This window comes from Homo sapiens, chromosome 2 (assembly GCF_000001405.40).
Source record: "Homo sapiens chromosome 2, GRCh38.p14 Primary Assembly".
Lineage (NCBI taxonomy): Eukaryota > Metazoa > Chordata > Mammalia > Primates > Hominidae > Homo > Homo sapiens.
Genome location: NC_000002.12, coordinates 30,401,377 through 30,689,734, shown reverse-complemented (window position 1 = coordinate 30,689,734; position 288,358 = coordinate 30,401,377). Strand labels below are relative to the sequence as shown.

Here is a 288,358-nt window from a genome sequence, read left to right as displayed (position 1 = left end):
GGTCACATGTCCCCTGAGGTCTCTGCCAGCCCTGACCTTCTTGGCTCTGTCTGGGCTCATCCGACCCTACCCTGCCTTCTCCATTTTCCAGTCTGAGCCAGGAGCCCTTCAAACGGTGGGCCACCCAACAGGGACCTGGCACCACTGTGTGGTGTCTGAGAAATTGCAAACAATGATGACAGGCAGTTTCCTTCCTGAGAAGTAGGGAGGCACACGAGCCTTGTTCTCCTCTGTGCCCATTCCACCATAGGTGCAGGGGAAAAGTGTCACCCTTTCCTTGGTCTCATAGCCTCTGGGGCATTCTGTGAATGAGTCTGAAAACAAGCCATTGCAGGGAGGGAAAAATAAGCTGCTTACCCCAGAATGGCTCTCTGAAGCTCTGCCGGCCACCTCCTCCCAGGCCTTTGCAACAGAGACACCCTCCTCTGTTGACAGGGTAGGTCACCCTAGGAATCAGGCAGTTCTCTCTTAGGTGTCAGCTTGCAGCACTCCCATGAGGACAGGCTGGGTCAGGAGCCCACCCTCTGCTCTGATGAACTCCCACAGACCCAGGATGGAAAGGCCACAGACTCCCTTTTGCAGCTTTCCCTGGTGGAGGGACAGGTTGAGGGACAGGCTCCAGGCCAGAGGCACTCGGCTTCCATCCAGGGAGAAAAGCTGTGCAGACACGTTTCCCTCGCTAGTCACTAGGACTGAGAGCAGGGAATGAGTGAAGCTGGGACCAGCCAGGCCATGGTGCCAGCTGTGCCTGAAGCAAATACTAACAACAGCTATAATTAGCAGTAATGACCCGAATGGCTAGCATACTGTGCTGATGGATTTACAACAGGGGCGGTGGGGCTGTGGAGAGAATTCGAAGGGTCTGTGAACTTGAATGGGGAAAAAATTTATATCCTTATTTTCACTAACCTTCCACTGAAATTGAGTATCTCCTGCTCTTCTGAATGTAGTCAACAGGCCTCAGACATTTTAGCAGCATCTGCGACTTGCCAGTAGAAATCAAAGTTACATTTCATATCACTGCATTTGTTACGATATCTGAAATTATTGTTTAAGCTAATCACTGCTTCAGAATTATGGGGGTTGCGAGATCTGTCACTAGATCTTGTTTGTCGTGTTAACAAGAATCTGTGATGTGATATCAAAAATTTTAGCTTCTATAAAAATATTGTGATAACTGTATTTCAATGTAATTGGTGTTATCCTATGTCTTCTGTTTCATGCATTTAAAAATATAGCTCTGAGGAGGGATTCAAAGCTTCACCAGGCTGCCTTAACGAGGAAGAGAGGGGCTGCTCTACTGGCATAACCTTGAACAATGCTCCCAACCAGCCAGTGTGGGGGCAGGGCTGGAAGGACCTAGGTTGGCCTGCATACATTTTGGGGGTGCAGATCCCTTTGTTCAAAAAAAGTTTTTCAGGGGCTGGGCGCGGTGGCTCACACCTGTAATCCCAGCACTTTGGGAGGCTGAGGCAGGTGGATCACTTGAGGTCTGGAGTTTGAGACTAGCCTGGCCAACATGGTGAAACCCCATCCCTACTAAAAATACAAAATTTTGCCGGGCCTGGTGGCATACACCTGTAGTCCCAGCTACTCAGGAGGCTGAAGCAGGAGAATCACTTGAACCTGGGAGGCAGAGATTGCAGTGAGCCAAGATCGCAGCACTGCACTCCAGCCTGGGTGACAGAGTGAGACTCCGTTTCCAAAAAAAAAAAAAAAAAAAAAAAAAAGAGTGTTTCAGGAAGGCCAGCGTGACATCATATAAAGGTGGGACTGCTCTGGTAGAATTTGGGGGCAGGGGGTCCTTGGAGCTTCCTTACCCTGCCTACCGAGCCCTTTCATTAGATGCCGTCCTGCTCTTCCCCGCTTCCAAAAAAGCTCCATGGACTTCCTCAGTTTCCACAGAGCACATTTGCAAATCATGGACCTAATGCAGCCCCTGTCCAGGACCACCTCGTTGGTGGCATAACTTCCTATACAGCCCTGCCCATCGGAAGTCCAGGATGCCCTGGTTCTAGGCCCACAAGGCCTCAAGCTTGACTGTAGGCAGATCTGGGGTAGAATTTGGGGGATGTCATTTATGATCCCAGAATGAGTCCTCCCATGCATTCCTGAAAAAGACCAGGAGAAGGCTGGGCGCAGTGGCTCATGCCTATAATCCCAGCACTTTGGGAGGCCAAGGCAGGCAGATCACAAGGTCAGGAGATCAAGACCATCCTGCCCAACAGGGTGAAACCCCATCTCTACTAAAAATACAAAAGTTAGCCAGGCGTGGTGGTGGGCGCCTGTAGTCCCAGCTACTCAGGAGGCTGAGGCAGGACAATCACTTGAACCAGGGAGGCGGAGGTTGCAATAAACCGAGATTGCACCACTGTACTCCAGCCTGGGCGAAAAGAGCAAAAACTCCATCTCGAAAAAAGAAAAAGACCAGGAGAGAGAGGGGTTCCTAGCCCAGAGGGCTCTCACCAGCAGCTCAGGAGTTAAAAACATGGGCTTAGAAAGCTCTAAGTTCAAATACTTTTCCACCGCTTACTAGTGGTGTGTGCCGTCCAGCCTCCACTTTCACCTGGTAATTAGGAATAATACAATTTCCCACATTTAAAGGTTGTTTTGAGTTAAACGAAAAAATGCATGTAAAGAGCTTAGCCTGACCCAGCAAATGCTCAGTAAGTGGCTGTTGCTACCTGAGCCCTTTCTCTGGGGAAGATGTTTGCACCTGCCACAGCCTCTGCCCTCCTCATCCTTTCCCTCTAAGGCATCTCCCCATTGGAGACCACCTCCAGGCTTGTTTTCACCGTCCAGGCCTGGAACTCTTAGTCCTTCCAATCCTTTCCAAACATGTCACTTGGCATTCTCAGGGTGTTTTGGTAGCAGCAGCCACAGCTCACCCAGACGGCACACACTGTAGCTATTATCTAATCATCTAATAATTAGCTTGACATTTATAAAGGGCCTTGAGGGATAACTGCTTGGGGTAACTGCTGTTTTCAAATGCGATGGTACCGTAATTTTGCACCTGTGCCAGGCAAAATGTGAGCAAGAGGGAACAGTGACCCAAGCCTCTGCCTGCCCTCAATTGTCCTTAGTGTGTTTAAGTGGAAGCAGATTTACCCAGAAGCTAACAAAGCATAAGCGTCAAGACCCCTTACCTGCACGGTCCTGTGTTTTCTGTAAAGTTTGCAAAAGTAGCATACGTTTGCTTTTTTTTTTTTTTTTTTCTTAAAGAGGCACTTCAAAATTGTATGAGCTGCAGGTGCTACAAAACCTAACCCACTCCTGGGTTTAAATCAGAGCTGTCTCTTGGATCAGTCCTGCCTGGAAGCCTACTTTTCCTATTGTTGCCATCAAGAACTGGCAAATGGGTTTGGGGCAGAAGGTTAAGGAGGGGGCTGCACTGTGGGCTAAACATGGTGATTTGCTGGATCAGAATGGAGCCCCAGACTTTCCAGCATTAGGGATTCAGAGATCCCTGTTCTGCCACCTGCTGGCTGGAAGACTTGGGTGCCGCCACACAATCTCAGCCCAGGAGTCCTCCTCAGTAAACTGCCATTTAGAAGCCTGACCTGCCTACAGCACAGCCAGAGGTTACTATGAAGAGCAAACAAGCTCTCTGTCAATATGCTGAAGTGGCTGTTTGGTGGTGACTGCAAAAACACACAAAACATTGAGTTAGGACTTAAAAGGCCGGCAATAAACTCCCTCCCCAGCCCATGGCAAGTAAGTCATGCATGGAATGAGGTACATAGCTTGCATGTGCCTTACTCGACTAAGAAATAAAATAGGGAAAATACTCCCTAGCCCTTGTTAGTAGGAGCACAGGTTGTGAGAAGCGAAAGCAGTCATCTGCCTGGACACCTGGGGGGCCACAGTCTTCCCACTTCTACAGCCTCAGGCCTTTGGGAGTAGCCCCCAGGACAGATGACCAGGGAAAGGATATGGCTTTGGCCAGGACACGGAAGAGAGAGGTGAGAGTAGATAAAAGCTTCCACTGCAACAAGGGCAGGCTCTCATTATTGCTGTTAGTGGCCCCACCTCCCAGCTGGGCTCAGACCCCAATGCCCTCTGATACCTTCCCTTCTGGTTTCCCCACATCTGATTAGTTAAGTCCTAAAATCCCCACCCTCAGTATCTGTTGCTTCATCCCCTCCCTACTATTCCTACAGGCCATCTTCTATTTCTGTTCTGGACTATAGCAACAGACATCTAACACAGGGCTTCCAACAAATGGGATACAGGTATGCTAGGGTTTTATCTCCTTGGCCCTGGACACAACCAGATCAGGCTTGGGGAAGCTGGGGCCTCTGGACTAGCATCTTGCAGCCCCAGGAAGCCTCCTTTGGTACTCCCAATGCACATTGCACTCCCAATGCAAATGTCATCATTTTTATATTGCCTCTATGTGGAAAATTTGGGGAATGCTGACCTCCCAAGTGCCCCTTTCTGCCCACTCAGACGCATCCTGGGCACTGTGGCCAGGTTGATTTCCATGGAGTCCAACTATAATAGTGCAGTTCACCTTCAGAATGGCAAGATTCTGCATGGAATGACGGTTGCAGCAAGCCACACCTGGCCACAAGATCAGGTGAAAAGACCCAATGCCAGAGTCCTTCTCACAGCGTGGTCCTGTGAGTTGCAATGTGTGGAGAAACATAGTCTGGGAGCACAGCAGACTACACTCCTTCTCTTAGGTTGTGGTTCTCAGATTCTATGGTGTACATGCATCACCTGCTACACTTGTGAGAAATGCAGATTCCAGGGCCTCCTCCCTTCCCCCTCCCCACTCCCCAGCCCCTCACCAAAATTATAAACCAGGGGGTTTGCAACTAGTCCAAGAAATTTACATTTTTGAGAAGCATGCTGACTATGAATGCAGGTGTTGCACAAACCCTACTTTGGGAAACAGTGCCCCAGTGACCACAGCTAATTGCAGATTTCACCCAGTCAGCCCAAAAGATGAAACACCGCATATGGACAGGAATTAGCAGTAAAAAACTGTGTTTCAGCCTAAAACTTGAAACCAAATACGTCACTTGGAATAATTCCATAAGAATAAGAGATCATTAAAATACGGAAAGTGGTTGAAAGGAAGACCATCTGTGCAAACCAAAGCAGTTTCGAGGAACCAAAATAAGTTACTCAGACCCGAGAACATTCTCCCAGAAGGGCAAACCACATGAAAAATACAAAATGTAATCCTAAAGAAAAAGGAAAGTCTTGAGATTCTGGAAATAAATTATTTATAATCTATAACCAAAGCAGCCCATTGGGCAGAAAAATACAGCAAACTGCTCTCTACAGTGTGAGCAGATGGAAGACATTGAATACGCACATGACCAAATATGAATGGCACGAGTTCCTTCAGGGGGTTCCCAAAGTGGAGTGAACTTCATCAATGGCATTATCATCTGCGGTGGGGGAGATGCTTCAGCAACAATTCCAGCAGCTCCGGGACCTGTCCTGTCATTCAGCTGGGTGGTTCTACAGGCTGTCACTACCTGTTCTGATTCCCAGATGGAGGCATGGTCGGCTCACAAGAATACCATGAATGTATCAGGCAAGTGGCACTGAACATCTGAAATCCAGACTGACTTGAAAAATAGAGATTGCACGTTCACCATAATGTTGTGGGATGTTTGACCCTCAGTCAGCAGATTGCCATCCTCGTGGGTTATTCCTGCCATTTGCTCCTTTACTTCCTTTTGGCCACCGCATGAACCATTTAATCACACTTCAAAACTCTGCTCAGTATGTGGAGTGGAGCGGAGGGCTCAGGAACCATTCTGGGTGGTAACGGACTGTGATTAAATAGAGACCCAGCAGTGACTGCAGAGTCCTTTTAACCAGGACAAAGCTGTGGTTCTTCCCCTTTGCTTGGGGACAGTGGAGGCCAGAGAAGACCGGGAGATGGTTCTGGAAGGGGCAACTCCACCTGGTTTACTAGCACCTCATTTGGGCTGGTTCACACCCATGGGATGGGCGCTCACTCACACTGTTTCCCCAGAGGAAATGTAGGACTTCGCGACTCGCCTCAACCTGAGATCTCAGTGACCTGGATCAACAATGTTTCAGGGGGAGGTTGAGAATCAGCATAAAGAAGCAGTTAGCGACTAATATGGGTTGGCTCTGTGTCCCCACCCAAATCTCATCTCAGTTTGTAATCCCCATGTGTCCAGGGAGGGACCTGTAATCCTCACACATCAAGGGAGGGAGGTGATTGGATCATGAGGGGTGGTTTCTCCCATGCTGTTCTCATGGTAGTGAGTGAGCTCTCATGAGAGCTGATGCTTTTAAAGTGTGGCACTTCCTCATTCTCACTCACACTCTCTCCCGCTGCCTCATGAAGAAGGTGTCTGCTGCCCCTTCTGTCATGATTGTAAGTTTCCTGAGGCCTCCTCAGTCATGCTGAACTGTGAGTCAATTAAACTTCTTTCCTTTATAAATTACACAGTCTAGGGTATTTCTTCATAGCAGTGTAAGAATGGACTAATACAGAGATGGAACATGTTTTCAGCTTTTATGTGAGGCTCTATTTTTAACAAGGATGAAATACCTATCAGGGAAAGAAATACAAAAGCCTCAATGGGACCCTTTTAGAGGTACACTAAAAACACATCCTGATAAATGCAAAATGGCCAAGTTTTAAGATAAGCATTGAGCTGGAGCCAAATGTTGCTATCATAGATATCCTTTGGAATATAACAATAAGTAGGAAATTTTATTTAATTGAGTAATAAGCATTACCCTTTTATTATTAAAATATTTAGTGGTCAGATTTCTAGTCTGCCTTTATAGTGCAGGAATAATGATGTCTTAGCACGGTCTGCTGTGAGATTGCACCTTGCATTTCACTGGGTGCTGCATATTTACAACACTCACTAGACATCCATGCTCACTGAGACCTGCACACACTGCCAGTACAGGCTTCTCATGATGGTGATGTTTTCCATGTTATTAATCTTTCCTTTCTCTTGAACTCAAATAATTCCTTTTTAACTCCTTGATATAAAGAAGTCCCAACCAAGACTTCTTGAAAGCCTCATGGCACATATTAAGTTAAATAACTAAAAGTGAAAAGTAGCTCTTACAGGTTAATTCTCCCCACCTGGGCATAGGGTGTACCCCGAGACTGCTGCAAGGATCAGCCTACACACAGGCGCTCACAGGCTGTCAGAGAAGGGGTCTTGGAAGCTGTAAAAGTGTCAAGCCAGACAAACCATTGCACTCAGCGGAGCAGGGAACCCTAAGAGTTACAAGGTAGTTCAGGCTTTGACTTGATTATGTAACCAGCTGTCCTAGGCCCTGAATAGAGCCACTGATCATCAACTGACCAATGGTGATTCAAACGGACAAGTTTAAACTAAATATGCAAAATGCGTTGCTATACACGGAGAAGAAAGTGAAGGCAAAGGTGCTACGGCCAGAATGTGCCGAGCATGGGCAGCAGTGGTCATGGTGGGCTACCTGGAGGAGGTAGGGTATGTCCCAGACCTGAAGGATCCTGCAGGAGTGGGTTGACTGACTAGAGAGAAGAAAACATTGGCCGGGTGCGGGGGCTCACGCCTGTAATCCCAGCACTTTGGGAGGCCAAGGCAGGTAGATCATGAGGTCAGGAGTTTGAGACTAGCCTGGCCAATATGGTGAAACCCCGTCTCTACTAAAAATACAAAAATTATCCTGGCGTGGTGGTACACACCTGTAGTCCCAGCTGCTTGGGAGGCTGAGGCAGAAGAATTGCTTAAACCCAGGAGGCAGAGGTTGCAGTGAGCCGAGATCGCACCACTGCACTCCAGCCTGGGTGACAGAGCAAGACTCTGTCTCAAAAAAAAAAAAAAAAAGAAAAAAGAGAAAACATTGACCACTGATTCCTTTGCAATTCCTGACTAAATACATCCCTCAGAATTAAGCAACACAGTTTACTAAACTAGAAGACAGCCAAGGGAAGAAAGAGACAGTAACCTGGCCCTTGTGTCATTCATGAATTTTATCTCACAGGTGAAGATCCTGAAGCACATCATTCTGTGACTGCCCTGGGTCACATTGCTGGCTGATGGTAGGGTCAGATAAGCAGGGGCAATTCAGAGTCCCATAAGACCTCATGGCCCCAACATCTCTTGTAACACAAAAAAGCTGCCTTCCTTTCTCCTGCTAATAGGAGAGTTGGGTTTGGCTATATAATGAGGAGTTTGGCTTGGTTAGATTCTTTGAGCTGTCTCTGTTTTGTTATATTTTGTTTTGAAGGGTGATATGGTTTGGATATTTGTCCCCTCCAAATCTCATGCTGGAATGTGACCTACAGTGTCGGAGGTGGGTCTAGCAGGAGGTGTTTGGGTTATGGGGGAGGATCCTGCATGAATGGCTTGGTGCCCTCCCCATGGTAATGAATGAGTTCCCGCTCTATTAGTTCACACAAGAGCTGGTTGTTTGAAAGAGCCTGGCCTCTCTCCTGCTCCCTCTCTTTTGCTTCCCTCTCACCATGTGACGTATGCTTCCCTCTCACCATGTGACGTACCTGCTCCCCCTTCACCTTCTGCCAGGAGTAGAAGCTTCCTGAGGCCTCCCCAGGAGCAGATGCTGATGCCATGCTTCCTGTACAGGCTGCAGAGCCTCTTTATAAATTACCAGCCTCAGGTATTCCTTTATAGCAGTACACAACAGACTAACACAAAGGGGTTAGGGAAGGAGGGAAAGGGTAAAGAAATCACTTCGTTTTTTCCCTGGTGGTAGAACCTAGATGCAGGCAAGAAAACCTCCCTCCTGGGCCATGCCCCCGAGCAGCAGTGCCATGGCCCTCCCACATGGATCACGCTCCTGTTGCCACTAGAACAAGTTCCCACAACCTTAGCGGCTTAAAGCAACACACATTTACACCTTAGAGTCCCTTGGTCAGCAGTCTCACTGGGCATCAGCAGGGCTACGTTCCCTCCTGGAGCTTCTCAGGTAGATTTTGGTTTTTTGCCCCTTTCTGTATCCTCTTCCTTGTGGTCCCTTCCTCCATCTCCAAAGCCAACAATAGCTGGTTAGTTCCTCTCACATCACATCCCTCTGACCTGCTCTTCTGTCTCCATCTTCCACTTTTACAGACCCTTGTGATTATGCTGGACTCACCCACCCAAGCCAGGATATAATCTCCCAATCTTAAAGTCAGCCACAATCTCAATATCATCCACAACCTGAATCAAACATATTTACAAGTTTCAGGGATTAAGATGTGGACATCTTTGTGGGGCCCAGGCACTATTCCACATCACAACTGCTAAGGTCAGAGGATAGCATATATTTTATTTGACAATATCCTGACTTGGTTTATAATTTTAAGTATTTAGAGAGATGGTATGTGGCCTCCATTTGCACTGTTGCTCTAGGTCTCACAAATGTTGGGGGTGCTCTGGTGGGAGCAGCATTTGTCCCAAGGTGACTGTTGCCACGGCAGGTCTTAAGGCAGTGGGAGGCACCGAGTACTCAGCTTTGGCCAGCAGTTGCCCCCGCTGGAAGCAGTTTCCCAGGTGCCCCCAGCCCTTGGGCCTCTAGAGGAGCACATCATCTTCCTTATCTTATCTCTGCCTCAAACCCAATTCTCTGCCTCCCAAAACTTTGCTCTCCTTACAATGGCATTCGTCCCCCCAAAAATAAATTTCCAGTTCTTTTTGCCTTTTACTTTTACGTAAAAAAGGGAGACACAAGGAAAGAAACATCCTACTCATCCCAGCCCTAGTAGTACAGACACATCAAAGCATGCCAAGCCCTTCCGGAAATCAGAACATGGCTGACATCATCCTGCCCACATCGCTAAGCAACTGTGGGATCAACATCTGTTTCCATGGAGATGTCTCATCATCACCATTCGCCAGGCAGAGCTGAGAAGCGCACCAGGAGAAATGAATATGCTGGGCTGTGCCAGAGAATAACAAAACCCGGTGGCCGTGAGCAAAAAAGCAATCATGAGGGTGAAAGGAGGATGAGAGACGTGAAGAGGAGGAAGAGTGGGAGAATGGTGCTGAATGGGGTTCGGCAGGAAGTCACTGGCCAGAACCAGGCCAAGGTGGACATCACCAAGCCCAACCCTCTCATTGCCTGAGAGAACCCCAGTTTCAGACTGCTAATCCGTCTTGCCCAATGCTTCACAGGCCATGCTGGGGCCAGAACCCCAGCCCTGTGCCTCCTAGCCCAGGATTTGTCTCCTTTAGAATGAAGGCACTCAGGAGCAAGGATGCTCTGTCTCCTGTCGGTTCCAGGCAAGCACAGATGGTTCCTACTCCTTTTCCTCTACCCCTTGCTCTGGCCTGCCTAGCACAGTTCCTTCCGAGGATGGTGGCTCCTGCTCATCCAAGGCACCCGCTGTCTCTGTAAGGCGTGGCCTCTGATGTGAAAGTGGTGGAGGGCAATGGAAGGGAACTGACTTTACTGAGTGCTCACTATGTACCAGGCACTGTGTCTCATGTTGATTATAGGCCATCTCTGTTCTTCCCCAAATTCCTCCTGTGAGCACGAGAATCTCATTTAACAGGCAAGGAACTGAGGCTCCTCTGAGTTCTTATTCAATATAATGATAAGAAGAGCAAACACTTAGAAATCATGTACTGTGCACTGGGCATTGTTTGAATCTTTTTCAGATATTAATTCATTTCATCTGCACACTGAGCTGTGAGGGGAGGAGTATCATCTATCATTTAAGTAGATGGCAGGGGGAGGATTTGAAGCCTGGGGTGACCTTCGCACTGCAGTCCGCTGACCCTACTGTCCTCACTGAAGAGAACGGCTCAGGAAGTTCAAGTCAGGCACACAAGAATGAGCTGATGATGGACTGGATGTTGGAACAGGAAGCCAAGTGGGATTTTTCCTTGTGTCTCAGAATTGCAGCCAGTGGCCAAAGCTGACAGTGAAAAGCACTGAAGACCCAGCAATCCTGAGTTCAGAAATCCACCTGCAGTGGTGCCAGCTCCCACCTACAGACCCAGGGAGAGATCTGTCTCCCAGCAAATGCCAAGTGCTCTGCCTGCCTTCCCACTGGCAGTGTTAGTTAGAAGAGGCAAGGCCTCCTAGGGAGGGCGGGGGTTGTGGTGAGAGGCTACCCCCCTGTGGCCCCGTGAGGTCTGAGATTCCCTTGTTCCTGGGGTGTCTGCAGCAAGGGAGGCCAGTGGCTGGTTCCCAGGCTGCGCTGGTGTTCAGCGAGCCGCAGACCCAAAGCCAGCTGTGGAGCTGTGGTAAGAGCCTCGGGCGCATTCTGGGAATATGTGTCTGACACAGGGCCTCCCCCACTGTGGGGAAGAAGAGGACCCATGGCTGGCTCCCTTGACATTTTGGGGTTCACTTGGACCCCGAGATCAGTGCCTACCTCTGGTCTAGAGATTTCCAAAGGCAAAGGCCTGGTTGATGTGGCCTTGGCCAGCAGGGCTCAGAACAACAGAGACGGATGGTGTTTCTGAGAGGAACACTGGGCAATCCCACCCAGTACCCATTCTTCTAGCTCTCAGAGAGTCCAGATGAACACCCTAGAAGGTCCCTGGGGTCTATGTAAAGGGTCCCTGGGTTCTATGGAAAGGGATCCTGGGGTTAGCACAGAGCAGGTGCCGCATAGGCCACTGGGGCAAGTAACGGCACTCCCAACCCAGGGAGGGATTTGTGGGTGCTCATTTGCTGTCAGGGCTAAAGGTAGACACAGCTGCCCTCTGGAGGAGTGTGGGACTCAGCTACAGAGTGGACCGTGGGGAGCTGACCACGAGCCCCAGAAAACCTTGTGCACCATCTATGCAGAGAAGACCACCTCATCAGCACCACCAGCACTGGCCAGAACCAAATGAAGCCAGGGACACCAGGGAGAGACAGAGACAGAGATGACAGAGACAGTATGTGGTCTGCAGCACTTGAAATATTTTCTATCAGATGTTTACCAAAAAAGTTTGCCAACCTTATTTGTAGCCTGATTGGGTGGGGGTGCAGCTATAAAAAAGGTACAGCGTTCACATTTTAAATTCTATATAAATCCTTTTGTCACTTGTTTCTTTCACTCAGCATTATGTTTTTAAGACACCACTACTGTAAGTGAATATATTACAGTTTATTTATTCATTTTCCTAAGTGATAAATATTTAGGTTGCTTTCAACTTTTTGCTATAAAACTGCTAGAAACATTCTTGTTCATGTCTCCTTGTGCCCATGGGTAAAGTTTCTTGGAGATATATACTTACAGGTGGAATTACTGGGTCAGGGAATATAGACTGCTCCAACTTTATAAACTGTTGCCAAATTACTCTCCAAAAATGTGGTATCAATTTATGCTTCCACCATCAGTATTTTCAAGTTCTCTTTACTCCATGTCTTCATTCCACTTGGTATTGTCAGCATTCAGAATTTTTACTAATCTAATCATGTGAAAAGAATATCTCATTATGGTCTTAATTTGCATTTGTCCAGACACAAAGAGGATGTGCTTCCTCTTCTGTTCATATCTTTTGTTCATTTAGGGAGTTATTTATTTCTAGGCATTCTTTACATATTCTGCATATGAATTCTTTTTTAGTTTTATGGATTGTAAATATTGTCTCCCAACATGTGGCTTGTGTTTTGCTTTGATTTTGATGTTTTGTGAGCAATAGAAATGTTTTATTTTAATGTAGTCAATTCTCAACCTTTTTCTAAAGTTTATAACCTCTGTGTCTCTTTTAAAAGATTATTTCCTGCAGATGCCTGTAATTCTAGCACTCTGGGAGACTGAGGCAGGAGGATCACCTGAGCTCAGGAGTTTGAGACCAGCCTGGGCAACATAGGGAGACCCCCATATCTACAAAACATTTTTTAAAAATTAGCCAACCATGGCACACACTTGTGGACTCAGGTACTCTTGAGGCTGAGGTAGGAGGATTGCTTGAGCCTCGGGAGGTCAAGGCTGCAGTGATTTGTGATTGCACCATTGCACTCCAGCCTGGGCAACAGAGCAAGACCCTGTCTCAAAAAGGAAAATAAAATAAATTATTTGCTGGCTCAATTTGATATAAAATTATCTTATGACACATTTTTAAGCTCTGCTTTTCCCATTTGAATCTCTAATCCATCTGGAAATTATTTCTTCATGCCTCAGTAAATAAACATTATTATTTTTTCATTGAGATAACCAAATATTACCATCATTTGCCATTGACTTTTAGTGACATTTCTGAAATATGTTTAGTTTCCATTTGACTATTGATCTATCCGTGTGCCAATACCACACTGCTGTAATTTACTATATGTCTTTATATCTGGTCGGAAGAGTTCACCCATTCCTCTTCCAAACACCTTTGAAATTTTTGGTCCTTTGTTCATCCAATTAGATTCTACAATTGACTTTCAGGTTCCATAAAAAACAATTAGATTTTTGTTAGGATTGCATTGAAAACATAGACTAATTAGGAGATAATTAACATTGTTATATATGTACTTCTTCCACCTGTGAGCATGATGTATCTCCCCACTTATCATGTCTTCTTTGGTACCTTACAATAACATTTTTTTTTTCATAAAAATCTTGCACAACTTCTACTAGATTTATTTCTAGGTAAAAACTTTTTTTTTAATTTTTTATGCCATTTGTAAGAGAATGGATAGCTGTCCACCACAACTCTATACCCCTCTTGGATTATGTGAAGTTGCTGCTGGAGGCAACTGCACAGCCAGAGGCTGAATACCTCATCCCTCCTGGTATCCAAGTGTGGCCATGGCATTAGTGGTCCCTGAGGAATGTGATCAGAAAAGCAAATGGGTCCTGCCCTCTGGTCCCTCCCATGGCCATATGGTTGCAGAGGACTTCAAAGTGTTAGAGGGCAGCCAAGAGAGGGAGAGGAACCTAAGTCTCTGAATCACCAACAACCAGGAACACCCACTTTGAAACTTCTATGTATTACACAGAGGACTGAAGTCTGATACGGCACTTGGCTCTCTAAGTAATACACTATTTGGGTAGAGTTTTAACTTAAAAATTATCTTTTCTGGCCAGGCGCAGTAGCTCATGCCTGTAATCGCAGCACTTTGGGAGGCTGAGGCAGGCAGATCACTTGAGGTCAGGAGTTCAAGACCAGTCTGGCCAACATGGTGAAACCCCCGTCTCTACTAAAAATACAAAAACTAGCCAGACATGGTGGTGCAAACCTGTAGTTCCAGCTACTCAGGAGGCTGAGGCAGGAGAATCACTTGATCACGGGAGGTGGAGGTTGCAGTGAGCCAAGATTGTGCCACTGCAGTCCCCCTGGGCAACAGAGTAAGACTCTGTCTCAAAAAAAAAAAAATTATCTTTTCTACTCAATGTTGTCAGTGAATTTAAAAAATACATATAAGTGGCTGGGGGCGGTGGCTCACGCCTGTAATCCCACCACTTTGGGAGGGCGAGGCAGGTGGATCACGAGGTCAGGAGATCAAGACTATCCTGGCTAACACGGTGAAACCCCGTCTCTACTAAAAATACAAAAAAATAGCCGGACGTGGTGGTGGGCGCCTGTAGTCCCAACTACTCCGGAGGCTGAGGCAGGAGAATGGCGTGAACCCGGGAGGCGGAGCTTGCAGTGAGCCGAGATTGCCTCACTGCACTCCAGCCTGGGTGACAGAGCGAGACTCTATCTCCAACAAACAAACAAACAAACAAAATATATATATGTATTTTGTGTACATTTGTATATTTTTATATTAAGAAAACATGCTGAAGTGTCTAATAATTTCTATCCTCAGAGTCTGTGTACAGAGTCGTGTTATCTGTGAAAACGATAACTTTGTTTCTTCCTATTCTCTTTTAATATACTTGCATTTCTTTTTCTCATCTCCATCCTTTGGCCAGGACCTGCCTTTCTCTCTTCTCCCAGTATAACAGTAATCTTTCTCATGTTTCACCATTAAGTATGAAGTTGTCTAGGATTAGGGATGGATGCTATCTGTTGAGTTAAAGGAATTTCTTTCTACTCATAGGTACCCAATCATTTTTATTAGGAATGGATATTGAATCATAGCAAGTGCTTTTACGGCATCTATTGAGGTAATACATACATTTTCTCTTTCATCCATTCATGTAGTGAATGAATAGATAATCTAATGTTAACTCATCTTTACAATCCTGGGCTAACCTTGGTGATGAAGAATTTCTTTTATACATTAATTAGTTTCTTTATATCATAATTTGTTTAAGATTTTTGCACTCAGGTTCGTAAGTGATGTTTAACTATAATTTTATGTTTTCTTGTTTTCAGGATGGTTTTGCTAACTTTATTAAATGAGTTAATTTAAGGAGCTAATCTCATCTGTTTCTCATCTCTAGGACAGTTTATATTTTTAAAAGTGTATATCTAGTCCTGAAATTTTATAGGGGAAAGGAGAGAGAATGACTAGCCTATTAAGCCATCTGGTGAGAGTTTCTTCTTACTTTTATTAGGTAATTATTTAATTTATTTAAATGTATATTCAGATTTTATATTTCTCCTTGAATAATATTTTTAATATTTTCTCCAAGATGTCTATTTTGCCTAAAAGTTAAATTTATTCCCATAAAATTGTCCATACTTATCTTGTGTTTTAAGAAACTCTACATTTTTGTGTTTTTTTAATATTGTTTATTCATGCCTCCTCCTTTTTTTTCCTTGATAAGTCTTACTGGAGACTTTTCCACCTTATTCATCTGTTCAGATAACCAGCTGTGGGCTTGACTGATTTTCTCTAATGTACATTTTAATTTCATTGTATTCATTTCTGCTCTTAATGCCATAGTTTCCTTCCCTGTACTCTCTATTTGGATTTACACTGTGGTTCCTTTTCTTGTTCTTAGGTTGGATATTAGCATATTAATTTTTTGTCTTCCTAACTTGTTAATATCAATACTACATATCTCTGTCATTTCCACCTTAGCTGGATTCCACACCTTTTTTTAACCATAATATTTTTACTTAGTTCAGTTCTAAGAATTTTGTACTTTCCATTATAATTTTTTAATCCATGACTTACTAGAGGTGTGTGTGTGTGTGTGTGTGTGTTAATTTAAAAATGTGTGAGGAGATTTGTGTTATTTTTTATCACTGATTTCTAATTTAATTTTGTTGTGGCCAGAGAATATGGTTGGTATGATACTGATCTTAAGAAAGTGGTTGAGACTTGTTTGCCTCATTCATAGATAATTTTTGTAAATTTTCCGTATAGATAAATGGATATATGAATGGATGGATGGATGGGACAGATAGATAGACAGACAGACAGACAAATGGAGAATGCTATAATTTGTTATAAGGGAATTTGAGAAAAAATGTGTATTTTCTAATTGGTGAATACGAAATTCTTCATGCATCTGTTTAAATCAAGTTTGTTACTGGTGCTGTTCATTCCCCAATATCCTTACAGGAGTTTAATGATTTAACAATGATGAGATATGCTGAAGTGCTAAAGGAACTCGCTGTGAATTCAGATTTCTCAATTCCTCTTTTACGTGCACTTAGGCTATGTCTATCTTTTCTTGTAGTGCTATAGCTAGATAAGATTTCTTTTTGTTAGCGTTTCATTGGTATATATTTTTCCATCCTTTTACCCTTTGGAGTTCTTGGGCTTTTTAGTATGTTTTTTGGAGTCCTTAAGTTTTTTATATGTCTCTTGTCAACAAAATATAACAGACTGTTGTTTCCTTGTTTCAAACAGTCCAACAATTTCTATTTAAACTAGAAAGTTTAGTCCATTTACATTTATTGAGATGATTAATAAATTCAGATTCATTTCTAGCAAAGGCATGTTGGTTTCTCTATATATTGCTTTTTAATTTAACTTAGTTTTGTTTTTTCAAAGTTTATTGAGATATGATTGACATACAATAAACTGCACAGATTTAAAGTATACAATTTGATAAGTTTTGACATATGTATAAACCCATGGAGCCATCAGCACAACCAAGATAATGAACATATCTATCATTCTCCTGAGGCTTTCCTATTCCCTATTGTGATTTCTCCTTCCTTCCCTCCCCAGGCTCCATCCCTGAGCAAACACTGATCTGTTTTCTATCACTATAGATTAGCTGGTATTTTCTAGAATTTCAGATATATGTAATTATGAAATATGTACTCGATATTGTTTAGCTTCTTACATTCAGCATAATTACTTTGTGGTTGGCCATGTTCATTCGTTTTTATTGCTGAGCAGTGTTCTATTATGTAGATATTCTTTAATGTGTGTATCCGCTCACTTGTTAATGGGCATTTATTACAGATAAAACTGTTATGCACATTTGTGTACAAGTCTTTGTTACAGACATATGTTTTCATTTCTCTTGGTAAATACTTGGGAGTGCAATGGCAAAGTCACATAAGAGATATGCTTAACATCTGAAGAAATTGTCAAGCTGTTTCCCAAAGTGGTTATACTATTTCATATTCCCATAAGCTGTGTATAAGAGTTCTACTTTCTTCCACATTTTTACTAAAACTTGGTAGGGTCAGTCTTTTTAATTTTCTCTTTTCTAATAGATGTGTAATGGTATTTCACTGCAATGATTTTAATTTCACTGCAATGACTTTACTTTGCATTTATAAAATAGTGATTTTAATTTGCATTTACCTAACTACTGATGATGTTGAGCATCTTTCCTTTCCTTTTCTTTTTTTTCTTTTTTTTTTTTTGAGGCTGGAGTGCAGTGGTGCAATCTCGGCTCACTGCAAGCTCCGCCTCCCGGGTTCACGCCATTCTCCTGCCTCAGCCTCCGGAGCAGCTGGGACTACAGGCGTCCATTACCACGCCCCGCTAATTTTTTGTATTTTTAGTAGAGATGGGGTTTCACTGTGTTAGCCAGGATGGTCTGGACCTCCTGACCTCGTGATCCACCTGCCTCGGCCTCCCAAAGTGCTAGGATTACAGGCATGAGCCATCACGCCCGGCCAAGCATCTTTTCACGTGTTTATTTGCCATCTATCTATCTTCTTTGGTAAAGTGTGTGTTCAAGATTTTTGCCCATTTTAAATTAGGTTTTTAGTTTTATTATTGAGTTTTGAGAGTTGTATATATTCTGCATACAAGTCCTTTATCAAATCTTTGCTTTGCAGATACTTTCCTCCAACCTGTGGCTTTTCTTTTCATCCTTTTCACAGTATCTTTTTAAATGCAGAGGTTTTTAATTTTGATGAAGTCAGGTGTGTTAATTCTTTCTTTCATGGGTTGTGCTTTTGGTGTCATATTTTTTAAAGTCTTTGCCTAACTCAAATTTACAAATATTTTCTCCAATGTTTTCTTCTAGAGGTTTTATAGTTTTAAGTATTACATTTAGGTATATGATCCATTTTGAGTTAATTTTTAGATATAATGACATACATGAATTAAAGTTTATTTGTTTGTTGTGTGCAAATGCATATCCATTGTTCCAGTACCACTGAAAAGTAGAGACCTTATTCTCTGTCTATTTAATTTTGGATAATTTCCGTTACTGTCTTGAAGCCCTCACTCACAACTCTTTACCATGACCTTCGGTCAAGTACTTTTGAAACAGAATAGGGGAAGAAGATGACCTTTCTTAATGGCAATAGGTTTAAAACTTGGGTAATTCACTCCCACTGGAGGACAGGCACAAAACTCCAGCCACTTCCCAGACCCTTCTCTTTTACAAGGAAAAAGCCTTAAGATACTGGAAGGACAGGAAATCAAGGGCCCAGGCAAAAATCACTTTCCCTGGCTGAAGGTAAAAGGAAAGGCCATTTGACATGGGAGGAGGGGTTGGAAACTCTTCTGCTCCTTGTCTGCTACTGGTGAGTGGCAAGAAACCCACTCAGTCCCAGGATTCTGCACTGATAAAAAGCACAGGTCTGATATCACTGGAGTTGGGACCATAGTGAGGCAGGCAGCTCTCCCCTGTCTAAGATGCCCCACAGGCATGAGGCAAGGTATAGATGCCACAAAAGGGAGAAGCAAGAATAATGAGGGCCAGGTGCACGGAGCCTGCCTAAGACTAAGAGTAAATGAGAAAAATGGAGAACCCCACCTGCCCCCAGTATGAGCCTTGTGCTGAGTAATGAGCAATAACAGAAAAACATAGAGAGCTCCCCTCTGTGGTGGAGGCATGCAAGTCCCCCTGAAAGCTGAGCAGGAAGTAGAAACACTGATACAAGACAGCAGCAACCCACCACTGGAGGAATTTGAAGTATGTGTTGCCCTGAAGTAAGTTATTACAACTACAAAACTAAAACCCAGCACAGCTACTGATTTTAATTGACTCGACCCCCCACACTAACAGCCTGGCAGATGCAGAGGGATACCTACTTCCTGGCATAAACACAAGTTACCTCAATCTTTACTGTTATTCACACACAGTGTTTGGAACACAGTTTTTAAAACTACAAAGACACGCTCATACACACATTTACGAGACACACAAAAAAGCCAGAAAATAAACAACCTATTGTAAAGAGATAAAACAACTCACAGAACCAGACCCAGAGACAGCACGGATGCTGGAACTATCAGGGGCTTTAAAATAATTATGATTAGTTGGTGGAAAGGGGTCTAGTGGAAAAGGTGGACAACGTATGTGAACAAATGGAGAATTTCAGCAGAGGTAGAATTATAAAAGAGAATCAAATAGAAATGCCAAAAATAAAAAAAAAGATACAGAATTTCTTTGATGGCTTTTAAGCAGACTGTATGTAACAGAGGAAAGAAACAGTGAACTTAAAGATAGGTCAATCAATGGAAACTATCCAAATTGAAACACAAAGAGGCAAAAATGGAAACAATAAAATAACAATTGAGAAGAGCATCCAAAAGCTGTGGACAATATCCATATCAATGATCTAACACTGGGATCCCAGAAGAAAAAGAGAGCCAGGGCCAGGCGCAGTGGCTCATGCCTGTAATCCCAGCACTTTGGGAGGCCGAGGCAGGTGAATCACCTGAAGTCAGGAGTTCGAGTTCAGCCTGACCAACATGGTTAAACTCTGTCTCTGCTAAAACTACAAAAATTAGCTGAGTGTGGTGGTGGGTACCTGTAATCCCAGCTACTCAGGAGGCTGAGGCAGAAGAATTGCTTGAACCAGGCAGGCAGAGGTTGCAGTGCACTGAGATCGTGCCACTACACTCCAGCCTGGGCAACAGAGTGAGAATCCGGCTTCAAAAGAAAAAGAAAAAGAAAAAGAAAAAAAAGAAAAAAAGAGTGAAAAGAGAACTATTTGAATATACAATGTCTAAGAACTTTCCAAAATTAATTCAAAGCAACAAACCATAATTCCATGAATCTTAGCAAACCCCAACAAGAATAAATAAAAACAAAACAAAACTTAAGCTCATCATGGTCAAACCACTGAAACCCAAAGATAAAGATAAAACCTTGAAAACAACCAAAGAGGAGGGTAATCATGCAAACAGGAGAAAAGATTAGAATTATAGCAGATTTTTAATCTCTGCAAACCAGAGCTAGAAAAACATCTTTAAAGTGCTGGGGAGGGCAGGGGCAGGAAACCAAAAACCTGTCAGTTCATAATTTTATAGCCAGCAAAAATATCTTTTTAAAACAAAGGCAAAATAAATACTTTTTCAGGCAAAGAAACCTGAGAGAATTCATTACCCGCAGGTCTTCACTATAAAAACTTGTAAAGGAACTTTTGCAGACAGAAGGAATATATCAAATGGAAACTTAGATCTCCACAAAAAATGAAGATTGCTAGAACTGGTAAAAATGGGGATAAATAGAAAAGACGTTTTGTTCCTTTTAAAAGTCTCTTTACAACAGGTAAAATATATGACAAAAATAGCATAAAGAATGGGAGGGAGGAAATGGGATTACACTGTGCTGAGCTTCTTAAACTACATGTTTAATGGTATAATATTATTTGAAGCTGTTTATTGTGAACTCGAGAGCAGGACTATAAAAACGAAAGGAACAATGGAGATGTGAGTCACAAGTCAAAATATAAAAATCTGTTCTGACAATATATAGTTAATACAATTATTTTAAGTGAAGAAGAGGGGTAAAAAATATTGGAAACAAAGTAAGTTTTGCTAATTGCCTTCTCTGTAACATGTGATAATTAAAAAAACTGGTTAGGCAATAGAAGTATGTGCATATTTAACCTGGTGAAGATAAATGCAAAAAGATAATTTCATTAACCAGGAGAGCATGGTAGAGGAAAGGGAAAAGGAAGCATGCTAGTTTTATTCTTGTTTATAGAAAAGAACTAATATATTCTGCCTAAGGAAAGCTAAGGCCATACATAAAGCTTTAATCTTAAAGGTAAATACTAGAAAAACAACAACAATTCACCTTCTTAACATGAGAAGAACCACACACACAAAAAAAAGGACAAAGGGAAAAAAGAATAAAAGAATAAATAAAAGAATAAAAGCCACAGGGTAAAAAACTAAAAGATAAGTAAAAATTAAAAGTAAAAACAAGAAACATGATATAAAATTATATGACAAGGCTAAGCATGGTGGCTCACACCTGTAATCTCAGCACTTTGGGAAGCTGAGGCAGGCAGGTTACTTGAGACCAGGAGTTCAAGACCAGCCTGGCCAGCATGGTGAAACCCTGTCTCTACTAAAAAAAAAAAAAAAAAAAAAAAAAAAAAAAAAAAATTAGCTAGGCATGGTGGGGCACACCTGTAATCCCAGCTACTTGGGAGGCTGAAGCAGGAGAATTGCTTGAATTTGGGAGGCAGAAGCTGTAGTGAGCTGAGATTGGGCCACTGCACTCCAGCCTGGGCAACAGTGAGACCCTGTCTCAAAAAAAAAAAATTATATGACAAAACCCTAAACAAATGTATTTGTCATATCTATAAATGTAAATGTGCTAAATTCACCTCTTAAGAAGATTTCAGATAGACTCATAGAGCAAAACCAAACTCTGTGCACCATGCAAAAGGCATACCTAAAACCAAATGATTCAGGAAGGCTGAAAATAAAAGAATGGGCAATGTCACACTAGGTAAATGCCAAGATGAAAAAAATCAAGATTCATGAAGTTAATGTAAGGAAAGGGAGGGTTCAGAAATCACTATACAAGACAAAGACACTTTATAATGCCAAGGGTTGTAATTTACAACTCAGATGTAAGAATTATGAACATGGCAGTCAACACAGTAGCAAATTTTATATAGTAAGAATTATGGAAAAAATCGGGAGAAATTGATAAACACACATAATAAGAGATTTAAATTTATGTCTCAGTCTAGGGCAGATCAAGAAAACAAACAAAAAGAAATAGGTCAAGTTATAGTCAACCTTAGTAAGATCACAGGGCAAGTACTGTATCCTAATAATAGAGAACACACCTTTTCAATGCCAAGTGAAGATAAACACTCATGAAAACCTTACATTAAGCCACAAAGAGAACCTCAATAAATAGTCTAGTCACAATAAATGTAATAAAATTAAAAATGAATAACAATATAATAAAAACATTCTTTTCATCTGAAAATTAATAAACTCCTTTCTAAATTAATAAACTCCTTACTCTTAGGGTAAAGGGGAAAATAGAAACAAATAGAATTAAGTGTGTGTATTAAAATAATAAAGTACACACGTTAAATCCAATGAGGATATAAATAAAGCAGTGCTCAGAGGAAAAATCAGTAAAAAAAAAAAATAATAAAACAGGTGAATAAGATTCAGTTCAGAAAGAGAAAAACAGCAGGAAGGAAAATATAAAAACAAAGTAATTAATTTGATAACAGAGAAACATAGTACCAATACATAAATCCAAAAGCTGGTCCTTTGAAAAGAGTAAATTGAGAAATGAAAAAGAAGATACAAATAACAAAGAAACAGGCGGAGTAAACATAGAAAGGAAAATTAAAATAATCATATGAAACCACTTTGCATGCTATTAAGTGAATATATCCTAAAACCTGATATAATGGAAGTCAATTTGGGCTGGTAAGAGAAAAAAATTAGATAAATTAAATTGAGCAGTGTATTTGAACAAATAATGATTCATGAATTAGGCAGTCCTCAGAACCAGGAGAGGTTCAGAGAGCTACACTTGGCAACGTGAGCAGGCAGTATTTACAGATAGAAAAAGGAAGTGACACACAGAACGCTTGACTGATTACAGCTGGGCATTTGCCTTATAAGGACATGATCTGATCAGTTGGTAGCCTGTGATTGGCTGAAGCTCAGCTGCTCTAACTGGCTGAAACTCAGCTATTTGTTACAGGAATATACTCTTAGTGAAGTTGCAGTTTGTTTACATACAAAGTTAAGTTGCAGTTTGCTATGTATGAACTCAAAGTAGGAAGGCAGCCTCAGGCCAAATTTAGTTCAATTTAACAGGGCTCAGAGGGGTTGCATGAGTAACTAGTAGAGCCAAGACTGTATCCCAGTCTTGTGACTCCCAAGTTAAAGTTTCTCAAGCACGTCCACTGTCTCCTGCCTGCAGCTTCCTTGGACAACGGCTGGGAGATCTGGATCCTGTCTAAGGTCTGCAGGAGGGGAAACTGGCAGAAAAGACTGGCTCTGGATTTGTAGAGCTTGTGAAAAAAACCATCCATCATTGGCATCAGGGACCAAGAGGCCTAGCTAGACAGAGTCCTCCCTCTTTTTGGAAGCCCCAGCCTGCCCATCAGGATCATCCAGCACACAGTGCACACCACCCCACAGCTTTCTGGCTCTACTGGACTCTGACTTCTCCCCTTACTCAGCCTGGACTGCATCTTTCATCTGTCTGGGGTCCTCAGGACAGCACTCACTTCTGCCACTTTCCCACCTCGTCCACTTCGAATAGCCAGATCCCAGCCAGCTGTAATGCAGGCCATGCCTCCTCAAGAAATTGATACAGCACCCAAGAGGTGAGGGGCAAACCAGCATCCCCAAACCCAAGTGTGGAGTCCACCCAACAGAGAGTGGGCTTGAAGAGAGCTGGAATGTGGATCAGCAGCCCATAAGGATGCAAAATCAAGGCCAGGCTGACAGACACAAAAGATACCCCCCATATTGGGTTCAGTGGAAGAGAGAGTTGTGGAACAATGCGATTAGTATAATCTACTCTGTAAACTTTTTTTGCTCATTGTAAAAGCAGGATGATGGGGGAGAGACAGGAACACATGAAGTGAAAATATATTTTCCTATCACCCAGGAATCCCCAGCCTCTGTTTCTAGGAGTCAAGCTCAATTTTCATGTCTGGTATATTCTTATTTTTCCAAAGTTATTCCATGTATGAAATAGCATGTAAATGTTTATAAATAGGTTACACATACACATACATTATATTAAAATTTAACACCAAATGGAGCCATTCATTAATGTGTTCATTCAGTCTTCCATTTTAAATGGATTCAATGCCAAAGATCCGACAATGAGCAAAACTAGAGCCAGTCCTTGCTCCCACACAGTCTAGTGTGGATACGACCATTAAATATCCACACAAAGGAAGGTATAATTAGAAACTGAGATCCAGTGAGGAAACACATGTGAAAGTCTCAACAGTGAAGCTTCCCACAGTGGCAGCCACAACTGTCATTGTTTAAGAGGCAGTTACCAGCAAGCTGGGCATCCCAGACCTGGCCATAGATGCATTCTCTTCAGGCCTCTACTCTGCTTCTGATTGAGAACCAGAGCTGTGACTCACTGCCCTCCACCATCTGCTGGAGGGGCTCAAATGACTCAGCCCCACCCCACCCCACCCCATCCCCCAGGAATGCTTCAGAGGAGCAAGAGACGAAATTATTCCGTGTGACTCAGGCCCAGCCTGGCCCACACCCTCTGCCCGTCTGTGCCTGAGAAGCAGTGGTGGCCATCGCCGTGCCCCTGAAGGACACATATTTTCAGGTAAAGAATGTGCTTAGGAAGATTGTCTTAGCCTGTTTGGGCTGCTACAACAAAAACGCCACAGACTGGGTGGCTTAAATGACACACATTTACTTCTTACAGTTTTGGAGTCTGGGAAGTCCAAGATCCAGGCAGATTCAGTGTTGGCTGAGGAACCACTTCCTGGCTCAGAGGTGGCCATCTCCTCGCTGTGTCCTCACATGGCTGAAGGGGTGAGGGGTTTCGCTGGTGTCTCCTTTATGAGAGGACTAATTCCATTCATGAAGGCTCCACCCCAACCTTATGACCTAATCACCTCCCACCTCTACATACCCTCACATTAGTGAATACCATGTTAGGATTTCTACATACAGATTTGGGGAGGAAACAACTCCAGAAAGGAATCCTCACAACACAAGCTGTGATGAATGTCTCAGGGTGGGAGCTGAGCTTGCCAGTGGAGCAGTGAGGAACCATGGCTCCCTTCCACCTCCTCCCTTAGCAGGGCCCTTCTGACCACACCTGTCCCCATGAATGTCATCTCTGCAGAGAATCACAAATCTGAGTCTCCAGTCTCTGCCCAGAACCTCAAACTGCACACGCCAGAGCAGGGCCAACCATCCCCTTCCAGAGCCTAGCACTGCCTCGCACATCTACCTCCTTGAATGACTCTACCTTCTGCTCTGAATCCTAATCTTGAAATCCTGGAGTTCACTTCAGCTCCTTCTCCCTCTTCTTCACTCTCCTCACCTAATCCATGATCAAAGCCAGTCACACTTCTGAATTTCTTCCCAATCTGCCCTTTCCTTGCTTCCCCTGCTTTGGCCTTCTGGATATCTCGTTTTCCACAAGGACTCTTTCAAGAACACCTCACTGGCCTTACTGACTCCAAGCTACAGACTTCTCACTGTGCTCAAAATATTTTCCTAAACACAATGAGGCAGGAATTTCCCACCATCCATTGGCATCGCTGGCATCTCCTCAGGGTCTACAGTAGAGACCACAAACTCCATGAAGGGCAGGTAGATGACCAAAGGGTTGCAGGCCAGGTTGAGTTGATAAAAGGGCCACCACAGGGAATGGGGAGGACTGGGGCAGATTGGAGGATGCTTGTCCTGCTTAGGAGCAGCCACCGCCCAGCTATAGCTAAGTATAGCTGCAAGAGAATGGAGACCCCAAATTGCCAGACCTTTTAGACTTTCACAAGATGCAAGAACCCAACTTTGTCTATGAAATCTCTTTATTTATAAAAGTTGGTAACTAATTCACATGTAAAATACTCTCAATAATTTCCTTATTCCTGCCATTTTGGGCCCTCCCTGGTCTGGGTTTACGTACATTTCCAGCACCATCCTCCCTGCTTATGGCCAAAACCATGCCACGCTCCAGGACACTAGGCTCTTTGCCATTCCCAGGACATGGCTTGCCTGGCACATTCCATCCCCTTCCTTGCAGATGCTGTTCCCTGTACTGCACTGTGCTATCCCTTCCATGCCTATCCAAATCCTACCCACCTATGAAGGGTCACCTCACTTCCACCTCCTTCAAGGACCTGTCCCATAGGCCTGAGACCAATGACTCCATTCCGCTCCACTTTGTGCTTCCCCTGCATGTTGTACCCCTGCCCCAGTGCAAGACACAATCTGACCTGTTTATCATCAGCTGTGCATGCACCCATCACCCACACGGTTGGAAACAAGAGTGCAGACATTGTGTCTTAGTCACAAAGCCTGCACACAGTAGGTGAACTAGAGACATTTCAGGAATGCTGCTAAGTAGAATTTAGGAAAGGGGACTGATGCCACAACAGAGCATGGACTTGGGAATTTGGGGTGTCCATGTCTTTGCACAAGTAGGGTCTTGTCCGCCTGAACTTCCTGATCTGCACACCCAACGTCCCTGAAGCCTCCAGCCCCTCTCCCACCCCAGCTTGTGTGAGGTGGAGCCCAGCACTCTGAGGAAGTTCTGAGTCACTGTCTGAGCCTCGGCCTAATGCACTTTGCAGGCTTTGTCGTTAGTAACCTGGCCGACTCCTTGCTTTGCAGTTCCCCCCGGTTTATGGCTAAAACCATCTGTGTGAAAGTGGGCCTTGCCAAAGTGTTTGCAGCTACTCCCTATTCCTCCTCCTGCACCTGAAGCCCTGGTCCCCTTCCGGCTGTTTATGACTGTTTGCTGTGGAAACGGCTGGATTCATAGCCCAGGAGGGAGCAGGTGCAGAGGCACCGGGAGAGCAAATGAGTTCACTCAAGTCAATGTGCCTGCTTCTCATTCTGACCCTGAGGAGCAGGGAATGCAGGCCAGACCAGTAAAGGGAGGACTTGGAGCAGGATGAAATGCAGGCTGCTTTTCCCGGAGATGTGAGCTGGATGTGAAATGGCCTCCAGATGTGGGCTGAGAGGTCCCCTAAAGTTTGAAGTTGAGCTTTTAACAGTCTCCCTATGGGGAACCAGAAAAGCCCTCAAGCTGAGGAAGCTTTGTTTGTTTCATTGCACACAGTCCTGGTCTCACGGTTCCTACCACTGTGTGCAGCTGCTGGGCCTGCGTTCCTGAACACCCACATGGGCCTTGACCATTTGGTCATCCAGGAGGACACAGAGCCATCCCACCTGGTCAACTTGCTGCGGGGACAGGAGCTTTCACCCCTGTGTTTGGTTAACATTTAGATGAGAAGGATTATTGTAAGGACCAAGTGAGAGGGTTTGCTGGGCAGTGGGGAACACTACACAAATGCAAACAATCAACTCACTGATTATTGGTGGTAGTGTTAATAGGCCAAGGAGTTGTCTGGAAGAGGCAGACACAACTTACTAAGGGACCAGCCCCTGCTAGGTGATGCTTTTGTTCCAAGTCTTTGTTCAGATCTTTCATTCAACAAGCTATTTTTAAGCTCCTACTATGTGCAGTGCATGGTACTGAGCTCTGCAGGAGAAAAAAGTGCAAGTTAGGAGTCCTGTTCATAAGACCCTTAAAACCTGCTAGCAGAGATAAAGCAAGTGCTACGCTAATGAGAAAGGAGCTAGGAAGGGAGGGAGCACTGGTTAGTGTGAGAAGAACACCCATGGGGACAGCAGACAGGAGCTTGGAGTCTCCTGTGCAGCTACTGGGGAGGGGTGTTGGCGAGCAGAGTGCAGAATGGGAGCAGTGGAGATGGTGGAAGGTGGAGGGGCAGCTTGAGTCCATGAGAAAGGTCCAGGAAAGCTGCCTTTTCAAACACCTCGCCACTAGCTTTGTGTCTTTAGCAGTAAGTGAGACTCCTTTTGTGGGATTCCCTGAATAGTCAGAGATAGCATTTGGCAGCCAGTGAAAGAGCTGACTGATGAAATGGAGATCTCTTACTTTTGGGCCAAGAGTCTGTTTTGTTGCTGGCATGGAGTCACAGCCCAATCATGGACAGATGAGAAGGCTCATCCCCTCGGCACCATCTTCTTTGGGAGTCCAACTCTACCAGGTCCCTGGGATTGGGATATTGACCATAGGGTTGAGGCCAGATCCAGCTCTTTCTGTTCCAAGAAGTAGAAGGTTTTCCCTCCAAGCAAATAACCTTTCACTATCTATAGCTACAGCCTTTGTAATATTATGAACAGTCTTAGCTGTTTTTTAACTGAGGCTGGATAGCTCTAATGTTCTTCTACTGAAGGTCAGGTCCCTTGCTGCACAATAAAGAAGTTACCCAGTTTCTTCTGGCTAGTTAGGAGTTGTTATCTTGACCAAGCTGAGGCACAATTCTTCAACTACCATCCCCTCTCCCAGAGTTGTGGTGAGTTCTTTGTCATCTCTGGAGTACCGCTTGCCCAGGAGTTGAAGGGCTGACTTTTACTGGAGGTGGAGATGGTATTCTCAATCCAGACATTTAAGAGTTTAATGAATGCTTCAAAGACTCCTTAATTAAAGTTCCCATAAGACCTAGCAGGTTTATGCAAATTCAGCTCTCCTTCCAATTCCCTACCCCTCACCTTATGCCAAAGTTTTTGGGGGCAGGTCAGTAGATCAGGCGCTACTCTGACCCAAAGCCACACATTTAATGAGGAACAGCTTCATGGTTCAAGCAGCATCACATGCTTTTACTTGATCAACTTCCCAACGCTGCTAATAAAAGCTTTACCTAAAGAGAAGCCTCATGTCCTGAACTAACTACACCCAGCACAACAGCTGTCAGGTCAGATGAGGCCTGTACTCTATGCAGCCTTCTCATTTCAAGCTAAGAATGTTATCGATCTCCATTAGCTGCTTCTGTGATCAACTGCATACTTTTGCATAAGCACTCAGTTGGAATGACTAACCCCATGGAACATTCACATCTGAGGGAGACCAAGTGCTTTTCAGTATGATCCCCGTACCCTCTGAAAAGCAGGGTGACATGGAGTCTGTTCCCCATGGAGAGTTGTGTATGACTGAGGTTCAGGGAGGACCAGCATGCCACCCATGGTCATTTCACGAGCCTAGGGAGTCAGGGACATCCCTCCCCACCTTCCTGCTGTTTGCATATTCTTTGCCAGGTGCCACTTTTCAGTGTCTAGGAAGGAAATTTAGTTGAACCAGGACAATACATTTCTCTGGAATGATACCAAGGGGTGACTGTTAAATGACGTAGGGACCTCAAATGAAATGAACCATTCCTTTCTGAAAGAGCCAACACCTGCTTTCCAGGGGCATTCAGAGTTTGAGCTTCATTGATCATATGGCAGAATGGCTTCTACAATTTTATTATTGATCATGGAAAGTAGCCTTTTATTTTCCCTCCCTCTTTCCTTTTCAGGCTCTACTGTGGAGTGAGTTCATGCCCACTGATCCAACTTACCCCTTGCCCCTATCTTTTCCATCACTAAATCCCTAACTTCTCTAGTTTATAAGGTGCTGATTAGAAGTTCTCTGTGAGCATTTGCTCTCAGTGTCCTGGGTGGCCTTTGGAAGTCTCCCTTCACCCTGCCTCCACGGTTCTGTCTATGAATGTTCAGGATAGGAATAAATACTCTCCCAGCCAGGAGTGGCATGACAGTCCCAAGGGACAGGGTGCCTGGTACACAGTAGGAGCTCAATAAGAGTTGCTGTTATGTGGCCTTGGATGAGTCACTTGCCCTCCCTGGGCACCAGTTTTACCATCAGCTCTCATTTTTGCTAATAATGATGATGGAGGAAAAAGACAAAGAGGAGGAAGAAGAGAACACTAAGAGACACATATGAAAGATGTAGTGTATGATAGAGTGGTTGGGGAAAAGAAAGAAGAAAGAGAGGGGGATGGAAAAGCCAACCTCAAAACATAACAAAGAGGAAGATCTGCAGGAGCACAGGAGTCCCACAGTTGCCCCTACACCAAAGGGCTCCTGGGTTCCAAGTATTTGCTACATGAGAAGGAAAATCCCCCAGCCTCGTCTTTCCTTCAACCCAACAATGGAGCCCTCCTTCCACTCCTGGAAACATGAAAGTTCACATCTCATCATGTCTCAAGCATGTCTTCTCATGTCTCATCGACTTCCACCTTGATAGAAGAGGGGTTTGTGAGATTTAGGGTGTGGGAACCTGGCCTGGGAGAGCAGCGAGAGATTAGACACCCTTTAGTGCTGACCTCTGCCTCCCTCCAATGATCAGAGCCTCAAGGTCATGCTGATGGCAAGAGCCAGTGCCTAGACTGGACAGCAAGGGTCCTGATTCCCCATCCAGTTCTTTATCCTATCTCCTGACACCCTCTACTTATGAAGGAACTTTGCTCAGCCCTTCCATTCATAGAGGGCTTCCAAGCCATGCCCACATTGACCCTTTTCAATAATTCACCCTGGGAAGTGGGTGTCGTTTCCCCATTTTGCAGGTCAAGAAGCTGAAGCTCAGCAGGATTAACTGACTTGCTCAAGTCTTGAATTCTGCCTCCTTAATACATAGCTGAACCACTTCTTTGTGGCAAACTCTGCACCATGCTGAGCTCAAAGTGATTAAATTGGGTCTTGAGTCCTGAGTTGAGGGAATGATGCATTGATTCTTCCCTTGGTTCCTGGAAGTCTTCTAGCTCTAAGGAGACAATGGCTGCTGTGACTTGTCCCTTCCCAGGGTGCTGTAGAGGAACCTGGAGCCCCTGGTACCCATCTGCTTGACCTGGGGGCTGCAGAATATGCCTTAGGCTGTGACTCTTGGGATTCCACACCAGCCTCGTCAGCACTTTGTGTGCCTGACTTCCATCTTCCAGTCTTGGCCTGGGGGAATCCATTTTCCTACTGTTCCGGAGACTTCCACACTGAGTGTCCAGAGGGCTGGACTTCCACAGAGGGTTTTTTTTCCTATGGTATGGGGATACCATGCCTGTATAAAGTGTTGGCCCTGGAGCTTTGGCTACCAAGATGCCAAAATCTCTTTATATTTGAGTCTTTATAAAACCAAATTTTCTTCTGGAGGTGCTCCCATGTCACAATATATACCAAAAACATGACTTGCACCCTTGCATTTCTCCAGCCACTGGGGTGGGACAACAAAGGGGAAGTTCATGGAGAGGTCTATGGAAAACTGATGCCTTCATCTAGTTACCTTCTCTGCCGGTCCACAGTCAATCTTCTGGTTGAGGGTCTAGAGCCTTTATTAGTCAGGAACGCCAGAAGTCAGGGTGACAAGCTAGATGGGAAGCAGAAAAGAGCGAGGACAAGCTGGGACCTGCCAGACACGTTTGCATCTGTTTCACACCATATGCAACCACGACAATTTTCAGAGAGTAATGGCCTCTGCTTCACTTCTGTCTTCCAAATCTCTTACCAGTTGCTGTTTGGCCAATTCTATATGGCTCCTATAACGTGGAGCCATACAGGGAAAAGAATTCTGGGAGTATAGCCCCCAGCTTAACCAAATTAACACAGCACCATCCAACATAGTGTACTTTAGCAAATCACTTCCCTCTGAGTCTTTATTCCTCTTCAGTAAAATAGGGGAAATAATACTAACAATAATCTAACTCAGACTATTGATTAAATAAGAAATATATGCATAGTCTGGCATATTCTAAGTACTCAGTGCTGATATGGTTTGGCTGTGTCTCCACCCAAATCTCATCTCGAATTGTAGTTTCCATAATCCCCACATGTCATGAGAGGGACCAGTAGGGGGTAATTTAATCATGGGGGCAGTTACCTCCATGCTGTTCTCGTGATAGTGAATGAGTTCTCACAAGATCTGATGGTTTTATAAAGAGCCTTCCCCCCACTTCGCTCTGCACTTCTCCTTGCTGCTGCCTTGTGAAGGACGTGTTTGCTTCCCCTTCCGCCAGGACTGTAAGTTTCCTGAGGCCTCCCTAGCCATGCTGAACTGTGAGTCAATTAAACCTCTCTCCTTTAAAATTACCCAGTGGTGGGTATGTCTTTCTTAGCAGCATGAGAACAGACTAATACAAATGCATACTATTTTGCTTATTATAGAAGAAACTCATACATGCTTGTTGAATGAATGAATTGGAACTCTTTGGAGAGGTATAAAGGGGACAGGAAATAAGTCACCCGCCAGAACTTCAGGGCCAAGCTTCCTCTTGTGGGGATCATCTGGGTGGTCTGGCACAGAGAATCAGGCTGGGCTAGGGAGCTCAGCCCCACTTCACCTGCCTCTATCAGTTCTGCTCTTCTAAGTCCAGATAAAGGCTGCCCAGGAGACCAAGCTGTCCAAGAATCAGAAAACCTGAGTTCTGGGCTGGGCACAGTGGCTCACACCTGTAATCCCAGCACTTTGGGAGGTGAAGGCAAGAGGTGACTTGAGGTCAGGAGTTCGAGACCAGTCTGGCCAATATGGTGAAATCCCGTCTTCTACTGAAAATACAAAAATTAGCTGGGCATGGTGGCGGGCAGCTGTAATCCCAGCTACTTGGGAAGCTGAGGCAGGAGAATGGCTTGAACCCAGGAGGCGGAGGTTTCAGTGAGCCAAGATCACACCACTGTACTCCAGCCTGGGCTATAGAGTGGACTCAATCAGAAAGGAAGAAAAGAGAGAAAGAAAGAAAGAAAGAGAGGAAGAGGAGAAGGGAGGAAGGGAGGAAGGAAGGAAGGAAGAGAAAAGAAAGAAAACCTGATTTCTAGCCCTAGATCTGCATCTCTTCAATGTACAAACATAGGTAAGTCCTTCATCTGCCACTAGTCTGTGTCTTCCCATCCAGTTGGACCAGAGAATCTGGGTAGCTTCCTTTGCTGTCCCTCCACAGGGACCTCTGGATGAGATGACAAAGAGAGCTGGTTTGGAAAAACAACTTCAGGCCACTCTGTAAGGACCAATTATTCCACCTCATGGTCAGAATGAGACCACTGCATGTGTATTATTCAAACTAACCTCTACAATACATCCACTCCAAAATTTAATTGTAGGAAACCTATCTGAAATGTAAGATGGTAAGTCCAGAACCCACATCAATTACCAAAAGGTAAGGGCAAGCAGTGATATTTTTTGATCACCTACCATGAATCATGTGTTTTATTTACATTATTTTATGTTTTGTACAGTGGCCCTGAGCTCAGTGTTTTCTCCATTTTCCAGCTGAGGAAACTGAAGCTCAGAAAGGTTATGCAGCCTTGAGATCTGCCCAAGCTCAAGCAAGGGCCCATGATGACACTGGGGTTGAGTCCAAACTGGTCTCGCCCAGAGCTTGTGCAGATGACAAGGCCTTAGGAGACGTTGAAGGTGCCACTCACACTCAGGAATGAACTTATATCTCTGTTGAAAATGGAAACTCAGGCTTGTGCTTTGCTGACCAGGCAGGACAGAGCTGCTGTTGGTCCCTGGAAGTTGAGTCATGGTGGTAAGTGGTCAGGAGTACACGAGGGGAGAAGCAGCACCCAGGATGAGCTCATTATATGGTGTCAGCTGAGCATTGAACCCTGAGATAGGGGCTCCAAGGCAAGGGGACGTTTCCTCACTTTCTATCTTCAGTGGCCCAAGGAAAAGGAGGGGAAGGAAGGCACCTTTATTTCTTACCCTATGGCCTCCTTGAAGGTCTTGCTCCATAATGGGAAGTTTGCAAATGTGGGACACTTCCTCCCCCTGAAATTCTCCAAGGCTGCCTGGAATTTCAGAGATAGGAGCATGTTATCCTCTGGGTATCTGCAAACAGTGGGTGGAATGGAGACCAGCTGTGGCCACAAGGGCAGGGTTTGGGGCCTGAGAGCCCAGTGCTTGCCTTTGCCTGGGTCTGCACACAGCAGGTTTTTGACACACTACCGACAGCTGGCGGGATGAATGGGAGGAGGGTGAAGTCACCAGGCCACAGAACAAGGAATCCAAGGGAGAGATTCCAGAGCAGGTTTGGCAGAGAAGTAGGGAATGTGAGATGCTGGTGCTCCCTGTTATATGGTGAGTAGCGGCCTTCGCCCAGGGAACTATCCTGAATTCATGAGCTGATCCCTCCGTTCTACTCTAACCTCTATAGCCCACCCTTCATGCAGCATGGGAGTGATCTGTATTTAAAACATAAAGCAGGTCATGTCATTACTCGTGGCAACTCTCCAATAGACATACAATATGCAGTGGACATTTTTCACAGCTGCCTGCAAGGTCCTATGTGAAGTGGTCGTGCCCTCCTCCCCTCCGACCACTCTCAGCTCAGTGGCTTTGCTGCAGAACTGCCCACCCTCACGGCCTCCAGCCACAGCGGGGCACAGAGGAGACTCAATGATGCTGGCTGAGTGAGTCAGCAAGTACAGCTGAGATGCTGATCAGAGTGTATCTGCCCATCTTGATATCTTGCTGTCCCCTCCTGCTGAGCAAAAGACCTCACTTTGGAGCCACCCAGTTTTGCACATTCTCCTGCTAGCTTTAACCAAACCCCTCCTTCATCTTCCCAACGTCTAGAAGAGGTTCTTAGGAGGCTTCTCCAGCCCACCCGCCATCATGACGCAGTGAGCACTTGAGCTCTAGACAGGGGAAGCAACTTGGCCAAGGTCTTTCGCGGAGTTTGGTGGAGGTGCAGCCAGGTCTGGTGCTGGCTGTCCTGCTGGAGGGCAGTACCCCCACTGCCCCTGTAGCCACAGGGCCTAGGCTGCAAAATCAGGGGATGCCCCAGGACTCACAGCAGCCCAGAGGGGTCCCTAGATGGAGTCAGTGGCCTCATGATTCCTCTGGGCCACTGAAAGGACCTGGGACCCAAAAGGCTGAGACCCCACATGGGATAAAGTCCAGTCTCAGAATGCCCTGGTTGCCCCATAGCTGTTCTTGGCTGAACTTGAACCTCTGCTCCCAGGGGCCTCTGAGAACATCTTGAGGCAGCCCCAGGGAGGACAACCTCATGGCTCTAGGGAGCAAGGAGAAATAGGGAGGAAGCTGAAGAGGAGGAGAGGGGAGGGGACTTAAGCTCACTGTGTGGTGGGAGAGAAAGACCGTTTCAGCGGCAGCACTTCACAGTTGGCCAAGGAGGCAGGGTGGGGAGGGGGGTTACTGGGGTGGGTGGGCTGGGAAAGGGGATGCAGCAACCTTTGGAGCTTTGCAGAGAGCATTGCCTTTGCAGCTCACCACTCCATACTTGAAGGGGTGAGAGCACGGACCCTGGAGCCAAATCTGCCAAATCTTTCCATCTCAGCTTGAACTCTGCCAGTTAGTAACTCTGTGACCTTGGTCAAGTCACTTACCCCTTCTAAGCCTCAGTTTCCTCACCTGTAAAATGGGGAGAGCAGTAGTCCCTATCTGCAGAAGGCTGTTCTTCGGTAGCTCCAGTGAACCACGCTGGCTCTGGGACAAGCTTTGGCCAAAAGTGATGCAAACGGAGGTTTGGCGAACATTTGCACATAGGAGCTCATCCTTTGGAATATTCCTTCTTAGAAAATTCAACCACCACGCCATGAGAAAGCCCAAGCAGGTGTGTGGAAAAGCCTGCGGGGAGGAGAGTCAAGGACCCTGGCCAAGATCCTCACTGAGCTCCCAACCAGTGGCCAGCACTGCCTGCCAGCCACATGACTGAGGCCACAGCAGAGCTCACCCAGCACCACAGGAGGCAGAAGAAATGCCTTGGCAACCCACAGAGCTGTGAGATAATGAGTGATTCTTGTTATGAAGTCACTAGGGCTTTGGAGGTTTCCTACACAGCAATAGAAAAACTCAAACACTATCTCATAGAGTTATAAGGAGGACTCAAAAAGATGATTCACATGTGTACAAAGCACAGTGCCTGGTGTAGAGCAAGACTCCATATATGCAGCTATTATTTGCACTGTGGTCATTTGATCATCATAGCAAGCTGTGGAATAGTGACCCTTATTGCTGCCCTTATACAAATGCTAATAGGTAACAAGCATGATACTGTGCAGTTTATAAGTCGCTTTCTCATACGTTATCCATATCATGGCAACATGAACCCCGAAAACATTAAGGGCCGTGCCCAAGATTACACAGCTCCTAAGTGGCTGAGCTAGATTCAAACACACATCTCCATAGCCCAAGTATAGTGTCAGTGAACCCCAAACACTGCCTCATGGGCCACAATGACTGGTCTTGGATAAAATGCAACAGTACAGAGACTTAGCTGCTCCCCAGAAAAGCTGACTTGGGATTGCGTCCTACCTATGTGATTTTAGGAAAAAACTTAACCAAGTCTTAAGTTCCACATCTGAGAAAGGGACATAATATGCTTGGCCCAGCTTTTCTCCATCACTGAATGCCATGAGATTTGAATCAAAGAATGGGTGGAAAAGGATAATGGATTTTTTTTTTTTTTTAAGAGACAGGGTCTTGCTATATTGCCCAGAATGGTCTCGAACTCCTGGGCCCAAGCCATCCACCTGCCTGGGCGTCCCAAAGTACTGGGATTACAGGCATGGACCACCATGCCCAGCCGATTTTCATTAGTTTTCTGTAAAATTCTTTGGCAGGGTCTGACCTCCTCCCATCATTACAGCAGATGTGCATCCCAAACAGGACAATTTGGGGTACAAATTGGTCTGTGTGCCCTGTCCTCTGATCAGGGAGAGCCTGGAAACATCTGGTTCCCAGTGGTGAGCTGAGGGTGAAGGGTGCTATTGGCCATCCCTGACCAGGCGTGACTCTGGCCCTGGGCCCTGGGCCAGAGGTATGGTGGATAGAAGCTGCGTTTTGTCTGCCTACCACCACCCCCATTTGGATATTTGCAAGCCCCTCTCATGGCTTATATCCCCTGACCTTCTTTTCATCTGGCCAAGAACCATGAAGCACTAGCCCGGCCCCTCCCCTGCTTGATATTTTCCTTCTCCTTCTCAATGGGAAGTTTGTGGGATGCTTCTGAAAAGTGAATGGGGAGCACAGAGCTTGGTTTAATGACATTCTCCCTTGGTGGAAAAATTGATGGCATCTCATGCCTCAGCATATCTGAGTAAAGACAGGAAGAGAATGAATAAACAAACCGCATGAATATCTGGGAAAAGAGTGCCCCCAGCAGAAGGAACCACAGAGCAAAGAATCTTGAGGCAGGAGTGTACACTTCACTCAGCTCCCCTAAATGCTGCCATCTTACATAGCCAGAGTACAGTTACCAAGCCCGAGAAATTAACGCTGACACAATATGATTAACTTATCGACAGAACATATTCACATTTCGCCAGGATCCAGTTCAGGATCCCACATTCCAGGTAGTTGTCATGTCTCTTTAGTCTCCCCCATCGACAACAATTCCTCAGCCTTTGTCTTTCTTGACCTTGACACTTTCAAAGAGGGCTGGCCTGCTGATTTGTAAATGTCTCTCACTTTAGGTGGTCTGAGGTTTTCTCAGGATCAGATTACGTATTTTTTGCAAGAATAATGTTGTGTCTTTCTCAGGGAGTACCTGACATCAATATCTCTTAGGCCTGGTGGTGTTGGCCTTGATCACTTAAGATGGTGTTTGCTAGACTTCTTCTCTGTAAAGTTTTATTTTTCCCTTTGTAATTAATGCTAGCTCCTGGGGAGATACTGCAAGGCTATGCACGTATCACGTTTCTCATATATTTTTACTCAATTCAGTATCCATCAATGATTTGTGTCTGCAACAATTATTACTGTGGTGTTTGCCAAATGGTGGCTTGCTATCTCCATCATTTTTCAACATTTATTAATTGGAATGCTACTGTAAGGAAGAGTGTCTCCTTCTCCCCATTTACTATATATTTAATTTTTTGTTACTATGAACTTATGAATATTTCCTGTACCCTGTGGGTTATCCGTTCTATCATTATTTTGTTGCTCAAATTGTTCCAGCTTTGATGTCTGGGGACGCCTTTAGGTTGGCACCTGTGACCTTTCGATGTGCCACATGAGGAGTTTTTCAGATACACCCAGCTTCACATTCCGATATCCTGATACCATCGTTCTGGAGCGAGGCCTGGCTTTTGGACATTCCCACAGCTCTCCAGGTGGTTCTGTTATTTAGCTTGGGTGAAATCCTTTGGTGTAGCTCAGTGTCATCAATTTACAGATGAGGAAACTAAGATGCAGAGAGATCAGAGATGGGAAGGGACGTGCTCCGTGTTACAGCTGTGGAGTTGAGGGAGCTGGGTCCACAGCCCTGTCTCCTGATCACCAGGCCTGGCTCTCCCCGACTCCTCCCTGTCTTTCAGAGCCCCGGCTGCCAAATCACATGCCAGACACAGACATCCAGAAAGTGGTTCTTACACCGGGGACACCCCAAGACCTTTTCAGGGGGTCCATCAGGTCAAAACGGTATTCTCTGCTCTCTGATTGGGTAGTGTTTGGGGAAATACTAAGATGTTATTTGCCTTTTTTACTCTCATTTTCTCAAAAGTGTACAGTGGAGTTGTCCAGAGGCTACATGACATGCGATATTCAGCAGGTTGACTGTGGAACAGGTATGAGAATTCAGCCTCTAGTAACCCAGACATTGAAGAGATGGGCAAAATGTAAAACAATGCCATACTTCTCACTAAATTTTTGTTTTGGAAAATAGTTATTTTTGATAAAAATTAATCATTTACTTTAACATATAATACATTTATTTTAAATATATACACATATATTCATAAACATAGATATATAAATATACATGAATATTATGACTATAAACATAGTCAAATATAAATATACATAATATACAAATATGAATATTTGTTACAGTAAATATTGATGGATATAATCCACATAAAGTTCTTTAGAGGCCTCAATAATTTGTAAGTGTGTAAAGAGGTCTCAGGACTCAAACGTTTTTCTAGAATATTCTAGAAATGGTTTTCTGCTTTTCTAGAGTATTCTAACCAAATGGGACATAACAACTTATAATAAAACAGGACCTACCCTCTACTACCTTCAAATCCTTTGGCACTGCTGGAATCTCGGAAAGTCTCCATCACCCCTTGACCTACCACCACCTGTCATGGCCCTAATGTAATCTGTTTCCACCTGGGTTATGTGCTGCACGAGAACAGCAGGCTCCTCATCTCTAATGCCTTCTGCAAAAATAAACACAGAAGGACTTAGCAGAATGCACGGGCAAAACACAGTGCACTTCACACACGTGAAAACAATAGATATTTCAAAATTAAACTATTTTAAAAGTTTCTGAGAAACAACAGGACAACTGAAATATCTGATAAGGCAATTAGCCTTTGAAGGAGCTGTAGTGGAAGTGCAATTCTCAAGTAGTAGCTGGAGCTCAGGAGTAGCAGAGGAATATCAGCCAGAGATGAGAAGTCCTTCTTTAGCATCCACACTCCTCTGGCTAGTAGGAGCAGTTTGTGCTAGTGAGTCATGGGGTGTTTTAGCCCCACAATTTAAGGAGGCAATGATAAAAATGCGGAGGTCATGTTGTTGTTTAGTTCAAACAAGTTAGAGGGAAAATAAGTTTCTTGAGCACCAGCTGTGTGACTGGTGCAAATATGAATAAGATCTAGTCCCAACCTTCAGGTCTGTGTGGTCTCCAGGAGACAGGGGAGAGGCCTTTAGGACAGCATAGTGGGCTCCATGATGCCAGACTGCATAGTGAGGCCTCTTCAGGAGCGGGTGCCACAGCTCAGCCAGGGCTTCTTACAGGCCACGAGCAAGGGAGCATCATTCCTCGAAATCCACTTTCTCCAGCCTGGCTGTGCGTGAGAATCACCAGGGAGGGTGCCTGTCTTCATTCTGGGGTTGGGTGAGAAGGCCGGCTGCCTGTAGTTTTGAAGTGTCCTGGGTGATTTCCATGAGCAGCCAGGGCTGAGGACCATGATTCTAAATCAGACTTTCCTCAGCCTACTATAGCCACCAGCAAGGACCAGCTGCATAATTTGCAAGGCTTGCTGCAAAAAGAAAATGGGAGGTCCTTTGTTCAAAAACTATTAAGAACTTCAAGACAGCGACAGCAGAGTATGGGCCCCTTTTGAGGGCAGGGCCCTATGCAGATGCACCAGTTGCACACCCATGAAGCTGACCCTGTCTCCAGCCACTGTTTCCCCCACAACTTCCCTAGAAGGACCCATGGCTGACTTATCCTCAGTGGCTCTCCTGAGCAGAATCCCCGGCTGGCTCCTCAAGGCAGCTGGCTCTCCAGCCATCATAGCCTCAGGATGAGTGAAGTTATCTCCACCAGAGGAGGCAGGCTGGGGACATCTTCTTGGCTCTGTGCACCCTTCTCCTCCTCGGAATGATCTCATGCTTCCTCAAAGCCCATGCCTGCTGTTGCCTGGCTGCAGGCGCAGCCTCACATTTGTCACTGTGCACTCGCACCCCCTGAGCAGTCCACCCCCTTCCTAGGCCCACTCCCTGCCACCAAAGGAACCAGCCCTGGGGAACCAAGTCTGCTGCTCCCTTCCCTGGCAGGTGCTGGGCATAAGGGGTTATTTCTTAGATGGAGTTTCAATCTTACAGCACGAAGAGTTGAAGAGAAGGGCCCTTTCTCCAGCCAGCCCATGGGATAGAAAATTCCCATTGTCAGCAAGGTGGATATAAATGGTAACAGGGAGCAGGCTGTGGTCATTTGTCATTTCATAATGGTTTCTGGAGATTGCACTGTCAGCTACTGTCCACAACACCTACTTAGCCCCTGGGCAATGGACAAGGTGGTAACAGGGTCAGTGCCCTGTGCTCACCAGGTATGTCTGGGAAGCCTTCAGGCCTGCCTGCACCCAAATTTTTGTACCAGATACAAGGCTATGCCTTGGCACAGGATGCCCTCTCTTGTTTATTTGCCCTCTTCAGTTCTGTCTGGTTGGCTTCACATTCTGGAAGCTAATGCTTCATAAACAGTGGTGGTTTTTTTTTTTTTTTTTCAGAAGGAAAAGAGTGTGTGTGCACATATACACACGTGTGCATAGGGCAAAGAATAAAGCTTATTTATTTTTTGAGATAGAGTCTTTCTCTTTCACCCAGGCTGGGGTGCAGTGGTGTGATCTTGGCTCACTGCAACCTCTGCCTCCTGGGTTCAAGTGATTCTCCTGCCTCAGCCTCCCGAGTAGTTGAGACTACAGGCACGTGCCCCCATGCCGGCTAATTTTTGTATTTTTAGTAGAGACGGGGTTTCGCCATGTTGGCCTCGAACTCCTGACCTCAAGTGATCTACCCGCCTCGGCATCCCAGAGTGCTGGGATTACAGGCATGAGCCACTGCGCCCAGCCAAATAAAGCTTATTTATGTTTGCATCTTCCCCAGTCCTAAGCCAGGGCCCCACATCCAGTAGTTAATATTTACTGAATGCAATCAACTTATAAATTACCTCGGGCTTCCAGAACACTTACGACCAAATGCTCATTTTACAAATGAGGGACCAGAGGCCTAGAGAGTGGAAGCCCTAAGTCTGAGGTCTTAGAAGAGCAAGCACCCTGGCTGCTCATGAGTATCACCTGGGAGCTTTTATGGCTCTGGAGGTTCAGGCTGCACACCTGAGCAATGAAGTCAGGGTCCTGAGGGTGGGGCCTGGATGCAGGTATTAAAGTTCTGCAGGTGATTCTAATGCACCTGGTTTAAGCGTCCTGGCCTGGGAGGGAGGAAGCAAAGCCTGGAGCCAGGCTGGGGAGAGCCCTGTCTGTGCCCTGCTCACTCCCCACAAGTGGGGATGCTTGAGAGGTCATGTCAAGGGGGCTTTTGGGGACAGTTTGCAGAGGGAGGTCTTTGGGGAGACCCTATTGGTGGCAGAAGAGCTGGCCGGATTTGATGAATGTTTATCTGGGACTCTTCCTGGCTCTGCTAAGGGACTCGCACTTTGGCTGGAAGTCCCAGGATAGGAAAAGGGGTGGCAATCCCCCTCCCGCATCCCTCCCAGAAGGTTCCTGAGTCCTCACAAGCTCCCACAGGCAGACGGCTATGGCGAGATGGTCTTCCCCATACACTGGCCTCTCAGCCGGCACCACAACTGCCCAGGACCGGCCGACCTGCTGCCTGCATTGACTAGGTGGAGTCCTATACCAGTTGCTTCAGAAGTAGACTCAAAACTACTTACCGTAAGTAGTAAAACCCTTAAGCTTATGTAGCACTTACCAGACTATTAGGTAGATGAGCTTCCATTTTCATTCTTCACAAATATACCCCAAAGTAGGTATTGTCTTGTGTTTTTGGTGACTGATTTCACTTAGTATAATATCCTCCAGATTCATCCCCATCGCAAATAACAGTTCCCTCTTTTTAAGGGTTAATATTCCAGTGTCTGTGTGTATGTGTCTCTACACACCACATTGTGTTTATCCATTCATCGACCAATGGATATTTGTGTTGCTTACTCCTTTTGGCGCTTGTGAACAATGCTGCTAAGAACATGGGAACAGCTAAGACAGTAACCAGTATAATTATACCATGGACTATTCAATCAGTTCCCCACCACAGACATTTAGGTAGTTTCCAGTATTCTTATGGAGAGGGCTATGGAGTTTTGTGTGTGCACCTTACAATTATTATCGTTTTTGTTTTGGCTAGTGTATTGTTGGAATAGGTTCTTAGAAGCAGGATTGTGGGACAAGGGTAAATGTGTAATAATTATGTTAGACCTTGGCGAGTTCTCCTCTGTTCAAGTGTAGAAGAGGGCATGGCGAAATCACCTGAGCAAGGCTTCCTGAGGGCACACATGTTGAGCCCACTTTTCTAAGAGTTCAGATACTAATATTTTGGTGAATCATATCAAAAATACTTTTATTCTTGTCAAAAAATCTATTTTCCAGAAGTAGATGGACTTGCACTTCAATTATTATTATTATTATTTTTGAGACAGAGTCTCGCTGTGTTGCCCAGGCTGGAGTACAGTGGCACAATCTCAGCTTACTGAAACCTCTGCCTCCTGGATTCAAGTGATTCTCCTGCCTCAGTCTCCTGAATAGCTGGGATTACAGGCGCCCGCCACCACACCTGGCTAATTTTTGTATTTTCAGTAGAGATGGGGTTTCACCATATTGGCCAGGCTGATCTCAAACTCCTGACCTAAGGTGATCCGTCTGCCTCAGCCTCCCAAAGTGCTGGGATTACAGGCATGAGCCACCACACCTGGCCTTTTTAAAAAAAAAAAATAAAATAAATTTAAATTTTATTTTATTTTAAATTTAAATTTAAAAAATTTAAAAAAATTTTTAAATTTTAAATTTGTAAACTTCTCCACCCAGCTTTCATTTAAAACAAACAGGATGCTTTATGAATGACTTCAAGCAAACATCATTAAGAATGTATTGTGCAAAAAGAATGGCTGGGCTGAACACTGTTTGGGATAAGAGAAATGAAAGCTTATAATCCAATGGAGGTGATAAGATTGAAAAATAACTGTAACATAAGACAGCTTGTAATACACTCAAGCGAGAGCTGCAGAGAAATATCATCCATGATAGGAGGAGGACATTTCAAGCTAGATTGAACAGGATAAGCTTCAGAGAAAAAGTGGGATTCAACTAGACTCGGGCTGGTTAAGAAAGCACCTTTCACAAATGAGAAATATGTGCAAAGTTGGGAAAGGGAGAGGGGACATGAGGAGGTTTGGGCAACCAGCTGTGCTCATATGAAAAGGTTCGCACAGGAGAAAATGCCTAGAAACAAGGTTAAGCCTAGGCTAGAGGACCCAGGGGAGGCAGAGGTGTCTAGACTGTCCAGCAGTTGGTAGGAAGCACTGCATTATGAGAAGGGAAGCTCCATGATAAAACTGGTGTTGCAGTATGATCAAGGAACAAGTCCAGTGCACCAGGATTGGCATCGGGAGAATGTGGGAGCAGGAAACTGATTGGATGTTGCCAGACCTGCCCAGGTCTGATGCAATAGTTGTGTGCAGAACACAAGTAAGAAGGGCCCTGAAGAGGAAGACACGGGTGGTAGTGACAGCTTGAGTGTCCAGGAAGGAGGGACGCTGCAATATTCTGAACCTGCAGCACTGGGAGAATGTGAACTGCCTCTGCCAACAGGGAGAGCCATTAGAGCTGTAGTATTTACACTTCAAGAAATTTCCCATAAGGAAATGCTCTCAATACTGATCTCTGTGGAGGCAATGACTGAATAATTCAGATGGACCAATTGTTGATGAGATTGTCCAGACACAGCTATGGAGAACCCTTAGGTTCCCAAGTAACCCCTGATGTGGATAGACAAGGCTGCTCAGCCTCTTGATGCCTCTCACTGCACAGGAAATCACAGTCATTTGCTCCAGCCTCCCAGTCCTCTCTCCACTGGGAGGCTGGGAAATTTGATAGTTGTGGTGGACATTTGTGGTAATTTGGCCATCCAGCGTCAGTTCATCCTGTTCTTGATAACAAGTGTTTAATTTTTGTCTTAAAAGTCATCCCTCCCCCATCCATGCTGTCCAGGTTACTCAACAGGCTCCGCAAGTAACCCAGGGCTGTAACACACATCATGTATCTGGGCAATTGACTGGTCCAGGAATGGGCACTGAAACCCAATATGGGGTTGCTGTTGCGCCATAGGGACAGCAGTCTCTCTTGTTCTTTCCCACTGGACTTGAACCTGAGAGGATGCAGGGCTGAAGTGGCTGCAGGCACCATGCCACCCTACATGGATCCTGCAAATCAAGCCAAGGACAGCACAAGTTCTCTTTAGTAATTTAGTTTAAAAATATCAGTATGAAGGTGCACTGTATATGTGTGGATTAGTATCTTATGTCCATCCCAGGACATACTAGCTGGAATTTGAAGCCCTCACTAGAAATCCACCCTCCAGAGAGGGTTGCTTAAGCCTTTTATATAATTTATCAGTGAAATGAATAATGCTGAAGCTAAGTAGGTGGTGAGAAACAAAACCCTTCTCTTCCTTTTGCTTAAACGGAGGACAGGAGTCCCACAAACCCAATGTCCCAGTCTGTGGGACTGGCGCTCTTGGGGCCGGGTCTGTGCTCTTCTGGTCCTGCATTCCCCTTTCCCAGGGAACAACGTTGTGGACTCCCCTCCACATGAATCTATCACACAAAGTGCTCACTTGAGAAGACAGAGTGGGGCATTGCAGAAGGCCCCATTACAAGAGGCTCCGTGATTCTCATGTGTTTGTCTGTTTGCTAAGCACATTTTTATACATTTGTCAGATTTTGGTCCAAGATTTGCTTTTATAGTTATATACTCCCCAACGTGAGGTCAGGGACTGGAGCACAGAGTCCCACTTATCTTAGGTAAGAGTTGGTCATGCTGATATTTATATAAGATCCCACATTTGTGGAACAACCAAATTGTTCTCAATAGCAAGGCTGTGCTAAGAGATGGAGGAAAATCAAGTTCTGATGACATTCGTTGAGTCCTTAATTCAATTGTGGTGCCTGGACTTTTCCTATTATGGAGGTAGTACATTGTTTTCTTGATTAGGCCACTTTTCTTGACATCTGTGGAAAAAAGAGACCTAACTGGCCAGGTTTTTCCTTAACACTAGACACTGCAATGCAAGGCATTGTGGGGAAAAAAGTAGCACCTTAACTTGCAGTTACTTGTTATTCCTGCAAAAACAGAACGTAACACACATGTAAACTATTTAATTCACTCCTTTATTCTGGGATGTATATTACAGATAACACAACTCACAAATATACCATCAGACATTGAAAACTAAGGCCATTCTGTGAGTTATTTTTAAAACTTGGTGTTTTGCACATAATGATCTTAAAAAAAAATGAATTACCAAAACCAAGATTCTCTTCTAAAATGAAAATTTAATGCAGGTACAGGATAACTTTAGGGCTATATCTAATCTGAAGCTTATCAGGTAGCAAAACCATTTTCGTTTTCTACAGCATAAATAACAGCTCTAAGGCAACCACTACCTCAGCATGAAGCTCATTTCTCCACGTTAGAGTAGTGTTTACCTGCTACAGTGACCAGTGTTTAGAGACCATTTCCCTTTCAGTAGCAAAAAGAGACTTTACCTAAGAAACACACTACATACTACAGAATCCTTGGAACAAGAAACAGAAAGGGAGCTGTAACTAAGGCACTGAAAGCACATTATTTGTATAAAGAAATGTAAACAATTTAACACCAACAGGCTCCCTCCGTTGGAGTCTTTATTGTAAATGCACACAGGGGCATCATAGTCAGGGCTAGAGTTTGAAGTCTGGGTGAAACAAATGTTTCTGCAGAGTTCAGAGTCTTGGCTGCCAATATATTTCTAACATGGTGCTGTTGAATTAACTATTTCAAAGTGACTCAAGTGGAAGCTGGTATTTCCCTTGAATCTGAGTTTTAATAGCATTAACAAACAAGGAAGAATTTTATAGGAGTCCTAAAATTACGGGCTCTTTCTAACATTTATTTGAGTCTTTTATCAAGTTCTTCTAATGAATTTTAGGATTATTTTGGCTTATTTCATCAAGGAAGTTTGGTGTAAGAACTTGTTACCTAATGAGTGCCCCTCCTTGTAAGTTCATATTTCAAGTTACATGGTTCATGCCATAAATAAACCACACTTGCTTTAACATCGTTCAGAATGGTACATTTAACAATTGGACATACAGCACTGTAAACAATTCAAAGTCCATTGAGCTTACCATGAAAGAACTGAAACGTATGTAGGAACTGTGTCCTGCTGCAGACAAGCAGCTGCTCTGGCTCTGGTGCGGTGCGGTGCAGTGAGGTGAGGTGGGCAGGTGTGGAAGGGAGAATTCCTGAGGCCAGTCACAATTATTGAAGCTAAATTAATTTCTTCCTGACACTTTAGCATTAATTCTAAGTAGTTCTAAGTTCTAAACCATTAACTGTATAGTTAATTTTTTTAAATCAAAGAAGAAAAAGGCTTTCACACAGATGAATGTATAGGAAAACACAAGTAATGACAATTTTCAAGAGCCTTATTGTAAAAAAAGAAAGAAAGAAAAAAGGACAATTATTTTTGGAGTTACTGTCTCTAATTCTTAAAAAGTAAGTACAGTGTCTGTATCTCTAAGTTTTAGTGCTATACAGCACTAAATGTACTTTATGAATTTGGGGTAGGTAAAGTTTGTATTTTATCTTAAACATGTTTTCTATGATGAAAAGGAACAAAATTGTAAAAAATGAGGATCTTCCCTCTAAAGGTTTCAAAGCGTTAGAGGACATGCAATTAAATGTTGTTACACCTTGAACAATGAGCCTCTTGAGTTTGTAGGAAGGGCAGACCGGCTCCATTACCAACAACTTTGGGGTAGAAAGCACAGCTCTCCTCTTTTACCCAGCACAAATGCAATCCTGATTATAAAACTATTTGTGTTTCTAAATACAACCAAAGGAAATCTTAGAGAAACATAAATTAGAAACCTCTTTTATTAAGGGGAAACAACAAAAAAAGGTGCTTTTTTAAAAAAAAAAAAAAAAAAAGAAAAGAAAAAGAAAAAACAAGCTGTAAAACCATGAAGTTAAAGAGCTGGGTCTGGAGCAGATGTGCATAATAACTAGTTAGTTGCTCCCAGCAGGATCAGAAACAGCTTTGGGGGAGCAGAGGAATATGGGTTGGTGTGTTTCAGAAGAGGCACCAGTTAATACTCTTCCAATAAAAATGATGTGTCAACAGTGTTCAGCCTCAACCAGTGCTTTCTCACAGAATCTGCTTGGTAAGTTCAGTTCACAATGTGTTTACCTTTCATGGCAATGCACGATGCAATTATTGGGTAGGTCACTGTCAAGCAAAAACGAGATATAATTACAGAGAAGGCATTAATGCCCAAAGAGTACATAAAGCAGTAAGTAGCTTCTGAGGCTGGTTCAATGCAGAAGTAAAACTAACAGGTTTGCTAACAGCTAAAGACTTTTAATTGCCTCATATTTTCTGCAGCTCTGACCAGCATCCTTCTTACACGACAAAAAAAAAAAGAAAAAAAAAAAGAAAAAAAAGTGTGCAGCTCCAACAGAGTGAAAATGACAACACTTTTCTTTTGCCTCAGAAGAAGACTGGTGCTTGGTGTGCTGGATTTTCCACTGACTCCAAATGACAAGAATATTTGGGCAAACAATTGGTCAAAAGTGGGTTTAAATATTACTATTGAAAAAGGAAGGCTAAAACTAAAAAGAAAGATCACTTGCTATCATTATTAAGGATTAATTTTTGTGTTTCATTTTGGTTTTAAGGTAAAATTTGTCAAGGCTACAAGGGGTTGAGTAATTTAGGATAAACCATTACTGCCCTGTCTGCAAGCCATTTGTTGTTTTAATGGTAGATGTTAGATACCCAAGCACATGTAGAAAAAACAACCTTCCTTTTTTGGTAGGTTGTAAAGAAATATTTCAAAAGACAGTTTCTGACTGGAATGACAGAATGTTCTGAGTGTTCCTTTAAAAAAGTATGTGACTTCATGTATACCATTTTTAACAGAAAAAGCTACACCTGCCAAAATGTTGTAAGAAAACCAGCACTAAGCATGCAATACTGAGTGTGAGAAAGGAACTTAAACTGTATTACTTCCTATCTTTTAAAATTCAAACTAAAGTTTCAAAGTGGAGAGCCTGTGGTTGCTCCCTGAGTCCAGGTTTTATCTTCCACGAGAGAAAAGGGCACAGGTGGTCTTCTGACGTCTTGGTCAGCATACAATGTTATGAATAATGAAGGGCTTCCTGTCAAAATGCTTGATCGGTTTCACGACAAAGGGGGTTCCATTTTCTGATCTTAAGGATGAGATGGGTTTGGCGCAGGAAGAAGGACGCCAAGGGAGGGAGCCTGGGCACCACCTGCCTGAGTACCTGGAGGGACAGCGCTCACCTCAATGAGGTGACCTGGGCAGTCCAGTAACAGCATGTGATCCGGGCTGTTGTTGACGAGTTCCAGATCTGCCTCTGGTACGGGGAGTCTGTTAGGATTGGGCCTTTAAGAAAAATGTGTGTGTTCCTTGTCGCTAAAAGCCTGATGATTGTTTAATAATATTCTGGCCCAAGTTATTTCACCCCGATCACTCCCTGCTATGTACACAGTATCGAAATTACATTCAGAGATTAAAAAAAATTGTAGCAATATTTTTCCCACAAAATTAAGTGCAAAATATCTTTAACAAATAATGATGGCAGTAAGAAATATTCGACATAGTCATGCAAAAATGCATCTGAGCTTAGAAAGGTTTAGAACATTTCCAAAATATGCTCTAGGTTTTCACATGGCAAACCTTATAATCTTACTCATTTTTCTTTGAATTTAAATGTGGCTGTTTGTGTAAAAGTCGGTAACATGCAAGTTCTATGATCTCCAGTCCACCAAATATTCTCTCTTGCAGCACAAAGATTACAATGGTGATTATAAAATACCACTTAACAAGACTGTACAAATATATGAGTAGGCACATTGCAGGGCTGAACAGGGTCCAATACAGTATAGAGAGCAATTTGACCACAAGGACCCTGAGTTCAGACTTGCAAGGTGGAATGACACTCTGTCCGGTAAAATAAAAATTCTTCTCCCCTTGATAGAAGGAACGCAGCCTCTCTTCTTTCTCTTCCCACCGTTTGTGGCACCAGAGTTGAAGGTCCTCCTTGGATGTGGGGAGGGTGTCTATTGGATACCGGTGGACGTGAAAGTGGATTTCCCTGGGAAAGTCTCCTTGGAGGAGGTGCTTCTCTGATTGAGGAATGTTGTGAGGATACGCCACAGTGATATCATGGACAGCATCAAGGTTCTTACCTGGGTTTCGAAAAGATGAAAACATAGATTAAGCAGTGCTCAATTTGGGTGATAATGCTGATTCACACTGCAGGGCAGCACCAGAAACCGAAAAATCAGGACAGTGTGAACCACAATGAACAAACAAGGGTTAGAGATACTGGTGTTCCTGGACACCTGGGTCAATATTTACCAGTCATCTTTAGTTTTATTTCCTGCTTGCTAATTACCACAAAATATTTAGAAAGAAAATATCTTCATTTGCAGAAACAGTAATCTGCCATTCTAAAACTACTAAGCACATTAACTCAAATTTGAGATGGGAATTAAACATTACAGGGCTAGCTCCTTAAACACCAATAGAATTCAGTTTTGATACCTCCTATTAATATAGCCATCTCTCCAAATAAAAGTAGACTTTCTCACCTTTAACCCAATGTTACCACGATAGCTACTGAAAAGAAAAACTTAACTTAAAATCAGACTTAGGTGGTGAGAAACATGTGAAAACTACCATATACTTTTTTATTTTAAAAAACATCAACTTGAGCTACAGGGGCACACACCTGTAAGCCCAGGTACTCGGGAGGATGAGGTGAGAGAATCGCTATTGCCCAGGAGTTCAGCCTGGACAATACAGTGAGACTCCATCTTTAAAAATAAATAGATAAATAAACTTGAACTCCAAGTAAGACCCTGATCCTGTATCCTGTCATCCTGAATTTAACTTAGGGGGTAAAGTGTTTTCACTTAAACAGGCCAGAGTGCTAGATGCTGGAGATAGACAGTCAAGTAAGACATGGTCCTAAACCTCACTCAAGATGTTCTCAACGTAACTGGGGAGGCAGGCATGCATAAAGGCCTAAATAGACCTTATGGGAACACGTAAGGTGTTAGTAAAGGAGAGGAATGAGGTGGGGTAGTGGCAGAGCAAATGTTCTGGCAGAAAAGCACAGTGGGGATGGGAACACTAAAAGTGGGCAGGAGCCATGTGGTCCAAGACCCCATGTTATTCTTCAGAATTTAAACTCAATTCTGTAGGTGGCAGAGAAGCATTTTACATGGTGGAGAACTACTTAAGGATTTCAGACAGAAGGAACCCATATGTTTCATTTTAGCAAAGATTACTCTCTGCGGGCAGTGACCAGAATGGTTTGGAGAGGACCAAGGGCAAAAGAGGTAGAATAGTTTGATGGCTACTACAATACAGCAGGCAAGAAATGGAGAGGACGTAGGGGCCAAAAAAGACATGTCCAAAAAAGTTACAAGGAAGAACGGATGTGACACCGTACAGTGGCCAACTGGATGTGGGAGACGGATGTGACACCGTACAGTGGCCAACTGGATGTGGGAGAATGGGGAGGAGGAGCAGGGAGGAGTCAATCCAGGTTTGTTTTTGGCTCAGGGTACCAAGTAGATGGTGGGGCCATAGAGATTAGAAATGTAGGTGGAGTGTTGGACCTGTAAGGGACCTTGGGGATCACTTAATCCAATTCTTTATAAGAGGCCGAGAAGTTTGGAATTTTGCCCAAGGGCACACGGCTTGTTGCTGCGGAGTCTCTGAATGTTACTTTCTCCTGAACCATGTTACCTTCAGTGAGAAACTTTTGATGAGGACTTTGATTACTTACAGAACCATATGATGCAGACAAAACTAATCTGTGCTGATAGAAATCAGAACAGTCGTTGCCTGTGAGGGTGGGAAACGATGAGAAGGGAGCATAAGGAAATTTTCTGGGTGACACATTCTAGATTCAGGTGTGGATTACATGATGCTTACATATGTCAGAAAAATCAGATTGCACATTTAAGACATGCACATTTCACTCTTTACATTTTACCTCAATAGCAGTAATAAAGATAGGAAGCAATTCCCCCACCTTATCCCACATTTACCCTTTCCACTGAACAGGTTAGGTTGTATTCACTTTTTAAAAAATGATTATTCAAGTTTTCTGCAAATGTTTGTCAGTCTCCATTACTCTGTGATTTACTTTAGGGTAAGAACCAGGCTTCAATTTGGTTTCATAACTGAATTACAAAATAATCAGCACTTAATGAGAGCTGCTTTATAAATGAAAATGCCTACATCAACAGGCTTAGATTCAAAGTTGAAATGACAGCCCTTCAGGAGTGCTGTATATTGTTCGCAGGGGGTAGAGGAAGTGCAAATGAAAGCCTCACTGAAGAAAGCTTCAGTGGAGCTGTATTTGAAGAGAGACTAGGCCAGACCTGCTTGGCTCCAAAGAAGAGAACTGGGGGCTGGGTGCGGTGGCTCACACCTGTAATCCCAGCACTTTAGGAGGCCGAGGCGGGTGGATCACCTGAGGTCAGGAGTTCGAGACCAGCCTGACCAAGATGGTGAAACCCCATCTCTACTAAAAATACAAAAATTAGCTGGGCGTGGTGGCGCACGCTTGTAATCTCAGCTACTTGGGAGGCTGAGGCAGGAGAATTGCTTGAACCCGGGAGGCAGAGGTTGCAGTGAGCTGAGATCGTGCCAATGCACTCCAGCCTGGGCAACAAGAGTGAAACTCCGTCTCAATAAAAAAGAACTGGGCCAGTAGTCAGAAGCCCATGGGAAAAGCTTTGTGACTGAGCTATCAAGAGGTGATCTATTTACCATTTGAGAAAGGGCTGGCGCTGACCACTTGCCTTGTATGCTACAGTGGGAATTTACATGCTGAAAGGTGGGCTGTCCGATCAAGTATCTAAAAAAGACCCTATTCCATTGCTGATAGACTGAGTATGATACATTCCTTAAGATGTTAATATGTCTTACCTGTTAACTCACTTGCATTAAAAAAAAAAACCAGCAATCTTTCATCTCTATTACTTCATGAGAGATGAAGCTTTTCCTTGACTAGACAGTACAAGCTAGTTTAATATTTTAGAGCACTCTCTATCTGCAGACCTCAGAGGCCATTCATTTCTGCCCGCCAACCACAACCATAATCCTTGTTTTAGGTGCCTTTCCTCAGTGCCACTCACCCTTTCCTTTCTCTCACATGGAGGTAAATAAGATGTCTTTACCTCTTGTAACTTGTCATGCCAATTAGCCAGATTCAGGACTATGTTCACATTTCATTTACTTTCAAAACTCCTCGGAAATCAATACTTCTGCTTCTAACATCTGTGTAAATACTTCTCTCCTCAATCAGGATTACAGGTCTTCATCAGTATCACCTTTCACAACAGCCTTGACCGATCTCCTTTCCCCATGTAGCTCCTTCTACCTCTCTACTCAGTCATTCTACGTGAGTGTCACAGTCAATCTTAAAATCTTAGGAACAGCTCATTCACATGGCCCAGCCTTTCTCATACAGGTGGTTCCTAATGCTTACGGATCAAATACAGTCATGTGTTTTTACAAATTGGTATCAAAATGGTGAGAAGAATGCCCTTTTCTTTCTTCCTTCTTCTTGATGATCTATAGTAAAGGTGTGTGTGTACCATGTGTGTCTGTGGGATTATAATGTTCAGTACAGAAATGGCAAGTTTTGAGATGGCAAGTTTGATGGCACCACTGAGAAATTTTCCTTGATGAAAGATTCTAGATTCATGGCAGCACCGAGTGTGGAGGGAGGGCTGTGGACACAGACTGCCTGGGATCCTGGCTCTGCCTCTTGCTGAGTTACTCAATATCTCTGTGGCTTACTTAGTTCCTATATCTATAAATTACCTAAGAAGGTTGTTGTGAGGCTTAAATAGCAAATTCTCAATAAAGGCTGTTTACTAGGCTGTACCCTTTTTCTCTAACTTTACCTCCTGGAGTCCACTGATACCAACATAGTAGTCAGGGTAAATCACATTTCAATACTATCTCCATACCACTGTCAACAGCACTATTCACCTGGGTGCTGAGAATGCCAATTAGAGGCCTCTTAATTTAACTTTCCTACTCAACACAAATATTCTAACGAATATTTCACAAAATTGCCAAAAATACTTCCTCTGCCTCAAATATTCAGCCTTTTTTCCTGACGTATTTCATCTCAAATCCCTTCAATGTCTAGTTCAAATGCCAAGGGTTCTAAGAAGAAGCTTGTTCAAGTACCAAGGCCCAAAGTGGCCTTGCCCCCTGTGAATGCTTAAAGCACGTACACTGATAACCTCATTTGGGTACCTGGTTGCCATCCTGTGCCCTTACTAGATGCTCAAGTACATTAAGGGCAAGGACCATGTCTTTGCTTTTTTAGACTCAGTACCTAGCACAATGCCCTCCACTAAAAAGGCTCTAGAAATGAGTAGTTGACCAATATTTGTATAGTCTGCTATCTTCTCATCTAAAAATATAGAAGATAATTATAATGCTCTCTCGATTGAGTTGTGTTAACAATTTGGTGAACTAATGTACAGTGAGCTCTTTGGACAGTACTTGGCACATAGTAAGTTTTGGATGTTAGCATCTACTACAATTTCTATGACTTGTTCCATGGTATTTTTTTTTCTTTCCAACTTGGGTTCTATGAAGTCTTGGTTCTGAAAGAATTATAACAATCTTGTGAAGGGGGAAAGGGTTCACTTTACAAAAAGGTAATATTCCAAAAGTTTTTTTAAAATTGCTTGTTTAAAATCTAGAACTTTAGAATGATATTATAATTTAATTAAAATGTCATCTATATTATAAGCAAGTAAAGAGTAACACTGTAATGTTAGAAACTAAAAAAGACAAAGTGATGAAGGGAACTAGGTGTGGAGAGAAGAAAGACAGCTTACACCTTGACACTCATTTCCTTGAGCAGTGCTGGCAGCCTAGGCTTTCCTTAAGCATCATAGAGACTCGAAAATGTGTTAACTCCAAAAGCAAGAGAGGAGGAAATGGAGAATGGCTTTTATACAAGGAGGGAGAGTTGACTATCTTGATACTTTTATTTTATATATATATATATTTGTGTATATATATATATAAAGACAGGGGTCTTGCTATGTCACTCAGACTGGTCTTGAACTCAAGTGATCCTCCCACTTCATTCTCCCAAAGTCCTTGGATTAAAGATGTGAGCCACCACTTCTGGCCTGTCTTGATAACTTTAAAGCTTTATATTAAGTAAATATCTCCAAACACAAAAGCCACAAAGCCACATGTAACTCTGTACTTCTTGAGTAGAAGAGCCAAATTCTGTGCAGGTAGAAGAACTGATTTCTCATATCCTATCAAGACCTTCTGGCACCATGGCCTCTGGCACAGGGAGCCAGTACCAACAAACAACTGAGCTTCTCCGTATAGGGAACAGGTGAAAGAGGTTAGCATGGCCTTGGGGCTTGGTTCATATGAAACTGACAATAATGAAATGGATAGTCAAAAGTTGAGATGTGCCTCTTTCATTTACCATTTATAACTGGGCTAAAATACTGTAATCTGTAAAGAAAAAAATGTACCTGCAGTTACGAAGGATTTATACTGCCTTTAAATCTTTTGGCATGAAAACAACAGACTTTTAAATAGGCAAATTAAGGTGGCTGTCACCAGTAAAAGCCATTTTTAAAAGATCTCATTGCTTTTTAGATGCTTTAAATTATTATTTATTTTTATTTTGAGATGGAGTTTTGCGCTTGTCGCCGGCTCACTGCAACCTCCACTCCTGGGTTCAAGTGATTCTCCTGCCTCAGCCTCCCGAGTAGCTGGGACTACAGACGCACACCACCACGCCCAGCTAATTTTTGTATTTTTAGTAGAGATGGGGTTTCACCATGTTGGCCAGGCTGGTCTCAAACTCCTGACCTTAGGTGATTGGCCCACCTCGGCCTCCCAAAGTGTTGGGATTACAGGCGTGAGCCGCCGCGCATGGCCAGATGGTTTAAATTATAAATCTAGATGCTGTCTATTCTGTCATCTGTCTATACGGGCTTTAGAAAACGGGTTCGTTCTGTTTCAGACACTGTGACTATTGGAAAGTTTCATATTTTAATATTTTATAAAGCCAGCACTGTGTTAGAACAACCACACTCACTTGGGCCCATAGTTGTTTATACCTTGGAAGAATGAAGCACTTGCTTAATATTTCAAATCTTAATTTTTAGTCTCAGAGTGAGGAAATCTTGAGTACTTTATTCATGTTTAAGTTACAGAAGCTTACAGGCTATAACTGAATTTTACAAATGTAATATCCAGCATGAAGTGTCTCTGAGCACATCAAGCTGAGCCCACGACTATTATAAGAGTCCCAGCTCACTGAGAATGGGAGGGAGCCCAAATCCTTACACATCTGTACGTTTAAAACAAAAGAATGGAAAGAGGCTTTTGTAGTCTCTACATGCATAGTACAGTGAAGAAATCCTGGTTTGCTCATGCCTAAGTATCAGATCCAATTATATAGTTCAATGACAGAATAACACAATTTTTTTAACTCAGTGATCTCATAACAACTAAAATTTTTCTTTCTCCATTCCACAATCAAATATATGCAGACTATATAAACATGTAACTTATTTTATTTATTTATTTATTTTGAGATGGAGTCTCGCTCTGTCCCCTAGGCTGGAGTGCAGTGGCGTGACCTCGGCTCACTGCAACCTCCGCCTCCCGGGTTCAAGCAATTCTCCTGCCTCAGCCTCCCAAGTAGCTGGGACTACAGGCACACACACCACGCCCAGCTAATTTTTGTGTTTTTAGTAGAGATGAGTTTTACCATGTTGGCCAGGATGGTCTTGATCTCTTGACCTCGTGATCCGCCCGCCTCGGCCTCCCAAAGTGCTGAGATTACAGGCGTGAGCCACTGTGCCCGGCGACATGTAACTTATTTAAGATTACATTTTAACACCTGCTTTAAAAAAATTAAAATAAAAATCTATTTTCTATTTTCCAGATCTAAATTCATGAATCTAACTGCATGGATTAGAGTTTTGAGTTAAGTAGCTTGTCATCTAAGATGCATTTGAGTTGAAAGGAAATGCTGAGGCTGCTGATTTTGTACATTGTTTTTCAAATTAAAAAGAAAAGTTACTCTAAGAAGATAAAACTTGGATTTAGTAACTCAGCAATCATTCACTGTGCCACGTTGACATGGACATGTAACAGTACATAGCTAGTAATAAAGCATGACAGATTGGCACTAGTCAGTACATTTTGAAGAACAGTCTTGAATGGATTGATTCAGATATATTTAGACTAAAAATACCAATAAATAATATACCTTTCAGCTTCAAAATAAAAGGGTATGCATGAAGCACTTAAAACCAACTGGTATTAAGGCTCAAACAGTACCATTTTCTTTGAGTATTAAAATACTATTGTTTCCTACTAGGAACATTATTAATTTCCCCTTCTACATAAGTTGAATACTTAAGGAACAAAAGGTGCAGTCAGGCAGCTCTCAGTCCTGCCTTTTACCAGCTCTACGGCTTTGGCATGCTCACTATAAGCCTTGGCTGTAAATGGACACAATAGTCCCTACCCTCGTAGGGTTTTGTGAAGAGCAAATGGGATATGGACTTTACAGTGCTTAGAGAAGTGTTGGGCACATACTCTTCACAGGTTGTTCTTGTTGTATCATCATTATTCTTCCTCTAGGTGGGATAATCACCATTACCACTTGATGTGAATTTAGATTTAGGTTGCTATCCTTTACCTTCCTTCTTTCTCCTTGTCCTTTGAGAGAGATGAAGTCTGTTATAGGGCATGATGTGGTTTATTCTCAACATGCAGTCCACTCCTCTCCCATAGCATAGAGGGAGAAGCAACTGTTTAGAGGACTGACTCTGGCTCTGAGCCCTATTATGTCTGGCATATATTCCTCTCCATCCCTACTAACTCACTCCTTAGACATTTTAAGTTGTCCCATGGCATTCAGAATTGGAAGTTGATGATCTGTGCTCTAGGATCATTGGCCACCTGTCCCATCTTTTGTTGTTGTTGTTTTTTATTAAGTCAAGGATAGTACTCAATCTTTTTCTAAATAAGAACCATTTTGAGCTTCAAAGTTAACCTTCAGCTGGAAAGTTAAAACTAAAAATGGTATACTTGTGAACAGTCTTGCTTATTCAATTTCAATTTGATTCTTTACACATATTTTTAGAGACACCTATTTTCACATTTCTATCCTAAATCTGTTGCACTGTTTGTGTTTTGTATAAATGGTGAATCTTTTCAGTGCTGTTTATCTCTCCCAATGAATACTGGTTCTCTGGATCTTCAAAACAAGTTTAATTTTCCAGATAGAATAAAAATATGTCAACATGTTCCAAAATTTGACTTTAACACATTAATAGATCACTGAAAATCTGAATAACAGTATGCACTTGCTGAGGCTGGAGTTAAAGAAGCAATGTGAAATTTAAATCACAGCTCTTGGAACTCTCATATATAAAAAAATGAATAGCCCCAAGTGCCTAGCTATTAACAGTACTTATCTACTATGTCTATATTTTACTGATAATTTCTACAATTTAAAACCGTGGAAAGTCAAGGCTGAGTACATGTTAATTTCAAGCTTCTTCAGTGAAAACATCTGAAATTTGCAAGGAATATTTTTCACATAATGCATTAAAAATAAAAGGAAAAGTAACTTTGCTACTATACTGAGCTTCCTAGCAAGTGTGATAAACATTGACCTCTACTGGATCTGGCAACATCTTGATACTTCAAGGGCATCATATAAATTATAATCACACTGGCCCTTCAGCACCCTGAATATTTCCTTTGTGAGAGATGCCAAGTGTGGTGTAGGGCATGCTGTGGTTTATTTTCTAACATTCAGTCTACTCCTCTCCCATAGCACAGAAACATAGCCTTTAGGATACTGACCTGAGCTAATCATGGCAACCCTATATCCGTTACTGGGGACTGGTTCAGGAATAAGTTCACTACTCAATTTGGGACAATGAGACATGAGAGGAGTATGTCTAGGGCTTCTAGAGAAAGTTGTCTTGCTCCCAAGAGAAAGCCCTAAGAAAACCACATACAGAAAGCCACAAGAAAACCACATACAGCTGACACCATAGAGGTCAGAATGGAGATAGAAGGTACCAGGACCTAGCTCAGATGGCTGGGTGCCAAAATCTAACCTTTAAACATAACCTATTGCTAAAGTTGTGGCTGTGTCAATGCATTTCCTTACCTTTCAACCTGGTTTAAATCAGGTTTTTGGCTATAAGTAGTTAAAGTATGCTAACTGATACAGTATCAACTGGTGGGAGTTAATCATCAATTACAACTTACAGGAGAAATTTTTGGCATTTTCTGTTTTTGAACAGGCTTTCTATTTCTTTTGAGTGTTCTATTTACCATCTACTGTTACCCTAACAGCATGCAAATCTCTGACTGATATATATGTGGACCCTAAGGAAGCATTTCTCCAGTATCACCTTAAAGATTCATACTTTATTTCAAAGTACATTTTGGCTCATATGAGGTCAAGTCCCTTTTAAGTGACTCAATGCCATTCATCCTAAAAAGCCAATGCTGAGAAATGGACTTCTCTCAGGTGAAGAGTCAGGGTTCATAAAAAACTACAGATAGTCCTACATGTGGGCCTTCAAGATTATTTGAAAAAAGTAGAAGGCTGTTTTCTCTGTGCTTCATATTTAGACATAAAATTTTATATTAGCATTATCACTTACTTTTTTCATGTGATACTTTCTCTGAATTCAAAAAATATTTCCCTTATTACAAAAGGTAATAGAAGTTACTATAGATAAATGAAGAAAATGCAAGTTAAGTCTATAGAAGAAAAAAACTTGAATCATACCAACTGATTTCCTTCAGGTATATATCCTTCCATTTGTTTTTTCCTCCCCAAAGTTCAGGTGATACTTATTCACATAAAACACCTATGGAAGTGGATATTGTTATAGACAATTGTATCCTCAAGATTCTTATGTTGATGCCCTAACCCCCAATGTGACTATACTTGGAGATAAGCCTTTAAAGAGGTAATTAAGATTAAATGAGGCAAAAAAGGTGAGGCCCTGATCCAGTATGACTGGAGTCCTCATAAGAAGAGGAGGGGACACCAGGAATGTTCATGTCCAAAGAATATCACGTGAGGACACAGTGAGAAAGTGGCCATCTGCGAGCCATGAAGGAGAGGCTTCAGGAAAAGCTGACCTCGCCAACACATGATCTTGGTCTTCTGGCCTCCAGAACAGTGAGGAACTAAATTCCTTTTGTTTAAGTCACTCAGTCTCAGTCTGTGTTATCTTGTTATGGCCTCTCTAGCAGACAAATACGTACATAACATGTACCTTAAAAAAAAAAGATCTAGAAATGGAACCATACTGTAATACTGTCATATAATTTATTTTTCGTGCATCTTTCCATCGATGCTGTTAAAGACTTTCTAAAACATGTTATAGATGCACAATATTTGATGATATAGATATCACATTAAAAAAAGTTTTCATATTTCTAAGTTTTTTCCACAAAAATCACGTTTAAATAGATACCTTCATAAGCTTAACTAAAAAGGATATGAACACCTTAACAGGCTTTAGCTACATGTCGGAAACTGACCAGAAACATCAATTTAAATGCACACCAAAAATGTATAACAGTGCTTTCCTTTTCACACTCTTACTAATGCTTGGTATTGTAATTTAAGAAAATTGCCCAAGTATATAATTTTTTTTTGTTTTTTGAGATGGAGTTTTGCTCTTGTTGCCCAGGCTGGAGTGCAATGGCGCGATCTCAGCTCACTGCAACTTCCACTTCCCGGGTTCAAGCGATTCTCCTGCCTCAGCCTCCCAAGTGGCTGGGATTACAGGTGCCCACCACCATGCCCGGCTAATTTTTGTATTTTTAGTAGAGACAGGGTTTCGCCACGTTGGCCAGGCTGGTCTCGAACTCCGGACCTCAGGTGATCCACCTGCCTCAGCCTCCCAAAGTGCTGAGATTACAGGGGTGAGCCACCATGCTCAGCCTCATTTTGTATTTTTATGTCTTTGATGAGAAAAAATAAGTTTATTGGAAAAACACTGTGGTAATATAATTTATTTGTCATCTTCTTATGACTTTGCAAGAGTTCTTTACCCTCTACCATATATAGAGTAAATGTTTTCTACATACTAATTTTGCCATATAGCCACTCTTGAGTTTATTTTGTTGGATTTGCTCCTCTGTAAATGCAGCTTCATTTTCTTTATCCATTTTCTATAAGTTGTTTGTCTCTATCTAGTCAATTTGCAAAGTCCCTTCTTTATCACAGATTATTAGTCCTCTGTACACTGTGTTGCAAGTATTTTTATAAATCCATTATCTATCAATTGACTTCATGGCATCTTTTCCAACCCATGTGTGTGTCTAGTCAAGAAAATTTCTGTTATAGCTTCTGGATTCCTAGTTTTGTCTGTCAGTCCCTAATATACATGTATCCTATATTTCTCTGAAAGATGAAATACGTTTTTTTCTTTTAGCCTTATAATCCAGCTTTACTTTCTTTCAAATGGATATCAGTTTTTCAAGCAAAACAACTCCTCGTTTCTCCTTGTACTGAAATACCAAGTTGGTATTTCAATTATGGCACCGATCTCCTTTCCTCTTGTATTAAAATACCAACTTGGTCATTTATTAAATTCTCACATATATAGATATCTAGTTTCCCTTCTCTCTTCTGCTCCACTGATCTGTGAGTATTCTTGCTTCAAGATCACACTGTTTTCCTTAGTGACTCAATATCTGGTAAAGCAAGTGTGCCTCTGTGTTCTTTTTCAAACTATACTTGGCTTCTCCTGGAACAACTGTTTTGCAATACAAACTTGAAGAGCATTTAATTCAATTCCAAAACAAATACCTTATATCCCTCCCAAAAAACCTGTCCTGCAATTGCATTTGCATTATATTTACATAACAGTTTTGGAAGAATTGGCAATTTTATATCCTCTTCTCAACCAAGAAAATGGTATGCTTTTTCTTTCCTTTTGCTCAAATCTTATTTTATGTCTTCTAATAAATTTCAGTTTTCTTCACATAGCTTCTGTGATGTTTTTTAAAAAATTTATTCCTAAACAATTTCATAATTTTTATCACATAATTGTGAATAGAACATAATTGTGAATACAACATGTGTTTCTATTTCTGTTTTTAGGTAATCACTGCTAGAATAGGGACAACTCTATTGTTGTATATATATAGCCAACTTACAAATTTTTTTTATTGTAATTGAAATTTTACTAGACTTTTTGACCTTATAGATTGCAGCAAAAACAGTTTTATGGTCAATTTTCCAGTCTTTTGGTAGTTTTATTGCTTTCATTAACATTTACTTAAAGTTTTGAATTTAAAATGTGAGTTTTAAAATGAGATCTTTAGCATATAAGATGCTGACTGCTGAGTTTTGGTAAAAATCATATTAAAGTAGTTAACTTCTATTTTATTTTCCTAGTGTTTATTAGGAATGGCTTGACTTTATCAAATATCTTTTCAGCATCTAAGAGTAGAATGTTTTTTTAAAAGAAAATATTAGTCAAAGACCTGTATGAACCAGTCTTTGTAGTTAAAAGGAAAAAAGAAAGAAATCCAAAGAGAAATTGAAAAATAATAAAATTATAGTGTAGGCTTCACTATTTCTACCATAACTGAACAACTCCAGTGATAAAAACTAGTTAAATAAAGGAACTGAATAGCTATTGATAAATGTGACTTAATAGATTTATACAGACCTGTGAGAAAACATTTTAAATGGTCCATTTTTAAGGCATAGTAAGTCTAAGTACGGGCAGCTAGCCTGCGAACATAACAAACTGCATGGCTCATGCACCTAGAAGGTCACAAAATAAGGAAACAGAATGTAGAGGAGGGGTCAGCCTCTAAAAGCGAAGAAAGTTTCGTTATTGGGAAATCGAAACTTAAGTGGGGAAGGGGACCAGGGTATAACCTTATAAGGCGGATAATGAGACTTAGGTGACATCAGAGAAGATTGTAACCCCAGAGTACTCGACCAATGGGGAACTGGGGGAGGGACTTGTGTGCTAGGAGATAAATTATCTGTTGTAGCTGGCCTGGGTGTGCCTGCCCACCAGACACCCCATCTTGCAAGATCGCTATTAAAATAAGTCTCACTTTTGCTGTTCTTTGTGCCTCTAAGTCCATTCTTTGGGTTTGGATGGGTGAGTGTGTTTCTCACAGACCCATCTGATACTCAAAAATATTTTAAAGGTATCAGTAACCATGAGCATTTATAAAAAATCTGATTACTTACCTAGTGGCAAGACAATTTAAACACATTTTGTAAAAACTGAGACTTTATGATGCACATTCTCACATCAAGATTCCATAAAAATAAATAATAAAATATTCCTCTTTTTAAAAAAAGTTTAGATAACCCATGGATAAAAGATAAAATCAAAAGGAAAATTACGAATTATCTAAAAAGCAATGAAAAAGAGAATCTATAGGATACAATGAAGACTGCAATAGAAAGAAAAATTTATGACCTTACATGCTTCATTACTAAAGAGGAAAACTGAAAAAGAGAAACTACTCATATTGAAAATTAGAGGGAGAAAAAAAAGAATACAAATGGAAAGAGAAAGAGAAAATTACTAAAGATAAAAAGCAGTACTTAATATAATAAAACTAAAAAATAAATGCAGAAGTTAGTTATTTGACAAGATGAGTAAGATACTTAAACCCTATGGATCTGACTGAGGGGAAAAAGCATAAGTATTTAAGATTACATACAGTAAACTAAAATCATAAATACAGAAGAGCTTAAAGGATTACGAAAACATGAATCTACACACGTGAGAAAATCACAAAGACTTGTATACAACATATATACATGTGTAAATTCATGTACTCATAATCCTTTACATTCATATACCTTGTTTTCATTATCATTTTTCAGACAGGGCATTCAAAATTCAATGTGAAAACAAGAGCAGTAACAAAGTATATTTTATCTTACTGTTGGGCCCAACAAATTTGTTTACAAGTTGCCAAAACCCCTGCAAATGAAACAACAAAAGCCTAAAAGAGGCATGAGCATGTGCATAATCTACTAATTTGCTGGTCTTTGAAATAAATGAGACCAGAGACAGCATATTATTATAGTTTCTATGTTCTGATGTTAGGATTGAAGGTGATTAATGAAGCACGTGGCTATTACTATTTATTGAGTGCCTCTGATGTGCCAGGCATTATTCATGCCACAAATTATCTACAGAGCACTCACGGTGCCAGTCACAGCTGTAGTCATCTGGGGTACATGGGTGAACAGAAAAAGAAATGCTTGCCCTTACAGTTTATCAGTGCACACAGTCACTTTTAAGTATCGTAAGAGCCCTTGAGAAATTATCTTTCTTTTATACTTGCAGAAACTGAGCCACAGAGAAGTCATTTGTTGAAGATCAGTTAGTGGTCACTTATCGTATGACTCTAAAGCCTTTCCACTATGCTACTTTACTTTCTAAAAATGGCATATTAAGAACAGGAGCTACAGAGTCAGACTGACCTGGTTTTGTACCCATCAAAACTATAGCAGACTGTTTAAATTACATTCTTGTAAATCTACAAAATATATAACAATACAGATTAACCCTGTAAAAATATGCCCCAATATAAAGTCTAATGTTATTAATCTCCCTACCATCTTTCTGTGTGATTTTGCATATAACAGAGTTTACTACAATTTCTTTCTTTTCTCCATTGAGAGGAAAAGTAAATTTGGCTGAAGATGGGATATTATCAGTGAGGTAGGGGGCAAGCTGCTGTCTTCAGGAGTAAGACAATTAGAGAGTAGAAGGTCTCTGGTAAGTTACAGATAGCAGTTTTGTCTTTTCCATGGCCCTGGTTGTAATAGCTCTCATTTCATTTCTAACTGAGCTTATTTGGATCTTCTCTCTTCATTTTTTGGTTAATCTCACTAATGGTCTACCAATTTTATTTAACTTTGCAAACAGCCAGCTTTTTGTTTCATTTATCTTTTGTATTTTGTGTTGTTTCAATTTCATTTAGTTCTGCTCTGATCTTGGTTCTTTTCTTCTGCTGGGTTTGAGTTTGGTTCTTGTTTCTCTAGTTCTTTGAGGTGTGACCTTAGATTGTCTGTGCTCTTTCAGACTTTTTGATATAGGCATTTAATGCTATGAACTTTCCTCTTAGCACTGCTTTTGTTGTATCCCAGAGGTTTTGATAGGTTCTATCACTATTATCATTCAGTTCAAATAATTTTCTAATTGTTGACCTGATAATCATTCCGGAGCAGGTTATTTAATGTCCATGTATTTGCATGGTTTTAAGGGTTCCTTTTGGAGTTGATTTCCAGTTTTATTCTGTTGTGGTCTGAGAGAGTACTGGATATAATTTCATTTTTCTCGAATTTATTGGGACTTGTGGCCTATCATATAGTCTATCTTGGAGAATGTTCCAGGTACTGATGAATAGAATGTATATTCTGCAGTTGTTGGGTAGAATGTTCTGTAAATATCTGTTAAGTCCATTTGTTCTAGGGTATAATTTAAGTCCACTGTTTCTTTGTTGACTTTCTGTCTTGATGACCTGTCTAGTCTGGTCAGTGGAGTACAGAAGTCCCCCACTATTATTGTGTTGCCATCTATCTCATTCTTAGGTCTAGTAGTAATTGTTCTACAAATTTGGGAGCTCCAGTGTTAGATGCATACATATTTAGGATTGTGATAGTTTAATGTTGGACCAGTCCTTTTGTCATCATATAATGTCCCTCACTGTCTTTTTTAACTGCTGTTGCTTTAAAGTTTGTTTTGTCTAATATAGGAATAGCTACTCCTGCTCACTTTTGGTGTCCATTTGCATGGAGTATCTTTCCCACCCCTTTACCTTAAGTTTATGTGAGTCCTTATTTGTTAGGTGAGTCTCTTGAAGACAGCGGATACTTGGTTGGTGAATTGTTATCCATTCTGCCATTCTGTATTTTTTAAGTGGAGCATTTAGGCCATTTACATTCAATGTTAGTACTGAGATGTGAAGTACTATTCTATTCATTGTGCTAGTTGTTGCCTGAATACCTTTTTTGTTTTCTTCATTGTGTTATTGTTTTATAGGTCCTGTGAGATTATGCTTTAAGGAGGTTCTATTTCGGTGTATTTTGAGGATTTTTTCAAGATTTAGAGCTCCTTTTAGCAGTTCTTGTAGTGCTGGCTTGGTAATGGCAAATTCTCTCAGCATTTGTTTGTCTGAAAAAGACTGTATCTTTCCTTCAGTTATGAAGCTCTTAGTTTCGCTGGATACAAAATTCTTGGCTGGTAATTGTTTTAAGAAGGCTAAAGATGGGACCCTAATCCCTTTTAGCTTGCTGGGTTTCTGGTGAGAAATCTGCTGTTAATCTGATAGGTTTTCTTTTACAGGTTGGTTTCCTGATGCATTTGCCTTACAGCTCTTAAGATTCTTTCTTTCATCTTGACTTCAGATAACCTGATGACTATGTGCCTAGGCGATGATCTTTTTGCAATGAATTTCCCAAGTGTTCTTTGAGCTTTTTGTATTTGGATGTCTGGATCTCTAGCAAGGCCAGGGAAGTTTTCCTTGATTATTCCCTCAAATGTTTTCCAAACTTTTAGATTTCCCTTCCTTGGGAACACCAATTTTTCTTAGGTTTTGTTGTTTAACATAATCCCAAACTTCTGGGACGCTTTGTTGTTTTTTTTTTCCCCCATTCTTTTTCCTTTGTCTTTGTTGGACTGGGTTATTTCGAAAGCCTTGTCTGAGCTCTGAAGTTCTTTCTTCTACCTGTTTGATTCTATTGCTGAGACTTTCCAGTGTACTATGCATTTCTCTAAGTGTGTCCATTTCCAGAAGTTGTTTTTTATCTATGCTATCTATTTCTGTGGACGGTTTTCTGTCCATATCCTGTAACATTTAAAAAATTTCTTAGGGCCAGGTGTGGTGGCTCATGCCCGTAATCCCAGCACTTTGGGAGGCCAAGGCGGGTGGATCACAAGGTCAGGAGATCGAGACCATCCTGGCTAATAAGGTGAAACCCTGTCTCTACTAAAAAATACAAAAAATTAGCTGGGCGTGGTGACAGGCGCCTGTAGTCCCAGCTACTCGGGAGGCTGAGGCAGGAGAATGGCATGAATCCAGGAGGCGGAGCTTGCAGTGAGCAGAGAGCACGCCACTGCACTCTAGCCCTGGCGACAGAGTGAGACTCCGTCTCAAAAAAAAAAAAAAAAAAAAAAAAATTCTTTGAATTGGTATTCACCTTTCTCTGGTGCCTCCTTGAATAGCTTAATAGTCGAACTTCTGAATTCTTTTACAGGCAATTCAGAGATTTTGCCTTGGTTTTGATCCATTACTGGTGAGCTAAGGTGATCTTTTGGGGCTCTTAAAGAACCTTCTTTTGTCATATTACCAGAATAGTTTTTCTGGCTCCTTCTCATTTGGATAGACTATGCCAGAGGAAAGATTGGGGGCTCAAGAGCTGCTGTTCAGATTCTTTTGTCCCATGGGGTGCTCCCTTGATGTGGTGCTCTCCCCCTTCCCCTAGAGATGAGGCTTCCTGAGAGCTGAACTGCAGTGACTGTTACTTCTTTTCTGGGTCTAGCCAACCAGCGGAGCTACCAGGCTTCCGGCTGGTGACTGGGAGTGTTTGCAGAGTTGTGTGATGTAATCCATTTTCAAGTGTCTCAGTCGTGGATACCAGCACCTGCTCTGGTGGAGGTATTGGGGGAGTGAAGCGGACTCTGTGAGGGTCCTTGGTTGTAGTTTTGTTCAGTGTGCTGTTTTTTGTGTTGGCTGACCTCCAGCTAGGAGGTGGCACTTTCCAGAAAGCATCAGCTGTGGTGGCATAGGGAGGATACAAGTTTGCCCTAGGGCTGTCTGGATAAGTATTTGGGTTTCTCAGGTGGTAGGAGGGACAACAGAGCTCTCAAGAAATTTATGTCCTTTGTCTTCAGCTATCAGGGCAGGTCTCAGAGAAAGACCATCAAGTGAAGTCAGGGTTAGGCTGGTCTGAGCTCAGGCTCTACTTGGGCAGGGCTTGCTGTGGCTGCTGTGGGGGATGGGGGTGTGGTTCTCAGGCCAATGGACTTATGTTCTCAGGTGGATTATGGCTGCCTCTGCTGTGTCACACAGGTCGCCAGGGAACAGTGACAGGCCTCACCCAGTTCCCATGCAGCCTGAAAGGCTGGTCTCACTCTTGCCGTGTCCCCTCAATAGCTCCAGGTTTATTTCCAGGCAGCCGGTGAGCAGGGCTGAGAACCTGCCCCAGGCTACAACCCCCCTCACTGAGAAAGCAAGCAGGGCTTTCAGGTTTTGTACCTCCCAGCCTGCCGCATCTTCTGTGATCATATCTGCACTCCCTGTTCACCATCTTCACCAGATTCCGTCCAGGAAACTTCACATTCCATCAAAGTTGTTACAAAGTTCAGCTGGAAGATTCCTTCTCCCTGTGGTCTTTCCCCAATTCCACTGGCAGTCCTCCCCAAGGACCCCTGTGAGAAAAAGTCAGAAATGGCTTCCCTGGGAATGAGAGTACCCACAGGGCTCTCCCCACTGCTTCCTCTACCCCTGTATTTTGCTTGGCTCTCTTAAATTCATCTCAGCTCCAGGTAAGGTCAAATCCATCTCACAAGATCTGGACCTTCGGGTTCCCCTTCTCACACTTTGGTCGCTCACAGTTTTTTGGCTGTCTCACGGAGCCTGCAGTAGCAAGCTGCTTCCATCAAAGGGTCTGTGGATTCTCTCAGCTTTTATGTTTCTGCAGTATTTCTTGGATCAAAAGCCCACGATGTGAGTCTCTACAGGCTGCTCTGTCCATCCAAGTCGGAGCTGAGAGTTAGTTCTGCCTCCTACCCGCCATTTTTTCCCCATCCCTTCTTGTAAGGGCACTAATCTCTTTCATGAGGGGCTCCATTTTTATAAGCTAATTTCCTCCAAAGGCCCCACCTTCTAATAAATACGTCACATGGGAGATTGAGGCCTCAATATAGGAATTTTGGGGGAACACAAACGTTCACTCCACAGCAACATCAAAACATTCATTGTAGTAGTAACTTTTTGTTTAAATTCAATTAGAACATGAGAGTCAACATCTGGATGAGTAGTTACTGATCCTAAAATTTAAGCAGGGAGAATAACAATACATGAGGGGTAAATAAGGACTTTCAGTGGGTTGAATAGTGTCCTATCAAGATACCTGGCCACCGGAACTTCAGAATGTAACCTTACTTGGAAATAGGATCATAGCAGATTTAAGATAAGGATTGAGATGAGATCATCGTGGATTCAGGTGTCTTCTAAATCCAAAAAAAGCCTTTACATATAGAAATATGGTGAAGACAGAGGCAAAGGTTGGAGTTATGCAGTGACAAGCTAAAGTATCCCAGGAGTTGCTAGAAGCTGGAAAAGGCAAGGAAGGATTCTCCCCTAGAGCCATGGGAGGGGTTTGTGGACCTGTCAGCATCTTAATTTTGAATTTCTAGTCTCCAGAACTATAAGAAAACGAATTTTTTATTGTTTTAAGCCACGAAGTTTGTGGTAATATTTTATGGCAGTCTAGAAAACTAATACAGTATTAAGAAATATCTAATGACAAGGATTGCTTTTTTCGTAGTCTTGATTTTTGAGGAAGGAAATTTCTTCTAAAGTTTTATTGCAGTTTTGAATTATAAAGTGGCATATTTTGAGAAGAAGGAAGCATGATCACCCAACTATTATAAATAGCTATATGCAAAATGGAGACTTCTAATTTTCTAAATCTGTCTGAACAGGTGAACTGCAGGTTCCTATGGAAAATAGGTTCCTATGGAGCTGCCATTTTACAGCAGTTACTACAAACTACAGAGATCTGTTCCTTAGTTGAGGAAGAGAGGCTATATGACAGTAGTTCTCAAACTCTAGTAGCCTAAGAATACTTGGGGAATTGAAAATGAAGAGTTCTGGGCTTCATTCCCAAAGACTCTCCCTTAGTTCACACGGCTGGGATGAGGCAAACTGTATTTTAGCAAGCACTCCAAGAGATGATGATCACATACAGGGGCTGGAAAGGCCACACTGGGGAAATAAATACTGGGTTATGGGGATAGTTCTAAGCAGAGAGGACCATGGGAAGTTGTATTCAAGAGCTGGGTTCTGGAATCAGATAAAACCCTAGGTTTTTTTGCTTAATTCCACTCCTTGCTGATGTATGGCCCTGAGAAACATACATAACCTTGGGGAGGATTAATTGAGATTATCCTTAGTAAGTGATCAACGAATGTTGCCTATTAAAATTATTTTAAAATTTATTTAAGGCAACAACAATTTTAACTTACAGGACAGAGTGAATTACTCAGTAATAACAGTTAACTACCATAACTTGTGCTCATATAGCAGGAGATTTGTTTAGGGCATTGAAAATAGTTTATTCCCACTTTGGAACCTGGGAGATAAATCTTGCTAGATATGATTCTGGATAACTCTGGGACACGAAATGACTAAGGATTGGGGGGAAAAACTTAAAGGGAAGAAGGCAAAGATAAGCTCTGCCAATACTGCAATTTTGCCTGAAGATCCTCGTGGCTTCTAAGTTTACCACTCAAAATGAATTCTTGCTGCATTTGGCATGCTCAGCTTATTAATGACAAAGTTATTTACCTGGGCTGGGTTGAATAGTGGCCTTCCTGACCTCTAATTCAGCCCAGTTTTTCAGTTAATCCCAATCCTTTATTCACAAGGAAAACAACCAGAAATTCTTTTAAAAATAGGTGCATGAGTAAAGTATCTTTTTTATTAGCACTAGAATATCTTGTAAAGTTTCATATTTGTAAAAACCTTTATTGGTGGGATAAGATGGAAAGTGAAGGTGGCAAGGAATGCAGATACCTTATAGAGGTTTACTGACTAATGCCAGGGTGAGCTGGAAAGCAGATCTGGTGGTCTGGAGCCTGAATCCAAAAGAGAATGCTATGGTTTTGGTGTTAGAGCCATGTGGGGAAGTAAGTTTCATATTACCATCTTTTCAACACCAGTATTCACTCAGCTAGGGCTGTAATTACTAGCGAAATTTTTATCTAGTTCTAGTGTCTATAAGTAGTATATAAAGATACAAGGTTAATGTATAATCAAAACCAGTGGTTCTCAACCTTTTTCCTACTCCTAGCAGCTCACTAGGGCAGAGATGCTCAACCAGGGATTACGTAGGAAGATGTGTTTGAAAAATTACCCAAGTCATTAGGTGTACTATTCTTGGTCTTCTAAATTCCTCATGTCTAAAATAACATTAAGAAGCCATATAGCTCTACTATAGCACTTGTTACCAGACTTGTTACCATCTACATGATAGCACTTGTTACCAGACACCTGGCACTAGAGATTCTAATCACTGCAATAAGGCAAAAACAAAAAAGGGCATACAGATTAAAAAGGAAAAGTAAAACTCTTTATTCACAAACTATGATGTAGAGAATCCTTAGGGGTCTACAAAACTACTAGAACTGGTAAGTAGATTTAGCAAGGTTACAGGATACAAGTTCATTATTAAATCTATTTCTGGATACTAGTAATGAATAACTGAACACTGAAATTTTATTTTTTTTAACTTTTAGCTTTGGGTATACATGTGAAGGTTTGTTACATAGGTAAACATACGTCATGAGGGTTTGTTGTACATATTATTTCATCACCCAGTTATTAAGTCCAGTACCCAATAGTTATCTCTTCTCCCTCCTCCCACCCTCCCTTGTCAAGTAGACCGCAGTGTCTGCTGTTTCCTTCTTTGGAACACTGAAATTTTAAAAACACCATTTACAATATCAAAGTTATGAAACACTTGTAAATTTTATAAAATATGTGCAAGAATGCAAACTATAAAACATGACTGAGAGAAAGACCCATATAAATGGGAGATATACTATGTTCATAGACTGGAAAATTCAATATTATTAAGATTACATTTCTCTAAAATGCTCTACAGATTCAAAGTAATCCTAATAAAAACTAGTCTGCTTCTGTGTATAAATTAACAAACTGATTCTAAGTTTTATATAGATGTGCAAAGGAACTAGAATAAGAAAACAATTTTGAAAAAGAAAAAGATGGAGGCTTGGCATTAGCTGCTCATTTCAGGACTTACTATAAAGGTTCAGTAATCGAGACAATATTGTACTGGAGGAGAGTTAGACATACAGATCAATGAAACAGAACAGAGTCTAGAAACAGATGAACACAGAAAATCTTTGTGACCTGGACTAGGCAACAGTTTCTTACATAGGACATTGAAGAGCACAAATCATAAACTGAAAAACTGTACTTTGTCAAAATTAAACACATCTACTCTTCATAAGACAGTATTAAGGAAATAAAAATGCAAGCCACAGATTGGAAGATAATGTTTGCAAACCAAATATATTATAAATAACTTGTATCTAAGATATATAAAACATTCTTGCAAGCCCATAATAAAGCAACCCAATGTTTTAAATTGGATAAAAAATTGGAATTAACATATCACCAGTGAAGGTATATGAAAGACAAATAAGCCCAGGAAAAGATGCTTAAATTAACACTTTAGTTACTATTAGGGAAACATAAACCAAAACCACAATAAGATTCTAATATACATTTACTAGAATGGCTAGGTTAAAAAGGCTAACAATATCAGGTTTTGGTCAGGATGGTGAACAACTGGAACCCTCAAATAATACTAATGGACATGTAAAACAGTCTACACACTCTGGAAAACCAGAGAATGACAGCATAGGTATGTGCCCAAGAAAATATATGCCCATACAAATTCTTGTATTAATACAAAAATGTCTGTAGCAATTTTATACATAGTATCCTAAAATTGTAAATAACGCAGGTGTCTATCAGTCCATGAATGGTTAAAGAAATTGTGGCATATTCCACACAATGCAATACCAATCAGCAATAAAAAGGAATAAACTACAGATTCATGCAGCAATATGGATGAAACTTAACAGCATTATTCTAACTTAAACCAGACACAGATGACCACATACTATATAATTCCATTTATATGAAAATCTAGAAAAGGCAAAACTATGGTGACAGAAAGCACATCAGTGGGTTCCAGGGACCAACGTTCAGGGAAGGGGCCTGACTGCAGAGGTACATAGAAAACCTTTGGGGGTGATGGACATGTTTCATATTTTGACTGTGGGTAGATATGTGGCTCTATACATTTAATAAAACACATCTAACTGTACACTTAAAATGAGTACATTTTACAGCAAGTAAATTCTACCTCTAAAAGCTGTTTTTTTAAGGCGTCTCAAATATTTCCCCTAAAAAAATTTAAGTGATATCACAAATCTGTAATATGTGCTATAGTCTAAACAGAGCTTTCTAAAAGGCTGCGTGGATTCTTGTCAAACCAAAATGTTAGAAAACATTATTTAGAGTTTGAAACAAATTTATTCACATGTATGATTTCAATTTTTTTTTTTTGGTATTAGCATTTTATTTGAAACAGGATCTTTTCCTATTCATTCAAATAAGCATTAACATATCCGACAAGCTTTTCATTGTTATTTTGCATCCTTTTTCCTTTCCTGGTTAATGCAAGATATAATTCCCTAATTAAGGGATCACTTTAAGTGCAAGCTGACATTTAAAAATTTCTAGGACGTTAATTTCCTTCAGGGTCACAAATAATAACTACCATGTTTTCTTGCTACTATCTAGAAAGGAAAAAGGTTACATCAACATATTTCTGAAGCAGTTACAAATAGTTCAATTAGAATTCACAGAGAAAACAATAAAAATATTAGAAGAAAAGTGACAATGTGTCTTGCAATCAATATTTTAGAAGCATATAGCTCTAATTTATTAGATTACTACAGTAGTAGCAGGGCTTAGGTGTATCAAACAAAACAAACACATACACACACTCTTGCACCCTTCAATTCCTCCTGTAAAACTCAGAGCAAATATTACAATGACAGTATGGCATCTAATCTGTTTGATTCAGATTTGAAGGATGTATTTTTGCTTTTAATCAATACTATGATTCAGAAACTCAACACATTTGGAAACTGGTTTAAACATCCATTTCAACTTTCTCCTGCTAAGTACTCCCTCCACCAGCAACCAAAATACAACAACAAAAAAACCGTTCACTTACCATTGCAATTCAACAGCAACATTCCCTATCAGCTGTGCACATGGTGTGACAGCTTGTGTCAAAATCACCTTTGAGTAGCTTCTAATTACACATGCACAGTTCTTATAGATGAAACTGGCCTGGGTAAACTGTGAAGACTAACTCAGTGGAGACCACAACTCTCCCTCTGTCTAGTGCCCTCTACCCATTTCCAAGGTAGGGAAGGGTCTCATTTCAATCCCTTACACAAGCTGATCAATTCACTGATTATACTCCAATGTGAATAGATGTCATAAGTCTTGATCATTCAATCAGTCTGAAGACGTAACCGGCAAGTAATCTGATTTAGTACTCTTGATGTGTTTTTTGCAGTATATAATGTACCTTTCCCAGATAAATTCCTTACCACAGACTCAAAGTGCATAAGCCAAACTAGATTTGAATGCCCAGTTCCTAAGGCTTTATTTCCTTTCACTTTACACATTTACATAAGTCTTATGGAGAAAGACTTTTTGATATGTGGTGTCTCTTTTCTCCCAGAAACTTATTTGAGCCTATTAGGCACAAGTTTTGGTGGAAGTATTTAAGTTTTTCGGCAGGGAATGAAGGCTAGTGGGAGTCCTTGGTAAATTCCTGATCACTGGCCAAAAGCAGCTCCTTAGTACTGCTCAACATACATATTTCCTTAGTCCATTCTGTGTCCCAGTTGCTTGGATTTGAGGACTTCATGACTTTGCTTTTCTCAAAAACTTCCAATAACTTCCTCACTATCCTTCATTCTCATCCTATTTCACTGAGAAAATCAATCAAAAGAAATTTGCACAACTCGTACCACCCTATATACTCTCCTACTACTGTGTGAGTTCATACACTTTGCCTTCTTTTTTTCATAAGGAGGATCTGTCCACGCATGTATTTAGGGCCAATCCCTCCACCTATGTCTTCTATCTCACCTGCTCTTGCCTACTCAGGAACAGAGCCCCAGCAATTCCCCTTTAATCAGTCATTCTATCTTGACCATCAACATATTATAACTTCTCCCATCATTCCCTCTTGGCTCACCTCTCCTTCTAGTGACCACTCATCTCTGTGTTCACTTACACAGCTAAACTTCCTGAGCTGTCTATACTCACTGTCTTCAATCCTCTTTCATTTCTCTCTCGAACCCATGCCAATGAAGCTTCTGCCCTCATCATTCCACCAGAACTGTCCTCGGTGACCTTTATGTACCAAATCCAATGCCTCCCTCCCTCTTGGCTTCCTGGTCACCTTACTCTCTTGGCTTTTCCCCAACTTCACAGGCCACTCTGAAGTCTTCTTTGTGGATGGCCTGGTTCTCCGATCCCTAATATTGTACTGCCTACTATTAACTAGGCTGGGATCTTACTCTTCTCCATCCACACTCATTCCTTAGGTGATCTCTTTCAGTCTTGCAGCTTTAAATATCATATGTGGTCATGCCTACCAAATGTGTATCTCCTGCCTCTCTCCTTTCTAGACTCACATATTTACTAATTTCATAACTCCCTATGGATATCTAATAAGTAGCTCAAACTTAACATGGCTTAAATGGAACTGCTTTTTGGCCTTTCCCCCAAAACCTGTACTTACCACAGTCTTTGTTGCAGTTAAAAGGCAAAACTGCCTTTCCTTCAGTTGAGGCCAAGAACCTTGCAGTCACACTAGTTCCCTCTCATTTTCTTATACTCCACACCCGACCCATCAAAAAATCCTATTGCTTCCATGTGGGGAAAAGCAAGAGAGATCAGATTGTTACTGTGTCTGTGTAGAAAGAAGTAGACATAGGAGACTCCATTTTGTTATGTACTAAGAAAAATTCTTCTGCCTTGAGATTCTGTTAATCTATAACCTTACCCCCAACCCCGTGCTCTCTGAAACGTGTGCTGTGTCAACTCAGAGTTAAATGGATTAAGGGCGGTGCAAGATGTGCTTTGTTAAACAGATGCTTGAAGGCAGCATGCTCCTTAAGAGTCATCACCACTCCCTAATCTCAAGTACCCAGGGACACAAAAACTGCGGAAGGCCGCAGGGACCTCTGCCTAGGAAAGCCAGGTATTGTCCAAGGTTTCTCCCCATGTGATAGTCTGAAATATGGCCTCGTGGGAAGGGAAAGACCTGACCGTCCCCCAGCCCGACACCCGTAAAGGGTCTGTGCTGAGGAGGATTAGTAAAAGAGGAAGGAATGCCTCTTGCAGTTGAGACAAGAGGAAGGCATCTGTCTCCTGCCCGTCCCTGGGCAATGGAATGTCTCGGTATAAAACCCGATTGTATGCTCCATCTACTGAGATAGGGAAAAACCGCCTTAGGGCTGGAGGTGGGACCTGTGGGCAGCAATACTGCTTTGTAAAGCATTGAGATGTTTATGTGTATGCATATCTAAAAGCACAGCACTTAATCCTTTACATTGTCTATGATGCAAAGACCTTTGTTCACATGTTTGTCTGCTGACCCTCTCCCCACAATTGTCTTGTGACCCTGACACATCCCCCTCTTCGAGAAACACCCACAGATGATGAATAAATACTAGGGGAACTCAGAGGCTGGCGGGATCCTCCATATGCTGAACGCTGGTTCCCCGGTTCCCCTTATTTCTTTCTCTATACTTTGTCTCTGTGTCTTTTTCTTTTCCAAATCTCTCGTCCCACCTTACGAGAAACACCCACAGGTGTGTAGGGGCAACCCACCCCTACACTTCCACCTTAAAATGTATCTAGAATCCAGCCATTTTTTGCAACCTCACTAATTTTACCTCACTCTCCACTTCTCTTTCCTGCATTATTACAAATAACTTTCTAATTGGTTTCTCTGTTTGCCCACCTGCCCGACCTACAGATTTTTCTTAACATTACAGCCAGAGTAATCCTTTAATAATGTCAGTCACAATCTTATAACCCCTCCCCCTTCACCCCTTCTCCCCAGTGGCTGCCCATCTCAGAGAGAACACCAAACTCCCATGGTGGCCTATCTGGCAAACATTTACCTTTCTGCCCTCATTCTCTGCTACTGCTCATGTGACTTGATCTGGTCTAGCCACACTGCATCTCTTGTTCTTCTTTGAACACACTAGGCACATTCTCATCTCAGGCACGTTATTGTTCCTTCTACTAGGGATCCTCTTCCCCCAAATTCCTCTTTTCAGGGGAGCCCTGACTACCCTACTTCAGTCTTCCCTCTTCCTTGATTTATTTTCTCTGTAAGCCCCATCATCTGACATACTATAAATTTTACGTACTTATTGTCTAAATTTTTGTTTATTTTATTCATTGGTGTATTCCTGTGCTGCTTCAGTGAGCTCAGGAAATATATAAATTGAATAAGCAGAAAAGGGGAAACTGAGCTGAGCTTCTGTCTCTGGGGTACTTCTTGGCAGAGAGCCTAAGAATAGAGCCTTCCCTAACAGCCTGCAGTAGAAAGGTGCATTATGAGAGACTGTCGCTGGAAAGTAATTGTGATTAATGATCCCTCAGACCATAGCAGAGAAGGCAGACAGGAATTTGTGCTTCTGTTCTGGACATGAGACATTCTTTGCCAAGCCTTAGATACTCTGTAGTTCTGCTACTTGCAATCTGTGCAATCACTATATTATTGTTAAAGCACTGGGGTTCTTCATGAGTTGTCAGGCAAGCTGAGATAATAATGTTTCAGAGGATATACTGGGAAGTCAAGGTCACATGTATGTGGTGTTAACAGTAGGTCAACAGCACTAAATGACCAACATCTGAATAGGCACAGGGCGCCACAAGGACAGGAAGCTAGAGACCTCTTCAATGATGATAGGTGCCTTTTATAGGTTTAAGGAGCTTATGTTAGTTTGATATGCTCCTCTCTCCCTCTCCCTTCAAACCGTGATATAAATACTCTTTAGTTATGGCATATTTGACGATGTTAAACATACAGTGTTGTTTTTAAACTGAAATTCTTTCCTGACATTCTGGAATGCAATCCCCTGTGCTTGCTTCATTTTCTCTCTGATAACAACAGAAACTTCATTAAACATTCCCGAATATAGCCTCTTCATTAATTAAGGTATTACTGTAGAAGTACTTGTTTCCTAATCAACTCTCAAGACTGTGTCTTTAAATAGAACCACCAACCTCCTCACAGAAAGTCTTTTCCTCACAGAAAAGAAAGCTTCATTTTCTACTGTGCTATTTTTTTTCTTTCTATCCACAGGACACATGGGAGTCCCACCAGCTTGAAAAAAATTTCACAGAGCTGGCATTTCCATCAGTGCAGACACGGCTCTGAAAACAGTAATTGCTGCCTTATGGGCATGATACGCCCATTTCTACTCTGACCTCCTCCCAGGAGAAACTCTTCTGCAAATGACCACAGTACTTCACTTGAGTTCTGCGTCATCCTCCTCCTATTAGTTCAAGTGGTCTGCTAAGCGGTTCATGAACCACTTCCCTCAGCTGACCCAGATGAAGTAAGCTCTTCTTTGCTGCTATGCCCAGAGCCCAGACCAGTTAAGAATCTCAGCCTGACTTGGCCTGTTATCCCTCAGCTTCCAGTCCTGACTCCAAGGTACCTTCTTTCTGTAAGTCTTCAGCCTACTGACTCAGGGTCCTACCATACACACCACTGTCTTCTGAGAACAGCACACATGGGGCAGAGCAGAGTCAGGGGGAGAGAGAAAGAACAGTTAACAACTCTTAGAAACCTGAAAATAAAGAGGATACGGCTGGAAATGGGACCTCAGAAAGTTCCACATGCTAGAATGCCTTTCCTTTTGCTTTCATGGCACTCTCTTTCACCCTCAACTGAAAGTGTGAGTGTATACACACACACTCTCTGTTCTCTGGGATTTCCTAAAACTGGAGCTAAATTATAATTAGGACATTATATAGTTTATTTTCAAGAATTTTTGGTTGCAGCAAATTAGAATATATGCTTTGGTTTCATAGAATTAATTCATGTAGCTTTATCATGTTCACATAGAGCAATGCAAACTTTCTCATGCATATATAATGAAGCAGGAAAGACTATAAAAGGACCAAAAAGAAAAAAAATGGACAAAAAGGCCAGAAGAAAAATGCTAATGAGTCTGTTGACTACTGATAGGAAAAAAAAAAAAAAGCTAAAAGTAGAAGAGCAGTGGTGAAGCCAGAATTTAACAAATTAAGGGAGGAATATTGGGGGAAAGATGATCAAGGAAGAAGTGAAAAAAAAACAAAATTAAACTCAGTGTTTGGTATCTATTACATAGCCAGCATTAAAAAAACTGAAGAAAAGCACAAGGATGGTAACAGGTGAGGAAATAATAACAGTTAAGTCCAAGAAATTTTTTAAAAAGTTATATTCATGTCCGTGGAGACCCTTAATTCAGAATATATATCTATGATTTACTTGTTTTTAATAACACTGAACTTCTGGTAAAACAGAAAAGACATTAAATGTGTTGGACCAACCAGCTGGAATGAAAATTGATTCCCAAACCCAAGTAACACAAGAATGTACTAACTCTAAGCTCCAACATTATAATATAAAACAGAATCCATATTGTTTTTAATGACAGCCTGTTACAGCACTTGTGATACTCTTGAATTTAGCAGAGTGACATCAGACCTAGGCTTATATAACTATTCAAACAACAAGGTCTTAAATACCTGAGAGATCTGTTAATATAAAGATGATCTTAATATTCACAATCCTCTGGTGTTAAAAACAATTTCCACCAGACCTTGATACACAAGTGGATAAATCATGTTAAATTAAATCAGTCTGTACTTATGGAGCTATCTTAATCAGAAGGAGATTTAATGAAAAGCGTTAGCTTAGATGAATAATTATTATAGGCTAATATTTGTCCACAAAAAGAATTTGTTTCAGGATTAGACAGAGACCATGAGAAGCCAGAGGCATCAATTCAATAATGGAATGCCTAATTATAATGTATTGCTTTGCCCTGCATATAATTTATTTAGCACATTGCTTTTCACAGGGTTTATTAAGGAAACCTAAAAAAAAAAATGCAATTACTAAAGAAGGAACGAAAAAATTAGTAAACTAAAACCTTTTAAGAAATAGAGGAAGTAATATGTGACAAAGTCTAGTTATTAGAAAAATGCAGGGGGTATGGCTATGTTCAATTTGTACATGTAGAAACTGCATATTTGTCCTATATCCTTCAAAAATCGGTCATTGCCTTTATGTGCTTAAAATTATGTTAAGACATGCATTCATCACATCAAAAGTATCAATAAAGAGTTTAATAATTGCTCACTAAATCATGCTTATGATAATGATTTTAAGTCCTGTGCTAGCTACAGCTACCATGGGAGATTTAAAGACATGGAAGCAATCCTTGCCTTTTAGAAGTTTATAATCTAGTTGAAGTACAACATATAAATATGTGAAAAGTTAAGTAATAACACAGGAAACGAATACAAGTTAATAGAAAATTTTAAGAGAAGTGAGGTGAGTGTAGTAGAGAATGAACACTATGAGTTCAAAGGAGGACAGGATCACTGTGGGCTGAAATGCCTAAACAGTTATGCACACAAAAAGGCTATCCTGGTATAACACATGCATAAACTAGTTCCTTGAGATTTAGAAGAAACTGGGTCTTCACTATGGAAAATACATTCTAAAAGAATCAAGTGGTTGTGGAAAAACAAGTATCAGAATAGAGTTCAAAGCCATTCTCATGAATATATGGGGACTTAATATATGATAAAGGTAACATCACAAATCAATGGAGAATAACAGATTAAGTACACACTGTTGGAGAAAAATAAAACCAGATCCTCACACCAAACAACACATGTAAGGGACTCCAGATGGATAAAGCTGAAATGTAAAACATAATTATACAATTAACAAAAGAAAATGGAGACCAAGTAACAAGAAAGGTTTTTAAAAACCAGACTTCAAGAGCATAGGTCGTAAGATAAAAACTTCTTAATTTGATTACACCAGGAATTTCTGTTCAATGAATATGTAATAAAATAGAACATACCTGCAATGTCTAAAATTCAACAAGGGATTATATCTAGAACATAAGAACTAGTGCGAATTAACAAGTCACTATAGTAATCCCAATAGAAACACAGACAAGATATAAACAGGCAATGAATAGATGAGGAAACCCAGAAAATATCAGGCATGTGAAAATCCTTTGTAATCAGACAAAACCAAATTAAAATATACCTATTTGACTGGCAAAGAGTAGAAAGCTGGATAATACCAAGTGTTCACAGGAATGAGAGGAAACAGGCACCCTTGTGCATTGCCAGTGGGTGTTTAGAGGGGAGTATCTATTATGTAGTATAATTTGGGGCTGGTCAAATTAAGGTTACCAAACCCTATGACTCAGCAGTTCTACTCTTGGACATACAACTATGTGTCACTTGACGGGGATATGTTCTGAGAGATGTGTCTTTAGGCAATTTTTTTGTCATGGGAACATCATAGAGCATACTCACACAAACCTAGACAGTATATAGTCTATGACCCACCTAGGCTATATGGTATGGCCTGTTGCTCCTAGGCTACAAACCTGTACAGCATGTTACTGTACTGAATATTGTTGGCAATTGTAACATAATGCTAAGTATTTGTGTGTCTAAACATAGAAAAGGTATGGTAAAAATACAGTATAAAAGATAAAAAATAGTATACCTCTACAGGGCACTTACCATGAATGGAGTCTGCAGGACTGGAAGTTGCTCTGGGTGAGTCAGTGAGTGAGGGTGAGTGAATGTGAAGGCCTAGGACACCACTGTACACTACTGTAGACTTTAATAAACACTGTACACTTAGGCTACACTAAATTTATTAAAAAACTTTCATCAATAATAAATTAACCTTAGCTTACTGTAACTTTTTTACTCTAAACTTATAAATTTTTTTTTTTTTTTGAGATGGAGTCTCACTCTGTCACCCAGGCTGGAGTGCAAGCAACATCCGCCTCCCAGGTTCAAGCTATTCTCCTGCCTCAGCCTCCCAAGTAGATGGGAATAGAGGCACCTGCCACCACGCCCAGCTAATATTTGTATTTTTAGAAGAGACAAGGTTTCAACTTGTTGGCCAGGCTAGTCTTGAACTCCCGACCTCAGGTGATCCACCTGCCTCGGGTTCCCAAAGTGCTGGGATTACAGGTGTGAGTAAACTTCTAAATGTTTAAAACTTGACTCTTTTATAACACTTCGCTTAAAACACAAACCTATTGTAAAGTTGTACAAAAAGACTTTCTTTCTATCCTGATTCCATAACCTTTAATTATAAAAACTTTTTTAAAAAAAACTGTTAAAAATTAAGACACACACACACACACACACACACACACACACACACACACACACACACACACACAGCCTAGGCCTACACAGGGTCAGGATCATCAATATCACTGTCTTCACCTCCACATCTTGTCTCACTGCAAGGTCTTCAGAGGTAATAACAAGCATGGAGCTGTCATGTCCTATGACAGCAATGCCTTCTTCTGGAATACCTCCTGAAGGACCTGCCTGGGGCTGTTTTACTGCTTTTACTATAAGCAGAAGGAATACACTCAAGTAACAATAAAAAGTATAGTACAGTAACTATGTAAATCAGTAACATAGTCATTATCATTACGGTATATAATTTTATGTGCTACTGTTTTACACAACTGGTAGCATAGTGGTTTACATCAGCATCATCACAAACATGTGATGATGTCACCAGGTGATAGGAATTTTCTAGCTCCATTATGATCTTATGAGACTGCCATCATATATGTGGTTTGCCACTAACTAGAACGTCATTATGTGTTGCATGACTGTATATCCCAAAGGAATTCTTACACAGGTACACAAGAAGACATCTATAAAGATATTTCCTTGGCTGGGCGCGGTGGCTCATGCCTGTAATCCCAGCACTTTGGGAAGCTGAGGCGGGTGGATCATGAGGTCAGGAGATCGAGACCATCCTGGCTAACATGGTGAAACCCTGTCTCTACTAAAAATACAAAAAAATTAGCCGGGCGTGGTAGTGGACGCCTGTAGTCCCAGCTACACAATGGTTGAACTAATATACATTCCCACCAACAATGTAAAAGCATTCCTCTCGCTCCACAGCCTTGCCAGCATCTGTTGTTTCATGACTTTTAAATAATTGCCATTTGGACTGGTGTGAGATGGTATCTCATTGTGGTTTTGATTTGCATTTCTCTGATGATCAGTGATGTTGAGCTTTTTTTCATAAGTTTATTAGCCATATAAATGTCTTCTTTTGAGAAGTGTCTGTTCATGTCCCTTGCCCACTTTTTTAATGGGGTTGTTTTTTCTTGTAAATTTGTTTTAGTTTCTTGTTGACTCTGAATATTAGACCTTTGTCAGATGGATAGATTGCAAAAATTTTCTCCCTTTCTGTAGAATGTCTGTTTGCTCTGATGATAGTTTCTTTTCCTGTGCAGAAGCCCTTTAGTTTAATCAGATCCCATTTGTCAATTTTTGCTTTGGTTGCAATTGCTTTTGTCATCTTCATCATGAAATCTTTGCCCATGCTTATGTCCTGAATGGTATTGCCTAGATTTTTTTCTAGGGTTTTTATAGTTTTGGGTTTTTCATTTAAGTCTTTAATCCATCTTGAGTTAATTTTTGCATAAGGTGTAAGGAAGGGGTCCAGTTTCAGTTTTCTGCATATGGCTAGCCAGTTCTCCCAGCACCATTTATTAAATAGGGAATCCTTTCCCCATTGCTTGTTTTTGTCAGGTTTGTCAAAGATCAGATGGCTGTAGTTGCACGGACTTATTTCTGAGTTCTCTATTCTGTTCCATTGGTCTATGTGTCTGTTTTTGTAACAGTACCATGCTATTTTGGTTACTGTAGCCCTGTAGTATAGTTTGAAGTCAGGTAATGTGATGCCTCCAGCTGTGTTCTTTTTGCTTAAGATTGTCTTGGCTATATGGGCTTTTTGTTGGTTCCATATGAATTTTAAGAGTTTTTTCTAATTCTATGAAGAATGTCAACGGCAGTTTAATGGGAATAGCATTGAATCTGTAAATTGCTTTGGGCAGTATGGCCAATTTCACGATATTGATTCTTCCAATCCATGAGCATGGAGTGTTTTTCCATTTGTTTGTGTCCTCTCTGATTTCCTTGAGCAGTGATTTGTAGTTCTCCTTGAAGTGGTCCTTTACTTCCCTCGCTCTGCCTCCTGCCTGATCAACAGAGTGGGGAGTGGGGAGCATTAGATTCTCATGGTAGCAAGAACCCTCCTGTGAACTGTGCAAGTGAGGGATCTAGGTTGCGCGCTCCTTATGAGAATCTAACTAATGCCTGATGATCTGAGGTGGAACAGTTTCATTCCGAAACCATCCCCCCACTCCCTCCCCGAGCCGTGGACAAATGGTCTTCCACAAAACCAGTGCCTGGTGCCAAAAAGGTTGGGGACCACTGACATAAAAGATTTGCTCATCCATTTCTCTATTAGGTGCTAGATTCATCCTGATCATTTGCTAAAACTGCTATTATACCTTTCTTTCTTTAAAGGTGCAGCTTCAGAGTTGTAGGAGAGGAAATGTATATTTCACTCTTAGTGAGAATTATGTCACTGATGAAGAAATTAAGCTTTCTCAGAATTCTTTTAAAATTCATTTTAGGCTGAAATTGCCTTACATATCTAAATGTTTGAACACTTTCTTAAACACTAAAGCAGTTCTTAACAGCAATACAAAGAGAAAGTCTGAATAAACTAAAAACAATATGTAAATTGGTCTGCTTTAGAATAAATCTGCATACAGTGTCCTGCATTGGTACATTCTACAAAGGGAATTAAAGCCATGAAATTAACATTTTAATGAAGCAGACAGACTACTGACGTCAAGACTACTCACTGATTGCAGCTTCCAGGTGGCCTAATGAGATGAAAATGAAGTTTATACCTTTAGCTGGTCTAAGCAAGGGCTGTTTGGATATTATGATTGAATTTAAATTAGAAAATACGGCTGTGTGCAAACACGTTTAGGTTAGCAAGTAGTCTCTGTAAATCTCCGCACTATAAATGCTTAATTTACAATAGTTAAGGCAATACACACAAACATTTTGGTCTTTTTTCTAAAGCACTGTCCTAAAACTGGTGGGAAGTTACTGTACTTTGGAAAACACTACAATGGTTTTATCAGAATGACCCATGTTAACTGTGTTACAGGTCCATGTAATGTAACCATTAAAAGGGAGCACAGAGGTCATCTAGTGCAACCTCCCACCTGTGTGTGGGGGCGGCAAGGACACAGATGCCTTGAGGCAGCCTTTTTCCTGGCAGGCAGCTCTAATTTGTAGAAATGCTCTTATTACCCAAGGAAATTTGAGGCTGAAGTTTATCCCTCTGGGACTCCCACTCCTTAGTTTGTCCTCTAAAAACAAACAGTATGATGCTTTTAACTTCTGTGGATAACAATCCTTCAAATATTAAAGCACGGGTAAGCAAAGTACAGCCCATGGACCCATTCCACCTGTGTTTGTACAACCTGAGAGCTACGAATGATGTTTACTTTTTTTTTTTTTTTTTTTTTTTGAGACGGAGTCTCACTCTGTCGCCAAGCTGGAGTGCAGTGGCACGATCTCGGCTCACTGGATTTTTACATTTTTTTAATGGCCAGGGAAAAAAAGCGAAAGTATAATTTTATTTTACACACCTGAAAGTCCTATGAAATTTAAATTTCAATGTCCATAAATAAAGTTTTATTGGAACACATACTCATTCATTTATTTGCAGTACAACAGAATTAAGTAGTTTGGAAAGCGACCATATGGCCTGCACAGCCTAAAATATTTACTACCTGGCCCTCTACAGAAAACGCTTACCAATGCTGATTAAAAGACAGCTAGACAGCTAGACAGCTGTCAAATCTTCTCTTAGTCGTCTTTTCTCTAAGCTAAGAAGTCACAGTCCTAAAGAACATAGAAGAGATTTCCAGGCTACTGGATGCATTCCAATTATCCCTGTCCCTTGCAAGTTGCTGAAGCATGGGAAGAGGGGGCTGAAGGGTCACACTGTTGTAGCCCCAAAATGACACTCATTACATCTGCTCTCTGGCCAGAGTTAGTTGTGCCCTAATCTAAAGGCACTTGGGGACATGTGCTTACTCTGTTCTTCCATGGTCCAAATATAGTTATATCATAATTCTTGGTAAGTTCAATATTTAGTGTTTATATTATACAGCCAGGTAAATATTCACAGTATAATTATGTAGTAGCAATTACATTTCTTATTCCACAAATCATTTTTCCCTGGTTAATAATTACCTTATTTTTCTCTTTGCTTAATTTTCTAGAGACCTGTCACTAATTTATCCCCATACTCTCTGCTAGAAGTACAAATCTCCTTCCCATACATTCAAATATGTCAGATGATCTATTGCTTTCATCATCTTGGGGCCATTCTTCCTGGAACCCTTCATGTCCCTACTCTGATCAGGACTATAATCTTACATGCATGTTGCACAGCTGTCATCCTTGGATCCTCCTTCAACATAATAATCCTGGAGATTCTATTCATATGTTGTTTTCCTTGTTTCCTAAATTCTCTATCACCCTTTTTAGTTTACTCTTTTGTTACAATACATCCTTCAACAGTTCCCCAAGAAAGGTGCAAAGGAGATCTTGAATGTTTGAAAATGCCTATTCTGTCCTCTCATTTGATTGAGAATTTGAGTATGCTCAGAATTCTCCAGTTGGAAACCATTTTCCTTCAAAAAAAAAAAAGCAAAAATTGAAGGTTTCCTCCACTTTTTCTACCAGTGTTGCCTTGGACAATGTGACAGCATTCTAAGTTTTGATCTCTTTGGAAGCTTTTAGGATCCTTGCTTTGTTGCTGGTCTGAAATTTAATGATGATTATGATCTGTCTTTTTCGTTCACTGTATTGTATCTCTAGACACGCTAGGTTTTTTTAAAATTCTAAAATTATTCATTGAATAATTTCTTGCTAATTTATTCTCTGTGGCAAAGAGAAAACAATTCTCTGAATGTTTATTAATTCTCTGAATGTTTATTCTGTGCCAGATACTGTGCCACACATATTTTAAATTTCTTACATATGTTGCATTATATATTGATGCTAAATTTCTTAGATATATTATTTCACTGAAGCAGCACAATAAGAATGTTAGGTAAAGCTTTATTATCCTCATTTACCAAGGGGATGTTAAATATACCACCCTAGGTCACACAGCTAATAAGACATGGAATTATGATTCTAACTCAATTCTTTCCAGTTCTCAAATCCATGCTGTAAATTACTGTTCCGCTGTTCCTGGAAGAAAGTTGTACAATCCCCATTTCTAGACATCTTCTTATCTTTGTCTAAATGTATATGTATTCAACCAAAAGACAGGGATGGGAAGCCAGGGCTGAGCTAATACTGAGCTAGTGTGAAGAGTAGCACTCCAGGATCAACCTGCTGTCAGAGTAAATGGTCATGATGCTTAAACTTTACACCATTAGAAACACTCCTTTATTTCACACCATTAAAATAAAAGCTGATATTAAATGTGCATAATATATAGAGAGGAAGAAAAAAAGTCATTAGGAAGGAACTGATTAATCTGTTTGTGAAAAACTTGAAAGAAATGAGACAGAGAAGTGATGATTTTGGATGGGACAGAGTACAAAACAATTCCCAGTGCAGGTGTGTCTAGGCAGAAGTCTAAGATGGCCAAACAACAGCAGGATCTCAGTCAATGATGGCAGTTACTGAAAGGGTAAGGTGGGGACCACCGAAACAAAATTCACGTTGTAGCCATTTTACCAAAGGCTGGCTTCCTGAAAATTTCTCAAAGTTCTCTATAACTCTTAGAGTTAAAATACTTTGGATCTGGTATTCTGGTGCAGAAGGAGTGAACTATAACTCCTCCCAGTATGCATCTTCCAATTTGCTGGAAAGATCTAGTAAGATACACAGTGCAGAAAATGTCTGGTTTTAAAAGCTCAGCAATCTATCTGCTACACTGTTAACACAGCTACAAGCAGCATCTTTCTCAAACACACTTATCACCCCATTATTTGCCAATGAAAGCCCTACAGGTCTTTCATCCATTTGTCTATTTGATTAAATCTAACTATTGCCTGCCACCTGAAATCCTATTGAGAAAGAAGCTGGATGAAAAACAACCAAGTCTCCTACCTAACAAAAGGAAAGTCTGTCAAATGCCTCTTCCCCTCATCATATCTAGGCAGCCCACTGTTGGAGCTGGCCCCAAATGTGATTTGTTCTCAATTTTATACTACTTCTTTATTGGACTGTTTTGAAGTTTTTATAGTTTAACATTATATATATATCTATAGATATATATATCTATAGATAGATATCTATAGGATCCTTGTTTTGTTGTAGATAAATATATCTATCTATAGATATATATGACATGCCAATTAAATTATACTATTTATGGAGAACTTATATACAACATTTATGTCACTTTGTTGGTGTATCTCTGGCATTGCATTAAAGAAAGTAAACCTGCCAAAAAAGTGCTTTCATTAAAACATATTGTTTTAAAGTGCATCTATTAATCTTGGGATCTGAAGCTTGCACTGCTGACCATGAGTCTGTACTAAATTAGTCATATTCATGTGAATACTGAAAGTATTTGTTGGTGGGATATCAACTGGCCCACATGGGATTATAACCCACAATCTTGGTCTTATTGGTCCTTAACCAAAATAAATAATACACTGAAGTGTGAAGTTAGTGTTCTGCTTCGTTGTTTTACCACTTTAATAATTATGTTCACTTACAAAGCAACTTACTTAGTGTTGAAAAATGGCCTAGAAATATTACAACAGCTCTTGGCATGTAGAAAAGTAATAACATACAGTATTCAAATTTAGAATCCCAAAATTCAGGAGCTCTTTTGCAAAACTATACAGATTATTTGAAACCCTTGTTATAAATATCACCTTGTTACTATGGGTAATAATGAACTTCACTGAGTTAAAGGAGTACGTTCTAAACCAATGCAAAGAAGCTAAGAACCATGATAAAATATTACAGGAGCTGTTAACCAGAATAACCAGTTTAGAGATGAACATAAATGATCTGATGGAGCTGAAAAGCACAACACACAAACTTCACAATGCAACCACAAGTATCAATAACTGAATAGATCAAACGGAGGAAAGGATCTCAGAGCTTGAAGACTATGTTGCTGAAATAAGACAGGCATTTAAGATTAGAGAAAAAAGAATTAAAAGAAATGAACAAAACCTCCAAGAACTATGGGATTATATAAAAAGACCAACCCTATGACTGACTAAGACACCTGAAAGAGACAGGGAGAATGGAACCAAGTTGGAAAACGTATTTCAAGATATAATCCAGGAGAACTTCCCTGACCTAGGAAGACGGGCCAACATTCAAATCTCAGGAAACCCAAGAACCCCAGTAAGATACTCCATGAGAAGTACATCATAGACCAAGACACATAATCATCAGATTCTCAAAGGTCAAAATGAAGGAAAAAATGATAAGGGCAGCCAGAAAGAGAGGCCAGGCCACCTACTAAGGGGAAGGCCATCAGATTCTCAGTGGAAACCCTACAAGCCAGAAGAGACTTGGGGTCAGTATTCAACATTCTTAAAGAAAAGAATTTCCAACCCAATTTGTTTTTATTTTTGAAGTGTTTGTTTTTCATATCTCTGTGTCTTTCACTTCAACTCTGATCTTGGCTATTTCTTGTCTTCTGCTAGCTTTGGAGTTTGTTTGCTCTTGGTTCTCTAGTTCTTTTAGTTGTGATGTTAGGATGTCAATTTGAGATCTTTCTAGCTTAATGTGAGCATTTAGTGCTATAAATTTCCCTCTTAACACTGCTTTAGCTGTGTTCAAGATTCTAGTACATTATCTCTTTGTTCTTATTGACTTCAAAGAACTTCTTGATTTCTGCCTTAATTTCATTATTTACCCAGGAGTCATTCAGGAGCAAGTTAGTTGTTCAATTTCCATGTAGTTGTATGGTTTTGAGTGAGTTTCTTTCTTTTTCTTTTCTTCTAGACCAAACTTAAGCTTCATAAGCAAAGGAGAAATAAAATCCTTTACAGACAAGCAGATGCTGAGGTAATCTGTCACAACCAGGCCTGCCTTGCAAGAACTCCTGAAGGAAGCACTAAACATGGAAGGGAAGAACCGTTACCAACCACTACAAAAACACACTGAAGTACACAGACCAATGACACTGTGAAACAACTACATTGACAAGTCTGCAAAATAACCAGCCAGCATTATGATGACAGGGTCGAATTCAAACATATTACCTTAAATGTAAATGGGTTAAATGCCCCAATTAAAAGACACAAAATGGCAAGCTAGATAAAAAGACAAGACCCATCTCACATGCAAAGACATACATAGGCTCAAAATAAAGGGATGGAGGAAAATTTACCAAGCAAATGGAAAACAGAAAAAAGCAGGGCTTGTAGTACTACTTGCTGACAAAACAGACTTTAAACCAACAAAGATCAAAAAAGACAAAGAAGGGCATTATATAATGATAAAGGGTTCAATTTAACAAGCAGAGCTAACTATCCTATATATGCACTCAATACAGGAGCACCTAGTTTCATAAAACAAGGTCTTAGAGACCTACAAAGGGACTCTCAACACAGTAATAGTGGGAGACTTTAACACCCCTGACAGATCAAGACAGAAAATTAACAAAGATATTTAGGACTTGAATTCAGCTCTAGATCAAGTGGATCTGATAGATATCTACAGAACTCTCCACCACAAAACAACAGAATATACATTCTTCTCAGCGCCACATGGCACTTGCTCTAAAATAGACCACATAATTGGAAGTAAAACACTCCTCAGCAAGTGCAAAAGTACTGAAATCATAACAGTCTCTCAGACCACAGCACAATCAAATTAATTAGAACTCAGATTAATGAAACTCAAAGGCCGGGTGCAGTGGCTCATGTCCGGAATCCCAGCACTTTAGGAGGCTGAGGTGGGCGGATCACTTGAGGTCAGGAGTTTGAGACCAGCCTGGCGAACATGGTGAAACCCCATCTCTACTAAAAATACAAAAATTAGCCTGGCATGCTGGTGCATGTCTGTATTCCCAGCTACTTGGGAGGCTGAGGCAGGAGAATAACTTGAACCGGGAGGCGGAGGTTGCAGTGAGCCGAGATCACGCCACTGCACTCTAGCCTGGACCCAGAGTGAGACTCTATCTATCTCAAACAAAAAAGAAAAGAAAAAAAAAAAGAAACTCACTCAAAATCATACAACTACATGGAAATTGAACAACTTGCTCCTGAATGACTCCTAGGTAAATAATGAAATTAAGGCAGAAATCAAGAAGTTCTTTGAAATCAATAAGAACAAAGAGATAATGTACTGGAATCTCGAACACAGCTAAAGCAGTGTTAAGAGGGAAATTTATAGCACTAAATGCCCACACTAAGCTAGAAAGATCTCAAATTGACATCCTAACATCACAACTAAAAGAACTAGAGAACCAAGAGCAAACACACTCCAAAGCTAGCAGAAGACAAGAAATAGCCAAGATCAGAGCAGAAGTGAAGGACACAGAGATATGAAAAACACTTCAAAAATAAAAACAAATCAATGAATCCACAAGCTGGTTTTTTGAAAAAGTTAATAAAATAGACTGCTAGCTAGACTAATCAAGAAGAAAAAAGAGAAGAATCAAATAGACGCAATACAAAATGATAAGGGGATATCACCACTGACCCCACTGAAATACAAACGACCATCAGAGAATACTATAAACACCTCTGCAAATAAAAAAAAAAAAAAAGAAAATCTAGAAGAAATGGATAAATTCTTGGACACATACACCCTCCCAAGACTGAACCAGGAAGAAGTTGAATGCCTGAATAGACCAATAACGAGTTCTGAAATTGAGGCAGTAATAAATAACCTACCAACCAAAAAAAGCCCAGGACCAGACAGATTTACAGCCGAATTCTACCAGAGATACAAAAAGGAGCTGGTACCATTTCTTCCAAAACTATTCCAAACAAACGAAAAGGAGGGACCCCTCCCTAACTCATTTTATGAGGTCAGTATTATCCTGATACCAAAACCTGGCAGAGATATATCAAAAAAAGAAAACTTCAGGCCAATATCCCTGATGAATATCGATGCAGAAATCCTCAATAAAATACTGGCAAACTGAAACCAGCAGCCTATCAAAAAACTTATACACCATGATCAAGTTGGCTTCATCCCTGGGATGCAAGGCTGGTTCAACATAATGCAAATCAACAAATGTAATTCATCACATAAACAGAACTAAGGACAAATAGTTATCTCAATAGATACAGAAAAGGCCTGTGATAAAATTCAACATTCCTTCATGTTCAAAACTCTCAATAAACTAGACACTGAAGGAACGTACCTCAAAATATTAATAATAGCTGTTTATGACAAACTCACAGCCAGGATTACACTGAATGGGCAAAAGCTGGAAGCATTCCCCTTGAAAAACCAGCATAAACAAGGATGCCCTCTCTCACCACTCCTATTCAGCCTAGTAATGGAAGTTCTGGCCAAGGCAATCAAGCAAGAGAAAGAAACAAAGGGTATCTACATAGGAAGAGAGGAAGCCAAATTGTCTTTGTTTGCAGATGACATGATCCTGTATCTAGAAAATCCCACTGCCTCAGCCCAAAAGCTTCTTAAGCTGATAAGCAACTTCAGCAAAGTCTCAGGATGCAAAATCAATGTGCAAAAGTCACAAGCATTCCTATACACCAACAATAGACAAGCAGAGAGCCAAATCATAAATGAATTCCCATTCACAACTGATACAAAGAGAATAAAATACCTAGGAATACAGCTAGCGAGGGAAGTAAAGGATCACTTCAAGGAGAACTACAAATCACTGCTCAAGGAAATCAGAGAGGACACAAACAAATGGAAAAACACTCCATGCTCATGGATTGGAAGAATCAATATCGTGAAATTGGCCATACTGCCCAAAGCAATTTACAGATTCAATGCTATTCCCATTAAACTGCCGTTGACATTCTTCATAGAATTAGAAAAAACTCTTTTAAAATTCATATGGAACCAACAAAAAGCCCATATAGCCAAGACAATCTTAAGCAAAAAGAACACAGCTGGAGGCATCACATTACCTGACTTCAAACTATACTACAGGGCTACAGTAACCAAAATAGCATGGTACTGTTACAAAAACAGACACATAGACCAATGGAACAGAATAGAGAACTCAGAAATAAGTCCGTGCAACTACAGCCATCTGATCTTTGACAAACCTGACAAAAACAAGCAATGGGGAAAGGATTCCCTATTTAATAAATGGTGCTGGGAGAACTGGCTAGCCATATGCAGAAAACTGAAACTGGACCCCTTCCTTACACCTTATGCAAAAATTAACTCAAGATGGATTAAAGACTTAAATGAAAAACCCAAAACTATAAAAACCCTAGAAAAAAATCTAGGCAATACCATTCAGGACATAAGCATGGGCAAAGATTTCATGATGAAGATGACAAAAGCAATTGCAACCAAAGCAAAAATTGACAAATGGGATCTGATTAAACTAAAGGGCTTCAGCACAGGAAAAGAAACTATCATCAGAGCAAACAGACATTCTACAGAAAGGGAGAAAATTTTTGCAATCTATCCATCTGACAAAGGTCTAATACTCAGAGTCAACAAGAAACTTAAACAAATTTACAAGAAAAAAAAAACAACCCCATTAAAAAAGTGGGCAAGGGACATGAACAGACTCTTCTCAAAAGAAGACATTTATATGGCTAATAAACTTATGAAAAAAAGCTCAACATCACTGATCATCAGAGAAATGCAAATCAAAACCACAATGAGATACCATCTCACACCAGTCCAAATGGCAATTATTTAAAAGTCATGAAACAACAGATGCTGGCAAGGCTGTGGAGCGAGAGGAATGCTTTTACATTGTTGGTGGGAATGTAAATTAGTTCAACCACTGTGGAAGGCAGTGTGGCGATTCCTCAAAGACCTAGAATCAGAAATGCCATTTGACCCAGCAATCCCACTACTCGGTATATACCCAATGGAACATAAATCATTCTATTATAAAGAAAGATACATGCACGCATGTATTTACTGCAGCACTAGTCACAATAGCAAAGACACAGAATCAGCCTAAATTCCCATCAATGACAGACTAAAGAAAATGTGGTACATATACACCATGGAATACTATGTTGTCATCAACAGGAGTGAGATCATGTCCTTTGCAGGGACATGGATACAGCTGGAAGCCATTATCCTCAACAAACTAACCCGGGAACAGAAAACACTACATGTTCTCACTTGTAAGTGGGAGGTGAACAACGAGAACATATGGACATAGTTAGGGGAACAACACAGAACACACACTGGGGCCTGCCGTGGGTGGGAGTGGGGGAAAGCATCAGGAAATACAGCTAATGCATGCTGGGCTTAATACTTAGGTGATGGGTTGATAGGTGCAGCAAACCACCATGGCACACATTTTCCTATGTAACAAACCTGCATACCCTGCACATGTACCCTGGAACTTAAAATAAAATTACCTTGATATAAAGAAACTTCACATTTTCAATGTACCCATTAAGTTCAGCAAAAGCTCAAAGCAGCTAGGTGCTGAAGGATACTGGTTAAGAATGAAACAGGGAGGAATGGGTGAGAAAGGCATTGCAAACCAGGGCACAGGTTCTGGTTGGGAATGGCCATAATGTGTTCAGGAGGCACTAAGAATCCAAGTTGAGCAGAATAGGAATATGGTGGAGGCATCTTGATAGCTCAATAATGCTTGGCACATAATTACACTCAAGACATTAGTGATCTGAATGAATTACTAAAGCCTAAGAGAAGAAAACGTCTGGGTCCACTATAAAAATCAAAAAGAGGGCAGACCTAAGAGACAGACGTGGAATGGGGGAAAAAAAAACCCCCACAAAGGATAGTGGTCAGGAGGGCTGCTTTAAACCAGTAATAACATATTACAGAGCAGTCCCTAGAAAGAAAAGAGGTAAGAGACTGGAGAGTTTCAGTGATAAGAAATGGGTATGAACCAGACAACACAGGGAAAACTGATTCAAGTTTCAACGAATAAAGGATACATAATAAATCTCTTATTCACAAAAAGGCTATGATTAAAATTAATGTTTAAAAAACATAAATGAGAAGGAAAAGAGGTAAAGACAAAACCAATAAAGTCAACAGGCAATTATTTCTGGAGACCAGAATAACTGAATGGGATAGGCTTTAGGCATATGATTTATTGGGAAAATATAGGTATATATTAAAATAATGCTTATTTTATACTTGAGTAAAATATTTGAGGGTTATACAGCAAGATTCAAATGTAGCATAAACTTTGTAGATGCCTTAAAAAATATCCAATAAAATCTGCTTGGTTGTTGTTTCCTAGAGAAGTATTAATTATGCATTGTTTCATTTAAATTAACCTGGAACTCCTGAGAGGAGAACAGAAAAAAAGATTACAATTTTATACATTGTGCTGAGATATAAGAGACCCTCCCACATAATAGTTAATCCAATAGTGGTAACTGGCCACTTTGGTGTAAACACCTGGAAACTTTGGTTGTGAAGATGTGTGTATACACACATACACATGCACATACACACAATTAAAGGAATCTTAGTCACGCAGAGCTAAATGAAACAGCAATAAAACTTGATGCAAATTAAGAAAACAAACCAAAAAAGAAGGAATTCATAAAAGACCTCTAATCAAGGATCACACTCATCTAATCAATTCTCTAACAGAAGCAGATACTTGATAAAGGAAGTAGAATAAATGCTTGGAGGAGACTCTAGGTGGTGGGTGTATGGGTGTTCGCTGTAAGCCTCTTTGAACTTTGCTATACGTTTGAAAATTTTCCCATTAAAGTATCGGAAAAAACTATATGAATCAGTAGGATTGAATATGGAGAAACACATGTATTCTGTCAGGAACAAGTTTATGAAACTTGATTTTTTAAAATTTTTATTAGAATAACATATAGACTAAAAATAACATAGATTAAAAGGTCAAATAGCACAATAAAGCTTATAATGAAAAAGAAAAGGCTCCTAGCACATCTCTGAGTTTCCAGGCCCTAAAAACAAGTGTGAAACTATGAAAACTTTATTAAAACATAAAACCTATATTACATTTCTTATGTAATTTTTTTAGTGTATAGGTGGAATAAAATGAATTGGGGAGTCAGTGGAATGATAAAATTTTAGAATTAGAATTTTACATGTCTTTTTTTTTTTTTTTTGAGACAGGATCTCTCTCTGTTGCTCGAGGTGGAATGCAGTGGTGCAATCACAGCTCACTGCAGCCTCCACCTCCTGGGCTCAAGCAATCCTCCTGCTTCAGCCTCCCAAGTAGTAGGGACTACTAATTAAACCTTTAATCTATGGCCATTCAATACCAAGAATAGGACATTTAAAAGCTCTTTAAATGGATTAATTAGAAGAGAAACTATTTTCCAGTTCATATTTCTACAAGAATCTTTCTTACTTCAAGTATAGTTTATTAAAGAAAAGTGCTAGTAGTATTACCCAAAGCAATTTGCAGGTTAATATAATCCCTATCAAAATACAAATAACATTACTCACAGAAATAAAAAACACAATACTAAAATTTGTATAGAATCACAAAAGACCCTGCATAGCTAAGCAATCCTAAGCAAAAAGAACAAAGCTGGAGGCACCACACTGCTTGATTTCAAATTATGCTGCAAAGCTAGAGTAACCCAAACAACATGGTACTGCTAGAAAAACAGATGCATAGATCAATCAGTATGTCAAAGAGATGACTGCACTCTCATGTTTATTGCAGCACTATTCACAACAGCCAAGATACGGACTTAGAACCTGTCTATCAACGGATGAATGGGAAAAGAAAATGTATTCCATATATATAATGAAATATTATTCAGCCATAAAAAAGAATGGAATTCTGTCATTTGCAGCAACATAGATGGAACTGGAAGTAATCATATTAAAATAAGTCAAGCACAGAGAGACAAAATATCTCACATTCTTACTTGTATGTGGGTGCTAAAAAAGTGGATCTCATGGAGGCAGAGAGCAGAATTATGGTTACCAGAGGCTGGCAAGGGAAGGGGAAAGTCGGGAGGGATGTAGAGAAGTTGGTTAAGATGTACAAAAATAGTTAGAAGGAGTAAGTTCTAGTATGGTAGAGAAATTATAGTTAATAATGTATTGCATATATTTAAAATAGCTAGAAGGCAAGAATTATTAATAAATGTTTCTAATGTGAAAAGATAAATGTTTGAGGTGACAGTCCAATTATTCTGAGTTGATTGTTACACATTGTATACAGTTATCAAAATATCACATATGCCCCCCAAAATACATACAACTGTTACATATCAGTAACAATTTTTAAAATAAGTGTTAGTAGCAGATTGGTAAATAACAGGTCCTATTGGACCTACTTTAATAAGTAGATGATTATTTGTAATCAATGTGTAACTAAATATATTTAAATAGATGCTACTAAAATGTATGTAATGGATTAAACAATCTTCAGCAGTTTTAATCAAATTGTTACTCTGCTTAGCAACTCTGTCTTTGAAATAATTATATGATATCTCAGTTCAGTTTTATAAACAACATAATTCATTTTCAATCGAGAAACTGACATTAATAGGACTTTACTATACATTAATATATCTCTTTTTTTCTTTAGACAGGGTCTTGCTCTGTCACCCAGGCTGGAGTATGGTGGTGCAATTGCAGCTCACTGCAGCCTCGACCTCCCAAGCAAGCTCAAGCCATCCTCTCACCTCAACCTCCCGTGTAGCTGGGATTACAGGCATGTGCCACCATGCCTGGCTAATATTTTATTATTTGTAGAGACAGGGTCTCCCTATGTTGCCCAGTTTGGTCTATGAATATTAAGTTAGGAAAGAAAAATAATGCTTTCCTATCAAGTGAATTGGTTTTTCAATTTTCCTTTCCATGCCCGAGTTTTGGTTCATTTCTTTGATGTTCTGTCAGTGTCTTTCAAAGGTGCATGTTGGAATATGGGAAACAGATTGAAGAGGGCAAAAAGGTTGACAGTATCCATTCATTCACATATATGGAGTGCTTAGTAAGTACCAAGTCCTGCGCTAGGGCTGGGATCACAAAGATGAACAATACCTCTCATGACATTAACAGTCTGGTAGGGGAGGTAAGCTTGTAAATAAACAAATTATTATACTATGTGATGAGGACAACAGTGTAAAAATGTAGAAGATATAGGAACATTCAAAGGAAGGAGTGACTAACTATGGTAGAAGGCGTGAGGCAAGAAAGTTTCTAAGAAGGGCAATAACCAAGCCAATTTTCAAGGTGTATAGGTATTCAGCTCTGGACTAGATAGTATTTGAGGCAAAGGGATAAGCAAAGAAAGCTGAAATGGTGTGCAGGGTGTTATTAACTGTTCACCTGTCTGTCTCCCTTAATAGACTGTGGGCTCTAGTCTATTAGGGAAGACATGTCTATGTTTTATTAACTTTGGTTTTTTCAGAGCCTGGTTACAGCAGGTGGTCAATAAAACTTTGTAGGAATGATTATTCTATCAGTAATATAACACACATAACATGAATGTATAGAACAGTTGTTTCTAAGAGTTGGAGACAATAATTTAAAAATTAAACATACTACTTTGTTTAAAGTCAAAAAAATAAATTCTAAAAGCACTCTTTCATTTGTTGACCTTAAAGGATGCAACATAAATATTGTACTTAAGGCCAATGCTAAACTCAAAGCTCAGCAGCTGAAAATTATCCTTAAACAGTTCATTAGTAATAATTTTGGTGATGTATGGAACACTACTAGGGTGGTCTCGGTACTGAGCTAAGCTCTTTACACAGAAGTCATTTGTTCCTGACAGTAATCCCGAAGCAGGTATTTTCATTTTACAGATGTGATGGGGTAGTTTAGCAAGTTGATCACTATACTCTAGTTTGGAAAGTAACATTATTTTCCTCAATAGCTATAACACTTAGTTCCAATTTCAGTTATACAAACTGATTTTCTAATGCCCTAAACTGCAAAAGTCACAATCACTATACTCTAGTTTGGAAAGTAACATTATTTTCCTCAATAGCTATAACATTTAGTTCCAATTTCAGTTATACAAACTGATTTTCTAATGCCCTAAACTGCAAAAGTCACAATACATATATCAGCTCTCCAATTTTACCTCGAAGTTGAAGGACTGAAGAGGGAACATTTAGGACATCAGAACAGCTTTGATGTTACAAATCATGCAGTGTATTTCATCTGTGATATCTAGTCTTGGCTAGGCATTTCTTTGCTGGTTATTAGTACTTAGTATTTATTTTAATGATATTTAACGCCTTTGAACTTTGTTTTATTTGTGTAAAAATAAAGTAACCTAGCCCTTTTCCTTGCTCAAGTATCAGAGTTTTCTATGTATATTTAATATATTTCCATGCCACTACCTGCTGCTAAATAATTAGTTTCTGAAACTCTTACTGAGTTTCAAACAGTGAAACATAAGATGATCTGTTTTAATGTCAAGTTTCCATTCCAAAGTAAATATGTAATTTGCTTCTTCATTTCCGTCCTCCCTGTAAAAGCCATGCCTCATCACTCCCAGAATATAATAATAGATATACATATAATATATATATATATAAAATATGTCCACCTTCACATAAGAATGGGTAATAAATAGGTTTACTACCTTTTGGTAGGGTAAATAAAATCTTTTATTCCTTCTAATTAATTCTTCACTTCTTTTTATAAATCAAGTGATTTCCCTGCCATCTATAAAGTTGTTTCAGCTAGGGAATAACTAATCAACTATTGTTTCCAATTTCAAAAAAAAAAATCTATCAAAAGCCCTAGTTACAGTATTTTAAAGTCAATGATGGAAGTTTAAATAGCTGGCAAAAATTATTTTTAAGTGATATTTCAAGACACATCTTCACTCACAAATGTTCTCAAATCACTAGGCGTTTATTTAAAATGAAGGCCTTTCCTAAGCAGAAGGATCCAGAATTCTTATGGACATAACAGATTCTAAAAAACTTCTCTAGATAAAGTCTGAGTAGAATGATTATGTAAATGAAAATGAAATGTACCAGAAAGGCAACACTGAAGGCAGACAGATGTCCTTGAGTAAGGAGACATGATTATCACCTCTCTTTCAAAACAAAATTCCATAAAATAGAATTTAAAATGCCATACAGAAGGAAGAAAAACTTAGTCTAAATCACCTCTTGGATGCTTTGATTTACCCTTTTCAAACAATGGATGAATGGAAAAAGAATCCTGGCCTGTTACTAAACATTGGTCAAAGACATGAGTAGGAGCAGCAGCAGACCCAAAGAAAACGAACTAAAAGATTAGTAGGTAAAAGTTCACCACTCATAATTGGATACTTTAATATGCTTTGAATATCAAAGATAAAACAGACACCATTATAAATAAAAGCTATCTGTGTGTATACACATTTGTGTTTTTCATTTGCTTTTCAAGAAGATACGCCATGTACTAAGTACATTCAGTTCACTCCAATAACATTAGTGCTTAAAGACACCTCATCAACAGTTTTACAACTTAGGAATCAGATGAACAGGAGAAAGACATTCTTACTCTGTTGTATGTCTAATTTACATTTTCAGTAGGCAAGTGTCCCTCTGGATGACAGCAATACACTGTCCTGTTTCTCTCCTTTTTTTTTTTTCCCCTCAACATGACATCCTTCAGTCACTCTCCTGATTTAGGATAAACATACTCGTTATCCACCTTTTTCTCAATTCATCCAACTGAAAATAAAGTCAGCATCCAGCTATGGTGGACAGTACTCTAACACAACATCCTAGAGGAACTATTGTAATTGTGTCATATACAACTCCCCTACCAAAGAGGACACATTTTGTTCTCAGTAAAACTAAACATGGAATAATATTTCAATTGGAAGACATTATCTAATATTTAAAAAAATGTTTTGTCAAGTTTACTGTCATGAAAGAACTATGTCTGTAGGAATTCCCAAGTGAACCTAACTGGAATTTAATATCTGATGAACTGGAAAGCAGGCCAATTTGCTAATGGATCAATGCCAAATAACCAATTTGCAGAATTTACAAAATGTACTCTTTACCAAAATCTTGTCCATCAAGTTGATAGCAATTCATAATGTTAAGATTTTTTTCAATAACCTTTGAAGTTTTCTGCAATTTTATTTGACTGGATTTCATTGTGTCTTTTATTAATTCATTACAGCTGAATAAAACTAGGGCAGAAAGTGGCAGGGCGCTGTGGCTCATGCCTGTAATCCCAGCACTCTAGGAGGCCGAGATGGGTGGATCACCTGAGGTAGGGAGTTCAAGATCAGCCTGACCAGCATGAAGAAACCCTGTCTCGACTAAAAATACAAAATTAGCCAGGTGTGGTGGCACGTGCCTGTAATCCCAGCTACTTGGGAGGCTGAGGCAGGAGAATTGTTTGAACCCGGGAGACGGAGGTTGCAGTGAGCTGAGATCGTGCCATCAGTACAGGCTGGCTGTACTCCAGCCTGGGCAACAATAGTGAAATTCTGTCTCAAAAAAACAAAAAAACAAAACAACAACAACAAAAATAACAAAAACAAAACTAAGGCACAAAGAGAAGAGGAGAGTTTGAGGCCTCAGAGTCTGGTTAGGAATTCTGGCTCCTAACTGCTCTAACAATATCTGCAGTATAAATTTTCATCCACTCTCCTCATCCCCATGTATGTGCATGAATGATATGGCAGTGAGGAAGAAGCCTCTGAAAAGGATGTTTGGGGGCACAGCCACATGAGCAGAAACTGGTAAAAAGGACAGGAGAGGAGAGCAAGGTGTTTATCCCCAAGGATATGGTCTGAGTCCTAGAGAAAGAAGATTTGAATTAAAAGCTGAAGGAGGTGAAGAAGTGCTTCCCAGGAGGGATCTCCTTCAGGACAGAGAGAGGCCAGAACCACTTGGCCCTTGGAGGGTTGAAAACGTCAGGAGCACACAGAGCCATGCCCTAGGCAGCGAAGCAATGTTTCTGGCCTATACAGCCAGCTATGAGGTGACCTGATCAAGGTGGCTTCCTCACATGGATTTTGCAAGGAAGGCTTCTACCAGAGGGTCAGAGCTCAGGAGACAGAAATACTTGGAAATTATTGTTGGACATTTGGGGAGAGATGCTGAAGTTTGGCAGCTAGGCTGAAGAAGGCTTCCAGATAGGACTTTTTGGTATTATTATAATCTCATCTGTATCTTTAGGCTAGGAAGACTTGGGGACATTTGGAATTACTACAACACTTAAAGACTGGTCAATTATCTTTTAATCATTGATCTTGGATAAAAATCAAATTGTTCTACTTCCAATAGAGTTCAACTATTTGTCTAAGAGGACAGCTCTTAAAAAAAAAAGGTACCATAAACAAATGAGTTATTCATACTAAAGATATTGTTAGGAAAGAGGAAATTATAAACAATTCAAGTTTTGCTTAACTTTTACAATGTTCAGTTTCTTCTTTCTCTTATATTACAACTTCACCATCCTGTTGTCTTTGAAAAATCAAATTAGATAATAAGCCTATTTTTATAAACATAAAATCCTTATAATGTTACAAGAGGACTTGTCAGACTTCAGAACTTCAAAAGACTAGTTTAATGCATCAAAGTCTGTATCTTCAGATCTTAGGATTTTAAATTCAGTAGCGCTCATGTCTATTTAAAGTTTCCCTAGAGTGCTTTTCTATTTCTGAGAAATTTAACAATAACAAATAGTTACCAAAAATAATCCCTTTGAAATTACAGTAACCGCATGAGAAAGATGTTGCGTCCCGCAGTCTCAACATCATAAAAAAAAAACTACCATGTTTAAATAACCACAAATTGCCTAGAAGTTCTATTAAAAAAGAGAACAGAAGATTCTTGAAATCTCAGAAAATTATCAAATATTAGAATTAAAAGAGATCTCAGAAGTCTTCTACTTCTGTCCTTTTCACTAGTTCTCCCTAAGCTGGTCTCAAGGCAGAGAATGTTTCTAGAGGAAGGGGGTGTCCATTAGGATCAAGTGTTAGTGACAGAGCAAGAAAGGACAAGGTCTGGGATTTACCACAAGGTGGTCACTTGAGAGTGTTCAGGTTTAGCGGAATCTAAGAGGTAGAAGACTGATCACAAAAAGTTTTGAAGTTATTAGGGAATAAGGGTGTGATGACAGTTCATCAACAGCTCTTCCAAGAAGTTTATATCTGAAGCAAAGAAAGATGTAGTGTAGAAGCTTGGAGTAGGGGTGCATGGTGAGGGGGTTATAAAAAGTGTCCGTGTAGTTGCATGGTTTTTTTTAAGTCTTTTTTTCCTTTTTAAAGACTAAAGACATTTGAACAATATTAAATGCTGACAATAAGGAAGGATTGGTAAGTTAGAGCTTAAAGATAAGAGACACAGGGACAAGATGTTGAGGATGGGCAGAGGAGGCTTGAAATTGCTACTGCAGAGAATGGAATGGTTGACTAGGGAAACAGAAAAATGGTCAGCCAGCATTGAAGTCAGCAACCGTACTGTGTTGAAGAGTGTCTCCCAATTTAATGTTTACTGGAACCCCAGAATGTGACTTTACATCTGCAAAGAACCTATTTCTAAATAATTAGTTAAGTCACAATGATGTTATAGTGGATTATGGTGAGTATCATGAGTGGTATCCTTAAAAGAAGTGGGAAGTCACAGGGCAGAAGGCCATACAAAGATGGAGGCCATATAAAGACTGGAGTCATGCTGCCATAAATCAAGGAATGCCTAAGACTGATGGCAACCAAGAAGAGGCAAGGAAGGACTCTTCCCCAAAGCCTTCAGAGGGAGCGTGGCTCTGCCAATACCTTGATTTCAGGTTTCTAGCTTACAGACTGTGAGAGAATAAATTCCTACTGGGTTTTTTTTTTTTTTTTTTTTTGAGACGGAGTCTTGCTCTGTCACCCAGGCTGGAGTGCAGTGGCGCGATCTCGGCTTCGCAAGCTCCGCCTCCCGGGTTGACGCCATTCCCCTGCCTCAGCCTCTGGAGTAGCTGGGACTACAGGTGCCCACCATCACGTCTGGCTAATTTTTTTGTATTTTTTTAGTAGAGATGGGGTTTCACGTGTTAGCCAGGATGGTCTCGATCTCCGGACCTCGTGATCTGCCTGCCTCAGCTTCCCAAATTACAGGCGTGAGCCACCACGCCCGGCCATTCCTACTGTTTTAAGCAACCTAGTTTATGATAATTTGTTACAGCAGCCCTAGAAAATTAATACAGCAACCAAGAGTTTATTTGGCAGTAATCTGCATGGTTTAGGGGATTTTCTCCAGCAGAGCTAAATGCTAGTACAGGTATAGAGAAGGCAAGCAGCAGGCAAGACCCAGGAATGCACTTCTGCTGACTGTGTGCCACCCAAGAGCAACAGGGATAAGGTGTTCAAATACTAGCAAGAGTTTGGTTTAAACAATGGACCACAGAGTATAACCGATAAGAGAGAAAAGCATGAACACAGAAGGATGATTATGGATAGGGAAAAAGCATAAGGGTATTAAGGGAAGAGAGATCTTAATGAGAGTAAAAACAGCCTAGAGAGTGAGATGTTGCAATTTAACGTTTAACAGGTGGAGCAATTCCTGAAGACAAGATCCAAACTATGAAGTAGTGTGAATAATGAGGAGATCATGGAACTGGCATGAGTTATCATGCAGACGGTGAACTTACCTAAGAATGTGGCTAGACTAGAGAGGGAATGGAAGACTGAGCCAGGTGCTAAGTCTCCCCTCTCCAGTGAAATGAAGGCTGAGGCAGAGGATGTAGTGAAGGGTTGACTGATTTCTGAGAGAGGTAAAAGTTGCTATATTTAGATGACAAAAGGCTCAAAAAAATGTTTTTTGACTCGGTATTTTTTTTTACCGAGGATGGATAAATCAGAGGTAAATTAAGAACATTATATGGTAGTGAGATATGAGAAAATGAACAGCGCTTGAGAGGGAAACAAGGAAGAGGCATGGAGTCAGGAGACAGCTATGTTTTAATGAAGGCAATAAGGCAGATAGCATGGTCAACACAGAGGTAGTTTGAAAAATGAGCCCATCATCGTGATGATCAAGATTATTTCTCATTTACCCCATAGAGACTGTAACTTGGCTACAACATCACTCTGATATATAAAACCTTACCTCTACTCATGTCCTTTAGGTAAGCCTAGAGGGTTTTTTTTTTTTTTTTTTTTTGAAATATAGTAATATTGGTTCCTTATCAGGGCAGCAAGTGGTTCTTCCACTGGCAAACTTTTCCGATCACCCAAATCACCGGCACAAAGGAACATTGTTGGAAAGATCACTGATGCTTTATGATGTGCTTGAGACATCACTGAAGAACATAAAACTTTTATATTAGTCTAGAATATAGCCAGTTTTTATGGATTCTAATTATTACAGAGGCCTGATGGCCCTGAAGAAGATAAAAGTTGGACTAACTGCCATCATAGAACATTTTTTGCTAAGCTGCATCAGTATCTACAACCAAGTTTTGCTACTTAGAAAGCACTGTCTAATTATACACAGACAATAAACTAGAAAGAATTACAGCAAGAAATCCAGAGAACCTTCCAGGATATTGTCAGAGTGTGGCCATACACCATCAAGCTCTATACCATACAAAGCAGTGATATTCTTTAACCCTCTTTAAGACTGTGACATCTGTACCTACCATACACATTATATCTTGAATGAATTCATTAAAGTCAACAAGAAGCCTTCCTTATTATTAAAGCCATTCTAAATGTGATTCAGCCAGCCAGAACAGTTAAGAACAACTGCAACAACAACAAAGCTATTTTTGGCTAGATGCATTGAGTGCGGGTAAAAAAAGGAAGCAAGAACAGGGTAGTCAACAGGCTAACAGGGTAGAGAAGAGAGGTTCACGCATGTAACTACAACACTGAGGAATCTTAATAGACATACAGTTAAACTGCTACACGGATTCAGAAAAAGAAAAGACCAGTTTGGCTGACGGGATCCAAGAAGATGGCCACAAATAGAAATAAAAACAAACACTGCATGTTCTCACTCATAGGTGGGAGTTGAACAATGAGAACACATGGACACAGGGAGGGGAACAACACACACCAGGGCCTGCTGAGAGGTGGGGGGCGAGGGGAGGGAAGTTAGAGGAAGGGTCAACAGGTGCGGCAAACCACTTTGGCACACGTATCCCTAAGTAACAAACCTGCACGTTCTGCATATGTATCCTGGAACTTAAAAGGAAAGAAAAGAGCCCTTCCCTTATCTTCTTGTTTATTTCAAACATTCCCACCTAATTCAACATGAAAAAAACCAAACCAAAGCAAATTTAAAATCCTGAGTGGCTACACAAACACCACATATAATATACATACCAATAATTAGAAGCCTGAAAAATCCAATGGGTAGAAATTTAACAGTATTGGTAAAGACTGCCACAGAAATGATGGCAGCTCACTCGTCAAGATTCATTTTCTTCTTTTCTCTCCATTTGCTATCACTTAATATAATACACTGGCCAAATTCGGACAATTTCAGCAGATGGACCTGGAAGCTAAGGGTTTTATCTTTTCCAACCACCCTTCCCCAAGGTGAGAGTATGATGTTTCAGCATTATCTTGCCAGACAGAAACTGCATTGGGGGTTGTGGTGGGAAATCTGTTTACAAGTGGATGGACTAAAATACTGAAACAGAAAAAAAAATCAAGTATGTGCTTTTTAGGCCTTGGGTAAGGACAATGGCAGCCAGAGGACAACACTGCTATTGTGGTGATGTAGAACACTATTTTTGGATGGCACTTTAATGAAACAACGAAACCCATGATCTTAAAGTTTACAGAAATGAAATTTGACTTGTAATTGCTACCTATCTCTATTCCCAAGATAGCAAAAGAGGCAATAGATGCATCTGAGAAACTTCTGGTTTAGCTCCTCAAATTGCAAATTAAGATCTAAATACTGAGTTTTATTTTAACAGTAAGCCATACTATCATCCTTTTGATTAATACCCAATAGCTAGTTATATGTGTTGGCTAATTTAGCTTATCTTAAACTTGTGTGCCAACACTTTAAATAAAAACACTTTAAATAAAGAGCTAATTAGAGTATAAAATAAAATGAACTGGTTTATAGTGCAGAAAAATGGTCAGCAGAATACAAAGATCTGAATTATTAAAAGTTCTGAAGTCATAAAAGAGGATGACCTTTATAAAAGAATAGCAATCTGCTTCAATTTATGTAAATGTTACAAGCTATTAGCCAATGGAACTTAAGGCTGCATAAAAGGTGAGAATTCTCAGGCATATTCCATCATACTCTGTGACATCTAACATTCCCATTTTCTGTAATTGCTGCCTCTTTGATGTTTTCATCCTGAGTTTTCCTCTCCTAGCCAAACGTTATAGGGCCAATAGAATATGATGTTGCACTTGGTACACAAAGTTCCCTCAACATAGCACGGTGAGTCAGTGAGTGAGAAATAAACTAAAATAAAATTTAAAAGGAAGGCTATGGGGATGAAATTTTTAAAAGGAATCTGGGCTTATGATACATTATGGCATTTACATCCAAACTATTAGAAAAGTTGCTGTAAAAGCTGCATAATAAGCAAAGTTGGACAACAGAGATTGTGCTTGGCATAAGCTCCTTACAGCTAGGAGAGAGCAAATAAGCCAAATACAAAATATCCTGAGCCACCAAGTTAGGATAATCACCTACAAATACAATCACTGCCATTGTGAAGAGGAGTTATATATCCTCATAAAATAATATTCTTCAAGGTGGTGCCTGTGGGTTATTAGCCTCATAAAGAATTCTGACAAATATATTCCTGTAGAAGTTCACTGATCTCATATACAATTTGATTGAAGTATATCTGTTACATTCATTAATATATTCATTCAATATTTATTGAACAATTTAGCACCATTGCCATGGGAGGGGGGCAGGGGCAGGGGTGAGGAGAGGGGGAAAGGGGGAAAAGGAGAAACAGAGACTGACTGATTCAATGCTTTTACTTTGGTTTTAGAAGCTCCTTGACCCAAAGGAGCTTACACTCTAGTATAGAGGAAAAAATATATTTTCTAATTAAGTGATTATTCTTGCTTTTTAGTATTTTTAATTGACAAATAATTGTACCTATTTATGAGGTAGTGTGCTATTTTAAGATATGTATGCAATGTGTAATGATCAGATCAGTAACTGGCATATCCATTACCTCAAACACTTACTTCCTGTGTTGAGAACACTGAAAAGCTGCTCTTTTGGCTATTTACAAGTATACAATCAATTACTGTAAATTATAGTCACCCCACAGTGTTATAGAACACTATAATTTATTCTTCCTATCTAGCTGTGCTGTTGTATCCATTAACCAACCTTTGGCTATTTCCCTTCACTTTTCCAGCCTCTAGTAACCACTATTCTACTCTCTACTCCTATGAGATCAACTTTTAAAGCTTCCACATATAAGTGAGACCATGCAGAATTTATCTTTCTGTGCCTGGTTTATTTTACTCAACATTATGTGCTCCAGGGTCATCCATGTTGCTGGGAATGATGAGATTTCATTCTTTTTATGGCTGAATAGAACGCCATTGTATATACTTACACACCAAATTTTCTTTATCCATTCATCTGATTATGAACACTTAGGTGGACTACATATCCTGGCTATTATTAGTAGGGCTGCAATTAACATGGAAGTGCAGGTGTCTCTTCAACATACTAATTTCCTAATCACCCAGAAACTGTGTGAGTCTTAAGATGGGTTCAACTGTTGTAGAAGACTGGAGGGGGACTGACAGGACTTCCAGCTGAAGAGATCAAGAAATGATCTTCCTGAGATAGGCATAAAGGAACAGGGGTATCTAATCAAAGGCAGAAGAGATGGGAGTACTGCAGGTGGTGGGAAGGAGTGGGCCACTGTGAGGCATGTCAAGTCACCACTTTGGATGGAACTTAAGTAGAGGCAAGAGCCCAGACTGGCTCTGTAGTCTGAGGTTTGAGAGCTCAGCAATGCTCTTAACTTGGTTTTGGTCAGCTTCCTTTTCTCATTTACCACAACAACTATTCCAAACTCTGATTAATCACCTCCATCCCCTTGTAACCCCACCATCATCAGATTACCTAACCTCTGATCTGACAGAGAGCACAGGGCCTTCCAGCAAAGCATCCCTCACCTTCTCACCACCTACTCCCAACCATAAGATACTATTTTGGGGTAACTATGATGATGCTAAAGCCAACAGGTCTTATTTTATCTTAGAACAAGTAGTAAACTGCTTAGGAAGATAATAAACTCTCTTAGAATACTAAGAAGGGAACGATTTACTCACCAGGCTTGGAGTATTTATAAAGTCAAACAAAAATATATATTCAGCTGAACCTTGCCTCCTGCCTTACAAAATGAGGAGTCCCTCTTAACCTGATTTCTGCTCCTATCCTCTACTGATTTCTCAGAAAACTGCTCCATTGTTAATCCTTTCACGTTCAGCTGTTCTTCTACATAATCTTCTCAGCATTTAAAAATGCTAAACTCTTCTATTCATCCTTGAGGCAGCTTCCCCTTTCTGTTGTCTACACCCCAGCCCTCTCCGCTTCATCAGGAAACTCCCTGTAGCAGTCATCTAAACTACATATCTCCACTTATATCACTCTTCACTTACATTTGGCTCCTGTTGCCTCGTTCCTGTGAAACTATTCCCTCTCTAAGGTCATCAAATACATTATAGTTGCTGCACCCAAAGGATACTTCTCAGATTTTACGTTCAAAGATGTTACTAGTACCTAAAATCCAGATAAACCGCTGATACCTTAGACAGCATATATCCATTTCAGCCTGTGGATATCCAACCTTACAAATAGGCCAACTATGCTGGAAAAGTTTGATTCAGATCAAATTGATATTTGCAAGTATAAAATTACGACCATTTACAACCATACACAGAAAAGACAAGATTTATTTGTTTAAGTCCCAAAACCATTAGTAAAGACACAGACATTTCTCCAGAGTTTCTTTCCTAGAAAACATCTTTGTAATTGGGATGAATCACAGTCTTTTCCTACTATATGCCATCATATAGTCTGTAAATACCTCGCTCATGGATCAAAGGAGTTGTAAAAAACATGAGGTATAATTACTTTTACTGAGTCTCTTTTAACTGAACATAATTCATGCAGAAGTCTCAAAATAAGATACTATTTTGGGATAACTATGATGATGCTAAAGCCTTATTCTAAAGGTCTTATTTTATCTTAGAACAAGTAGTAAACTGCTTAGGAAGATAATAAACTGTCTTAGAATACTAAGAAGGGAACAATGTACTCACCAGGTTTGGAGTATTTATAGTCATAAATACTAGAACTTTCACAGTTCCCACTCTTTCTAATTCCCTTTCTTTTCTATACAGTTTGTTAGAAGTGAGACTTCATGACAACTAAGACTACTTCTCTAACTTAGTTCTTGCCACATAAAAAGGCTGGTCTCCACTGCTGAGTAACCCTGACTACACTCTCCCAATTTCTTTACCAATTCAAATCCTGCCATTCCTCCAGATCAAATTCAAAGTCCTATTCCCTAAATTCTCTTACTCTGCCAGCCACCACAACTGTTTTCTACTCTGCACTTGTATGCTGTTTCTGTGACACCGGATCATATACTAACCTCCCAAATTTATGCATAAGGATGTGTTTGTTATACATTTTTATTCTGATACTGTCACTAGTATGCCTTAATCACATGATATTAACTACAACACATAGGACTTACAGAAGATTCAGATTATATGCATTTACGACAAAGACATTTTCTTAAAAATACTTAAATATAAACACCTTTAATGTATACAGCTTTAAAGATAATATGTACAGGGCAAGCTTCTCGTAACATGTTTCTCCTTTGCCTAAACTCTATTAATCTATCAAGTCTAAACAAAAGTCACAGTATTTCCTGTCAAGTCTTTCTTAATTTCAGTTCTTACCAATGTCCATCCCTAAAGTTTTAAAATATAAGCCTTCATTAAAACTAATCTAGGCATATAAGAATGGCTACTGTCTCCTTGAATTACAAAAGGAACAGGCCAGGTGCCGTGGCAACAGAGACCCTTTCTAATGAATTTAAGTAAATAAATAAAAAATAAATATGAATGAATGAATAATGGAACCAACATGGTAAAGATGCTTTTTACTGATCCAAAAGGTTATTAATAATTTCCATAACTAAAATTAATTGGTAAATTATTTGGTAACTTCATTTGGATTTAACATTATGAACTTGTTGTGGTCATTAAGACACTAATGTGAATGAAAACAAGTAAATCTTATAAGCTAGAAAAAAAGTGTTCAATTCTTTTTAGGCACTATGGATTACAGATTATGAGTAATTTCCATGTACTCACATAAGGAACAGTATGAAGTTCCTCTTCTGAAACATATCATGGTCAAGTTGGTAGATCTTCTATAATAATGACATCTAAGATCAGTCCGCAAAAATAGGAATTTGTTTTTTAGCTTTGAGAGGTGCTGGTTAACTGAACGTAGATCTGCTACCAATGAGTGACAACTGTGCCTAGAAAAGGCACTGACTAACACTTCTTCTACTTTAAGTTAGCTCATTACCACTGTAAGTCACCAAGAACTTAATGCAATGAGAAAAATACAGGAAAGACCGTTTTGCCTTAACTTCTAAGGAGATCAGTGCTAAGGCTCATGTTTGACTAGGAGCAGCTTTCCTCAGCTTGGCTAACATGCCTTCCCTTCAAGCCCTATGCACACACATACTTTATTACCTGACTTTGGCACACTGGGCCACATTTCACTTATTATCTTCTCCTAAAGGCCATTTAAAATTCTATGACAAAACAAGGAAGATCTAAGTCATAAATAAACTATGAATATACAATAGGAATTTAAAACTTTGGTAATGCAGTCTCACAAGTTATCAGAATTTCTACATGGAACCCCAAATTATTTTCAGACTACATTTATACAATGCAAAATTAATCCAAAGCACTCAAAGATTTTGGAGAGGAAATCTGTCACTTCAAAGAAAGTGGCTGTGAACCTAGAGATAAGACAAACAACTATCTACATAAATTTCTCACATTTAATGTCTAAGAAATTGTGTGGCAGCCTCACACTTTCAAAAAGGCAAAGTGTTTAAAAGTTTACAAATACCCATGTAGTGTATGTAGATTATTTAAAAATGTTATATATAGTAAATAATAAGGAATCACAGACAGATGTTTACTTAACAATACTCAGATATTTCTTAGTGAAAAATATTTCGGCCATCAAAATCAGGCAGGTAGCATGAACAACAGAGATAATGGCCATGGTCAAAGACAAAGAAGAAGAAGAAGAAGAAGAATAGCACAAATATGAAGCTAGCTGTCAAGAGAGTAAAGACAGTGATTTTTTCCCCAAGGAAAAATATTAAAATGAAAAGATGCAACACATTGTAGATTACTGTCTGTTAGTGTATTATAATCAAATCAGACTATCACTGGAAAAGGTACTTCATAAAACAAAAATTGAGAAACAAATGTAAATCAGCAGTTTCATTTTAATTTCCCTTTTAAGTACCATTTCCTATGAAAAAGAGATGAGTGAACCACAATGAAATTATGTGGATTAAGTTATTAATTACCACAAAATAAAACACTTAAAAATATGCATTTTGTGTACATATGCACTTCTGATAGATTCTCAACATCAGTAATCTTACCAAGTAGGATAATCCTTGGAATTTACCCCATGTGGCCGAATGCAATACTCTTGTGTGGAGGGAGTGAAAGCCACTGAGAACACTTAAGCTTTACTCTCCTACATAACTTCATTAGGGGAAGGCTGCTGATTTAGAAGTTACTGACATTCTTTCAACGTCTTACACTTTATGCAGTGCCGAGTAGCCAACTTACGATAAATGAACCTGGACTAGTTTTGCTCAGCCCAGATTCTATGACAAGGTGAGTTTGCATGCTTTTTAGCAGTCAGATATGTATAGGGAGCCTATGTGACAAAATATATATAATATTATTACATGATATATTAATATAATTTTATATAACATATAAAAATATAATCTATGCAAAATAAAATGGAGAAAACTACTTTCATTTAGAGAGCTATGCAAATAATTTTCAACATTAATAAGTAAACAATTTCTGTATTTAGTTTCATATTTTTTACAAGTGAGGTATATGAATTTGGTTTTGCATGTGTACACACATATACTCCAGCAAATGAGTACTGTTTTAATATTACTTTGCAATACTCAACACAAATATCAACTATGAAAAAATGCAAAAAAAGGTTCTAATAATTAGAAAAATGCAGACAGAATATTTTGAATTAGGAAGAAAAAATCTATAAAGCTAAAAGAAAAGGCACAGACTTTATAAATAATGAAATGGACACATGTCAACAATAAAGAAGAAACAAGGTAAACCTTTTTTGGACAAACCCAAAAAAGAAGCATATACATTCACAATGAAACTGCATACTATATAAAACCAAAAGGCAGGCATAAGCTCCTGTTAAGATGAATTTCTGGATTCAAAGGTCCACAGGGTTTAGACTCAGGTCAAAATCTCACCTTTGCTGAGAATTTTGATTTTCATATGAACAGGAAGGTAAAGTATATTGTTACATACATTTTGCATACTCACTGAAACTTATCTTCTCTATTTTACTGCAAACGAGATTCTAAGTACATAAACATGTAGTGCCCATCTGCCACACAATGAGTAAATAGTATTGACACAGCTACTCACACCTTCAGAAGTTGTTTTCTATCTCTCACTTTTGCCCTCCAATGGGAAACCGACAAAAATATTTCAATGTATGTAACAATATTCTTTATGGTCAGTGTAAAGTCTACCGAAAGTCATCACTCAAAGGCAATTCCACAAATTTTACTCACAAAAGCTGCTTCCAAAATTCTGAATTTTGAAATAAACACATTTTGTAAAGGTCACAGTTATCAGCATTTTTCAGTGTGTCATTCTTAAAAAATATATTAAACATTATACAGGGCACCAATATTTAGGCACAGACATGCCTTATGCATGAGTAAAATACAACTGTATATAATTTTCACTCATCTATGAAAATGATAATCATCTAATAAAGAACATATATTTTCAAAATTTTTTATTAATGGTGCCATAAGACACGCAGTAATTATAACCTGGACCTACCTTTCACAATAGTAGGCATTTTTATAGCTGGCTAGTGTTAGAGAAATAGTATATAATAAACCCAGGGCAAAATTTTTCTCCTATTGAAGTCAAGTGGTACAGAGAGACACGAGGTTGCAATAACTATCTGTTTAACACCATATTAGAATCTGAAACTCACTGAGATACAAATAAAGGAAACATTTAATTAAGAACCACATTTCCATATTGAATTTTACATGATCACATGCCAAGACCTTATTCATTTAAGTTACCAATAACGTGTTTCTGTAATTCTCTTCCAGTAGTATACATAATCTAGAAAAAAAATGTACTCTTTTATCCTCCGGTAGTTAAAAAAAGAAGAGAGTGTCTTAAGATAGTTATTACCTGCTGTGCATCTGCCTCAGGTGGCCCTCTGGCACTGCCATAAATCTCATCTCTGTTGCAATGAAAGGACTCCATATAAATTAAAATCTGTAAGTGTGATCACTAGACTGAAGGGGGTGGGAAGAATTGCTAATCAGATGTGCATATGTGTGTATGCGAGAGATGCTAAAATTAGGTCATCTTTAAAAATTTGTACCAAACTATAAATTTATTGAGTACCTATAATATTCCTGGCATGGTATTAGGACCTCAGATATAAAAACAAATACGGCACAGTATCTCTATCCTAAAGGAGCTCAAGTCCAATGAGAGAGATGGACAAAAAAAAAAGGCCACCAAAAAACTACTGGTTATTAACAGAAATGTATAGAGTATGATGAGAATAAGAAGAGGGAACTCCAATAACCTGGAGAGGTCAGAAAACTGTTTGAAGTGGAAAAAACACTTAAGCTGTCTGGAGGAACCAATGGGAGCTAGCCAGATGAATGGGAACAGTTTGGGAGAAGACACAGTCATGTGTCCCACATGACTGGAGTGAAGAGAGGGCATGAAGTCACAGCAATAAACAAGACCAAAAGAGCCACACAGACTAGGACCTGAGCTTTCAACAATGGTCCACTTACTATGTGCAAGCATTGCAGAGGATACGAAAAACACATACTCCTCATTGTTTTCTAAGGACATGCTGGCAGACCTCTGTTTTGAAGGAGGCCTTCCATTCATGTGTGAAATCTCAGTAAGCTCTTCAATTTCCCTTAGTCTGACTCCTAGATCCACTTACTACTATAGCTCTTGACTCTGCAGCGCTTCATGACACAAAGTATCTGTAGAACAGATGCCTTACAAAGAATAATCAAACTCAGTGTGAACTAATTGTCATCCAATCCTCAGTGAGTGACACTTTTTATGGAGAATCGTCTGAAGGACATGCAGTCTACCCGTACCTTTAGAGTTGAGACACTCTAAATCCATATAGAGTCTGAGTGTTTTGAGCTTTTATGAGACTGCTCTTTCTCATGTAATGGAATGTGTTTATTCCATTAGCCAACATGGACAACCATGATGAGGCTATGTGGAGTAGTTCTAAAAAGTTCATTATATTTCCCATAAGGATGCTGTTCAGGATCTTGGTCATGAAATGTACAATGTGCTCTTTGTGAAGAGCCATGGGAGATATTTCAAGTCTTTCAAAAATGCTTCTTCTAATCATCTGGCTTGCTTTGATCTTATAAACACTGTCAATAATACTTTGGTTTCCTTGTATAAAAGGTACAGAAAGCTCAGGGACAATGTTTGGACTCACATTATAAAGAAATGTAGAAACTTATAACATGTTTTGTAATGTAACTTCACATCTAGTTTTTAAAAAATTTACCCCTATTTTCCCTTACCTTGATTTCTTCTCTTACTTTTGGTGCTGCTATTATTATTATTATTATTTTTTTGAGACAGAGTCTTGGCTCTGTTACCCAGGCTGGAGTATAGTGGTGCAATCTCAGCTCACTGCAACCTCCACCTCCCAGGTTCAAGCGATTCCCGTGCCTCAGCCTCCCGAATATCTGGGATTAAGAGGTGTGTGCCACAATGCTTGGCTAATTTTTGTATTTTTAGTAGAGATGGGGTTTCGTCATCTTAACCAGGCTGGGGCACTGCTATTATTATATGATACAAATTTATGTTAGCCATTTTAAATCTTTATTGGAACACGGTATAAAATTACATTGACCAATTAGTTGATAGGCTCAAAAAATTTGAAGGGTATCTATTATTTGCCAGGCCCTGTGCTGAAGGCTTGAGAAAAAACAGTGAAGAAGATAAACAACTAAACAAGTGATACTATCGTAAGAAAAATTTACATATAGCTAGTAGGAAAAGCATTCATATAGGGAATATAAAGCAAGGTACCCAACCAAGCCAAAGAAAATCAGGAAGGCTTCCTGGATGAACTGTTATCTAAGGTGACATCTTAAGAGGATACCGTGGGGAAGGCTCAGCACACTGTGCAATCTGGGAAAGAAGTGTGGTTCAGTAAGGCTAGAACAAATGGTACAACTAGGGAGACAGGAGATACAGCCAGAGAGGTAGGTCATAGGAGGCCTGGGTAAATCATGTTAGAGTAGATTTAACCTTGGAATTCTGTGAGACCTTACTCCAGTACCTGGATACCTATCTCAGTGTGATGCCACCCTCATTTAGAAAAAGGCTTGACTCTCTGGCTACAAAGTGGAGAAAGGACTGGTTAAGTCAAGACCAGAGCTAGAAAGTCCAGCTGAGCAGCTGTATGATAATTCAGGGAACATACAATGAAGGCCCAGACCAGTATGGCACTGCGAATGAAAATAATTAATTTGAGAGATCCTTAAGGGGTAGAATCAAAAGGCCTTGTTTGGGATTTCACAGCATGTGAAAAGCAGAGGGGGGCGGGCCAACAATGACTCCCAGGTTTCTGGCTTGCACAACAGTTTCTTCTTTATTAATTTTCCAATTTTTAACAGTAAGTACATTCTGTTTTTACAATTAAAAACCTATTATCTATTTTTAATAAAAAATGAACCAGTATTGAGAAAAATCAAGTCATCAAGCTACTTCTGCAATTTGATGGCAAAAAGAAAGAAAACGATCGAACCACAATTTTTTTTCCTCTTTCAACCCAGGCTCTGCCAGAGAATGAAATCACAATTTGAAAGGACAGATAGTTTGAATGTCATTTTTTTTTAAAGATTAGAGAAATGGAGGAGGAACTGGTAAAGGCAGGAATCAGAAAAATAAAAGAGGCTTACAAAAAGAAAATCCTTTATATATATTTTTTCATTTAAACAGAACTCACAGTAGAGCCAAGGATATCAGGGAGAAATCTTGGAAATAGAAAAAAAAAACCTACAAAGAATAATTTTTTTTAGCATTTGAAAAACTGTAAGCTTCTTATACAGTGGAAAGAACATGAGCACTGGAATCAAAAAGACTTGAGTTTAAAGTTCCTCTGCTCAGCAGCAGTATGACCCTGTGAAAGTTGCTAAACGGAGCCAGGCTCCACAGGTGCAGCACAAAGCAAACTACCACCTAGCTTAGGTAGGAGAATTAGGGGATACGTATGAATGGTGAAAGAAGTAGCTATGAGTCTAGGTCCCCATCACCAGATTGATTCAATAGGTCTGAGCTTGGACCTCAGTATCTGTATTTTTAAAAAGCTCTATGGTTGATTCTACTGCATGGGCAAGGTAAAGAAACGTGCACAACTCAATACCTGGTACATAAGAAGAACTTGATAAGTGTTAGATGGTTGTTTTTAAGTACATAGATAGGGCTTCTATCCTTTTTCATTAAGGCAATCATGACTTTTTTCACTAAACACAAGAAGATCTGTCCTAAATGAGCAGCTCAGATTTTTCGCTGGAGGGAAAGGGGGCGAGGTGGGCAGTGACTAAAAGGAACAAAGAAACAATATGAATTCCCTTTATGGTCTAAAGCGATACCATGGCATTTGAAAATTCAACATGAAGAGACATCAAAGGTCTCTGACATGCGGTCATGCATACTTCTCCTGAGGCAAATTTGAATAATTTCTGCTTCATGATGTGCAGGTCACCAGGTCACTTAGGTGATCCAGGTGCTTATCCACTCATCAGTGTACAAATCTCATTTAGGTTTTGTTGCACTCTATCATGTTCCTTGTAAAATGGCCTCAAAAGAAAGTCAGCTACTAATCTACAAAAATATTTCCAAAATTGAGGAAATGGAAATTGTCTCAGAAAATATTCTAGCAAATGTCAAAAGTCTACTGTACAACCACATCTTATTTAACATAACGGAAGGTCTTATCCAATTTCATAGTTTCCAGCAATAAAAGGCTGTATGAAAAGGTCTGAGTGCATGATATATAATGCACCCAGTATTTCAGTAATTTGTCTGTCTTTCTTCCTTGCCTCCTAAAACATGCTGGCTGTTCAAAAGGGTAACTGAAATGCCACCCTGGGAGAGGCTTACTATTATAAATGCAATGTGAGCCAGAGATGGGTTTCTGTTGGTCACCTTTAGTCCTCCACTGTAGGCAGTAGACAGACTGGACTGTTAGCTAGTTGTGCAGTAAGCAAAAATCTAAGAAATTAAAATAGTCGAACAATGCTACTGAAGACTAAGCTGTCTATGATTGGTATATTGCTTTTATTTCCTAGGTAGCTATCAACTTTCTCAGAGCACATGAGAACTATTGTAGACAAACATGAGCGTCCCACAAACAAGACTACTGACACTATATATGTAACCTGCATGTTAAGTCAGCAATTCTCTCTCCCTGAATACAAACCGAAGAATTTGGTTCAGGTGTGCTGATCCAAATTACCTAGTGGGAATTTAATTTCTATTTTGTGGTTAACCCTGTATCCCCCTAGAGTAATAGTGGAAAGATTACATCCTTCATTCCTTTATATTCAGAATTTAAGCATATGAGCTAAGTATGGATTGAAATATAAACTGCTTTCTTTGAATTCAAAAACAAGTATTTCAAACCTAAAACTCAAATAAATCTATATGATGATCTCAAGTCTTAATAATACATGAGCTTAAAAATCAGAAAGCCAGGCTGGGCCCCTTTGTGAGTCTTAGATTCCCATTCTAAAAGGAACTCTGGACTAGATGACCTCTAAGATCCTCCTCACCTCCAATCACTAATGAAACTTTTTCTCTCTTTATTCACTTGAACCCCCAGAAATGAGAGTTGCCCTCAACTCCCCAACTGATGCCTCCTTAGCCTCTTCCTGCTCTGCTCCCCCGTTATCTCAGGCAGCATCACAACCACCTGCCTGGTGACTACCATCTCTCCGTGTTCTGGCCATTTAGCCTCTTTTTAAATTCTTTTCCTATTTAACTCTTTCTTAAAGAAAATATTCCAGCTCACTAGTGTTAGAAAGGTGCTTAATGATCTGGAGATTTTGTTAACTAAAATCATACTATAAATACAAGCAGCAACTAGTTACAGTAGAAAGAACAAGAGCTATTCAGTTAGACAAACTGTATTCCAATAATTTTGATGAGGTTCTTTACCTCAATTTCTGCTTCAGTTTTGCACAATGAGATAAATATTTATAACTACCATGTACAGTTGTTGTGAAGATGAATTGATCATAGGCATAAAACACACAGCATAATGCCAGGTACATAGTAAATGCTCAGTTAACGTTAGCTGCTATACTATTATAGTTATCCTCATCATATTTTTTATTTTTATTATTATAGTATACAAGTCCCATTTTATGTTTCTAACAAATAAAATCATCTAACTGTTGTTTTCTAACTGAAATAAATGGAATCATCTATGTTTCTTTTTACTGATACAGGAGGGATGTTGGGGAGACCAGCTGTCACAACTGGCAGGAAAAATTACATACTGTGGTTGTTGACTAGTGCCTGGAGTGATGACTAATATACATTAACCAAAGTTATAAATCAGTTTGCTACTAAAATATTTTCCAGATTTCAAAAGAGAGCTCTATAGATTGTTCTATGATGTCAGAAATACCTTTAAAGGAATCATTAAATACTGTAAAATAGAAAAACATTGTTGAATGAGAAGGGTGAGTCTAAGTTACATGCCATAGTAAATGGTATCAAATTAAAAAAAAAAGCATCACTGCTTGAATGTCTTCGTGCCTCTCCACCCCATTCCACAGGCATGAAGAACTGTATTCTCCATGAACTTCCACGGGTAGATGGGCACTCACTAATCACATACAACATGAATATCAAGTCCACAAGTCCATGTTATATTAGTTGTAATCACGGAATTGCAAAAGCAAACCAAAGTAATATGAATAACATTTTTGGTTTACCATACCATGTGATTTTGAATTGATTGTGAACCTTTCTTTAAATCATGGGTACTTGGTTATAAATATGCTTCATCTTGGCAGGTTATACTTTTTATCTTAAAGTATATTAAATCCTAAAGAGAACAACAGTGATGCCATTTAGGGAAAGAACTTCATACCTTTTCTTACATAATGGTTCAAGACTTTTCATGTTATGCACAACAGTTTTATGAAAATATATCAGTTACCAGATGAAGGTGACATTTGTCACAGAGATCACCATTACACAATATGGCTTACTGGAAATCAGAGTGAAGAGCAGAAATGTGCAAACACACTTCTGTTAGTTGACTGTGGGCTTTGAACTGTTATAAAATTAACACTTCAGTATGTTTCCGAATAGTTACCTTTTCTTCATATATGTGTTATTTGTATGTACAAATGTGTATAAATATATAAACTTGCAAATATGCAGAACTATAATTAAAAAGTACAATTGGTTTTTATTTACATCAAAACCTAAGCATTTAAATGGGTGCGATATCATCAACGGAATCACTTTCTGCTCATATATGCCCCTGAATAGACACAGTTTGAAAGAAGTGTGATATGAGCCACAAATTAGGAAGCAGAAGAAGGTTCTATCCCTGACTCAAGTAACCTGTGAAAATGTACTTACCGCACTGGATGCCAGTTCTATTTAACTATAAAATAGTAGAGGTAGTGGCACTTGCCTTCCTACCAACCAGTTACTTGGTGGACTGAGTGAAATAATTAAAGTAAAATTATTTTTCAGATCGTTATATTTCTCTATAGCTTAAAATAGTAAGAGAATGATATATTCTCAAACCCTAAGAGCCAAACATATGGTTAGTTTAAGTGATAAGATTTTTTTTCTCTTTTTTTTTTTTTTTTTTTTGCTATTCATGATTACTAGAGAAATGGATTAAGTGACAAGATACTCTTAAGACATTTTTGGCCGGGCGCCGTGGCTCACGCCTGTAATTCCAGCAGTTTGGGAGGCTGAGGCTGCTGGATCACGAGGTCAGGAAATCGAGACCATCCCGGCTAACATGTTGAAACCCCCTCTCTACTGAAAATACAAAAAATTAGCTGGGCGTGGTGGTGGGCACCTGTAGTCCCAGCTACTTGGGAGGCTGAGGCAGGGGAATGGCGGGAACCTGGGAGGCAGAGCTTGCAGTGAGCCGAGATAGCACCACTGCACTCCAACCTGGGCAACAGAGCAAGACTCCATCTCAAAAAAAAAAAAAAAAAAAAGAAAGAAAGACATTTTTGCCACTTGGAGAAATATCCTAAAATGGAATTATAGCCTAACTCTCTATATACAAACATATATATATATGTAATATAGAGTTATGTCTGTTCCAAAAAAGGGGAAAGAATTTTTTACAGAGATCTCTTCTATATCTCTAACAAATACATGGCAAAACATTTTAGTACATAGGCCAACTTGGAATAAAAATACAATATCTCATTTCTTGAGACAAAGTAGTAAAAAATCCTTTACAAACTCTAAAGGGCTATATATAAAGCTTAGCAATTTTTGCCACTTTTATTAAAAAGTACATTTTGAAATGGGTGCTTACCTTCTCTTAGACGGTCTACCACAAAAGTAAAGCCTGTAGTTCTTGGATGTAAAACATATTCATATTTCTGAAGTCCATTTTTTTCAGCAAATGCATTACTTCGAGACTTGCTGTTTTCTAAACAAAACAATGGACCATTATAAATCATAAACTAAAGGGAAATAAACAAGGTAAGGAAAGAAGTGCAGAATTTTTTTTGATAAAAAATAGCTGTTAATTATTCTCTAATTACTGAATACTGAGTCAAATGAGAAGATACAAACATTGCAGATGGTCCATTATCAAGATCCCAGACCTACTTATGTAACCAGACCCAGGTTTGGCTATTTGCTGCTCGAAAGCCAAACACAAGAGGCCAAGTTTGGTGGGAGGGAAAGCAGGTTTTAAACAGAGAGCCAGCAAACTGAGAAGATAGTGAACTAGTGTTCTAAAGTCCCATCTTAAGTTTTAAAATTTATCATAGTGTTTTTAAAAGGAAACTTGCTGTAGGAGATGTTTGAATGGCACAGGGTCTGTGTGTCTTGTTCTGATGGCTGTCTCGGGTAACTGCCCATCCGGAGGTCCACTTGGCATTACTTTGACTTTAGCCTGATGGTAGTGGACTAACTGTTCATGACTCCCCCAAGTGGGAGGGTTCCACAGGGCCTCCATGCCTGGTTTGTTTCAAAATTAGCCCCTGGAATTTCTAAGCAAGCATATAGTAGATAAGCATACATGGTGCAAGGAAGTGTCTAGTGGAAACAGAAGGAAAACAGAGTTTCAAAGTACACTTCGAGGCTATATTCTAAGACTAAAGAAAAAAAGTGTTAAAATGCATTTCAAAGCTGAGATGCTCGGTTATACTTACTGAAATTAAAAAAAATTATAACAAAGGCATAAATCGATTTTTATACATTTTCTGAAATTCATATTCATATCTTTTAATTTGTTTAAAAGATTTCATGAAAGTCAACATTCAATGAAAATTAAAATGCTAATAACTAAATTTTTTTATAAAACAATCCCTATATAACAAAATTGAAATATTAAAATATAAAATGCTAATAAAATAAAACTAAGACACTAACAAAATACAATGACCTAGACATCCAGAAGAAATAACTAGCAATCAAATATATCAGATCAACATTCTTTAAAATCCAATAATTTAGGCCTTCAATGTGAACTGAAATATCTGCCTTGCTCAGGCACAGAGTATGTTAATATTACTAACCCAAACCGCTCCATAACAAAATGGGCACATGATTAGCACATCATGTACAAATATCTGAACATGGTTTGGCTGAATATAGTTACGGAGTCAAGTACATGTTCCAGTTGTTGGCAAAACCTTCTTTTTCCATTCCATGAGGTAACTTTACAAGTTCCAAGAAGAACCAAACCCATTATTCAGCAAATACATTTGGAAAAAGTAAAGTGTTCAGAAATTTGGCCTCAACTGCTGGGAGAGATCATGAAATACTTTCTGATGACAGCAGATGTTAGAACCCGCAATCCTCAGCTGCATTCCGAAATTGATAAACTATTATTCCAAGTCACAAGAAAAATATCTATATCGACACAACTTTACTAGGAGTAAATTTAAGATCACGGAGTCCTCAAAGTCTCCAAAAACCATAGACGACTTCCACAACACTGAAATATTCAAAGAACACTCCTATAGAAGGTGTTACATCATTTTATGATAAAGGAATTGAGCCGGGCAAGTCAAAAGTAAAGGCCCTACACATGAAGAGTAGTAAGTTCCTCTCATATTCATTTGAGGATATCCTGGGCATGGGGCTACAAAACAATATTTATATTATAGACAGCTGACAGGACCTTAAATGGGATTAGGAATCCCATAGACACCACAAAGATGAGTAGTAACTACCCTTTAGTTTGGTCTTTCAGTTTATAAAACTCTGGGGATTCTGAAAGCAAAACTGAACTGTTGTAGAATGTGAGTACAAGTATAAACAGCTCTAAAACAAACAGTCACAATGTGGGACGGTAAAAATGATCAGAAATACAGAGAGATTAGAGATGTAGACTTTTCCATCTACCCCCTACTTCATCTACTCATCCCCAGACTCTGTTATTGCACTAGCATCCCACTTTCTGACCACAGCCTCCTGTCTTGTCACGTTACTCCCTGTAATTCTCCCACTCCTACACTCCTTCCGCCCATGGGACTACTAGCAGCTATTCTCAAACCAGCTGGGCATGTTCCCACCTCAGGATCGGTGCAGTTGCTGCTCCTCCCTTCACCCAGAATGCCTTTCACCCATACAGCTGCACGCTTTTCTGCTTTGTTCATTTAGTCCCTACTTAAACAGAAACTTAACAGAGAGGCTTTCCCTAACCACCTTAAACAAAACAGCACCCTACACCCCTTCTATGACTCTCTCTCTCTCCTTATCCTGCCTTATTTTTCTGCATAGCACTTATGACTGACATATTTTTATTAACTTATTAGTTTATCATCTGTCTTTCCTCACAGAACGTAAACTTCGTGAGAGTAGGGATAAAGATCCAGGCACTCATATATGTATTAAAAAGAATAAGTTTTATGTATATAGGTGTTATGTTATATGCAATAACATAATTGTTAGAATCTTTCCAAATCAGGGAAATGGAACTCAAAATTATCACATACTAATTGTGATGGCTAATTTTATATGTCAACTTTAATAGGCCACGATACTCAGGTATCTCATCAAATATTATTCTAGATGTTTCTGGGAAGGTATTTTTTAGAAGAGACTAATATTTAAATTAGTAGACTGAGTACAGCAGATGACCCTCCACAATGGGAGTAGGCCCCATCAAATCAGGTGAATGAAGACCTTAACAGAAAAAGACAGAAGTGCCCTCCTCTCCCCAACAAGGAAGAAAGAATTCTGCCTCTAGACTGCCTTTGGCCTTGAACTTCGACTACTTCCCGGGATCTCCACTCTGCCACCCTACCCTACAGATCGTGGACTTACCAAACCTCCACAACTGTAAGAGCCAATTCCTTAAAATAAATCTCAACCTCTTTCTATATATACACATCCTACTGGTTCTCTTTCTCTAGAGAACCCTAACTAATATGCCAATACAATATAGAACTCCCTAACCCAAGAATAACGAAGACATATGTATGGGTGCACATATGTCTGTGTGTGACCAAAATGACTCAAAAGAAATGGACCAAAATTAAAATAGTGTTCACTTATGGGCAGTGGGATTATAGCAAGTTTTGTGCATACTTCTATGTTTCCAAATTTTCCCAAATTAACATATATTGCTTCCATTAAAAAGTTATAACCAACAATAAAATATGAAGATAGAATATATGTAAAGTTAGATTTAAATGCACTAATTTAAATGTACATGCAAGCTAGATTCAGGACTTAAATTATAAAACAGTCTCACTGGGCTGAAAAACCCAGTTTAAGGTTAAGTATGGTAGTAACTAAACACCTTTTAATTAACAGATACTTTTTCCAAACTGGAGATATTTTGTTAGCCTATTTTTTAAAATGATTTTTTACCAACTCAATAAAATTATCTGTATTCTACTGTTAAAAAAATGTTTAAAACTTCAGGATCAGTCTGTTTTTTCTCCTTGGCAAAGTCTAGCTTCAAAGGTAAACATCATTTGCATTTAAAATATATATGCAACTACATCATGTAATGGTGAGCACTATGGACTCCAAAATTATGCAACTAGATGGAGAGTTCATCACCTACAAAAAGAAACCTGAGAACAAATACAGAATGAAAAAAGTTTTACATATACATTTTATGACTCTGAAGGTCTAATGTATGAACATATTAACACTAATGTAGCAGTAACATATGACCTTTCTTTCATTAGTTTTTATTTACCAAATAACTTTCAAAGTTGGCATTCTTTGGTGTACATTTTCGCATTCACAAATATAAACCTATCATTTCAGTGAATGGCTTTCTATACTCTATATTTATTAAATAAAGCTGATATTTCAATATCAAAATTTAGGTATTATACATTCTAAATATTATAAAATTTAAATATGGCCACCTGTCACTTATAATTTCCTAATGATAATTTAGTTCTGGAAATCAACTTACAACTTACAATAATATATTTTCAAGCTTCAACAAGCAGCCATTATTATCCTCAGTATTATCCTCTGTGATCCAACCACTTCTAGAATCTCAACTGTAAAAAATCAAAAATATACTACACAGTTGGCATACATTTTAGAGATCTGACTAGTATAAAAAAAGTGCCACCGTTCATTTAGCTCAGTTCCATCTGCAATAGATGTGTCAAAGATCCCTTCATTGCTACCTATAGTAAATCCTAAAATACCTTAATTTCCCTTAACAACCTATTATGGCTCAGTCACCTATTCACTTGCTTAAATATGTATGTAATGTCTATTTTTCATCTTGAACTCTCTTTTGTAATAATGAGTTCCATAAATTATTATGTGCACAGTATGAATAGTATGTTTATTTACCTGTTCTCCTCTCTTAAATTCCAAGGGTTGCCCTTCTTAGTCTATTACCAAAAATTTGAAAGTTAAGTTCATGTTCTACCTGCCCATACTACTACAGATTTTAGACTTCAGTTCTCTCCTGCTTCAGCCTGTCTTCCCTTACACAGCAGAGCTGTAAGATCCACTGAATCCTTCTCAAATTCTGCTGTATTTCTCTTGAAGTTATCGGGACTATCAAAGGTACATTTTAGTCTTTTGAGTCCAAAGATTCTACAGAAATACTTTCTGTCTAAGCTATGCCCCCACCATCACCCCTCCCAGTATCAACCAGAGCAGTTCTGCTTTTATCCATCTTATTATCTAACATCCTTGATAGAAGGCTTCATCTGCAAAAATAATCCATGGTTTAAAAAGTGTGAAAACTACTGATTTAGTAAGGATGACAGACTGTTGAGTATTTTGTTTTCAGTCTTTTTAAGACTTTCTTGAAATCCATTGGCAATTCCTGGCCTATATGGTTTAAAATCTGGTAGCCAGGTGTGGTGGTAGTATCGGGTGCAGTCCCAGACACTATAAGCTTGAGCCCAGGAGTTCAAGGCTGTAGTGAACCATGATCATGCCACTGCACTCCAGCCTAGATGACAGGCTCAAAAAAGAAAAAAAAAAAAAGTTTAATATTTAGGAAGGCCGAAAAGTTATAAACATGTCTTCCTGTGTCCTTGCTACAACTCAATGATGGCTGAGTTTTCTTGAAGAAGGGCAAAGCTATTCCTGCTTGTAGCAAGGATAGGGCTTAAATATCAGGAGAAAGGTAACCTATTAACGTAAATCAACAATAACTGAAATTAGTTACTATCAGATCTTTTTCTTATGAGGAAGACGCTGAGGAGTAGGAAGGGTCTAATGGATAAATAAATACCTTAGAAGAGGATAAGAGAATATAAACAACAGGTAGGGGAGGATAAACATTAACCTAAAACATGATTTTAAAATTACACTTACATAAAGATAAAAGCCTGATATTTTAAAATATATTCTGAGGCTTAAAATATAAAGTTCAAAGATGGCAAGTATGAATAATATGACCGCTTGGAGTTGCCTACTATAAATTCAATGGGCTAGAAACCAAGAGTTCTGAGTCCTGACATGCTATTGATTAACTGAGTGACCTTAGGGATGAGCCATTAATTTTTCTGTTTTGTTTTGTTTTGTTTTTTTGAGATGAAGTCTCGCTATGTAGCTCAGGCTGGTCTCAAACTTCTGGACTCAATCCATCTTCCAGTCTCAGCCTCCTGAGTAGCTAGGATTCCAGGGATGGACCACCACACCTGGAAGAGCCATTATTCTTGTTGGTGTTCAGTTACTTCATCTGAGAAATGAGAAGTTTAGACTACATGATTTCTAACTTTGCCAAACCCAGGCTACATTACCTGTGAGATCAGTCCCTTCTGGGAATATGAGGAGTTGAAGTGGTTCGTGAATATCACAAAAGTAATCAATCATGTCTTCGAAATGGCTCTTGTCATCCTTCCATTTCCTATGAATGAAGATATAGGCAGCAGCCTGCATGGCCCAACCTAGAATCAATTTAACAATAAAATTTACCTATAATTTTATTGCCAATATCCACATATTATTGAATACAATATTTCAGTTTTCTGGTTTTACTATATATTATTTATTATTGTAAACATTTCATGATATAGCATAAATTCAGCACTGATCTTGGGTTAAATAACTAACATATATATAAGAGAATATCCTAAAAGAGATTTGGTAATCCTGAGGTTTGCAAAATTCTCAAAATTATCTTTTCAAGCGAAAACTAGCTATTAAAATATTAAGGAAAGAATTTTTCCTTAGTATTTATCACTAACTTATCCAAAATTTTAACAATCCTAACTAAACAGATATTTTAACCAAGATATCTACAGGAGATAAAAGAATGTGTTCTGACAGCTTACAGAGCAGTAAGCAAAAGACTGTCGTCAAGTATATAAGCATTCTCTTTAATATTTCCCTTCTGATACCACTCAAGTCTCTAAATCCAACTGCTATTTTCAATGTTAGCCACTTTCTATGTCATTGAAAAGAAAAGGGAAATTGTGCAATGGTACTAAACACATTAATCAGAGTGTACACTATGACTACATTCCTTTTCTCTAGGGCAAATCACCCTTGCTCTTTGAAGAGAGAGCCCTAGATGTGCCATGTTTTAGATGACCAGCCATCTCCCCAGCCACAATGACCAGACTACTACAGTAGATACCTAACTGAGGCAATCAATCCAATAGTCTGTCCAATAGCCCACAAAGCATGAAGAGCATGGACAAACACAGGAAATACCTAGGCCAACCAAATGTTCCCCCTCAGAAATTTCACCTAGGACCACAGAGAAACCAGACAAGTTGGTAGGATACAGTCAAATGGACAGACCAAAGAGCAGAGGGGCTGAGGCAGGATAAAAATAGCATACAAGAGGCCGCGTGTGGTGGCTCATGCCTGTAATCCCAGCACTTTGGGAGGCTGAGGCGGGTGAATCACCTGAGGTCAGGAGTTCGAGACCAGCCTGGCCAACATGGTGAAACCCTATCTCTACTAAAAATACAAAAAATTAGCCAGGCGTGGTGGCAGGTGCCTGTAATTCCAGCTACTCAGGAGGCTGAGGCAGGAGAATCGCTTGAACCCGGGGGGCAGAGGTTGCAGTAAGCTGAGGTTGCACCATTGCACTCCAGCCTGGGCAACAAGAGTGAAACTCCATCTCAAAAAGAATAAATAAAAGCATATGAGAGTGAAGGGCAAAAGCCCCCCAAAGCTGACTATGATTCATAACAAAAGACAGTTTTAATCTCCACAAGTCCTAGCCAGTCTACGGATCCACCTCTTGGATATCCATGAGAATCCACCTCTCTTCCTGCCATGCAGGAATAGAGGAATAATAAACTCTTATTATTTCAGCTGGCAGTTCCTTGCAAACAAAGAACGTAACTAAGACAACAGCTATCATCATTTGATAAATACAACAGAACCCTGATAATACATATACATAATCATTAAATTATTTACCAGTGATTAAATACACACATAGCCAGGCATGGTGGCTCATGCCTGTAATCCCAGCAATTTGGGAGGCCGAGGCTATGGATCACCTGAGGTCAGCAGTTCAAGACCAGCCTGGCCAACATGGTGAAACCCCATCTCTACAAAAATACAAAAATTAGCCAGGCATGATGGCAGCTGCCTGTAATCCCAGCTACTTGGGAGGCTGAGCGGGGAGAACTGCTTGAACCTGGGAGGCAGAGGGTGCAGTGAGCTGAGATCGTACCACTGCACTTCAGCCACACAACAACATAGTTGGGCAATGGAGCAAGACTCCGTGTCAAAATAAATAAATAATACACACACACACACACACACACACACACACACACACACACACCACACTTTATTTGGCCTGGGTAAGTCCAAACTAGAATACTGTATTTTACATATATAAATAAGCATATACAAAAAAATTCACTTCAGTGTATAAGTCTTGCTGATAAGCATCCAGTTACTAGTCACTATAATATCAGTCTCATCCACCAATATTGGACATGACTGTACACTGCCCGCTCCCACACATCTGTCCTTCATCTGAGGACACTTAGGCCCACAGAGCAGTGTGTGTAAGTAGTATAGCTCTGGAGTGAAACCACTACAAGCCAGCTGTTCACCCTTCAGACTCAAATATAAAATGAGCACAATGCAACAGTATCTACCTGAGGGGGATTGATGAGAGAAACAAATAAGATTATTTAGCACAGAGTGTTCAATGGGTAGCTATTATTAATTAACAAGTTACAATAATATCAAGAATATTACATCAAGGATTGTAAAATGTAACAAAAGAGTTCCTATTCACAACAGCAAAACCAAAATGTGCAGAAATAAACCTAATTAACTTGCAAGAGCCACATGAAAACAATTACTTAACTAGAAAGAGATGAAGAGATTATACAATGTTTTTGAACTCAACCAGTGATGCCAATGATCTCCAGTGAAAATTTCAATAGCATGAGGGTGTGTGAGAATTTGGCTGACAAAGCCAAAAATTAAATAAAGCTATAGATTATCTATAATAATAAAAAGGTGAGAATATTCAAGATAACTTTGCAATAGAATAATAAGCAGGAAAGACATGAACCATTAAACAAGTGTATTATGAAGCAACAATGATTAAATCAAAAGTACACCTGCAAAAATAGGTGAATGGAAATGAATGCAAGACTTAGATAAAAGTCCTTGAATATGTTAAGGATTTGGTATACAATAATGACAGAATTTCAGATAAGTGGGTAATGACTGAGTTGGTGTTTTTTAAACATTTTTATAGAGGTATAACTTACAGTGAAGTGTGCGGACAGTAAGTATATATAGGTAGAGAGCTTAATAAATTGTCACATATACATATATGCCTGGCTATCACCCAACTAAGATATTGAACATTTCTAAAATACTCAAATGCTTCCATGTGTCCTATTTCCAGTCAATACTTCCCCTCCCAAAAGAAAACCAATACTCCAACTTCTAACACCACAAATCATATAAGTAGAATCACACAGTATATATTCTTATGTATTTTGCTTCTTATGCTCAATATTTCGTCTATGAGATTCATCCATGTTGTGTGGCAGTATTTTCTTCTTTGCAATGCCAGTATCAATGTAACTGCTGGTGTCAATTATATAAATATACCACTGTAGACCAATATACAGTTTATTTATACTTCTTATGAAGATTCCTTGTATATTAGGAATAAAGTTAATATAGATAATCTTGTACCTGTCTTTCGTTAAACCTGAGCACCCATTTCTGCTAAGTAGATAACCAGCAGTGAAACTGATGCCTCATAGGGTTTATGTCTGTTCAGCTTCAGTAGATAGCACCAGTTCTTCAAAGTGATTATACCAATTGCCACTCCCACTGAAAATGTATGATCGTTCAGATTGCTCTATCTATATTTTCCCCGACACTTAATCTTAGGAGTTCTTTTCATTTTAGCCATTAGAATTCATGTGTAGTAGTTGTGATTCACATTTCCTATACAATAATGCTGGACACCTTTTTTTTTTTTTTTTTTTTTGAGACAAAGTCTTGCTCTGTCACCCAAGCTGGAGTGCAGTGGTGTGATCTCGGCTCACTGCAACCTCCGTCTCCTGGGTTCAAGCAATTCTCCAGCCTCAGCCTCGAGTAGTTGGGACTACAGGCACATGCCACCATGCCCGGCTAATTTTTGTATTTTTAGTAGAGACGGGGTTTTGCCATGTTGGCCAGGCTGGTCTCAAACTCCTGACCTCAGGTGATCCACCTGCTTAGGCCTCCCAAAGTGCTGGGATTACAGGCATGAGCCACCACGCCTGGCCAAATGAGCACCTTTTCATATTCAAATTAGTCGTTCAGATTTCTTCATTGTAAAGTACCTCTTCAAACCTTTTGTGTATTTTTTTAATTGATTTGTCTTTTTCTTAGTTTTTAGGATATAAAGTCCATCAGGTATAAACACAGACACACACACATACACATATACAGAATATAAATATATACTCTTCTCCATGTACTTGTGTTTTCTGTGTCCCGCTTAAGGAATCTCTGCCTATCCCAAACTCATTAGGATGTTATTCCATGTGTTCTTCTATTAGCTTTACTGTTTTAGCTTTCACTAGTTCATGATTGATACATTTCAAGTGAATTTTTATGGATTATGTGAAGCAGAGGTTAAAATTGTTTGTTTTCTGAATGGATATTCAATTGACCAGTGGCAATTATTTGAAAGGCCAAGAGATTATTAATTTAAATAAAACATTTTAAAAGCATTATAAAAGAAATACATGTACTATAACAAAAAGTCAAATAATACAAATTTAAGTAGACTAAAACATAAAAATACTCCTTTATCACCACTTCCCTCAATCCTACTCTACCAGTCATAATCTCTTATTTGTAATCATGATTAAAAATTTGATGTGGGCAGGGCACAGTGGCTCACGCCTGTAATCCCAGCACTTTGGGAGGCCGAGGCAGGTGGATCACCTGAGGTCAGGAGTTCGAGACCAGCCTGGCCAACATGATGAAACCCCGTCTCTACTAAAAATATATAAATTAGCCAGGCATGGTGGTGCATGCCTGTAATCCCAGCTTCTCAGGAGGCTGAGGCAGGAGAATCACTTGAACCTGGGAGGCAGAGGTTGCAGTGAGCCAAGATTGTGCCATTGCACTCCAGGCTGGGCGACAAAAGTGAAACTTTGCCTCAAAAAAAAAAAAAATTGATGTGAATTTTTCCACTCCTTGAAAATTTGTTACATACATGATTGGTGCTTTTAAAAAACATGTTAGTTCCAGTTAAGACTGGTCATACACACACACACACACACACACACACACACACACACACACACACGATCATACCTTCTACACTGTCCTACAATGTGTTTATTTCATTGACCATGTCTATACATAGGGAATTACTTCATTTTATAAATAACTGCATTGTATTCTCTGTAGCAATTCTCAAACCAGTTTTCTCTTTTTAATTTTCCAAACTTGTATGAACTGAGTTTTGTGAAATACAATGAGTTAGTAGAAAAATAATCTCACACATGGATGTGGTAACAATGTCACATTATTATAAGAGTTTCTAGGCCGGGCATGGTGGCTCATGCCTGTAATCCCAGCACTTTGGGAGGCCGACGCAGGCGGATCACGTGAGGTTGGGAGTTCCAGACCAGCCTGAACAATATGGAGAAACCCCATCTCTACTAAAAATACAAAATTAGCCGGGCGTGGTGGGGCACGCCTGTAATCCCAACTATTTGGGAGGCTGAGGCAGGAGATCGCTTGAACCCGGGAGGCGGAGGTTGCAGTGCGCCGAGATCGTGCCACTGCACTCCAGCCTGGGCAACAAGAGCAAAACTCCGTCTCAAAAAAAAAAAAAAAAAAAAGACTTTCTAAATACTCTATTTCTGTTCTTATCTTATTGTGGAATATTAACAGTTTGCTGACTGGTATTGTTATACAAATCATACTTTAATAGCACTGCTCTACAGCAGAGATATACCCTGATTATCTAATAACCTGTTATCATTTAGGCTACACCCTGAGAATTTCTTGTCTTTATGATAAAAGTTTATGCTGTTCACATTTATTGGGATTTTTTTTTCTTTTCCTGATAGCTCATTTTATGTTTCCTGTTTCTTATACTCCCTTGTGGTTTTTTGCTCCCCCTACCCTGGTCCATTTTTCTCCCATTTTCTGTCTTAATTGAAATTAATTTCCTTTGTTCCCTCCCTTTGTTCTCTAATGTGGAAAGGAGCAAGCTATGGCCCATGGACCAAATCCACTCTGCTGCCTGTCTTTGTATATATGGCCCACAAGAAGAATGTTTTATGATATGAAAAAATTACATGAAATTAAAATTTCAGTGTTTATTTATAAATAAGGTTTTATTGGCACTCAGCCATACTCATTTGTTTATGTATATTGCCCATGGCTGCTTCATTGTTACCATGACAGAGGAAATAGGTACAACAGAGATAGTATGGACCACAGCCTAAAATATTTATTACCTAGTCCCTTACAGAAATAGTTTGTTGCCGGTCACGGTGGCTCACGACTATAATCCCAGCACTTTGGAAGGCCGAGGTGGGCGGATCACAAGGTCAGGAGATTGAGACCATCCTGGCTAACATGGTGAAACCCCGTCTCTATTGCCCCAGCTATTCCGGAGGCTGAGGCAGGAGAATGGCATGAAACCAGGAGGCGGAGCTTGCAGTGAGCCCAGATCGCGCCAGTGCACTCCAGCCTGGGCGACAGAGCAAGACTCTATCTCAAAAAAAAAAAAAAAAGAAAAAGAAAAAAAGAAATAGTTTGTTGACCCCTATTGTAGTAGTTTGGAAATTGTATACCCCATTTTCTTCTTTTAGAATTCGCCCTTAAAATTTTTTCACCCTTCCATTTTTGACAAATGTATTTAAACATCTAATTCTATCAACATTGGGTTAATAAATAATAACCCCCAAACAAAAAAGCATGCCCTCAATTCTATCACTAATTAAAGAGTTTAGTTTACATTTAAATTTCTTAACATAGTAATAGTATTAAAAAGGATATGCTTTCCTCTTGCCTTTCTTATAAGATTTGTAGAAATCACCCAACAGTTGCAAAAAATACTATTTTACTGCAACAGCAATTATATAATAATTACTGTATTATTATAACTAACACAATCCTTAAACTTGACAGAAACATTTATTATTATTTAGATTTGACCATAAGTTTGCGGGCTTCTTTGCTCATCATTTCTTCTTGTTGCCTATGTCTTTCTGTTAGTTCTCCTCAAAATAATTTCTTTTAAAAAATGTTTGAGTCTTTGCATTCCTGAAATGTATTTGTTTTGTTCTCAATTTTAGAGGCTAGTTTGGCTAAAAACAGCATTTTGCGGTTCCAAATCATTTTCCACTGAGAATATCAAAGCTATTTTCTATAGTTTTCTATCATTGAATATGGCTAGTAAGAAATCTAGCTATACAAATTTGTACAGATAACTAAGTTTTCCTAATCGGATAATTTATTTCTTTCCTCTGGAAGCTTTTATAATTTTCTCTTCACCCATAGTTTTATAGAAATTCATCAGTGTTAGTCTAGGTATGGAACTTTTTTCATTAATTCTGCTCAGCAGTTGATAAACTCTTCCAATATTTGAATCTTTCTTTAATATAGAAAACATTCCTTCTGTTTAAGAAAATATATATTTTTTTCTCTTCATTCATATTTTCAGCTGGAAGTTCTGTTAGATGTTAAAACTTCTGGATCTCTCCTCTCATACTTTTCATTTCTTTTGCCATTTGACAACTTTAAGGATAATCCCTTGGCTTGATCATCTAACTAATTTGTCAGCTACACCTGTTCTACTAATTTAGTTTATTTCAAAAATCATATTCTTAATCTTCAAGATTTGCAAATGGTCTTTTTCATAGCAGCCATTTTTAGGAACAAATTGTGTAATTATAATAAAAAGGTTTACTGTGTGCTTACTATATGTCCAATATTGTTCCAAGCATTTTTCATTAATTCAATTAATTCTCAAGACAACCTTATGAATTAAGTAAAATTATTATCCCTATTTTATGGATGAGGAAACTGAGAGACATGAGGGCTAAAGACATGGTAAGTGGTAAAACCAGATTTTAAACACAGGCAGTCTGACACCAGACTTGATATTTTTAAATCACGGTACTAAACAACCTCTCTGCATAGATACTTGAATCTTTCCACAGGTATTAATTACACATAGTTTATATTCTCCTTAGAGAATTATTTATTTGTCAGAGATTAGATTTTCCATTTTTTAGTACTAGATACTGTTTAACATTTTCCTTAAATGTTTACTAATCCTGCAGAGTCTCATATTTGTAAAGGATGTTCTAGACTGAACAATACTGACAGGTCGAATGTATTTCTGCATTGCAAGTGAGAATACCTCTTGCTCCCCATGTGGGATGGAAGTGGTAGCAATATCCATGAGGTTTTGCTATAAAACTTTTCTAATATTTTGTTACATATCTTCTAGAAACTCCAAGCCAATGTTTCTAAATCTTTTTTACTTCTTTTAGCTTAAATGTTTTTCTCTTTTTTTCCCGATAAAAAAATCACAGGAATACCTGGCAAGGGGTTTGGGTTTTTTTCCATTTGATTGTCATCAATGCAAATTGTATCCATGTTTAAAGTGTTACTCAGATTTTTCTTAATGTTAAGATCCTCAAAAAACACATTTTTATGACATTTATTTCATATTTCTATGAGCTAATGATAGCGCAACCTGTATCTTTAAAATCAGCATATATAATTTGTCTTTTTTTTTTTTGAGACGGAGTCTCGCTCTGTCGCCCAGGCCGGACTGCGGACTGCAGTGGCGCAATCTCGGCTCACTGCAAGCTCCGCTTCCCGGGTTCACGCCATTCTCCTGCCTCAGCCTCCCGAGTAGCTGGGACTACAGGCGCCCACCACCGCGCCCGGCTAATTTTTTGTATTTTTAGTAGAGACGGGGTTTCACCTTGTTAGCCAGGATGGTCTCGATCTCCTGACCTCATGATCCACCCGCCTCGGCCTCCCAAAGTGCTGGGATTACAGGCGTGAGCCACCGCGCCCGGCAATTTGTCTTTTTCATACTTTTCCACTGCAGGATATTCTGTCTTTAACCTGAATTTCTCAGACGAGGGCTGGGAGTCTGGCAGGTTTATAAAGATAGAATCTATATATACTGGCATAGCTCCACTACCACCATCTTCTTTCTAAAACCTCATTTACGTTATCAGCATCGCCTTCTCAAAGCAGTTGTAAATAATCCCTCGGCATACTCTATTGTCCAAACCTATCTCATCATTTTAGAACCTAGTTTTGACTTACATTCCCTTTTACCAAGTTTTAGCGTTGCCTAGGGGGAGAAAAAAATAACCATTTACTTGAATGTGTATTTTGGCATTATGCATTCTTAATAAAAAGTAAGCCTTTTCACAACTTTTTTTTTTCATTTCAGTGTAGATGAATATAGTTAACTGAGTAATGAAAACATCAGCACTACTCACCTAATGCTCTAATAACTCAATCTCAACAATAGGGTAAAATTTATCACTGCTGTCCTTGTAGTAACTCAATATGGCATCTACTATGGCACTATGAATATGACACCAGAAGAAAAAGCAGGGCGGAAGAAAGACAGACAACTGCTCCTTCGACATTATTTTCAATCCTGAATAAACGATGTGGATGCAACCACAGAAATGCTACCCATAGGCCTCTATTAAATGAGAATGAACAATAGGAACAGATGCAAATTTTATATAAACTTTTATCACAAAGATCATAAGAAAATACTGTATTTACTGAGTATGGATCTGTCCATAATTAATAGTAGTTATACAAATAAATCAGGGAGTTAAGTAACAAGTAGTTATACTTTTCAGAATTTCAACTTTTATTAGGGTGCTAAATGCTGGATAGATAAAGTTAAGGAAGATCTATCTTTTCTGAACTCACATTACAAACTGGGTAATGCTCTCCACATCCCTCTTCTAAGATGATTAATTTCCACGAAGGCTTTTAAAAACTCTGATGACAGGTAATTTTATGACATTTTTGCAGCAACAATCCTGTTGTAGTATGCCTGTATCATTAGGTTTCAAATGTGACTGTGCTGAAAATACAAGATAGAAATCAAAGTATAAAATATGAGCAAGTAATAATTACATAATACTCTAACAAACTTAATTCTAAATATAATTTCAAACTTGACACACCAAAAAGTGGAGAAAAATGGAGAAACCACTTGTACTACAAATTTCACTAGACTCCACAAACATAATCATATACACATGCAGACAGTAAAAATTCTTGCTTGACAATGAGGCTTCTTGGTCATGTTACAATTTTGGGGTTCATGTTAACATGAGAGAGACCAAACTCATCTTTCATATTATATGAGATTGGAAATTTGACCAATTTTCTAAATGAGCTATTATCTGAGATATTTCTTCCTGTTGCAAAACTGATTCCTAAGTACATTCCTAGCTTTGCACACTGAGAGGACCTATAATCAAAGACATCCCAGTAGCAATTAACATATGGTAGGCAGAATAATCATCCCCCAAAAGATGTCCACATCTTAATTCCTGGAACTGTGAAGGCACTGTGTTATACAGCAAAGGGGAATTAAGATTGCTAATCAGACGAATTTAAGGTAGTGAGATTAGCCTAGATTATTCTAGTGGGCCCAATGTAATCATAAGTGTCATTAAAGGTGGGAGAGAAACCCCATAAATATATACCTACTATGTACCTATGAAAATTAAAAATAAATTTTTTTTAAGTGGAAGAGGGAGGCACAAGATGACTTAGTACTGATGTGAGAAGGACTCAACCAGCCAATGCTGGCTTTGAAGCCAGAAGAAGGGGCCACAAGCCAAGGAATGTAGGCATCCATTAGAAGCTAGAAAAGGCTAGGAAACAGATCCCGTAGCAATCCTACAGAAAGAAACCAGTCCTGCCAATGCCTTGATTTCAGCCCAGTAGAACCCACATCAAACCTCTAAAACTGTTATATAATAAATTTGTGTCCTTTAAACCACTCTATATTTGTAGTATAAGCTGCAATGGAAAACTCATACAGAGCATAGTAAGTGCCTAGATTTTAGTTTCTCACATCATTCTTCATAAAAAAAAGGGATCTAGGGCTCCTTAGCGAAATGCTGAGTCTAGGGATGGGGCAAGGAAAAATACAAGATGAACCTGGAGAATTTAAAGTGCCAAAAAAATAAGTGGTTAAAAGAAAAAAGATGGTAGTATGTCAAAAGGACATAAGAGCCAACCTTCAGGCACTCCCAGGCTAGGCGCAGTGGCTCATGCCTATAATCTCAGCACTTTGGGAAGCCAAGGCAGGAGGTTGGCGTGAGCCCAGGAGTTCAAGACCAACCTGGGCAATGTAGCGATACCCACCACTTCTCTACAAAAAAAAAAGTTGTTGTCTTTTAAAATTTATTTTAAATTAGCCAGGCAAGGTGGCATGTACCTATAGTCCCAGCTATTAAGGAGGCTGAGGCGGAAGGATTGCTTGAGCCCAGGAGGTCAAGGATGCAGTGAGCTGTGAACGCACCACCGCACACCAACCTGGATGACAGAGCAAGACCCTGTCTCAAGAAAAGAAAACTCCCAATGGCCAAAGCTGGCCATTACTTTCAGCAGCAAAATAATGATAGTACCAGATTATAATCTAAAAATTAAAATAAATATCAATGAGTCCATATTGATATTATTAAATTACTAATTAAATAAATGGGGAGTAGGGGCAAATATTTTCCACAGAAGTATGAATAATATATATAAATAGTCTGCACTCCAGGAAGTAGAGCTTCATTCCTTTCCCCCAACAGCCAGCCTTTGAGTGTGGGCTGTGCTTAGTGGATTGAGTATGTAAATGTAAAGGGGAAAACAGCATCTTTGCAGTAAAGAAACCTGACAGATACCACCTTAACTAAGTGATTAAGATTAACATCACCAGTGATAAGCCATGTTGATATCATGAACCTCTGACATGAGAAGGGTACTCCACCTCTACAGTATTCTTCCCCCAAGCCTACAGCTCTAGTCTAATCACAAGAAAACATCAGACAAACCCAAACTGAGGAACATTCTACAAAATGTCCAACCAGTACTTTTCAAAGGCACCATGAAAAGCAAGAAAAGACTATCACAAAATGAAGGAAGACTAGGAAGATACAATGACTAAAAAGCAAGGTGGTATTCTCAGTTGGATCCTAGAACCACAAAAGGACATTAGTGGAAAAATTGGTGAAGTCTGAATAAAGTCCATTGTTAATAGTATTGCACCAAAATTAACCTCTTGTTTCAACAGATATACCATATAAGATGTTAACATCAGAGAAGCTGGGTGAAAAAGATAGGAAAATTCTCTGTACTGTTATTACAAATTTTCAATAAATCTAAAATGATTCCATATAAAAAGTTTACTTCAGAACATCTATTTGTTGATGCAAACTTGTGTTTGACTAAAAAAATACACAAATAATGGCCATTTTCCATTCAAAATCAAGGCCTAAATAATCTTACTTGGAATTCGCTTACTATACCATATTACTTGGTTGTAATAATTGAAGATTATCAGTAACAGCATTTCTAAAGATATAGTTTTGACATTATTTTCATTGTGGAAGAACATTTTTAATTCTTGGCTACATAATATGTCCCTGCCTGGTATTCATTACACAACAGTGTAACACTCAGAAACATCTGACTTCAAGCATAAGGAAAATATTTTCTGTAAGATTTGTTATATGAAATAAATGGAGAAAAGCCATATTTTTTAAATGACATATATAATAAATACAACAGCTAATTCATTTTCCCCCAGGTCTTACAATGTTGCCTTTCTCTTTTAAAATACCTGCACAATTTACAGATACTTAGCCCCAAGACAAAGAACAACTGAAGGCATGGAAGTCAAATTATCTATTAAAGTTACCAACTATGAGATACAGAGGGTTCATCTTGCATATCTTTTCTATTATTATTGCAAAGTGCCATTTCAAAGTTGGTTCAAAACTGATTATTATGTGATTTATTTCATTTGTGCTTTTCCACCAAATACAAAGCAGATTCAAAACCCTAAAGCTCCCTCCAAATTCTGAATTTCTTTCTACTGAAGTTACCATTATAAAAGCATATCTTTTAGATAATTTTAGAATGTAATTATTAATTTAAGCAAAGGAATTCCTCAATTTTCAGCAGACCTAAGGGTACTAAAAGTACTAGAGGTGAAATTCGCTTCCTAGCTCACATCTGGGATATCTAGCAGCCTAACGCAATGTAAATTTGCTGAGGTATTAGAAATAGTACACATCAACAGGATATCCAATTTAGGTAACCAATTGCATTAATGTCAGTAAGTGATTGATTAGATAACCTTAAAGCCCCCAGCCATTTCTCCTGGCCAAAGAAACTGTCAACTTCACACAGCTCAGGGCTTCAGCTCTGTTCAGAAGTCAGATAACACATTCAAAACAAAAGCTTCATTTAAGTTATTTAGATTTCAATGCCATCCTAAAAAATTACTTAGTTCTCAATGTCATTCTAGAAAGAAAGGTAATCCTGGTAAAACTGCCTGGCAGATGATTTAAATGAATTGAACCTTTCTTTTCTTCCCAATGGAAGAAAGTAAAGGCTAAGCTCTAATTTTTTATCTTGCCCAAATTCCTTTCTAAGGGATCTAGGGAGTCATGCCCTACAAACCATAAATTCTCATCACATGAGCTTTGTTTAACCCTGTATATTGTGACTTACTTTCCAGTCTTACTCAGGCATAACAAGGGAAAAAATCAAAATGTTTTACCCCAAAATATATTACCTTGCCATACTTTGAAATTGCCTTGTAAAGTTTTTTGTGGGAAAAATCCACATTATATAGATAATCCCCTTATCCCTTTATTTTCCTTCCTTTCTTTCCAGATCTAGGAGATAATCAGCTAAGAGCCAGACACCCTTTTAAATCTGATAAGAAACATTTTACAACCTGCTCTCTCTCTGAAGTTTGCTATCTGAGAGATTCCTCTGCACAAAAAAACCTGGTCTCCGCAATCCTTTACCTTAACCTAAACAATCCTTTCCATTAATCCCAGGTCTTCACATAAACTCGGCCAATTGTAAACCAGTAAATGTTTAAATTTACCTATAGCCTGGAAGCCCCTGCTTTAAGTTGTCCCACCTTTCTGAACCAAACCAATGTATTTCTTAAATGTATTTGATTGATGTCCCGTGGCTCCCTAAAATATATAAACCCAAGCTGTACCCCGACCACTTTGGGCACATGTTCTCAGGACTTCTTGAGGGCTGTGTTACAGGCCATGGTCAATCACATTTGGCTCAGAATAAATCTCTTCAAATATTTTACAGAGTTCGATTCTTTTCGTCAACAAACGTATATCCCCACTACTTACCACCCTCCCGGCCATGCATCAAAACTCATCTCGGCCAAGCAATGCTGGCAACCAAAACTACAAAATCAACAATTACCAAAACTTTATGTTTCAAATACCAATAGAATTGCTAAAATGAAATAATCTGTTATATATCTAAAAACAAGCAGAGATGTATGTGTGTCTTCCAGGCAACAGAACTAAAATATGTTTAACATATTCTACTTTATTTGATGGTTTTCATAAAAATTTTCATTCATGACTAGCATTAATAAAATTTACTGAACGAGTAAATCAAACAATGGATACATTTCTTATGGCTTGGTGAAATAGGGGAAAGCAAGTTACATCAGGATGCTTTTGGCTATAAATAACAGAATACCAATCTAAAAGTCATATAAACAATTTGGGTTTACGCTTCTCACGTAAAATAAAGTCTGGCCCCAACGCTAGTTCAGGAGCCAGGATCTCCCACTCTACTATGCCATCCTCCTGATGTCTGAGGACCTCCCCCTCTTTGAGGGAATGCCTGCAAAAGTTCCAAGCCTCATGTGCTAACACAATACTGTCCACAAGCAGAAAAGAGTGGCACTGGACCTTCATTGACTTCTTTCATCTTATTAAGGAGGAGTATCTTTCCCAGAGACTCCAACAGACTCCCATAAGACCCTTTGGTTAGACTGGCTCAAACAACCATCCCTGCTGACAGGAGGCTGAGAAAGCCAGTATCTGGTATTTTCATTCTCTGTCATAGGATGTGTGCATCACAGTGGTTCACTGTTAAGATTAGTAAAATACTACTTCTGACCTTTAGTTATTAAGTAATATGTGGAATAACACAGAGGAAGAAGGCTGTTGTGAAGCTTTATATGATTATTTAATAGGATACCATAATCTTATCAATATAATAAAGAAGGCCAGGACATCAGAAAGTTTGCTGTGACAGTAATAGCTATAGCATAGTTAATAAGTAGCTAGGAATCCTTGACTAGAAGCCCCCTTTGAAGAAAGAGTCACAGGTGGAGCTTCAAACACACTAGCTGCAGAGATTCATTCCAGGAAGGCTCAAGCTGTTGTTACTTTTGGGTAATAAGGCACCTTTACCTACTGTAGGTAGCAAAACTAATGCCTATGATTGCACTAAAGGAACTGGCAGGAGTGGAGTGTTACTGAGTCCTGTGGGGGCTTAATTTGGGAAGGGACAACTAGCATGTGAGTTTCCTGGCACAAAATCGCCAATAAGATGAATCTATTCATCTTAATACATTCATCAATAAGATGAATCCATTCATCTTATTCTTGTTATGAGCAGGAGGGCAGCATGAAATTGTGTTGAATTAAAAAAAGAACCCACCAAACTGGATAGAGTCAAAAATATTCATGACTTTGTTCTAATTTTAGTGAATGTCTGTTTTAAGTAGGAGGAAGCTGGGTAAGAAAGGGGGAGTTTTCCTTCTCACAGGAGGTAAAGTTAGGCATTATAGATTTTAAATATGTCAAACAGACATCTATTCTTTGTGGCTAACATGTGATAGTAAATAAAATTAAGGTGACTTCAGTAAATTTAGTAATTCTTAAAACTGTGTTAGCAATGGCACATTTATTTACACAAATTTATTGTAATGTTTATAAATACATCAATAAACTACAGATCAAACTGAAAATCTGACCACATGAGTCTTTCCAATTCCCATATCACTGTATTGAACCACTTTCATGTTAACAGCAGCATGCATTATAATCATGTTCCTATAGTGTACTAAAAAGGTAAACAACACATTGTAACTGAGTTGTTTTTATTCATGATCTCTAAAAAGAAAAATTCATATGTAAAAATACCAACAGCATGTAAAATAAAATTCTAATCATTTCATCAGATTTGACTAAAAAAATTATTTAATATTTTGGCAGTTTATATTCTGGGAGGCTGAACTTCTGAACAGCTTCCTATCCAGTTTCCATTATCCTGTGAAAGCAGCCCACTACAGGAACTTCTACATATCCAATAACAGTCTTCGTATGTCTTGAAAAACTGAGAATGGATGAAAGCATTCATCAGAGGCCATGCTGTTCCTGCTGGCTTCTCTCTGATCTCACTCTGAATAATCTAGATATATCACAATGTGGGCCTTTCCTAGTTTTCACCACTACACTACATTGCAGAATGTAATGCTTTAGAATTCCAGAATTATATAACAATTTAATATGAAATCATGAGGTCATATCAGGAAAATTTCTGGCTTCATCCATGACTTGGACAGGTTTTAAATCACTATCTCTTTAATATTACTCTCCTTTTCATGCTTTCTAAAAGGCTCAAACTCTTTTCTCACTCTACAGTGATTAATGATCCAGAGAAACCAAGAAGCCATGAGTTGGGTACGTACAGTTGGCACATGCATTTCCTGGCACAAAATCACTAGGCAAATGGACTTTTTATGACTGTTTTAAGTTTAATATTTCATTTCACTAGTTAAGTGGTCATAAAATTGGCTAAAAGTAAAAATCTACATATGCACCACCATCAGAGACAGTTGAACTCTATGAAACATTTTTTCTTAAAATCTATTCTGTATATCTTAATAAATTCTAAACAGTTTAGTTAATTTAACAAAACTCTTTATAACTTGACCTGAAATCTAAATACTTTTAATGATTTATTTCCTACCCTGTTACATAGGTCTATTGCTTTTATACTTTAAGAAAAGAACTTTCTATTCTAAACTCTCAGCCATTTCCCAACCTGGCACTACAGATACAGTGTTTTCCTTTAGTCAGTTGCACAAGAATTAAATAGACCAGATAATTATATTCTAAACATCTGGTAAGCAAACATTTATTTGAAAAAAAAATGCGCATAGCAATCTTAAATACTCCCTAAAATTACATCAAATTGTCAACAAGGTAAAACTGGTATAGTCTCAAACAGTATATAGTTGACCACTACGATGCAGCCATTCTTTTTCCTATCATTTCCTCCTGCAAACTCCAACTTTAATTCCCTTTTTAACTCTCACTGGCAAACATGCTGTTTTGTTTGCTGCTTACACTTATGCCTGGCTTAAATTACTCTGTATTTGTTTGCTTTCGAGGTTCTAAAATCTTTTTTTCTCCAGTCCAAAATCTGTTCCCATTAGTAGTTTGCATTTTCATGAAATCCTATCAAGCTTACAAATAGTTAAGAGCCTACAATGGGTAAGATACTCTATAAGTAGCTTATAACTCAGGAAGGAAAAGAAAATAAACAAATGGAACAGTTAAGAATGAAATACTTAAATAGGGGCTCAAGATGAATTTTCCTCTTGTCTTGCAGAAGGACAGGTTTGGAATGATAAAAATGACTACAGCAGTAAAGAGTAGGAGAAATAAACACTCAGTAGTGAAGGAAAAAGATTATGGACCTTAAGTCTAATACGGATTTCTGTAAGGTAAGGGGTAGGAGGGTGTATCCACCTTCATAAACCAATATCCAAAGTGGGCCTCAGGATAAACAAAAATAATCCCTTAGGCACAGGACACACATCAGGTATTCAAAGCTGATAGAAGTAACACACAGAGGGGAAGTTGAGAAGGACTCTAGCCCTACTGGGTATTTAAGGATGGGACTGAAGGAAGGAAAGGATAATCCAAAGGACCAAGTGATCAGGAGCTCAGCTGCAACCTGGAAGCTACTAACAGCATAACTGGAAACAGAATATTTTTATATTTTGAGAAAAACTAGGATTTGGTAACTAATTGAAGAAAGAAAGACTCAGGGATGATTCCTGTATTGCATAAAGAGAAACTAAGTAATCTCTTAATTATATGCCAACTCTAAAATCCTATGCTTCAAGAATCTTTCTCTTAATAGTTAAAAAGGAAAAAAAGTCCTTAAGCAGTTTCCATTTTCTAGCATGATGGAGTTAAGACCCTATCGGTCAAATCATCCCTGTAGAAAACAATGACAAAATTTGGACATAAGATAAAGGTAATCATCAGAAGGTACTAGAGAGGGAGCAGAAGCAGACAGACTGGTGGGAGCTCATGTTCACTTGTGGGAAGGGAGATGGAAAGCTCTAAGAGTATGTTCCCTTCTCCAAAGCTTTCAGTCTCGGGCTAAAGGCAGTCCACAGAAAAATATGTGAATACAACACACAACTATAGCAGTGCTGAAAGAAAATGTGTAGTTCTAAACACCTGTGTTAAAAAAGGAACATGGTATTAGATCAATAGCTTAAGCTTCTATGTTAAGAAACTAAAAAATTTTAAAAAAAGCAAATTAAGCCCAAAGAACATAAAAGTTAGGAAATAATAAAGATAAGAATAGAAATCAGTAAAACTAAAAACACAGATTGATGAGGGGAGGGAAAGAAATCAATGAAACCAAAAGCTGATTATTTTAGGGGAGAGGGGCAAACTCAATAAAACTGACAAAACTCCAGCCAGATTGAACAAGAAAAGTGAGAAATAAAAGAAGGGATTAACCACAGACTCTTTAAGCATTAAAAAATTAACAAAATATTATTAACAACTTGATGCCTCAGTTTGACAACTTAGGTAACACAATTTCTTGAAAAATTACAAGAAACAGATGAACTAAAGAATTCAATATCAACTCAAAAAATTGAGTTTGTAATTAAAAAGACACCCACTAAAAAAAACTCCAAGCTTAGATGGCTTCACTGGTGAATTCCTTTAATCATTTAAAGAGGAAATAACATCAGTCCTATACAAACTCTTAACAGAAAACACGCAAGGAGAGAACACTGACCATCTCATTTTATGAGGTCACAAACAGATAAATATCTCACAAGAAAAAAGAACAAAATCCTTATTGAACACAGATACAAAAACCCTTTAAAGCTATTAGCATATTGAATCCAAAAATACATTAAAAAGGTTAAGTGGAGATAATCCTAGAAATGTAAGGTTAGTTTACCATCAGAGATTAACCAATGCAATTTAACATATTAATAGAACAAGGGAGAAAATTCATCTTATCATTCTAAGAGGTACAGAAAAAGCATTAAAACCAAATTTGACACCGTTTTATGATAAAAGTCACAGCAAATCAGGAATAGAAGGGAACTCCTCAACCTAATTAAGAGCATCTGTGAAAAATCTACAGTTAGCATTATACTCAACAGTGAAAGGCTCAAAGCTTTCTACCTAACATCAGGGACACGGCAAGGATGTCTGCCCTCAACACTTCTACTTAACATTATACTAAAAGAATAGCCACCGCAATAAGGCAAAAAAAAAAAAAAAAGCCATAAAAGTCGAATATTAAAATTAAAATAATATTTACATACAAGCAATGTGATTATGTATAAAGAAACCCTATGGAACCCACAAAGCATGTAGAATAGTTGAATTTTGAAAAGTTGCAGGATACAAAAATCAACTGCATTTCTATAAACTGGCAGCAAACAATTGGAAAGTAAAAACTTAAAACAACTCCAAAATAGCATCAATCAAAAATATTCAGAAACAAATCAAATGCAAGTTGTGAAAGACCTTTATATGAAAAACTACAAGTACTGCAAAGGGAAATTAGATTGAATGAAATCACAATAAAAATCCTGAGGAATTTTTGAAGAAATTACCAAACTTATTTTAAAATTTTAATGGAGAGGAAAAATACTCAAATAGTTGAAAAAAATTTAAAAGAACTGCTGATTTCAATTCTTGCTATAAAATTACAGTATCATGACAGAGTGACATTGATGAAATAACACTTACCGGACAAATAATTTTCAAAAAAGGTGTTAAGTTAGTTGAGTGGATAGTGGGTAGACTTTTTAATAAAAGCTGATGGAAAACTGGAAAGCTGTATAGGAAAAAAATAATCATTGACCCTGCCTCACAATAAAAACTGAATCAAAATGGGTCACACATAAAGTTAAGAAGTAAGACCATTAAACTTCTTGGGAGGGGAAAATATTTGTGACACAAGGTCAGACAAAGAAAGAACAATAAGAAGAAATGGTTTAAAAAGACCTCATGAAGATAAAGTTTGCTCTTTGAAAGACAGGTTTAAAAAAAGTAGAAAGGTAAACCACAGTCTGGGGTAAAAAACTGCAAAAATCCTATCTATAAAGAGCCTATATCCAGAATTTTTGAAGAACTCTTATAGAGCAACAGTTAGAGAAGAAACAACCCATAAATAAAGGAGAAAAGATATGACTAGAAACATCATAAAACAAGCTATATGAATGGCCAATGAGCAAAGGAGAAGAGGATCAAAATCCCTAGTCTTAAGAGAAATGAAAATTGAAACAACAGTAAGTTGCCACAACAAAGCCACAAAAATAGCTGAAGTTAGAAAGACTGATAACACCTAATGCTGACAAGGATATGGGACACCTGGAACTCTCTCTTACACTACTGGTAAAAATGTAAAAGGGGAAAAATTGTATGGAAGTTACAAAGTTACACACACATTTACCATATTATCCAGGGGTTTGGGTGCAAAAGGGCACAAGGATACAACTTGACTGTTGTGAGTTACATGACGGTATGCAATTTAAAACTGGTTAATTTTATTGAATGTAAGTAATACATTAAAAGTAATATAAAGGTATGGTAAATAAAACAGCATGGTACTTATGCATAATTAGATCAACAGAAGAGAACAGAAAGTCTGGGAACAGACCCTATAACAAATGGAAATTCAGAATAAAATAAAACCTGATAAAATGTGACATTTCAAACTAATCAAGAAAAGATTATTCAGAAAAGAGTACTGGGCTTAGTAGCTATTTGGGGGGATAAACAAGAAGTCTCTTTCTCCTAGATTTTTTGTTTAATAACTTTTTTTTTCTTTTTTAAGAGACAGGGTCACACTCTGCTACCCAGGCTGGAGTGCAGTGGTGCAATCATAGCTCAATGTAGCCTTAAACTCCTGGGCTCAACTCCTCAGCCAACCAAAAAGCTGGAATTACCATGCCCAGCTCTCCTAGCTTAGACCAGAGTAAGCAAGACAAGTGAAACCATAAAAGCATGATGGAAAAGCTAAGTTTGCTATAAAATCCAGATGATGTAAAAGATTAATCAGTTTGACTGTATGAAAACAGTAGTTCCACTAGAAAAAAAATAACCTAAACACAGAAAATGGACAAGAGACAGAGAAAATATTAGCAACTCACCCCAGACAAAATGTTAATATTTCTACTAAGAATTTGTATAACCCAAAAGGATAAAGACTAACATTCCAATAGAAAAATGTCCAGCCTCATTACCTTTAAAAAAAATAAATGTGGCCGGGTGTGGTGGCTCACACCTGTAATCTCAGCACTTTGGGAGGCTAAGGCAGGCGAATCATGAGGTCAGGAGTTCAAGACCAGCTTGGCAAACATGGTTAAACCCTGTCTCTACTTAAAATACAAAAAGTAGCCGGGCGTGGTGGCAGGCGCCTGTAATCCCAGCTACTTGGGAGGCTGAGGCAGGAGAATCGCTTGAACCCGGGAGGCGGACATTGCAGTGAGCCAAGATTGTGCCATTGCACTCTAGCCTGGGGGACAAGAGGGAGACTTTGTCTCAAAAAAAAAAAAAAGAAAGGAAAAGAAAGAAAAATAAATATAAACCTACATTGAAATATCTTCTTTATCTAAGTTTGCCAAAGACCCAGGTATTTCATAGCACCATGTTTTTGAGAGTGTAATGAAACAGCATATATACTGTTGTTTGACATATAAATTGATTTAATTCCTATGGATGGAAATGGACAATATCTCTCATACTCTGATCTAGGTTTCAACTCTTACTGATAAATTCAGTTTTATGTGAAATACTGCACAAAGAAAATCACTGCAACATTATTAGTAAGTGCTGAAGATTGGAAAAATTTAAACAGTGGATGGGTTAAAAATACCATGTATCCTTAAATACTATGATATCATTTAAAAATAATGCAGCAATAGATACACTGACATGGAATAATCTCCAACATATATTGCTAAATACTTTCTAAAAATATGAAGAACAGTGTATATATTTTGTTACACCCATTTCTATTTAACAAAATTGAGTGCAAGAAAACAATCTGCTTGTCCATGCATGGAATAGCTCTGAAAACAACTGTTAACGACTGTTTTGGGGAAACCGAGTGACAACAGAGCCAGGATGAGACAAAAATGTATTTTCTGTATACAACTCTTTGTAGCTTTTGATTTTGTACAATGTACCTGTTAGTTATAATACATAAAAATTTAAGTAATTAGACATTTTATTTAAAATTAAATATTTTTATGCCTTGACTCTAGAACTAAACAGACCAGGTTTCATAATTTATTGCCACCCCATAGTATCTATGTGGAACAAGGCAAATTATTTAACATTCTTAAACTCCATTTTCTTTAAAAGGATTATGTTATGATATGCAGTTGTGACCTTTAAATAAGATAATGTATATAAAGTCCCTTACACAGTATTCTGTACACAGCACATAATAACAAATTATTAGAGATTCTTTTACCTTTTCCTTCTCCTGAAATTATACCCGAGTTGAAAATTTTTTTGACATCTAATTTAAGATGGACCATGATTAAGAAGTACAAACCATTTATCCAAGAGAAGATTCCTTAAAATGATTAGTGGACAATTTACTTTAGCATGATCCATACATGGTAATCTAAGGTTTTTGTTTATATAGTTTTATAACACATGTTCTTAAATAAGTTGAAGATAGACCAGCCAAGCCTGTTAAAACAGTATATATAACATTAAAAGAGAACATTTAGTGGTGTCTAGATCCTGACTAAACATGCTTGGCTCTAAAGTTTCATTTTTAAAAAAATTAGCCAGGCATCATTGTGCCAGCTTGGATTAATAGTTTTAGCTACTCAGGAGGAGGGTGAGGTGGAAGGACCACTTGAGCCCAGTTCAAGATTGCAGTGAGCTATGATCATGCCACTGTACTCTAGCATGTGTGAGAGTGAGACCCTGTTTAAAAAAAAAAAAAAAAAAAAAAAAAGGCCTGGCGCGGTGGCTCAAGCCTGTAATCCCAGCACTTTGGGAGGCTGAGGCGGGCGGATCACGAGGTCAAGAGATCCTGGCCAAAATGGTGAAACCCCATCTCTACTAAAGATACAAAAATTAGCTGGGCGTGGTGGCGTGCGCCTGTAGTCCCAGCTACTCCAGAGGCTGAGGCAGGAAAATCGCTTGAACCAGGTAGGTGGAGGTTGGAGTGAGCCAATATCACACCACTGCACTCCAGCCTGGGTGACAGAGCCAGACTACATCTCAAAAAAAAAAAAAAAGAGGTTGGGGGAAGTTGGTAGAATTCAGTAGTGAAGCCATCTGGTGCTGAGCTTTTCTTTGCTGGGAGATTTTTTAAATTATTGATTTAATCTCATTACTTGTTATTGGTCTGTTTGGGTTTTCTGTTTTTCCCTATTTCAATCTTGAAAGTTTATATGTTCAGGAATTTATCAATTTCTGCTATGTTTTCCAATTGGCTGGCATATAGTAATTCGTAATATTCTCTAATGATCTTTTGTATTTCTGTGGTATCAGTTGTAATATCTCATATTACATTTCTAATTTTTTTATTACAGTTCTAATTTTTTTATTTTTTATTTTTTTTTGAGATGGAGTCTGGCTCTGTCACCCCACGCTACAGTGCAGTGGTGCAATCTCAGCTCACTGCAACCTCCACCTCCTGGGTTCAAGCGATCCTCCTGCCTCAGCCTCCCAAGGAGCTGGGATTACAGGTGCCCACCATCACCTAATTTTTGTATTTTAGTAGATATGGGGTTTCATCATGTTGGCCAGGCTGGTCTCCAACTCCTGACTCAGGTGATCCACCCGCCTTGGCCTCCCAAAGTGGTAAAGCCATGAGCACTGCACCTGGCCTAATTTTCTTTTTCATCGTCTCTCTTTGTTACTTAGTCTAACTAATGGTTTATCAGTTTTATTTATCTTTCCAAAAAAATCAACATTCCATTTCATTGACCCTTTGTATTTTTTAGTTTCTATTTTGCTTAGTTCTGCTCTAATCTTTCTTATATCTTTCCTTTTGCTAATTTTCAGTTTGGTTTGTTCTTGCTTTCCTAGTTCATAGAGGTGTATTAGGTTATTTATTTGAAATCTTTTTACTTTTTTGATGTAGGCATTTACTGCTATAAGCTGCGCTCTTACTACTGCTTTTGCTGTATCCTATAGGTTTCGGTGTGTTATGTTTCTATTTTCATTTGCTTCAAATTTTTTTTTTATTTCCTTCTTAATTTCTTCATTGATCCACCGGTCATTCAGAAGCATGTTTAATTTCCAAGTATTGGTACAGTTTCCAAATTTCCTCTTGTTATTAATTTCTAACTTTATTTCATTGTGGTTTGACAGGATACTTAACATAATTTCGATTTTTTAAAATTTGCTGAGACTTGTTTTGTGGCCTAACACACGATCTGTCCTGGAGAATGTTCCACGAATTGATGAAAATAATGTATATTCTGTGGCTGTTAAATATTATTTAAATATCTGTTAGGTCCACTTGGTCTATAATGCAGTTTAAATCCAGTATATGTCTTGGTTGATTTTCTGTCTGGATCATCTATCTGTTGCTGAGAGTGAGGTGCTGAAGTCCTCAACTATTACTATATTGGGGTCTAACGCTCCCTTTAGATCTAACAGTATTTGCTTTATATATCTGGGTGCTCCGGTGTTTGGTGTGCGTGCGTGTGTGTGTGTGTGTGTGTGTGTATTTACAATTGTTATATCCTCTCGCTGAATTGATCCCTTTATCACTATATATTAATAATTGCCTTCTTTGTCACTTTTTATGTTGTAGGTTTTTTTTCTTTTTTTTAACTTGAAGTCTATCTTTTTTTTTTTTTGAGACGGAGTCTCGCTCTGTCGCCCAGGCCGGACTGCGGACTGCAGTGGCGCAATCTCGGCTCACTGCAAGCTCCGCTTCCCAGGTTCACGCCATTCTCCTGCCTCAGCCTCCCGAGTAGCTGGGACTATAGGCGCCCGCCACCGCGCCCGGCTAATTTTTTGTATTTTTAGTAGAGACGGGGTTTCACCTTGTTAGCCAGGATGGTCTCGATCTCCTGACCTCATGATCCACCCGCCTTGGCCTCCCAAAGTGCTGGGATTACAGGCGTGAGCCACCGCGCCCGGCCAACTTGAAGTCTATCTTATCTGATACACTATACCTACTCCTGCTCATGTTTGGTTTCCATGTGCATAGAATTTCTTTCTCAATTCCTTCATTTCAGTCTATGTGTTTCTTCACGGGTGAAGTCAGTTTCTTGCAGGCAGCATATAGTTGGGTCCTGCTTTGTATTTTTAAAAAATTCATTTAGCCAGTCTATATTTTTTAAATGGGGAATTTAAATGCTTTACATTCAAGGTTATTAATAGGTGAGGACTTATCCCCACTACTTTTAAATTGATTTCCAGTTATTTTGTATATCTTTTGTATCTTTCTTCTTGTCTTATTGTTTATCTATGCAATTTGGTGACTTTTCTGTAGTGTTAACGTTTGAGTCCCTTCTCTTTTTCATCTATATATCTGTTCTATTAGTATGTTTTATCTGCATGTTTTCATAATGCTTAGATATCACTTTTTTACTGCAGATGCAGAAGTAATTAATCATTTCTCTTAGGGCCAGTCTAGTGATGATGAATTCCCTCATTTTCACTTGTCTGGAAAGACTATGTCTCCTTTATTTCTAAAGAATAGCATTGCCAGTTACAGTATCCTCGGCTGACAGTTTTTTCTTTCAGCATGTTGAATATATCATCCCATTCTCTCCTGGCCTGTAAAGTTTCTGCTAAGAAATCTGCCATTAGTCTGATGGGGATTCCCTTTTATGTGATTCGACACCTTTCTCTAGCTGTTCATAGAATTCTCTCTTGACTTTTGAGAGTTTGACCATAAAGTGCCTTGGAGAAGGCCTTTTCAGCTTCAACCTATTTGAAGATCATTGGGCTTCCTGTATCTGGATGTCCATATTACTCCCAAGACTTGGAAAGTTTTCAGCTATTATTTCATTAAGTAGGTTTCAATGCCTTTTTTCACCTCGTCTTCTCCAACTCCCATAATGCAAAAATTGATCGCTTAATGATGTTCCACATGTTCTGTAAGCTTTCTTCATTCTTTCTTTTGATCTAGCTGGGTTATTTGAAAACATGTGTTTTCAGGTTCAGAAATTCTTTCTTCTGCTTGATCTAGTTTATTGTTGAAGCTCTTGATTTTATTTTTATTTCATTTACTGAATTTTTCAGTTTTGAGATTTGATTCTTTTTTATGATATCTACCATTTTCCTGAATTTCTCATTGAGATCATGAATTGTTTCCTGATGGTGTTGAATACTTTATCTGTGTTCTCTTGTATTTTGCTGAGTTCCCTTAAGATCTTTATTTTGAGTTCCTTTTCAGGCATTTGATAGGCTTCCTTTACTTTGGGGTATATTAACTGGAGAATTCTTGTGTTCCTTTGGAGGTATCAGGTTTCCCTGCCTTTTCACGTTTCCTGTGTTCCTACACTGGTATCTGTGCATATGATGGAACAGCCACTTTTTCCAATTTTATGATATAGCTTTCATAGGGAAAAACTTTTTCCTGTAGATATGTCATACAGTCTCAGTTGGGTAGGGTGCCTTGACTTTGGTTCCATGTAAGAACAGTAATATAGACTCCATATGATTTCTTCAGCTTTTATCAACATCATTGGTGTCTACTGAGTGCCTCACTGGCCTAGGCTGCAGCTGTTTGTGGATGCTGTGGTGTGGCTTTACTGGAAGCAAGAACACTGGGAAGGCAAGTCTTTTTTGACCCTGGGGGGTGAACACACGTATGCACACAATGCTCTACCATTAGAAGGGACAGAATTGCCAGCAAGCCCCAGGTGCATGTCATTCTACTCTTAATCTTCTTCTCCCCACTCTTAGTACTCTTCATAAAGACAGGAGGGCAGAAGGGAATGTTTTGGAATTTATTTCTCTTCATAAATCAATTGAACACTTATGGCATTATTTGTTTTCTCATACTAAAAGAGATGGGTGATACATGGTTTTCTTTCCTCTCCTGCTTGATTTCATAACTTTTTTTAAATTAGGGTGAAGAAAAATACACAGCTGCCATTGTCCTACAAAAACCTCTGTAAGAGGACTTTTAATTATGGATTCAATCTCTATTAGACACATAACTGTGGCTTTTTCATTTTCTGTTAATGTCAGATTTTGTCAGTTGTATTTTTCTGTATTTTTTAAATCTCATATACACTTTTAAAGTCATTGGTATAATGTTATTCTTAATATCCTGTTAGTATATCTCATGTAGAATCAATCTTGCTACTGGTAATATGTGCCTTCTCTTTTATTTATCAGTCCTCTTAGGGATGTGGCAGTTTTTTAAATACTGAGATCTTAGACACATCTTCAATCTGTGGGGCTATGCTCCCTCCTCTAGAATCTTTGAGGATGGTAACTGCTTCCACCAATAACATATGATAGGAGTGATACTGTTTGAATTCTAAGGCTAGGTCATAAAATACCTTGCAGCTTCTTGCTGGTTCTCAAGTGAAAGTGTTCTCTAAGGAAAGCCAGCTGCCATGTAAGAAATCTGAGATCACTATATTGGAAAAGTGGCAAAGAGAAAGATAAAGATATAAGTACAAAGGCAATTAAAACACAAACAGTTGGCCGGGCGCAGTGGCTCACGCCTGTTCCAGCACTTTGGGAGGCCAACGCAGGCGGCTTACGAGGTCAGGAGATCAAGACCATCCTGGCTAACACGGTGAAACCCCGTCTCTACTAAAAATACCAAAAAATTAGCCAGGCGTGGTGGCTGGCGCCTGTGGTCCCAGCTACTTGGGAGGCTAAGCCAGGAGAACAGCGTGAACCTGCGAGGTGGAGCTTGCAGTGAGCCGGAGCTTGCAGTGAGCCCAGATTGCACCACTGCACTCCAGCCTGAGCGACAGAGAGAGACTCCGTCTCCCAAACACACACACACACACACACACACACACACACACACACACACACACACACACACAGTAAATCAACTACAAACACCCTTGCTAGTCTATCCTTACTAGTCTATCCTGTGAGGGCCTGCCCTTTGCCCTCACAAATCATAAACCACGTCAGTATACTAATAGAGGAATGGTTTAAGAGGGTACATAGTTTAAGTGAGAAATGTTACCTAGGTAAACCACAGAAGTATAAATGTAATTAACAAGGCTGTCAGGAGGATATAGTGGGTACTTCATATACCCATGTGAATAACTGGTTTGAATATATTTATAATCTTTCCCCTCCCTTTTTCACATTAAGTAGCAAGTTGAGAAAGGAGGCCATTTATTTTTAACATGCAATGTTGAAATATCCCTACTTCTCCAACACACAATGAACATGTTGTATTCCTAGCCATTTAAAATAAACATTTCCAGGAACTTTAATATTATATTATACAAGCGCGATAAAAACATTTTTTAAAAAAAGTTATAGATTGGGGAAGTTCAGAAAGTACCAGCACCTAGCATAATGAATGCTTCGAACCTACATATTCAATTAATACTTACTACATGAATATGAATGAATCAGTCAATGTCAAGTACTTTATCAGCACAGACCAGTTTCTGGCCGAAATCACAAGTACTACCTGCAATAAAAAGTTACTAAACTATTAATTCATATCCTTCAATGCTGTGGTCCTCAGATACTATATATCCATTTCCTTGAGAACAGTTTATTTTCTCTTTCAGAGTAATATTTTTTAAAAACAGATTAAAATAAAGTCATCTGCCATAGCAGATCCACTAAAGACAAAAGAACCAGAGATTGTTTTTGGCCCAGTGAGGAAAAAAATGGAATCGCTTTAATGCTTAAGTCAGTTTTACAGTGGGTGCATTACATCTAAAATGAATGAACCACTTAAAATAATGTGTGAATAACCTACCAAATCCAGGAACACCTTTGAGACTCGCTTTGAGGCAAATTTTCTCCAATCTGAGGTAGCTATATCGCATCAGGCAATTCCACAGGAACATCCAGTCCATTCTTGTCCGATGGTTCATGATAATGACACTTCTTTCTCCAGGAACAAATGCATCCCCAGTTATAATCACTTTTACACCAAACATGGTCTCCAATAATGCCTAAGAAAACAATACAGATATACAGCAAATTAAAGTTATGATTTTCCATAGGTAAATTTTATCATGCCCTATAAATAAATCTTATGATTTCTAACATGTAAAAGTTAGTATTTCCCATGATCCTTGCTTCTATAATAAAAAATTGAGTGGTGAGGTTATCTAGAAGAATGAGAATATCAAGCACTATTTCTATTTTAAGCTTCTGTGATGTCCTAATTAAAAAATGCTGATTGTCCTTGAAATCAAGATATCTTATTAAGCAAAAAGTATAAAAGGTGAATATCAATATTCTACTGTGTAATATTTTAAGGATATAGATATGTAACATTATTACCTTTTTTTCTAGAAAGAACAGTCAAAGAATTAGCACTGGGTACAGGGGAAAAAAAAAAATCCCGGAAAGGTAAACTGTTCACTTTATAGCATCCTGTACTATGATGTTTTAAAAACAAAAACATAGATCTTATTTATTTTGACACTATGTAAAGAATAAATTAACTATACATCTACTAAAATACTACAAGCCTTAGTACCTAGAAAATAGTAATGTTCAAATAATTGCTGAATTTCCTTAATTTGCTTTTCTGATGGGCCAGGTATATAATACATATGAAGTATTTAGAAAAACAATATATTATAGACTTATGAGTTCTTGAAAGTAAAATAACAGATTACAATAAAAGCTGATTATTGATTTCAAACTCTTCTTTGAATTCTCAATTTACATGTAACAAATTTACTAGTTAATATTTGACTTATTAATAAAGAGAGAAATTGATCTAAAGGCAAATATACGATACAGAATCAAAAGTTCTCTTGGCGAATATCATGATAATCTTGAACAAGGTATAGCCAATAGACAAACTGTGGTATACTCATATAATGGAAAAATGATACAACAATGAAAGTAGATGAACTACAAGTACCTACAGCAACATGAAAGATACACAGAAGCATAATTTTGAAAGACAGCAAAACAAACAAAAATATATACAATAAATGTCAATATATAAGACTTTCTAAAAGATTAAGATATTTTAAAGATGATTATATAGATGCTAAAATTATAAAGAACAAGAAGAAAATAACTATCTTAAAAGTCAGATTAATGAATACTTCTACCAAAAGGAGGATGTTTTCATTGGAAGTCTAGGTAGCTTGCTGGAGAACTGACAATGCTGTATTTCTTGACCTGGTTGACAGTTACACGCAAAATTTTTCATTAAATTGTACATTTGTGTTTTAATAACTTTTCGGTATGTTTGCTATACTTCACAACAAAAAGGCATTTTTTTAAAAATGCAATATGAAACAGTAAGACTTTGAAAAACATAACAGGATCAATAAAACATAGGTTCAAAATAATATTAGCTAAAGAAATATACTAGAAAGTAAAAAGAAGTTAGAAAAGTTATATGTCCAAATTGTTACAGAGTCAAAGTGTTAACATCCTGATACAAAATCATTTGGGCTAAGTAGCTACAGATATCCCATAGGTCCATTAAGTTACTTTCCCACAGCTGAGGTTCACTTTCAGCATGGGTATTTAATCCAGTTATCTATTATGTCCTAGAACGATGGCCTCCAAGAGGTCAATAAAAATGTATTTCTCTTAAGCTGTATATAAAGATATGTCAATGTGTACACATACTTTGCTAGGTAAAATGCTTGCAGTTTTCATCAAATTTTCAAAAGGGTCCATAACCGCTCAACTAATTATAACCCCTACTCCAAAAAGTCCCTTGAAAGTGAAATACCTACATGGAAGACCTCCTGGTAAAAAGGATCATGGCAGAGTCCTACAGGTGTGGATCCACAGCAAAAAATGTCCCTTTTTCTTTTTTTTCTTTTGAGACGGAGTCTCACTCTGTCGCCCAGGCTGGAGTGTAGTGGCGCGATCTCGGCTCACTGCAACCTCTGCCTCCCGGGTTCAAGTGATTCTCCTGCCTCAGCCTCCCGAGTAGCTGGAATTACAGGTGCCCGCCACCACACCCAGCTAATATTTTGTATTTTCAGTAGAGACAGGATTTCACCACGTTGGCCAGGCTGGTCTTGAACTCCTGAACTTGCGACTCGCCCGCCTTGGCCTCCAAAAGTGCTGGGATTACAGGCATGAGCCACCGTGCCCGGCCAAGAGTTAAAAATCTTAAGCCTATAAATTCCAAACCTCAAATCTAAACCTATATATGCAATCTCTAATATATGATACCTATAGATCCCAAACAATCCTTTGCTTTTCATTATGAAAAATAACATAAAAAATCCAAGACTGGGATGGGTGTGGTGGCTCACATATGTAATCCCAGCACTTTGGGAGGCTAAGGCAGGAAGATCGCTTGAAGCCAGGAGTTTGAAACTAGCCTAGGCAACATAGCAAGACTCCAGCTCTACAAAAAATTTTTAAAGGCCAGGCATTGTGGAACATGCCCAGAGCCTTAGCTACGCAGGAGGCTGAGGCAGAAGGATTACTCGAGTCCAGGAATTTCAGGTTACAGTGAGATCTGACTGCACCACTACACTCCAGCTGGGCAAGAGAATGTAGTCTCCAAAAAAGCAACAACAACAACAATCAAGACCATGTGTCCAGGAACATCTCATATAACATGACATCCTCTCCCTTGACATCCAGCATTCTACCAGAATATGCCTGAAAGTTATAAATAACCTTTGGGCAGCCAAGATCTCAAGTCCACATTAATTGGTTGTAATACCAGATGAGACATATCCAGTCAACCTTATTTACAGCTCCTGCAAAGGCAGAAAAACAAATATACTACACAGAAATAAAGCTGTAATATCTATACAGAACTCCAGAATTCAATTAATCCAGACTAAAAGACTGGGAAAAAAGACACTATTCTCACATTTCTCATGTTTATTTTATTGCTAGTATAGGAGATAATAGTGTCAACAGTAATAAATCTAACAAAATTTTATAATGCATTGTTTCTTATATTGAAGAGTAACAATTCTGATAATTTTTACCTAATTGGTCAAAGATTTCTCTGTGTATTATTTAACAGAAATATGGAAGCATTTTCCAAGGATCTTTTATATACCACTACTTACTATGTCCAAGTGTTCCATTGTGTATAAAAACACAAAGATGAGAGTGGTTCCTCTCAAGATCACAGAGAAAGTTTTACCATCATGCCCGCTGCTCTCACTCTCATTTATCATTCTGATGGATCTTTACTTAGTCTGAGGTAATAACAACTCATCTCCATGTCTGCTTTTGCTTTTCAGGCTCAGATTAGGTCTGGTTCTCCAAATCCCTAGCTACTTGAGGCTTTGCAATCCCAACTCATTCTTCAAAACACTGAGCACCCACTTTGTTAAGAGCAACAGTGTAGACAAAAATCACATTCAGCAATCTATGTTTATTCAACACCTGTTTTGTGCTAGGACTGGAATGGTATCAGAAGGCTGTGGAAGAAACTTGTGCCCTGGGTAGACAGTTAGAAAATGACCTCTAAATTCCTAAGGCATGATTTATGGTGAAAGGACAGAACTCCAGTAATTTTCATAATCCCAGGTAGTAATCAGACTGTCGGTTAGTTAGAATTTTGAGAAGCAAAAACTGCTCTGAGCACATGCTGAGTTTGACCCTTACAATATTCATTATGTTGAACAGAATGGTCCAAAAATAAAAGGAACAAAGGCATGCACTCCGAATTATAGAAACATTCAAAGAAAGACTGAATGGTCACCCTGCAGATAGTTCTAGAACGGATTCTTGCCCACAGAGTTAGGTTAGACAAAGTGACCTCTAAGTCTCATCTAAGATTCTAAAACATTTCACTGCTATGCCTCTTTTAGCACAGAAATGTGCTCCTTAAAAATAGTAAGACAAGAAAAATCTTGCCAACAAAATCATTTTAATCCACAAGAGAAACTTAATGAAAGAGAAGATCATTTTGTGACTATTTTTGTGAAGCAATAATTAGTTTAAGTGCATTTATCCTAATTTATTTTTAGTGGAAAATTATTTTTAACTGTTTGGGATTGCTTAAAATAAAGTACATCAATAAGGGATAGAAGAAAAGCTTTTAGATTAAATTCACTCTGAATTTAAAAAGAATATATTTTATTATTGCTTAAAAACTCCTTTAGCTCCTTGTACGAGTATGAGATAAAAGGTGATAAAAGACACCCTTGATGGTTCTTCTCTGTTTCCTTCAACAGAGATGTTCACTATCTCAAAACTAGAATATCAATTTTTCTGTAACCTAGCTATAAGGAATTCAACATCTATACATTTCTTAACTAAAAAAACTTTCTCTGTCTGATATGCTGTAACTAGTAAACTAAACAGCTGAGTGACAGCAGTTTTCCAAATGTATACTAATTTTTTACTAGTACTGTGGTAGTTAAATCTTACCCATGTGTTAAACTGTCCAAACAGCTAATAAGACAAAAGTTAGGAATAGGTGAAATTATCTTTGAAAATCTCATAGGATGGTGCATCTCAAAAGATCACACTATCAGTAAGTCCAGCTCAGCCAATCTTCTCCCAAAATTGTACTATATTGATATTACCCTACCTGACCATCAGACAAAGTGATTGGTTTGTATATTGTTTAAAAATATCTATCTTTAAACACAAGAATCACACTCAGCAGAGAACCACTCATATTTCCTATTTCATCTCACATGAAGCAGAAAAAAATTCATTCTCTTCTCTGCCCACTCTTCCCTTACCTTAGTGCATGTAATTGAAACTGTACAAATACTGTAGGTGTATAATGTAATTCTGCAGTAATAGTAATGCTACTAGCAGTAATAATAGCAGAAATAGCTATTGCAGAATTTGTTTGGTAACTTGTCCTATAAATACCAGCATTTCTTCCAGATTAAGAATTTTAACTGTGCACATGGCTGCCCAGAAAAAAAAGACATTTCCCAGATTCTATTACAGCTTTTAGCTGCTCTTACCAATAGAGTAAGCAAAAGTGATATGTGCAACTTGCTATGTACTACACACGTGAGTCACTGGTATAGAAAGAAAGCATTTGCTCTGGACTTCCTCCAGAGTGGGGCAAAGAAGTGGCAGTGACCCAGTCTTGACCAAATACAAGAGGACATTATACCAGGCTGGAGGCCAAGCTAGGTGGATTAACAGGATAGAAGACATCTGAACCCTTTGATGACATCAGGGACCGTAGGGACCTTGCCAGCCTGGACCTGTAAGTCAATATAGTTCTACTGTATTGGAGCCACTATATTTTGAATTTTCTCCAAAACACCAGTTTAGCCTAAAATTAATATAAAAGCAAAACTAAAACTAAAACTAAAATTAATATAATACCAAATATTTACCGGGTACTTACCAAATGGCAAGCATTATACTAAAAAGGCTATATATTTATTACCTCATTTAGTCATTACAATGACTCTCTGATGTAAGTAGGTAGTATTAAGACTCCTTTTTATAGAGATGAAGAAACAAAAGCTTACAATGAGGCTAAGGAGCTTAGCCAAGTTCAAATGACTAGAAAGTGGGAAGGCCAATAGTGAAACCAAATATCTGTCTGCAATGTCTGTGAAAATAAGCACTCTGCTTATGCTCGCTCTCCAAAAATTAGAGTGACTGGACACTGTAAAGCATTACAACTGTAGTAATTTTTACCAATTCTCAGAACTCTCAAGGTTTTGGCAGAAAGATTCAACAAAAATGTGTGGTTCATAATTAAAGGATTATATACTATAGAAAACTGATGACATTTAGAAAATGGAGTACAGTAACAATACATGACTGTTACAAAAAATCTTTTACCTCTGAATGTTTGCTTTACAATCAGATATACAATTCTGAATCCAGAATAGATCTCAAAGATCATTTACTCCAATTTCTTTATTTTACAGATGATGAAACAAACACTAAAAATAGTTACATAAATGACATGAAAACAGTCAAATGTTTCAATAGGAAATGTCTCTGATTTTATGATGACAGCAAAATTACTTAACATACAGTTTGTAGATGACGTTTTAGAAGTATCTACTTGTGATGATTAATATTACATAAACTGAACAGTATTCTTATTTTACTTAATATATGTATATAGAGAAATACCCACCTTGTAAATAGAGAGTGATAGTGGTTAAGCAGCAACAAAAAATGAGTATTTTATGGCAAATGGTATGTTTAGGGTTGCAATGAAACACTGGGCTTCATATCTTTAAAGCTAATTTAAAAATGTAACTCTAAAAATTAATAGTCTTAGAAGTCAACTTCTGTCCTCTAAAAAAAGAAAAAGACTTTTAGTCACATGAAAGCCAGAAAAGAAATTAGTCAAGCTCTGTAAATCTACAATTAGGATAAGATATTTTAGGTAGAGGACTATTATCTCCTCAAGGACAGAGATCATATCTGTCCTGTTCATCACTGCATCCTAGCAAAATGCTAGGTACGTGGTAGACAATAAAAAATTGCTGGATGAACATTAAGAGATCCTGCCAACTACTCTTGCAATCCAATCACAAAACAAAGCATACTTATATTAAAAAAGCAAGAAGAAATTTTGCCTAAAAGACTGGCCCTGACAGAGTAAAAGGTACTAGACATCATCCAGCTGACTTAAAGGAAAATATGGCTATAATTAATAAATAGATGAGAAATCTCAAGAAAGTAACAGAACCAATAAAGAACCCAAAATAAATTCCAGAACTTACAGTATTTTAAATAAAAATTCACTAGATGAACAAAACAGCAGATTAAAGATGATAGAAGAAAGGGTCATTGAGCTTGAAAACAGATAAACAGAAATCATTCAATATGAAAAATACAGGGAAAAAATACAGGGGAAGAAAAAAGGAAGAGAGCCTTTGTGACATACGTGACAAGACAATCAATCTAACATACATATAATTGTAGTCCCAAAATGAGGAGAGAGAGAATAAGGCAGAAAAAAATGTGAAAAAAATAACAGTCTAAAATTTCCCAGTTAAAAAAATATAAAAACCAACCAACCTATCTATCTAAGAAGCCCAATGGAACACAGCAAAATACATGCAGCCCTCCACATCCCTGCGTTCAGCATTTGTGAATTCAACCAATCATGGATCAAATATATTCATGGGAAAAAAGGATGGCTAAGCCTGTACTGAGGATGCACAGATTTTTTTTCCCTGTCATTCCCTAAGCAATACAATTCCCTAACAATAACAACTATTTACATAGCATTTACGTTGTAGTCGGTATTATAAGCAATCTAGAGATTATTTAAAGCATACAGAAGGATGTGCCTAGGATATGTGCAAATACTGTAGGGACTTGAACATCCATGGATTTAGGTATCTATCAGGGGTGGGGAGCACTCTAGTACAAGCAGACAGTCTCCTCTGGTGTGTAACTTACCACAGGTAGGGTGAGCCATGTTGCCACAAGGCGGTTGTTGATCCAGCGATACCAAGATGGGTTTACAAACATCAAAGGTAAAAAGGGACTCAGCATGAAAATGCTTCCAAAAAAGCTTCCCCAAAACAGAGTCAGTATAAAGTAAATCCCTTTCCATGACACCATGATTCTGAAAGATATAAAAAAGGATATATTTTGTTACTATACATTTAACGGCTCGAATTCAATTTCAGGATGATGGAGCATAGAATGATCACTAATTTTAGGGCTACAGAAAGGCTCTAAGAAACAATATAAGAGTCTGAATTTCAAAGAGGTGACCCTCCTACATGCTCTACTGGTCTAACAAGTTGCCAGTACATTAGAAATTGATATTCTCTGGTCGGGTGCGGCGACTCACGCTGCAATCCCAGCACTTTAGGAGGCTGAAGCAGGTGGATCACTTGAGGCCAGGAGTTCGAGACCAGCCTGGCCAACATGGTGAAACCCCATCTCTACTAAAAATACAAAACTTAGCCAGCTGCGGTAGTGTGCCTGTAATCCCAGCTACGTGGGAGGCTGAGGTAGATGTTACAGTGAGCCAAGATCGCACCACTGCACTCCAGCTGGGACGACAGAATGAGACAGTTTCAAAAAAAAAGAAACTGATACTCTCAACAGAGCAAATATCTGACCTCCAAAAAGAGTTATCTAGTTTAAGAAGCCTTTTTTTTTTAACATAAAACCATATATTTTCTTTTCTAAGGTGTTATCTAACACAAACTCATAAAATATTCCAGAGTTTTTTCCTACCCAGAAGTAGAAGCAATTGACTAAAAACTACAGATGAGTTTCCTAAGTTGAGTACAACGGTCCCCACTTTGGATCCATTCCAAGACCCCCAGTAGATGCCTGAATCACAGATAGTACTAAACCCTACATATACATTACATACATACCATGATAAAGTTTAACTTACAAATTAGGCGTGGTGAGAGATTAATAACTATTATTAATAAAGTATTAAGTAAAATAAAGGTTCCTTGAACACAAGCACTGCTATACCTCGACAGTCAATCTGATCACCGAAACTGCTATTAAGGGACTAAGAGGCAGGTAGCATAGCATATATTGTATCAATGCACTGGACAAAGGGATAATTCACGTCCTGGATGCGACGAGAGAGGCATGGCATCAGATTTCATCCTGCTACTCAGAATGGCACACAAATTTAAAACCCATCAGTTGTTTATTTCTGGAATTTTCCATATAACATTCAAACCACAGTTGACTGTGGGTAACTCAAACCATGGAAAGCAAAACTGTGGTTAAGGAGGGGACTACTATACACCTAAAAACAATGACAAGTTAGCAGAGTACATTGAAATTTTTTAAAATCCAGAAATATTAATTCTTTATATTAGAATCTGAAAATAACATCTTGGGTACTTGGTCTTTAATTGACTCTTTATGAGTTGAAGGATTAAGTAGAACTTAGACTCTTCACTGGCTATTTCCAAAGGATTACTGTAGGGGGTCCTCATAGCCAGAACATCATACAGATGTTTTAAAATAAATGCTTGTTGGAAACACACAGTCTAAAATGAATAAACATTTGATTTTACAACCTAAACTATGTTAGAGAAAAACTGTGTTTTGCCTCAGAATAAAATTTTTAGAAACATTAAAACGATGAAAAAAAAACAGCCTTATAATCTATATAGCAAAAAGGTATCTGAGAGATCAAGACCTCTGAATATTTTAAAAGAATCACAACAGGAAACAGAATACATTTTCAAACGTCATGGTGCTTTTGAAAAATGTCAGACAGACAAACAACAAAACAGGTCAAATCCCTTAAAACACACAATCAAGACTGACTACTAAGTTTTTGTTTGTTTGTTTGTTTTGAGATTGCGTCTCACTCTGTCGCTAGGCTGAAGTACAGTGGTGCGATCTGGGCTCACTGCAAGCTCTGCCTCCCGGGTTCAAGCGATTCTCCTGCCTCAGCCTCCGGAGTAGCCAGGATTACAGACACGCGCCACCACACTCATCTGATTTTTGTATTTTTAGTAAAGACACGGTTTCACCATGTTGGCCAGGGTGGTCTGGTTCTCTTGACCTCATGATCTGCTCGCCTCAGCCTCCCAAAATGCTGGGATTACAGGCGTAAGCCACTGTGCCCAGCCGACTATTTTTAAATTTCTACTGATACTTGACAGTACGTGTACAAAATCCTTCAAAGTACAAACTGAATAAATATCAACTAAGAGCTGGCTTTTTGCTAAACTCTAGACCTAAACTTTAAAGAAGTGGGGTAACGGAGTAATAATGGTAGAGAAAAAGGCCACTGGAAAGCAGCATGCTGAACAATTCCCAGAGCTCACACATGGGGCCTAGAGTGGTCTGTGTTACCACCTATCCTCAACTTTGTTTTCTCTGAGGCTCAGGTCCTCCTCTTTGCGTTGATGACACTATAGCTAGCTTCTCCCCAGAAAAAAAAAAAAAACCTACGAACATCTTAATTTGGTATTGTTAATGCCTACTTCCTTTTATACACCCACCCCGCCCCCCAGTCCTGCAACGCTGCTGCTCTGTTTGAAACCCTGTAACTACCGTTTTCTATCTACTGTTTTTTTTTCTGCCAATTAGTGATTAGCTAGCTCTGTTTAACACTCACCCCTCAACTCCCTGCAGAGCTACACTTCACGTTGTATCCATATATAATGCTTCCCTTATCAAGGCTCTGGCATGCTTCTTCCTCACCAATTTCTGATTTGATGTGATTAACAGAAAAAAAATAAATTAGCTATCATATAATAAAATATTTTCATTATGCAGTGATGAAGCTGAGGCTCAGGAGAGTTAAGAAGACTTTCCTAAATCCACACAACAAATTAGTAGCATCAAATCTTTTCTGCTTACTGCTTCTTCTGCTATATCATGCTCTCTTTCTCCTGCGAAGGGGCCAGAAATTAGCCCTGAAATATGTCTCTAAACTCAGACTTAAGCAGGTAGAAAGGTGTGTGTCACATGAATATACTGGGATTACTCAGACCAAATCTAATCTAAAATTACTTCTATCCTACTTCTATTCCTTCCCTTTCAATCATTTGTTGATTTTCAATGATTCAATAAACATACAAAGATATCCCAATTACCGTGTGCCAGGCACTATGTTAGTCATCTGGGGATTACAACAGTGAATATGACAGAAATTGCAAAGCTCTCACAAATCTGATGGTCTCTCCATCTCTTCCTTATGAGCTCCTATGTGACTCTGCATTTAATCCAGCCCTATTCTTTATCTTCTTCCAAGTCTCAAGAGTTTGATGGACAAACTTGGTTCCAAATTATGCTAGCTATACACTTATTTGGAATAGCTAAAAAAAAAAATTTTAAAACAATAAAACCACTGACAATACCAGGAGCTGACAAGGATATGCAGCAACCAGAACTTGCAAACATTGCTGGTGGGAATGCAAAATGGGATGGCCACTTTGGAAAAGTTTGGTAGTTTCTTAAAATCCTAAATATACACTTACAATAAAACCCAGAAATTCTACTGAATATCCAAGACAAATGAAAATGTATATTCACACAAAAACCTATACGTAATTATTCACAGCAGCATTATTCATAATTACCAAAAACTGGAAACCAGCCAAATGTCAGTCAGGGAGAATGGATAAACAAAACCGTAGTACATCCACACAATGGCATACTACTCAGAATAACGACAAACTACTGATCCATGCAACATGTTGAGTTAATCTCAAATGTATTATGCTGAATGAAAGAGGCCAGACTCAAAAGATATGATTTTAAAATCTTTTACTGGATTATTTCATTTATATGACATTCCAGACAAGGCAAACCCAAAGGATAAGGAAACAGATCAGCGGTTGGCAAAGATTACAAGTAGGGAGATGGTTTGACTACAAAGAAACAACACAATATAAGTTTAGGGGGTTGGTCCAGCGGTGGCTCATGCCTGTAATCCCAGCATTTTGGGAGGCCAAGGGGAGCAGATCACGAGGTCAGGAGATCGAGACCATCCTGGCCAACATGAGGAAACCCCATCTCTACTAAAAATACAAAAATTAGCTGGGCATGGTGGCGCGTGCCTGTAATCCCAGTTACTAGGGAGGGTGAGGTAGAAGAATCGCTTGAACCTGGAGTCAGAGGTTGCAGTGAGCCAAGATGGTGCCACTGCACTCCAGCCTGGTGACAGAGTGAGACTCCCTCTCAAAAAAAAAAAAAAAAAAAAAAAAAAAAAAAAAAGAAGAAGTAGTTTAGGGGGTTGAGGAAACTGTTCTATTTCCTAGTTAGGTCACATTACAGCAAAGCTGTCCTGATCCAGACCCCAAAAGAGAGTTCTTGGATCTCGCCCAAGAAAGAATTCAGGGTGAGTCCACGGTGCAACCTGAAACCAAGTTTATTAAGAAAGTAAAGGAATAAAAGAATGGCTACTCCACAGACAGAGCAGCCCTGAGGGCTGCTGGTTGCCCATTTTTATGGTTATTTCTTGATGATATGCTAAACAAGGGATGGATTATTCATGCATTCCCTTTTTAGACCTTATAGGGTAACTTCTTGACATTGCCCTGGCATTTGTAAACTGTCATGGTGCTGGTGGAAGTGTAGCAGTGAGGACCACCAAAGGTCACTCTTGTCGCCATCTTGGTTTTGGTGGGTTTTGGCCAGCTCCTTAACTGCAACCTGTTTTATCAGCAAGGTCTTTATGACCCGAATTTTGTGGTGACCTCCTATCTCATCCTGTGACTCAGAATGCCTTAACTGTCTGAAAATGTAGCCCAGTAGGTTTCAGCCTCATTTTACCCAGCTCCTATTTAAGATGGATTTGTTCCAGTTCACACATCTCTGACAGTCACAAGACTATACACATTTGTGAAAATCCATAGAAAGTATATTTTTTAAAAAAGTGAACTTTACTGTTTGTAGATTTTTAAATAAATTTTTAAAAAATTATGCTATGTATATAAAAATCTGACAATATTTACTATTCTCTTATAATACGGGGAATTCTAATTTTCTGGATTATTTCAACTATAGTAACACCTAAAATGTATATAGCTTTTAAAATATTTCAGGCACTGTTTCATATATTTTACATGCCGACCTGTTCACCAGTCACAGCAATCTCATAATGTAGGTATTTTCATTACCTTAATTTTACATATAACGATACTGAGGCAGCAAGGGGTTAAGGAACTTACTTAAGGCTACACAGCTAGTAAATAACAAAACTGGAACTTTAAGCCAGGTAACTTGGTGTCAGAGTCCACACTCAGTCTGAAATGTTACACTACGCTTCCTTTTCAAGCCATGTATTACATCTGTAGTTAAATATACACCTATTTTTAAATAGCCTATAAAATAAAGATGTTACAATTATAAACTAAATTTTTAATACCTCATACAAAACTTATTCTGAATTTTAGAATTTATACAAACTTAGTGAGATAGCCTTATGTCTTTCTTATCTTACTGTTACTGGCAGGTGTTTGTTCTTAGAACTCCCAAGATGGTGGTGGGCCGCTCCCAAGATGGCAGCAAGCCTTTTGCTCTCTGACCTGGGGGGTTCTTGGCCTCACGGATTCCAAGGAATGGAACCTTGGGCCATGCGGTGAGTGTTACAACTCCATTAGAAGCTGTGGGTCCCGGAAGAGAACTGTGGAACCCAGAGACAAGTGTTCAGCTCGAGTAGGACAAACCCGCGCACTTAGCCGCACAGAAACAATGGCGAGCCTCTACCTGATCGGGAGCGGCAATGGGCACCTCCCCGGATCAGAAGCGCAGCGGACACGGTGCCAGATCCAGAGGGGTGAAAGTCAATGGCCAGTCTGAGAAGGTGGCATTCAGCAGTGGTGGATGGTGAGCAAAAGCTCAGCTCGAACAGTAACAAACGTGGACCAGAAGAGTGTGTGGTTCCAAGATTTAACAGAGTGAAACCAAAGCTCCCATACAACGGGAGGGGACCCAAAGGTGCTTGCCACTGCTGGTTCGAATGCCTGGGTTTATATCCTGATCACTGTCCCTCCCCGGGTGCTCTCAGGTGATAGATGATTGACTATTTCTTTACCTCCTGCTTTTAGCCTAATGGGCATTTTAGTGAGCTCTCTTTACTACCTGACTGGTCAGGTGTGAGCTGAGTTACAAGCCCCATGTTTAAAGGTGGGTGAGGTCACCTTCCCCAGCTAGGCTTAGGAATTCTTAGTCGGCCTAGGAAATCCAGCTAGTCCTGTCTCTCAGTCCCCCCTCTCAACAGGAAAACCCAAGTGCTGTTGGGGAGGTTGGCTGACGACCACTCTAACTGCTTCCTGCTGAACTGGGGCATAGTAGGGGTTGTGCAGTTGAGATTTCCTCGGTAGGGGAGCCTTTGATGTCATCAACATCAGAGCATGGGCTAGCAGGCCGGTCCAGGGGTCCACGGTAGATCTTAGTCATGGACTGCATCTGGGGCTCCATTTAAAGAACGATTTGTAGTTTTACAGCATCAATTCTGGAAGAGACAAACTTAACAAGGAGGTTAAAGATACAGGGATTGAAATGTATGGCCTGAAGTGCAGGGTGAGGCACATCCAACAGTTAGTAGGGTTTTGGGATGAGCATAAGCCAGTATAAGCTGGATGTGTTCCTCAGTGAGGGCCCAGGTGCCTTTGGATAATTTTAGCCCTAAGTATTTAACCTGCTGTGAGTAGAGGTAAGCCTTTGGTTTGGAAACCTTGTAGCCACAGGTGGCGAGGAACTTTAAGAGTGTTTGGGTGGCTTAATGGCACAAGGTTTCTGAACAGGTGGCTAAAACTAAATCATCCACATACCAAAGGACAAGAGTGTCCAAGTATGAGAACTGACTCAAGTCTTGGGCTAATGCCTGGCCAAATAGATGGGGGCTAGCCCTGAACCCTTGGGGTAAAACAGTCCAGGTGAGTTGAGATGTTGGTTCGAAGGATCATCAAAGGCAAACAAGAATTGAGAGTCAGGATGTACAGGGATACAGAAAAAGGCATCCTTAAGGTCCAGGACTGTAAACCATTCTGCTTCCTCTGGTATTTGGGAAAGTAGAGTATAAGGGTTAGGTACAGCTGGGTATAGAGGGACAACGGCCTCATTGATAATCCTGAGATCTTGCACTAACCTCCACTGTCCGTTGGGCTTCTGCACTCCTAAAATTGGAGTACTGCAGGGGCTATTGCATGGCCTTGGGCTTTTAGGTCCTTTGCTATTACTAAGACTTTGTTTAGTCTAAATTAACTTAGAATTGGTATAGATGGTTCCTTCCTGGTTCTGTAAGTACTTTAAGGCTTGGCTGAGTGCAAACAGCTCGCACGTTTGAGCAGACCAATTATTAGACAATTTTTCTAACTCTGCTTCTACAAGAGTTTTCCTATCAATTACTGAATACCCATTGTGTTTTTTTCCCTCAATCACCCGGGAGGAACTATTTATTGTCCTGTCCTCAAGGAAGTTCCTCCTAGGTCTGGTTAGAACTTTGTATAGTAATAAGATTTAAATCCCGTTAGGAAATCTGCTGGGTTAAGGGAATTTTCAGTGGTTAATGTTAAATCATCTTTTTCTAAAGAACAGCCCGATACTTTAAGATTTTTGAGTCAGTAAGCTACCTTTTTGCCTTTTTTACTTAGGGTATTTCTGAACTGGTGAGGTATGCTCATAATGAGGTTTCCTCTAAAGTTATTCTTCTACTTTCTTCTGCTAGCAAAGCAGTTGCTGCTACAGATTGAATGCATTTGAGCCATCTGTGGGTTATTGGGTTAAGGATTTTTGATAGGAAGGCTACGGGTTGTCAGTGGCCTCAGCGCTTTTGGCTACACCCTTGTTTACACTGATAACAAGGTGGTATTGGAGTGTTACAGGGTCACGGAGAGGATCTTCAATTATCAATTATAGGTTTTAAATTTACCCTGGCTTTTAAAGGAATAGGGTACACTTTTTTCTTTACTACTTCTCTTTCTTTCTCTCTCTGACTTTCTGTCTCTCTCTGACTCCCTTTGTTTCTCTACCTCTTTCTCTCTTTTTCCCCTCTCTTTCTCCCTTCCCTTTGGTAGATGGATTTTGGGAACACAGCAGAAGGACATTTGCTCGTTGCCCCCATTTGCCACTATAGGAATATGCTCCTCCCTTTAATTTATTCAATTTGCTTTCATCCTGATCTATTATGTTGTTGTAGACCCAGTTCCAGTTGTTAAAGTACTGGGTTACCAGTTCTAAGGCCCTGGCCAAGGAGCTGAGGCTTGGAGATTGCATTGCAGGTGGGGGTAAGCTGGGTAGAAATTGGGGGAGGAGAGCATCTTACACAATGGGAGAGCAATCCTCCTAGCCATTTACAAATTTGGGGCCCTGGCAAGGGTGGTGAGGAACGGGTCCCACCTAACTACCCACGTCGAGGGCTGTATACCTAAATTGGGAGAGACACCAGGGGCAAGACTCCCTGGGTTCATAGCCTAGGTGCCTAAGGATGCAGTGTAGAGCTTCTCTAGATCCCTTTGGAGATACAACTTGCTCTAATACCTGGGAGAGGGAGTGAAAGTCTGAAGCATTAGTACCTAGGAGGCAGGGACTGGAGGAAGTAGATTCAGAGGTAAGGAGAATTTTGGGGCTACACTTTCAAGAAAGTGGTGGTTGGGACCCAGGAGGTATGGGTCAAAAGGAGAGGTAGGGGTGCCTGCATGGGCGACTGTGGAGTAGAGACTTCTGGCTGCACCATGATCTCGACTGGCCAATGCCGGGAATTCAGGATGACAGTTTTCTGCTTCTAGTCGGCCCTCAGCTTCCCCAGGAAAATTGTAAAAGCGGAAGCTGGTTCCAGGCAGACCAATGCTCCCAACTCAGATGGGGGCTGTTCGCCTTTTCCCAGAAAGCCTCACACCTGAGTCTTAAGTCCAGCAGCCATGCTAATCATTTTTAAATGGTCAACAGCTGCCCAGTATTTTCCTCTGATTCTAAGGAAGGATAGGACAGAATAGCAAGTCAAAGTGGTCCAGTATTACTCAGGGCTTTGGAGAATCCCTGTACAGGCCACCAGATGTTACTGGTGGGTCTTTGTTCTTAGAGCTCTCAAGATGATGGCAGGCTGCTCCCAAGATAGCAGCAAGCCTTTTGCTCTCTGACCTGGGGTTCTTGGCCTCAAGGATTCCAAGGAATGGAACCTTGGGCCACGAGGGGAGTGTTATAGCTCTGTTAGAAGCCGTGGGTCACAGAACAGAACCGTGGAACCCAGCGACTAGTGTTCAGCTCTACTAGGATGAATGCATGCACTTAGCCGCGCAGAAACAATGGCAAGCCTCTAGCCTGATCAGGAGCGGCAATGGGCGCCTTGCTGCATCAGAAGCGCAGCAGACACCTTGCCGGATCCAGAGCGGTGAAAGTCAATGGCGGGTCTGCGACGGCGACGTTCAGCAGTGGTGGACGGCGAGTGAAAGCTCAGCTTGAGCCCTAACAAACATGGACCAGAAGAGTGTGCAGTTGCAAGATTTAATAGAGTGAAAACAAAGCTCCCATACAATGGGAGGGGATCCAAAGGGGGTTGCCACTGCCAGTTCGAATACCTAGGTTTATATCCTGATAGTTGTCCCTCCCCCTGTGCTCTCAGGCGATAGATGACTATTTCTTTACCTCCTGCTTTTAGCTTAACGGGTATTTTAGTGAGCTCTCTGTTACCTGATTGGTCAGGTGTGAGCTGAGTTACAAGCCCCATATTTAAAGGTGGATACAGTCACCTTCCCCAGCTAGGGTTAGGAATTCTTAGTCGGCCTAGGAAATCCAGCTAGTCCTGTCTCTCATTACTATCCCTCAATACCTAACGTAATGTATAGCACACCAAAACTTGGGGAAGGGCAAGGAATGGGAGTTGCCAGCTTCTGCTGGAAGAAAATTGGGTTAAATAACTGACAAATTAAATATTTAATCTTTAAAAACCCTTTAAAATAAAAAACGCCATGATTGAAAAGTAATTAAAAACACTGCAATTTAGTATCATGTTTTGTGCATTCTTTGTATAATACTGATACTGTTTTTAAAAAGACATTTGAAAACTAAGTGCAGTTTTAAAAGGGCATATAACATTTTATTGACAAATAACAGAGATAGAGAAGTGAACTGTAGATAATCCTGAAAAACTATGCCTACTTCAAGTGTAACCTAACAAGTTTTTCCAAATGACCACTTTCCTTTCAGCGAATTAACAACAATCTTAATAACCTCACTAATAACTGTGTACGTTATTCTTTAAGTTAACATATGACAGTGTGGGAGGACACTCCCTGACAAAGATTAATGGACTCCATTAAGGATACCTATAGTTCCTTGCTCAGGAAGGAAACATTTTCATAGAATCTCCTTAGTTATTTTATTCACATAACAAGTCAAGTGTTAGCAACTAGCGTTACTCTCAGAGTCTAATGGGGAAGCTAAGTACGAAAATAAATGATTGCAATTCACTGTGATACATGCTGTAATAGAGGGATAGGAGGTATGCAACAGGTGTTAAGGGTAGATCAAAGTAGACAAGATGAACTCTGCTAACAGGGATTAAAGAAGGCTTTAGACTCTTGGAGGAAAAGTGGTTGTGGGAGGGGAGAGAATACTCCAGGCAATAACCTACAGAGTCACAGAAATTTGAAACAGCATGGCTTAATCAGAAAACTTTTTAAACTCATATTACTGAGGTATAGGTATACAATGGGGGCAGTGGGGGAGCGGGGGTTACAACAACATAGGCCTGAGGGAGAAAGTACACACACCCAGGCCAGGATGGCCAAGAAAACCACATTTGCCAGGTCACTAGGGGTGGAGGAAAAATATCTAAGGCATATGAGTCATGTTTTAGGATAAATGTTAAAAGTGAAATGTATATAAACGTTTCAAAAGTGAAATGTATATAAACATGAACTCAATCAGTATACAGATTGATTTTGTTAAGAGCCTGCTCTGGATCCAAACAGAGAGTGCATGGGACTTGTTGGCAAAAATCCCAGGACTGACAGACGCTGGTATCACAGAGGTCTGTGATGCAGCTCCAACACTCAACAGCCAGAGGATCACAACCACATTACTTAACCTGGACACCTCACTTATAAAGTTAGGAGGTTAGGGGAAAACCTCTCTGGGGCCTCTACTAACACAGAAATTCTAAATATAGGCTACCTTTTGACCACCGAATACCTATCAGGAACTTTACAGAGGGCTCTTGGTATTTACATATTTAACATCTAGAGATTCAACTATTCATGAATAATCCAAAGGTCATAACATGGAAGTAATCTGCTGAAACTCAAAACTGAATTGTGAACACTGCAAGGCTGATGTCAAAAAACAAACCATTTAGGTAGTAATTAATGACTCTGGCCAACTGTCTAGTATCCTAATCTCAAAAAGCCTTTATTCTGTTCTACTTACTTCATAAGCACTTCTTGGGGGAAGTGATATGCTACAATAGATTTGTAAATGTGAAGGTTCAAAAGGACCTTGTTATGTCCCTTGACAATGTCAAGTATGTCCTAAAATAGGCACTTTACATTCTCACCTCATCCAAACAAAAGCCTCAAAAGCAAGTTGCTGATTTATCAGTAGTACTTACAAGTAAAGGAATGAAAGATTTAGTTCCATTAACGAGTCCCTGACACTGTTTATATTGAGAGAGCTAAGAGAACCTATAACCAAGGAGATTCTCAGAAAATGCAGTTGTGAGCCCCCAAAATTTGAGACAGGTCTCAGTTAATTTAGAAAGTTTATTTTACCAAGGTTGAGAACAGGCACCCGTGACACAGCCTCAGGAGGTCCTGAAGGCACGTGCCCAAGGTGGTCAGACCACAGTTTGGTTTTATACATTTTAGAGAGACATGAGACATCAATCAACACATGTAAGATGAACATTTGGTTCTATCTGGAAAGGCGGGACAACTCGAAGCAGGGAGGGGGCTTCCAGGTCATAGGTAGATAAGAGACAAATGGTTGCATTCTTTTGAGTTTCTGATTAGCCCCTCCACAGAAGGCAAGCAGATATGTATTTATCTCAGTTAGCAGAGGGGTGACTACGAATAGAATGGGAAGCAGGTTTGCTCTAAGCAGTTCCCAGCTTGACCTCTTCCTTTAGCTTAGTGATTTGGGGGGCCCAAGATATTTTCTTTTCACAGAGAAAAGAATCCAAAACTGCAGAGAGTTTAAAGGCCAAAAAGTAAATAATGAATAATAAAAGCATATAATGAATTAAGCATATTGTTTAAGCAAATGCAAACTCATTCATTCATGAGACTAGGGGTCAATAAAGTACACACAAAACCACTCAACTACATTATACTAAAGTTGCACTTCTTGCATTTTTTACTCTAGTAACTAGGGAACCCTAGAAATTCCCCATTTTTTCCAAAAATGCAGGAAAATGAAAATTAACTTGTGCTGACTTATATATACATATATTTATTGATATTTATATATTTAAATACATATAGTTAAATGTAGCAAACAGTATATTTATATATAACTACACATTAATAATTAATCTAAACTCAGTTTAGATTCAACAAATTTTCCAGTGAAAAACCCTAACACATCTTTTGTGAAATATGTTCATTAGTAATCAGTAAAATATAAATTAAAGTACCATTTTCCTTCTATCTCATTAGAAAAACTGAAAATATTCACAATATTTAACATTAGCAGGGCTATAGATACAAATGTATTTTTCTATCCTGCTACTAAGACTGTAAATTAAGTACCACCCTTTAAGTTAGTAATAAGGCAGTACTTGTCAAGACAGAAATGTGCATTTTTAATTAATAATTATATTTCAAGAACTCTATCACGCAGAAATATTTATAGGAGTACACAGAGAAATGGATACAACATTGTTCATGTAAGTATAATTTGTAATAATAAACAGTGGGCAATAATAAAGCCTACCAATAAGAGAAGGGGGAACATTTATTTTAACATTTATTATGAAATACTAAGCAGGCATTCAAGAGAATAAGGAAACTCACATCATCTGATATGACTGGGTATCCTTGACATTCAGTAAATAAAACCGATTGCAAAATATAATAGATGGCATGATCCCATTTTTGCCTTAAGCCAAATTTTTTAAAAATGTGTACATCTATGTATATTTGTGTATGTGAGTACATGTATTTCTAGGTGTATTAATAGGTCTGATTTCAACAGAGGGGCATAGTAAACTCAAGATTATGCCACAAAGAGGCTATCTGGAGATAAATATCCTCTCCTTAATCTCCATCCACCCTTTTATCTCCTTCGAGGGCTTCCTTCCCCTTGACCTCACCCAACTGGAAATAAGAGAAAAGTGTGCCCCCTGGGTCTCTTGAGGCAGACAAAAGAAAAGAATGGAGAGCGTGTCCAGAGGGCAAAGAGAAGACATCCAGCAGAACAATATCAACATAAGGAAAATGAGGAGTTACAAAGCATTATCTAGAATATGATAACCTTTTATATATACATTATACAGTGGTTAATTTTTTCTATTTTTGCTTACATAAATTTATTAATTTTGATAAAAACAAATGTGTCATGAAATAAAATAAGAATTCCAAAAAACTAAAAACAAAACTAAAAAGGTCTGAAGAGTTTCATATTAAGATGAAATATCTAATTGTGCTCTCTCAAAAAACACACTAAAAATCCCACACCTACAAAGAATAACCAAAAAAAGAACAACATTTTAAAAGCTGGAAAGCAGAAAGCCAAATGTTGACTATCCTGGCTGACCTGCAAAGACAAAGTGTAAGCCAGCAGAGGAAAAAGTTGAAAACAAACCCACAGAATCCTCCTAAGGCCTAGGAGGCGGAAGCATCAGGTACTGCTGGATGCAAATGGAGATGAATGGCAGTTTGCCAAAATAAAGAGGATTAGGTAATGAGTGAGGGGCAGGTGGATTCCTAGATTCCCTTCTCTCTCTGCACCTCTGGGTAACTGTCCCTCTCCTACCGCAGCATAAACTTGCATGTCTATTCTCTAGAGAAGGTAAAACAGAGTTTCCCAATTAGGAAATGCACAGTTTAGGGCATGGTCACCACTCTAAGAACAGTGGGATTAAGTGACCATATACATGCTGAATCCTGAATGCTAAAACCTCAGACCATCTTCCCTGGATGAGCTCTCAGATGGCTGGCAACAAGATCTTTGGTCCTATGCCAGTTGTCCTATAGAATATTCTGCAATGATGGAAATGTTCCCTAGTTATGCTGTCCAAAACTGCAGCCATTAGCTACATGTAGCTATTGAGCATCTGAAATGTGGCTAGTGCCATTGAAGAAATGAATTTTTAACTTAATTATATTTCAATTTAAATAGCTACATGTGGGTAGTGGCCACAGTATTGAACAGCACAGTCCTAGGCAGAAGACAGGAGTGTACTCTCTGGGATGTCTGACCAGGCTATGAGGAAAGACAAAAATACAGAAACAGGCCAGGCGCGGTGACTCATGCCTGTAATCCTAGCACTTTGGGAGGCCGAGGCGGTCAGATCACTTGAGGTCAGGAGTTCGAAAATACAGAAACATTGAGGGATTCCCTAATAAACAGCCCACATAAATCACCCCTCAGTAAAGCCCAAAGTTCACAAGCCTCACCTACGTGCAAGCCTCTACTGGCTTTCTAAATCACCCATTTTTTATTAGGAACAGATAATGAGACTTCTGAGCAAACACTCTAACATGACATTAGAGACTAAATTAAACAGAAAAAAAAGTATACTTGAAGGAAATAAACTATTCAGGGGAAAAGAAAACTTCAAAGAAAACTATCTTTAACATTTTCAAAAAGACAATAAATACTGCAATCAGGAAACAATAACATGTTCTTGTGGGAAAATAAAATGAAGAAAGGAAATATCCAGAGAATAAAAGAGCTACTGAAAGTTTAAAACAGCAAAAATGATTAGCAAAAATTATACACGACCAAAGAGTTAGAAAATAAAGTTGAGAAAAAATCTCCCAAAAAGCCCAGCAGAAGATAAAGAGATGGAAAGCAGAAAGAATATATGAAAGGGCCAAGACACGAGGTCCCATATGCCAGTAATACAAGGGCCAAAAAGAGTTGTGAGAAATTGGAGAGGGGGAAATCAGCAACAACAATCTCAAAAAAATTCCCCGGAACCGGAGAAAATGACATTCCACATTAACAGAGCCTACTAATAGCAAAGATAATGGATGAAAACAGATGTTCACCAAGGAATACCACTGTAACTTACAGAAGAGTGGAGACAAAGAACGTTCCACAAACCTTCTAGAAAGGAAAAAACAGGTTACATACAAAGGATTAAAAATTAGACCAGCTTTGAACATCTCAGCAGCCAATACCAGGAGCAAGACAAAAACAGAACAAAAACTTTAAGATTCTAAAGAAAATTATTTCCAACCCGTCCCTGTAGCAAGTGTTAGAGTAGTTGGTAGAAAAACACTGTCAGACATGCCAGGTGTAAAAGTGACTTCCCATACAATCTTTTAAAAAGAAGCTACTGGAAAATGGGCTCCACTAAAAGAAGTAAACAAAGACTAAGGGAGATCTGAAATACAGCAAGTAAGAGATCATCATAGATGAGAGGTCAAGAAGGATGATCCTGAAAGGGAGATTTCAGGGTGACAACTATACATTAGATAGAGAAGGCATTCGGTCCAAATTCTGAGAGGATGGCACAAAAGGAAGACTCTCTGAAAGTTGTTATCACCAAAATCCTTGCTACTAAACAAACCATCTGTTTGAGTCAAGAATAGAGTGTCCAGGTGAACCTGGCACAAATCCTAATCTGTACTTGGCTTCTTGACCATGTGCTAATAAAATTCCTGCTCTCCCTGCCACATTTGGCTTCCACATCAGCTGATGACACTGATTTTATCTGTCATATAGCACTCTGCTTTGTTGGGCGTCGTGGCTTATGCCTGGAATCCCAGCACTTTGAAAGGCCAAGGCGGGTGGATCATTCGAGGTCAGGAGTTTGAGACCAGCCTGACCAACATGCAAAACCCCACTCTACTAAAAATACAAAAATTAGCCAGGCATGGTGGCATGCATCTGTAGTCCCAGCTACTTGGGAAGCTGAGGCAGGAGAATCATTTGAACCCAGGAGGCAGAGGTTGCAGTGATCAGGCCACTGCACTCCAGCCTGGGGGAGACAATGAGACTCTGCCTTAAAAAGAAAAAAAAAAAGTATTCTGCTTTGACCTAATCCTGAAATATGGAGACAACACATGGTGAATTTAGAAACAAAATATATTCCCACTGGACAGCTATACTATTCAACACCCCATTCATGTTGAAAACTCTCAATAACTGGGCTTTTAAGGAACATACCTCAAAATAATAAGAACCATCTATGACAAAAACCACAGCCAATATCATACTGAATGGACGAAAGTGAAGGCATTCCCCTTGATAACTGGCACAAAACAAAGATGCTCTCTCACTACTCCTATTCAACATAGAATTGGAAATCCTGGCTGAACAATCAGGCAAGAGAAAGAAATAAAGAGCATCCAAATAGGAAGAGAGGAAGTCAAACTATCCCTGTTTGCAGATGACATGAACCTATATCTAGAAAACCCAAAGTCTTGGCCCAAAAACTCCTTAAGCTGATAAACAACTTTAGCAAAGTCTCAGGATACAAAATCAATGTATAAAAATCACTAATATTCCTATATACCAACAATAGTCAAGCTGAAAGCCAAATCAAAAACCCAATCCCATTCACAATTGCCACAAAAAGAATAAAATAACTAGGAATACAGTTAATCAGTAAGGTGAAAAGATTTCTACAAGGAGAACTACAAAACACTGCTCAAAGAAATCAGAGATGACACAAACAAATGGAAAAACATTTCATGCTCATGGATAGAAAGAATCAATATCATTAAAATGGCCATACTACACAAAGTAATTTATAGATTCAATGCTATTCCTATTAAACAACCAATGACATTCTTCACAGAACTAGAAAAAAACTATTTTAAAAATCATATGGAACCAAAAAAGAGCCCAAAGAGCTCTTCACTTTTTGCTTAGGCAATCCTAAGCAAAAAGAACAAAGTTAGAAACATCATGCTACCCAACTTAAAACTATATTACAGGGCTACAGTAACCAAAACAGCATGGTACTGGTACAAAAACAGACACATAGACCAATGGAACAGAATAGAGAACCCAGAAATAAGGCATCACGCCTACAACTATCTGATCTTCAACAAAGCTGACAAAAACAAGCAATGGGGAAAGGACTCCCTATTCAATAAATGGTTCTAGAAGAAGACTGAAACTGGACCCCTTCCTTACACGATATACAAAAAATCATCTCAAGATGGATTAGAGACTTAAATATAAAACTCAAAACTATAAAAACCCGGAAGGCAATACTATTCTGGACATAGGAACTGGCAAAGATTTCATGACAAAGATACCAAAAGTAACTGCAACGAAAGCAAGAACTGACAAACGAGATTTCAGAAAACTAAAAACTTTTGCACAGCAAAAGAAATTATCAACAGAGTGAACAGACAACTAACGGAAAGGGAAAAAATTTTTTCAAACTATGCATCTAACAAAGGTCTAATATCCAGCATCTATAAAAAACTTAAACTTACAAGAGAAAAACCCATTAAAAAGTGCGCAAAAGACATGAACAGACACTTTTCAAAAGAAGACATACATGTGGCCAACGAGCATATGAGGAAAAAGCTGAACATCACTGATCATTACAGAAATGCAAATCAAAACCACAATTAGATACCATTTCACACCAGTCAGAATGGCTATTACTAAAAAGAAAAAATAACAGGTGCTGACGAGGTTGCAGAGAAAAATGAATGCTTATATGCTACTGGTGGGAGTGTAAATTAGTTCAACCATTGTGTTAAACAGTGTGGCAATTCTGCAAAGACCTAAAAACCCACAGACCCCTTACTGGATATATACCCAAAGAAGTATAAATTCTTCTATCATAAAGACACATGCATGTGTATGTTCACTGCAGCTATTCACAATAGCAAACACATGGAATCAACCTAAATGCCCATCAATGGTAGACTGGATAAAGAAAATGTGGTACAAATACACCAGGGAATACTATGCAGCCATAAAAAAGAATAAGATCATGTCCTTTGCAGGAACATGGATGGAGCTGGAGACCATTATCCTAAGCAAACTAACGCAGGAACAGAAATCCAAATACCACATGCTCTCACTTATAAATGGGAGCTAAAGGCTAAGAACACATTGACACACAGAGGGGACACTGGGGCCTACTGAAGGGTAGAGGGTGGGAGTCAATCAGGAAAAATAACTAACAGGTACTAGGCTTAATACCTGGGTGACAAAATAATCTGTTTAACAAACCCCCATGACACAAGTTTACCTATATAACAAACTTGCACATGTAAACCTGAACTTAAATAAAAATATTTAATAAAAAATTTGAAAAGACATCAGTTAATCCCTGTTAAAATTATTTTTTGTTGTAATCTCTAATCAAATACTCTACTAGAAAAGCAATCCTTGGGAGTCAGTTAAAACAAATATATCAGACAACTTTATAATTTTTCCAAGACAACTATAAGCAACACATTGATTTTGATTCAAATGACAAAATCAAATACATAAAATTAAAGTGAACACTAACGTCAATTATTGCATATATAGTATATGCATATACAATAACAGTCATTATTACAATTATCATTAGCAATAAAAATAGAAATATTTTAAAAGACAGCTAAAATAATCAGAACCTGATTACTGAGATTATTCTGCAATCTGAAGGAATTGAAATATGTTCATTATTTATGCACCACTCTTCTTGTAAGCTTCACAACCAGACACAGTCAAACTGATTGTTTTTTTCCATAAACGTTAGTGAAATATTTATGAGCTAATTAATTTCTTTTAAATCTATGGATAGATGCTAATTTGCACAGCCTCATTCTGATGAACATGTCTGCATTTTCTAACTGCTGTTAAAGAGTGTATGCAAGCCTTTCTGTGCAATCTACAAGGATCCATGTAATTTTCTTTCAGAACTTAGTAACATAAACTGTCCTGCCTAAAGAAATGGTATGTTTCTTTATTCCCCCAATGAGAACTGTATTTGTTTTCCTTTTGAGTCTCAAAGGCTCATAGCTAAATTTAACATTCAATTCCAGGAAGAAAGATTATAGCTATTACTATCTCTTTCTCCTCTTTCAATCTTTTATTTGTATTCTTAATAGCATTATCACGTGTCTTTTATTATAAAAAACTTTAAATTCCTTTAGGAAGCGACTATTAATTAAAAATAAATAGAATGTTACCATTAGTGACTTTACTCATCTTTACTTATTAATTTTAAAACACTGTCTCTATTATAGTACGGTTTTGAGAAACCATTAGAAATATTTAAAAATTTATGTTAAAAATATTCCAAAGACAGAAAAGTATATTCCTTTAATAAACAAATCATCAAAAGAAAAAACCTTTATCTGTTTGGAAAAAACAAACAGACAACAGGAAAGGAACAAACTACACAGTTTCATTCTTCCGAAACAGAACAAAAGAATAATACTTTCTTAGGAACAAAAAGAAGTTACAAGATAACAAGCTTTTTAGTTAGGGAGAACTTAGGAGAAATAAAAGCCCAGTTCACCAATTCTGAGCAAACACAACAGGACAGTTAAAGAGCAGAATGGGGCCAAACTTCAGTTATATGTACCCAAAATGAAGCAAGGAAGGACTCTGAACCGTTAATGGATTTAATAAACAAGCCTGGTAATTCCCTGGGGGAAGTCTGAGAGTTCTTAAACCAGAATAAAGGTGGTTTAGGATTACCTCAAAATGACACAACTTATCTCTTATTACTTACCTCTTGAGGTTTACTGAAAGGTTTAGTGTGAATTAAATATTCACAGTTCTCCAAACCCTGATATAATTATCTTGCTTAAAATTCAAGATAATACATAGAAGCCAAGTATATGCTGTATGGTTCTTCTTATCTGAAGTTCAAAAACAGATAAGCTACATTATAACGTTACAAGTACGAGTAATGGTTATCCTTGGGAGGTGTGGAGCAGGTATAGGAACTGAAAGCACCAGGGAGCTTTTAAGATTTTGGTAATACTCTGTTTCTTTAACTGGCTGCTGGTTACACAGGGTGCATTCACTTTATTAAAACTGAAATTTGTGATTTATGTACTTCTCTATATGTATGTTATGACAATAGTCACCCAAAAATGTTACATGCATAAAATAATTTAACCTGAATATTTTATAAATCATCTAATTAGACATATGCTGTTCATAGGAAGAAAATACAAATGCTCAATAAATATACAAAGAAATGTTCGACTTCACTATTTTCAAGAAAATGCAAATTAAAACAATAAAACTCCATTCCCCTCTCCTGTAGATTGTTAAAAAAAAAAAAAAAAAAAAGTTTTGCCCCTGATATTCTAAAAATCATTGTTGGTGTCCTTGCCTTCACAGCTGGAGGGAGTATCAAGTGGTATACCCAGTTTAGAGGGCAAACTGATAAGTAGGTATTGCTATTCTGAATATCATTAATTCCCTCTTAGTATTTACCCTAGAGAAATATTCAACTGAATGTACAAAGATGTTTCCTTGCAGCATTGTCTGTAACAGAAAAAGAAGAAACATTAATGTCCACTGATGGGGAGAGAGCTAAATTAACTATGGTACATCCAAATACTATGACACAATATGCAGCAGCTGGAAAGAATGCAGTCAAGCTGTATTTTCTAAACTGATCTGCTCTCCAAGATGTATTGCTAAGAGAAAATGCAATACCATTTTTGGAAGGAAGGAAACCACACCCTCCCCCAAAAGGCTTAATGCCATATGGTTTATATAAATAATTACAAATGCACAGAGATCTGTCTAGAAGAATACCTGCCAATGACACATGCGGTTGCCTCTATGGGATGGGACAGCTGTGACTGAGGATGGTGGTCAAAGGGAATTAAACCTTTCTCTAATGTTTCATAGAGAACATTTCCATTTGTTACTTATAGGGTTAAAAGGAAAGAAGGGAGAGAGAAAAGGAAGGGGAGAGGAAAAAGAAGTAGCTTAGCTGTAGCCAAAGTAAGTTGCCTGTCAGTAACTGCTATTTTTCCATGATCCCATAATCAAAGCAAAAAGATTAATGTTAAGGTAGAAACAACCCATACCCCTTAGGAAGATGATTGCTTGCCATACATTAAGCCCAAAGTAAATTTTCAACAACAAGTTAGAAAGACTGAAAACATAAATTGAGATAGGAATGATAAAAGTATTTAGTAAACTAAAACTACATTGGCACCACCAAAGATCCTGAGCCTAATAAAACCATCATTTGGTTTACTGAGTAGCATTTATCTCTTCCCATTTGAAGTTTAAGCTCATGTTTTGTTTTTCCCTTCATGAGACACAGCCAGAAAAATTATTAATATAATAAAAGAACTAAGTGATGAAGTCAGAAAGCAGGTTTACTGAAATTAAATCCATCTACACAAAATATGAGCCCATAAATATATGTTACATGTAATATATGTTATGTTATGTAATATGTTATATATGTAATGCATATTATGTGTAATATGTTGTATATGTTTATGTTGTGTATATATGTGTAATATATGTGTTTATATATACACACACATATATAAACACACACACACACACACGTAAGTCCCTTAAGCATGAAGAAAGTTCTAGCAGAAATTTTCTCTGCTCACAACTCAAAGAGGCCAGTTGTGACAGTCAGGCTAAGACCTCACATCTCCTGTGACCGGCTAAGCGTTCTTTCCATTAGAAGGGGATCTTAGAAGGCTAAGGAAAATCAACTAAAACAGAGAAAAGCAATTAATATACAACCAAGGCCTGAGTCTTGAGGGAGAACAGTGCTCAGTCAAGCTAGGACAAAATGCAAAGACATAAAGAAGCGGACTTCTTGACATTATTTTTTGTGGTACACACTGCACAGTGATTGGTTTAGTCACAAGGAAGTTTTTCCATGGTTTCAGATTTCTGTTTGGTTTTGTTTCCTCCAAACTGTTTCAAACAATCTGAATTATTAGCAGCAAACTTTTAAAAATATCACCATTTTTTTCTTCTCAAACAGCAAGTACACTATATTTCAACAATTTCCTGTTACTACACAAAGTTTCCTTTCAAGATGTAAAAGTTAAAACCACATACACCCATGCTAAGTGGAACTCTATTATGTGAAATCATTTCAAAATGATTAGGGTAACTCTAGTATACTCCACCTAGCTGTTATTTAAGGGACTACTTTTCAAATTACTTATTATAGTCCTCAAAATGTTAAACATAGAGTTACAATATGATCCAGCAAGCCCAGTCCTAGATATATAAATCCAAGTGAAATGAAAACATATGTCCACACAAAAACAGGCACATAAATGTTCATAGTGAGATAGGAGACCTGCAGGACTTGTTTTCTGGTCACAACCCTACTGGCCAAAACAGGATCTGGCCCAGACAAGATGAAGTGAAAAAACAGGCAGGCATCTAAAGATGGCAAGGAAAGCAATCCCTAGCTGCCCCCATTGTCCATTAGCATAAGACACTCCCACCAGCGCCACGACAGTTTATAAATGCCATGGCAATGACCTGGATGTTACCAACCCCTTCCTTGGCAAGGGCCTGGAAGTTACTGCCCCTTTCCTAGAAAGTTCTAAATAACCTGCCCCTTAATTTGCATGTAATTGAAAGTAGGTATAAGTAAGTATAAATGCAACTGCCAAGAGACCATACGTTGCCTACTCTGGGCCCACTGCCTGTGAGTTAGCCCTGTTCTGCAAGGAACAGTACTGCTCAATAAATGACTGCTGTCACTGGCTCACCCTTAAATTCTTTCCTGGGTAAAGCCAAGAATTCTCCTGGGTTAAGCCCCAATTTGGGGGCTCACCTGTCCTGCATCAATAGCAGCACTATTCATAGTAAAGGAGGAAACAACCCAAATAGACTTCACTTGTTGAACGGATAAACAAAAGTGGTATATCTATCAGTAGATATTATACTAAAAAAAAGAGAGAGATGAGGTACTGACACATGCTACAACATAGATGGACTTTGAAAACACTATGCTAAGTGAAAAAAGCCAATCACTAATGGCCACATGGTATATTATTTCATTCACATGAAATGCCCAGACCAGACAAAGCTACAGAGACAGAGAGCAGACCAGTGGTTCCCTAGGGCTGGGGCTGGGGACAGTGGGAATGTGAGGTGACTACTAATTAGTACAAAGCTTATGAAGGGGGGGTTCTAAAATTAGACAGTGGTGATGGTTGCACAGCTCTGTGAACAGTCTAAAAACAATTGACCTGTACAGTTTAAATGAGTGAATTGTAGATGTGAATTATATTTCAAAACAAAAAAAATAATATGTTACTTAGCTGAGAGATTATCAAGACATGAATAACTAACCACTTCTGCCCTGGAAGTCATGAATGCCAAAGGAAAAAGAGAAATTGTAAGAATACCTATCACCTTACAAATTAGAAACAAGAACAAACACAAGCAAAGCAAGAGAACAAAAGGGGACCAAAAACTAGAGAGTGAAATCACTGAACAAAAAAAGCACTAGATAGAAGTACATCAAAATGTTACCAATGGCTGTCCCTGCATAGTGAGACTGGTTTTTTCCTCCCTCCCTAACTTTTATTTTCCAAATTGTGTGCAACTAGTATAATTTTTACATATTAACAAAAAATATCCCAGCAACATCTGTTCCGAAGAGAAAAATCAGAAGCCAGGATTTCTTACGTTAAAGAACTGGACAAAAGTCCATCACTGATATACATATCACTGAGGGTAGCATTAGCCACTAACATAAAGTATAAAATTTGAATTATACAATGTTAAACTGGTCCAATGTTTTTCATACATATAAAAGTTGATATTCAGACATTAATCTTTTTTTCTAATATAGAATTATTGAGATTCATTGGAAGGCATAAAATACCACTGTTTCAGGGGAGGGCATCCAACAAGTGATTTGACTGGACAAGTAATAAAATGCTTTCCTTCATGTTTCATATTGTATCAATTATTTTTTCTTTTCTTGAGACAGAGTCTCACTCTGTCACCCAGGTTGGAGGGCAGTGGTATGATCTCGGCTCACTGCAACCTCCACCTCCTGGGTTCAACTGATCCTCCCACCTGAGCCTCCCAAATAGCTGGGACCACAGGCGTGGGGCACCATGCCCAACTAATTTTTTTTTTTGTATTTTTTGATAGAGACAGGGTTTCACCATGTTGACCACCGCACTCAGCCTACAATCAGATCTTTAAAACACAAACTGCTCATATTCTTTACAAAATCTATAGTTACATCATTATCTTTTATAAAAGACTTTTTTAAAGTTACAGATTAATGCAAACTGAATGAACACACCACCATTTTGTCAAATAAAACAGAGGCATTTGTTACCAAAGCACTGGGGGTTTGGTCTAGGTCCCTGCTGCTTGCAGCACAGAAAGCCAATCACTGAGATGAGTATTGACAGAGAAAAAGGCTTTAACTGGGTGTCCAGCAAAGGAGACGGGAGATCAGTCTCAAATTCACCTTCTTGCCCAACTAGAATCAGGATTTTATAAGCAGGAAAGAAATGTAACTACACACACACACACACACACACATACACACACACACACACACACAGAACAAAACAAAACAAAAAACGGAATTAGGGAGTGGTAAGGAAGAGGAGTTGGTCAACAGGCAGCAGGTGGTTGGGTCGGGCAATCATGATGGGTGAAGGGGCTGGTGTCTCATTGTCCAGATACGGTGATTTGGTAAGTTTCAGTTCTCTTGATACTATCTGTGAGGCCTGATGGTTGGTATCCTGAAAAAGGAACTCAGATAAGACAACAGTAACTGTCTCAGGTTTTAAGCCCGAGAGGGTCAATTTCTACGTTTATTCAAAAGAAATTATAAAATCAGTTCTATGGGACAAGTGGGCTAGTTTCATATCTGTCATTCATATTATTTTTTCTTTTAATAGATACAAGCAAAATGATGAAAATATTTAAATCGGTTTCCCTCTTACAATCGGTTCTTCACATAGCAAAGGGTAGTTTACCCACAATGACTCATGAAATGTATTCAAGGGTTCAGCCCCCTAAATCTATCTGCTATGTATAAAGTATTTTTCTGCAGAGAGGATCCCTAACATTTTTCAGATGGCTTTGTAACTAGAAAGAGTTAAGGCATTATTGCTTTAGAAAAATAATTCAGCAGCAGCCAAAGATAGTCTTCTACTGGAAACAAATTCTAGAGAAGTGCTTAACTCTCATAAAACTATATTGTGTAATTTTCATTCATGAAACAAGCTTATCTAGGCAATGAGGTAAAGCCACAGATAAAGCATATATAGTCACTATTCTACAAAACAACTCTAACCTGAGTCAAAAAAACCATGAAGTACTGAAGAAGAGGTAGAAATAAGAGATCTATTTCTTATGTATGTATTATAGGTAATATTATTTTGTTTCTACTTATTGGCATTAGATTTTGTTTATTAAATACTTGAGATGTTTTCATGATTAACACCTCATAATATGAAAGGAATCAAATAATTTTTTATTCAAAGCATTTCTGATTGAATTCTATCAACCATGGAATTCGGTGTAAATGTTACTAATGTTAATAAAATGGGTGTTTTCTTTCACTTATTCTCAAAGACAATGGCTTTATATAAAAGTATATTTTGTACAAATAATAACAGGGTCAATTACTCAAACATCTGCTTGGCTATTAAAATGCTGACCCTTTTATTCTCTAGATTTACAAAAATCAAAGTAAGTAACAGATGGAGAATGACCATAGAACTCTATTTATCTTAAAGTGTTTCATGTAGCACATTCTTACCATTAATAAATAAAAACATAGTTAATGTGACTGCCAAAAAAAGACTTTATTTGGTAATAAAATATCATGAAGGCTTAAGAAAGGCAATTGGTACTTGCAGGATGTTTTTAAAGTTATTTATAGGATATACAGATGGAACTTTTTTATGGCCAAAAAGAGACTATTTTCAGAACAGTATAATCATTAAAATACCACGGAAGACATCTTTGAAAATCTGATAAATCTAAAAGCCACATTGCCTATACAATCACATATCACAGAAATTCAGAGTTCAAATAGGCTTTAGAGATAACTTACTCCACTGGCTTGCAAACTTCTGGACCACGAAACTCTTTATCCAAAAATCCCAAGAAGTCTCATATGAAACAAATAAAAACACAGCAGTAGGCTGGGCGCAGTGGCTCACTCCCGTAATCCCAGCACTTTGGGAGGCCGAGGTGGGCAGATCACCTGAGGTCAGGAGTTCGAGACAAGCCTGGCCAACATGGCGAAACCCTGTCTCTACTAAAAATACAAAAAATTAGCTGGGCGTGATGGCGGGCACCTGTAATCCCAGCTACTCGGGAGGCTGAGGCAGGAGAATCGCTTAAACCCAGGAGGTGGAGGTTTGCAGCGGGCTGAGACTGCACCACTTCACTCCAGCCTGGGCGATAAGAGCGAAACTCCGTCTCCAAAAACAACAACAACAACAAAACACAGCTGCTCTATTTCAGAGCCCAACCCCACTCCTCACCTCTATCAGGACCTCTCCTTCTTAAAGGTGTTAAAGAATATCATCCGAAATCAGTGGCCCAACTAAACCCTTTCTATTCTAGATGAGGTAACAGAGATCAGATTCACTTTTGACAGTTTATTTTCCTTACTGCTAAGAAAATTTTTATCCAGACTGCCTGGTAGTTGATTTACACCTTATATAATCTACATTTAAAGTGAGTCACAAACACGTAACTTTAGAGATAGAAGGAGCCTAAGGGCAGGCTTCCCACTCTCAGTCTGGTCTCTCCAGTCTACTCTACCTGTATTTAAAATTGGTTGCATTAAAAATGAGTATTTTTTCAGAAATCATTAAAAGACATGGAACAAAAGAGAAATACCGTATAAAGAACTTTACAAACAATATTCCAATCCTCACAACTCTATAAGGTGGTTAACCATATATCCATTTTACAGCTGCAGAAAGTGAGCTCAGAAACATTCAAACATGCCCATGAGAGAGGATAAAGTAAGAAATCGTGAGAGAGGATAAAGTAAGACACCCGTAAGGCAGGCAATTGGGGTGAGTCCTTGGTAAAACTCCTTCAAACAAAGAAGCCTGAAAATCAAACTGCAGGCCCCAGATAAGAAAGAGCCCATGTCCTTCAATGGAAATGCTTACTCTGTGAACCCAAAACCCTTTGGATACATTTCTCTCTCCTTGGCATGCCTTAGTCCCTTACTTTTCACCTATTTGACATATGTCTACTTTTCTGTAAGTAGCCACGGGCTAAGTCTTCATTTATATAGGGTGAATCATCACTTCAGCCCCTGATTGGTCCCAGGCCAAGGTCCTGGGCCTAGCCTCCACCTCTGCCTCCAATTCTTTACACTAACATACTTCTAAGTGGTGCTTTCTCCAAAACAGCCTGCAGACCAGTCAGCACATTCCTTGTCTTTCCAGTCCATAAAATCCCCGGACTCAGCCTCATAGCTGGCAACCCTCTTTCAGGCCCCCTCTCAGTTGCAGAGTTTTTCTCTTTCGCTTATTAAACTTTTGCTCCAACCTCACCCTTGGTGTCCATGCTCCTTAATTTTCTTGGTCGTGAGACAAAGAACTCTGGGTAACACCTCAAACAAGACTGCTTCATCTAGACCATATAACTGGCAAGCAGCAGAGTCAGGATTTAAACCTACATCCATTTAACTCCAAATCCTGAACGGTTTCCAATAAACAACTTTACATTTGTGTAGCAAATTCCAGGCTATGTAAGAAAGGAGGACTCCATGGTGCAGGCAGAGAAAAATACCATATATTGTTCAAAATTGTATCACAGTGACAGTTATCTACTAATATGAATACCCTAAGTTATTGGCATCGCTGAAATGAGGTGATGAAGAGTATGGCTGACAATGCATTAAAAAATAATAAGAAACAAAGTAACAAGAAGACCAACAAAGCAAAGCTCAGTTTAAATTAATGAGGCCTAGATTATGAATGTAAAGAAAGTTTTAAAAGTAACTATTCAGAGAATCAACAATGAGAAATCTAGTCACTAAACTTAAGCAAAAGCATTAAGTCCAAAAGTGAATGAGAAAAAAATCTGTCAGAGGCTGCTACAAATGAGTAAATTACAATTTATTTAAAACAAAAATTATTTACAAAAGAGTAAAATGTTTTTCAGATATTTAACAAAATGGCACAAAAATAGTTATTAATGCAAAGTCTAACATTTTTAATAAAAACTCAGTTTTTCTCTAAAAGATTTTTATCCTTGATTATACCTAGAATCCTGATAAAAAAGCAATTCAGTGTAAAGGCTAAGAAATATTTATAAAGTTAAGCTACGAAAATTCCACATAATTAATAATTACAAAAGCAACATTCTAGAAGTTATTGGGGATGGCACTTCTCCAAGAAATTAAATGAGTTAGTGGGATGAAAGTAAAAAGGAACTTGAGCTGGTATTAGGGTTGCCTTGTATTGTGTTTACTCCAAGCACTTCGGTTTATATCAGAAAATGCTGAGTCTAGAGGGTATACACAGGGCATCTTCCCTAAGTATCAGTTTTACTATATTTTGCAAAGAATACTTTTACCTTCATACACAAGCACATAAAGCAGATCACAGAAGTCTCATGAAACTTAGCAGGGGAATCTAATTCTGAAATAAGTAAATACTGACATTGTAATAAAGGCTATGAAAGCTATAACAAGAGTTGTATGCTCTTCCAGAAAGGCCAGAAATAATAACAGTAGCAGAGCTAAAGTAGAGAAGTTTTGTTTTGATTTTGGGCTTTTATTTGTGGGTTTGCTGGGCACTGCCTAGGTGGAGACAGGGCTGAAGAAAGCACAGTGTATATGGTATCCCGCATCCCTGGGCAGGTACGTGCTTGTTAGGTTCAAGGAACTGAAATGAGATTCAGATAAGCATTTTTAATAATAAAAAATAGGACCATAATATCTTTATAACTCTAGAGAGGGAGGATGCTAGGCTTAACACTAATCCATTGCATCTGCATATGACACATTTACACAGAGTTTACAAATCACTTTCCATTACACTCTCATTTGACCTTTCTGGCAACCTATAAGAAAAGGTAGGAATTTTACAGATGAAAAAATGGGTTTGTGCCCAAGGTCATAAAGCCAGATAATGGAAGCACTGGAGATATCTCTGAGCCTACTGAACGTCCTCTAGTTATCACACACATATCCACATGTCCACCACCTATACAGTACCCGGAAGAAAGACGCCCAGAAACTCCACTAACTGAGAGGCTACTCTGTGCCAAGGGCAGAATCAGAGGCGAAAGGTACAGTGAGCTGGCACTACCCTACAGGATTCCCCCAACCAACTAATTCAGAAAGAGGGATTCAGATATGGTTTGGGTCTGTGTCCCCACCCAAATCTCATGTTGAATTGCAATCCCCAATGTTGGAAGAGGGGCCTGGTGGGAGGTGACTGGATCATGGAGGCAGATTTCCCCCTTGCTGTTCTCATAATAGTGAGTAAGTTCTCATGAGATCTCGTTGTTTATAAAAATATGTAGCACTTCCCCCTTTCTCTTCCTCCTGCTCTAGCCATGTAAGGCAATCCAGCTTCCCCTTTGCCTTCTGCCACCATTATAAGTTTCCTGAGGCCTCCCCAGCCAAGCTTCCTGTACAGCCTGTGGCACCATGAGCCAATTAAACCTCTTTTCTTTATAAATTACCCAGTCTCAGATAGTTTTTTATAGCAACGCAAGAACAGACTAATACAGACCCCAATATATTATCTGTATCTCCACAGCAAAGAAGTCAAGAATAATACATAACCACCTACCTCATCAAAAAACAAAAAATGTTTTCATGTAAATCTTTAGAAAAACCATGAGGCAAAGAAGTTTGATACCTACTGACTGCTTAGACTTATACTCCAGGACTCACACTCTACTAACAACCACACCTGTGTAATCCATCCAACACCCTCTCCTCTGCCCTTTCACCCCCACCCTTACTTTCTTTACCTATGAAATGAGAAGATTGAGGCTCCATTGGTGGTTCTCAACAAAATGGCACTACCCCTCTAAGAGCATTTTGGAAATCTGTTGGTGCTTTTTCTTTCTTCTTCTTCTTTTTTTTAATCTTCTAGCATAATCATATCTTATACTGTATTTTAAATTATACTCCTTTTATTTTTCCTTTATATTGCAATTAGAGAATTATTACTATATTGATTCATTTTACTTATGGGGTAAAAATTTTCATTAGGAATTTCATTTCAGGACACTAAGGAGAGTATTAGAAATATTTATTATGAAAGGGGGGCTTTGGATTAGAGAGAATTAAACATTAATAGACTAGATGATCTTGAAGGTCCTTTCCAGTTCCATAATTTACTGATTCTATGAATATTTTGAACACAAATAATGAGACAAAGAACACCGATAAACAGAATGTACATAATGATTTGTGGGCAAGAACAAAAAATCCTAAATCTGTTTCTGCACTTGATTAAATAATTAAATTCGTAGGAAAGCAATTACATCTTACTGCCTAAAATGTTATATATCAGAACACTGTGTACTTTACTTTTAAGAAAAGATTAAAATGTCAAAAGCAAAATCAATCTTATAATAGGAACTGACAAACACAAGTTCAAAAGGAAGCTCTGGGACTGGCAAAGATTCAGCCCATATGTCCCAATGATCAATTTCAAAAATTAAAAAAAAAAAAAAATCACACTTCATGAAATGGTTATATCGTGAAACGAACCTGGAATCATTAAGATAAATATATAGATTTACTATACTTCCCTCCACCCCCCAAACAGAAAAATCAGTGATAAATTTCAAAAAAAAAAAAATTAAAAATGATTAAAACAGAAAGATGAAGCTTTGAGGATCAACTGATCAATTTTTCCATGAGCAGGGGACAGCATACAGAAATTAAGAAGACATGGCATCCCTTGAGCAAGCCAAGATTCCAAAGCTACTGCAGACGTTTAAAAAAAAAAAAAGTAAAAGAATGCCTACTATAGGTTAGGCATCCCCATACACACACTTACATACATGTATGCATACACACATACGTGCATGCATACATGTATGCACGTATGCATGTGTGTATGCACGTATGCGTGTGTGTATGCATGTATGTATGCAAAAATATAGGTTTATATTTTTGTATATCATAGCATTTAATAATCATAACCTTTCAAGATAGATATTATTGTCCACTTTCACTTACGAAGAATATGAAGTTAAAAGACAACACAGGGATTTCCAGCTATCGGGACCATGTGAAACAAGTCTTTCAAAAATAAGCCTAAAAGCCTCTGAAGAAAAAAGCTGTCGAAGTTCACACAAACTTGACTTTGTGGAAGAGTTCTGCTAAACTTCACCCACTGACTTCATATTATATATGAAACTATTTTGTTTTTGGTTTTGGTCTTTTTGTTTTTTGGTTTTAAGACAGGGTCTCACTCTGTCGCCCAGGCTGGAGTGCAGTGGCACAGTCATAGCTTACTGCAACCTCAAACTCCTGGAGTCAAGTGATCCTCCTGCCTCATCATCCTGAACAGCTGTGACAACAGGCACACACCATCATAACCTGGCCAATTATTTTTTTATTCTTCTATTTTATTTATTATTTATTTATTTTTAATTACTTAGTTGGTTATTTAGTTATTGGACTGACTGTAGAGATGGGAGGATCTCACTATGTTGACCAGGCTGGTCTTGAACGCCTGACCTCAAGAGATCCTACCACCTCGGCCTCTGAAATTGTTGGGTTATAGGCATGAGCCACTTCGCCCAGTCAAAACTATTTTTTAAATAACTAATGCCTCTATGTACTAAGAACTTTCATGACCACTACCTTATTTGATATTTCAATATTTTATCTTTATATTGGTATCATATTTAAGATATTCATCTGATTTGATAGCCCCCATTATTCTAGTCCATAAAGAAATAGAAAAAAGATCAGTGGTTGCTAGGGGTTAGGGAGAGAATGTGGCAGTAAAGGGATAGCACAAGGAGTTTTCTAGAGTGACAGAGCTGTTCTGTATCTTGACTACAGTTGGGGGTTACACAACTACACACATATTAACATTTACTGATGTATGCCAAAAGAAAAAAAGTCAGTTAAAAAAATTTAACTGCACTTCTTTAACAGCATGATCTAGAACATGCTTGGTATAACAATATTCCTCCCGGACTTCATTTGCTTTCAATGCCACAGTTTTTAGCTCATGAAATAAAATGACTTTGTAGAAATACTTCAGTCCTTTGATTGTTCAGTTTTTTATGTACATTCTCATGAAACAGTTGCCAATTTATTTTTAAAAACATCACTAAGTTATATTGATATATCAACATTTTAAAATCCAAGTTATAACAAAGTCAGACTTTACAAAAGTTACTGCCTTACAAATTTCCTTGAGTTTCACTATATGAAAGTCTACATTAAATAATAAGAAAGTCTACTTTAAGTCTCTGCTCACAACCATTTCAATCTTAGGAGGGAGGGAGACAAAATTTACTGAGTATCTACCTCCACATGTGTGCCTGACATTACTGCAACTGTCTTGCTTCACTAGACAATCTCACCACCCCTGGGAGGGAGGTGTCTTTCCAATTTTACAAAGAAAAAACATGGGGTTCAGCAGGTTAAACAATGTAGCCCACGGGTCTGGGCTAATAAGGTAGTGGTGCCAAAATAAGCCAGAGCTTTTTTAAAAAGGGCTAATTTTAGTGTGCCCCAAAAATAAGGGTATAAATTTACAGTACATGGAAATGTATAAATGAAATTCACAGAGTCAGTGCAAAATACTGATTTGTCATCTCTAAAAATAAACAACTGTCAAGTTATTTGCTATGTGATAAAAATTCTTCCAACCAAGAAATCTGAGATTATGCTAACAAGCCAATTTCATGCACTAGATTTTACTAGTAACAAAGAAAGCAAGCTCTTTCATATTGCTTATTACCAAGAACTAAAAATATCTAGCATTTTAGGTTAAGAACATAACTTATTAGTGATGTCCATCACATAAGCAGTAACTCAAGGATAAAGTATCATATACCCAAAGGTTTTTTTTTTTTTTCTTTTTTTTTCTGCCCCAACTCTTAACTTCTTAGAGTCCAAACTCCTACTGTTAAAATTCAAGGTCTTCTACAGTCTGGCCCCAAGTTAATTTTTGAAATTTCCTCTAACTATTCAGCTTCCTAACACTCTACTCAAGCCACAGCTGAATTCTTTCTATTGCCCAAGCTCAATTTATACCTCATGTCTAAGCATTTGCTCATATACCCGCTTTACTCCTCTCAAGGAAATTCAACCCCATCCTACAAGTCCAGCTCAGTTCTCTCCTCCTACAGTAACCCTACCCAAACTATCAGTTCAGAAAAGTCTCCTTCCTTCCCTAGAAGTATAAGACTTAACTATTCATAATGTACATAGTGTTATTGTGTTAAACTGATATTTATCTCACTTTTTTCATGTATGTCTTATTTCTACATGTCAGAGACCTGTTACGTCCATTCTTGTATCATCCTCACCTAGTGGGTAGCCAGAAAATGTGTATTTTTTAAAATTTTAGGCTACAAGTTAAATAAGATGGTACTTAAATATATGTATGGATACATACGACATGATACATAAATGCCTAATGTATGCTCAACCTAGACACAGTATTACAGTTTCCCTTTAGGAATAAAAACGTTTAAAACACACATTTTATCTTTTTTGCAATTAAAGCTTCTAAGCAGAGTAAATCCAACAGCAAATTCCTATATTCCCTTTTCTTATCACTAATTTAAATTATAATCAGTTTATTGGTTATTATTTGGCCATGTACACTTCCCCCTGAAAGTCCAGTTACACCATCTACATATAACTTACAAAAGTTGTGGAGTACTACCACAAATGCAATTAATAGGCTAAAATTAAGGCATAAACAACCAGCCTTAGAAGTGGTAGCTATAAATAAATATTCTCTCTTGGGAAATTAAAAATAAATCTACAAGCAAAATATAAGTACAAGCTGGTACTAAGGCCACCTGCTTTAAGCTTTTAAATTCTAGTGGGTTATCTATGCACATACTACCATACAAAATCATGAGAGTCAGAAATACAGCAAATCATAAGGCCACCTAGTTTAATGAGGCAATACCACACAATGGTTAACAGAACAGGCTCTGGAGGCAAACTATACAGACCCTGTCTAACTCCATTACTCACTCGACTAACAATGCAGCCTTAAAAGCAAGTTAACAACCTCACTGTGCCTCCATGAGTAACAACAGTACCTACCTTAGGATAAGTATTGAGTTAATATATGTAAAGTGCTTAGAAGAGTGGCTGGTATATGTAAGTGCTCAATAAATATACTACTGAATTACACATGGCACTAATGTATCTATTGTTTCAATTAATATATTTTATCAAACATATACTTTATCCATGGCCAATATATTTACAGATGTACTTGGGTTTACCAGATACATACTGTCTTCTGTCTATTTCACCAGATGAGTTTCCTACCCATATAAACTATACCTTCTTTCTCATTTAGGACTTTCTACAATAGCAATACCCAATAGAAATATAATGTAAGCCACAACTGTAATTTTAATTCTTCTAGTACCCACGTTTTTTAAAAGTAAATAATGTATTTAACCTAGTATGTCTAAAATGTTATCATTTCAATGTGTAATCAATCCAAAATAATTAACAAGATACTGTACATTTATTTTTTCATACTAAGTCTTTGAAATCTGGTGTGTATTTTATACTTACAACACATCTCAATTTGACTAGCCACATCACAAATAGTCAGTGCTATGTATTACTCTAGTAGATGCCATGTTGGACAGTGCTGCTTAATATACTTCTGCGCATAGGTGTGTATACTGCATACTGATGACTACAAAATCAAATCTTTAAAACTTCCATGCTGTATTAAATTTGTTGAAAACAAGTAAGAATTTGGTATTATAATTTATGAGTTCAAAATCTTAAGACTTCTCCAACATGAAGCATTTAAAGTGCCTAGTTTCTCAAAACTACTTTACAGATGAAGAAACCCAGAGAAGTAAAGTAATTTAGTGTATTGTAAGAGTTACCAGGAAAATTTCCTTTTTTGAGTCCTAGGCCTTCCTACAATCAAACCCCTCTTCAAAATCAGGGTAGCCCCGGGCCAGGTGCAGTGGCTCACGCCTATAATCCCAGCACTTTGGGAGGCCGAGGCAGACGGATCACGAGGTCATCCTGGCTAACACGGTGAAACCCAGTCTCTACTAAAAAAAATACAAAAAATTAGCCAGGTGTGGTGACACGCACCTGTAGTCCCAGCTACTCAGGAGGCTGAGGCAGGACAATCACTTGAACCTGGGAGGCGGAGCTTGCAGTGAGCTGAGATTGTGCCACTGCACTCCAGCCTAGGCAACAGAGTGAGACTCTGTCTCAAAAAAAAAAAAAAAAAAAAATCAGAGTAGCCCCTAAATTAGCTGAGACTGTAGTCAGACTATCCAAGTTTGAATCCTAGCTTGGCCACTTAATAACTGTGAAATTTCCAACCTGTTACTTCCTCAGTTGTAAAAAATAGGGGTGATAATAGCAGTACCTACACACCAAGGGGTTGTGAAAATCAGATGAGTTAATACATGTAAGGTATTTGGAACAGCAACTGGTGCAGAGTATACATACTGAGTAAATGCTGGTGATTATTAGTTATTAAAAGGAAGCTGATATAGCTAGATTAAGACACATCAGTTTGGATTTAGACACAAGTGCCTCACGTGAAGTTTAAGAGCGTAACCAGTTTTTTGCATGTTTTAAGTGTAATGGTGGGTTGCTTGTACAGAAGCAACTAGAGTCCTGACTGGCTCTCTTCAGGATGGGGTGGGGCCACAGGGCACTCCCTGATCCCTGCCTTACACAGACCTCTTAGCAGAATTACTCTTTCTTCTTTGACCAGATGGGACAGAATAGGCTCTTTCCCCACCTTATCTTGCCTATGTAGTAAGATAACTGTGGGCTGGGCGCGGTGCTCACGCCTGTAATCCCAGCACTTTGGGAGGCCAAGGCGGGCAGATCACGAGGTCAGGAGATCGAGACCATCCTGGCTAACATGGTGAAACGCTGTCTCTACTAAAAATACAAAAAATCAGCTGGGCATGGCAGCAGGCACCTGTAGTCCCAGCTACTCAGGAGGCTGAGGCAGGAGAATGGCATGAACCCAGGAGGCAGAGCTTGCAGTGAGCCGAGATCGCGCCACTGCACTCCAGCCTGGGCGACAGAGCGAGACTCCGTCTCAAAAAAAAAAAAAGAAAGAAAGAAACTGTGAAGAAGTTGTACTTCTTGGAGTGGAAATTCCTCCCTTTCTTCCCCACTAAGTCTGGGAAGGTAAAGAAGATAACATTAAATATGCTTTCATTGTACTCACATCTTGAGAACTGTATTCTCCAAGCCCACTCACTTGTATGGTACAATGGTGGAGAGGGGAATGCTGCTATCAGAACTACATCTGAAATATGAAATGTCTGTAATAAGATTAAGATACTTGCCAGGGTCACACTGTAGCAGATCTAGGGCTAGATCTATAGTCTAAGTCGCATATTCTCAACTCTAAACCAGGATGAGGTCATATGAACCTATCAGTACAATGGAAAACTGATCCTGGGCCAAAAAGTGATTACAGATTGAGAGGAAATGATTTGATGGTTTAAGATTACACAAATTTAGAGTCCATAATTTTAACATTGTAACAGAATCTGAAGAATGTCCTTATGGGCAAGGTAACTGCCTTCGGTGAGCATCATTTGTTAATTCCTTATGGAAATATAGTAATGATATTGGAAACAGACATTGAGGACAGAATTCAGGATTGCTGAGAACCTAATACGAGCTTTGCACTGACTTGTTACACAACTCTGCACTCCAAGACCCTCTCTAGCTCTACAATTCTCAGTGTCTAGGGAAAGGGGTCTAAATCAATGCAGCCTAGGTGGTAGGAATCTGGAATGTGGGAGTTATTGAGTGCTAAAACTTATTTCCAGAGGAAAAAACGAAAGAGAATATCTAAGAGACAATATCTAAGAGTCAATATCTAATCTGAAAAAGCAAGAGCTAGGGACAACCAAGCTGTTTTGAATATAAACCATTAAAAGAAAAGAGAAAGTAAAGACAGTTCCAAGGTCAGTGCCATCAGGCAATTGCCATGTTGGTGAGGGATGTGGCTGCAAAGTCAGCACAATCTCAATCTCAAATCAGTCATTACTGAGCATGAAGCCAACATTACCTTTTTTCTCCAAGTTATAAATGGATAATAATCTACTGTTACTTTAGCAGCAAGCTATGAAGATTGCACACACATGACCAAATTTTAGTGTTGGAAATTTTAGAAACTTACAGCCAAAGTAATCTGATACAAATTTACTAATATTCCTGATTGCTGTGATTCACAGTCTCTAGACCTAACTGGAAAAAAATTCATGTGATTTACTGTAGTAACTACAACTACTACAAAGCCAAACATTCTAAAAAGAGCAGTAAGGAAAACAGGGTTTTTCCCTGGGTTGATGCTGAAGACCTCTAAAGCTTTGATGGTTTTTCTTTTTAACAGCTTTATTAAGATATAATTCACATACCATAAAATCCACACATTTAAAAGTGTACAACTCCATGGTTTTTGGTATATTCAGAGGAATGCAGTAATCACCACAATTTTAGAACACTGCATCACTCTCACTTGGGTTGAGGAGTGCTTGTGGTCTGCTCTCCTTACCTGGTTCACCTGGGCTCAGCACTTGGCCCAAGAGTCACTCTCTCAGACAGGACTGTGCTGACTGTACAACTTAAATTATAACACCAGCATCAGGTAACACACTTCAACTCCTGGTTCAGCACTTAGCCCAAGAGTCACTCTCTCAGACAGGACTCTGCTGACTGTACAACTTAAATTACAACACCAGCATCATGTAACACACTTCAACTCCACCTAACACATCTCATCCCCATTTAACACACTTCAAGCACCACTCACATTGCTGCCCACCCACCCTTAAGCCTCTACTTTATTTTTCTCAGGACTGGTTGTATTTAGTATTTCAAATGTTTTACTTATTTTCTGTTAACTCTGAAAGGCAGATTTTAGTTTGTTTTATTAACTGCTGTACCCCCCAGGGCCCAGAACATGACACACTGTAAAAGTTTAATGTTTATAGAAGGGAAAAAGGGAGAGAGAGGAAAGAAGGAAATGGCTGCCCTACTACAAATGTCACTATTTTATGTTTGTTTCAATTTATTAAATTACGGATTTTCTATACCATTTTTCTCCTTTATAATGAAGGACGTCCAACCAGAGAAAACTAAAATAAATGAAGTTAACTAAACTTGCCACCATTGCAGACTCCAGTATCTATGCTTTAAAGATTGGTTCCCAACTTTGCATTCTTTCAAGTCTTTACTGAGTGCCTTAGCTGGGTACCATGGGAAATACAAAAGAATTATAAGGCAAAGTCACTTTCTTCCAAAGGTCTACCATCTATGTGAGCAAGACATGTACAAATTAAATGCATACCATCTTTTTTTCTGCCTTTGTTTTTGTTTCTTAAAAATGTGAGTTAACAATACCTAGTAAATATCATAGAATTTTAGGAGAAAAAATGATAATCTAGGTGAACTAGCATAGTCAGGAACTACCTAGAGAAAGTAGTGTTATTATAGTAGGTGGAACTGAAGTAACCAATAGCACCAAACACATAATGGCTTAACACAGTAATTTGCTTCTTGCATATGTAATACTCATAGGGTGGAGGAGGAAGGCTCACATTGGTGGGGCAATTCTCTTACATAGTCATTCAGGGACCTAGGCTGCTTGCACTGTGGCTCTGCATTTCCCTGGTTTCACATCATGGTACACATCCAACCAGCAAGAAAGGTAAGAATGTGGAGGAACACTACACATCATTTTCCACTCACATTCCATTGGCTAGAACTCAGTCACAAGAGCTAGCTAGCTCCAGGTTCAGGATGAAAAGAACAAATTCTGGTAGGAATTTGGTAGTCTCTGCCACTAGAGGATTTGAAATGAACGATGGGTGGCACATAACTGGGAAGGAGGGAACCATGTGAACAAAAACAAGCAAATCAAAGCTAAGTAACAGTACACTGGAAGAGTGAGAGGACAAGTCTGGCTGTATTCTGGGGAGCAGCAAGAGAAGAGTAAGGGTGGTTAGGTCAGTGGTTCTCAAACGCTAAACTTAAAACCAATCCCCAATATATGTCAAATTTTCCACCATTCTACAATGAAATGAGAATAAATACAAGTACATATCTTGTTAATAATGCTAAATGTTATAATTCAACTTCTGTAACTTACACATAATGTGATAACATAATATAAAAATTTAATGCTTTAATTTTTATGTTAAATTTTTTTAACAGGTCAGTTAAGGCTGTCCAAAGTTCTTTCTAAGATAATGCTCTTTCCTGACTATAACAAAGTCAGTCTTTATCCCATAGGCAATGAGGACTTACTGTCACTTTCCAGTTTATCATGTATTTTTAGTGGTTTAATATTTTCTAACAAGCCTGTATTGCTTTGGAAATTAGAAAATATTTAGTCCTAAAAGCCATAAGGGTTTAAATATACAAAACAAGAGTTATCAGGGAGTGAGCAGAAAGGCTTACCAGACCACATATATAAACTATACTCAAAATATATGCTGAAGTAGAAAGGCATCTGACTCTTCTGAGCCCAATTTCAAACTATTCTATAAACATATAACATATATGACAAATACGAAGCCCAAAAGGGAGTTTAAGAAAGCAGTAAATTAGCATGCTAAAAAACAATCTGCTATAGCATTAATCCAAATGTTCCTATAGCATTAATTCAAAGTTCCATTCCTAAAGGAACTCCTTTTCACCTAAAAATGGCATAATCTACTATTTTCCTATTTACTATAGGTTACAGAGGAAAATGTTTAGTTACCATTAAATACAGCAATGAAGAAAGTAAAGTGCTCTTTTTGCTAGAGAAATTCAAATGTCATCATTCAACTATGAGATAAAAATAAATTTTATTTGGAATAAAAGTGTTAAATTTAAATCTTAAACAAAAAGAACACTTAAGAGCAACTATTTATGACAATGGAAACGTGAATTTAAGACAAAGTTAATTCCTAACCTCTAATAAAATCATAGTTCTATAAAAAAAATCACTTGTTCAACCTTTCTTCCTTACACACCACTAATGGCAAGTATTGAAAAAGATGACATTGCACGATACTGCCTTAAAAATAGAGAAAAAAGCTGTCCAAAAAATTAAAACGGTACAAATTCCATTAACTGGAAGCCTAGTGTAGTGCTTCATTAAGTTCCAAATACGTCATGTAAACGTTAGCTATATATCTTTCTAGTCAGCTTAAAACTATTCAGCTAAGCGGGGACCAAACCAAATGAAGCCAACCATGCATGGAAAACATCTGCTGATAATTCCTAAAGTTAATGGTTTCTAATAGTAGTATATATCTCTTATCACAATGCTTTCCATGGAAAATATGCAATTATTCACTGGTGAAAGATCACACTAAGTGACTTAACAATATTACAAAAACCAGTATTAGTACCATATAGCAGTCTGTTAATGTTTGGATAATTTAATTAGTCAGGGTTTAATAAACCTTCTGCTTAAGTGAGTTACTGTTTTTAAAAAATTTAACACACATATACCATACCATACCATACCATACCATAGCATACCATAACATATCATACCATAGTAAAAGATGTGCAAAGTTATTTCTACAAACAGAATTTTAGGTCACTGAAATTCAATTTAAAACACATATGGAAAATGAAATATTTGATAAATAGTTCAACTTATTTTAAAATGAAATCACTTTTTTAAAACTGTCAAATGTTACTGAATGTTACACTCTCAAATGTACATACAGTTAAACACTGATCATAATAGTTCTAGTCATATTAAAATTTGATGGCTAACATTTATAGAATGTGTGGCCAAGCTTTCCTCTAAGCTCTGGACAAAGAAACAGAAACTAGATCTGCATTAGAGATTTTATTCTGCACAACATAGCTCTTGCCCACAGTACTTTTCTAGTGCTATTATCTTAAAATTACAATAAAATAACATTGGTTAAACGCAAAGCCAGGAAGTTATAATGAAACTGAGAAAACCCCCAAAATTTAAAAGTCTCAAAACTAGAATCACATGGTACAACGAGTTAATACACTAAAAAATAATAATAATACCAGAATTATTTCCAAAAGAGCCCTGTGGCTTTCAAAATGACTGATTTGGGAAGGCCACAATACTTATTCCCATAATGCTGTCAATACTTATAATATTTTTAGAACTCCTTTATGGGAAATCCCTGCAGAACCTTTAGCACATTCTATTAATTATCCTCAATGAATGGTAACAAATCTCCAAACTTTGAAAGCGAATTTGAGTTTTTGAAGCAATTAAAGAGTCTCATGGGGCCTAATACAGAGAATATGATGGATCAGCAAGCAGGGCCATCTATATTTGGTCCAAAATCAGATGTAAACATGGGTAATAGACTAATTTTCCTGGGAGGCCACCTGGGAAGACAAAACCTCTAAGGTGACTGCTCTGAAGCACATTTCTCACTTAGATATCAATATAACTCAATTTCACAAATAAATAGGATCCAGTTCAACATTCTCATTTTACTAACAAGAAAATGAAGTTTCTAAAAGGTAAAAAAAAATGCCCCAAATCACTGAACTATTTAGTGGCAAACTGGGGCCTAAAAGTCAGGTCTCCTAATTCCTGTTCAGTACTCGTTCCCATTCACTATGCTGCCCATAAAATTTAAGGCTTGAGAATAAAGTAGAATTGCCTTTAAAATCCAGTAGGAGTTTTAGTTTTAAATACAAGTTAAGACAACTGGAAATGGATATGGTAGGTCTAGGCCCTAAACTGGGTCTGGTTTGCAATGCCAGATCTCTTATAGCTCAACCAAAATGTATGAATGTGGGTTTGCTTATGCAGACATTAAAAAAAAATTAAAGATGAGTTTTCATCATCACTAGTAGCATTTGTTGAGCATTCACTATGCCAGACACTTTGCCAGGCCCTTTTGCTTGCAGTGCTTCATTAAATCCTCAGAACAACCCTATGGAGGTAGACACATTATATCCTCACTTTAAAGATAAAGACAGTGAGATCTACTAAGGTTGAATCATATAATCAGAGTTACTAAGCGTGGCAGGTTGTATTTTCTAAAGATGGTTATAAAAATACATTCTTTTTCTTAATAAACTTTTTTACTTTGGAGTAGTTTTAATTTTATTTATTTTATTTTTATAGAGACAGGGTATCCCTATGTTGCCTAAGCTGGTCTCGAACTCCTGGGCTCAAGTGATCCCCCCAACCTCAGCCTCCTGAAGTGCTGGGATTAGAGGTGTGAGCCACTGTGCTTGGCCTAGAGTAGTTTTAAAATTGTGATGATAGGACAGAATTTCCATACACTCTATGCTCAGTTTCCCCTAATATTAATGTCTTATGTTAGTAGATACATTTGTCACAACTAATGAAGCAATATTACATTTGTATTAACTAAAGTCCAAATTTATTTAAATTTGCTTAGTTTTTATCTCATGTTCTTCTGCACCAGGGTTCCATTAGAATACCACATTACATTTAGCCATCATGTCTCCCTTGGCTCCTCTTGGCCATGACAGTTTCTCCGACTTTCCTTGCTTTTGATGATCTAAGATTCTAAAAAGCTGAGACTGGACCCCAAGTGTATCTTACTCCAGAGAGGGTGCTTCTTAACCATACTACTAAACAATTTCCTGTAATCCAAACTGCTTGTCCTTAGGTTTGTTTGGGTTTTGCTTTTTTTTTTTTTAATAGGGACAGGGTTTCACAATGTTGACCAGGCTGCTCTTAATCGAACTACTAGCCTCAAGCGATACTCCTGCCTCAGCCTCCTAAAGCACTGGGCCTAAATTGGCAGACATATCACATTTGGAAAGTAGATCCTACAGCAATGCTTTATCTTCCAGTAACTACATTACTACACAGCATATTCAAAAGAATATATGAATGAGCTGTCACGGCATATAAGACCATGTGGCTCCAAAATATAAGTAACATCATTCTCAGTGACAAGACCAAGGAAGTTACGTATTAACTTTTTTCTTTTAAATAGCCATACATTCTTTCCACACAGTTTTGGAAAGATATATACTAGAGATTTTTTAAAATATTCAAATAATTCCTATCTGCTTTCATTTAATGGCAGGAGTGCTTATAAAATATTATTAGATTTATTATACACATTTTAGGATTAAGTTGTAGCCAGTGCTAATTATAACATGCCTGGAAAAAAAATCTAACCTACACTGATTAAAATTCTATTTATAAAGGAAAAATGTAAACCACAGAAACAGTGCTTAGTTTAGAACAAGAACATGTACATAACTGCCAAATGCAATCCCTATTTAGATGTCTGTCTTACTGAACACTGTAATCACAAAAACCAAAATGAATTTCTAAGTGTTTTAAGATGAAATAGTTTTTGCATAACTTTCAAGGCTTATAATTACTTCCCTGAAAAGGTAAATAATCCAAGTTTCAATTTATTTATAATACTAGTTCTCTAGAAGTTAACAGATTGAATACTCAGCTTTACTATACATGGAAGCCTCCTACAAAATTCAGAATCTCTCAAATTAACAATTAAATGCTAATCAAAGAAAAATTATTGGAAGTCAAAGGCCAATACTAAGTTCCTACAGCCATTTATGGATAATGCAAACCCCTAGGCTTACTGAATGGGTTTTTAAGACTCCTCGAATACTCTGGGGTAGCAAAGTATACATCTAAACTGATTGCCCAGAGAAATGAATCATTAACTACATACACGGTCTCTGCTTCCTCACTTCCCATTCCCTCCTCAATCAACTTCCCTCTTCAGTCAGCTTTCTGCCTCTACCATTCCACTGAAACCACTTTGGCAAAAAAGTCCACTTTCATGTAGCCACATCCAATAGCTACTTCTCTGTCCTCATTTTACTCTACCCTCTTGGCAGCATTCCACACGCATGGCCACTTCCTCCTTGAAATGCTAGCCTCTCTTGGCTTTTGTGACAACACTCTCCAGGTTTTCTTCTGACATCGGTGATCCTTCTCTCCTAGTTGGCTTGGTTGGCTCCCCCTCCTCTACCAGACCTCTAAATGCTGAGGCTTCCTATCACTCAGCCATCAGTTGTCTTCTCTCTATCCTTTTCCTCCTCCCTCTTCCTTTGTGCTATCTTTATGCTGATATTACCAAAATATCTCCAACACATTATCTTAGCTGCAGACCGACCCACAGGTTCATCTACTTACCTAACACTTGCGTGTAATCTTACAATGTAAATCCAGTTACATAATTTCCCAGTTTAAAAGCCTTTAACGGCTTTCCATTGAGCCTAGAGTAAAAATCGAATTACCACTCCCCTTCTACCTCTGTGCTAACTAACCTCTTCTGCCAGGTTCCCCAACAGGCCACATCCCACCTCAAGGCTTAGTGCAAACTGTCCAGGCTACCTTCTCAGACTTTGTTTCACTACCTCTGTTTCTTCCTTTAGGTTTTAGGTGTCAGCTTAATGTCAACTCCTTAAACAAGCTCTAAGGCTGACCACTACTTAAAGCAAGTTCCCCTCAATAGTGATTTTGTCTCAGTCCTGAGTGCTTCGTTTATGGCTCTCATTACAGCCAGCAGTTGTTTATTCATTTGTCTGTTTCCTGGTTTTCCACCTGTCATTCCCTCTAGAATCTTAGTTCTATAGTTCTGTAGTTGTAAGGACCATATTGATATTGTGCACTATTATATCCTCAGCAAAAAACCCCAGCACACTTTGAAAGAGCTCGAATTTTCCCCAACCCCAGAAACAGTCTCACTCTATTGCCCAGGCTAAAACTGCAATGATGGGATCACACCTCACTGCAGCCTTGAACTCCAGGCCTCAATTGATCCCCTCGCCTAGGCCTCCCAAAGAGGTGGAATTACAAGCATGAAGCATCATACCCTGCATGAAAGAGCTCAATTTCTACTTGATGGAGGGCTTAATATAAAAAAGAGAAAAAGTCAGATAAATTGATACTGTCATTTTATATTTTTTCCAGGAATTCAAAAGCTAGTATAGGCCAGGCGCAGTGGCTCAAACCTGTAATCCCAGCACTTTGGGAAGCCAAGGCAGGTAGATTACTTGAACTCAGAAGTTGGAGACCAGCCTGGGTAACATGGCAAAACCCCATTTCTACAAAGAAAAAATATAAAAATTAGCCGAGCATGGTGGTGTACACCTGTAGTCCCAGCTACTCAGGAGGCTGAGGTGGGAGGACAGCTTGAGCTATCCAAGATCGAGCCACTGCACTCCACCCTGGACAAAAGAGCAAGCCCCTGTCTGGAAAAAAGAAAAAAAGTAAGTGTAACAAATGTCGTTCAGCTGATCAGTCTTTGGCCCTTTTGCTACTTTTATATGGGGTCCTTTTTATTAAACAGAATACTAATACAACAAATATAAAAGTATTAACAGGAAAATAATGTCATTTTACATCCACAATATTTTAAATAGCCTCCAATGTGTTTTCAAAGGTTTATCTCTATGATGTAATGAGATACAGTATAAAAGGATGAAAGTGTTTAACCTGATTGAAATACAGAAGGCAGGGATTATTTCCATTTTAGAGATACAATCACTAAGGCAAAGAGGTCAATGAGTTACCTAAAATCACAGATGTTCAGTGGTGGAGCTGAGGTCCGAACTCAGTTTTCCTGGCTCCCAATCCAGTCAATCTTTTGTTTCTTTTACTTTTTTCTTTTTTGTGTTTCGTTTTGGTACATACTTTCAGCCTTCTTAAAACTGTAGTGTTCAGTAAAATACACAAATCCTAAGTATATGACTTAATAAATTTTTTACAAAGTTAGTATCCAGATCGAGACAGAGTATTGCCTGCAACCCAGAAGCCTCCTTCATGCATGTCCCTTCCCAATAATTAACTACTCCACTGGTAACCACAATTCTGAATTCTATGACCATCAGTAGTCTTACCTGTCTTTTATCTAAATGGAATTAACAAACATATACACAGCCAGGCATGGTGGCTCACACCTATAATCTCAGCACTTTGCGAGGCTGAGGCAGAGGGACTGCTTGAGTCCAGGAGTTCTAGACCAGCCTGGGTAACATGCTGAGATCCCACCTCTACAAAAATGGGAGGATAGCTTGAGCAATCCTCCACAGATGGGGATGGCGACATGAGCCTGTGGTCCCAACTACTTGGGAGGCTGAGGCAGGAGGATCACTTGAACCCCAAAGTTGGAAGCTGCAGAGAGCTATGATCACACCACTGTAGTCCAGCCTGGATGACTGAATGAGACCCTGTCCCAAAAAAAAAACCAAAGAAAATAAAAAACAAAAAACAAGTATATACTCTACTGCATCTGGCTGCTTTTATTCAACATGTCTGTGAGATTCACCCAAATAAGTAAGTGCCACAATTGTTTCTTCTTGCTCATTGCTGTACGGTATTTCACTGTATAAATATCCCAAAATGTATTCATCTATTCTGTCTGACATCTGTGTATTTTTCAAGTTTGAGCTATATGAATAATGCCATTATGAACATTCTTATTTTGTAGATGAAGAAACAAAGGCCCTAAAAAGGGAAAAAAATACTTAAAGAAACACAGCAATTGGGCAACCCAAGTATATCCCAGGAGGCTTGATTCCCCTTTTACAATGTAACACAAGTCAGCAAGTCCATCTGAATCTTAACCTAAAGATCTTAAAAAATCTTGGACAATACAAAACCAAGTCTTAAGTTACAAATACTATGCCAAAGATTACTGTAGTTTCTGGTTATGAAAGTTACTTCATTTGTTTATGTGTGTCTATGTTTGGTTTTTTAAATTTATGTATCTACCTACCTACCTACCTACCTACCTATCTATCTATTTATTTATTTATTGACAGGTTCTCATTCTGTCATCCAGACTGGAGTGCAGTGGCACAATCATGGCTTACTGCTCCTGGGCTCAAGTGATCCTCCCGTCTCAGCCTCCTAAGTACTAGGACTATAGGCACACACCACTACACTCAGCTAAGAAGTAACTTATTTTTACACATATAACTATTCTATAGAGATTTACCTCATCTACAGTCAAATAAAATTTTGTTTCCCAGATTAGAAATGTACCAAATTGGGAATTCTACCAGAATATGAACAGAGAAAACAGTCCCAACTTATGAGCAGGTAGCATGCTAAAACTCTGCATTTAAATCAGCTGTTTGGAATTCAGAATGCATTTTCCCACAAAAATTATGTTATAAAAAGTGATCAGGTTTTCACGTCAGCCTACAAAAGCCAACTTCACAAAAATGTACCTGAAAATAGCACTAATAACAACACAGTCTTTAACCATTATGAATAAATGCTTAACTTCAAATAATGATTTATAAAACTATCTCCTAACACCCCAATCTCGTGTTAACTCATAAACTGTGGGAGGCCCAGTTCCAAATGCTTCTGTAACTGGCTTATGCCTTTTTTTTTTTTTTTTTTTAATCCCTCACTAACACTTTTGACTTTACGTTCCCAAATCCTGGGCCACAGAATTCAGACCACAAAATTCCTTAATTCCTATCCCTTAAGTAAATCTTTGAGATTTTTCACTGCTAGAAAAACTTTCAGGGGGGAGAGAGAGAAATTAGAAAAACAGAAGGAAAATCGTAAAATTTCAAGAAGTCTTAAAAAGTTGTTCTGTTTTTACCAAAACGGGCACAGAGTCAGGTAGGATTTTTCTAACCTCCTACTTTCATTAAAATATTCTTCTCGGGAGCCCTGCTCAATCTTTCTAGACTTCTTAAAATCCTAGGCTGGCCACCTCTGAGTGTCTCTCCTTTCACTAGGAAAGCCTCCAATTTAATTTCTTCTCACATTCCTTCTCATTACTCAGGGATAGCCTAAATGGAAAGATAAAGTGATATGTTGATAACATCAAGTCTTTAGGTATGCGCAGAAGTGAAATCAGGGAGAGATGAAGCCTAAGGGGTGCTCAGGCCATTAGGGTCACAATCTGTGACTTAGTTGTATACCAGTTAGAGGCTATATACAGATACTTTGGAGCAAACAAACCATTTCATAAATGGACACCAAACAAGTATCCAGAAATGAGAATGACCTACCTTATATATCACAATATAATATTCCTTTCTTCTTTAAGGCTCACATTATCTTTCCAGTAATTAGACCGAAGATGTATTCCATATTTTCTCCAAACAACAAGCACTAACCTGAATACACCACAAACAGGTACAATCCAAGGCATCAAAAGGCTAGCTCTAATTTGATGAAATTAATTTACCTACAAATGGAGAAATCGATTTCTATTTAGTCTAGGTGATAAAAACAAAAAGGACAACAGCTATCCTAGCCTTAAAATCCAATAAAGAGGGTGGTAAATGTCTCTGAAAATCAAAAGAAACCTACAAGTCATAAATGCCCTCAAAGGATTCTTAGGCACAGGAACAAGCGTTGATTCACTAAACATCAAAGAATGGATGCTTTAAAGAAAAAAGAAGGTAAGATTGTGTCATTCTATCAAGTAAGTCTTTAGAGTAAGTAAAATACCTTATGGGCCAAAAATTAAAATGAACTGCAAAACTTATGTACAAATTATTAACTATCACTTCTGTGACTGAAGCTAATAAGAGAATCACACACTTAAGTATGACAGTGTAAAGAGGTATCCAAAAGTAATTTGAGCTAGCTTAATACAGACAACTAAATACACCCTCAGAGAGCTGACAGCCTGTAAGCCAGCAGTCCCCAGCCTTTTTGGCACCAGGAACTGGTTTCATAGAAGACGATTTTTCCATGGATGGCAGGGGCAGGGGAAGGGGTGGTTTCAGGATTCAAGCACATTACATTTATTGCGTACTTTATTTCCACTATTACTACTACACTGTAATATATAATGAAATAATTATACAACTCACCATAATGGTAGAATCGGCGAGCGTTCTGAGCTTGTTTTCCTGAGACTAGATGGTCCTATCTGGGGATGATAGGAGACAGTGACAGATCATCAGGCATTAGATTCTCCTAAGGAACATGCAACCTAGATCCCCTGCAAGCACAGTTATAGGGCCTGCGTTCCTGTAAGAATCGAATGCAGTGGCGGATCTGAGCAGAGGTGGAAATCAGGAGATAATTCAAGTGATGTGGAGTGGCTGTAAAGACAGATGAAACTTTGATTGCTGTCCTGCCATTCACCTCCTACCCACTATTATTTTACATAAACTGGTCCTGGTTCCAACACTTACTGTGTGACCCTGGGCAAATTATTTAACCTCTCTGGGTCCCAATATCTACACAAATAAATTGGACTAAAAGTGGTAGCTACTTAAAGACTATTGTGAGGATTAAATGACAAAGTAAACTGTCTTCAGCAGCTCCAGGAACAGAGTAAATCTTCAATAAAGGTTAGCTACTTTATTTCATCCTCTTGATGCATTAGTTACTTGAAATCACATCTATGACCTATACTACCTTTGGAACCTTCACAATGCCCCAGGACAGTGCTTAAGGTCCAGTGAATGTTCAATATTTATTGGCTGACGACTACTGGTTTATATGGAAGCTAGAACCATGAAGCTGAAGAAGACTTTAGAAGTCATCTGGAAAAGTTTCACTCTATTCAAAAATAAGACTCATAGTGGATTATCAAATCTTCACTTGAACACTTATAGAGAGAGAAACCTGCATCTCAACAAAGCATAAAGGAATAGTTCTAATTATTAGAATGTTCCTTGAGATTTCATTATACTGAAATCTTCTCAAAATCTTGCTTCTCAAAATATTTCTGAAAGGCTGAATTCACTAGAGGGCATCACATATTAGGAGAAACTGTATCAGAAAGAATCACTAAAAGGAAGGAATCATTCAACATTTATTCTGGCTAAAAGAAAAATACTGGGCTGAGTTGTATAAAACAGGCATGCCAATTTAAAAATTATTCTATTTAAACATGCATTAAAATGTTCAGAATGAATTAAAATGAAGATTCTGACAAATTAGGTCAAAAATCATAATAACTGCAAATGTTGTTGTATAGGTCAGTAATCCAGATTATCATAGAGCTGGGACTCTTTCCAACCCCATTATATAGCCTCCAATAATTGTATGCAATTTTAACGGTTACATGTTTATTTAAAAAAAGCATATAATACCAGATTACATTTAATACTGCCCCTTGCAGCCAGCCTCCAAGTCACCACCAGCTATCCAAAAAAGACCCAGTGCCAAAAAGAAAATTATAAGTTTCCATAAGACTAGTAAGGGACCATGACTCAATTTTGTAATCCCAGAACTGTGGGAGTCTGAGACAGAAGTATCACTTGAGCCCAGGAGTTCTAGACCAGCCTGGGCAACACAGTGAGACTCTGCCTCTACAAAAAAAAAAATTTATTAACCAGTGGTGGTGGCACATGCTTGTAATCCCAGCTGCTTGGAAGGCTGAGGCAGAATAATCACTTGAGCCCAGGAGTTCAAGGATACAATGAGCTATGATTGTGCCACTGTACTCCAGCCTGGGCAACAGTTAGACCCTGTCTCACACACACAGAATAAGACTAGCAAGGTAAATCTGAACCTGGATCTGTGTATAACTAACAAATTTAAGGCCAGGTGTGGTGGCTCATGCCTGTAATCCCAGCACTTTGAGAGACCAAGGTGGGAGAATTGCTTGAGCCTAGGAGTTCCAGACCAGCCTAGGCAACAAAATGAGACCTCATCTCTACAAAAAATTTTTTAAAAATTAGCCATGTGTGGTGGTGCACACCTGTGATCCCAACTACACAGGAGGCTGTGCCAGGAGGATCACTTGAGCCCAGGAGGTCAAGGCTACTGTGAGCTGGGATTGTGCCACTGCACTCCAGCCTGGGTGATAGAGTGAGGCCCTATTTAGAAAAAAAAAAAAAAAAGTTAAATTATTTAAAACCAAATCATTAAAACTGTTCATTCATTAACCAGGTAATAGCACAATTTTAAAAGCTCATCAGGCTCAAAGAGGATCCAGAACTGTACTCAAATATCTGTGGCACACGCCTGTATTCCCAGCTACTCAGAAGGCTAAGGCAAGAGGATCAAGGAGTTCAAGCCCAGCTTGGGCAACATAGCAAGTCCCTGTCTCTTAAATTTAAAAAACATCTTTTAACCCCCACTCACTGCAAGTCACAGTAACATGTAGAGAAAAATCTGATGGAAAACTAGGCATGATTTATAGCACACCTCTACACTTTATCAGATTCTGTTTGATGGGAGCTATTTTACAACACTGTATAGACTATGGGTTAACTGAGGGACATGTAAATTCTATCCTGTCAGGGAGCAGGTTCAGTTGTCCTCCTGAGCTTCTCCCCAGCTCCCTCTCCCCAACAAACCAGTTTGTCTCCACTTGGGTCCATTTCAACATTTCTTTACTCCATATAAATTTGTGGGTTATTTTACTTTTCCATTGAAACAGGTATAACATTTGCCTTCTTCCCTGATTATGAGTTTTTCTTTAACACATGTATTTTCATAGCTGCATAAGTCATTATATTATCTTTAACACATTACACAGTTTTCTTATTATTGGTAAGATGTTGTTTGATACTCAGATACCAACACAAAAACAATCCAAACAGTGAATTGGACTGGAAAGGTCCACTGCCCATGTAAACTAATAAACAAGCCTTTGGGTTTTGAAAATCAATCCCTTATAAATTTCACTGGTATAAATTAGCACTGCATAAAACTAGGAAACCAGGTTTCAGAACCTTTAGAGCCAATATTCAGACTGCAGATAATGGTGAAGACATGAACTCTAGCAACCACAACCTGTTGCCCACTCATCTTCATTCCCTGTAAACAGTTAAAACAACTGAGGAAAATGGTCAATCCAATAGCACAATTTGTTTCAGATGATTTAAAAAAATAATTTTGGTAGACTCTGCTCCATAGAACGCATCCATGTTCATCTATCCATCCACAGAAGTAGGTTAATTTTTATGTCACTGAAGAAATCAACACAAAAAGTCTTTGTTTAGGTTCATAAATTATCACGATTATAAGGAATTATAGAATAAATAAAGGGATGAAAAAACATGTTGATAACCAAATTAAAGAGGATGTTCCAGATGCGGGTGACCCAAATCAGGAGAATCAGGTGGCTTTTAAGCTTACCAGGTTCTCTTCCGTCTACCTGCTCTCCTTATCCCAAGGACACTAACTTAAAAGAAAGATCGTAATAGATTCAGATTCCTTTTACTATAAGAAGCATACAACCCGCCCTCCTTGTTCAGAACTTTATATATATGTATACACACATACATATATATGTCTTCATAATAGCATATGCAACTGTCATATGGTAGTTATATATGTAATACAGTTAGACACATATAACTGTCTAACATATGTAACTGTCATACATATATAATTTTCCTATACACATAATGAATTAATCAGAAACATTCACTCCAGACAAACTATTTTCCAAGATGGAAATCTCTCTCCTGACTGGTGAGGCCATGGATATATGGTACACAAATATCAACTATATTCAGAGACAACAAATCATTTTTTTTTCAACTCCAGAGAAGACAGAAAGGCATAATTATGATTTAATGCAAAAATAGTTGCAACACACTATCCACAGCCAATCTTTTTTCTTCCTCATCACTGTGACTTAAAAGTTTCATCTAATGCATTAGCTAGACATGGCACAAAATGTTCCATTACAAGGTATTGTGGGGGGCAGGTAGGAGGGACTGGCAAGACTTGTGGAGACAAAATATTCTAATAGAACCTGGGTTTCTTCCTAAAAATATTTAGGAAAACTGAAAATTCCTGAAATTACCTGGAAAGGTAATCACCTCCTGACTCCCTGCAAAAAAATGTTTTTAAGATCTGGCCTACCATAAACATTTTGCATAAAACCTATCTGAATGTCATTAAAATGACTACAAAAACACAACAGAACACTTTACCAAATGCAAGAATAATGTGCATTCTGACACTAGGGGCACTTCCACTTTTATAAGAAAAGAAAAAGTTTCCATTTGTCTGAGCAACTTCTGATGCAACATTAGTAATTACAGTCCTTTCCTCCAGTGTAGGCCTCATAAACAAAAACTGGTTGATGTTTATAAACATTTATCTCAAATCAAGAAAGAAATTAACACAAAATAAAACATTAAAAGGCTTAATCTGGGCAAATTTTCCAGTTTTACAAGCCAGTGACAAAAAGTAAAGCCTTAGAAGGGGCTTAATTATCAACTCCAACAGTTTAGAGAGTAAAACCAAATAAACAAGTGGAATCTTCTATTCAGTGAGTTCTGAAAGTCTTGTCTCCTTTTAACTCCTTTTCCATAAATGCTTTCTGTATATTCTTGCCCATGTAAGCCCTAAGGACAAAAATTACAACCATGTGGATGTTTCTTCTGTTCTCAATTTTGAGACTATGTCCCATAAACTAGCAAAAATTTTAAATTAGCTTCTTTAAAGTTTTCCAGTTAACTCCACTCAGAAGAATGTTAAAGATTTAAAAGAAAAGGGCACTATGAAAAACCCACAGCAATGGTTCATGACAATGATGTTCATATTTCATGCTCAGGGATAAAGTGACTACAAGCTTTCCCCCTAAAATCAAGAATAAGACAAGGATGATTGCTTTCACCACTGTTATTCAACATTGTACTAGAATTTCTAGTGAGAACAATTAGGCAAGAAAAATAAATAAAATTCATCCAAATCAGAAGGAAGAATCTGCACATGACATGATCCTATGTATAGAAAATCCTTAGGAACCCACAAAAATACTACTAGAGCTAATAAATTCAGCAAAGTTGAAGGGTACGAGATCAACACACAAAAACCAACTATGTTTCTACGCACCAGTAATAAACAAACCGAAAGGAAAATTAGTAATTCCATTTACAATAACATCAAAAGAATAAACCTAGGAATAAATTTAACCAAGGAGGTAAAAGACACTTTGAAAACCACAAAACATTAACAAATTAAGGAAAATCTAATATATGGAAGGATATACCAGGTTTAGGGATTAAAAGACAATACTGGCCAGGCACAGTGGCTCACGCCTGTGATCCCAGCACTTTGGGAGGCTGAGGCGGGTGGATCACTTGAGGTCAGGAGTTCAAGACCAGCCTGGGCAACATGGCGAAACCCTGTCTCTACTAAAAATACAAAAACTAGTCAGGTGTGGTGGCACACACCTGTAGTTCCAGCTACTCAGGAGGCTGAGGCAGAAGAATCGCTTGAACCCGGGAGGCGGAGGTTGCAGTGAGCTGAGATCACACCACTGCACTCCAGCCTGGGCAACATTGTGAGACTCTATCTTAGAAAATAAATAAATAGGCCGGGTGCAGTGGCTCATGCCAGTAATCCCAGCACTTTGGGAGGCCAAGGCAGGTGGATCACGAGGTCAGGAGTTCAAGATCAGCATGGCCAAAATGGTGAAACTCCGTCCCTACTAAAAATACAAAAAATTAGCCAGGCGTGGTGGTGGGCGCCTGTAATCCCAGCTACTCGGGAGGCTGAGGCAGAGAATTGCTTGAATCCGGGAGGCAGAGGTTGCAGTGAGCCAAGATCGCACCACTGCACTCCAGCCTGGGCAACAGAGCAAAACTCTGTCTCAAAAAAAAAAAAAAAAGAATGAATAAATAAATAAAATGAAAATAAATAAATAAAAGACAATACTATTAACATGGCAATACTACTCAAAGCAATCTACAGACTCAATTCAATCTCTATCAAAATTCCAATAACTTTTGCAGAAATGGAAAAGCCAATCACCAAATATGAATGGAATTCCAAGTGGTTCCAAGCAGCCAAAACAACACTGAAAAAGAACAAAGTTGGAGGACTCACACTTCCTAATTTCAAAACTTACTAAGAGGCTACAGTAATCAAAACAATGTGGTACTGAAACTGCCTTTGCAAAATTATAACAGTGAGAAAACCCTAACGTAGCTGACTCCATCTTGCTTCTAACCTCATAAGCTGTCTCTGCTCATTCCTGCACATAGGCCAAGCCAACTATGGGAGGAATTTAGTTTGTATTTTAACTTTAAAGCAAATATGATAATAGTCCTTTCCCAAAACTAACCCCCTCCTTGTTTAGAGACCAAAACCATCTTTGTAAAAAATAACAAAAGGACACAAGGTCAGAATTACAGTAGGAGCCTGAATTCTGCTAAGACTTAAGCATAGTTAAATAATAACAAGACACTATTTTCTAACTTGTCTTTTTTGTAATTACTTACTAGACAGGAGTCACTAGCCAGTGGTCATAAGACTTGTAACTTCCCCGATTACCCCAATAGATTACCTCATTATTGTAAAACCCAAGGCTGATTCTTGAGGTATTTTTCAGACCTCGTGTTCTGGTGGACCAACTGATGCCACCTGGGTTACTCATACCATGAAATTGACTCAACTGGCCCTGTAACCCCCACCCGAAACTGACTCGACACACAAGACCATTTTGACACTCGTGTGATTTCATTCCTGACCCAACCAATCAGATGCAGATTCTTGCTGGGCGTGGTGACTCATGCCTGTAATCCCAGCACTTTGGGAGGCTGAGGCGGGTGGATCACTTGAGGCCAGAAGTTTGAGACTAGCTTGGCCAACACAGCGAAACGCCATCTCTACTAAAAAATACAAAAATTAGGGCCAGGTGCAGTGGCTCATGCATGTAATCTCAGCACTTTGGGAGGCCGAAGCAGGTGGATCATGAGGTCAGGAGATCGAGACCATCCTGGCTCTCTACTAAAAATACAAAAAATTAGCTGGGCACAGGTGGCACATGCCTGTAGTCCCAGCCAGGTGTGGTGGTGGGCACCTGTAGTCCCAGCTACTCAGCAGACTGAGGCAGAAGAATCGCTTGAACCCCAGAGGCGGAGGTTGTAGTGAGTCCAGATCACACCACTGCACTCCACCCTGGGTGACAGAGCTAGACTCCGTCTCAAAAAAAAAAAAAAAAAAAAAAGAAGAGACCTGTAGCCCAATTAATTGAGAGTCCAGAATTATGACCATACATCTATGGCCAACTGATTTTCAACGAGGGTGCAAAGACCATTCAATGGAGAGAGAACAATATCTGTAACAAATGATACTACTGGATAGCTACATGCAAAAGAAGGAAGGTGTCCTCAAACTCATTCAAAATCTATCAAAAACCTAAACACAAAAGATAAAACTATAAAATTCTTATACGAAAACAAAGGTAAATCTTCACAACCTTGGATTTGGCAAGGGATTGTTACATGTGACACCAGAAACATGAGCAACAAAAGAAAAAAAAAATCAACTGGACTGCATCCAGATGAAACACTTTTGCACGTGAAAGACCACCATCAAGAAAATGAAAAGACAACCCACAGAATGGAAGAAAAATTCACAAGTCAAGGGTCTAGTATCCAGAATACATAAAGAACTCTTACAACTCAACAACAAAAAGACAAATAACTTTTTTAAATGAGTAAAGGACTTGAATAGATATTTCTCCAAAGAAAACATACAAATGGTTGATAAGCATAAGAAAAGCTACTCAACATCATACATCATTGGGGAAATGCAAATCAAAACCACAATGAGATATCACTATATACCCACTAGCATGGGCACAATTTTAAAAATGGAAAATAACAAGCATTGGTAAGGATGCAGAAAATTTGCAACCCTCATATATTGCTGGTGGGAATGTAAAATAGCAGTTTCTCAAAGAGTTAAATAAACCTTGAAAACATTATACTAAGTGAAGAAGACACAAAAGGTCACGTATTGCATAATTTCATTTATATGAAATATTCAGAATAGGCAAATCCATAGAAATGAAAGCAGACTGGTGGTTGCCAGAGGCTGGGTAGAAGGGAGCAACTGCTTAATGGTACACAGTTTCCTTTGAGGTGATAAAAATGTTTTGAAACTAGACAGCAGTGGTGGTGGCACAACACATGAATGTACTCAATGCCACTGATTTGTCCACTTTAAAATGCTTAATTTCTTGTACAGTAAATTTCACCTCAATTAAAAAAAAAACAGATATATATCAAATGGCTATTTTTTTTCCCAACTATCCACAGTGGAGGTCATTTACAAATGACCACAATGGAAATTTCAATTAATTTTGCAGGGCAATTGCCAAGTCAATCCTAAGCCAAAAGAACAAAGCTGGAGGCATCACACTACCTGACTTCCAACTATACTACAAGGCTACAGTAACCAAAACAGCATGGTACTGGTACCAAAACAGAGAGAGAGACCAATGGAACAGAACAGAGCCCTCAGAAATAATACCACACATCTACAACCATCTGATCTTTGACAAACCTAACAAAAACAAGAAATGGGGAAAGGATTCCCTATTTAATAAATGGTGCTAGTGCTGGCAAAACTGGCTAGCCATATGTAGAAAGCTGAAACTGGATCTCTTCCTTACACCTTATACAAAAATTAATTCAAGACGGATTAAAGACTTAAATGTTAGACCTAAAACCATAAAAACCCTAGAAGAAAACCTAGGCAATACCATTCAGGACATAGGCATGGGCAAGGACTTCATGTCTAAAACACCAAAAGCAATGGCAACAAAAGCCAAAACTGACAAATGGGATCTAATTAAACTAAAGAGCTTCTGCACAGCAAAAGAAAGTACCATCAGAGTGAACAGGCAACTTACAGAATGGGAGACAATTTTTGCCATCTACTCATCTGACAAAGGGCTAATACCCAGAATCTACAAAGAACTCAAACAAATTTACAAGAAAAAAATCAAACAACCCCATCAAAAAGTGGGCGAAGGATATGAACAGACACTTCTCAAAAGAAGACATTTATGCAGCCAACAGACACATGAAAAAATGCTCATCATCACTGGCCATCAGGGAAATGCAAATCAAAACCACAATGAGATACCATCTCACACCTGTTAGAATGGCGATCATTAAAAAGTCAAGAAACAACAGGTGCTGGAGAGGATGTGGAGAAATAGGAACACTTTTACACTGCTGGTGGGACTGTAAACTAGTTCAACCATTGTGGAAGACAGTGTGGCGATTCCTCAAGGATCTACAGCTAGAAATACCATTTGACCCAGCCATCCCATTACTGGGTATATACCCAAAGGATTATAAATCATGCTGCTATAAAGACACATGCACACATGTTTATTGTGGCACTATTCACAATAGCAAAGACTTGGAACCAACCCAAATGTCCATCAATGATAAACTGGATTAAGAAAATGTGGCACATATACACCATGGAATACTATGCAGCCATAAAAAAGGATGAGTTCATGTCCTTTGTAGGGACATGGATGAAGCTGGAAACCATCATTCTCAGCAAACTATTGCAAGGACAAAAAACCAAATACCACGTATTCTCACTCATAGGTGGGAATTGAACAATGAGAACACTTGGACACGGGAAGGGGAACATCACACATCGGGGCCTGTCGTGGGGTCGGGGGAGAGGGGAGGGATAGCATTAGGAGATATACCTAATGTAAATGACGAGTTAACGAGTGCAGCACACCAACATGGCACATGTATACATATGTAACAAACCTGCACGTTGTGCACATGCACCCTAGAACTTAAAGTATAATTTAAAAAAAATAAAAAATAAATTTTGCAGGGCAAGCTTCTGATTATAATACAATAAAACTAAGAGTAATTCAAAACAAACAACCCTAAAGATTTGAAATTCTTAAGCCTTCCTAAATAACTGTTGAATTAATGAAAAAATTAAAAATATATAAGACTTGTAGTTCCCATATGCTGATGTTAATCCAGATTACCAGGGGGTGGGGAGCTTGTTAAAAATGCAGAAGCTCAGGCCCTATACCCAGTGTTAAGTAGAATTGGAATATCTGCATTTTTAATAAGCCTGCCAGCTGAGACTGATATTCACCAAAGTTTAGAACCAGTGCAACAGAATATTTAGAAAAAATATAAAGACATCGCATATCAAAAGTTACAGGATTCATACAAAGCTGTACTGAAATAGTTTCTAAAATAGTATTTAAATAAACAGAACATAAACTAAGCAATGCAAATTTTAAAATCAAGCAGTCAAATTTTTAAAATAAAAGGTGTGATTAAAAAACAAAAATAGAAATATGGATGACAGTAAAAATGATTGATTAGATAACAACACACAGAAAGGGTCAGGCACATTGACTCATGCTTACAATCCCAGCACTTTGGGAAGCCAAGGTGGGAGGATCACTTGAGTCTAGGAGCTCCAGCCCAGCCTAGGTGGCAGTGAGACCCTGTCTCAAAGAAAAAAAAAAGAAAGCAGGAAAGAAAGAAAAGAAAAGAAAAGAAAAAAAGAAAACACAGAAAAAACAGCGGAACTTTAAAATGAGCTTGGTTCTTTATGAAAAAATTTACAAAGTCCTAACAATTCTAATAAAATAAAGAATTATCAAATAGGTAAAAGCAGAATTAGGAAATTTAATCATTTTTAATAAAGCAAGAAAAATAGTTTGTCAGCAAACTGAAAAAATACAACTCATCTAGACAACTCTAAGGAGTTACTTTATCAAAAATATAAGAAATTATATGTCAGTAAAAAAAATCAGAAAAAAATTAATTGTAACATTAGTTATATAATCTACCACTTGGTTGAAAAAAATAAAATTTGGGGAAAGTTTTAACAAAATGCAATGGACTTGAAATTCTTTCTGTTAAAGAAGACTTTTGTTCTTTCATGCCACTTCACTAATAAGAGAAATAAATACACTTTATTGTCCTCAATTCAAAAGCAAATCTCAAAATAATATAAATGATTCTAAATTACTCACTTTCCAGGCTTAAAAAAAGTCAAAATATTTCCTTATTAACTTTACTATTGAGGTTAACTTTTCATTTTAATGTCATTTTGGTAGAGTGTTTAGCCTGTTATTCAACACTGAGAACCAATAAATAACGGTGATTAGCAAAGAGTAGATAAGAATTAAGTGCTATTCACAATAATTAACATAGTAAATATAATGAATGAATCTTTCTTGTTTTAATAAAAGGGGCACAGCCCTTTTGTCTTTAGGGTGTACAGTAGTTTCCTATCGCTGCTGTAACAAGTTACTTGGTGGCTTAAAACAGAAAGTTATTCTCTTCCACTCCTAGAGGCCAAAAAAAGTCTGAAAGCAGTATCATTAGAACAAAAGCAAGGTCACACTCCCTCCAAAGGCTCCAGGTGAGAATCTGTTCCTTGCTTATTCCAGCTGTTGATGGCTGTGGGAATGCCTTGACTTGTGGCCGTTAACACTCAAATCTCTACCTCCTGGTCCAACTGCCTCCTCCTCCTCTGTGTACGTATAATCTCCCTCTGCCTCACTTTGATAAACATACACAGGATTGCTTTTAGGGACCACTCACATAATCCAGGATAAGTGCCCTAGACATCAAGATCCTCAATTTAATTACAAAAACCATTTTTTTTAACATACAAGGTAACATTTCACAGGTTCCAGGATTAGGACTTGAATATTTTAGAGAACCATTTTCAGCCTACCACAGAGGATCTCTTTAAAAACCTAACAGGCCTGGCCAGGCATGGTGGCTCATGCCTGTAATCCCAGCTCTTTGTGGGCAGACTGCTTGAGCTCAGGAGTTTGAAACCAGCCTGGGAAACATGGCAAAATTCCATCTCTATGTAAAAAATAAAACAAAAAGTAAATAAAAATTTAAAAAGAACAAAAACAAAAAAACCCTAATAGGCCAAGCCTTTTCGTCAGGAATTAGATACTATCCTAGTCTCCAGATTTACAATGACAAGGTCATAGGCCTTCTGACCCTAGACACTGCAAACAAACACCACTGAAATTAACTCGGGAATTTCATCAGGTGCACAGGAAACTATCACAGGGTATATCCATTTGCCCCAAGAATACAAGAGAAGTTTTGTCTGTTTCACTGTATGAGTTAAATTCTGCTCAAATTTTGTAGTCTCAAACTACCTATCTGCACGTATCTGACATGCAAATAAAAACAGAGCGTTCTTTCTCTTCTACATTGGTAAGAAGGGGTCTTTTTGTTGGCAAGATTTTCTTATTGCCCCAACATACTTTATAGAGTTGGGTAATAATAAACTAAGTTTTTAAATAAATTTGAGACAAACTACTTTCCAAAGGCAGCAAAATTTATTTTTATCCTCTAAATTTTTCCAGACACACAATTTCAAGACCCACTAGCCCTTGAATCTCCTCCAGAATCAAGCAGTTTCATTCCATAAAATCAAAATAAATTCCAGATGAATTAAAGAGTTACATGTAAAATATGAAAACATTATAGAATTACAATAGGAAAATGGGCCAAGAATCAAGAGTCACATACAAAAATGAACACTAAAAAAAAAGGGAAAGAAATCAGACTAATATGTAGCATGACACCATGTTTCCAATTACTTTTTCATATTTGACAATGATAGTATCCAGCAAAGTGAGGGCATAGGAAAATAAGGCCTCAAACATACAATTGCTAAGAGAATCAACTGATAGAGCCCTTTTAAAAGGCAAATTCAGCATGGCTGGCAAATTATAAAACACATATACATTTTTACACAATAATTTCATTCTAATCTATCCTACAAAAGTACTCATAAAAGTAAGAAAAGATAAAAATGCTCACGGAGGCACTATTTGTATGTGAAAATTAGAAATAGTATAAACGTCCATCAACAGAGAAATGGTTAAATTATGGCATAGCCATATAACTGGAATATTATGCAACCAGTTTTTAAAAAGTGAAGCACAGTCATCTAATATCCATGGGGGATCTGTTCCAGGGCCTCTTGAGGACATCAAAATCAACATATGCACAAGTTCCTTATATAAAATGACATCATATTTGCATATAGCCTGCTCACATCCTCCAAAATACTTTATCTCTAAATTACTCATAGTATCTAATACAATGTAAATGCTATATAAATAGTTATATTGTTTAGGGAACAATGACAAGAAAAAAGTCTGTACATGTTCAGTGCAGAGGCAATTCTTTTTCAAATATTTTTGATCCATGGTTGGTTGAATCTATGAATGCAAAACCTGTGGATACAGAGGGGCTGACTATACATTAACATAAGCAGTCATTCAGAAAGGTAGACATGACCCGTGAAGTGAAGAAAGCAACTTACAAAATAATGAATGACTCTGTTTTTAATTAAAGGAGAAAACAAAAAAAGAAATCTCTATGTATGATAACGTTTATATATTAATAGAAACCATGTTTTCAAAAAATCTTATGACATGGGAAAATCCTAATAATATAAAGTGAAAAAAGTAGGTTACAAAATTGTATAGGTAATGACATAAATAAAAGTAGCATAATAAAAATAAACATGGTTATCAACTATCTCTGAGTAATGTAATTCTGATCTGTTCTTCATATATTTTTTATAAATATATAAATGTATAAATATTACTTATATAGCATTCAAGTTGACTTTTTTTATTAAGAGAGAGGATCTTGCTATGTTGCCCAAACTGGTGTTGAACTCCTGAGCAACTAAAGCAATCCTCCTGCCTCAGCCTCCCAAGTAGCTGGCACTCCCAAGTAGCTGGTCAGGAGAGATTCTAACCCTAAAAAATACCAAGAGATTGGGTATAATGATGTGAGTTCATGTACAAAGAAGACTTTTTAAAACTATCTATTTACCAAAACTTATCTATGCTAAAGAATGCTCCCTATTCAGACTGGTTACTTTGAATATGTTTATTCTCATGTTCTACTACCAAAAAATTTTTGAACTTTTATAGTTTAAAATTTCCTTTGATCAGCTCACGTAACACAAAAAAAGGTAATTCTTATAACATAATCACCCAACCTTATCACGCAGGCTAGCCCCGAAATAGATTTTGGTTCATTCTAAACAACTCTAGCTTCAAAGGACAAAGCTTTAGCACAAGCTCTGTCAGTTAAAAGACTATGCTGCAACTTTCAACTTGTCTGGGGACAAGGAATAGACCCTGGTTTCAGAAGTTTCCCCCAGATAAACTTAAGTATTCATTGTCATCAGCACTGCCTTTCCAGTTCACTCATGGTCTTCCTGAGCAGAAGGGTCCTCCCCTCAGTCACAATTCTCAAAATCCTACCATCTCTTCAATGCTAAGCTCAAGATACACCTGCTTAGTGAAGCTGTGCCCCTTTTGAACTCTAGAAGCATCTTATCACCTGTACTACTGACTTGGTCAGCATGTGTTATTTTTATACGGACATTCTTTTCATATACTCTAACTTTCCAATTATACACTTTCATCTCCAGTGCAACTTACTGGAGATACAAACTGAGTGCCCCATCCAAGAAACACAATAGGTGCTTGTTTTCTTTTGTTGTATATAAAGACTGGGACAGCATTAATTTGAGCCTATTGGACTCCAGTGGGCCTTGAATGGCTGCCTGCAAATAATGGGTTTTATCCTACAGTAATGGAGAGTAACTGAAAGTTCTGAGTTCAAAAATGATGTGATAAAAGTTTAATTTAGGCCGGGCGCGGTGGCTCACGCCTGTAATCCCAGCACTTTGGGAGGCCGAGGCGGGCGGATCACGAGGTCAGGAGATCGAGACCATCCTGGCTAACACAGTGAAACCCCGTCTCTACTAAAAAACACAAAAAAATTAGCCGGGCGTGGTGGCGGGCGCCTGTAGTCCCAGCTACGCGGGAGGCTGAGGCAGGAGAATGGCGTGAACCCGGGAGGCGGAGCTTGCAGTGAGCCGAGATCGCGCCACTGCACTCCAGCCTGGGCGACAGAGCGAGACTCCGTCTCAAAAAAAAAAAAAAAAAAGTTTAATTTAGAAAAAGTGGTCCACAGCAGCCAGATTAGAGGAGGGTAATAATGTCTACAGCAAGGAAGATAGTTGGCCCAACCCAAAGGGTTAAGTAAAGGGCTTTAAAGTCAGAAAGCACTGACTTCTCCAACACTTCCTTGCTCTGTGACAATGGGCAAGTTATGGCTTTCCTTACCAGTAAAACAAAGATGATAAAATCAGACCTGGGCCAGGCCTGGTGGCACACACCTGTAGTCTCAGCCACTCAGGAGGCTGAGGCAGGAGGACCGCTTCAGCCTAGGAGTTCAAGACAAGTGGAGGCAACATAGTGAGACCCCGTTTCAAAAAACAAACAAACAAAACACCAACAACAACAAAAACACCAAAAACTAACTAGAAACAAATAAAAAAAAATCTAGGTCTTACCATGGTGGGCATTACATGAAATAATGCATGCAGCGCACATACCACAATGCCTGTCAAAGGGTAAGCACACTGCACTCTGAGACCAATTCTCTGACACCAACTAGGTGTCCTACAATTCAACTCAATTCTGACACTACCTGGAGTTCGTATCAGATCCCACAAGTTAAAGAGCAAGGTTTCCAACAAGACTGCCCTCACTTCAGTTATCCCCATGCTATCCACACTAATGTCCAACTTGGCTACAAATTCAGAGATTCCCAAAACCTCCCTTCAGTTTCAACGATTCTCACAGAAATCAGTGAAAGCACTATACAATCACAGTTTCATTATAAAGGCTACAACTCAGGAACAGCCCAATGGAAGAGGTGCACAGAGCAAGGGCAAGGTCTAGGAAAGAGGGCAGAGGGATGCAAAGCTTCCCTGCTCTCCCCTGAAGAAATCCAGGTGTCATCTTCCTAGCAAACCAGTATGTTCACTGCTATTCCAGGGTTTTTATATGGGGCTTCATGACCTAGGCATCAGTGATTAAATCACTAGCCAGATGACTGGGCTCTGCTATCTAGTCACTGCCCCCTCCCCAGAGACCAGGGGATGGGGCTAAAAGTTCCAAGGTCTCTCTGATGTGGACAGCTCCTTTCCTGAACTATCTAAGGGCCCACCCAGAGTCACCTTATTAGGATAAACTCAGGTGTGGTCAAAAGAGACTCTTGTTATGAATAACAAAAGATACATCTATAAGGAAATCCCAAGATTTTTTGAAGCTCATTGTCAGGAACCGAAGACAAAAGCCAGATATAATAGATTCTTCATCATATCACATACACAAGAAATGGAGACTATTATTTCAGAAACCGACTAGTAGACTACTGAAGTAACGCAAGCATAAAGATCAGGAGAAAAAACATCAAAAGCATTACAAAAGCAGCAGCAATAGAAAAAGGCTGAGGGGGAGGGTGTCGAAATTATCTAAGAAGGTTCAAGCCTGGACAATTAAATAAACAGAGACAGACATAACCTGGCAGGTAACTGAATATGGGATTGAGAATGAATTTAGTTTTAATCAAATTGAGACTGAGGTGGCAGCCAGAGATTGCAGATGAACACTGGGCAGATGGAGATCATGAGCCTAGAGATGAGAGAGGACATGGCCAGAATCAGTTGTCAGTTATTCACACAGATGAACCCCCGCTGGACTCCCCAAACCCTCACTGTTTCAAAAGGAGGATACTAGCTAATGGTATCACATAAGCTCCTATGTCAAACAAAAGCAAGTTACTGCATGCAGCAGAAAGTGTAAGGGATAACCTCCAAAAAATTTAATATTTTCGACTCTAAACAAAATGGTACCTAATCTTTAAAATAAAGATCCAAAAAGAATCACACAACCAAATGCCAAACAGAAATGCTGGGTTTGTTCTTTCACAGAAATGTGTTATTTTATTTTCTAAAAAAGGACATTTATCTCCCTCCAATAGAAATGAATGCTTATTTTTCAATGAAAAGGTTATAGAACAAGCATAGAACATGTCAACAATACAACATAAACAGGAACAAACTATGATCAATTCAAAAAGCTTTGTGTTCAGATATATGAAGCAAGACAAAAACCTCAAGCATCTAAATCATTACAAAGACTTACCCAAAGCTTTTAGAGTCCTGCTTTATGAAGTACGTGCAGTAGCTAGAAACTGCCTCGTTAATTGACCATGGGTTCAGAAGCACCACAATTTCCCTTCCCCTGGAATGCATATATCACATCATCCATTTGTTGCCAGCTTCCCAGAAGAGAGTACCCACTCTGTTTTTCAGCCTGTGAACAGGACAAATGGGAGAAAAAAAGAGAAAGCAGAGTTTGGGAACAGTGCACCGGGCTCATCAGATGGTTCATGGAGTAAACAGATTACGGGCCCAGGGACCTGAAACATCTGAGTACTGAATGGATTAATGCACAGGGCAACTCAGGAAGCTGGGTCATAGTGCTTAGGAAGGGAATGCCAAAAGACTGAGGTGAGAGCCCAATATGCATGCCACCTCTACAAAGTTCCAGAGAGAGAGGGCAGCTGAAATGTTAACACTGGCCAGGTCCTTGGAGCTTCTGCTTCTCCCTGAGCCAGAATGTGAACAGCAAGGGCAAAATCACAGCCTAGATCCCAACCCAAGAAAAAACAGGTAAGGGGCAGCTCCTTTCCCCCACACTTTGTAACACATAGGGTATTCAAGTTTCAAAGATGGCTAGAGGAACCCAAAGACCTTCCTAAAGAAGGAAAGCAAGCATGACCACATGCTGCTCATTTCCTGGATCCTGATTCTACTGCCAAATTACAAAAACCATTTTATTTTGCATAAAACTTTAAAATACGTTTGCAGTAGAGAAACTCTTGCTTTTGTTTATAGTAATTTCCTTATATCAGAATGAATGTTACTCAGTTATAAATATAAGTATATACATACCTACATTTATAGGTATATAGGTAAGCTTCTTACATTCACACAGTAGACTTTGCACTGAGGCTTACTTTCATTATCCTAATGGCATAGTAGCTGGGAATGCCCCTGTCTTGAAGGACCCACCAACCCAATCCAACTACACTATTCACAGTAGACCAAGGTTTTCCCTTGGACCAGTACTGATTTTGGGAGATTTAAATTCTCAGTTTCTGAGTATCCTTTCTTCAGACTCAACCAGTTCACCAGGTATATTCCACTTCCACCCACCATCACTCTCCACTCCCAATAAAACACTTAAGTAAAACAATAAATACTGAGGGTCAGAAGGAAAAGTCAATTTAAATAACATCCTTGAGACATCATTCCAGTTCCTCCCTCTTCCTCAATCACCCTACCTCCCTACTCATCCAAAAATTGCTCTTGAAACTCCCAACAGCTATTCCTAGATTAGGCAAAATCCAACCCTTCCCAGTTCCTACTCCCTGAGGAGCATGCCCAAATCTACCAAGGTCCTTGGCAGCACTAAAGCCTTCTGTCTATCAAGATCCACCCTCCAAATTGTTTTAAAGCAAAAAGATCATAGCACACTTCCAGCCCTAATGCTTCTTCCTAGTACAAAGCCAGACAGAGCAGGGTCTTCTCAACCACTGTTTACTGAATTGAATTACCAGGATGCTATTCTAACTAACTGCTCACCATATCAAACTTCTACATTTCCCTTTCTCAGAGCAGCAAGGTCACTGCATATTAGAAATGTCTACCTCTCCAAAAGCAACTATTGTCAGCTACTACACTCTATTCTTTCCAATTATTGCCAGTGAAACTTACAACCTAACAACCAAGTGAAAAGTTGCCTCTTTTTTTTTTTTTAACAATATGAAATGAAGTCTCAGGAAGGCAAAATTAGTTGCCCACAGTCTTCTAATAAAGAGTTTTTTAAAAAGAATTCTTATGTTATACGAGGTACTATGAGAAGTGTGTAACTTACAACATCTCTTTTAATCCTCACACTAACCATGCAAAGAAAATAATACTATAAATTCCTTTTTATAGGAAGTAACACACGCTTAGGTTAAAAAATAAAATTCCGTGACCCAAATCGCAACAGTAAATGGGATTCAAACTCAGGCTAAATTTGGAGTTCAATCTGTTAAAGGATAACTGAAAGAAACAAACAAAAAGGTGGCACTGTGTCTCTCATGCAAATATAAAATCAACACCTCTATCTATAACTCTAATTAGGGAACAAATAAGATGTTCCAATTGGTTCAAATGAGAATCCAAAGAGCAGACACATACTTAGGCAATGGGAAATACTGAAATGAATTTGCTTAACAGATAAAAAACTGGCTTCTTCCACAAAAGAGAAAAAGAAAACCATTGTACTTCCAACAAACATCCTTTGCATGTAAAAGGGCAAGAATAATTTGTATTATTGTTATTCACAACTTACAAGGTTGTAAAATACATCAAAAACAATGAAAGCTACAGACTACAGAGTAGTAACCAAGAAAATTGCTCTAGCCAGCACCTGGGTTCCACTGAAGCTATTCAGTAATCCTTTTGTTAGGTTTCAGACTTTCACAAATTTTCCTTACACAGATCTGAACTGCTACACTTTTTTTTCTTTTAGATAAGGATCCACAGCTCCAAGATCTCTGACAACCACTAAAGAAAACTGGAGTTAATCCCCTCCATAAAACTAATCTTTCACAAAGATAAATTTTTCTCTACCAGGTACTAAGCCAGAAATTATATTATTAATTTATATCTCAATGCAGAAATAAAGTAATTCACTATACTGTCAAACCTCTTAAGAAATCTAAAACTAAAGAGAGTTTGGTTTTACTGAGCAATGACCCACAGAATTCTCTCTGGAGAAATAAAGACATAGTTAAGCTGTCACTTCCAAGTAACTAACCCAAAACTAGCTTCCTTCAGTGTCTTACTGGCTAATTCATGCATCTCAATTTCCACCCTGTATTTTCTTCCATAAAGAAGTAATCCCTGTCCAACTTTCGCTTCCAGCAAGATCAAGTAAATGTAGTTTTTCCTACTGCTCTAGCTAAGTACAACCAAAAATCCTGGCCATTATAGGTAAACAAATATGGGAAGACTCTGGACTCTGAAGATACAGATAAGGCAAACCAGGTAGGGACCTTGGGACCCATGGAAAATATGGTGGTGAGTTCCCTGGGTTTTCTTTTTGCCTCATCGTATACCACAGACAACCAGCTTAAAAACAAAAACAAAAAAACAAAAAACAAACCCCTGCTCTCCTAAGCCAAAGAAATGAGCAATAAACAACATGCCCTCCAGCCAATATCACAGAAAAAAACCGTGGCCCACCCCCACCCACAACAGCAAAAGCCATGTAGGGAGCCTAAGTTTCCACCCTTACAAGGCTGCAATGTTGTTCAGGCTCCCAGGTGTCTCTACCCCTTATCCTTTCAGGGGTGATATTGGAGAAGTCTAGACTTCCCTGCCAGGTGGTAATAAGACCCCCTTCCCCTGCCAGGGAGTATCTGTGGAGACCACCTGGAGAGCCTGGATTCCTCCTCCCACCTGGCAGTAATGAGACACTCCTTCTCATCCCCACTGGCGTGGTATCAGAGGAGGCCTAGCAGAGAGTCAGAACTTTCACCTCCGCCCAGGGGTAAGAAGGCCATCCCCTCCCAGTGGTGTCAGTAGAGTCCTAAAGAGGGGCTGACACTCCCACACTTGCCCAGTAGTAATGAGGACACCCACTTTGTGTGTCAATGGATCAGTTCCTCAAAAGCACAAACTACCACAACTCACCCAAAATTAAATGGATTATGTGAATAGCCCTAATAACTGTTAAAGAAATTGAATAAAGCCTTCGAAAAAGAAATCTGGCCCAGAACATTTCATTAAAGAATTCTACCAATGTTTAAAGAATTAAGATCAATTCACACAATCTCTTCCAGAAAACAGAAGCGTAGGGAGCACTTCCAATTTTTTTTTTTTTTTTTTTTTTTTTTTTGATATAGGGTCTCACTCCGTCACCCAGGCTGGAGTTGAGTGGCATGATCACAGCTCACTGCAGCCTCAACCTCCCAGGCTCAAGTGATCCTCCTGCCGCAGCCTCCCAAGTAGCTAGGACTATAGGCACATGCCACCACATCTGGCTAACTTTTTAATTTTTTTTTATAGAGTCAGGGCCTCCCTGTGTTCCCAGGCTGGTCTTCAACTTCTGGGATGAAGCAATCCTCCCAGAGGATGGTTTCAGGCTCCCAGAGTCCTGGGATTACAGGCGTGAGCCACCACACCCAGCCTAAGACAAAGATCTAACTGCAGACAGAAGTGGAGAAGGAAGGCCATAACGTGACCATAGAGGGAGAGATTAATGATGTAGCCATAAAACAAGGAATGCCATCAGCCACCAGAAGCTAGAAGAGGCAAGGAGCAGATTCTCCCCTAGATCTTCCAGAGGTGGTGTGGCCCTCTGACACCGTGATCTTGGCTGACTGATAATGATTTCAGAATTCTGGCCTCCAGAACGCTGAGAAATAAATGCCTGTCATTTTAAGTCACGATGTCTGCAGTAGTTTGTTATGGCAGCCAGAGGAAGCTAGTATAAATATCTCCCCATCTCCAAGTAAATATGTATGCAAAAGGCATACATATTTGACTAGTCTGAAGTACAAATACAAAAGAGAAAATCAGATACAATTTCAGAGTTCCTCATTCAAAATGAGAACGTAACACTCCTAAATTTTTTTACAGTTAAAGAAAGTATAGATAAAAAGAGAAATAAATACGGCTTTAGAAATTATATCCAATTATATCCACTGGATCCAATTATATCCACTGTATACTCAGTTCCCTGAAGATTAGCCTACTCAACAGACAAGAACTGTTTATCAAGTAGCCTAGCAAAAGAAGACTCAATCTTGAGTAACTCCGACTTCTAGTATATTCTTCTCTGAAGGAAAGAGAAGCTAAATTATATAGGTTTCATTACTACCATAAATAAATTCAACAAAATAAGGTCACTCTGGCACTCCTTGGAGTCCTCTAGATTATTTCCATCCTGCTTCTCCACTGCCTTCCCATTCTTAGTGAACAAAGCAAACATAATTCTTCCTTTAATTTAATCAATTGGTCTTAATGAATCACCATGTTAAAAATGTAAACAACCTAGGGCCACGTGCAGTGGCTCACGCCTGTAATCACAGCACTTTGGGAGGTCGAAGAGGGAGAATCACTTGAGCTCAGGAGTTCGGGACCAGCCCAGGCAACACAACAATATCTCTACAAAAAAAAAAAAAAATTAGCCAGACGCGGTGGCACATGCCTGTAGTACCAGCTACTCTGGGAAGCTTGAGATGGGAGGATCACTTGAGTCCATGCATTCAAGGTTACAGTGAGCTGTGATCAGGCTACTGCAATCCAGTCTGGGCAACAGAGTGAGACCCTGTCTCTATTAAAAAATAAAAATAAAAAATAAAAAAACCTAAGTTTAAATCTGCAGTTACTCTCATTAAGAAGTATGTTAACCCAGTAATTCACACTGTCCAGGTTGAGCACTACATCATAAAATTTCATTATGTGTATGATTATAACACAAACAATAAACCTGGTAATATATTTTACTGAATTTTGAAATGATATAATGGAACATGCAAGACTATCAAAACAATCATTATAACACATGAAAGGGGAAAAGGCAAAAAGGATGTCTCATTTAAATCTCCCACATTATAGACAGACTCACCCTAAGTAGCTACCGTAAGTTACATTCAGCATGGATATTCAGAAACTTTGGACATAACTTGTAATACAAGGCATACTCATTGAAATAATCCCTTACACTTAATGCCACACAAGTACAGTATATTTTAAATTTACAGTACATTAAAACAGGCATTATAGCATAGTAATTAAGAGCACAGACTCTGAAACTAGACTGCGTAGGTTCAAATCCATGCCCCGTACCTTCTTTGGGCTTCTGTTTCCTCATAAGTAAAATGAGGATAATAACAGTATTTGTATTTACTTCACAGTGGAAGCTGGGAGGGTTAAAGGAGTTAAAAACTTAAAGCACTTAGAACAGAACTCAGTATACACCTGGCACTCACACGTTATTAAAAGAGAGGGTCACCATTACTACCTACGGTCTTCATAATAGTTTCATAGCCGTCATGTTTACTTTTCATCAAAGAAAACCTACAGATGATGAAATCTCAATGACCTCTGTAGTGAAGGCACTGATTTGTGTTTATCTCCCCCTCTACACAGTAAGCTCAAAGACAGAAACCACATCTTATTTAACTCTGTCCCCATCACCAAGTTCATGGTGTACATCCAAAAATGATCGAGTTTAGTCAAGAAACGTTTTGGTGTTCAAGCCACCCCAACTTTCAATCAGTTTCCTCCCTAACTCTACACAGGTAAATTTTCATTTAAAGGCTACACAAACAGAAAAAAATAATTCTAAGACAGTATTTATATTATGAAAGAAGAAATGGTAAAAGCCACAGCCAAGGCTGCCTTTCCCAAGATACCTAAACATTCCAGTGGGGGAAGAGTCCCTGTCAAGAGTTAAAAACAATCCCCTCAGTCCACACTCCCAGTCACATGGAGCTGGAAGAGCTGGAAGAACCGCCGCCACCACTCATTCCTCTTTCTTCATCATTTATTTTTATCTTCATCCAGCATTTCCTTTCTTTGTGATACCACCAGTAGATACCAGCTCAACAACATGCTATCCCCCGCTCCATGAGTTCTCCCGAGGGAATGAACTATATACGCTTATATAAAACAGATGTGGTCTCTTATTTGAGAGGAAAAACTAAGGGTACCATAACTCTTCCCTTTATCTTTGTCCCTAGAACAGTAATCCATTTTCTCTGAGCAAGTGAACAACTGAAGTCTTCAGAACTCAACTGCGAAAAGCTGCAGACAAGGCAGCTAATCCTCTGTTGTCAGCTTTCACTGATGGCAACCCCTCATATGTCTCTTCCATTTGCCTCCCGAGTTTTTACAGTAGGATCCCTATGGCCCTACTGCCACAAGCAGAGGACAAGGTAAAGGTGTGAATAAAACTTGTAAGACTTTTTTGGGGCATTACCTCACAGCCACAGGAAACACACCGAAAGCTTTTCTTAGCTCGTTGCATTAAAAATCCTGCAGCCAAAGGAATTACAGCAGTCCTCATTAGCCAATAGCAATTAGTGCCTCACAGGGAGAAGACCACACAGCCATTTCTCTTTAACAAAGACCATATTTCATAATGATGAAAAAGAGACCTGCTTAGAATTTTCCCAAAAAATAAAACAAAAAAATCTATTATGTTCATAAAATATCATGTATTGTATTGATCAAAACTTAGATTACACTTTGCAACTGTGCATTAATTCTTAGGACAAAAACTAATGAATATGTGGAGTGCTTGGGGCATAATTTTGTGACCAAATTGTAAAACAGCATGATGTGACGGCCTTAATTTCACATTTGCCTTTTGCAAAACAATTATATAAAAGTCATTTTAGCGAAAAAAAAAAAAATTATACTTTTCATCATTTGTCTCCTGGAGCCTCTCACACTCCTTTTAAATTCTTTTAAAGTACCTCTTTCATAATTATCCCTGCTGTTTTTTCTCATTTAAAGTTAAGTGATCTTGCATTGCCATATTCTCACTAGAGCCTCTTTTTTATTATTAAAGTATATATATACAATAAAGTGCACAATCCTCATATTTTTACATATTCTGAATTTTTACATATACATACACCCATGTAACCACCACACATCTCAACATATAAAATGTTGCCAGAAGGTTCCCTCATGCCCTTTCCCAGTCATTACCACCACCACCAACCCAGAGTAATCACTATTCTGACTTCTGTCACCAGGGAAGTATTGTACTTCTTTGTGACTTCATTTAAATGGAATCATGCAGTGTACAATCTTATGTCTGACTTATGTCTGTAAGATACATCCATGTTGATACATATATCCATAATCCATTGTCTTTTACTGGTTTTGCAGTGTTTCGTCTTATAAATGTATCACAATTTACTCATCCATTCTACTGCTGATGTACAACTGGTTCTGCAGTGTTTCATCTTATAAATATATCACAATTTACTCATCCATTCTACTGCTGATGTACAACTGGTTCTGCAGTGTTTCATCTTATAAATATATCACAATTTACTCATCCATTCTACTGCTGATGTACAACTGGTTCTGCAGTGTTTCATCTTATAAATATATCACAATTTACTCATCCATTCTACTGCTGATGTACAACTGGTTCTGCAGTGTTCCATCTTATAAATATATCACGATTTACTCATCCATTCTACTGCTGATGTACAATAGGTTCTGCAGTGTTTCATCTTATAAACATATCACAATTTACTCATCCATTCTACTGCTGATGTACAATTGAGTTATATCCAATTTTTGATTATGAATAAAGGCACTATAAACATTCTTTAACATGTTTTTTAGTTTAACATGCATTAGTTTCTCTTGAGTATACCTAGGAATGCAAGCATTTGATCACGGGTAGGAGTAGACAAAGCCACAGTCTTCCAAAGTGACTGTACCATTTGACATCCCCACCAACAATATGTAAGAGATCCAGTTGGTCTACACCCTTGCCAACACTGGCCCCCACCAACAATATGTAAGAGATCCAGTTGGTCTACACCCTTGTCAACACCGGCACTGTCCATCTTTTTAATTTTAGTTATTCTGGAAGGTGTATAGCAGTATCTCATTATTGTTTTAATTTATATTTCCCACTGGCAAATAATGTTAAGTACCTTTTTATGTGCATACTGGCCATTCTGAGACCCTCTAATAGACAGTGCCTGTTCAAGACATCTATGCATTTTTAAAATGATTTTTCTCATTAATTTTGTTTATGCTACACACACACAAATAAACACACACACACGGTATGAGTCCTTGGTCAGATATATAAATTGCAAATTTCTTCTTCCGGTCCATATTTTGCTCTTCATTTTCTTAGTGGTGTCTTCAGATGAAGAGAAGTTTCCAATTTTAAAGAAGTCTGAAGACAAATTTATCAATCATTTTCATGATCATTGCTTTCTGAGTCCTTTTTAAGAATCTCTGCCTATTCCAGGCACTAGTCCTTTATTTGCGCTTATGGTTTCAGCAGTTCTCCCCCTTGCTTTGACTTCATGAAATCCTGCATCTTTTGCAAGATTTGCACACCCTACCTTGTAGTCGATTTGCACTGCATTCATGTTATGTTGTTAGGTGCTGGACAACTTTAGTGTTACACACGTTTAAGTGGAGATCAGCTTTAAAACTAGAGAAACCATCAGTGATTACTTCCATATTACAATGATTTCTGTACAAATATATTCAAAACCTAAAGTAAAAAGAAAAAAATTCTAACACCCATTATCCTAGCATTTTTGTAGCATAAAGTGGAAGCTATGCATCTAATCGAGATCCTTCTACAGTTCCCACTGCCCGCAGGAGAGTTCCCACTCTCTTAGCTAAGAGTTCACAACCTGGCTCTAACCTTTCCTGGCTTCTCTCCCAGCAACACCTGTAATACTGTGGTCTGACCCCTGGACACCATGAGCTCTCACTTGTCCTAGCTTTGCTCTGTTTCTCCCTACGCCTTTATCCTCCAGTTAGCTCCCTTCCTCTTCTGGCCAGGCCCATCCCAGAAGAAGTAACTGTTCCCTTTTATGTGCTCTCACAGGTCTCTGTACCCACAATTATATTTGAGTCCTTATCATGCTTTATTAGTTAATCATTTATTTATTTGTCTCAACTGTCTACAAACTTCTGGACCTGGGACTTCTCCCTGAACTCCTCAAGGGTAGGGTCAGGAGTTAATGTTTACATCCTAAAGACTTGGCAGGGCTATTCCATAAAGGTTCAATGAAACAATAAATGTCCTAGCCACTTTTACTCATCCTATTTTATTAATAAATAAAGACTGGAAAAATTAGCACAAGTATATCAAAACAACAAGCTTAACTAAAATCAGTTTTCTTTTAAAAGTCCCCCAGCAAATTATTCTTTTAAAAAATGTAATAAAAACAAAAATCCCAATTATTGATTTGTGCTTCCTGATAGAAATTAGTCATAACTAGCCAGGCACAGTGGCTCACACCTGTAATCCCAACACTTTGGGAGGCTGAGGCAGGCGGATCACCTGAGGTCGGGAGCTCAAGACTAGCCTGACCAACACAGAGAAACCCCGTCTCTACTAACAATACAAAATTAGCCAGGCGTAGTGGCACATGTCTGTAATCCCAGCTACTCAGGAGGCTGAGGCAGGAGAATCGCTTGAACCCGGGAGGCAGAGGCTGTGGTGAGCCGAGATCGTGCCATTGCACTCCAGCCCTGGCAACAAGAGCGAACCTCCCTCTCAAAAAAAAAAAAAAAAGAAATTAGTCATAACTCTGTTTCAAAATAACTTTTTAATTAATGGGCAACACAAGTAAGAAGAATATACCACTTAACCAAAGTAAATGTAATTGTTACCACACAAATCACTATTGGACGCCAATGGAATAAACCATGATTATTATTTACACAAGATCACAAACAAAACTACTGGCTTGAAATATGTGTTCATTCTAGGACATTGCTAGAGCCTTTGAAAAAGAAAAATATATATATTAAAAATGAAAAATTTGTACATGAATTAATGTTTCCCCTTAATACATAACACATCTGTATGTCATAGGAAGATAGTAGGCATGGTGGTAGTAAGACAGTAAGAACACAGGCTGGAAACACAATGCTAATTGTGTGATATGGACAAATTACTTAAACTTCAATGTGCTTCAGTTTCCTCATCTGCAAAATAAAGATAATAAATGTATCCGCCTCACAGTGATGCTAGATGACTGAGTTGGCACATATAAGTCCCCGGATTCAGTGCCTGGCAGAGTACATGAATGCAGAGGAATAAATTTCAAATATTTTCACTGTTTTTTTAACTTTTTAAAGCCCTTTCACACATACTGTCTTTTCTTTTTCCTCCCAACAGTGCAATGAGATTGTTTGAATAAGAAATACTCACTTTAGAGATAAGACACCAATAGTGAAGTTGTATGATTACCCTAAGATATTTTTAAGTGGCAGAGTTTGGACTAGAATCCACCCATAACCTCAACCCCAGGACAAACTGACCAAATCTCCATGGATCCAGTTTGGAAGAATCTTTTGGGTTTTCCCCATTGCTTCCTCCTGGTTGTCAGCAACAGCCAGCCTAAAGACCTGGTGGGGGCAGATGCAGACGACCATGTGTTCAAATTAAAAAGTAGGAGAAGCCTAGCTTTCACAGAAACTGACACATAGTTGGCACTCCAGAGATTGCAGCTATTGATGACTGAAACACAAGCGCTATTACGTTTTTCTCAGTTACAGAACAAGGTACTACTCCATAAAATCAAGCCTACTACCAAAAACAAAAGTCAGTTAACATTATGCTTATCTGTCATATCAAGCATATCAAAGTACAATGTGCAACAGAAACCTAAACGAAAAAGTGATGATGTATTTTTACTTACTCTCAAAAAATATGTTTTACAAAAAGGGCTTTCATCAAGTCAGTTTTTTGAAAACTAACCCACGTAGTTATACTTCATGAGATGACGTTTCTTTGAACAAATAAGTTAATGATATGAATAAATATTTCATCTTGGTAATGCCTTCAACACATATCTTCAATACTTTTCTTGGACTTAAAGTGACTTCAATCCCTAATCTCATCTACTGCCATGTACACAAGAAACACAGTTAATGAACTTTAAAGGCAGATGCAGTATTTCCAGGGAAGCCACCTGAACCAGGGAAGTACAAGAAAGCAAAACATCTCCACAACCACATCTAAGTGCCTTATCTTTCAACTTCTTTTCTTCAAATGGGCAATTAGAAGCTACGATACACCTTAAAGATCAGGTTTGGCATCCGCCCTGGCTAGGGCCTACCTTTCTTTTCGCGGCACTGCCACTCTGGCACCTACAGGCAGGCCTTTGGCGCCTGCAGGACTCGCAGGGAAGACAACCCCAGCCCCTGCTCTCCACGGCTCTCGTCGAAGCCCCGCACGTGGTGACCACTTGAGACGTTTTAGTGCATGGGATTTAACAGGGTCAGACCTCAGGTTGCGTTCCGGGACAGTGCAGCTCCCAGACCCGCTGAGGTCGCAGGAGGAAGGTTTTGACGCTCCTAGCGTAAACACCGACGGGACCCTCTTCGCCCCGCGGCTACCTCGCCCTCGCCGCTCGCGCGGCCCCTCAGCACCTGACGCCTCAGCCAGCCTCCAGGAGTCGCTTCCCCGCGCCTCCTTCCACCTGAGCCAGCGACGCTACCGCCACCTGCACCGGGACCCCAAATGCCAGGCCAGTGGCCGTTACCCGAGGTCGCGGCCCGGGGAAGGTCCATGGCTCAGGAGGAAAAGCCCGGGCTGCAGCTCCCCTTCCTGCACCTCTGAGATCCCCCGGCCGCCGCCATTTTCCTCGCGCCGTAACCCCACCTGATAGTTCCAGCCTCCCACCTGTGACAAGCAGGGCACGCCGCGCGACGCCGAGTGGGGTGCGTGGGCAAGCTGGGGCTCCGTAGGGGTCACAACCTCCGTGCGGAACCCGCCGTTAATTCATCCCGTAACGCGGAGGCGTCCGGCCGTCGCCCTAGTAATGCGTCCCGGAAGGCTACGTCCTGATTGGCTGCAGGCGCCGTGACGCAACGGCGTCCCCGGCTGCGTGGGAAACCCGGGTCCCCGGCGCCCCGCGCTTGCTCCACAGCCCGGGATACCCCGGGTACCTTTCTTTGAGAGCTCCTTTAAAGAGGCCTCGCTTATTTCCTCGTCTGGCCTCCTGGAGAGGAGGGACCCACGGAACGGTGGGGTGTAGGGGTGAGAAAACAACGAAATAGGAAATTAGCGGAGGTCATTTGTCCGAGGGAACCTAATGGTTCATTCAACCCCTAGAGCTGCAAAATGGAAAACAGAAATCTGGGAGTTTAATTTACAAGCCTAAATTTGGTGCGCGAAGTCACAGGACAAATCAGTAGTAGAAGCAGTTATAGAACCCAGGTTCCCTGATCAGGAGCACAAAGTTTTTCTAGCACACTCAGTGTTTCCCCAGTCCTAGAAAATGTTTCCTCCCAGTTCCCATAGCAATTTCATCACACTGCTCTTAAAAGGTCTCGATCACCTATCATGGTGTGTCTGTCCTGTCCCCTAACCTACTAGATTGCATGCCCCTGAATGGTGGGGACTGTGGTTAAACCCCTTTTCATTTCCCTTAAGCAATTCCCTCCTCAACTTGGCCTTCAACAAATACAATAAGAATCTTAAAAATAATAAACATAGCTACACATCACACACAGCCACTCATCAGTAGTTCATGTATGTCTATACGTTTTATCCGTTTATTCAACAAAGCACAGAGTGAATATTTTTAAAATTACAAGGTTCCTGACCTCACAAAATTTATGGTGTAATAATAATGACCATCTACATGTTGGCTGCATAGCTTCAATATAGCTAAATTATATCCCCAAATTGCCTGTAAATCAAAGATTCTTGTGCTCTTTTCCTAAATTAGCTTCATAATTTCTCTAAGTTTGTTCCAAAACATTTTAATATTTAAGATGTGCTAAAATTGCATCAGAAAGTGAAGAATGACTACAGAGAGAAACACCAGAACAAAAGTCAATTCTGCCAATTATGCCTATGACTTTAGGCCTCCTTTTTACCTTTAAAATAAGATTACTGGAATAAAAGATCTCCCAATTCTTTTTTGTTGTTGTTAAGAGTTGGCCTGGCTATGCTCCAGAACCTTCAAGGGCTCTACTGTGGTTCTTTGGGGGCTTGCCGGAGGTTCCTCATAGCCTTTGCAGCTCCATTGCAGAGAGCTCTAGCATTGTGAGGTGTGTCCGGTGATACAGCCCAAGAGGCAAGGTTGCCCTTACCGCCCTAACCACAGAGGACAGTGCTGGGCTCTTTCTTTTTTCTTTTCTTTGCTTTTTTTTTTTTTTTTTTTTTTTTTGAGACAGGGTCTCGCTCTGTCACCTAGGCTGGAGTGCAGTGGCATGATTGTGGCCCACTACAACCCCTGCCTCCTGGACTCAAGCAATCCTCCCACCTCAGCCTCCAGACTAACTGGAACTACAGGCATCTGCCACCATGCCCAGCTAATTTTGTGTTTTTTGTAGAGACAGGATTTCAACATGTTGCCAGGCTGGTCTCGAACTCCTGAGCTCAAGCTATCCACCCACCTTGGCCTCTCAAAGTGCTGGGATTAGAGGCTTGAGCCACCGCGCCTGGCCCTGAGCCCGTTCTTGATCTGAGCTACTGATCAGTAGCCACCTTCCACGTCAACTGCTAAAGGGATAGGAACAGAATTCCCAAGGGCAAAATATGCTGATTTCTAAACTCAGAGATCTGCTAAGTGTCATGCTTCTTTCTTTTTGGCAGAGGTGCAAGGTGTAGTAACATGTTTTTCATTCTGGGGAAAATGTCTTGACGTGCCCAAGATCATTGGACCACTTCAGCATCCAAAATGATGTATAGTTTACATAATGCTATTGTACCAGGATCATTCTTTGTTTTGATACATGTTCTATGCTTACACAAGATGTTGACATAAGGGGAAGCTAGGTAAAGAATATATGGAAAAATCCCTGTACTCTCTTTACATCTCTCCTAAGTCTAAAACTACCCCCCCAGTTTTTTAAATAATTATTTTAAAATATCACCAATGTAGCAAGCTCCTGAATTTTTGTGGGGTTTATCCGCGTCTGAAATGTATGTATTTCATCAAGACATCCAGAGAAGTAGTCCCCGACCTTTTTGGCACCAGGGACTGCTTTCGTGGAAGACAGTTTTTCCATGAACGGGGTGAAGGGTGAAGGGGGTGATTTCGGGATGATTCAACCACATTACATTTATTGTGCACTTTATTTCTATTATTATTACATTGTAGTATATAACACTTAAAAAGTGGTGTTAATCTGTGCTCTACTGTCCCAAAGGGACAAGTTTCTCAATCTTTCCTGACCCCAGTAACAGAGCATCACAGCTGATGAATTGCTGAACCTCATGAGCCATTGACTTAATGGTCACATTTAATAGGGCACTCTCTGTAATGCTCAGGGACACACTATGACATACAGGAAATCTCAAGTCCTAGTTCTTATTGTACTTTTGTCATTATTGGGGTACTTTCTATGCCCATGTAATTGCTCACTCCTCTTCAAAATGTGAGAGTAATAAGGGAAAATCTGTGCTCAATAACAGACCTCAGAAAAGAGCCAAGTACATTGCCGCCAATAAAATCGGAGCAAGTCTCTCCCAAGGTAATGAATACAAGCAACATGCAGCCCAGTGCCAGCAGAGGCCACAGATACTTAACTGGAGGCCCAGAGTGGCCCATTTATTATAGCCTACAGTTTATTGCTTGCAAGCAAGAATTGCAAAATTTCTTTTGCAATTCCCTCTTTGCAAAAATTTCTATGAATGAGACTTAGCATTACCTAATATCACCAGTCATCCAACGAGATTCTGAAATTCAAAAGGCATTTGAAATGAAATGTTTTAATTTCTTGAGACATGGAGTAAGCCATGTCTTTGGTAGCTGAGGAGTTTTGGTGCTAGAAGGTACAGCTTGGAAGTAGTGACAAATTTACATTAGCACAAAACAGCTGTGGAGTCTAATTATTAATAGTTCTGATTATTCTCTTTTTGCTCCATCTCTCCCCTTCCCCGTTCCCCACCCCCATCTTTTTTGTTGTTGTTGTTGAGACAGAGTTTCGCTGTTGTTGCCCAGGCTGGAGTGCAATGGCACCATCCTAGCTCACCACAACCTCGGCCTCCCGGGTTCAAGCAATTCTCCTGCCTTATCCTCCCGAGCAACTGGGATTACATGCATGTGCCAACCACACCTGGCTAATTTTGTATTTTCAGTAGAGACCGGGTATCTCCATGTTGGTCAGGCTGGTCTTGAACTCCTGACCTCCGGTGATCCACCCCCCTCAGCTTCCCAAACTGGTGGAATTACAGGTGTGAGCCACCTCGCCCGGCCCCACCCCCATCTTTATGCTGACTTGTCCGGCTTTCCTCTCCTGACTCCTGGTCTTTTGCCTCTGGCAGGGTTTAGCCAATGGGAGGCCCTGGCTGGACTCTGCAGGGTGGGCTGAGAAACAGCTCAAGGCTGCATTCCCCTGGCTCCCTCCCTGTGGGGCTGCAGGGTGGCAGTGGCTTCAACACTTCACGTAAGGCCACAGCTCCTTGTCTAGAGCCCAGCTCTCACTGGATTCTGGGACCCACTCCCCGCCTTGTCCCTTTAGGCAGGGCCCACAGGGTGTGTGATGGCCTAACTTATTGTGTCTAGCCTCAGGGTACTTCATTGCCCTCTGTTAATTTCCCTTAACGCTGATTGTACCTTTGTAGTCAGCCTTCAACTCTCTTTAATCATCCCTCTGTGCCAAGGGTGTCACTTGTTTCTTGTGAAAACCTAACTGATATATTGATGGACCAAAATTTCACTTAGGCTAAAAAGATACAACTACCAGAAAGTATGTTTAGAACCCTGGTGATGAGTCACTCATCCAACATAGAAAAAAACAATTTTATCCTATTGCTACTACTCAATACAAACCCTCTGTATCAGTAAGGAACACCTTCCTCTGTAAGTTATCACAAACTCAACTAACAGTGCAACTAACAGTGGCTTAAACCACAAGAACATTTATTGTTACTTAACTCAAAGTGTAGAGATAGGTAATCTCAGAATTAACTCTAACTTAAAAATGACATCCAGGACTCAGGTTCTTTCATTTCTTTTTTTTCTTTTTGTTTTTGTTGTTGTTGTTGTTGTTGTTTGTTTGTTTTTGAGACCAGGCTAGAGTACAGTGGCATGATTTCATCATAGCTCACTGCAGCCTGGGCCCCAGGGATCCTCCTGGCTAAGCTTTTTTAATTTCTTAGAGACAGGGTATTGCTATGCTGCCCAGACTGGTCTTGAACTCCCAGCCCCAAGCAATCCTCTCGCTTCCTGAGTATTTGGGATTACAGGCATGAACCACAGCACCCAGCCAACTCAGGTTCTTTCTCTCCTTCTGCCCTGCCTTCCTTAGCATATTGGCCTTACATTTTTATGTTTATTGCCTCATGGCCGCAAGATGGTTGTCAACAACTCCAGACATCACAGTCATCTCCAAAGGCAAGAAACAATGGGTCAGGTGCAGTGGCTCACACCTATAATCCCAACACTCTAGGAGGCTGAGACCTGCATATCACCTGAGGCCAGGAGTTCGAGACCAGTCTGGCCAACATGGTGAAACCCTGTCTTTACTAAAAATACCAAACTTAGCTGGTTGTAATGGTGCATGCCCGGAATCCCAGCTACTCAGAAGGCTGAGACAGGAGACTTGCTTGAATCTGGGAGGTGGAGGTTGCAGTGATCTCAGATCGTGCCACCGCACTGCAGCCTGGGCAACAGAGCAAGACACCCTCTCAAAAAAATAAAATAAAAAAGAAATGTTTGTTACCTTTTCTCTATTGTTTCTCTAAATAGTAACGACCTTTAAGGCCCAATTCCAATCTCTTCAACATCTATTTTCGACCGCCACTGAATTATCTCTGATGACCACATAATCACTGTGAGATGGCCATCCCGCAACCTATATTGACTGTATTTTCTTTTTTTTTTTTTTTTTTTAGATGGAGTTTTGCTCTTGTTGCCGAGGCTAGAGTGCAATGGCGCAATCTCAGCTCACCACAACCCCCGCCTCCCAGGTTCAAGCAATTCTCCTGCCTCAGCCTCCCAAGTAGCTGGGATTTCAGGCATGCGCCACCACCCCCGCTAATTTTGTATTTTTAGTAGAGATGGGATTTCTCCATGTTGGTCAGGCTGGTCTTGAATTCTCAACCTCAGGTGATCCGCCCACCTCGGCCTCCCAAAGTGCTGGGATTACAGGCGTGAGCCACTACGCCCGGCTGTATTTTTTTATTTTCTGTGTTCTTGATGCTTTGTCATCTGAGACCTCCTTGAAGAACTACCTATACCAGGGTTAGCAAATAACTCTCCCAGGAGTGTGCCTTTCATAGGCAAACCAACTAATCCAGACACACAAACCCCCACCTTCTCTAACTGGTTCTTACACTCCAGGCCAATATTCCTCTGCCCATGCACCAGACAACTTGGGATAGCTCCTCTACCTCAGAGCCTGCTGAGATCAAAACTAGCCTATCCTAAGCCTGCATACCCTGCCTTGCCCATTCCTTCCCATAGAAACCATAGTAAAGACTTTCCCATGATTTCCTCCTGCTTTTTGTGTATTTTTATTTTTTATTTTTTATTTTTATTTTTAGAGAAATCCCATCTCTACTAAAAATACAAAATTAGCGGGGGTGGTGGCGCATGCCTGAAATCCCAGCTACTTGGGAGGCTGAGGCAGGAGAATTGCTTGAACCTGGGAGGCGGGGGTTGTGGTGAGCTGAGATCGCGCCATTGCACTCTAGCCTCGGCAACAAGAGCAAAACTCCATCTAAAAAAAAAAAAAAAAGAAAACCTCGCTATGTTGCCCAGCCTTGTCTCGAACTCCTGGACCGAAGTGATCCTTCTTGCCTTGGCCTCCAGAAGCACTGGGATTACAGGCATGAGCCACTGCACTTGGCCGGCTTGTGCATTCTGACCAAGCTTGGTGCTCCCCGCTGTGGGCCCACGTGGAGTGACATGTGCTGTCCTCTTGACTGTAACAGATTATCTTTTCAATGGAAGTTATCTCCCCATCTCTTGGCCACACCATACCTGAATAACAAGAAAACTTTTGAAAAACAAACCCCTTCTTTTTCTTGGTGGTTTTCTAACCATTTGCCATCTCTACCCAGGGACCAGCTCTGTGGAGATCTTGGTCCTAGCCTACAATTGGTTGTATAATACGATCCTTCCCCAGAGTGGGCCCATATATCCCAGTCTTCCAACCAGAGCTTCTACAGCACAAACAAATCTTTCCCTGTTAATATTCACCACCTCTAGAAGTATAACTTAAGTTATGCCAAAGACCACATTCTTTCAGGGTTGAGGAGAAAGAAATAAGTGACACTGTAGGAAAATAACTCCATATGCTATAAACTAAGTTATTTAATTTTACTATGACCCCAGAAATAATATATTATCCTCATTCTACAGATGTAAAACCAAGGATCAGTGTATTATTTTCCTATTGCTACTGTAACAAATTACCATAAATTTAGTGGCTCAAAACAACAGAAATTCATCATCTTCCAGGTCTAGAGGTCAAAAGTCCAAAATCAGTTTTACTGAGTAATGTCAAGGTGTTGGCAGCATTCGTCCCTTCTGGAGATTCAAAGGGAGAATCCATTTCCTTTCCTTTTTCAGCTTCTAGTATCAGTGCTACTTGTTTTGTGGCCTTTTCCACCATCTGTAAAGCACATCACTCCAGTCTGTGTTCCCAACATCACTTCACCTTCTCCTCTTCCATAGTAAAATCTCTCTCTGCCTCTCTCTTAGAAGGACATTTGTGATTACATTTAGGGTCCACCAGATAATCCGGGATAATCTCCCCATCTCAAAATCCTTAATTTAATCACAATTGCACAGTTCCTTTTGCCATATATGGTAACATTCATAGGTTCCAGGAATTAGGATCTGGATATTTTTGAGAGCTATTCTTCAGCCTCCCGCACTGGGATCCACGGGGCTAAAATCAAGGTGTCTGCAGGGCTGCATTGCTTCTGAAGATTCTAGGGGTGATTCCATTTCCTTGCCTTTCTCAGCTTCTAGAGACTACCTGAGTTCCTTGCCTTGTGGCCCCTTCCTCCACCTTTGAAGTCAGCTGTGTCTCATCTTCATTTCTCGCACTGAAAACTCTGCTTCCGTCATCACTGAGCCTGCACTAATTCTGACTCTCCTGCCTCTCTCTTTCCTTTATAAGGTTGGGCCTAGAATAACCGAGGAAAATCTCACCTGCAAAGTCCCTTTTGCCATGTAAGGTAACATATTTACAGATTTAGAGGATTAGGACAGGGACATCTTTGGGGGCCATTATTACTGCGTACCACATACGGACCAAAAGCAGTCCTGCGGTTGCCGGGGAACAGGGTGGGGAGGAGGAAAACGGAGGGGCTACAAAGGAGCAGTAGAACACTTTTGGGGAGAAGGTTAGGATTATCTTGACTGGATGATGGTTTCATGGGTGTACACATAGGTCAAAACTTAAATTGTACCTTGATATGGTTTGGCTGTGTCCCCACCAAATCTCATCTTGAATTGTATTAATAGTTCCCATTATCCCCATGTGTCATGGGAGGGACCCTCTGGGAGGTAATTTAATCATGGGGGCAGTTACTCTCATACTATTCTTGTGATAGTGAGTGAGTTCTCATAAGATCTGATTGTTTTATAAGGGACTTCCCTCCCCACCCACTTCGCTGTCATGCTTCTCCTTCCTGGCACCGTGTGAAGAAGGATGTGTTTGCTTCCCCTTCCACCATGATTGTAAATTTCCTGAGGTCTCCCCAGCCATGGAGAACTGTGAGCCAATTAAACCTCTTTCCTTTATAAATTATATGCCCAGTCTCAGCCAGGCATGGTGGCTCACGCCTGTAATCCCAGCTCTTTGGGAGGCCGAGGTGGGCAGATAACGAGGTCAGGAGATTGAGACCATCCTAGCTAATACGGTGAAACCCCGTCTCTACTAAAAATACAAAAAAACTAGCCAGGCGTGGTAGTGGGCGCCTGTAGTCCCAGCTACTCGGGAGGCTGAGGCAGGAGAATGGCGTGAACCTGGGAGGCGGAGCTTGCAGTGAGCCAAGATCACGTCACTGCACTCCAGCCTGGGCAACAGAGCGAGACTCCGTCTAAAAAATAAATAAATAAATAAATTACCCAGTCTCAGGTACGTCTTTATTAGCAGCAAGAGAACAAACTAACATAGACCTTTAAATATGTGCAGTGTGCTGCATGTCAATTATACCTTAATAAAGCTGTTAAGATTAAACTAAATGAGAAAACAAAAAAAACAAACAAAAAAACTGAGGCTCAGAAATCTTGACTAAGTCTTCAGAACTAGATGGTGGTGTAGCCAAAATGCACACTCTGATGAGTCCATGTCATGCCGAAGGCCATGCCTCTGATGGTGCCTCACTTCTTTATTCTCTCTTCTGTATAATTGAGATGGTAATACTTGCTCCTTAGGAATGGGGGTACATACTAGATGCCCAATATATGGTCATTTCCTTCCCTTTACCCTTTTAGGCCTACCGACTAGCCAGTTTCTAAGTATCCTGGAGCATATTCTGTTTTACAGAAACTGAAAATTATTACTTTCTTCATAAAAGAGAGAAAGGCATCCAAGAAAAATACCACATGAAGCCAACAGAGTAGTAAATAGGCCTTGCCTTCAGGTATTCTCAGCTATAAATGTCCCAGGCTATAAAATGCAAAGCAACACCCAGGATCAGATATACATGCTTTATTCTCAGAAATCTAGGCTGGTTCATTTTGGTGCCTCGTGATGAGAGACAGTTTCCAGGAACAAATAGGGGGAGGCAAGCATGTGGAAGCTGCCCCATGGTTAGAAACAATGATATGAAAAATGATTGCTGTATCCAAGGTCACAAAGCTCTTTTGACTGATATGCCATGCTTGGGTCATAGTGGTGAAATGAAACAGAACAGTACTCCTGGCTGGTCAAGAAACCTGTCTGTTTCCAGGATTTCCTCAAAAGAAGACAATGTCATTTATGTGTTTTTATGCTTCGTCATCAATGTGTTCATGTGTTTAGAAAACAGTATCTTCTATTCCTGGATAAATTGAAAATAGCTTGAAAAAAGAGTCCTCATTTCCAGTTTCCTCTGGAATTCTTCACAGGTTACTATATACCATTTCTTCCCTATCTTGGATGGGGCTGCCCTAGGCCCTGATTCAAGTTCACTTTGGATTTACTTCCTGTTTCTTGACCTCTGTATTCGTTTCTTCCACCAAAGTCATGCATGTTTCATGATCACATCAGCTTATGTTGGTCACATCAATCGACTTAGGGAAATAGGAATAAATAACTCAAGCAAAAAATAAAAATAAATAATAAGTAAACAAGAGGTGGGAGAATAGTAGATGTCTCAATCCTCGGTTTGGCACTAAAAACACCATCCAGTTCATCATCCTGTAGGCAAACTACCAGTAAGAAGTGAATTTAAGATTTATAGTCACAGTTTCATAAATGCTAAGCATAGCAAAGACAGCTAGATGCAATCCAGTTCCACTGCCACGTACCAACTCTATATTTGAGGCAAAGTAGTTTGACTTCCCTGAGCCTCAGTTTTCTCATTTGCAAAATGAGAAAAATAAATAGTTCCTGCCTTGTGGAGCTGTGATGAGGTGCTAGTACATGTAGTAGATGCTTAGCAAATGAGAGTTGCCTTCTTTTTACTTCTTCCTTCTGTCCATCTTTATCTAATTTGGCTTATGAATTTGCTCCAGTTAAATGCCTCAGGGGAGATGAAAATGTGAATGTCAATCAACCTAGAAAGAAAGTGCTTATGCACTTTGACCCATGGAGAACAATTAGTCCTCAAAAGCACTGAGCGAGTAGGCAGTTGTGGCCTACAGCCACATTTTGGCACTGAATCATGTCCTGTTTAGCATTGTTCACTAATTGTTTCAAGTTATTTCCCCTCTCTGAGATTCAATTTCCTAGCTAGTTGTAGCTTGGATGAGATCCTCTTTAAGCCCTGTCTAATTCTTCTCAGTTCTCTTTTCTGCTCCTATACCCCCATTTACATATAAAAACTCAGAAAATAGAAACAACTATGGAAAGCTAAGCAAATCCCTTATACAGAGCTCAGATTATCTCCAGTATGATATCCAGGCACAGTTTGGGGCCTCTGGCTGCTGCCCAGAACTCTCACCATTCTGGACCATCCTATTATAATACAAAGTCAATGTCTGTGACACTCAATCTCCACCCCTCAGCAAGCATCTGATGACAAGAGGAACTTCTGAGCTCAAGAGTTCAAGACTATCATTCAGAACAGTTCCACTAGAATAAGTTGGTTCAGAGAGTCGCTGAAATTGTCACACTTTGTGCTTAGTCTCAAGAACCATGCTTCTAAACTTTAGCTATGCATTAGAATCAGCCGGGGAGCTTTCAAAACAGCAGAGATCATAATTATATTCGGTTTAGGATGGGGCCTGGGCAGTGGTAATTTTTAAAAGATCCCCAGGCAATTGTAAGTGCATTCAAAATGGAGAATTATTGATTTAGGTCGGATACTGGAGTGTAATTATTGGGGCCCACCTCTGAGTTTCTGGACACACCTGCAATAACCCTGACAGGCTCTAAGTAGGACTGATGTTGGATGAATCAATGGATGAATGAACAGATAACTGTGAGATAATATAGTGGAAAGAGTGTTGGTCTAAAGGCCAGAAAACCATATTCCCATCCCTGGCCGAATCACTGTGTGAATACTGTACCAGCAATTATTTTCTCTGAGCCTCAATTTACTCTCTTATGAAAAGGGGATAATAATATCTGCTTTATGTGAAGATAGTGCATGTCAAAGTGCTTTGCATATGTGTACATTATATTGAGAAATTGTTAAAAATAAATCATAACAGCCATCCTAGCCTACTGTTTTTTTAAATAAAACCTGGAAATGTGAATTAATGCAGAAATTGACTGTAGGGTTGAAGTGGGAAGCAGACTCCACACTGCAGCCATGTGGTTCGTTTTCCCCTAGTTCAAGCCCAGTGTGATTACTGTTTTTGGGGATTGCTATAGGATATTTGTGCCCGCCACCAAATTCATATGTGGTAGCCTAATCCCCAATGTGATGGTATTTGGAGGTGGAGATTCTGGGGGATATTAATGCCCTTATAAAGAAGAGCTCCCTCTCCTCTTCCATCATATGAGGACACAGCAGAAGGCATCATCTATGAACCAGGAAGCAGGTTGTCATCAGACACAGAATCTGCCAACACCTTGATCTTGGACTTCTCAGCCACTAGAACTATGAGCAATACATTTTTGCTGTCTGTAAGCCACCCAGTTTATGATATTCTTTTTTGTTTTTCTTTCTTTTTTATTAATTTTTTTTTTTTTGACACGGAATCTTGCTCTGTTGCCCAGGCTAGAGTGCAATGGCATGATCTCGGCTCACTGCAAGTCTGCCTCCCAAGTTCAAGCCATTCTCCTGCCTCAGCCTCCTGAGTATTTAGGATTACAGGCACTCGCCACCACGCCTGGCTAATTTTTTGTATTTTTATTAGAGAGAGGGTTTTGCCATGCTGGCCAGGCTGGTCTCGAACTCCTGACCTCAGGTGATCTGCCTGCCTTGGCCTCCCAAAGTGCTGGGATTACAGGTGTGAGTCACCACGCCTGGGCTTTAAAAACTTTTTTTGAGATGGGATCTTGCTTTGTTACCCAGACTGCAGTACAGTGGTACAATCTCACCTCACAGCAACCTCCCTGTCCTGTGCTCAAACAGTCCTCCAGCCTCAGCCTCCCAAGTAGCTGGGACCACAGGAGCTGCCACCACCCCTGGCTATTTTTTATGTTTTTTGTAGAGATGAGGATTTCACCATGTTGCCCAGGCTGGTCTCCAACTCCTGGGCTCAAGTGATGCCCCCACCTTGGCCTCCGAAAATGCTGAGATTACAGGCATGGGCCACCACACCTGGCCTGGTTTATGGTATTCTATTGTAGCAGCCCTGATGAACCAAGACAGGGATCATGAAGCCATGGTGACTGACCAATGTCCCAATCCCTGCCAACCAACCTTGCACCTCAGGTCCCACTAGGGCCCCTCCCCGGCTGCCTTGTTGCCATCTCCCTGTTTCTCAGCACAGTGCTGGCTCAGAGTAGGCGATCATCAGTGGACGCATGAATGAGTGTCCTTGGATTTCTAACTCTGAGTGCAGCTTTAATACTTGCCTCTGTCTTTTCTGTTGTGGCAACTTTCTGGACCACCCATCTGACGACTTTGGAGTGGTTTCTGCTGACTCCTCAGTTTGGGTGTCCCCTACTGCCACCTGTGAGAAGCTCCCACTCTCCTGCCCCCAGCAATTTGGGTCCCCCACTAGTCAGACCAGTCTTGGCTCTTCATGAAGGGGTATGTGGAATTCAGACAAAACACATGGTGTTTGCCCAGGATCTTGCTGTTTTCATTTATGTTTTTAAATAACTTGTTTTTCTTATTATTGCAAAGTAACACATGTTTGAAAAAATTTGGAAAAACCAGGCATGCAAACATTAAGAAAGTACAAATCTTTCACAAATCCCTCAATCTAAGAGAATCACTGCTTAATGTTCTTAATTTTGTGTATCCACCACACATGCACACATTTATACATACATATTTAGAAAAATTGGGTCATCCTGTACTTAGCGATTTGTAACCTGCTTTTTCACTTAATAATGTTTCACTGCCTTGAAGAGTCATCTTGCCCTATTATTTACCTCGAGCCCCATGTGTCCACTTCTACTGCCATGAGTTGCTTACACTTATTTACTACAAACTGAGCAACATAAATTAGAACAGGACAAATCAATCAGGTGTGCAGGGCTTTTCTAGCTAACTGGTGCCTGGTAATGGGTGCTTTGACCAGTGGTGTCTACTCAGCGACAAACACTACATGTTATAAAATATTTGTTTCATCAAGAGCTCCGGGACTCAGGCTGTAACAGAAAGAACCAGATTACGGAGCAGCCATATCCTTAAAACTGCTATTGTTTCTACGAAACTGGAAAATTCCATTGCTATAGCCAATGTCAACAGGCAAGAAAGGAATGCAGGCATTCAAAGGAAGGGAAGAATTTGATGAACAGACTATGGGTAACTGGGCAACAATTCTGTGAAAATGACCAGAAGGCACCGGCTTCTGTCACTGGGGTCAGAAATGAGAGTCCAGGCATTGGCCCTCCCTGAAGCAGATAAGGTAGTAAGCCTGTAATATATGGTTGTGTAAAGAAGAAACCTAGGCTAGTGTTCTGGCAGTGATGGAACTAGCTAACAGCACCCCAGGAGCCCCCAGCCCTCCACTGGGGCCTTGTCCCCCAATCTTACAATGCTCCTTGGCCAAGTGCCCACGTGCCCACACCACAGGCCACCTCGAGATTCTTGCAGATGCTGTGCCTCAGAATGGGAAGCTTGATGGCTGCTGAGGGGAGGAGGTAGGGGCTTGCAGGGAGAGAGCTGGGATTCGGACTGAGAGAGAGTGAGTGGGTGTCACATGCATCACATGTCACACAAGGAGAGATTACATTCAGATCCCTTCTAGGTTCATACTTCCCACCAAAATTATTGCAGAACTCTCTGAACTGGGCCCCCTTGTTTCTTGATGCCTTTCTTCACTATCCATTAACCAAAATACCACCCACAGTGATTTTCAATTACCTATCTAATTAGATATTTCTTATTTAAAATGTTCTTTTCTTTTATTTATGGAAAGCAAGTAGTACCTGCACATTGTTTAAAAATCAAACACATCCAAAAGGTCCATAATGAAAAACATTAGTCTCTTGTCTCTGCTCCCCACCCACTCCCTAACTGTCTTGCCCCAGTTCTGGCTACCAAAGGTGACTACTCCTAAACATTTTCTTTTTTTTTTTTTTTGGCAGTTCTGGTGCTTAGCTTCATATTTCTAAAAATCATGCTTATATTGTTATTTCCTGACCCCTCAATTTTAAACTTTAAAATGTGTCCTTTTTATGTAGATGAGGATTTTAAAAAATATATAAACAGCTTTATTGAGGTATAAGGGACATAGAATAAACTGCATGTATTTAAAGTGTACAGTTTGGCCAGGAGTGGTGTCTTGCACCTGTAATCCCAGTACTTTTGGAGGCTGAGGTGGGAGGACCACTTGAGCCCGGGAGTTCGAGACCAGCCTGGGCAACATAATGCGACCCCATCTCTACAAAAAAATAAAAAATCAGCTGGGTAATTTGATACCCTGTCAGAAAGAAGAAAGAAAGAAAGAAAGAAAGAAAGAAAGAAAGAAAGAAAGAAAGAAAAAAGGATGAAAGAAAGGAAGAAGATTAAGAAAGAAATAAAGATTTTGTGCTAGAAAAAAAAAGAACAATGAATAAGCACACGAAAAGATACTAGCACTAGAGAAATGCAAACTAAAACCACATTAGAATAGCCAAAATTTAAAAACCTGACCATACCGAATGTTGGCAAAGATACAGAGGAACTGGAACTCTCACACTGCTAGTGGAAATACAAAATGATAGAGCTAATTTGGAAAACAGCTTGGCAGTTTCTTAAAAAGGTAAACATGCACTTATCATATGGTAGTGTATGATTCAGCTACTCCACTACTAGGTATTTACTCACTAGAAAAGAAAGCAGATGTCCATACAAAGACTTGTGCAGGAATATTCATAACAGCTTTATTTGTAATAGCTCAAAACTGGAAACAACCTAAATGCCCATTAAAGCTGAATGGATATACAAACTGTAGTATTAGGTTGGTGCAAAAGTCATCGCGGTTTTTGCCATTGAAAGTAATGGCAAAAACCGCGATGACTTTTGCACCAACCTAATATATCCATACAGTGGGCTACTATTCAACTACTTAATGATATAAAGGAATGAACTATTGATATATGCAACAACCTGGATGAATCTCAAAGTCATTATGTTGAGTGAAATAAGCCAGGTGAAAAGAGTACATACCATGTGATTCCATTACATAAAACTCTTAAAAATGCAAGCTAACCAATAGTGACAAAGAACAGATCAGGGGTTGCCTGGGAATGGTGGCAGGAAAGAAGTCAGAGGAGGGGGTGGCTAAGGGATGAGAAAACTTCTAGAGGTGATAGATATGTTCATGTTTTTGATTGTGGTGATGGTTTTGTGGGTGTACCTAAGACCAAATGTATCAAATCATATACTTTATTTATTTATATTAATTTTTACTGTTTTTAGAAACAGGGTCTTGCTCTGTAGCCCGAGCTGGAGTGCAGTGGTGTGATCATGGCTCACTGCAGTCTCAGACTCCTGGGTTCAAGTGATCCTCCTGCCTCAGCCTCCCAAGTAGCTGGGACCCCAGTCATGTGCCAACATGCTCGGCTAATTTTTTTTACTTTTTAATTGTTTGTAGAGATGAGGTTTCACCATGTTGCCCAGGCTGGTCTCAAACTCCTGGGCTCAAGCAGTTTGCCCACCTTGGCCTCCTAAGTGTTGGGATTACAGGTGTGAGCCATGGTGCCCAGCTCATTCTGCCCTTATATTGTTACATGATTATATTTATATTATATTGTTATATTTTATGACTATATATATTATTATTCAACCAAGGGGTCAAAATTAACATAACCAAAAATATTAATTATTGGTTAATGATATCAGTGTTAATGATATCAGATGCTGCCTGATGTGATGCATTCAAAAAGATACTACATTACAGTTGAAGTAGTCTTGCCTAAAATGCATAATTTAAATCGCATCGTAAGACAAAATCAGACATCACACAAGGGAAATTCTAAAACACAGCAAGCTTGTACTCTCCAAGAAAAGCCGATATCCAGAAGGACAAAGGAAAGCTGAAGAACTGTGACATTGGATTGTATCCAAGACAAGATGTTTCCCTGTTGAAAGGCCATATCTAGCTCTAGACTTTTCTGGACTGGGTAAGCCTTAGCGTCCAAGAGGTTCGGGGAAGAACATGGTGGCAGAAGTTTTTAGGCAGCAGTGGGTGGGAAATTCAATGAATTCTGGAATCATAGATCAGGAGGTAAATGACGTGGTGCCTAGGGTGAGGTATAGCGGGAAGGGGCATGGAGCTTTCGTGCCCTCTCTCGGCAGGCAATGCTCTGGGAGCCTCCACGTGTTCAGCTAGCCAGAAGTTCCTTATTCTTCTGTCTTCTTTGGTGAAGCTTCTATTCAAATATTTTGCCCACTTAAAAAATTGTGTTTTTTTTCTTTTCTTTTTTTTTTTTTTTTGAGACGGAGTCTCGCTCTGTCGCCCAGGCTGGAGTGCAGTGGCCCCATCTTGGCTCACTGCAAGCTCCGCCTTCTGGGTTCACGCCATTCTCCTGCCTCAGCCTCCCGAGTAGCTGGGACCACAGGTGCCCGCCACCACGCCCGGCTAATTTTTTGTACTTTTAGTAGAGATGGGGTTTCACCATGTTGGCCAGGATGGTCTCGATCTCCTGACCTCGTGATCCGCCCGTCTCGGCCTCCCAAAGTGCTGTGATTACAGGCATGAACCACCGTGCCTGGCCTGTTTTTTTCTTACTATTGAGTTTGGAGAGTTTGTCATACATTCTGTATACAAGCCCTTTATCAGATATGTAGTTTGCCAAGATTTTCTACGGGGCTTGTCTTTTCATTCTCTTAACAGTGTTTTTAAAAGAGCAGAAGTTTAAAAATTTATAAAGTGCAATTTATCAATTTGTGCTTTTTTGTGCTGCCTAAGAAAATGTTTGCCTAACCCAACTTCTTGAAGTTTTTCTTCTGTGTTTTTTTCTCAAAGTTTTATAATTTTAGCTTTTACATTTAGGTCTGAAATACATTTTGAATTGATTTTTATACATGGTGTGAGATATGGATCAGTTATTACATTTTTTTGCGTGTGGATATCGAGTTGTTCCAGATCTATTTGTTGAACAAACTGTCTTTCCTATACTAAATTGCCTTTGTATCTTTCTTGAAAATCTATGGTCCCTATATGTGTGGGACTATTTTTGGACTCTGTAATTCTGTATTCTGTTTCATTGGTCTTTTCATCTATCTTTACACCAATGCTAAACATATTTCATTACTGTCGCTTTATAGTAAGTCCGCAAATCAGGAAATATTAGTTCTCTAACTTTGTCTTTTTTGTTTTTCAAAGTTGTTTTGGCTCTTTTAAGTCCTTTGCATTTTCATTAAAATCAACATCAATTTCTACAAAGACTCCTGCTATGATTTTAATTGGTATTACATTGAATCTTTATATTAATTTGGGAAGAACTGACACATCAAAAAATATTAAGTCATGGAAAATCAAACCTGAAATATGGCCAAGCATGGTGGCTCACTCCTGTAATCCCAGCACTTTGGGAGGCTGAGGTGGGAGGATCACTTTAGCCCAAGAGTTCAAGACCAGCCTGGGCAACATAGTGAGACCTTGTCTCTATTTAAAAAACAAAACAAAACAAAAGCTGAAATACTCAGTTACAGAATTGCTTTTCTCTTATTTTCTAATATTTTTATAACATAGTTATATCAATAGATAGTATTTTCTAAGAATTTGCCATGTGCCAAGAACTGTGGAATATTTAGTTTAAATCTTACAAAATTCTACCAAGTTAATACTATTATTAGTTCTATGTCACAGATGAGGAAACTGAGAATCGGAGAGGTTAACGGCGTTGCTTCAGAACACATAGCTAGTAAATGGTGCAGCCAGACTTACTTTATATTGCTTTTATAGTTTTAAGACCAGACTCTGTAAATTGCCTTCATCTAAACCCTCAAAGCTAAGCTTTATTTGAACAAAATCCCACCAATTATACCTGTCCCTCCAGCTAGCTCCAGCTTTTACTAAATGAGATAACCAGTGGGAGAGAAGTTCATGGAATTGAGAGAAAAAACAAAACAAAACAAAACAGCTTCAAGTGAACCTGTAGCTCAGTCCCTGGACTGGCATTGCCTGTAGGGGTGGCCCCTTGGCCTGGGCATGGGACCTGAAATGTGGGAAGCTGGTTTCTTTTTCTTTTTCTTTTTTTCTCCTTTTTTTTTTTTTTTTGTACTTCAGAGACAACATTATTTTTGATTTTAGGAAAAAGAAAAAAAAGAAAAGAAGCTGTAGAGCAATGCTCTTTCCTCGCTAATGATGTCTATGTGAACGTCTATGGTTCACACTATCCCTGAGGTTTGTCACATCTGAACCTGAAAATCACTTCCTAGTTTGACTTTAACTCCATGAATCACCCCTCGTGCTCCATGGTCACCCCTCCAAACAAGACAGGGAGGCTGAAACTAAGAGGAAAATGACTTCTGGGGAGTCTCAGAAACAGAAACTTTTCATATTGAGAATGTAAATTCTCAATGTATAAAAAGTAAATTTGAATTAGACAGCACAATGTTGTTCCTTAAGGTTACTGGTGAACAGGAAGTGCAGCCTAAGGCCCAGCACGCAGAGATTCAGGAAAAAGAGAGAGTATTTCGGGGCTGTCAAAATTTTACATTACTTCAATTTTGATCTGCGTCAAAACACCCCTAAGGGGACAACAGGAAGATAGAATGGGAACTTTGGGTTCTGAAGTAATACGATTACTCCACAAATACTGTCTGGTACTTAGCTCTTGAGACCCAAGAGGTGTCTTCAGATTGAAAGGACTACACACCAAAAGGCAAGTTGGAACTGTTGCATATTTCAGGGGTAAAGAACAAAAGCATCACACATTGCTTCTGAAAATCAAATTAGAGAGGAGGGTGAGAGTGAGCTATGGAATTTCGTCATCATTTCTTATCTTCTCTGTTGAGAAGTAAATAACTAGGTCTTTCCTGATTCATCAGACTTTGAAACACACACACACATAAACCCTAAAAATCCTATCAGAGAGAAACTGAACGTGAGATAGGACGCAGCACATAAATAAAAGCAATTCTGCAAATGATGAAGAGATGGAAGACTCAGATAGCATGCACAGGAGTGTTTACTATGTAAGACAGACAGCTTTGGATCTAGATAAAGGAGATAGAGTAGTTATTGCCTGGGCTCAGCCATCGAGATAAAGGCTGGTGGGTACCCTGGGAAATTGCAAGCAAAATATTACAGCTCATGGAGGGTCTCTGCCCAAGAGCAGATAGGAATTCAGTAAAGCAATAACCTTGAGACTGTCACGTATCAGAGCCTGAGATGAAAATGGCCTGCCTGTAAGGTCGGGTCTGAGCGGCAGGAGGAAAACTGGCACCAGCAGAACATGGATTGGCCTATGGGCAGAATACAAGGGGGAGCAATAAAACAAAACGTTTCAAGGTAGGAAGAGATTGTTGGTGATGGACTGCTGGAAAGAGATTTGGGAAAACATTTTATTACTTTTGGATGCTGACAGCCAATGTATCATATCCAAGTTTCCTGATGGTGTAGTAATAACAAAGGCAAAGCAATAATAAAGGACAAGGCAATGAAATAAAAAAAGATTTATTTTATTTAGTTACTAGGGTTGGCAAAGGCACATGTGGTGCAATGCAAATAAATGGTGAAGTCCAGTGTGACAGGAAGAGAGGGGAAGTGTGAGAACCAAAGAGGAATGAGGAAAAACTAGGGGTTAGAATTTATCGTTTGGGCAAAGAATGAGAAAATTTTGTGAGACATTGGAAAATTGGAAGCATTCAGGGATCTTGATCCTTTTCTAGAGAAGAACCCTATTGTCCTTTATTATTATGTCAGTGAACACATGTGGGGGGTCTCTAAAGTCAAGGGGTCATCCACACAATGAGGGAACCCAATAATACCTCTGCCAAATACCACAGAGACCCCCAGCTTCTGAGATCCCCAAGCTTTGTGGTTCCTGGATAAGGAGACACAGGAACAGCAGTGTAGGATTTGGTATTGGCCTTTTTAATCCCTGGACATTGAACATGTGAGATTTTGCACAGACTTGAAACCTGCATAGATCTGACCTGGTGTTTTTCAGACTCTGCCCCTCACCTTCTCTGTATCTAGGTCTTTGCTGGAGGCCTGTGTATGATGAACCATGGCTTTCCTACCTAGGCTCCAAACCCAGTGCTTCTAATCCTGCCTTCCAGATTTTACACTCAGCTGATCCATTGGCATCCTATCCCAGGATCATCAATTCGGAATCTCCATCATGGTTGGGTGCGGTGGCTCGTGTTTATAATCCCAGTACATTGGGAGGCCACAGCAAGACCACTTGAGTCCAGGAGTTTGAGACCAGCCTGGGCAATGTGGTGGCTGTCTCTACAAAAAATAAGAAAAAAAATTAGCCTGGCATGGTGGCACGTGCCCATGGTGCCAGCTACTCAGGAGGCTGAGGTAGGAGGTTCTCTTGAGCCTAGGAAGTTGATGCTGCACTGAGCCAAGATCCTGCCACTGCACTCCAGCCTGGGTGACAGAGCAAGATCCTGTCTCAAAATAAATAAAGAATCTCCATCACCAATGAGTATTCACTGGGTGACCACAAGGTACAATAACTCCCCATATACACTCTGAGGTGGAAGAAAAAAAGACCAGTTTGGAAAAAGGATACATTTACAAACAGATAACTTCTCTCATACCCCACAGAAAGTCAATGACTTTCTCCTTTTATCTTCATCACCGCCAGCACCATTATTATCATCATCATCACCATCATCATGATACAAATAGATATTCCACTTGTAGCTCAACTAGGCTGAGAGCTTTATGTGTAATATGTTATTTAATCTTTCTCCCAATATTGCAAAGAAAGCACTATTTATCATCCCCTTTGTACAGATGAGGAAACTGTGGGTTAGTTTGCTCAAGGCTAAGCATCTGGGGAGTGCCACACCCAGCAGTCAAGTCTAGAGCCTGCCACCTTACTTATTAGCCTACACTCTTGCTTAAATCTTCTACTTCTCCTTATCGTCTTATTTTTCCTAGCTCAAACGTGAGTTCCCCTACAGGTTCGGGTGAGGTACATAGTAGGTGTTCAATAAATAACATTTGTTCAGTTTATTTGAAATGGACTCACTGATGCTCACAGCTGCATCTTGAATCTACTGGCCTTATGGAGCCTGCTTTGGAGGGTTTTATCTCCATCACTTCATCCTTTCTTTCTTTTTGAGATAGAGTCTTGCTCTGTCGCCTAGGCTGGATTGCAGTGGTGTGTGGATCCCTGACTTTTTTTTTTTTTTTTTTTTTTTTTTTTTTGAGACGGAGTCTCACTCTGTTGCCAGGCTGGAGTGCAGTGGCGCGATCTTGGCTCACTGCAACCTCCACCTCCCGGGTTCAAGCAATTCTCCTGCCTCAGCCTCCTGAGTAGCTGAGACTACAGGCACACACCACCACGCCCAGCTAATTTTTGTATTTTTAGTAGAGATGGGGTTTCACCATGTTGGCCAGGATGGTCTCGATCTCTTGACCTCGTGATCTGCCCGCCTTGGCCTCCCAAAGTGCTGGGATTATAGGCGTTAGCCACCGTGCTGGACCTGTGGATCCCTTCTTTCATCAGTTGAGATCCTCCAATCAGCTGGCCAGCTTTGAACTATGTGAAGAAACACATTTTCAAGCCTCAAGCCCTGGGCCACTGTGACCTAGTGTGTGGAGAAGCACAGAGCAAATTCTCATTATTGGCAGCTCAGTATTTTATCCACAGTGGACGGGGACATACAAGACTCCGAGGCACAGGCGGCTGCCAGCCTGACTCAGTGTCTTGGCACTCTTTATGATTGTCATGGAAAAGCTGAATCCAGAATGAACATCTGCCCAGGCTAGTCAGAGAAGAAACAGCTCTTGGTTAGCTAATTAATTGCTTTTTCATCTGCATCAGATGATTCCGTTTTAGTGCAGTGGCTTGACACAAGGGCCTGGGAGCCTGGATTCACTCTTTTCACATTTCCCAGGTGGCAATAGTAGGTCCTTGTACCTCCCAGCCCAGGTCCTACCCTGTCTGGATGGCGCCTTGAAGGAGAAAAGGACCTCACATTTGTCTAAGCTGACTTGTTCTTTCTTGAAAGAGTGACCATCTGAGCTGGAGGCCTTTATAGCCTACAGTTTTTGAGAGTGGGGCCCACATGTGCCTCTCACTTTAGTTCAGATGACTTCACCCATGATGTACCCAGCACCCACTGCATGTAATGATAGAACACGGGTTCTTCCAACCTAGTCTGATGTGTGTGTGTGTGTGTGTGTGTGTGTGTGTGTGTGTGTGTGTGTGTGTGTGCGCGCGCGCACATGCGTGATGTGAAAGGGGAGGGCAACGGATACGATTTATACATAGATGCAATAATGGAACAATTCAAAATAATGTATGTTCAAGGGCTAAATTGCTTAGTAGTTGTGCAGCTACAGGGAGAGACCAGTTATAGCCACAAAGTCCTTGGAGGATAAAAGAAATTTAGAGAAATGAAGAGGACCTTCCTGGAAGGACAAGATATACCGAGTGGTGGTGGTGGCGCTGAGAATCCTGAGTGTGAGGAGGGCTAGGCTTTGTATAGTATAGTCTGGGCAGTAAGAAGACTCGCTGTAATGGAGCCCAGGGTTCATGGTGGGGAACCCCATGTTTCCTCCTCCTAGCATTCTTCCAGAGCCTTCAAGGCATCACCGGCCCGTGTTCCAACGTCCCCTGCATACAGTTCTCTCAAGCTGCTTTTAACACTTGATTACCTTTAGCCCTTTATAACTGTGTTTCCCATTTTTAGACAGTAATCTCCTTGAAGCTGAGGACCATGACTTATTTGTCTTTGCCTGGCACAGAAAACATGATCCATAAATGTGTGTTGAATAAATGAATGAATAAACACTTCATTGGAGGGGAATTGAATGAATAGGCTGGTTCTAGAATGAAATATGCAGTTTGTGCCAGGCATTCTGACTCATTCTGCCTTCAGATGAACAGGGATGGCATTTTGGGCTTACATTAATTTATTCAATCATTTATGTACTCAAAAATTGTGTATTGAAAGCCTACTATGTTCTCGACACTAATATAGGAGCTGTTTTATCAACAGTGGTAAAACAGATAAACTCTTACTCAGGTGGAGCTGACATTCTTATAAGAAGGATAGATAGGCAGGGCACGTTGGCTTATGCCTATAATCCCAGCACTTTGGAAGGCCGATACAGGCGGATCACAAGGTCAGGAGATCGAGACCTCCCTGGCTAACACGGTGAAACCAAGTCTCTACTAAAAATACAAAAAAATTAGCTGGGCGTGGTGGTGGGAGCCTGTAGTCCCAGCTACTCGGGAGGCTGAGGCAGGAGAATGACATGAACCTGGGAGGCAGAGCTTGCAGTGAGCCCAGATCGCGCCACTGCACTCCAGCCTGGGCGACAGAGCAAGACTCTGTCTCAAAAAAAAAAAAAAAAAAAAAGGATAGATACTCAGGCCTGCTGGAGAATTAGTGAGGCTCCATGGAAAATGGAGATTTGGGGTCTTTTGTTCAAATAGCAGGAGAAGAGTGTTGTTAAAGGTACTAAAATATAAAGCTTTTTTGTTTGTTTTCTGCAGTTTCCCTCTCAACTTGTCATGGCATTTTAAAATTTGCTATATAAGATCCTTCTAAGAAAAATGATCATTTAAAAATTGTCACCATAAATTTTATCATTTATGTTTATGTTGTATAATGCCAGTTTTAAATATAGGCATAAGAGTGTTTAATGAAATTACAAAATTCATATTTTATAGCTCATACATGTGTATGGACTTAGTTTTTAGCAGAACAGTGAAAACTCTGCATAAAACTAATTCAATGATTTTTATTTCATTTCCTAATATATGACATCCTACCAACACCGCCTGCCTTTGGCATGCTGATGAGGGAAGAAGGTCTAAAAAGACTATGGGTTGCCCAATCTTTCCCTTTCCTTCTATGCCATTATTTTCGGTGTATGTGTATAATTGAGGCACTGACAGTCCCCCGAGGCAACATGAGAACTTGCTTCAAATGTAGAAAGAAAGTAATGGAGTTCTAAGGAACACAAATGACCACGGAATCCTATCATATCTTCTTTTTTTTTTTTTTTGAGACAGAGTCTTGCTCTGTCCCCCAGGCTGGAGTGCAGTGGTATGATCTTGGCTCACTGCAACCTCCACCTCCAAGGTTCAAGCAATTCTTGTGCCTCAGCCTCTGGAGTAGCTGGGACTACAGGCATGTGCCACCATGCCTGGCTACTTTTTTGTATTTTTAGTAGGGACAGAGTTTTGCCATGTTGCCCAGGCTGGTCTCGAACTCCTGAGCTCTGACAATCCACCCGCCTCGGCCTCCCAAAGTGTTAGGATTACAGGCATAAGCTACTGCCCCCGGCCCCTATTATATCTTTTCTTATTCATGTTACTTCCCTGCAGTATATTAGGATTGGCTTAGAATGTGCCTTTCTAGAACCACTGTATATTTAAAAAGAACCACAAAACCTTTGACCCTCTTTCCACTATGTCTTTTCCAGTATGTGTCTTCATAAAAGGGAGCTCTGAAAAGCTTAGACCCAGAATATATGCTCACCTGCATGGCTCAGTGATATAGGAATTAAAGGATTCTTGAGTAAAAAGAATGAGTGTATTTGTCACTGTGGCAAGGGTGTTGGGGCGATGCTAGAGGATATGCGACAATGTGTGTGGGTGGTGAGTGCATGTCATGCCTGGGCGAGGCTTAGAAGGGGTGTGGTATGTGTTCCTGTGTGTATGCCCTGTGTGTGTGTTGGGGGCGGGGGTGGTATTTGTGGCACATATTTTATGTGTCTGTGTGATTGGTAGATAGGGTTTGTGGTGTGTTTGTATATGTGTGCAATATGAAATGAATATTAGTTTTAGTTTTTTCAGCACACTTTTCCTCTGGGCTGTGTAGCCCACAACTTTTGTTTCCCCTGAAATGCCAGTCTGTTCTCATGTTCTTCTAAGTAAAATAACATGCAGCTTTTAGACATTCACAAACAAAACCCAGTGGTTTTTATCTGAGTCAAGCGCTCCCTGGGGCTTTGCTCTTTTTTTTTTTTTCTCCTCTCCTTCCTGTAAATCCATTTTATGCGTTGGAGCTAGAAGATGACATCTTGTTACATCATGTTAGACAGCACCATAATTTTTTCCAGCTAACCATTTCCAATCTGGCTAAGCAGACAGAACTGAACAATGACAACCAAGCAGAAATAAAGGATCGGCTCACAGCCCTGCAGGGTGGACTCGGAGGAGCCTTGTCCCCAGATCTGAAGTCGACTCGCCGTGTTTTAAGTTTTAACTCCTTAGATTGGGGAGGACGAAATCTGTTCAGGTTCACAGCTCTTCCAGTGATAATGCATAGTCTTTCTCTGCTGGAGCTGAGGATGCCTGTTGTGGGGAGGGGCCTCTGCAAGGGGAGGGAGCAATAGGGTGAGACTGATGGCTTGCCTGAGGTCCTTTCTATACTATGCACAGGTCAGGCCTGTCTTTTGCTTTCCAGCTGCAGCTGCTATTTATAGTCTTGTCTCTGTTTGCTATTCTGCCTGTGACCCCTGTAGTCAGCTCAAGGCCTGTGTTTAAAAAGAGCTCTTCTATGCTCATGTTCAAGCCCACCACGGAGGCTTTCCTTTAGCAGTCTGTGTGCCAAAACTCAGTGAAAGGTCTCTGCAGATCCCCTCCCCACCTCCTGGTATGCCGTGCATCAGATTGGGTGTCTGAGTTCCCTCAACGTTGCCATGCATCTCCACCTGCAGCCTGTGATGTGGTGAGAAATAGTTCTAGGTGGGAGTTGTGCTATATCTCTTACATCTTATTGTGGGTGTTCTGCCAGAATGCCCCTTCCAAACAAATCTCATTATGTCAGCCTTTGGCCTAAAAATATTCACTAACTTACTAGCTGTACTGCCTAGATAACTAAGACAAAAAACTTTAAGATCTATAAAGTCAGCGATGTGTATGAATACCAAACTCAGAGCCAGGTGATCCAAGTTTGAACCATAACTCCAAGCTGTGTGACTCTGAGCAAGTCAGTGACATTCTCTGAGCTTCCCCATCCTGCTTGCAAAGAGATTGCCTGCTTCGTGGGGGTGGGGATGCTGCAAGGACTAGGTTGAGAAAGTAACCTGGAAGCCTCCCTACTTGCACATTCTGCTATCTCAACTTCTCAGACTTCCCAAAAGAATGTGGCAACAAATGAAGGTGGGGAGGAATTGAGATGCTCTGGAGATAACAGAGAAAAAGATTTCTAGGTGTGACTCAATCAGCCAGTAATGGATTTTTTTAAATTGAAAAATACTCAAGATCGAAACTTAGAAGGTATGTGTATATATTGTAAATGTGATACAGGTCAGTAAAAATCAGTTGAACACATACTGCATGCCAGTCAATGTAATCAACAGCAGAGATATCAAGAAAAACACACAGAAATAATTAAAACAAAATGTTTTTGTGATTCTTACCACAAAAAAAGGGAAATTATATCGAAACAACCACAAAAAGGATCCAGAACTCACTCTCACTACATAAATTTAAAATGTGATAAATATGAGAGTAAGAAAAGATTATTTAATGAGAACTAGGAGTATCACTGGTCATAAATTTGGAAAATGTTTTGTTTAGATCAATTCTTTATATCATCTAGAAAATGGCAATTGGGCTAAGAATTATACATAAATAGACAAATTATACGACAAAACTACAAAAATTCAGCATAAAACAGCCAGATCAATAGAGAAATAGGTTCTCAATTTTGGAGCAATAGAATAAATCATGAAGATTGACAGGCCCAAATAAATATTTTAAGAGCTTTCAAGTAATGAAAACTGGTAACTCTAATATAAAATGGCAACAGAGTCTGCAGAAATATTTTTATCAATTATGGTAAAGAGTACTGATACTTTAAAAATTACTCATTAAAAAATATAAAATAAAACATTAAGATTTCAATGGGTGAATAAGAAAATGAATAAGTAATTTACAAACAAGAAATATAGATTGCCCACAAACCCCAGAAAAAATTTGTCTTTATAATTAAATAAATGTAGACTACAGCAACATTGAAACATCAATTTACATTGTTAAGTTAAGAGAAGTTAAAATGTGACGGCCAATGATGGTCTGGTTGTGGGTGACACTGGAGTCATACATTACTGATGCCAGTGTGAATTCTTACAAGCTGTTTGAAAATAAAATGACAATGCATATCAAAACCCATAAAAATATTCACACCCTTTGAGCTTAATGTTGCTCTCCAAAGAGTTTATACTAAGGAAGAAATCAAAAACAGAAAAGCTTCATGACTGACATTTAAATTTTGTTTAAATTTTGTTTAATAGTCAAAATTGATAATAAACTAAACGCTGAACAAAAGGGGCACAGCAAGGAAAAGTATGATGACTATGAACCTTAAGAACACTATGTAGGTATTAAAATAATGATAATAAAAAGGTTAAAATATAGAAATGTTTATGATAAAATAATTAAAATGAGGCTGGGCATGGTGGCCTGTGGATCACACCTGTAATCCCAGCACTTTTGGAGGCTGGGGCAGGAGCACTGCCTGAGGCCAGGAGCTTGAGACCAGCCTCAGCAACATAGTAGGACCTCATCTCTACAAAATTATTTTTTAAAAATTAGCTGGGCAAGGTGGTGTGAGCCTGTGGTCCCAGCTACTTGGGAGGCTGAGGCCAGAGGATCACTTGAACCAAGGATTTTGAGGCTGCAATGAGCTATGACTGTGTCACTGCATTTCAGCCTGAGCAGCTGAGGGAGACCCTGTCTCTAAAAAAAAAAGATAAAAGATAAAGTAAAAAAAAAGTAAAAAAAGATAAAGTAAAAAAGTATTATATTGCATTATATAATTATAATTATTATATATAATAATTATATAATTATAATTATTATATATAATTATTATATATAATAATTATAATTATGTAGAATGAGTGATACATTTTAACAGAACCAAAAGAAAATATGCAATAGTGTAAAAATAGTTGTATTACATTATGCGATTATGATTGTTTTTTAATTAAAAAGAAAGTTTCCTTAATTGTGCTATACTGACTTTTGATTTGGCAAAGAAAAAAAAATTTTTTAATTAACAAGTAAAAATTGTACATATTTATGATGTACAACATGACGCTTTAATATATGTATACATTGTGGAATGGCTAAATCAAGCTGTTTAACATGTGCATTACTTCACATACCTTTTTTTGTGGTGAAAACACTTAAAATCTACACTCTTGGCAACTTTCAAGGATACAGTATATTGTCATTAACTGTAGTCACCATGATATACAATAGATCTCTTGAATTTTTTCCTCCTAACTGAAATTTTGTGTCCTTTGGTCAACATCCCCCCATTGCCCCCACCCCACCCCCAGTATCTGATAATTACCATTTTACTCTCTATTTCTGTAAGTTTGACTTTTTTTATACTCCATGTAAAAGTGGGATCATGTGATATTTGTTGCCCTGTGCCTGGCTTATTTCACTTGACATAATGTCCTCCAGGTTCATCCATGTTGCCACAAGTGACAGGATTTTCTTCTTTTTCAAAGTGGTGTAGTATTTCATTGTGAATGTATAATGCATTTTCTTTATTCCTCTGTTGATGGATACTTAGATTGATTCCATATCTTGGCTACTGTGAATAGTGCTGCAGCAAATATGGGAGTGCAGAGAGCTCTTTGACATATTAAGTTTTTTTTCTTTTTTTTTTTTTTTTGAGGCGGAGTCTTGCTCTGTCGCCCCAGTTGGAGTGCAGTGGCACGATCTTGGCTCACTGCAACCTCTGCCTCCTGGGTTCAAGCAATTCTCCTGTCTCAGCCTCCCAAGTAGCTGGGATTACAGGCACCCACCACCACGCCGGGCTAAGTTTTGTATTTTTAGTAGAGACGAGGTTTCGCCATGTTGGCCAGGCTGGTCTCAAACTCCTGATCTCAGGTGATCCGCCCACCTCGGTCTCCCAAAGTGCTGGGATTACAGACATGAGCCACGGTGCCTGGCCTGACATACTAATTTCTTGCCTTTGAATAAATATCTAGTAGTGGGATTGCTGGATGGTATGGCAAGTCTATTTTTAATTTTTTAAGGAACCCCCATACGGTTTCTCATAATGGCTGTACTAATTTACATTCCTACTAACAGAGTACAGGGCTCCCTTTTCTCCATATTGTCGCCAACAGTTATCCATCACCTTTTGGGTGATAGCCATGCTAACAGTTGTAGGTGACATTTTGTTGCGGTTCTAATGTGCACTTCCCTGATGATTAGTGAGTGATGTTGAGCAAACTGTTTGCCATTTGTATGTCTTCCTCTTTTTTTATTAAAGTTTTTTTCTCTTAAATTTTATTTAATTACTTTTTAAAATTTTTCTTGTAAAGACAGGGTCTCACTATGTTGCCCAGCCTGGCCTCAAACTCCTGGCCTGAAGCAATCTTCCTGTCCTGCCTCAACTTCCCAATGTGCTGGGATTACAAGCATGAGTCACAGCACCTGGTCCTTGGCCTATTTTTTAATCAAGTTGTTTGGTTTTTTTTTTTTTTTTAGTATTGAGTTATTTGAGTTTCTTATACAATTTGGATAGGAAAAAAATATTAAAAAGAAGAGAAAAAAATCCTCCTCATATTGGCCTAAACTTAAATTCTGGGTATATTTTTATTTTAGTTCTTACTACTTCTATTTTGATCTGCTGTTTGTAGGCAAATCCTCCCATCCTCATCCCCAGCTCCACCACAGGGTAAATTCCAATGATCTGGCTGCCGCTGGCTTCCTGATAGAGCCCTTTATGTTACCACGACCCTGGCAGCAAACAAGAAAGGAAATGCTTTATTCTGATCACTTCAGGATTCCCAGCTTCCCTTTCTCCATGCTTTAGCAGCATAGCATCCCTCTTGGCCCCACAGGGCCTGCTTGAGAAAGGCGCATGCAGCCAGGCCTGGTCACATGCTCAGCTGTGTCACAATAGTGAGAGGAAAGATCAGGCTAGCTGTTTACCAGTACATAGTCTCAGCATAGGCAAGTGGCCTGGAGATGGTTGAAAAAGAATTCCTGAAGGAATTAAGGGTTGTCTCTTATTCCTCTTCCTTTCTATTTTCTAGTTTCTTTCTTAGGGCCAATCCTTGAGTCACTATTCTTTTCTGTAAGTTGACCCTATGTGCACCTACACATCTGTTCAGCAGTCTTTTAGTGCTCCACTCCGTTCCACTCCCACGGCTTACAAAGATGAACAAGATACAGTTCCTGGTTTCAAGGAGCCTTCTCTCCAGCAGGAAAATAGATATTAAACCAAAATTCTTCCCTATAGAAATGTGCTAAGTCCCAAGACTGAAATCTGGCATTACACTCTGGGAAACATCAAGAAGGTTCTGGCCCACCCTGGACATTCAGAGATGGCATGAGGTGGGGGGTTAGCAAGACAGAGATGGGCGAAGTGGGGTTGGAGAGGATGGGGTGCGATGAGATGGGATAAAGGATGCTTGAGACAGGGGAAAAAGTGTTAGCCAAGACCAGCCGGAAAGGAAACAAGCAGAGTGAGTTTAAGAAAAACTATCTTTCAGCTCCCTGGTGCTTTTAAAAACGAAAGCTGTTTTAGTGTCTGAGACCAGGATCCACTCCTTTCCGTCCATTTATTTATTTATTTATTTATTTATTTATTTATTTATTTATAGAGACAGTGGCTTGCTCTGTCATCCAGATAGAGTGAAGTGGTGCCATCATAGCTCACTGTAGCCTGGAACTCCTGAGCTTGAGGGATCCTTCCACCTCAGTCTTCTGAGTAGCTAGGATGATGGGTGCACACCACCATGCCTAACTATCCTTTCAGTCCTTTTAATTATCCAGCGCTGCTAGAGAAGCCTCTCTCTCTGACAGCACAGTCGGAGTAGAATGCAGCGGAGCGATCATAGCTCACTGTAACCTTGAACTCCTGGGCTCAAGCAATCCTCTTGCTTCAGCCTCCTGAGTAGCTGAAACTACAGGCAAATGCCTGTATTTTTATTTATTTATTATTTATTTATTTGTAGAGACTGGGTCTTGCTTTGTTGCCCAAGTTGGTCTCAAATTCCTGGCCTCAAGCCAAACTCCCACTTCTTCTCCTAAAGCACAGGGATTACAGGTCTGAGCCACCATGTCCAGCTCCAGGCAATTTCTATTTGTGAAAATGCTTGGATGTTGTTAACTTTTCCTGGATGAATTCTGAGGTGTGTATGAAGAACTCAGGTAAATGTAATTGCTATATTTTTAAAAAAACTTAGTATTATCAAGTTTTCTGTATCTGAGGAATGAACCAATGAGTTTATTTCAAGAGATACATACAAGAAGGTAACAGTTTAAAAATAATAAATAATTGATTTTTAACAAGAGTGCCATGATCATTCAATAGAAAAAGATGGGTCTTTTCACCAAATGGTGCTGAGACCACTGGATATCCACATACAACAGAATAAATGTGAACCCCTCATCTCACTTTGTATACGATAATTAATTCACAATAAATCGAAGAGTCAAACAGCAGAGCTAAAACTATAAAACTGTTAGAAGGAAACAGAGCTATACATCTTCATGACCTTGTATTAGGCAATGGTTTCTTAGATATGGCACTAGAGCACGTGCAAAAACAAAAAAATAAATAAATAAAAATAAAACCAAGAAAGTAGAGAAATTGGACTTTATCAAAATTAAAGACTTTTGTGAATCAAAGGCCACTACCAAAAAGGAGAAGAGGCAACCCACAGAATTGGAGAAAATACTTGTAAGTCTGATAAGAGTCTAGTATGTTGAATATATAAATAACTTCTACAACTCAACAACAGTAAGACATACAACACAATTTAGATATGGGCAAATGACTTGAATAGGCATTTCTCTAAGAAGATATACAAATGGCCAATATATGAATGGCCAATAAACACATGAAAATATTCTTAACATCATTAGTCATTAGTGAAAAATGCAATAAAAAATCAAAATAAGATACTACTTTACACCCATTACAATAACTATAATAAAAATAAAAAATAAACAGAAAGTCACAAGAATTGGTGATGATGTGAAGAAATTAGAACCCTCATATACTGCTAGTGGAATGTAAAATGGCACAGCTGCTATGGAAAATAGTTTGGCAGTTCCTCAAAAAGCTAAACATAGAATTACCAATAACCCAACACTTCCACTCCTAAGTGTATACACAGGAGAATTGAAAACATATGTCTGCACATAAACCTGTACATGAGTGTTCACAGCAGCATGATTCGTAACAGCCAACAAGTGGAAACAATCTAAAAGTTCATCAACTGATGAAGGTATATGCAAAATGCAGTCTAGCCATACAACGGGATATTATTTGATCATAAAAAGAAATGAAGTACTGATACATGCTGCAACGTAAATGATACTTAAAAACATTATGCTAAGTGAAGAAGCCAGATGCAAAAGGCCACATATTGTGTAATTACACTTATATGAAATGTCCAGAATAGGCAAATCTGTAGAGACAGAAAGCAGGTTAGTGATTCCCTAGGTGTGAGGGCTGGGGAGAAAGGGATGAGGAGCTAATGAGGGGAAGGGGGATGAAGAACTTTCATTTTGATGTGATGAAAATCTTCTGGAATTAGATATTAATGATGGCTGCACAACTTTGTGAATATACTAAAAACCACGGAACTGTACACTTCAAAATAGTCGAATGTTATGTGAATATTATCTCAAAAAATTTTTTTAAAAAGGAATGCGGAGAGACCTTTAAACTTCACTGCACTGAACTGAAGCTAGCATTTGGGACTCTACTGTGACCCTAAGTGAGATGTTACAATCTGAGACGCACTTTTAACGCTAAGGTTTCAGCTGGGAATGGTGGGAAAACACCAGTAAGACATTGGCTGTGTCCTCAAGGTGCTCATTCCCCGTTGGAAGACACAGGCCCATTGCGCTAACTAGAACACAAGCGAGAAGACAGTAAATGCCACCGTGGAGAGAGGTGGTTCTGTTTGAAAGCAAGGGCAGGAGTGGTTTATTCTGACTGAAGGAAGACGGGAAGGTCTTACAGAAGAGGAGACATTGGAATTGGGCTTCTAAGGATGACTAGGAGTTTGACAGGTGGAGAAGGTGGGGGAAGAGCCATCTAGGCAGTGGGGTCAACTTGAGCAGAAGTCTGGAGGTATATGAGACATTCAAAGATATTCACATTAACTGGATGGTATGATTCAAGCTATGATTTCTCTCTTCTTCTAGCTAGCACTCAGTCATTGCTTTTTATTAAACATCATAACCATTATCCACACTGATCCTTGGCTCTTGTCTCACAGAACATGAGCCTTCAATGTAAAAGTAGAGAAACAGAAATGTTGTTGAGCCTTGGTAGGGCTTGGCAAGGTCTCTTATGTTCTCTTGCTGTGTCCATATCCTTTTTTTTGTGTGTGAGATGGTGTCTCACTCTGTTGCCCAAGCTGGAGTGCAATGGTGTGATATCGGCTGACTGCAACCTCCGCCTCCTGGGTTCAAGCGATTCTCCTGCCTCAGCCACCCGAGTAGCACCCACCACCTTGCCCGGCTAATTTTTGTATTTTTAGTAGACATGGGGTTTTGCCATGTTGGCCAGGCTGGTCTCGAACTCCTGACCTCAGGTGATCTGCCCCCTTTGGCCTCCAAAGTGCTAGGATTACAGGCATGAGCCACTGTGCCCGGACTCCACATCCTTCTTAGGGTTGTCTGCACACTGGGACATTTTCAGCCTGTGGCTCTGCTCCTGTATGCTGTCTCTCCATTCTGAGAAGCCCTTTTTGCTGCAGTGACTGGCTCCATCCACCTGCCAGACAGACAAGCTTTCGTTCCCTCTTGAAAAGGCTTTTGCTTGATGGAGGAGGAAACCAGGGAGGAGGGAAAGAGACGCATCTTATTCTCCTGAGAAGAGTCATCCTGTTTGTCTCCATTGGCGGCTGGCTTTATTTGGCTTCTATTTGGATGGTGAACCCATTGCCTTGAGGGGCTTGGGGAGACAAGTGCTTCTGTAGGAGGAGTTCTGTGCCTAATGAATTGTTCAGTGAGGAATGCTAAGCAGAAAGCATTCTGGAAGGAAAGACATATTTTCAGTATTGAGGCCTGAGGCCCCTAATACCTCCCAGATGAAAAACTAAGGGAGTGATCCTCCCAAGTGTGCGTGACTGACATTTGCTCCCCAATGCACTAAGCATAAGCTTGTTTTATTGTGTTTACAATTTTGTATCTTCAGACCGTAAATGATTTATTGCAAACATGAATGTCCTAGACAGTAGAGATGTCCAGGCTTTTCTCTAAAGCCAGAGCTAATCCTGCACCAGAGATCCAGTTTGATGAACTCTTCAGTGTTCCCAAACCTCATGTGCTTATGAGAGATCAGGACAGGGAGATATCTGGTCTTAAGCAGCTCTACCCGGGGTAGAATACTGTCCTACCCAGGAGAGGATCTTGGCAAATGAAGCCTGTGTGCCTGCCTGAGATTGAGCCTCCTGCCCTGTGACCCCTGAGTATAGAGCAGAGGACCAGGCAGTGTTGCAAATATGCTCCTCACAAATCCAGATAGGAGATATGGATTTAACACTATCTTCTCCTTGAACCACTTGATAATTTTTTTTTCAATCGCAAGAAAACTTAATTCCTGTTCCACTGTCTCTAGCTCTCTGAGGGATAAATGCTCTGACAATGTAGACAAGGACCAGATGTGCAGTGGATGGGTCAGTCTGTACTGGGAGGGAGGAGGAGGGAGAAGGGAGGAGGGAGAAGCAGGCCTGAATGTCATTACTTGCAAGGGTCAGGGGGGTCAGTGACAGTGGCAAGAAACAGATTTTTCCAGCTGCTTTCAGGCTGAGATTTGTACTGCATAATCTGAATGCTTTTATCTGTTTCTGAAAATAGACAGGAATTTTTTCCACAGGCTGCTCCAATCTGGCTGTGGAGACGTGAGGGAGGATTGCAGGGAGACAGTTGTATGTAGTCCAGTAAGTACGTTTTGTGACCCCCCACCACCCCCCCCAACCAAAATGAGCCTTTCTCCATATTGGCTCTGTGGAGCGACATTATCTTAAAGCCTCTCAAAATCAGGAGTCAAAAGTGCTGGACATACTTTCCATTCTGAATTTTGTGTAGCTTCTGATATCTTGAGCTATCGTTTATTTTTGCTTAAATAGTCAGGATAAAAGGCCTTTGCGAGTTCCTAAGTATCTGTCCAGATACTGGTTTCTTGAGTCTGCGCAGAAGGGCGTATGTGGGAAACATAAACAACACAAAATAAAACGGTTTGATCAGAAATTATAGTTTATAGTGATTACCAATTCCACAAATCATATTCTCCTCCTTTATCCTGAATTTAGACTACAAAGAAGCATCACAAATTATTGACAAAGATATTCTGGAAGGTTAACTCTGGATTAAATCAGACTTCATCTCTCTCAGCAGCTGGTGCCTCTCATCTAAGATCAAAAGGATCTTGAACCTTCCAAGTGAACTGCTGTCAAGCAAACAGCAGGAGAACCTCTAATATTATTTACATAGCATTTTCTTTTTCCAATTATGTATTGGTTTCTTCTTGGTACAAGTCTAGCTTATAAATGTGGAAACCAAGACACAGGAAAAGAAAACAATGTTAAAGTTCAGGTAGAGAGTCAGAGAGGGAACTGAGAATAAGACAAGCTCCTTTTAACCCACAGATAAATGTGTCTAGATATCACCTCTACTTATTGCAACAATCCTTTTCTTTTTTTTTTTTCTTTTGAGATGGAGTCTCGCTCTGTCGCCCCGGCTGGAGTGCAGTGGCGCAATCTCGGCTCACTGCAAGCTCCGCCTCCCGAGTTCACGCCATTCTCCTGCCTCAGCCTCCCGAGCAGTTGGGACTACAGGCCCCCACCACTATGCCCGGCTAATTTTTTGTATTTTTTTAGTAGAGACGGGGTTTCACCACATTAGCCAGGATGGTCTCGATCTCCTGACCTCGTGATCCGCCCGCCTCGGCCTCCCAAAGTGCTGGGATTACAGGCGTGAGCCACCGCACCTGGCAACAATCCTTTTCAGTTGCTATTCACCCATCTACCAAAAATATGAAGTCATTTTTGCTGAGGGTGCAGTAAAGCATGCCAACTTCATTTTCCAACCTGGAGTTTCTTGGGCCTATAGGAAACGGATTAGAGTCTTTGAGGCTGGTACATTTGGGGACCTTGTTTGCAACGTTCCTCTAAAGTAGACCTTATAATGAATGGAAGCAAGAGAAGAGTGCCAGATTATTCTGGAATGCTGTCAATATCCTGTGTCTCTGAGACTCTACTGTTGCCCTTATGTCCAAAGCCCCATGATTAACTCAGGTACCAGTGAGGAGGAAAAAGCAGAAATGTGAACTCTCATAGTCACCTACTGCAGGCCAAGGTCTCTGTCTAGGAACTGCTATGTGTGAGTCAATTTCCTGATGATGCAGTTTTTTTCTGCTCCATACCATGCTGAGTGGAATGTCTTGTTTATCAGCCCTCCAGGACCCCCACACCTGGTACTGTGGCATCATGACGATTGTCATAGTCTATGGGAAGGTGACTTCAATCTGCTGTGTGTATAATACTGTGTGACTCCCAGTTGTCAGCCACTCAGTCATTAAGCAGAAGAAAGAATGGGAAGGCACAGAGATCAGAGGGAGAAGGACAAAGAGATACAAGGAGAGTGACAGGAAAGAAGAAAAAATGACTGAGAAACTCCTAATGCAAAGTGGGTAATGGGTTTTGAAAATAACAGGGTGAGCCAAAGAGAAAGGGACAAATGATTTAGCAGAGAGACTGGAACATATACTGGTACCTCCACCTACTGTACCCCAAGCCTTGTGTTGAACCTGGACAAACAGTCTGGCCCTTCCAGGGACTCCCAAGCACAACGAAACACAGAGCTTCAAAGGAAAGAAGAGCAGGAAGTTGGTGGGTTTCAGGTGCTTGGAAAAGAAGTAGGCTGACATCTGACTCATCCTATTCAACTGCAAGCACCCAACACACACAGAAGCTTTCAGATGAGATCATCTGGTCGTGACTTGCAAAAGACTCTGATTTGGTGGCATATGGGGCTAGGCACTTTATCAACATTTTTCTTCCAGCACAGCAAAAGGTGGGTAGAATTGCAGCTCTTTTATAATAATAAATAATGTTATGGAAAGGAAAAATGAAGTATAGAGAAGGGACAGACCTTAAAAAGGATGCTCAATAATAAGAAAAACAAACACACACACACACACACACACACACACACACACAGACAAACAGACATTGTTCTCCTTGATCCATTGAGAGGTAATATGGTAGGACAGAAAACACATGGGCTTAAACATCAGAAAGACGTAGGCCTAAGCCTGCTTTTGCCACTTACTGACCTTTAGCAGTTGGTTTAACCTCTTTGATCCTCAGTTCTTTCATCTGTACAATGGGAAAATAATACCTACTATTCAGGGTTGTTGTGACGGCTGATGATGAGATGTGCATTTGGTTAGGAGATCAGTAACTGTCAGCCAGGATTATTCTACTATCTGTTAGCTTCAAGCAGCAGTGTGAGGACTAACTTCTCCAGGCAGCTCCTCCATCTCCCCAGTTATTGTTGTTTTATGGTACTTTGGAAAGGAGTTTCAAGTTCATTTGGTTCAAGTCGTTCCTTTTGTGGTCCAGAAAGGTGGGTGGCTGATTCGACATCACAGTTGGGATGTAGATTAGTGGCAAAGCTGGGTTGGTGCACCTGGCTTCCCAGACAATACTGCTTCCTCCTTACCTGTCTGCTTCTGCTAAAATGATGACTGGACCATCTTTGTAATAAGTCTTCAGAAGAAAAAATATTGGTAAAAATAAATGAACCAGATGCCTCCCCTTTCATTACTTTGCGATCCCTTTACTCACCTGGGTTGTTGTGCAAAGCGGATAAGCTCTCCACCTTGTGGGTGCTAACACAGGGATCAGGGAGATTTCTTATCAATGTGCTGGCAGCCCCATCAAAACTTCACATGAGCTTTTTTTGCTTTCCTGGTGGAGGCAGTAGCAGTGACTTGCTGCTATGGGATGCTCTGTCCACTAGCCTTGGCTTATGGGAATCCATCCAATGACTGTGCAGGAAGTCATCTATCTAATCCCCTTTGCCAGTAAGAATGTTTAAAACTGGCCAGAACCTCAGGGACAGTTCAGCTATTAATGGAAAGTAAATCAAATCTGAGGCCCTTAAAGACCCATGTAGTATAAACTGCATTTCCATAGACCTTGAAGCACATCTAGAAAGCCTTGTGGAAAGAAAGAGGGCCTTAGTTTCATCCTAGGCTGTGACTGCTTATGTTAGTTAGGGTCAGGCCAGATAGTTGATTCATCTTTTATAGAGCCAAGAACTCTCCAGAGGTAGAAAACAGGAGGGCAGTGTATTTAAGATGAAAGGAGAAGGAAGAATCCAGCCTAGGAAGAAAGGCAGCCTGGGACCACATCCTGACCCCAATCTTGTCTCAGGGCCGGGTTCAACCTCAGGTCTTCCTTTTCCTTCAGTTGGTTGAGAGAGGAGAGAAGACCAGAAATGGGTGAAAAAGAAGGGAAGCCTTTCATCTGTCCCTTGCAAAAAGGGACTCTCTTACCATGTCCAGTTAAGACTCTCCTTCTAGAAAATGGGCATGGAGGTGCTGATTGGAGCAGAATCCATTTCTCAGATACCAGCTCACCATCAGCATCTGGGTGGAGGGAGGCGTTCATGCTGGCCAGATGTTTGTAAGGCTGTGATAGTGAAGCCAAGAACCCCTGCAGTCAGCCAATGTTCTACCCAGTCTAGGATGAGGCTGCTTTGCCCTCAGCCTGGGGAGTGCCTGGGAAAAGGCAGGTCAGATCAGAGTGGGGATGTGAGGGGACCCTTTCTAAGCCAAAGGCCCACTTCAGTTCCAGGCAAAGAGGGTCTCCCTTTCTTCTCCCCCAACAATTCCTCAGATGATTACTTCCACACCCAATTTCCTTCATGCTCACATAAGGAGCCAGGCTCAGGGTCTGCAGTTTGGGAGGAAAGCTGCCTGCTCACCCCTCCTGTTTATCCTACACACACACACACACACACACACACACACACACACACACACGCCTGCAAGATTTCCACTCTTCACTGACTGTATCAGCCCAGCCTCATCTCCTTCCACGGCAGGGCCCTTGGAACCCAGCGCTGAGCTGGTGCTACTCTAAAAATAACTGTGTCCGATGTGATGAATGGGAAGGCATTTGCTCTCCTTTTCCTGCCTCGCGTCGGGGCCTGAATCATGTTGGGAAATGACATTCTGTTAACACAAGCACTTTTGCTTCCTCCTGTGCTCTCTCACCATCCGGTGGGGGCCCTGGCCGGGACTGGCTTTCAATTTTTAAAGCCCCCTGGGGGTCCATCCAATACCCCCATCCCCTGACATTAAGGAAAGTTTTAAACAAAGAGAAATGGAGAGAAGCATCCTGTGCTTCCCTGGGGGCATGCTAAGGACTTGAGGAGGCACAGGTGGCACAGATACGACCCCACCCCTACTTCACTAGGAAAAGCTGAGCTGACTGGACATCCAGACCAGGAATGTCTCTCGAGGCCAGGAACCAGCCTCAGCTCTGCACTGGGCTCTGGGCAGCCACTTGATGAATGACTGCAGAGTGGGAAATGGGAGGGACCCAGCCAGATAACGACTCCCTGCTTCCATCTGAGAGCGGCTCTGATACCATCTGGAATCAGACTTGTGGGGGAGTGGGCCTCAGCATTTTGGGCAACATATTTTGAGGCTTCTCCTTCCAGAGAAGCAGCTGGGCTTCTCTTGACTTTGTTCTAAGTTCTGTGAAGCCAAGCATCAAACCAACTTACCTTCCCATACCCCTACGTCCCAGTCATCGTGCCTGGCTCAGAAGAAGATCTTAATAGGTGCTTTTTGGTTCGAACAGAAATAAGTAGCATCTAGAGAGTCTAGGAGGGAGAACTAGAGTCACTCAGCTTTTTAAAGAACAAAGGATGGAGTCTCTGGAATCTAGAGATTTAGTCAAGGCCCTCATGCTGGGCCTGGGGAAAGATCATTTCTTTTTTTTTTTTTTATTTTTTTATTTTTATTTTTTTTAGAGACAGGGTCTCACCATGTTGCCCAGGCTAGTTTCAAGCTCCTGGGCTCAAGCGATCCTCCTGCAACGAACTCTCAAAGTGCTGGAATTACAGGTGTGACCCACCATATCTGGCTGTAAGATCATTTCTTAAAGCCCTTCCTCCAGCCTTGACTCTATCCCAACTCACAGGCCACTTGGGAACCCATGACTCTCTTCTCTGGAGCAAGGATTTGGCAGCTTATCACCCTCAGACAGAAACCAGCTCCTCCTGTGAAGCCTTACTTCTCATCCCTAAGACTCATTTCTGGGTTTTGTCTTGGATTTGTATGGGATCTTGGTTTAATGGAACCTGTTTTAAACATCCTTTTGGGCCCCCTATTGATCCTCTTAACCTTTAACCTATTCTCAAAGTGACAAAAACTTTTGGCTTAAGCAGTAAACCCATAATAAATCAGAACTCTAGGGAATCCATGTTTCACAGTTTCAAGAGAGTTCCATTGTTGGACTGGGGCAGAATATAACCAGCACCCATGCATGATCATCACTCCCATCTGTGTGTCTTCAAATGTGTAGGGACCCCGGACCAGGTCTTAGTGGCTGCTTGCAAGCTATATTATCCAGCTCTCCAACATGTCTCCCCACTCTTTTGGCACCCAATCACACACATGCCTACCCTGAGAGAAGATGGGGAGCATGTGGGCCTGAGAACAAAAGTCTACCCTCTCAAGGTAGCCAGGACAGGCTTCTCAGCTGTCAGCGAGTGATGGCAGCAGACAGGCTCACTATAGCTGGCAAAGGCCGATGCATACTCATGAACCTAGGCGACACAGATATGCAACGACTGGAGAAGACACAGGTTCATGTAAGTAAGAGGCTGAGATTGGGGAATCTCTAAGGGCACAGACTCAGGCAGATACCACAGGAGACTCAGATTCCAAAAATGGGGGCACAGAGAAGCATCAGCCCAGTGACTCACACCCTGCAGGTGCCGGTCATTGATGAAGAAGTGGAAGGAATTTGGGAAGGAGGCATTGGCTCGCCAGATCTTGTCGTGACCATAGGTATCTTCATTGGCAAAATGAGGAGGCAGGGTTGATCTCTGAATCTGTGATGCTGGCATACTTTTGTACTTAAAATTGGAGGAATCAGGCAATAGGAGGAAGAGAACAGCCTCTGTGGTGAGACGGCCAAATGGTTCCTAAAGAGAAGGTTTCCTTCTGCCTTTTCAATTTCTTGAATCTTTCTCCATAATCCCTTGTAACAAATCAAAGTGCTCTTTCTTAGAAGGCCTGGACTCCATCTTGGTGGTTAGCACCTCCTTTAATTTCTGCCGCACACCTTGTCAGCTCTCCCTCCTTCCCTCTCGTCCTCTCCTAGTTGCCCTTAGGTGCGGCTTTTTCCCTCATGACATCTCTGACTGCTGAGCAAGTGGGACCCTCCTCTCTGGGTTCCCCAGGCTTCAACAGAGGTCAGATTGGACTTGACTTCAGCAGGTCCTTTGACCACCTGAGCAATGTCCTTTCCCATTCTCCCACTCACAGACATTTCTTCAGAGGTGTGTCCCTAGTTTTGGGTATCCCTTCTCCCAAGGCAGCTCCCCTGAAGATCTCTGTGTTCTTGCCTGCTCCCCAAATTTCTTTTGTGGCCACTCCCTGAAGGCCTGTCCTGAATCAACTCGTGCTCATTTTGTCCTTCCCAATATTTGTTGTTTGGACACACAACTCTGCATCTCTGCTTTCTTGGTCTTGCCCCTTCTCCAAGACTTTCATTTTCTGTTTTTACTCTAGCTCTCAGAGTGATTGCCAGGGCTAAGCCTAGAAAGATGCCACTGAAGAGAAAAAGATCTTGCAGACTGGAACTTCCCTACCTCTACCCCACCCCCAGTTATCTCTATTGAGAAATGGCTACCAGGCAATCTCCAAGAGTCTGGGGAACTTTACAGCTGGTAGATTTCAGGGGACTACTCTGGATGTTTCTAGAGTGGAGCCAAAGCTCATCTTCAGGATATTTATATGGTGACCAGACATCTCCAGTGCTGGCTGATGCCGGGCCTTTGCATGAAGTGCTTACTTCTGCTAAATTCTGTTTGTAGGAGCCTCCTCCTTGCAGAGGTTGTCACTCCCTTGCTGAGGGTTAACTGCTTAGGAAGCTTTTGATCTGCATGTGAAAGAGCAACCAAAGTCGATCCAGCAGGCAGCCCAGTTTGCTAGGTTTCTCCTTTTCTTCTCTGTCTCTAGATGACATCCAAATAGCCCTGTTCTGATAAGTGCCAGAGAGTAACTATTCTAAAATTAAAGGGCAAGGATGTCTTTTCAAAGAAACATTTTTTAAAAAAACTTGGGCTCTGCAATTTAGCCTTTCCCTCAGTGAGGTAGGCTTCCAGGGTGGCTGGTTTCACTGCTGTAAAGATAAATGGGAGGCTAAGCGGGGGTGCGCGCACCTCCTAGGGCCATGGCTGGGGACTTGACAAGTCATTTATTCCAGGGCATAGCCTGGCTTCTCGCCAGCCTCCAGTGTAATCTCAGCCAAAGAGAAACCTGAAGTGGACGACCCCCAGCGTGGGTCCTCTGCTTCCCAGCCAGCACCTCCCGGCATCTGGTGGATGTGCACAATTTGTAATACTTTTGAGGATAATGACTTGGTCTCATGGAAAAAGGAGAATTGGTCCAAGATAATGTCTGGTAAGCCTTGACATTCCACCCTGAAGCGATCCTACACTCGTGTAGAATCACCGAACAGCTGCATGATCATATTACAGAATCTTCCTCAACAGCCAGCTTGTCATTGAATTTCCCCAAATTCCAGCTTTTCTCAAACAAAAGGAGCCCTGATGTGGGAGGAGCTGGAGTCAGCCAGATGGAAGAGAAGTGCAGATTGCCAAGGCTGGGAGCACCCTTTGAATGTTTTGGTCCAATCCCTCTCATTTTGTATGTGAAAAAACTGAGATCCAAAGAAAAGGGGAGAGAATTTCCCAAGGTAACCCAGTGGAAGAGCTGGGTCAAGAGGGTGGGACTCTTGAACCACAGGACCCCAGGCCAAGGTGCCCACTCGCCTCTTGGGGTTGCACAGGCCTCCCTGACCCCATTCTCAGAGAAGCCGGGGGAGTGAGGTTCTTGGCCAGAGGAAAAGTGATGGAATCGCTTTAGGGAAAAGAAACAAAGCTGTATTGTTGGAGGATCCTGAGTCTCCCGAGTCTGCCAGGAGGAGAAATCTTGCTGTTTTAGAGGGAAAATGAGGAGGAGGTGGTGACAAAGTCCAGCTTTTATGAAGCCATAAATACAAAGTTAAACAACATGAAGCAAGTTGCCTGGATCCACAACACAGGTAAACTTGTATCATTGGAATCTTTTTGGAGGACCAAACAGAAAAGAGCAAATAATAGTAGCCATTCGACAGCAAGCCTTAAGCACCTACTTAGGGTAAGATATTGTACTATTGTGCTAGGTGCTATTGGGGATAGAGGACAAAGTGTGGGCAGAGAGTACTGTTCCAAGCGCCAATCTGGTGCCTGTCAGTGGCAATATTTTTAGAGGCACACACACACATACACACACACACATACACGTGTGTCAAGGAATGAAGTATTTCATAAAGCTGAATTCATTTGGTTTATTCCTAAGTCATTTTCTATCTTTTTGGGCTGTTATTAATACAACTTTCTCAATTTTTAACAGTATCCTCTGAATAAAATGTTGGCAACTCTCCTGAGTGTTTTTGAAACTGTATTGGTTGATGAAATCCAAAAGTCTGGCAACTACAGATGTGGTTGAAAGGACCTAGGCTCTAGGGATAGAGAGAGATGGGTTCAGATCTAGAGTCAGTCATTTATTAATTATCTGCCTCGGGAACATTTCTTAACACTCAGAGTTCAAGTTTCCTACCTGTGATACAAAAGTCCCCAGAACAGTGAGGCCTTCCTGTGGAAGTACTCACAACCGTTATTCCCCATCTCTTACAAATTTTGTGTGTGTGTTTGTGTGTGTACACGTGTGCACCCGCATTGTACTAGGAGCTGTGTGGGAAACAGGCAGGCTTTAATAGCTTTTACTCTCACGGAGCTGAAAATGTTGCCAGCGAGACAGTCCACCTCACCAGAAATCATGAGAGAGAGGCAGAAAGTCTAGCATATCTTTCTTCTCCCCCAGAACAATTTCTTTGGTTTGGTAACAGTGACAGGAATTTTCAGAGATTGCTTTCCACAGTTCACATTATATTGTTTTTCCATGGCTGGTTTTAGTTTATACTAAGGCTCCCTCAAAGCTCATAAAGTTCCCTTTAAAACATCATAAAATTTCACCTGTGTATATTTATTGCCCACAGGATGTGAGCTATGTCCGTTTGGTTTTGATAGATTTACCATTATTAAACCTGGACTCCTACTTCCCACCAGCCTTATGAAGATGGCTGCCTCCTCACTTAGCGTAGTGGGCAATCCTCTCTGTCCTCCCGTGAGGAAATATTTCAGTTCCCTGGAAATAAGCTCAGCCAGTGGGTAATGATTCTTATTCCCAGGCTCCTGAGGTTCAGGAGTTTGCTCCAGCTCTGGGCAATTGATATGGTCCATAAAAGTTACTCCAACTCACTCTAGCCTCCCAGACTCCTCCCAGATGCCATTCCCAGGAATCCATCCACGAATATTTGTTGACCTCCACAGTCAGAGGTATCTGAGATATTACAAGGATGTTAAAGATGTTCCTGCCATAGTCAAGGGAAATTCTCAAGTGTATAAAAACAATTCAAAGTAATTTCTTCTATTGACCCCAAACTCATCTCCCAGGGACATTTGCCCACTGGCCCTAGTCCTGTATGACGATCCTACAAATATTTGCAGAAAGGCATCATGTTTCTCCTTTAACCTTCTCTTTTCCGGGCCAAATATTAATACCACCACTCCATTGAATCTGCTTTAAGGCCCTGGTTTCCAGACTGCTTCCTGTCCTGGTTGGTACCCTCTGGGGTTCCCATTAGAGCATGTGTCTGAATCACACTGGAGTCAAGAAGAATCTGTAGGGATGGATCCCAGTGTGCCTGGCTGAAGATCCTTGTTCCCAGGATAAAGAATGAACCTGGCTGTGCAGAGCACTTCAGAGGATGTCAGCAAGTGCCCAAAGTTCACAGCAAGTTCAGACCCTGGTCAATTAAAGAACAGCTCTGGGAAGTCCAAACAGGCAGATAGAGTACCTTGATCAGAGAATCCACAGCAATTTAGGAGTGTAGGCTGCAGAGTCAGAATAAAGGAAAAGTACAGAGATACAAGCTGGGATAATGTAGAAAGAGAAGGAAGTCACCTGCAACTAGATGTAACCCAAGTGCCTAAGCCTCGCGCCTAGAGGATACAGAGTCCTGGGTCTGAATGACACGTGGGAGGCTCTGGGAGGAAGCTGGAGGAGCAGTCTAGGTGAAGAATTGTTGTTTAACCCTAAGGTTTAGCAGAAGGTGAAGCCAAAGATTCTGGCCTACTCCTTGTCTGTATTATCAGGATTCCTTTGCACGAAAGTGCAGACATCCAACTCATACTGTCTTATGCACAAAGGAAATCTATTTGTTCATACAACTCCAAGGTACTTGTACTGAGGGTAGCTCCTGCTTCAGGAACTGTTGGACTCAGGTGATTCTCTATCTGTCAGCTCCAAGTTGGTGTTCCTTTCAGGCAGGTGTTTCTGAGTGGTAGATTCTGCAGCTTGTGTTAGCTTCTTCTCAGATTCAAACTCAACTGAAAATGAGCCTCTGTTTCCTAAAAATTCTAAAATAGAGTGCCAGAATTGGAATTGGATCATGTGCACATTTCTGGAGCTTGGAGGTGGAGGTCTAACCTTGTAATGCAGAGAATGATGGAGAAGCAATTTCCCCGAGGGAAATGGGGCTGGATCCTGGTGAAGCACAGATGATA

The 288,358-nt window shown here is 39.6% G+C and overlaps 1 protein-coding gene across 11 annotated transcripts, besides 15 other annotated features; it reads right to left on the bottom strand.

The window, feature by feature from the left end:
• Positions 36,198-36,928: an enhancer, noted in NCBI's record as "H3K4me1 hESC enhancer chr2:30875673-30876403 (GRCh37/hg19 assembly coordinates)". NCBI's record gives its function as "activates a minimal SCP1, AML or CMV promoter by ChIP-STARR-seq in naive H9 embryonic stem cells {active_cell/tissue: H9 hESC(naive)}" and the evidence as "EXISTENCE:reporter gene assay evidence [ECO:0000049][PMID:30033119]".
• Positions 36,929-37,660: an enhancer, noted in NCBI's record as "OCT4-NANOG-H3K4me1 hESC enhancer chr2:30874941-30875672 (GRCh37/hg19 assembly coordinates)". NCBI's record gives its function as "activates a minimal SCP1, AML or CMV promoter by ChIP-STARR-seq in naive and primed H9 embryonic stem cells {active_cell/tissue: H9 hESC(naive and primed)}" and the evidence as "EXISTENCE:reporter gene assay evidence [ECO:0000049][PMID:30033119]".
• LCLAT1 (lysocardiolipin acyltransferase 1) lies at positions 45,510-242,489 on the bottom strand. Of its 11 annotated transcripts, none has more exons than NM_001304445.2 (8): positions 242,352-242,489; positions 230,013-230,183; positions 213,100-213,333; positions 163,980-164,148; positions 156,421-156,619; positions 127,443-127,589; positions 121,559-121,675; positions 45,510-49,618 (listed from the first exon to the last, which is right to left on the bottom strand). In NM_001304445.2, the coding sequence occupies exons 4-8, from the start codon at positions 164,142-164,144 to the stop codon at positions 49,116-49,118; spliced, it is 1,131 nt and encodes a 376-aa protein (NP_001291374.1). In that variant the 5' UTR covers positions 164,145-164,148; positions 213,100-213,333; positions 230,013-230,183; positions 242,352-242,489; the 3' UTR covers positions 45,510-49,115. The 11 variants fall into 11 exon arrangements, with proteins under 11 accessions (NP_001291374.1, XP_047299824.1, NP_872357.2 ...); XM_047443868.1 differs by lacking the exon at positions 230,013-230,183 and adding an exon at positions 209,824-209,961 and having other exon boundaries at positions 213,100-213,158; NM_182551.5 differs by lacking the exon at positions 213,100-213,333 and having other exon boundaries at positions 242,331-242,489.
• Positions 62,199-62,538: an enhancer, noted in NCBI's record as "active region_15548". NCBI's record gives its function as "activates an Ori minimal core promoter by ATAC-STARR-seq in GM12878 lymphoblastoid cells {active_cell/tissue: GM12878}" and the evidence as "EXISTENCE:reporter gene assay evidence [ECO:0000049][PMID:35858748]".
• Positions 64,166-64,366: a silencer, noted in NCBI's record as "peak3643 fragment used in MPRA reporter construct". NCBI's record gives its function as "represses an SCP1 promoter by STARR-seq MPRAs in K562 erythroleukemia cells {active_cell/tissue: K562}" and the evidence as "EXISTENCE:reporter gene assay evidence [ECO:0000049][PMID:32103011]".
• Positions 75,785-76,782: an enhancer, noted in NCBI's record as "OCT4-NANOG-H3K27ac hESC enhancer chr2:30835819-30836816 (GRCh37/hg19 assembly coordinates)". NCBI's record gives its function as "activates a minimal SCP1, AML or CMV promoter by ChIP-STARR-seq in naive H9 embryonic stem cells {active_cell/tissue: H9 hESC(naive)}" and the evidence as "EXISTENCE:reporter gene assay evidence [ECO:0000049][PMID:30033119]".
• Positions 172,838-173,338: an enhancer, noted in NCBI's record as "H3K4me1 hESC enhancer chr2:30739263-30739763 (GRCh37/hg19 assembly coordinates)". NCBI's record gives its function as "activates a minimal SCP1, AML or CMV promoter by ChIP-STARR-seq in primed H9 embryonic stem cells {active_cell/tissue: H9 hESC(primed)}" and the evidence as "EXISTENCE:reporter gene assay evidence [ECO:0000049][PMID:30033119]".
• Positions 173,339-173,839: an enhancer, noted in NCBI's record as "H3K4me1 hESC enhancer chr2:30738762-30739262 (GRCh37/hg19 assembly coordinates)". NCBI's record gives its function as "activates a minimal SCP1, AML or CMV promoter by ChIP-STARR-seq in primed H9 embryonic stem cells {active_cell/tissue: H9 hESC(primed)}" and the evidence as "EXISTENCE:reporter gene assay evidence [ECO:0000049][PMID:30033119]".
• Positions 241,325-242,061: an enhancer, noted in NCBI's record as "H3K27ac-H3K4me1 hESC enhancer chr2:30670540-30671276 (GRCh37/hg19 assembly coordinates)". NCBI's record gives its function as "activates a minimal SCP1, AML or CMV promoter by ChIP-STARR-seq in primed H9 embryonic stem cells {active_cell/tissue: H9 hESC(primed)}" and the evidence as "EXISTENCE:reporter gene assay evidence [ECO:0000049][PMID:30033119]".
• Positions 242,062-242,799: an enhancer, noted in NCBI's record as "H3K27ac-H3K4me1 hESC enhancer chr2:30669802-30670539 (GRCh37/hg19 assembly coordinates)". NCBI's record gives its function as "activates a minimal SCP1, AML or CMV promoter by ChIP-STARR-seq in primed H9 embryonic stem cells {active_cell/tissue: H9 hESC(primed)}" and the evidence as "EXISTENCE:reporter gene assay evidence [ECO:0000049][PMID:30033119]".
• Positions 242,259-242,378: an enhancer, noted in NCBI's record as "active region_15547". NCBI's record gives its function as "activates an Ori minimal core promoter by ATAC-STARR-seq in GM12878 lymphoblastoid cells {active_cell/tissue: GM12878}" and the evidence as "EXISTENCE:reporter gene assay evidence [ECO:0000049][PMID:35858748]".
• Positions 242,589-242,648: an enhancer, noted in NCBI's record as "active region_15546". NCBI's record gives its function as "activates an Ori minimal core promoter by ATAC-STARR-seq in GM12878 lymphoblastoid cells {active_cell/tissue: GM12878}" and the evidence as "EXISTENCE:reporter gene assay evidence [ECO:0000049][PMID:35858748]".
• Positions 242,689-242,758: an enhancer, noted in NCBI's record as "active region_15545". NCBI's record gives its function as "activates an Ori minimal core promoter by ATAC-STARR-seq in GM12878 lymphoblastoid cells {active_cell/tissue: GM12878}" and the evidence as "EXISTENCE:reporter gene assay evidence [ECO:0000049][PMID:35858748]".
• Positions 245,977-246,477: an enhancer, noted in NCBI's record as "H3K4me1 hESC enhancer chr2:30666124-30666624 (GRCh37/hg19 assembly coordinates)". NCBI's record gives its function as "activates a minimal SCP1, AML or CMV promoter by ChIP-STARR-seq in naive H9 embryonic stem cells {active_cell/tissue: H9 hESC(naive)}" and the evidence as "EXISTENCE:reporter gene assay evidence [ECO:0000049][PMID:30033119]".
• Positions 252,743-252,822: an enhancer, noted in NCBI's record as "active region_15544". NCBI's record gives its function as "activates an Ori minimal core promoter by ATAC-STARR-seq in GM12878 lymphoblastoid cells {active_cell/tissue: GM12878}" and the evidence as "EXISTENCE:reporter gene assay evidence [ECO:0000049][PMID:35858748]".
• Positions 278,639-279,551: an enhancer, noted in NCBI's record as "H3K27ac-H3K4me1 hESC enhancer chr2:30633050-30633962 (GRCh37/hg19 assembly coordinates)". NCBI's record gives its function as "activates a minimal SCP1, AML or CMV promoter by ChIP-STARR-seq in naive H9 embryonic stem cells {active_cell/tissue: H9 hESC(naive)}" and the evidence as "EXISTENCE:reporter gene assay evidence [ECO:0000049][PMID:30033119]".

Excerpts from the sequence above, each read along its gene's own strand:
- LCLAT1 (NM_182551.5), bottom strand. The coding sequence starts at position 230,122 with ATGCATTCCAGGGGAAGGGAAATTGTGGTGCTTCTGAACCCATGGTCA. Across the intron at positions 121,676-127,442 it reads AGAAGGGACTGATCTCACAG|AAAACAGCAAGTCTCGAAGT; the intron begins GTAATGTAGCCT and ends TGTTTTGTTTAG. Across the intron at positions 49,619-121,558 it reads GGTAGACCGTCTAAGAGAAG|GTAAGAACCTTGATGCTGTC; the intron begins GTAAGCACCCAT and ends TTCGAAACCCAG.